We start from the raw sequence: 288358 nt of genomic DNA, 5'->3' as shown, positions 1-288358 counted from the left end.
TACTTACATAAACATATTTACAGATAAGTTTACTTATATAAACTTATATGCTTATAAATATACAAATTTAAATATATACATATCCAAGTCTATATACATATATTGATTTATATAACTTTGAGTGTATATACTTTCATATAGCAAGTCTGAGAGAGAAATTCTAAGGAATTTGCTCACACTAGTAAAGGGGCTGACCAAGTCTGAAATCTAGAGGGCAAGCCAGCAGGCTGACAAGTTGGGCAAGGTTTCTATTTTTGCAGTTGTGAGGCAGAATTCCCTCTTTGCAGAACATCAAGTCTGTGATCTTAAGGTCTTCAATGGGTTGAATGAGCTCCACCCACATTATAGAAAGTAATTGCCTTTATTTAGAGTCAACTGATTGTAAATATTAATCGGGTCTGAAAATGCCTTCAAAGCAATGCCTAGACTTGTGTCTGACTAAACAACTGGGCACCATAGCCCTACTCTTGTTGACACATAAAATTAACAGTCATGTAACAGAATCATTTACACACACACACACACACACACACACACACAATCACACTACTGTTATCTCCTCCAAGAAAACAATTAAGAAACACATTTGCTATCTGACTCCAATTTTAGGTAAAGAATTTTGAGGAGACTTTCATGCTCACTCACATCAGATGTAGCTCCTGATCATCCTGTATCTTACTGTTAAATATTGATGAAACACACAACCACCGAAAAACCTTTCAAAATATAGAGGCTCAGGGAGAACACCATTAAAGTCCCAAGGATAGACAAAGAAAATACAGTGAGTGTGGGTGTATAGAAGACTACACATGCTACTTGTCTAAGGTGGGCAATAATCTGTCCTCGGGTAAATTTACATAGCTTATGCATGCAGGTGTGCTAGGTCGCTTCCATTGTATCTGACTCTTTGTGACCCCATGGACTGTAGTCTGCTAGGCTCCTCTGTCCATGGGATTCTCCAGGCAAGACTACTGTAGTAGGTTGCCATGCCCTCCTTTATGGGAATCTTCCCAAGCCAGGGGTCAAACCCCTATCTCTTATGTCTCCTGCATTGACAGGTGGGTTCTTTACCACCAGCACCACCTGGGAAGCCCCTAGATCATTTAAAATAAGTGTGAATTCCTTAGTCTCACAACTGGCAACATTGTTATGCTCCCTGGGATAATTGTATTCATCTCTGGCCAGTCAATGACATAACCCAGGGCATTTTAATTAGAAATAATAGTGGACAGGAAACCATCTATTTCAACTAGCTAGATTTTGCAGTCCTAAGGACTGCTTTGCAGTTAAACAAAAAACAAAACAAAAAACACTTAGGCTGTTGTACAAAATTGTTTGAAGTTTCTCAGGTATAAATGTAGCACCCTACTAGACAGTTAATCAGTTTGTTTATGGTAAAAACTATGAATTAAAAAGTGTTACTGAAATGTTATAAATCTGAAATTGTAGAATATGAATCAGGTAGTGGTTTCTTTTTCTAAGCAATAGTCTTTGATCCTTTACGTCTTTTCCTATAGCCCTCAGGGTAATGGCATTCATTCTTCTTGTACCTAGATACGATGTAAAATAATAGGCAGGGGTGACAATAGAATAGTCCAACATTTTCCTGTCACAAGGATGCATCGCACAAAACAGAAGCAATTATTGCCTATGCCTTGTGGAGTCAAGAGCAGGAGATAATGGAGGGGTGGAGTAAGAGGAATCAACATAACACAGTTTTATATAAACTCCTGAATCCAAAAATGAATCCCCACTGTACCTATTGCTGGATTGTCTATTTGCACATAACCTTAGAGAAAAATGTTTTGGTCTTCTCTTGAAGACCAAAGCTTGATTTCCCATACTCTAGGATTGTTGGCATCAGATAGAAAATGGCGTTTCTTCAAAAAAGAAAGGACTGCATGCAACACTCTTTCCAATGTCAGATATGATATCTTACACGGAAATTGGTTCTTTTCTATAAGAATTCTACTGAAGACCCTAAGAAACAACTAACCAACTAATATATCCCAACATCCTGAGATTTTCCTACCAAGTTCTTCACCCTTCCTGGTTTGCTGTGCACATGGACTGAAATCCAGATAAAAGGTTAACCATCTTTTTTCCTAATGTGTGACTAATGGAGGTCTCTTTTACTTCTCCCTTCAAAGCATCTTCAACTTATTCTATCTGAATTTGTTCTTTTTTTGGAGTATGTTATTTCCAACATTAAAATCTTGGTCTCACTTTTTATATTATTGTTAATTATTTGATTTGAAAGTCAATAGAAATCCAGCTCAAGCTAGCTAAAGTAGAAGGATTTATTAGTTCTTTTATCTTAGAAGTCCAGGAGTAGAGAAATCTTTGGGGCCAATTGGATTTAAGATGCAAATAATGCTGTGAACTTTCTCTTGCTCTGCTTCCTTCAAAGCACAGGCATAATTACAGCCCACAGTAGTTGATTCAGATGCAGATAGATTACAAAAGAAATTTGAAGAAAAAGTGGTCTGAATCAAGGTATGTTTCAGAAGGGACCTTGTGAGCCAAGTCATGGAGTCAACAAACAGGATGAAAATTCCTCTGCAGAAGTGGTGGAGAGGTTGCAGATTAAGAGTGGAAAGGATAGAACAAGCAAAGGATAGGAAGATAGGAAAAAAAAAAACCCAACTTTACCTGTTTCTACTATTGTAGGTACAAAATCTTATCTCTTAGTATGTCTCTTAGTGATGACTTATGGAGACAATGGACCAATATTTTATATATATATAATTTGAGCTTAGCTGGTGGCTCAGACGGTAAAGAATCTGCCTGAAATGCAGGAGACCTGAGTTCAATCTTTGGGTCGGAAAGATCCCTTGGAGAAGGGAATGGGAACTCACTCCAGTATTCTTGCCTGGAGAATTAAATGGACAGAGAAGCCTGGTAGCTTACAGTCCATGGGGTCGCAAAAAGTTGGACATGACTGAGCAACTTTCACTTTCATATATATATAATTGTGCATAAGTAAGTAAGTGTTAGTCACTCAGTTGTGTCCAACTCTTTGTGACCCCATGAACTGTAGCCTACCAGGCTCCTCTGTCCATGGAATTCTCTAGGCAAGATACACTGGAGTGGGTTGCCATTTCCATCTCCAGGGTATCTTCCCAATCCAGGGATAGAACCTGGATCACCTGCATTGCAGGCAGATTCTTTACCATCTAAGGCACCAGGGAAGTCAATTTGCATATATGCATGTTTAGTTGCATATGTGTGTGTGTGCACTACTTATATTCTTTACTAGTTTTATTTTTTTGGTATTAAAGTGTTCCCAACACATTCTCAATATTATTGCAGCACTCTGCCAATATGGCTCAAGAGTTTTAAAACATTATTTTTCATTTTGATTTGTTTGTAAGCTCCATTCATAAGTAAAATATATTTCTTTTCTCTAAAGCCTCTTGTTATGTTTTGGGGAGAGAAAAAATGTTAAACATATAGGACTCCTATCCATAGCCCCAAATTCCTGTCACACCACTCCAAACTATGCACTTCTTGTAATGTACCATAGTCTCTCTCATTTTAAGTAAAAGGAAAAAAGATGGAGAGAAAAGAGTTAAACTCATATCTTTAAAATAATTATTGATGGATAGCTATATCTGGGGTAATTTTAATTTTCTTCTTTATCATTTTCTTTTTAAAAAATTTAACTAATCTTAGCATCAACAAACTGCAGTAAATAATAAAAGAAAAAAATCCAAATACTCAGAAAACTGAAATTGATGGCTGGGTATCATCCACCTGGGGCCTTTCTCTGACAGAAGGGGACAATGTGGTGCTCTATAATTTTTTTTTTGGTTGTAATTGTTTAGTAATATTTTTAGATAACATAATACATCCAAGATGTTATTTCAACATGTAATCAGTATTAAACATTATTAATATTTTACATTCTTCTTTTTAGACTACGTGTTTATTTTTTTAATTGAAATATAGCTGATTCACCATGTTGTATTAGTTTCAGGTGTACAGCAAAGTGATTGTTTTACGTATTTTTTTTTTCAGATTATTTTCCATTATTTACTAGACATTGAATACAATTCCGTGTGCTATGCAGTCATTCCCTGTTGCTCATGTATTTTGTTTATAGTAATATGTATCAGTTATCCCAAAGTCCTAATCTGTCCCTTCCCTCACCCCTTTCCCTTTGGTAACCATAAATTTATTTTCCATATCTGTGAGTCTGTTTCTGTTTTACTTATAGATTAATTTGTATTATTTTTTAGATCCACATCCTTGGTGATATCATAGATTTGTCTTTCTCTGTTTAACTTAATTCACTTAGTATCATATTCTCTCGGTCCATCCATGTCGTGGAAATTGACAATTTTATTCTTTTTTAGCGGCTGAGTAGTATTTTGTTATGTATATGTACCACACCTTTTCCAGCCAATTGTTGATGGGAACTTAGGTTGTTTCTGTGTCTTGGCTATTGTAAACAGTGCTACTATGAACATTGGGGTACATGTATCTTTTCAAGTTAGAGTTCTTGTCTATTCTGGATATATGTCCAGGAGTGAGAATGCTGGATCATAGCTCTATTTTAGCTTTTTAAAAGAAAGTCCATACTGTTTTTCATAGTGGCTGCACCAATTTGCATTCTCATCAACAGTGTAAGGAGGGTTCTCTTTTCTCCACACCCTCTCCAGCATTTATTATTTGTAGAAATTTTGATGAGAGTCATTCTGACTTGCATGAGGTGATACCTCATTGTGGTTTTGATTTCCATTTCTCTAATATTAGTTATGTTGAGTGTCTTTTCATGTGCCTGTTGGCCATCTGTACCTCTTCTTTGGAGAGTTGACTATTTAGGTCTTCTCTCCAATTTTTGATTTTTTTGTGTGTTTTTTTTAAATACATTGTGTTGTAAGCTGTTTGTATATTTTGAATATTAACCACTTGTCAATTGCATTGTTTGCAAGTATTTTCTCCCATTTTGTAGACTGTCTTTTCATTCTGTTGATTGCTTTGCTGTGCAAAAGCTTAAGTTTGATTAGGTTCCATTTGTTTATCAGGGTGTTCTGTACTGACATACCCCCAGGAGTGCTGAAAAATAGTACAAAAGGTTGTGTACTTCTTTGAGCCATTTGATGAAGTTCTTATATGGGTCTCCTTCAGACAAAAGTTACATGTTATGGAAGTCAGCCTAGAGTCCCCACGAATAACGGTCCAACTGGTTGCACATGAAGCTAACCCCACCACATGGCTGAGAATTGAAAACTCAGCATTATAACGATGCTAGATACTGATGGAAAACAGTTGCAGATTCTCTCCTGATGACATTTTAGTGGCTTTGAACAGTGTAACAGTCCTGGCTAGAAAAGCATAGTATGTGGTCAGTATCTTTCCCTTTTATGATTGTTTTATCTTACTCCATTAAGGAAAACATAGCAGAGCTCTCTTCATGACACTCTAGATTTTATAGGCAGTGATCTGGAAAAGCAGAGTCTGGGTTGGGTCCCAATAGCTCTCATTTGCTGCTGCCTGATATTTCTCAAGAAGTCCCTTGGGGTAGAGTAAATAGTGAGCATTTCAGTTGTCAGTGAATGGGGAACAACAGGACTGATGAGCAAGCCTGCAAAAAAAATGAGTCACTGGGATGAGGTTCAATACAACGAGGCTAGACTTAACTTTTTTGAAAAAGGAAAAATAATCTTTCACTGTATTTGAAAGTAGAGATCTGGTTTATAATGATAAAACACGGTGTGTTTTCCCTGGATGCTGCACTGGGCACCCGGAACCTCTCAGCCTGAGCACCGTCTACATACTCTCTGATAACAGGGAGGGATTTGAGAGTTTAGAGATAGGTCATGTCTGACTTACGAATGTAATAAGTTATGAGAGAACATAATTAATAAGACAAAAAAAAAGTGACCAGGAGATATGCTAAAAGGAGCATAATCTCACTGCCCCATAACAATTTATTCAACTAGTTTCATTAGAAACTCATGACTGACTCAGGGCACAAAAATTTAAATAGGGCAAGAAGGACCTGGAAAGAACTCAAAGACAATGACAAAATTATTAAAACCATGTAAATCACTATAAAGGGCAAAACCCATCTATCTCAGGTATTTTCTGTTTGCGTCACCTAAGTGTCAGTTTTCTCACCTTTGAAGCGGGGTGTTGAGATGAATGGTGAAAGTGTCTTGAGTGGAAATCTTCCTCTCCCTTAACTTTTAAACTTTCCCCTCATCTATCCTTTTTAGCTCAACACTCCAAGAATTCCCTTCTCAACACTGAGTTTTTCCTTGTTCTCTCTCCATTTTCCCTTCTCTCTAGTTTCTTCCCTGTCTTTCTCCCTATCACTTCATTTATGTCTTTTTTATATTTTCAGTCTCTCTTCTACTGGTTCTTTTAGGGAATAAACATGTTTTCATTCTAAAGTAATAATAATTTCAAAAACAATCTCTCTTGAAATGTTATGTCTCTCTCCTCCTATTCTCTTTCCTTGACTTTCCAGTTAGAGCTTTTAAAAGTTTACTCTGTATTAACTACTTTAACTCACTCTTTAGAGGATGGCCATGATCCAGAAAGGCAGAATGGGGAATTTTTGATGCAATATGATTTCTGCCTCAATTAGATATAAGGAAAGAACTAAATTTGACAAAACATTTCTCCAAATCTTCTCCTTAATCTAAAATTTAATCCCATTGAATGATTCCACATGCAACAAATCAAATATAAAGCCAAGAGGTCTTGATGTATTTAATTCAGCTTTTTCATTTTACCTAATTCAATCCCCAGCTCTCCCTATACACTGTTGGTCCATGTAATCATCTTATATTCTCTAAGCTTTTGTATAATTATTTATTTTGACATTACCAAAAGATATTAGATATGGATTTTTAAAATATTGTGAAATGCTAGAAATAATGTTCTACTAACCCATTCTTAGAAATATCATCCTTGCTTATTTCCTCTGGTATCTCCTCCTCTTCTCTCATTCTTAGTAACATAATTACATAATACTGGAACATTAACATGGGCTTTTAAGGTAGCAGATTCAATTATGCAGACAAGACCTAAATACTTAGGAGTGATGGAGCAACAGAGACAGAATAAACTTGGAACTCTGGACACCTTATAGAGCAGAGCTGCCTGCCCACCATGGGTCCCTGTCAATTTTCAGCTGTTCATTGAGTGATAAATAAAACCTCTATCTTGTGGAAGTAATTATTCTCATGTCTTTTTGTTTTATAGCATCATATTCTGTACATTAACTAGTATACTTTGCTTTCACTAGTTTATTAATCTCCCTGTAGAAGGTCATTGGCTTCCTAGGTGATATAGTGGTAAGGAATCCATTGCCAATGCAAGAGATGAGAATTTGATCCCTGGGTCAGGAAGATCCCATGGAGAAGGAAATGGCAACCCACTCCAGTATTCCTGCCTGGAAAAATCTCACGGACAGAGGAGCTTGGTGGTCTACAGTCCATAGAGTTACAAAAAAGTCGAACATGATTTAATGACTAAGCAACAAAAGCAGGTCATTAGACTACTGACTAAATTAGTAGAACTCTAAAAATAGTAAAAATACTAGTTTTAATAACATAGGAATGTGTATAGAAGTAACAGTGTTTAGAATGGAATGGAGATAGATTCAACTAGACACATCTGGTGGTCACTGACAAAAACCAGGAGTACAAGCAGTTTTCTTGAGAAAAAGGTCAACCCTGCTCACCTCATTGGTTTCAACTGTTGAAATACTTTGGAATCTGCTTAGAAGTGACCAAGAATTCTCTTTTGACCAGAATTAACATAGTCTATGGGCTTCCCGGGTGGCAGAGTGGTAAAGAATCTGCCTGCCAATGCAGGAGATGCAGGTTTGGGAAGAAGGTCTGGGTTGGGAAGATAACCTTGAGAAGGAAATGGCAACCCATTCCAGTATTCTTGTCAGGGAAATCCCATGGATAGAGGGGCCTGAAGGGATACAGTCCATGGAGTTGCAAAGAGTCAGTCAGACATAACTTGGTGACTAAACAACAACCACCACCACAAATACAGTCTGTTAGCCTAGGGCATTTCCAGGCCATTGAGTTGAACTCCTATTCTTCTTCCCCTCTGTTAGCAGAATACAAGGAATGCTCTCCAGATGTCTAACATGGGAGGATTTATCTTCTAGCTAGGATATGCCTCTCTTTTCCTTCTTAACAAGAGTAGATAAGAGTCAGGAATAAAAATAAGCAGTAAAAGTAAGTATGTAATTCAGACAATTACCTGGAAGTCTTTATCTTCAAAGAATGTGATTGTGCCCAATAATCACAGCTGAATACTGAAGTCTGAGACCATTCTATAGCTAGGTCAGTAACCAATGGTTAGTACATAAACTTTGCCAGTATATCCCAGGACTTCATAACCAACATAACAAAATTAGAAAAGAGTTTCTTCCCCATAAAACTTGCTCCTGCTTTAGTCTCCTTTCTTCATGATGTTGGACCATGTGTCATCTTTGAACACCTCCTCAATGTCTCATCAGCCTGCACATGGCAATATGAAAGCTATTGCATTAGTTCATTCCTGATGACTACCAAGTTCATGCCTGGGGTCATCACGAGTGACCCCATTAGGTCATAATGACCTAACACAATAGTATTTTTACTGGTTCCTGCCAAAATCTTCCCCTAGCCCACTCTAATCATCTGCCAAAGCTCTGAAAATATTGCATTCCTATGGTCAGAATTGTTGATTAGCTTTCTCCCACCTAAACCCTTGCACAGTTGCTCAGGATTCTTCCTAACTGGTCTACTGTCTTATTCTCTAGTATATTTTCTCACCACATTATCCCCTGCACTCTGCCCCTTAATTACACCAACTATATATTTTATATTTCTTTATGCTTGGTGCTCTTTCCTCTTGAGTTCACTTTCCTACCTTCAACTAGCAAAAGCCATCTCAATAGGCACCTCTTCTGTGAAATTTTTTCCAGACACCATCCCACCTCCTACAATTTACCACTTCTACTGAGATAGTAGAATTAACCAATATCATCTTTTTTTCCTCTTCCTGCACTTTATGTGGATTTCTGCCATGCTACCCACAATAATTTAAAATGCTATTGTAAATATCTTAACAAAATGCATTCTAGCCCTCAAAGTAATACCTGGCACGTGGTGGGCACTCAGGAACTCTTTGCTAAATACATTAATAAATTGCTGAGAAAAGGTCATGAAATTACTATTTTAGAGAATATAAAATATATTCTTAGAGGGATGAGGATTTCAGTCATAAAAACTTTAAATATTGCTGCTAAGTCACTTCAGTTGTGTCCAACTCTGTGCGACCCCATAGACGGCAGCCCACCAGGCTCCCCGTCCCTGGGATTCTCCAGGCAAGAACACTGGAGTGGGTTGCCATTTCCTTCTCCAATGCATGAAAGTGAAAAGTGAAATAATAGAGAGCTTTTTGTTTTATGACCAAAAGTAATATTCTGAGACTGATTTGCTGAGGGGTCCATTGCCCAAATTATCATTTAACTGAACAACCAGCTCATTTAATTCAGGTTTTACTTAAATGTATACTTTAGTCTACTTCTAAAGTCCATAGCAATTCAAATGAGATAAATTAGCAAGGTTAAAGTGAGGTATGTGGGACTTTAATCTGAGGACATAAATGCCTTTGAATCCCCATCCTGCTGCTAGCCTTCCTTCCTCGTCTGTATCAAAGCTTCTCTGAGATTGACAGGCCAATGTTTTACACTGAATTTCCTGTCTTTTCACCAGCAGAGGGGTCCCTAGCTCTGCATCAGTTTTCAAGATCCAGGAGTGGAGAGCTGGACAGAGAAAAGTGATGGCTTCTTCACTAGCTATTGCGACAGCAAAATGAAAACCAGCCTCATGACCCTTAGCAAAAATCTTCAAACACAGCTAAAACCAGCCAGATTAATATCAGACATTGTAAATGTTCTAAATAAAGTGAACAACTCTTTTTTTTTGTAAGTAAATAGAAAAATATTGAAATTTTTTAAATCAGCAAAGTGTGGGAAGAATCCTAAAAATGCTGAAGTGTTGGGCAAACTGGAAACAACTTTAAAAAGATGAAAAAAGAAATCAATATAAAATGGCATCACATATGAAATGAATTTTCTGTTATAATCAGAAAATAAAATCAAAGAGAAAAACTAGTCATCCAGTAATCTTCAGGTTTGAAGAATTGAACAGCCCTTTAAAATTGTTTTTTTTTTTTTTTGCAAGTTTGATATTGATTAAGTATATTCAAGAATATTCTTTTAATAATGAAATTTTACATCTATGAAAATATGAATCATCATCAAAGAAGACTTTATGTATGAATGTCTATTAATACTTTCATCAAGTTAGATTTTCAACAAAACAATGCTTTGATGAATTAGCTTTTGGAGAGTTGAACTGTTTCCTCATGTGGGAAAACTAGACCCCACCAGACTGTGTGATATGCATGCTGATGGCCAAGCTGGAGAAGAAGCAGTAATATCTCCTGATTGCAAATCTACCTTTCTGTCTAGTGTAATGATTGTCCTTGTTGCTCCTCATAGCCACAAAACATAAAAGAAGGCCATCATTAGCTAAAAGAAAGAAATAATCTCTAAATAATCAGCATAGGCGTGCTCAGTTGCTCAGTCGTGTCCAAGTCTTTGCTACCCCATGGACTGTAGCTAGCCAGGCTCCTCTGCTCTTGGGGTTCTTCAGGCAAGAATACAGTAGAGTCTTAAAGTGAAGTTGAGCAGAATGAGAAAATAGAAACAGAACTCACAGGTTGTGTGTCAAATTTACTTACTTTATATAAATTAATCAATATATTCATTTGTATTTCAAGAGGGTGACTTTCCTAAGGCCATGCAAATATCAAGTTTCTACTGTTAATTTCCACCCCCTTTTCCTCTCTCTTATCCTGTACCACCCTGGTGGCTCAGACCATAAAGAATCTACCTGCCAATGCAGGAGACCTGGGTTCAATCCCTGGGTTCAAGATCCCCTGGAGAAGGGAATGGCTACTCACTCTAGTATTCTTGCCTGGAGAATTCCATGGACAGGGGAGCCTGGCGGGCTACTGTCTGTGAGTTCACAAAGTGTCAGACATGATTGAGAGATTGATGCACAACACTTTCTTCTCTCTCTTATCCTCTACTTCGATTTCATCTAGGATGTCAAGATTTTCTTAGGCCTGATTTGGATGGTACATAACTTTGTCATCTTCCATACTTAGCCTAAAATCCAGAGCAATTCTGCTAATAACAAATTGATTCTGTGTTCAAAGTATGCTATTTCAGTGAAGTTTTGGACATTAAATTCTGCTCATCTTCCTTTCTATGCTGTATTTTCATTAAGTCCTCCTCATCTTGAAGTTGAGCAGAGGTAAGGAATAGTAATGAAACTTAAATTCATTTTATTAATATGTACCAACTTTTTGGTAAGTGCTTGAAATGGCCCATCAGGGCATTGAGTCATATTGACTTCCCAAAAGAATCAGCAGTCCCTGGGAATGCTAAGGCCACACAAAAGCCTCCATTTTCAGGCCATGAAGGTCTGAAACCACAGGAATTTCCACCACATACTAGGCAGAGCTGAATGATCTCCTCTTTAGTTTCCACTATTGGCTAACTGCTCTTTAAAAGATCTCTAAAGGGCAGGCTAATATATGAATCATGGTTGACAAATGCTGATGCTCAAAACTAATTTTCAGTATAAGAAAAATTAGCCCAGGAGCACATTCTAACCAAAGAGAACCCAGCCCTGGTAGTAAGTAATGCTAAGAGTTACTGGAATGCTGTTAAAATAATGATGGAAAGATGGAAATTCATGGAAGGTGCTGTAGGCTAATTTGGCAATGATCTCTTCCTTTACAGAGATATTTAAAGAAACCTAAGCTTCATCCAGGTTTTAGTATCAATTTCTGCAGTTCTTCCTGCCACTTGCAGACACTGATAAAATGCATGGGAACATGATTTGTTCTGTCTCTTAAGTGATATTGATATGCTACTGGAAGTAGCACATATGTGAACAGTACAAGGCAGGTAGATAAGTCCACATTAGCTGTTGAATCAACTAGTTGTAGAATTCTGAGTTTGTTAGGTTGAATTAGGCTAGTTTGTTACATTCATTTCACATATTGCAAAATTTAAACCCAGGGAAAGTAAAAGATTTTCAGAGAGAAAAGGAAATGCTAATTTTTGCTTTTATATTAGATGTTACGAGTTGAATTGTCAACTTATATGCTTACAACCTTTGTTTGACATTCTCATCACCCTATAAAAGTGTATTTTTTTATTTCAAAGAAACAAAATTAAAAAATAAGAAATTTAAGTAACTTGTCCAAGTTTACATGATTTACAAATGGCAGAGCCATATTTGGCATTCAGATCTATTTTTTTTAATATAAATTTATTTTAATTGCAGGTTAATTAACCTGCAATTAAAATAAATAAATCTATTTGATTTAATGGTTACCTTTTGATTATAACACAAAAAGTTTGACAAAGAGGGCACTCTTCTTTGTGAGTCCATAAAGTAATTCAGGGTTTGTGCTAAATCTTTTATTCAAAGGATATTGCTTCTAAGAGTGAATAAAAATACATGCATCCTATAATTCAATATTTTCAAATATTTATTTTCATGAAATTAATGATCTAATCAATCTATGATTGATTCCATACATGCATAAAATGCACTTTCATCTGATATTTTGGGATTCTGTATAATATTATATTTAAAGCTGCTACCACAGACTGGACAAAGGAAGAAAGAGAGAGAGAAAACAGAGAGACAGAATGAAAGCAGAGAGAAAAAATTTCATATTCTGAGTTTTTTAGTCATACACACTTGGCTAATGTGTGATAGCATAACCAGGAACAAGGCTTTGAACATCCAGATGGCCATCAGGCACATGAAAAGATGCTCAACATTGCGAATTATTAGAGAAATGCAAATTAAAACTAACTGGGCTATCACCACACACCAGTCAAAATAGCCATCATTAAAAAGTCTACAAATAATAAATGCTAGAGGGAATGTGGAGAAAAGGGAACCCTCCCACATTGTTGGTGAGAATGTAAGTTGGTGCAGCCACTATGGAAAACAATATGGAGGGTCCTCAAAGACCTAAAAACAGAGGTGCTGTATGATCCAGCAGTCCTACTCCTGGGCGTGTGTGTGTGTGTTAGTCACTCAGTTGTGTCTGACTTGATGTGACCCTATGGACTGCAGCCCTCCAGGCTCCTCTGTCCGTGGGGTTTCCCAGTAAGAATACTGAAATGGGTTGCCATTTCCTTCTCCAGGGGATCTCCTGGCATATATCAGGACAAAACTGTAATCCAAAAAGATACAGCACCTTTATGTTCATAGCAGCATGGTTCACAATAGCCAAGACATGGAAGGAATCTACATGTCCATTGACAAAAGAACAGGGAAAGAAGATGTGGTACATATATACAATGGTATACTATTTAGCCATTACAAAAAGGACAAAATAATGCCATTTGCAGCATCATGGATGAAACTAGAGATTATTATACTAAGTCTGTCAGGAAGAGAAAAATACCATGTGATATCACTAATATGTGGAATCCAAAATAATACAAATGAATTTATCTACAAAACAGAAGCAGACTCACAGAGAACAGACACGTAGTTGCAAAGGGAGGGATAGAGTGGGAGTTTTAAGTTAGCAGATGCAAGGGAATGGATAAGCAACACGGTCCTTCTGAACAGCACAGGAAACTATATTCAGTAGCCTGTGATAAACCATCATGGAAAGAGGTATGAAAAAGAAAGTGTTTGTATATGTATATGTATATATTAGTATATGTATAACTAAGTCACTTTGCTGTACAGCAGAAATCAACACGACATTGTAAATCAACTATACCTCAATGAAAAGTTAAATTAAAAAATAAGGCTTTGATATTCTGTTCTCTCTCCTGTAATCATTTCTTTGTAATATACAGCTTCCTACAGTTAACAAGCTCTAGAAGTTGTGAGCTGGTTCTCATTTTTTAATTTGTTCTTTCTCTAGTTTAATATGATTGACAGATCCTTCTGTAAAATTAACGTTTTTGAAAAGTTTCAATTACAGCAGTTATTACTATGCCATAGTTGCCAAATTCAAAAGGAAATCTAAAACATTTTTGAAAAGGGAGAGAAAACTAGGCAATTTTATTTTACTTTAATATTTATGTATGTTATTTAAGTACAGTTGATTCACAGTGTTGTGCCAATCTCTGCAATACAGCATAGTGACTCAGTGATACACACACATATGTTCTTTTTTATATTCTTTTCCATTACAGTTTATCACAGAATGCTATAGTTCTTTGTGCTATACATTAGGGCCTTGTTTACTTTAAAAGTAATCATTTGCATTTGCCAATACAGGACAATTTTAGATTTTAATAATGTAAGGTTCAAGTTGCAGAAATAAAGGAGAGCAACCTGTTTGAGACTATCCAGGCATAGAATAATAGAGGAAGACTTTGAGAGACTGTAAACCACCTATCCAGTGCCACTAGTGGCAAAGAACCTGCCTGCCAACGCAGCAGACATAAGAACATGGGTTCAATTTCTGGGTCAGGAAGATCCCCTGGAGGAGGGCATGGCAACCCACTCCAGTATTCTTGCCTGAAGAATCCCATGAACAGAGGAGCCTGGTGGGCTACAGTCCACAGGGTTGCAAAGAGTTGGACATGACTGAGGTGACTTAGCATAGCACACAGCAAACTGCCTACAATTAGAATTGTTCTCTCAGAATCTGTAGTAATCCAAGGCACCTGTAGAAGAGTTTCAGGCAGTTGGTGAACAAATCTATTGTATCAAATGTATATGTATCTGTATGTGTGTGTCTATGTGCTTGCGTGCACACAGATAAGTGTATATTTCAGAATAAGAAGCTCTGTAGTTTTCATCAGACTTCCAAGGAAATTCATATTAGTTGCTGAAACTTAAAATTCAGAAATACAAATGTACAGTGAGGCTTGTTCCCACTCTAGATTCTGTGATTTGCAAATGAACATACTCTGCCAGAGAAAAATATGAATATTGAGAGTATTGAGGGTGAAGTGTGTCTTCGTGAAAAGCACTGAGGGTTGGATATGACTGCTGAAAACTCTGAAAGAGCATAAAAAGGATGGATTAAAAGGGGGAAAAAACATATATCCTAAGTCTAAAATCTGTGAAGACAGATGCCTGGTTTGATTCAATCTTGCAAGTGCCTGAAAACAGTCCACTTAGCTCATGATGTATCATCCTTTACTCGTCACTCACGTTTTTATGTGTCAGTCTTACCCCATTTCCATGGGTATTATGAAATTCATGAATACATTCTTTAGCCCCTAAAATTATCAGCACAGCACATCTTTGCTAATCCTTTCTCTAAATACATGTGATGAAAATAGATCCTACCTCTGAAATAGGAAGGACTTCTTATTCTACCACTCTGACAGAGGGCTTATCCTCTTGTTCCAAAAAATCACACTGAAACTAGAGTCCTCAGTAGTCATTCCTGCCTAGGATTCTGGGGTTTTAGGCAAGATATTGCTTATTGTTTCTTTTGAGACATCTATGGATTTTTCCCCATCACTGTGGTTAATACCCCCATTTCCCAAAACATGAAAGGAAAGATTTTTTCTTTTTTTTTTTACTTTTTGAAGGAATATGAGTTAAATCCAGTTTTAGACTCTTCTTAGTGCATGTCCAAGCCAAGATATTATGTTTCTAACTCAGGAAGACAGTTGTAAACTATTTTGATCTTATTTTGTTAAACACAGATTTTGTTCTATGGAGGTAGGAACACTCAGAATATCTTTAATTTCCATTCTTCTAATAAAATTTGTTTTAAATTCTATTGATAAGATATTATATGTTATTTCTGGTAAAAAGTTAAAAATAATAAACCCATATTTATTTGAATTTGGACAATGAGTACACATTTTATTTTATAGTCAATGGGATGTATTAATAATGGTAACATTTCAGTCACTTGAACATCTGTGTCTTTCTGAATTATAGTTTTTTTGAGGTATATGCCCAGTAGCAGGACTGCTGGATCATGTGGCGATTCTATTTTTAGTTTTTTAAGGAGCCTCCACACTGTTCTCCATAGTGGTGGTACAGTTTACATTCTCACCAACAGTGTAAGAGGGTTCCCTTTTCTCTATGCCGTAGAGCATAGGGATCTTTACTTGATGCTCTGTGATGGCGTAGATGGGAGGGAAATCCAGAAGGGAAGGGCTATGTGTATTTATATAGAGCAGATTCATTTTACTGTACAGAAGAAACTAGCACAGCATTGTAAAGCAACTATACCCCATTAAAGAAGAATGTCTGGAAGACACAAAGGGAATTTTAGGTAAGGGTGCCGTTTCAGAGGTGTCCCTCATATCAAATCACAAAATCCATCACTACCTTATCTATAGGTTGGATAGCCACTTTTGAAAGAAAATGTAGAAACTTTTAAAGAGTGTTTAATGATTCCTGTACCCAAATATTCCTAGAAATACAATTTTTTTATTTTCCTGGATGGTAAGTCAGATAAAAAAGAAAAGTTATATAGTACTGAGCAAAGTGGCAGAATAGACATTGAAGTCAGCAAGTAGCCCCACCATGACACAGGGACCAAACCTGGATAATAGATATAGAAGGATACACAAGAAGAGAGCTGGTGAAGAGAGTAGATACTGGGTTACCCATAGACTGAATTTCCCACGGGGTCAGAGACTGATCGTCACATGGATTTTGAATAGTGGTGTTCTTCTCATTACTATAGATTCCTCTCAGTACTTTACTAAAAGAAGATGTTCAAAATATACAATCTATATCTTGTTTTCTTATAATAATTTACTTAATGATGAAAGCATCCCCTATACCTTGGAGTGGTTTAAAAGTACAGTTATTCCTCTGATAACCTATCTCTTGACTCATTGTGAACTCCAGAGGGTATTTATGCTTCAAATGTATTGTCAGTCTCCATATGTTTTTTCCATGGGGACATTCAATATTTTTTTTTTAATTTTATTTTATTTTTAAACTTTACATAATTGTATTAGTTTTGCCAAATATCAAAATGAATCCACCACAGGTATACATGTGTTCCCCATCCTGAACCCTCCTCCCTCCTCCCTCCCCATACGATCCCTCTGGGTCGTCCCAGTGCACTAGCCCCAAGCACCCAGTATCGTGCATCGAACCTGGACTGGCGACTCGTTTCCTACATGATATTTTACATGTTTCAATGTCATTCTCCCAAATCTTCCCACCCTCTCCCTCTCCCACAGAGTCCATAAGACTGTTCTATACATCAGTGTCTCTTTTGCTGTCTCGTACACCGGGTTATTGTTACCATCTTTCTAAATTCCATATATGTGTGTTAGTATACTGTATTTATGTTTTTCCTTCTGGCTTACTTCACTCTGTATTATAGGCTCCAGTTTCATCCATCTCATTAGAACTGATTCAAATGTATTCTTTTTAATGGCTGAGTAATACTCCATTGTGTATATGTACCACAGCTTTCTTATCCATTCATCTGCTGATGGACATCTAGGTTGCTTCCATGTCCTGGCTATTATAAACAGTGCTGCTATGAACATTGGAGTACACGTGTCTCTTTCCCTTCTGGTTTCCTCAGTGTGTATGCCCAGCAGTAGGATTGCTGGATCATAAGGCAGTTCTATTTCCAGTTTTTTAAGGAATCTCCACACTGTTCTCCATAGTGGCTGTACATTCAATATTTTGAGTTCATGTCGTGTATAACTGATAGTGGGATGCACAGGGCTCTGCTGTACAAAATTTCCTAGGGTAGGTGTTACTAACTATGTTGCACAAACATATCAAATGTATGTGATTATTTTCTAACAAAGAATAAATGATAGGAACAACTAAAATTGTAAATTCTTCAATACACAAAATATATTATTTCTGAATCTCATCAGAGACACCTTTTTTCCCCAGCAATCTTTTGCTTCCAACTACAATTGTGATCAGGGCAAATGCCCAATTTTGGCAAAAGGCAAAATTGTCATTAGCCCCATAAAAAGTCATATTGCACATGTATTGCTAAACAGATCCAAATTGTCACCTGATGACATTTTCGTATGTCACCAAATATGTATTTTAGTCATGGAATTAAATATTAGTTATTTCTCTATCACCTAAAAGAAATGAATGGTCCAGGTAAGCATTAGAAATGGCCCAAATTTAAAAATAAAATTGGAAACAATTAAATTACTCTTTTAAAATATAAACATATCTCACAGAACATATCTTCTATGGATAAGGAATTTAATTACTTTTTGTAATACTTGCTTGAATGAATTTTTCACAGGCTGTTTGTTTAATATGAGAATTCCTGTGTGGAAAACAGGACCATGTACCAAATGTACTACATAGACCAAGTTATGAATGTATCTAGAAGTGATAATGGAATAATATTTGAAATTATAAAAGCCACAGCTAAAAGCCCTAGTATATTCTACAGTAAAGCAAAGAAGACAAATAAGCATATGATGAATCTATAATGTGAGGTGTTCCATTAAGTACAAATTTTGTGGACTCTTATAGAAGAAGGGGAAAAAAGCAAATCAGTGATACTTGGCCAGCTTGAGATTGTATATTATTTATGAGTAGGGAACACAAGTGATTGAATGAAAGCATTTAAAAATTAGCATAGCACAGATTTAAGAAACTTCTGGTTTTTAAAATCTTTTCTTAACATGTATTTAGGATGATACTTAAATCAACCTGTGAGCAATCATCTCCCCATTTGGTTCAGACAGTTCTCAGGAGCAGTTAAAGAATTTTGAATAGTCATTAGTGGGGAGAATTATTGTCAAAACTGCCACAACCCCAGGTGAATGGCAGATTTTCATTCATATATATACTTTAGAATTTCAAATACGTAAGTTGAACTTGGACAGCATGGGAGGTATGGGTTCCAGTTCCCCGAGCAGTCAGATCTGTGTATAACTTTGACTCCTCTAGAACTTAATTACTAATGACCTTCTGTTTTCTGGAAGCCTTACCAATAATATAAACAGCTAATTAACATATATTTTGTAAGTTTATGCATTATATAGTCTTCCCAGGTGGCGCTAGTGGTAAAAAATCCTTCTGCCAATGCAGGAAACTCAAGAGATATGGGTTTGATCCCTGGGTTGAGAAGATCCCCTGGAGTAGGAAGTTGTAACACACTCCAGTATTCTTGCCTGGGAAATCCCATGGACAGAGGAGCCTGGAGGGCCACAGTCCATGGTGTCGCAAAAAAGTCAGACCCAACTGAGTGACTGAGCATGCAGCTCTATTCTAGATGAAGCCTTTTGCAAGTCTCCTCGTATTTGCTGTTTACTCTTCCCCTGGGCCTACACATAACTGCATGGTCCTTGTAATTTAGATAGCTGCTCAAAATTACCAAGTCAATAAACCATAACAGAAATATGACACTAAAACGCTGAAGTTCTGAGTGTGCAGAATATAAATCCTGGTAAAACTAAACATGCCAGGCAGTAAGGGAGAATCTTACAAAAGAAGGAACCAAAGAAAGAGGGCCCAAGTTTAGCATGTAAACTCTGCCCTAGTTTCTGGCTGATCCTTGAAACATGTTTATGAGGAGTAGACTTCATTTCAATTAAAGACAAAAGAACTGCGAACTACAGAAACAAAGAAAAGTGGATGTGGGTAAATGGGCCTATATGTTTGTGAGATTTCTATATTTTATGTTTAGGAATACAATTTTAACTAGAATTACACAGGTTGTAGAATTAAAACCATTAAAAATAAAGACTACAGTCAATAATCAAATGACAAAGTAATGTAGAATTCTAAAAATCATTCTAGTTTTTGAAAAGAAATTAAGAAAGAGAATCAGAAGCATAACAATATCAACAAAATAAAGCAAAACAAAGCAGTAGAGAGGTGAACAGAAAACAAGTAATAGATTGGAAGACTTAGACCAATAATTGCATTAAATATTATTAGAATAAACATTCCAATAAATAGGTATTTTTCTGAATGAATAACAAAGACCCAACTATATACTCTGAACAGGATGTGCATTTTAAATATAAAGATACAGCTATGCTAAAAAATAAATGGAAAAGGATATACCATGCAAATATTTATCCTAAAGCTAGAGTGGGATTTTTAATACTAGATAATGTAGACTTCCAGATGAGAAATATTACCTGAGATTAAGAAGAATATAATGATTAAAAATCAATTCATTAAGAATTGATAATCATAAATATGTATATATTTAATAATAGAGCCACAAAATAGTAAGCCAAATATAATCAAATGATAAGTTAATTAAAATAATCAGATTTTAACACTAGTTTAGAAAAACTAGACAAAAAAATTAGTACATAATCACAGCAACATTCTCAACAACTTGACCTACTTGGTATTTATGATGCACTCTACTGAACAGCTTCAAAATACACATCTGTTCATACGTACATTACAAAATTCACCAAGATGAACATATCTTCTTTTATATCCTGGCCACAAAACAAATTCAAATAATTGTCAAAGATGTGCAATAATATAGTATGACCTGTGACAACAGAAATAAATCTGAAATTATAGCTATAAAATATTTCATAATATCATTCTTTTGCAAATTAAGCAAAAAATTTTCTAAAATTATGGGTCAAAAAACAAATTCAATATAATGTTGCAAACAGAATGATAAGCCAGTTATGGTATATTACAAGTGTGGAATGCTTAAAGTAGTACTTAAAGGGAGGAGTAGTTATAAATGCTTTTACAAGAAGATAAGAAAGCTTTAAAATCAATGATCTCAGATTAGAAGATTAGAAGCTAGAAAATAAGAGTAAAATAAATTCCACTTATTGAATTTGAAATGGTTCAAAAATCACTACAAATATACACATTAAAATAATGATGATAAATTGTGAAGATTTGTGCCAACCATCCTAACAACCTAGATGAAATGATTAAATTCTTTTGTATTTACTACTTACCAGAATTGACATTTTTTTAAAAATGTGAAGACTTATTAAAGAAATCATATTTTATCACAAAACACTCCAAAAGATAAGGTTGGGGCAATAAAGTTTCACTGGTGAATTGAAGAAATAATCAATCTGACATTACGCAATTCTATCAAAACCTGGAGGAAGATGAAATATTTCCAAACTCATTTTAGAAGCCCAGTAATAAAGCCCATTAATAAACTAATATCAAAACCTGATAAAGACATTATAAAATAGGAGAAAAGTACAGACCAATAATCTCATATGAATCAATGTAAAAATCTTTGAAATAAAAGTGAGTCAAATTCAACAGCATACAAAAATACTATCGTATGACTAAGTAACTATTTATTTAAAGAAAGCAAAGTTTTCTTTATATTTGAATATCACTGTAATTCACCACTTTAGCACAATAAAGAAGATAATTATATGATGAATTTAATTGATGTAGAAAGACATTTATTAAAGTGCAAATTAATGTATGATAATGTCTCTTTGGAAATTAAGAATAGAGGGGAATTTTTCTCAATGTGATCAAAAGCATTTATGAAAATCTAAGGCAACAGTTATACTTAATATGATGAAATATTAATTGCTTTATCTAAAATTGGGAAAAAGGCAAAAGTGTTCACTCATACCAGTTTTATTCAACATTTACTGGAGTTCCTAATTAGTGCAATAAAGTAAAAGAGCAAAAAGTAAATAAGTAATTAAGGTGAAAATAGAGCATATGGTTTTGAACAAAAGAAGTTATTATAAAGTGTGAAAAGTATAAGAAGTGTAAAAAGTTTATTTTTATACTTAAAATAACTGTGTAGAAAATCCAGGAATTACAAAGCAGCTGTTAGAATCAATACATGAATTTAGCAGTATTTTATTACTCATGGTTAATATTTTAGAAACTATGTTTTATATATTGTATTAACAACAAAAAATTGAAAAATAATTTAAAATTTATAAGCATATATATGATTTCTACAGAAAATATGAAATATTGTTGAAGAAGATATAAATAATTGGAGAAATATAGATTGGAAGACTTAATCTTATAAACATATCAATTTCTCCAAATTGATTTATAGATTTAACCCTATGAACTCTAGCCTGCCAGGATTCTCTGACCATTGAATTCTCCAGACAAGAATACTGGAGTGGACAGCCTTTCCCTTCTCCAGGGGATCTTCCTGACCCAGGGGTTGAACCCAGGTCTCCTACATTGCAGGCAGATTCTTTACCATCTGAGCCACCAGGGAAGCCCCAGATTTGAAATCATCCACGTAAAAAGTTATAGCAGTTTTTAAAATAGAAATTCACAAACTTACTCTAAAATTTATCTGTAAATGCAAATGGCCTAAAGTAGTCAATCACCTTTCAAAATGGAGAACTTTTACAATTGGATTTCAGGATTTAATATAAGCTGCAAGAATCAATAGCATAAAATAGTAGATGTATAGATGAATGGAAGATAAAAAGGTCTAGAATCAAAACAGATTATGAAGGCAATTGAGTGACAACAGTAATGTCAAAGCCATCAAAAAGTGATAAAATAATAGTGCATAAAATTGGATATTTGTATGGAAAAAATAGATCAAACATTACCTCACAACATACAAAAAAAGTTAACTTGAAATGAACTACAGGCCTAAATATAAAAGACGGAACTATAAAATTTCTAGAATAAATCATAAAAAAGTAAAGTTTTTGTAGATAGAATATGAAGAAAGCACAAAAGAAAAGTGGACTTTCTCAACATTTAGAATGGGAAAAAATTTGTTAAGAAAACTTGCAAATCACAATATCAGAAAATATCTTCAACACATTTATCTGCAAAGATCTTATAGTCAGCGTATATACAGAATTCTTACATTTCAATATGAAAAAAAATCACAATTTTTAAAACACAGGCAAAACATTTGTACAGTCACTTCACAAAAGCAGGCTTCCCTGGTGGCTCAGCTGGTAAAGAATCTGCCTGCAATGTGGGAGACCTGGTTTTGATCCCTGGTTGGGAAGATCCCTTGGAGAAGGGAACGGCTACCCACTCCAGTATTCTGGCTGGAGAATTCCATGGACTGTACTGTATAGTCCATGGGGTCGCAAAGAGTTGGACACAACTGAGTGATATTCACTTCATGGAAGAACATACATAAACACATAACAAGATACTAACATCAATTGTCATCAGAAATTGCTAATTAAACCTCAGTGCCACAACACTACAAACACAGGAGAGAAGTAACTAAATCATTTTTTCACAGATGACAAATGGCAACAATGGCTAAGATTTAAAAGACTGACAATACCAAGTGTTAACAAGAATGTGGGGAAACTGGAACTCTGGTACATTGCTAGAGGAAACATAAAATTACACCTCTGCTTTGGAAGACAGTTTACAAATTTTTTAAAAAATTTAATTATACCTACTAATACATTTGGAGAAGGCAACGGCACCCCACTCCAGTAGTCTTGCCTGGAGAATCCCATGGACGGAGGAGCCTGGTGGGCTACAGTCCATGGGGTCGCTAAGAGTCGGACACGACTGAGCGACTTCACTTTCACTTTTCCCTTTCATGCATTGGAGAAGGAAATGTCAACCCACTCCAGTGTTCTTGCCCGGAGAATCCCAGGGACGGGGGAGCCTGGTGGGCTGCCGTCTATGGGGTCGCACAGAGTCGGACACGACTGAAGCAACTTAGCAGCAGCAGCACAAATACATCACAGCACAGCATTTTCTCCTAGATACTTCTCCAAGAAAAAGGAAAGCATATGTCCACATGAAAATTCATGCATAAGCATTCATAGCAACGTTATTTATAGTGCCCTTAAACTGAGAAAACCTGAAGATTCATCAGTAGAGAATGAACAAACATACGATGTTATATCCATATAACAGAGTTGTTGTTGTTGTCTTCTTTTAGTCATTAAGTCATGTCTGACTCACCAAGGAAGCCATACTATAGAGTACCATTGTACAATAAATAGAAATGAGGTACTGATATGTACCCCAACATGATAAATGCATAACTGTATGATTCTATGTGTATGAATCTCTAGACCAAGCACTATTCTTATATCTATAATAAGAAAAATCAATCAATGGTTATATGAGTCTTAGGGAGAGGAACTACATTCAAAGAGACACAAGGAAAATTGTATGATGAATATAACCTGTAGCTTTACTCACTCATCAAGTTATACACTTTAAGTGGATACAACTTATTGTATGTAAATTACACTTCAGTAAAATTGATTAAAATGACTGTAATGTAGCATTTATTTGATCATTTCTAAAGTGTACAACAAACTCTTCTCTATCAGATTGTCCCATTTACTGTTCATATCTAAAATTATATTCTTTATTTGTAGCTTTATTTAAATATTGAATAGCTTCCTAACATTTCTCTGCCTTTTCATCTTACTAGAATATAAATGCCCTAAGAGTAGAGTTGTTCATTTTGCTTTTTTTTGTGGCATCCTGAGAGCCCAGAACAGTGTCAGGAATATACTTTGTACATGATTAAGATAAGCCATATTTATAATTTTCTATCTCATAATTATTAATATAATGTGGGGAGCAACTCTCAAGTGAAGTGAAGATTGCTCAGTCGTGTCCGACTCTTTGCTGACCCCTTGGACTATACAGTCCATGGAATTCTGCAGGCCAGAATGCTGGAGTGGATAACAGTTACCCTCTCCAGGGGATCTTCCCAACCCAGGAATTGAATCCTGGTCTCCCACATTGCAGATGGATTCTTTATCATCTGAGCCACCAGAGAAGTACTGAATGTCAACTAGTCAAATGTTATTAAATGTGTACCTTTACAAGTGATATAATCTTTAAAATCAATTAGCCATAAATTATATAAATGCTTTTATATAAATGTTATATAATGTTTTTAATGCTAAATATGTATAAATTTTCCATAGCTTTCTATTAAAATACAAGTTTGAATGAACATCTTTGAAATTATGTTGATAGGCTTTATATTTCTTTAATTCCAACTTTTAAAAGTAGAATTATGTATGTAAAGAGCAAAGATATTTTTGTCCTTATGATATAGATTACTAATTTCATTTTCAGAAATAAAGTTCCAGTTTATATTAAGTTTTGTTTGCCTATGACAGAATCTCATACACCTACTACATCACTATTTCTGGCTCTCTAATGGAAGTATATAAGATGTCCTGTTATCTAATGTTTTTCTATAGACTACCCCTTCCAGGAAATGCAAACACCAGTTTCTCAATTTTAATGGAAAAATATGGTGAAAGCTGCACCCATGTATGGAATAAGCTGGACTCTGAAAATTTAAGAAGGCAGAGAAAATGTTGAAAATACAAATAAAAATGAGACATTTGAGGACTTAGTAGATATTTACTTGGTTAGTGTAGAAAACTGACTTGGCAGGGGGCAGTCCTAAGATGGCGGAGGAATAGGATGGGGAGACTGCTTTCTCCCCCACAAATTCATCATAAGATCATTTGAATGCTAATCAAATTCCACAAAACAACTTCTGAACACTGGCGGAGGACAACAGGCACCCAGGCACCCAGAAAGGCAGGCCATTGTCTTTGAAAGGAGTTATAACAAAATATAAAAGATAAAAAGAGAGACAAAAGAGTTAGGGACAGAGACCCATCCTGGGGAAGGAGTTGTAGAAGAGGAGAAGTTTCCAAAAACCAGGAAACCCTCTCACTGGTGAGTCTGTGGGGAGTTTTGGAATCTCAGAGGGTAACATAACTGGGAGGAAAAAAACGAATAAATAAAACCCACTGATTACATGCCTAACTGCAACTCCCAGCAGAGAAGTAGCCTAGACGCTCGTGTCCGCCACCAGCAAGCAGGGACTGAACTGGGAGGAGCGGGCTGCATTGCTTAGGGTAAGGACCAGGCCTGAATGCCCTGAGGACAATCTGAGGGAGCTAACATGAGATAGCAACCCAAACTGTGGGATAGCCAGAGAGAGAGGGGGAAAAAAAAGGAGAGAGAGAAAACTATCCTGTGAAAAGCTTTAACCTAAGGCACTGCCCGGCCCGCTCACAGAACAGTGAAGTGAAGTTGCTCAGTCATGTCTGACTCTTTGCGACCCTGTGGACTATAGTCTACCAGGCTCCTCCGTCCATGGGATTCTCCAGGCAAGAATACTGGAGTGGGTTGCCATTTCCTTCTCCAACAGAACAGAGAACTGAGCAAATACCAGAGGAGAGCTAGCCGGCTGCAGACCAGCCCATCCCCCGCCGGAGGCAGGGAGGTAGGCAGGCAACAGCCAGAGCTGGAGGGAGGGGGTAAACTCGGCTCCAGAGTTGGCATCCTCTATGGGGCTTCCCTGGTGGCTCAGAGGTTAAAGCGTCTGCCTGCAATGCAGGAGACCTGGGTTTGATCCCTGGGTCGGGAAGATTCCCTGGAGAAGAAAATGGCAACCCACTCCAGTATTCTTGCCTGGAGAATCCCATGGATGGACGAGCTTGATGGGCTACAGTCCACAGGGTCGCAAAGAGTTGGACATGACTAAAGGACTTCACTTTCACTTTCACCAAAATGGAGCAGGCTCCCTGTTGCTAACCAAGTCTTCCTGGGATCCTGGACAGTTGACATCCACCAGGAGGGTTGCAGCCAGAGATCAGCTCCCCAGAGGAGACACATGAGACGGCGCTCCCACTGCACACCCAGGAAACTGAATGGCTGGGATGGGGGAGGTGATAAGATGCACCACTCATCTGGGGAGTGTGCACTCACCATGCACCTGGTCGCCTGAGCTGCTCGGACTTGGGAAGGGCACAAAGTGCAGGCCCAACTGAGTCTCTGCCTTTGTGGACTACCCGAGAACCTGAACCTGAGTGGCTTAGACCTGGGAAGAACACCCAACCCAGGGGCTGCTTTAGACAGTTCCCCTGTAGAGCAACCTAGAGCCTGAGCAGTATAGACAGGGAAAGCACACACGCCTTGAGCGTGGGCAAACCCAGTGTGGCCCAGACACTGTGAGCACTCCCCACACATGCCAGTGATATTTGTTTGCAGTGTTCCTCCCTCCCCACAGCACAATTGAACAAGCGAGCATAAATAAATGACCACCTTCACTCCCTTGTGTCAGGGCAGAAATTAGACTCTGAAGACACTTGTGAACAGAGGAAGCAAAAATAAACAAAGAAGAGGGAACCACTTTGGAAGTGATAGGTGCAACAGATTAAAACCCTGTAGTTAGCATTGACTACATTGGAAGGGGCCTATAGACCTTGAGAAGTATAAGCTTGAACAAGGAACTATCTGAAACTGAACTGACCTTACACTTCCCTCAAGAGCTCCAGAGAAATTCCTAGATATATTTTACTATTATCATTTTTAAATTAAAAAAATTTTTTAAGTTCTTTATTACTCCTTTAATTTTCATTTTTAAAACCTACTATTACCTTGACAAAAAAGACCCTATTTTTAAAGCAAATTTCATATATATATATTTTTAATAATTTTTGCAATTTTTTTAATATTGTATTTTTGAGAGTATAACCTCTACTCTAGATTTTTAATCTTTGCTTTTCGGTATTTGTTATCAATTTTGTACCTTTCAGAATCCAATCTTCAATACCCAGTTTTACTTAGGAGTGTGATTACTGGCTTGATTGCTCTCTCCCCTTTTGACTCTCCTTTTTCTGTCCCAGGTCACCTCTATCTCTTGCCTCCCTCTTCTCTTCTCTACTTAACTCTGTGAATCTTTTCTGGGGCTCCAGGCTGTGGAGAATACTTAGGAAACTGATTTCTGGCTAGATTGGTCTCTCTCCTTTTGACTCCCCCTCCTCTCCTCTTGGTCACATCTCCTTCCTCCCTCTTCTCTTCTCCACGTAACACTGTGAACCTCTCTGAGTGTTCCAGACTGTGGAGAGCACATAGGGAATTGACTACTGGATAGCTTGCTCTCTCCCCTTTTGCTTCCCCAGCTTCTCCTCCTGGTTACCTCTATCTCCCTCTTCCATCTTCTCTTCTCCATGTAACTCTGTGAACCTCTCTGGGTGTCCCTCACTGTGGAGAACCTTTTCATCATTAACCTAAATGTTTTATCATTGGTGCTGTATGGATGGAGAAGTCTTGAGGACTGTAAGAATAAGACTGAAAGCCAGAGGCAGGAGGCTTAAATACAAAACGTGAGAACACCAGAAAACTCCTGACTTCAGGGAACATTAATCAACAAGAGCTCATCCAAAAGCCTCCATACATACACTGAAACCAAGCTCCACCCAAGAGCCAACAAGTTTCAGAGGAAGACATACCATGGTGATTCTCCAACAATGCAGGAACATAACCCTGAGCATTAAAATACAGGCAGCCAAAAGTCACACCAAACCCAAAGACACCTCAAAACTCACTATTGGACATTTCTTTGCACTCCAGAGAGAAGAACTCTAGCTCCACACACGAGAACACCGACCCAAACTTCCCTAACCAGGAAATCTTGACAAGCTACTAGTCCAACCCCAACCACAGGGAGGAACCTCCACAATAAAGAGGAACCACAAACTTCCAGGATACAGAAAGGCCACCCCAAACACAGCAATCTAAACAAGTGAAAAGGCAGAGAAATATTCAGCAGGTAAAGGAACATGATAAAAGCCCACCAAACCAAAGAAAAGAGGAGAAGATAGGGAGTCTACCTGAAAAAGAATTCAGAATAATGATAGTAAAGATGATCCAAAATCTTGAAAATATAGTCTGGAGACAAGGATTAAGAAGATGAAAGAAAAGTTTAACAAGGACCTGGTAGAAATAAAAAAGAGTCAATCAATAATGAATAATGCAATAACTGAGATCAAAAACAGTCTGCAGGAAACCAACAGTAGAATAACTGAGGCAGAAGATAGGATAAGTGAGGTGGAAGATAGAATGGTGGAAATAAGTGAAGCAGAGAGGAAAACAGAAAAAAGAATTAAAAGAAATGAGGACAACCTCAGAGACCAGTGGGACAATGTCAAACACCCCAAAATTCGAATCACAGGAGTCCCAGAAGAAGAAGACAAAAAGAAAGGCCATGAGAAAATACTTGAGGAGATAATAGTTGAAAACTTCCCTAAAATGGGGAAGGAAATAGCCACCCAAGTCCAAGAAACCCAGAGAGTCCCAAACAGGATAAACCCAAGGCAAAACACTGCAGGACACATATTAACCAAATTAATGAAAATCAAACACAAAGCGCAAATATTAAAAGCAGCAAGGGGAAAATAACAAATAACACACAAGAGGATTCCCATAAAGATAACAGTTGATCTTTCAATAGTAACTCTTCAAGCCAGAAGGGAGTGGCAGGACGTACTTAACATGATGAAAGAGAAAAACCTACAACCCAGATTACTATACCCAGCAAGGATCTCTTTCAAATATGAATGAGAAATCAAAAGCTTTACAGAGAAGCAAAAGCTGAGAGAATTCAGCACCACCAAACCAGCTCTTCAACAAATGCTAAAGGATCTTCTCTAGACAGCAAACACAGAAAAGGTTTATAAACTCGAACTCAAAACAACAAAGTAAATGTCAACGGGATCACACTTATCAATAATTACCTTAAATGTAAATGGGTTGAGTGCCCCAACCAAAAGACAAAGACTGGCTGAATGGATACAAAAACAAGACCCCCATACATGCTGTCTACAAAAGACTCACCTTGTAACAAAGGAACACATACAGACTGAAAGTGAAGGGCTGGAAAAAGATATTTCACGCAAATGGAGACCAAAAGAAAGCAGGAGTAGCAATACTCATATCAGATAAAATAGACTTTGAAATAAAGGCTGTGAAAAGAGACAAAGAAGGACACTACATAATGATCAAAGGATCAATCCAAGAAGAAGATATAACAATTATAAATATATATGTACCCAACATAGGCACGCTGCAATATGTAAGGAAAATTGTAACAAGTATTAAAGTATTAAAGGGGAAATTAACAGTAATACAATAATAGCGGGAGACTTTAATACCTCACTCACACCTATGGATAGATCAGCTAAACAGAAAATTAGCAAGGAAACACAAACTTTAAATGATACAATGGACCAGTTAGACTTAATTGATATCTATAGGACATTTCACCCCAAAACAATGAATTTCATCTTTTTCTCAAGTGCACACAGAACATTCTCCCAGATAGATCACATCCTGGGCCATAAATCTAGCCTTGGTAAATTTAAAAAAATTAAAATCATCTCAAGCATTTTTTCTGATTGCACTGAGGTAAGATTAGATGTCACCTACAGGAAAAAAAATATTAAAAATACAAACATATGGAAGCTAAACAACATATTTCTGAATAACCAACAAATCACAGAGGAAATCAAAAAAGAAATCAAAATATTCATTGAAATGAATGAAAATGAAAACACAACAACCCCAAACCTATGGGATTCAGTAAAAAGCAGTGATAAGGGGAAGGTTCATAGCAAAAGAAGCCTTCCTCAAGAAACAGGAGAAAAATCAAATAAATAACCTGACTCTACACCTAAAGCAACTAGAAAAAGAAGAAATGAAGAACACCAGGGTTAGAAGAAGGAAAGAAATCATGAAAATTAGGGCAGAAATAAATGCAAAAGAAACAAAGGAAACCATAGCAAAAATCAACAAAGCTAAAAGCTGGTTCTTAGAGAAGATAAATAAAATAGACAAACCATTAGCCAGCCACATCAAGGAAAAAAAGGGAGAAGAATCAAATCAACAAAATTAGAAATTAAAATGGAGAAATCACAACAGACAACACAGAAATGCAGAGGATCATAAGGGACTACTATCAGCAACTATATGCCAATAAAATGGACAACTTGGAAGAAATGGACAAATTCGTAGAAAAGTATAACTTTCCAAAACTAAACCAGGAAGAAATAGAAAATCTTAACAGACCCATCACAAGCACAGAAATTGAAACTGTAATCAGAAATCTTTCAACAAACAAAAGCCCAGGACTAGAGGGCTTCACAGCTGAATTCTTCCAAAAATTTAGAAAAGAGCTATCACATATCCCACTCAAACTCTTCAAGAAAATTGCAGAGGAAGGTAAACTTCCAAACTCATTCTATGAGGCCACCATCATCCTAATACAAAACCAGACAAAGATGCCACAAAAAAAGAAAACTACAGAGCAATATCACTGATGAACATAGATGCAAAAATCCTTAACATAATTCTAGCAAGTAGAATCCAACAACATATTAAAAAGATCATACATCATGACCAAGTGGACTTTATTCCAGGGATGTAAGGATATTCACAAATATCCTTATCACAAATATCCTTACATATCCTTATCTTCTATATTTGCAAATTAATCAATGTGATACACCATATTAACAAATTGAAAGATGAAAACCATATGATTATCTTAATAGATGCAGAGAAAACCTTTGACAAAATTCAACATTCATTTTTGATAAAAACCCTCTGGAAAGCAGGCATAGAAGGAATATACCTTAACATAATAAAAGCCGTATATGATAAACCCACAGCAAATATTCTCCTCAATGGTGAAAAATTGAAAGCATTTCCCTTAAAGTCAGGAACAAGACAAAGGTGACCACTTTCACCACTACTATTCAACATAGTTTTGGAAGTTTTAGCCACAGCCATCAGAAGAGAAAAAGAAATAAAAGGATCCTGGATTGGAAAAGAAGAAGCAAAACTCTCACTGTTTGCAGATGACATGATCCTCTACATGGAAAACCCTAAAGACACCACCAGAAAATTACTAGAGCTAATCAATGAATATAGTTAAGTTTCAGGGTATAAAATCAACACACAGAAACCCCTTGCATTCCTATACACCAACAATGAGAAAACAGAAAGAGAAATTAAGGAAACAATTCCATTCACCACTACAATGAAAAGAATAAAATAATTAGGAATAAATCTACCCAAAGAAACAAAAGACCTATATTTAGAAAACTACAAAACACCAATGAAAGAAATCAAAGATGACACAAATAGATGGAGAAATAAACCATATTCATGGATCAGAAGAATCAATATACTGAAAATGAGTATACTACCCAAAGCAATCTATAGATTTGGTGCAATCCCTATTAAGCTACCAACTGTATTTTTCAGAGAACTAGAAAAAATAATTTCACAATTTGTATGGAAATACAAAAAACCTTGAATAGCCAAAGCAATCTTGAGAAAGAAGAATGGAACTGGAGGAATCAACCTGCCTGACTTCAGACTATATTACAAAGCTACAGTCATCAAGACAGTATGGTACTGGCACAAAGACAGAAATATAGATCAATGGAACAAAATAGAAAGCCCAGAGATAAGTCCATGCACCTATTGACACCTTATCTTTGACAAAGGAGGCAAGATTATACAATGGAAAAAGGACAATCTCTTTAACAAGTGGTGCTGGGGAAACTGGTCAACCACTTGTAAAAGAATGAAACTAGAACACTTTCTAACACTATACACAAAAATAAACTCAAAATGGATTAAAGATCTAAATGTAAGACCAGAAACTATAAAACTCCTAGAGGAAAACATAGGCAAAACACTCTCCAACATAAATCACAGCAGAATCCTCTATGACCCACCTCCCAGAGTAATGGGAATAAAAGCAAAAATAAATGGGACCTAATTAAACTTAAAGGCTTTTGCACAATGAAGGAAACTATACAAGGTGAAAAGACAGCCTTAAAAATGGGAGAATATATTAGCAAATGAAGCAAGTGACAAAAAATTAATCTCAAAAATATACAAGCAACTCATGCAGCTCAATTCTAGAAAAATAAATGACCCAATCAAAAAATGGGCTAAAGAATTAAACAGACATTTCTTCAAAGAAGACATACAGATGGCTAACAAACACATGAAAAGATGCTCAACATCACTCATTATCAGAGAAATGCAAATCAAAACCACAATGAGGTACTATCTCATGCCAGGTAGAATGGCTGCTATCAAAAAGTCTACAAACAATAAATGCTGGAGAGGCTATGGAGATAAAGGAACCCTCTTACACTGTTGGTGGGAATGCAAACTAGTACAGCCACTATGGAGAACAGAGTGGAGATTCCTTACAAAACTGGAAATAGAACTGCCATTCGACCCAGCAATCCCATTGCTGGGCATACACACTGAGGAAACCATAATTGAAATAAACACATGTAACCCAATGTTCATCACAGCACTTCATGGGAAATAGATAGGGAAACAGTGGAAATAGTGGCTGACTTTATTTTTGGGGGCTCCAAAATCACTACAGATGGTAATTGCAGCCATGAAATTAAAAGATGCTTACTCTTTGAGAGGAAAGTTATGAACAACCTAGACAGCATATTGAAAAGCAGAGACATTACTTTGCCAATAAAGGCCTGTCTAGTCAAGGCTATGGTTTTTCCAGTGATCATGTGTGGATGTGAGAGTTGGACTGTGAAGAAAGCTGATCATGGAAGAATTGATGCTTTTGAACTGTGGTGCTGGAGAAGACTCTTGAGAGTCCCTTGGACTGCAAGGAGATCCAACCAGTCCATTCTAAAGGAGATCAGTCCTGGGTTTTCATTGGAAGGACTGATGCTAATGCTGAAACTCCAATACCTTGGCCACCTCATGCAAAGAGTTGACTCATTGGAAAAGACCCTGATGCTGGGAGGGATTGGGGGCAGGAAGGGGACAACAGAGGATGAGAGGGCTGGATGGCATCACAGACTCGATAGACATGAGTTTGAGTAAACTCTGGGAGTTGGTGATGGACAGGGAAGCCTGGTATGCTGCGATTCATGGGGTCACAAAGAGTCAGACACAACTGAGCGACTGAACTGACTGACCCCAATGTTCATTACAGCACTGTTTACAATAGCCAGGACATGGAAGCAACCTAGATGTCCATCGGCAGATGAATGGATAAGAAAACTGTGGTACATATACACAATGGACTATTACTTAGCTATTGAAAAGAATGCATTTGAATATACGGAATTTAGAAAGATGGTAATGATAACCCTATATGCGAGACAGCAAAAGAGACACAGATGTAAAGAACAGACTTTTGGACTCTGTGGGAGAAGGCGAGGATGGGATGATTTGAGAGAATAGCATTGAAACATGTATATTCAGTTCAGTTCAGTCGCTCAGTTGGGTCCGACTCTTTGCGACCCCATGAACTGCAGTATGCCAAGCCCCCCTGTCCTTCATCAACTCCTGGAGTCCACCCAAACCCAAGTCCATTGAGTCGGTAATGCCATCCAACCATCTCATCCTCTGTCATATGTGAAATAGATCACCAGTCCAGGTTCGATGCATGAGACAGGGTGCTCAGGGCTGGTACACTGGGATGACCCTGAGGGACGGGATGGGGAGAGAGGTGGGAGGGGGGTTCAGGATGAGGAACACATGTACACCCATGGCGGATTCATACAGCCTGAATGTATGGCAAAAACCACCACAATGTTGTAAAGTAATTAGCCTCCAATTAAAAAAAAAAAAAAGAATATAAAGTCCTGACATTATACGATGTAAGAAATATAGCAAAAGTGAAATATTTATTCATTTAATAAATTTTTATTGGTCTCATAAAAAAAAAGAAAACTGACGTGGGAAATAATATGAGACAGAAATTAAAAACAGAATTTAAAATAATTTCCTCTTAACACTTGTATGATTCATTTACTACATACAAAGCCAGTGATTACCAATATAAAAGCAATTCTGCAAATTTTAAGCAAGATTATAATCAAATTTGGGCTTGATCTTTCTGTTGTAATTAGGATTTCTTAGAGTAATATTTTTATACTTTTTATATGTTAATAGCTGCTTGTGTAATAGTCTTGTAGTTTAGAAATTCGTCACTACCCACATAGAAATACAGCAGCTACAAAGATTAGAGAACAGGTACTCAAGGACCAGGTCCTAATATGAATTTTAAAAGCCACAGGACAATTAGAATTGTGCAGCAATTAAGCTTCTTTATCTTTATTTTGGCAGGAGAAGAGAAATTGTGGGTGGCAGGAGTCTGGAAGTCTAGAAAAGATTAAAAGATGGTGTTTTCTCCTGTTAATCTCCCTACTCAGTAAGCACCAGCTGTCTTACGTAATGGAACTGGGATTTCCATGGCACCACTTCTGAATAGGAGTCACACTGCAGGAGCTTAGCTAAAACCCTACTCAGGAATGCTACCCTATACTGAATATTTCATTCAATTTGCATGTGAACACAATAGGCTAAGTGTTTATAAATTATATATATAAAAAAGTCTCATAAACAAACTGTGTTTTTCAAAATCTGCTCCCGAGACAGCCTGATTCAGACTAGATAATGGTTCTTAAATTTTGGCTCTAGACCTCGTCCTAGACAATGAATTTTAAAGTTTAAACTATTATGTTACACTAATATAGGTGTGATTTATAGTATCATGCTTTGAGCAATATTGCCCTAAAAATTATTTAAGGTATTTTGTTCAAAGAAAGAATCAGTTCCCAAGTGCACTTCATTTTTAGCAGCTCTTAGACTTGTCCCAAAGTTGTAACCATTCAAGAAATGGATGAATGACCTGACCTATATTGATACATCTCTCCCACAGGGAATAAACACTATTTTTTAAAAGGTAATTCTTACTTTTTCACCTTAGAATCAGTATATGAGTTCACCTTATTAATTTCAGGAAATTAAAATCATAATACTTATAATTACTTTATATTTAATTATAGAACAATTACAATTTCTATAATAATAATAATATTTAGAAGAAATACTAACCATCTGCAAAAGCAAGGGAAAATTTATGTATGTATTCTGCACTGATATGAATGTTTAAATGGAATTGTAACTCTGAGTAAGTCATCTAAATTATCTGATCCCTTGTTTGTTAAGGCAAAATGAGATATTTGAATATTGTTTATGAAAAACTCATATCTTTATTTTGTTTTTCACACATATCTCTCATATTAAATACTTAACAATTCACTTTGTTTATTGATTGTTTCACATCATTTTAAAAAAACTTGGACCAATGACTCTCAACTCTGGCTTCCCATTAGAATTACAGGAGGAATTCTCTTTTTTAAATTGAGCTATAATTAATATATGATATTGTATTAGTTTCAGGTGTACAACATTGTGATTCAATATTTTTATACATTATAAAATGATCACCATAATAAGTCCAGGTACCATCCATCAGCACTACAGAGTTGTTACAATACTATTGACTATAGCCTTTGTGTGTACACAACATCCCCATTACTTATTTTATAGCTGCACGTTTGGACCTGAATCCCCTTCACCTATTTTGTCTGTCCCCACTCCATTCTGCTCAGTCAACCTCCAATTTGTTCTCTGTATCTGTGAGTCTGTTTCTGTTTTGTTTGTTCATTTGCTTGCTTTCTTTAGATTCCACATGTAAGTGAGGAATTTTTTAAATTATCTCACTTTCGGTCTCAGAGCAAATCAATTGAGTCAGAATCCCTAGAGATGAGATTGGTGTCTCATATTTCTTTTAAAATTGTCTAGGTAATTCCAGTGAACAGTTTGAATAGAGGATTATTGGCATGGATTATTGGCAAGGCAGCTGTTACTTCTAAGATTGAAACGTACTCTCTCCACTAAACTTACATTTATATTTACATTTGTATTCTAGCTGATGTGGTTTTCTGGTTATTTTTTCCTTCAGTTGCATAAATGTTTCTTTTCTCTCTATTTTCTGGAAATAGACACAAACAAAAAGAAAACACCTAAATGTAGACCTATGACAAAATTTTCAAACCTCTGCTCTAAGAGCATAAAAAAATACCAGAATAAAACTGTCATTTTTTTTCCTGAAAGTCATTTTTTCATCTTTTATACTTTTCCTTTATTTTGAGATAAGCATTTGTTTGACTATTTTTGTGTTAAAATATTTTCTTGAAGAAAATGATGGTGAAATTAGGTAATTGTTTGATATCTTTCTGGCTTAATTTGCAAACTACATTTTGGTAACCCTATGCCTGTTTTCATTCAGCTTGTGAAATGTTCTGGTTAGTGAAAGTTTGGGAAGCATAGACTTAACTCAGCAGATAGCCAACTCTTTTTAGACCTGCAGAGCTTAAGGAAGTGGCTATTTACCAACAATTACAGTTGTGTTTCAGTTCTAAAAACAACTAACCATACCAATGAGAGTGACTAAATATGAACTGTACATATATATATATATTGTTCTTATATGTTGTATATATTATACTTACATATTGGACCTGATTTTCCACTTCATAGAATATTGTCCCTACTGTATAGCACAGGGAACTCTGCTCTGTATTATGTAACAAACTAAGTGAGAAAAGAATTTGAAAAAGAATAGATATATGTATACGTATAGGTGAATCACTTCTATGCATCTGAAACTATTACAACATTGTAATCAGCTATACTCCTATATACAGTAAGCAGCTAAATAATTAATATAATGGCAGTAAAAATAGAAAATATTAAGTTCATCATATACTATATATAGCAAGGTTGTATTATTACTATAGCATAAATGTATTAATTATTCTACAATTGATGAATTTAGGATATTTTCAAATTTTGGCTAATACAATAATACAATATTTAATCAACATTTTACTATACATTATTGCACATGAGCAAATATTTCCATAAGCTACATTTGAAAAATATCTCGAGAAATACTATCATTCTCAAAAAAGTAAAAATTATTTTTCACTCACAAGAATTTATTAAATTTCTTATTCTCTCACATCCTCACACTAGATATTACCATTACCTATCATTTCTAATAAGAGAAAATTGCATCTCTAGAAAAATTCAACTCTTTGTAATTTATGTATTTGAGCATTTCCTTTGATGAACTTCATGTTTATAAACTTTTGCCATATTCTGATTATTTTTCTGATTTGGATTATTTTTCTTTATTGTTCTGATGAGAAAATGGACATTAAAAAGATTCAGTGTTTGCCCTAATATTACACACACAGCTCAGATATTGCAAAGGTTAAGTCTAAGCTCAACAGTTTGACTGTATCGACTGAATTCTTACCACTTTCCTGTTATGCTGCTGTTCTGAAAAGGCCAAAGCTAAACAGTGGGGCTAAAACAAAGTACCAGTCAAGGAAATAAAGATTAGATTTCAGAACTTGTTCTTGAAGAAACCACTGGTCAGAAAGCTAGATAGGAAGTAGCCAAAGTAAAGACAATCTGGTGTAAAAACTCTTGGATGACTGTGTTATATTAAAAGTCAGCAGGAATAAGAAAATAAATAAATGGGAATCTAGGCTTGAGTTCTGGTGAGTTTCCATAGAGTTTGTTTTTATTCTTGCTTACGGAAGACACAAAACTCCATGCAGCCCAGCAGGACATGTAACTCTGTTGTAAAGACAAGGCTTATCATCACATCCAGGCACAGTTGGCCCCTGCCAAATGGTCCTAACCTGAGGATTTGCTCTTCTCATGGTGGTGCTACTGTCGCTTCTTTGGTATGTTACTCACCTAATAAATCCAGGGGTCATTTCCCTGCGGGCAATTTTATCAAAGGTTTTACAGTAAGACTGCTGCTGTGTGGTTGGGTCTGTGTGTTTCAAAGAAAGAGATAAAAGGATTTTACATTTGCGTCTTATCTGTATCTTATACTTGGTGACATCCAAGCGACGTGATTTAAACTTTAGTGATTTAAGCTTCACTCAGGGGCGAGAAAGAGAGTTAGTAGGAAACAAATTCATGAGCAAACTGGCTCCAGAAGTGGGTCTGGCAGACTATACCTTGTAGACCCTAATTTAAACTGAAAGGGCAAAAAGAAACAGAGCAAAGGAAGAGTCAGTCTTTCTGCCGGGAAGGGAGCCTAAATAAAACATTTGAGAAAAAGATGTTTCATTATCCCCTAAATAATGCATATTTTCTTTAGATGTGGTTTTTCTTTTTCATCTTATTATGTTTTTCTCTTTATTACCTTGAAAATTAACACCTATTTACATAGGTGATAAATTAATATTAAGCTTAACAGAATGCATATATACTTTAACAAAACAGTTTTGGGGAATTCCCTGGTGATCCAATGCTTAGTACTCTGTGTTTTCACTACCAAGGACCTAGGTTAGATCCCTGGTCAGGGAACTGAAATCCCACAAGCTGAGGTGCAGTCAAAACATAAATTAATTAAAAATAAATTTTTTAAATGTTTTTTATTCTAAACAATACAAAGATATTAGAACATTAATACTTTCATATGAGTTGTAACATTCTGAATCCAATACTATTGCAATTGAGTGATTAAGTTCAATCTTACAAACTACAATTTCAAGGCAAATTTTATTGTCATTTAAATTGTTTTTATTTTTTTGTTGTTTAACAACTTAATTTTTCTTGAGTTAGTCACCTGTTTACCTTTTTTTCTTCAATTGGTGTTCTTTTTTTCATCTCTTATGTTTATTCTGATGTTATTTTTCTTCTTCCTTAAGTATATTTTTAATAATTTTATAAAGGTATTTACTCCATTTTAGTGAACCATTGACTTCCCTGGTGGCTCAGATGGTAAAGCGTCTGCTTACAATGTGGGAGACCCCAGTTCAATCCCTGGGTCTGGAAGATCTCCTGGAGAAGGAAATGGCAACCCAGTCCAGTATTCTTGCCTGAAAATCCCATGGACGGAGGAGCCTGGAAGGCTATAGTCCATGGTGTTGCAAAGAGTCAGACACGACTGAGCGAATTCACTTTCACTTACTTTTGCTTTTTGAGAGAATGAGAAGAAATATTTTATCAGCTTCCCTAATTGGTTCTCACACTTTCTTTTCTAATTTGTAGTTTTTACTTTAAAAAAAAAATTGTATTGCATTTGACCAATCTCATAAAATACTGTGATCAAGGATTCAAACCACATAAACTGTTTGCATTAACAATCACTCAGTGATATGAAGTGAGTGTGGGAATTTCCACAAACTTAAAATGGTGTTCAATGCGTCTCCCTTGTGGAAAATAGGCAGTCTGTGTTATTCAACTGGTTGAAACTAGAGCAATTTTTGTAAGTCTATTAAGGGAACCCTCATTCCTGCATTTAAACTTTCCATCCAACCCAGCCAGATAATCCAGGATATCCTTAAAGTCAACTGATTAAGGGCTTTAATACATCTTCAAAATCTCTTCTCAGCAACACCTATATTAGTGTTTGAATAACTGGAAACTTTAGGTCAACCAAACTGACTCATCTTATAAGCTGTCACAATTATAATCCTCCATTACTGCTTTCACTGTCCTCGTCTAGCTCTTTTCTTTTGTTTTCCTCTCTCTCGTCTTTTCTCTCTTCATTCTTCCCATGGAGTCTTTAATTGTATACAAATATTTCTGTTTCTCCTCCTTTCTAGAGGCGTGGTGCATTTCACTTCCTGGCCCTCAGATTGTTACTTTGGATTCTGTGTCCAGTTCTGGCCCAAAAAATATGAGAATGCCACTGATGAGACATCAGCTGGCCGTAATATGATGGACACAAATGTGCCTTAAACAGGTTACAATCAAGATGGGAAAATAACCTATAAACCCATGAATTATTGACCAATAAGTCTAATTAATTTATAATAAGCTCCCGAGTTCAGAGCCCAAATATAGGTGCAACTTAACTGGGCTATGGAATGATAGTTAATAAAGCAGGATGGGGGCAGGGGAAGCATGGGCATTGTGAAACGCATCTGGTTTCAATACCTTGTGTCAATTTCCCCCAGTTTTAAGTGTGTTCATTTTTTCATGCTTTCTGTATACCTAATTTGTTCTATATACTATTCTAAGATCCACACTTTCATAGAGATTGTGAAATAAAATTATAAATGTAAAATTACATGTTGTGATAAGTATTAAAGAACAAATGGCTGAGATGGTGAAAACATTTCCAACCTATTTTAGTTGAAAAGTTCATAGAAGGCCTTTTGAAGGGATGGCATGAAAAGCACAATCTGAGCTAGAGATGAAGTCTGCTGTGGGAAAAGATAAAGAGAGAACAGATTGAAGTGCCATAAACTGGGAAAAGTGTGATATCTGAAAAAACATTGTTACCAAAACATAGGAAGACTGATGGACTGGTAACAGACATGTGGAGGTTTTGGTTATGCTACATTTACTTACAATTGTGTAGGCCACAATAGCAAGGTCAAGATGTTTATTTTTAATTAATTAATTAATGTATTTAAGTTTTATTTATTGATTTTGAGCTGCAATGGGTTTTTATTGTGGCGTACCAGCTTTCTTTAGTTGCAGCAGGTAGGGGCTATTCTCTAGTTGCTTGCTCGGGTTTCTCATTGTGGTGGGTTCTCCTGTTGCAGCTCTCGGCTACCTGGGCTCAGGAGTTGTGGTGTACAGGCCCAGTTGCCCCATGACATGTGGAATCCTCCTGGATCAGAGATCAAACCCGTGTCCCTCACATTGGCAGGTGGACTTCTAACCACTGGATCACCAGGGAAGTCCAAGACACTTATTTTTAAGTGCAAAAGAAATCTGTGTGACTTAATGTAAGGTGAAAGCATTTTACCTTAATTTTACCTCTGAACCTCAATTTCCACATATTTAAAATAAAAATACTTGCCCCAAATCGGTATAAAAATTAAAACAAGGCATGTAAAAATCTTAGCAGTCTTGGATTGTTTAAAAAACAAACCAACAAACAAAACCTCAGTACCAAGATATCATCATTTTCCTTAGTAAACATGATCATTTTTTATAATTTTAGGATAACTTAAGTGAGAACGTTGACCTAGTTTATGTGAAAAATCCTGGGACCTTTTTTTGTTGTTGTTTCATGGCAGTAAGTTTGGTAGTTAGGTGTTATCTCAGGCTACAGCCAATTTAAGAGAGAAAAGTTTTTACAAATGCTCTAACAGTGAACTGTTGCCATATTTCAACCACTTTTTTTCCAGTCACTTTGGCACTACACATAAGACATTGAACCAAGAAGCTGACTCCTCCGTGTCCTTTATCTCAACTGGCATTCAGTGATTTACAAGATCCAGAAGGCTTCACATTATGGTTTGTAAAGCAAGTTACCTAAATTTTATGAGTGACTGAGGCTCATTGATCAAAGATGGGAAAGATATATAAAAGGGTATAGAATGAAAGCTGTATTCTAAATTGCTTTTGACAACAGAAAAAAGAATGCAAAAGAAAAGTATTATGCAAATATGTGACCATTAAAAATTTTTAAAGACATTGTGGTTTGTGGAAAAATATTAGAGAATGAAAGCAGACATACTTGTGAATTCTCTGTTTCTCAGTGTTCATATCTTATTGTGCTTTACCACTATATCTCCATAGAATACCATTATTATTTTTCAATTATACTTTGCTGCAAATCCACTGTGGAATTTGGCAGCTGATATTGAAACCCTCTTAGCCCTAGTTTCATTATATATAAAATGAGAAATTTGGATGAAATAATCTCTAATGTCATAAAAATTAGGTCTCTCATTTCCTTATTTCCCAGAGAGATATGTTATGCTACAGTTTAATTTGCAAAGCAATTTGACAGCCAATTTTCTCTGATGATATCTTATTGTTGGGGGACTTGAAGATGATAATCTTAAGTCATGCCTACAGAAACCAAAATTCTCCTTGATAAAACACAAAGGTGTCTTCTCTTTGTCCTCTTCTTCTTCTTTCTTCTTAGCTTTTCTTCTCCTTCCTCTATTTTTCCTTCATTGTAATCATTAGCACTTACAAAGATCTAACAAAGTGGAGTGAGTTAAAAAAAAATTCCATTGCATAGACAAAACTCTAGCATTAAACCATATCCTTTAGAAAATGTACCATCTAAAACTAATAGCAGGACACACTCTGCTGTCTGTAATATTTGTAGGCAAATCTAATCTGGGTTTACTGAGACTCAAGAAATACCTGACCGGTCTACCCAAAATCAACTTCCATCAGTCCTACTTTCCTCACTATTCACAATTCAGATCAAATGTAACTTTCTACTAAAAGCCTTTTATCACACCCTCAGTATAATCTTATTAGATGCTCCTTTAGGAGACCTCACTAGAAAAAGTAAACATCACATATACCTTAATCATCACTAATATAATTTGAAGCACAGAGTAGTTTCTCAATTGATGTTTGAATGTACAGATGTTTTACAAAAGGAAATGACTGAATGAAAAGACCTTAAATGTTACAGAGCACAATGCTGCAAGTATCACTTTACTTAATAAATGAAATGAAAATGGGTATTAATTAGAAAAAATCTTTTTAGATTGTGGAGCTCTAGATTTAGAAACATACAAACATGAGAAATAGCCCACTCTTTTTCTTTAAGTGAAAGTGAAAGTTGCTCAGTTGTGTCCGACTATTTGCAACCCTATAGACTGTAGCGCCCCCCAGGCTCCTCTGTCCATGGAATTCTCCAGGCAAGAATACTGGAGTGGGTTGCCATTCCTTTCTCCAGGGGATCTTCCCGACCCAGAGATCAAAGCTGAGTCTTGCACATTGCAGGCGTATTCTTTACCATCTGAACTACCAGGGAAGATTTTTTTCTTTAGATATCCACAAACACCTGTTTTTCTGAGTGTGGCCTCATTTCTTTCTGGGGTCTTTTTGGCTACATAGATAGCAGTGTTCTTAATAACCAGTTCAAAACATTGTGAGACTTATATCTGACTTACAGATAACTATAAATTTCATGTGGGAAATCGTTTTTTACCTGTTTACTCTATGGTTACTACTTACAAGTGCTAGAACAGTCTCTCAAAGAACTTCTTAAGTTTTCTAAAGATGAATGTGGTTTTAAATCAGAGCCACATAAAAACACAAATAAATGTTACTTGCACATTACCTTTAAAAGTACCTTCAACCAGCCCATTGGAAAAAAATGTTCTTAGATGGTTTCCAAATTCCTCTTCTTTTCTCCCTCTTTTGTTGCTTATTTGTTTATATTTTTCTGTCTGCTTTTTAAGAGTTCTGTTGAAGTATAATTGATATACAAAGAACTGCACATATTTAATATGTATAATGAGATGAGTTTATGAATATGTACACACACAGTTCCAGCACTAAAATCAAGAGAATAGACAATCCAACACTTCCCAAAGATTCCTTGCATCCTCTGATTTTCTTGTGTGCTAAAAATACTAACATGAGATCTACACTCTTGATAAATTTTGAGGTGCAGTGCTTAGTCTCTCAGTCATGTCAGACTCTTTGTGACCCCATGGACTGTAGCCTACCAGTCTCCTCTGTCCGTGAAATTCTCTGGCAAGAATGCTGGAGTTAGTTGCCATTTCCTTCTCCAGGGAAAAAAATCCCCAATTCAGGGATTGAACCCAGGTCTCCTGCATTGCAGTTAGATTCTTTATTGTCTGATCCACCAGGGAAGCCCAAGAATACTGGAATGGGTAGCCTATCCTTTCTTCAGGGGAACTTCCCAACTCAGAAATTGAACCGGGGTCTCCTGCATTGTAGGCGGATTCTTTACCGGCTAACCTATCCGGGAAGCCCATATGTAGCATAGCACTCTATTGCAGGCTATAGACTCATGTTGGACAGCGGATCTCCAGAATGTATCCGTCCTGCATAACTGAAACTTTATAGCACTGAATAGCAACTCACCATCTCTCCCACTCCCCAGCCCCTGGAAATCACTATCGCATTCCTCTTCTTATATTCAAATCCATCATGGTGAACACTAAAACAAGATGACCTTCCTTTCACCAGGATCTACCTGCACTAGAGAGTAATAGTATTTAATGATTTTTAAAATTGGAGTGAACTTGCTTTACAACTGTGTCAGTTTCTGGTGTATAACATAGTGAATCAGCTATTGTATACAAACATCCCCTCCCTCTTGGACCTCCTTTCCATCCCACTCCCCCCATCCTATTCATCTAGGTCACCACAGAACACCGAGCTGAGCTTCCTGTGGACACTTTTTTTTCAATTATACCAAGTTCTTATCACTCTCCTATAAAGCAGGGACAACAGTACTTATCCTGTTCAGGATGAACCAGATGCGATCATGTTTGTATGAAACACTGAGGGGAGGAACTGGATACAGCCCTGTCATACTGGCTGGGACTAAACCACCTTACAGATTTTTCTCCTCAAATAGGTTTCTGAAAACTTTAAATTGCAGAGTTCAGGTGAGTAAACACAATTTCCACAACCTCTTATCCTGCAATCAAGTACGGGTAGTTATATATGAGCCTTGATTCATGACATTTCCTCTTTGGCTACAAAGGAGAGTGGTGGCTTCTGTCATCCAGGGTCTCCTGCATGCTTACGGATGGACAATTAGTGTTTCACAACTCCATATTGGTTTTGACGATTGGCTCCCAAGGTCTTTGGGGAATGTCTTGCCTGAAAGATGCTATACAAATTTAAGGTTGAAATCCACATTGTTCTCTTCTGCCTGTTAAAGCCTGCAGAGTCTGTGGTCGCATCAGGTTACCTGCCCTCCAGGGAAGGTAAATAACTATCCGGATGTGCCCACGTTCCTGCAGAGTGTGTATTTTCTAGTTGCTAATTCATGCTCACTGTAGCTGAAAGGATCCCTGCCCTAGACAGCTTCCTTTGCTCTGAGGCCCTCAGGCTGAGAAGCCAGCCTAACATTTTGTTTTCTTTGTCTACACAAAATGAAAGCTTGCTAACTTAGATCAGACTGTGACCACTCTATTTCTGAAAGAATCTATTCATTACTCCCTGAGCCAGTGTTAATGTGGGAATTTCCCAGGAGGTAGAGCAAAAAGAAGCACTGATTCTTTTCTTTTCCTCTGCAGCCTTGGATCTGGCACTTACTAGGATGTGACTGTGGTGAAGTCACTGAACTTTCAAGGACCCCCATTTCCTCCTCCTCATTTTTAAATAGGAGCAAAATCATCCATCGAACAAATGTGGCCCAGTTGAAAACAAATTTTTGTAATTTACCAAAGCATAGAAATGTGGAGTATGATTTTGCCTACCAGAATTTCTAAAACAACAAAACTTGTATATGTCTAAAGATCAAACCAGCAGATTTGAGTAAAACAGGGTTCTTGAGAAAACATTAAATGGACTCTGAATTTTTTTTTTTTACATTCTAAATCTTTGAAGGTATTCGTCTAGTCACACTAGGCACACAGTTTGAGTCATGTTCATTACTTGATTCCTATTTTAATTCTTTTCCCCCTCCAACCCATTCTCATTTTCTTTTATTTATATTGCATGAAAGAGAAAGTGAAAGTCACTCAGTCATGTCCAACTCTTTGCGACCCCATACAGTCCATGGAATTCTCCAGGCTAGAATACTGGAGCGGGTGGCCTTTCCCTTCTCCAGGGGATCTTCCCAACCCAGGGATCAAACCCAAGTCTCCCACTCTGCCGGCAGATTCTTTACCAGCTGAGCCACAAAGGAAGCCCAAGAATACTGGAGTAGGTAGCCTATCCCTTCTCCAGCAGATCTTCCCGACCCAGGAATTAAACTGGGGTTTCCTGCATTGCAGGCAGATTCTTTACCAACTGAGCTATCAGGGAGGCCCCAAAGGTCAGCCCACTGCATTGGCTAGGAAATAACTTATAATAACAATTAGATGCTATTCTTTTGGTTGCAAATGGACAAAGATTTCAACAAGTTAGAGTGTTCAATGTTGTCCACAAAATACCTACTCTCAAACAGGGCTGATACCTGGTCAGGGACTGAGATCCTGCATGCTACATGTGGAGCAGACAACAACAACAACAACAAAACAAATAAACAAAAACTGAAAAGTTGTCCAGAAGCCCACGATGTATATCCATGGTAGTCTCATTATCAACCAAAATATTTATACCTGGTATCTCTAGTTGATAATACAGGCGATTTTACCATTTGGTGGTTCTTGTTTCCTCTTCATATACTGGGGGAGCTTTCTTGCCTAATTTTTCTCTAATGATCATATATAATCATGTAATTAGAAAAGCAAATGGTCTACATTGATGATGCATTTTACATGAGGGTAATGTAACCAGTCAAGATGGTGAGATAGAAAGACAGTGTGAAAGGGCATTCCCTGAGCTGAATGATCATCCTGAGTGATAACTGATGGCATCATGGGGACAGTGATATGAGTGTTGACAGTATGTGTAGAATGACTGTACCAATAAGATGTGTTAATGAGCTAGGATTTGAGGATGGAACTCTCATGCCTCAAGTTTAAAAAGTTTGCTCTCTATAAAATCTGCCATTGATCACAAAACACTGTCTTGATATCCCTAAAACCCTTCTCTCATGGGCTATATTTGGTTTCTCACCACCTGACAAAGAATAATTTCGACCTCGATGGTAGATGTTTCTGCCAATTCTGAGCACTACAGGAAACAGCCAGGACTCTTCCTCTAAGGTGAGTTTTATGACAGAAAATTACGTGGCCTAAGAAGAATGCTAAAGCTGAAACTCCAGTACTTTGGCCACCTCATGCAAAGAGTTGACTCATTGGAAAAGATTCTGATGCTGGGAGGAATTGGGGGCAGGAGGAGAAGGGGACGACAGAGGATGAGATGGCTGGATGGCATCACTGACTCAATGGACAGTGAGTCTGGATGAACTCTGAGAGTTGGTGATGGACAGGGAGGCCTGGCGTGCTTCGATTCATGGGGTTGCAAAGAGTCGGACACGACTGAGCGACTGAACTGAACTGAACTGAAGAAGAAATATTACCTGTTTTGTATATGCACGTATCCATTTTGCCCAAACCTCACAACCCACTTGGAGCTGCAAGGATGCCCCGGAAGAAGGTCTGACTAACGGGCTGCTTTAACTCACAGGGAAAGTTTTTCACTTCATTTACGGCAAGCACCTGGTTTCTGTCTGGATTCGTGCTGCATTTTTCATTCCTATGTGGGAGAAACTAGTGCTGTGTGTGGCAGCACGGAGGCTGAGTTACTAGGAAGTACTTGGTTTCAGGTCCATTCACAACCGTTTATCCCAGCATAGGAAACCTGCCATGGTGAAGATGCTAACATTTAGGTGTTTTCCTGGTTTTGCTCCAGGATTTGTGAGGTTGTGAGAGGTGGGAGTGAGCTGGGCTGCTTGCGTGAAGAAAAGAGAAAATTCATAAGTTGATTTTCCTATTCCTTAGAAACACGGTAACAAGAATATAGCTTTATGTCCCATGTGAAATGGAAATCACCCATCCTACTAGACTACCATGTCTAAGGTAACACAGGACAGACCAGTACAGCAGGTTTTCTAGTATTCTTTTTTTTGAATAGATGCTTTAAAATTTTGCTGTTCAAGTTTGGGATCTTGGATTTTCAAAGTAACTTTCAAGTTCACCATACGTATCTTTATCTTTCTGACATTCTTACTTAAATAAGTAAATTAGTGAATATATTAAAATTCTTCTGAAAGGATTGTTTTAAAGAGTAAATTAATGTATCCTTTTTGGCTTGTGATTATAATTTCATTAGAATTCTCTTTATTTGTTCCTGGGGGATTTTCTCCTGGTCACCATATGAACCTGAAGCTTGCTTGTTTAGAAAGGACCATGATTCTTAATGTTGTTGTTGTTTTTTTAAATCAAAAACAAATGACACGTAGCATGTGTGACTTCTTCCATGCTTTATCTTGTTTACTGTTTCTTTCTTCCTGTTAGATTAGAACTTCTTTGAGAATAGGGATATTTTTCTGTTTTAATCCTGGCACATAGTGAACACAGAATAAATGTATCTCTAATAAGAGGATAAAATGCTTTTGAATGTAATGTGATAAATATAATGTATGTAGGTAGAAAGTGCTCTAGGAACCCAAGGGAGGAATAATTAACGAGGTGTAAAAGAGTCAGAACTTTCTTGAGTATCATTTTGGGCTCTGTTTTAACTCTAAGACTCAACCCCTTTGTGATGACAAAGGAAGTGCCCTCCTTTCCCAAGGACTCACAGGAAGAAACACAGCAAGTGGGGACTTGGTAGAACATTCCAGATCAACACGGTCCTGCTATTTTAAGTTTCCAGGAAGCAGCATGAGCTCACCTTCTGATTGGAAAAAGTGGCCTCAACAAAAAGAGAGGAGCCGCTATTCCAGATAAGCCTGGGGAAAAGTCTGTGAATGGAGCTAAAGAGTAACGTGGAAAATAAAAAGCAAATGGAAGAGTAGAAAGGAAGAGAGAGAGTAGAAAATGGCATTTATCTTGTTATTAGAATGTAAAATTTGAATTATGCACACACACATCCACACAAGCTTACACCAACGAGGTCAAAAAGAAGAAAATTCCCGTGAACAATTCGCTCTGAAAGGCCTATGGAATGCAGTTTTCTGAGTGAAAATATGTTAGGGAATCTTACTTTGAGAAATTTACCTATAAGAGGATTCCACTTTGAAGTTTATAACAGTATTGTTGACTATAATCACCACATAAAAAGGAATTATAATTATATATGTGATGTGACAGAAGTGTTAGCTAATGCTACAGTGAGTGTTATATATCATATTATGATACATAAACATTTCAAAACAACACATTGTACACTTTGCACTTACACAGTGTTGTAAATTATATATCAATTTTTTTTTTTTTTTTTAAGAAAGAGTATTCTACATGATGCTTTGAAGGGAAGTTTCCTTAATGATATTGACTGGCTGTGAAAGTTTAGACAAGTCACTTGGACTAAACCCCAGCACAAAGGCCTGTGAGAAAAATAGAAAGGAGATAACAGATATCAATGTTACATTCTTTAAGACACTATAAAAATCAAGCTATTATTGTTTTCCAAACTGAATGCCATACCAAGGAAGCATAATATAGGGTAGATGTAAGTGGACAAAACATGATTTTTAATATTGCAGTTATGAGAAGGTGACTCAGAAAAACAAATTTGATTACACCAAATATTAGAGGATTAAGCCAGAATTAGAGTAATAGGGCGCATGTATCCTGCAGAACTAGTTGCTTCAGAAATCATTAACAAATGGAAACATGCAATATACGATATGGGTCAAGTTGTTATAAGCAAATTGCATTAAAAGCAGGGACTATGCAAATGGCTGCATATTCTTTGTTGTTTTCTTCAGAGTTGATTGCAGTAAATTGGTCAGGAAGCTTTTTGAAATCTTTCCAAAGTCTGTTGCTATAATACCTTGTGTTGGAGATACTTAGCTGCTCTTGATTTCTTGTTGATTTTAGCAATCACTCTTTTGTTCATTAATTAATTTATTAATCCAACAAATAATTTATGAGTACTGTACTTATTATTTTGGTTTCAAGTTACAAAGATGAATATACAAATATCTCCGCCCCCCATAATGTGCCCAATGTAATGAGAGGATCGGCAGAGTAATAAATGATTAGATTTTATTGTAAGATAAAAACAATATTGTTGACAACTTTGTCAGTGGTATGTAAAAAGCAATTTGAACAAAGGAATAAATTTTTTAGGTAGTTGAATGTAAAATGTGAAAGTTAGATTTCAGGAGCTTGGATTATAGAAAAGGGTGAATTGAGTGTCAGGAAATGTTGAAAGACTATCACCGTGATCTTCCTCTGTTAGTCCTGAAATTCTCAGAAAAATTGCTGAACTAGTGAAAAACCAAGAATGATTTTTGATGGACAGTGGTGAAGGGCCCTGTTTGTATCTCTGATAACTTGAAACTCAACTAAGATAGAAAGCAAGGAGGTCAGAACCCTAAAGCTGAGAGAAGCATGAAGAAATGTGAACTTCATGAGAAGTCCTTTCTACTGCGGCAGAACCTGAAACCAAAGGTGTGGGCCGCTTTTGCCAGATCTTGAAGCATTAGAAGGGCTCACAGCCAGTCGTTGTAGTACAATGTGGTGGAGAATATTCGGAATATGAGGACACACAGGAGAGATTACCTAAGACTATTTTCTCACCTTATCAGGGATACATTTTTATTTGCTTTTTTTTTTAACTTTTTAAATTGAAATAGAGTTGATTTATAATATTATATCAGTTTCAGGTTTATATAGAATAGTTAATGTTTTTATTGGCTATATTCCCTTTAAACTTATTATGAAATCATGGCTCTATCTCCCTGTGCTGAACAATGTATCCATGTCACTTATCTACTTCATACATAGTAGTTTGTATGTCTTTTTTAAATTTTATTTTTAATTGGGGGATAATTGCTTTACACTGTTGTATTGGTTTCTGTCATACTACAATGTGAATCAGCTATAAGGACACACGTATCCCTACCTCTTAAACCTCCCTTCCACCCCCACCCCATCCCATCCCTCTAGGTCATCATAGAGCACCGAGCTGAGCTCCCTGTGTTAAAGTGCAGCTTCCCACTAGCTATCTATTTTACACATGGTAGTGTATATATGGGGCTTCCCTGGTAGCTCAGCAGTAAAGAATCCGCCTGCAGTGCAGGAGATGCAGGTTTGATCCTTGGGTCAGGAAGATCCCCTGAAGGAGGGCATGACAACCCACTACAGTATTCTTGCCTGGAGAATCCCATGGACAGAGATGCTGGGTGAGCTACTGTCCATATGGTCACAAAGAGTTGGACACAAATGAAGTGACTGAGCATACATACACTCCAACAGTGTATATATGACCAGGGACACATCTTATATATCCATCTTATGTGTATTAACCATCCACAAAATAGTTCTAGTTTAAATTTGTTTCTCAATAAAAATTGCTATGCTGCTGCTGCTGCTAAGTCACTTCAGTCGTGTCCGACTCTGTGTGGCCCCATAGACGGCAGCCCACCAGGCTCTCCTGCCCCTGGGGTTCTCCAGGCAAGAACACTGGAGTGGGTTGCCAATTCCTTCTCCAATGCATGAAAGTGAAAAAGTGAAAGTGAAGTCACTCAGTCGTGTCTGACTCTTAGCGACCCCATGGACTTCAGCCCACCAGGCTCCTCCATCCATGGGATTTTCCAGGCAAGAGTACTGGAGTGGGGTGCCATTGCCTTCTCTGAAAAATTGCTATATTTTGTCATAAAACCAAATAATTAGCGTACTTCTACATATGTCAATACAAATGCTCCTGGGGCCATGAATAACATGTTATCTAAGACCATTAGCTGATCTTTTATAAGAATACCACCTTGAAGAGTGTTTGAAGAAGGGGACTGGAAGAAAAGAATAAAGGACACTAAGAGAAATGCAGAAAAGTTCTTGGCAGATTCATTTTGATATTTGGCAAAACTAATACAATTATGTAAAGTTTAAAAATAAAATAAAATTTAAAAAAAATGACCTAAAAAAAAATATGTCTCACTCTGCAAAAAATAAATAAATAAATAAAGGTACCAGGGGAAGATCTGATGACATATCCAAGTCTCTTAGTTTTGGACTTCCCACTAATATGTATCAAGAGAATTCTAGGTAGAATGGGCAACCTTTATATTGGCAGTGTATATTATTTTTCCAGTCACCCAAGTCCATGAAACTACTTTGCTACAAAGATAATTCCAGGAAGGTCATGATTATCTTCTCACTTTAAAAATTTTCCTTCGTGTGTGTGCGTGTGGAAGAAAGAAGGTATACAGATATATGAAAACTATGCTTCTGGTATTTTTGATCTATACAGGGAGCACTCTTCTATTTTACTTTGATTTTCCTACTTTGTCTAAATCCTTAGTTCCATTTCCTTATAAGAGAGGAAATGTATAATATGATGCAATGCGTGGATGCTCAATCATGTACTACTCTTTGCTACCCCATTTACTGTAGCCTGCCAGGATCCTCTGTCCATAGAATTTTCTGGGCAAGAATACTGGAGTGGGTTGCCATTTCCTACACCAGGGGATCTTCCCAAACAAGGGATCAAGCCTGCATCTCTGGCAGCTCCTGCATTGGCAGGTGGATTCTTTACCACTAGTGCCAACTGGGAAGACCATATATTATTATATGTGTCACTTATTATATCATTTATATTGTTATATACACAATATATTATATATGGATATATACATATATATATATAAACATATACAATAATTTTTAAATTTTATTTCTCTATAGTTTTTGATATTTCTGAATAGTAGTATGATATACATTTCTTACTTACTTTCCACCCAGAATTATGTTTTTAGATTTATTACTTTACATACATCTGGTTTGCTTCTAAATTCTCAAAATATAACTAATACCATGGTCAATATGTTTTCCCTTTTCCCTTGAAAGACTTTAACCTTTGATTTAGGAGTTTAATACTGTGCTTCAGGGCTTATGAATATTGATTTACACTAAATGTTGTGAGATTGATTACCAATTTGGTTGCTACATTTTACACTGCTACCAGCAGTGCAAAGAGATTCCTTGTCTTCTTAAATCCTTGCTGATATGTGGTGATAGCCAGCATCTCAATGCTTGCCCTTTGGTTGTGGGAACATGACATTTTCCTGCTGTATCCCTTCCTTCCCAACACAGAAGCCAGATTTTAGTGGATACTCATAAATGTATATCGAATACCATGAACAATTGAACAACACACATGTGACTGAAAGGTAAAACACTTCCATCTGAAATAAATACTTCTGTGGTTTTTTAAATATGATTTTAGTAAGCTTAAAGGATTTCAATACACAAGAAAGTTACATCTTTCTGAGCCAGCTTTTTGGAGCTCTCTGGCAGATGAGTTGAGTTTAGTGGAGGTCAATTGCCGTTCGGATCCAATATTTTATATGCTGTTGACTTTAACAGCTTAACATTTTTGCTAGGGTTTTTTTTTTTCCCCTTGATACATGAAATAATTATGATTTAGTGCCATATTTATGGCAGTGAAAATTCTGTGTATGTAATAGACATACTTTTTTGGTTGTCTTCCTAATCCATGCCCCACTTTTCTAAGAAGTGACAGAAGGGTTGTTGTCTCTAAAAAGTGGCTACTACCAATTGGACCAGGTATGGACACAAAATCTAAGCAATGTATCTTTGTGATTTGGATATTAAAAGGTAGTTTCTAGCCAAAGGGAAGTCCCATAATTCCCCAAATCTCAATAGCTGATATAGACTAACAGAAGAGAAAGAGTGTTGAAGTTTAACTTGGCCTGTGAGTTCCATGTGGAACTCTTTCAGTCTTCTTCCAGTCAGAAACGAAGAAAAGAAGTCTTCTTCCACTTCTGAGCACGTGCAGCCATATCAATGTGGCAAGAGCAAGTGTTCTGCTGCATAGAGCTGCCCAGAGAATAAATGTTGTGTTTTTTTTTTTCTTATGAGGCTAACTTAGCATATCTGTGTTCTCAACAGTTGCCCTCCTATCCATGCTAAATATTAAAAAGTCATCCCTTCAACGTTGTTAAGAGGCCATGCTGATAAACCGGCTAATTTAGGCAATAGTCTAAGGATTCTCCACAAGGAGAGGCATTTAATGGTTGTGTGTAAACTTGGGAAGCCTAGGTGAAAAAAATTTTAGCTCAGAGTTTCCTCAGGATAAACTAAATTAATTAGATTTTACCCTAGGAGTACAAAATCTAGACATACTAGTTTTAATTAGTCTCCAAAAGCAGTGTGACTTGGGTGTAAGACAATTAAGGAGCTATAAGATGTCCAATGGAGAAGGCAATGGCACCCCACTCCAGTACTCTTGCCTGAAAATCCCATGGATGGAGGAGCCTGTTAGGCTGCAGTCCATGGGGTCGAGAAGAGTCGGACATGACTGAGCGACTTCACTTTCACTTTTCACTTTCATGCATTGGAGAAGGAAATGGCAACCCACTCCTTGGTTCTTGCCTGGAGAATCCCAGGGACGGGGGGAGCCTGGTGGGCTGCCGTCTATGGGGTCGCACAGAGTCGGACATGACTGAAGCGACTTAGCAGCAGCAGCAGCAGCAAGATGTCCAAGTTCACCAGAGAACATGGAAAATATAAAAGTAGATTTTAGAAACGGAACCTATACATATATATATGGGCTTCTCTGGTGACTTAGTCAGTAAAGAGTCTGCCTGCATTGTAGGAGACCTGGGTTCAATTCTTGGCTTGGGAAGATCCCCTAGAGAATGAAATGGCAACCCACTCCAGTATTCTTGCCTGGAAAATCCCATGTACGAGGAGTCTGGTGGGTTACAGTCCATGGGGTCGCAAAGAGTTGGGCATGACTGAGTGACTAACACTCGCTCATGTGTGTGTGTGTGTGTGTGTGTGTGTGTGTGTATGGAATGGCAGATGTCTTGGCCAGTTGTCAGGAGTCCTAGAAACAGAAAAACTGGAAGATCAGGGAAAAGGAGATCTGAAGGAGAGGCATTTGGTAGTAGTCACATATGTGGAAATATTTGTATCACAAGTTAATGCCACCAGAGATCAAGGATTGTTTAACAGAAATAATCAAGCAGATGTAATGACTGAACCTGCTGCTGACTAAAACTGCCATTCTCTGTCACTGGCCACCCTGGTGCCAGCACAATAGACATATGAAAAGAGGGGCTATTTGGAAACAGATAGAGGTTGTGCATGTGGCCCCAAATATGAGTTCCCATTCACAAAAGACTGATTTAGCTGTTGTCCCTGGAAAGTGTCCAGCCAGTCAGCAGCAGAGACTGATGCAGAATCTCTAATACTGCATCACTCCTTCGAGAGATCAGCCCCAAACATGAGGGCAAGTTGACTCCATTGGGTTTCTTCCACCCTGGAAGGAGCAATGACTTATTTCCATTGACTGGGATAGGATAAATATTGCCTTTAATACCCTTAGTTTACTTTTGCTACCCCAGAACCTCAATTGACATTATTTCAGGGTTAGCAAGGTATTTGAACCACCAACACTGGATCCCACATACTACTATAACAGACCACAGAACCGATTCTGTAACAAAAGGAGAGGTAATGAGTACTTAACAATGGAATTCAGTGTTCCTACTATCTGTTGCACTGCCTGTAAGTCTTTGGCCTGATAGAATGGTGGAATGACCTGTTGAAGGCACAGATGAGCACCAGCAATAAAGCTTTGTGAGGAAAGAGAGCCATCCTCCTGGATTAATATGTACATTAACTTTCCATGATACTGTGCCTCCACCCTATGCAATGCATAGGTCTAGGAACCAAGATGTAGAAGTAGGAATGGACCCATTTATCATGATTCCAATTAGTCGCTTAAGGAATAACTTGTGTTTCCATACCCACAAATGTGAGCTCTCTAGTTTCTGGGCTTAGAGGTCCTGGTTCTTAAAGGAAGAATGTACTAGATAAAAGAGCAATGTGAAAGTGTTAGTTGCTCAGGCATATCTGACTCTTTGCAACTCCATGGACTATAGCTTGCCAGGCTTCTCTATCCATTGAATTATCCAGGCAAGAGTACTGGAGTGGGTAGACATTCCCTTCTCTGGGGGATCTTTCTGACCTTTCTGACCTTTTGATCTTACTGATCAAACCCTGGTCTCCTGCATTACAGGCAGATTCTTTACTGTCTGAGCTACCAAACAGCAAAAGTCCTATTTAAATTTAAGCTGTAGCTTCTGCCTGAGTTTTGGGGACTTTTAGTGAATAGCATACAAGAAGAGACGTCACCATTCTAACAAGGAGGAATGTGTTTGTCAAAGAAGTGATCCATGCCGGTTCTCTTGTCATATCCTTGGCCAATTTTTATTACAAGTGAAAGAGTGCAGTAGTTGCAACTTGAGAATAGCATGGTGACCAGAGGCTCATATCCTTCAGGGATAAGATCCTGTGTCACACCACCAGGTAAGCCATTTAGATTCTATTAGAGACACTAGCTGAGGAGAAGATGTATCTAGAATTGATGAGAGAAGGATATAATGAGTATCATGATGCCAGCTTCAATGGTTCAAGGAAGTCTACTGGGAGAAGACACCTGTACTTGGCTCTACTCAACTTGTTTTTATATGTTTCCTCCATCAAGAGACCAGCCAGTCTCCTGGAGGAGCTACTCTGGGACTTATCTGAAGAGGTGGATCTAGATGATGCCGAGAGTACAGTATCGTGTTCTCATCCACATTTCCCAGACCAAACCTGCAGATTTAAGAGACGTATTCCCCAGATGCTGGGAGTGCAGCTGGATGACAGCCCTAACCTGTTAATTCTCCCTGGAAGTTGCCTGGTTTAAAAAGTATACGAGACAGCAAAAGAGACACTGATGTATAGAACAGTCTTATGGACTCTGTGGGAGAGGGAGAGGGTGGGATGATTTGGGAGAATGGCATTGAAACATGTATACTAGCATGTATGAAACGAGATGCCAGTCCAGGTTCAATGCACGATACTGGATGCTTGGGGCTGGTGCACTGGGACTACCCAGAGGGATGGTATGGGGAGGGAGGAGGGAGGAGGGTTCAGGATGGGGAACACATGTATACCTGTGGCGGATTCATTTTGATATTTGGCAAAATATTGTAAAGTTTAAAAATAAAATAAAATTTAAAAATAAATAAATAAATAAATAAAATAAAAAGAGCCTCTTTGGGACTTCCTGGCAGTCCAGAGCTTAAGATTCTGCACTTCCACTGCCGGGGGCATGGGTTTGATCCAGTCAGGAAACTAGTATCTTGAATGCTGCAGCCAAATAAGTAAATAAACATAAATAAAAAATAAAGATAAGATAAAAAGAACCACCTTCTCGAGATTGCATCTACTTCCCAGAGGAAATTTGCATATCATGATGGCTTAATGTAGGAATATCAAACACTGCTCTCTTACTCCAATGCAGGATTGACAATAACAATTCCACCTTCAGAGCTCCTGTGGGCTTGGCTAAGGCCCAGTGTGGTTGCATCATTGCTCAACTTCTTCCTCTGTCCAGTTACGCTAGCTTCCCTCTCTTAGATCCAATCCTACGAGTACTCCCTAACAAACTTTCTCTATAATAATCTCCATTTCAGGGTCTACTCCCCCAGGAACCAGATCTGCAAGAGTAGCAATTAATTAATCAGTTCTTAAGTGCTTTAAAAAGTATTAATATCTCCAAACTGCGAGAGATTGCTTGTTTTGAGATAACAATATCAAAATATCTGCTATTTTAAAATTCTATACACATAAGTTGTGAGATTTTCCTGTATAAAACTGTCTCAAAGGGTTCTCTTAGCATTTGGTTACCTTTTAAAATCAATTGTTGATATCTTTTGCTATAGCAAAGAAAAGATGGGGAAAGAAAGCTTTATCAAAATGTGTGCTAATTTTACCCTTGGCATTATATTATCATATACAATCTCTAACAGTTGCATGAAATAGATATTCAAGTCAAATACTTCTTCATCATGTCGATATGGCAGAGGTAGTTATATTGTGAAGGCAAAGAAGCCTTTCAGGCTTGTAACTTACATGGGCTCTTGCAAAGATTTTTCTAGGAACCTTGGCACTATGCGCTTTGTGGTGTCTGTAAATTTTGCAAAGTGTTTCCTAAAATTAGTCTTCTGAAAGAAGGACTCACGATTTATGTAAGTTTCAGGCGCCACGAAACCTGGATTTGCTTTGGTGCTATTCAATGCTTTGGATTTTTTCGTATTGGCTCTATGCTCAGTCAAACTGGGCATTGGCTCCAAGTGAGAGCCAGCATTAGTTTTATGCCACGGATTTTTCCTGTAATGTGATCAAAGTTTTGGGTGAAAGCTTAGTTTCTTTCATTGAATTTGGATTGCTATTCCTCTAGGACTTCCATTATTTTTTGAGGGCAGAAATGAGCTTCTCATTATCAAGATTTCTAGGTTTTCAGCCTAAAAAGTTTCTAATCGCATCACCATGCTGGAGCAGGTTGATAGAATGTGAAGAAAATTGGCCTGCACACCAAAGAAACATTTCCAATAAGTTTTCCCCGACCTTAGGAGTGTGAGAGCAAGACTTAAAAGTGATTCTCTGAGCATTCGTCTTACTCTGTGTAAGAAACCATAACTCTCAGCCAAGTGTCTCTTTCAACCTTGTTTGCTCTTTAAAATTTTTTTTTCTGGCCCAACAATTCCCCCTGTCACTTATCAATAGGGCATGTAGTCATTTTTACTTAAAGGTGAAGGATTGTCTGTAATGGTAATGATTAAAGCTGATTTGAAATAAAGCAAATGAATTTGTATATGTTACCAAAATTGATAATAATTCACATCAAATTCTTTCAAAGCAGCTACATACTTTGGGACAAGCTTTCTGCTATTGAACAAGATATTATGATGAATATAATGATGAATATTGTTGAATATGTAAAATAAATTTTTTATTTTTAATTTCAGCTAAAATTAGCATTGGTCTTCGATTATCCATGTTTTGAATGCATGATATAAAATTGTTGATCTGACAAAATTTCTCATTGTTTTATAAGTGTTCATTTTTAAAACATATGTTTTTTTGTTTACACATTACAGTATGTCCGAGAATACTGCAATGAGTTACCATTTTCTCCAAGGGAAACTTCCCTACCCAGGGATTGAACCTCCATCTCCTGCATTGCAAGAAGATTCTTTACCACTGAGCCACCAGGCAAGCCCAACTTAAAAGCATATTAACATGGCTTAAATAATTTGTTTAAATACTTTTCCTTTTTTTTTCTTTTTTGAGAGGAATTATGGGAGAATACTATCTCTGAGTCCTTAGTCATGGATCCTGTCCATCTCCAGAGCTTTTTCAATGTTCATCAGATGCTATGATCATCTTACATGGGGACTGGGCTTAACTCCACCATTTGTAGCTGCTTCTTACGCTTTTAAGTGGCACCAGTGATGAAGACCTCGCTAGCGAATGCAGGAGAGGTAAGTGACGCAGGTTCGATCCTTGGATCAGGAAGAAGGGCAGGGCAACCCACTCCAGTGTTCTCTCCTGGAGAATCCCAGGGACGGGGGAGCCTGGTGGGCTGCCGTCTATGGGGTCACACAGAGTCGGACACGACTGAAGCGACTTAGAAGCAGCAAACAATACAGATCATGGTTTCCTGACCTGGAATCTACTGAGGACTGGTCTAAGAACAGACACGAAGGTCTCAGAAAACCTCTCAAATAGAATCCCAAACCACACATATCTGGGCATTTTTAAGTGCTTTTGAAACTGTTAATTATGTCCTATAAAATATTTTATGTTAATTCAATACTTCAGCAATATAGAGATGACCCATTAACTGTTTCTTCATGGGACTATAATGCTTTGGGGCTGGTTTCTAAATTTAGATGTAGTTTATTGGTTCAGAGAAAAACAATCTTCTCCTAAGCATATTTTTGTTGAAATTCAAAAACTGATTATAATCACCATTTCCCACAGAAATAGCCTGTCTCAAAGGTTGTGACCCTGTGAGGTGGGTAGAAAAATGTCTCTCATCAGGGAATACATTTCTCACCACGAATTTATTCCTTTAATCCACTCTAATTCAGGGAGTCTTAGCTTTCTGTTTTCAGACTTTGGAAGGCCTAGTGTTTGTAGAAAGATGAATGTGGCAAAGGTTAGGAAAACACACAACAAGAGTGAATCTCATTGGAAGGTACATTTCTGTCTTGAAGCAACATCGTCTTTATTACACTCAGCACAGAGGCAGGCATTATTTTTAGACAGGGTCATTCTATGATCTTACCCTGCACTCAGATCCCAATAATATTTTAATGACAAGAAATCCAAACACTTATCAAGACAAAATAAACTACATGATGGAACAATGGAAAATGGATATTATATGAGAAAGTGAAAGTCCAATATTCTCTTCTCAGTCAAGTTAAAGAAAATCAGGTTAATTCAGTGAGATAAGCTGGTAGACTAAGACTAAATATTTTTAAGATATCCATTCTCTCCAACTTAATTTATAAATGTAATATAACCCCATTTAAAATTCCAATAGGATGCTTTAGCTGAATAGATTCTAATTACTTTTAATTCAATAAAGGTAAAATAATATGGCACAATTGTTTCCCTGAAGTGGGAAGCCTCCAAACTTATTCTTATAGTTTTTCTTTATTGAGTACTGTTTATAGGTGGCATCTCCTCTATAAAGCTTTTGGTAATTTCTTTCAATGAAAGTAGCTGTTCTTTTCTTTGATCCCATGAGAAATTCATCTGTACCATTCTTTTAGGATGTACTAATTCCTACCATGGGCTTCCATGGTGGCTCAGTGGTAAAGAATCTGCTTGCAATGCAGGAGACACAGGTTTGCTCCCTGGATCAGGAAGATCCTCTGGAGAAGGGCATGGCAATTCACTGCAATATTCTTGCCTGGAGAATCCCACAGACAAAGGAGCCTGGAGGGCTACAGTCCATGGGGTCGCAAAGAGTCAGTGACACAACTGAAGCGACTGAGCACACACAGCACACACACACACACACACACACACACACACACACACACAATTCCTACAAAGGTTATATTTCTGTACATTTTACCTCCCTAAAGAATACAATACTGTGTGCTCAGTGGTGGCAGACTCTTTGCGACCCCGTGGAATGTAGCCTGTCAGGCAAGAATCCTGGAGTGGGTTGACATTTTCCCCTTCAGAGCATCTCCCTGACCCAGGGATCAAATCCAGGTCTCCTGCATTAGCAGGAAGATTCTTTACCACTAGTGCCACCTGGGAAGCCCCCATCATGGCGATGTCTTTATCCTTAATGTAGCCTGCCAATCCAAGTGGGCTGCTACATTAAGAATGTGCTTGTGCTATTTACTTTCTAAGCTCTAGTCCTACGACAGACCGTCTGTTAGAACTTGTGCTTTCATCATGAGCATAAAAGCTTTCCAAAAACCAGTCCCCAAAGAATGATTTTCAGTTGACGTCCAGTACCAAAAGGCAGAGGTGTGGTTTTCAGAGCATTCCCCCAGCTCCCTTGCCTTGCAAAACTCTGCTGTCTTCTCATTACAGTTGGCTGTGCCAAGCAGGCAGAGATCTCCCGCCCTCCCCTCCCCCAGCAACGTGGGGAGAATATGTTTCACTCTTTTGGATGTTATGTTCTTTGTCTTTCAGGGAGACAGGCCCGAATGATATCAGTTTTCAGCAAGTCTCTGGCTGCCATGAGGAAGCAGAGACTGTCAACTTGTTGCTTCTCCCAGTTGAAGCCAGAAATATATCTATGGTGGGAGGTCCCAGGGTGTGCTCCGCAGACTGACACGTTCTGTGTGGTGGAGAACAACATGTGCTCATGCCTTAGTGAGGACTTCTTCCTCCCTGTGATGTTCTCATTTTTCCAGCTCTGTTCTTCTGTGACCTCCCAAATCTGCTTGGCAGTTATACACAGTGGGTACATCTAGAAGTTGCTGAGAGAGGGGGAAAAAAAGTTTCTAACAGCTGCTGGTATAGACAGAGAAGAAACTTATCTGCATTTTGACAAAATTCAGTATTTTAAATTTAAGGTAGAAAAATAAATATTTTTTTTCAGAACTGAAGTTAGAGACAAGCATAATGACAAATTAAGTTCAAACTAAGTCATTATCTAGCAAATGATAAGGAATTTATTTAAGGAATTTTAATTGAGCTCCACGTATAGAGTTATAGGGACCAGCTTAACAGCTGCAATATCTTTGTAAGACAGTCACTGACCCAAAGTGCAAGTTTGTGTAATCCCTGGTAATTTATAATCAATGATTCTAGGGAGTTCTTTCAGTCTTATTACAACATACAATCAAAGTAATTGTCAAAACTATCAAAAGAAATAGGGACTTCCTTGGCAATCCAGTGGTGAAGACTCCATGCTTCCAATGCAGGGGGCACGGGTTCCATCCCTGATCAGGGAAATAAGATCCCATAGCTGTGTGGCATGACCATATGTAAATAAATAATAAAGTTACAGAGTTTTAAAAAAGGAAGTTTATTTTAAAAACTGAAAAATAAGGTGTAAGTGAGAGATCAACATTTTCTCTAGTGTTGTAAAATATGTTGTACCGTTTAACATATTTGTTGTATGTAGCTGAATTTAAGGAGCTTCCCTGGTGGCTCAGATGGTAAAGAATCTGCCTGCAGTGTGGAAGGCCCAGCTTAGATCCCTGGGTAGGGAAGATCCCCCAGAGCAGGAAATGGCTTCCCACTCCAGTTTTTTTCCTGTAGAATTCCATGGACAGAGGAGCCTGGTGGGCTATGATCCATGGGGTCGACTTTTACAAAGAGTTGGACACGACTGAGTGACTTAACTCTTTCTACTTTCAGCTGAATTTTTAAAAATGCACATTTACTAATAGATACTGACATAGCCTACTGCTATCAAGAATATGTTTAGTAGAAGAGAACAATGTTTACTGATGACTCAGGGCAATGGTTTTCAAATTCTGTTTGATGCCTAAATATTTCCCTCCCAGCCCAACATAAAGGATAATTGTGTTAAATACACTAATATTTATCAACTGAATTATATTAAGTACCAATATTTATAAATTGATTGTGAGGATTAAAGCCAGACCAATTTATTTATTATTGCCTTCCAATCTACTCAGCATAGTACATCTATTACTTACATGAACCCAAGGATTCTCCATAGAATCCACACCACAGGTTCCTAAGGTTTTCTGCTCAGTTTTATAGCTGTGAATCTATAAGGTATAATATCAAATTATACCAACTCCAGCGTGACCTTAATACAATAAAAAAACAGGAGTGATGGCATCAACATAAGCAACGATAATACAAAACAAAATACATTGTTTGTTTGGATTTTGAGACTAGTATTGCATTAAGAACCTTATTGTATCATTATGTTTATTCTTCATAATGACCTCCTTATAACGTGGGTATCATTTTAACCTTTCTTTTACACTTAAGTAAGCCTGGGATTTGAGATTTTAAGTAACTTCCCCAAGGACATGCACAGCATCAAAGATAAAATTTGAATCTATCTGATTTTATACAACTTCTTGCCAGTAATTTTACATCCTATGTTGTAACAACTTCTGCATCAGTGAGTGTCTTTGTTAGACTCCAGTTTCCATAGTAAAATGTCAGCATTCCTAACTATACAGAGTTAAATGTAAAAATACTCTGCAATTCAGAACCCCCCCAAAATGTACAGTAACATCAGGCTGTGTTAGTGAGTACAAATTCCAGTTGTTACTGACCCTTTCCAGGAAAAGCCAAAATAAAAGATCTGATGTTTATGGAAGGTCATTTGAAGACCATGCAGTCTATTAATTCTTAGATTTTCTATCATTCAACTATGTATCAAGCAAGAGGAGGAGAAATTTGAGATTGTGAAAAACAAAAATTTGTACCTGGGCACTTTGGAAAAAATGTATCACTAATTAAAATCATACATACAGAGAAACAGTTTGATTTAGTCTTGTGTTTGTTTCATTATGCTATAAATATATTGAATTTGAGGCTCTTATATGATAGATGTGGAAATTTTCAATAATGCTTGGAGTTATGTACTTGAAATAAGGGAAAGAATGTCAGAGTTATGAGTGGAGATTTGGTAGTTAGCTAGAGCTAGAGGGAGGGCTGGATAAAGCACAAGCTGGAATCAAGATTGCTGGGAGAAATATCAATAACCTCACGTATACAGATGACACCACCCTTATGGCAGAAAATGAAGAATAACTAAAGAGCCTCTTGATGAAAGTGAAAGAGGAGGCTGACAAGGCTGGCTTAAAACTCAACAGTCAGAAAACTAAGATCATGGTATCTGGTCCCATCACTTCATGGCAAATAGACGGGAAAACAATGAAAACAGTGAAAGACTTTATTTTTCTGGGCTCCAAAATCACTGCAGATGGTGACTGCAGCCATGAAATTAAAAGATGCTTGCTCTTTGGAAGAAAAGCTATGACCAACCTAGACAATATACTAAAAAGCAGAGACATTACTTTGCCAACAAAGGTCCGTCTAGACAAAGCTATAGTTTTTCCAGTAGTCATGTATGGGCTGTGAGAGTTGGACTATAAAGAAAGCCAAATGTCAAATAATTGATGCTTTTGAACTTTGGTTTTGGAGAAGACTCTTGAGAATCCCTTGGATTGCAAGGAGATCCAACCAGTCCATCCTAAAGGAGATCAGTCTTGAATATTCATTGAAAAGACTTATGCTGAAACTGAAACTCCAAAACGTTTGCCACCTGATGTGAAGAACTGATTCATTTGAAAAGACCCTGATGCTGGGAAAGATTGAAGGCAGGAGGAGAAGGGATGACAGAGGATGAGATGGTTGGATGGCATCACTGACTCGATGGACATGAGTTTGAGTAAGCCATGGGAGTTGGTGATGGACAGAGAGGCCTGACATGCAGGCACAACTGAGTGACTGAACTGAGAGGGAGGTGACAGTTGAAGTTATCAGGAAACAACTTTCAAGACAAAAGTAAAAGAGTAAAAGAAGCTATAAATGACATGTCCAAAACTCTTTTGCCAAGGATGATGTGAGATATAGGTCTCCTTCCTGCTGCAGTTTGTTAACAAGCAGTAGTGTGAAATGTGATTGCCAAAAATAGTTTAGAGATTCTGGTAGCTTGAGCCTAGCTTCATGAGTGTGAGTGGTATTCATAATGGTGAAAGTAGAAGGGGCATAGGAAGGAAGTTGCTGCTGCTGCTGCTGCTGCATCGCTTCAGTTGTGACTGACTCTGTGTGACCCCATAGACGGCAGCCCACCAGGCTCCCTCGTCCCTGGGATTCTCCAGGCAAGAACGATGGAGTGGGTTGCCATTTCCTTCTCCAATGCATGAAAGAGAAAAGTGAAATCGAAGTCATTCAGTCGTGTCCAACTCCTAGCAACCTCATGGACTGCAGCCTACCAGACTCCTCCGTCCATGGGATTTTCCAGGCAAGAGTACTGGAGTGGGTTGCTACTGCCTTCTCTGTAGGAAGGAAGTAGAAGCATCCTGGCCTCTGATTCACATCAGTGACAGTGTGCTCTTGGATTCAGTAGTACAAAGGTGCTCTTTCTGGCTTCCAATCCTCCAATCCATCATACAATTTTGTAAGTAACTAATTTCTAGGACTCACACCGTACTCCTTGAAATATGTAGAGCGGTTTGCTTCCTTGCTAGACTCTGACTGACACAATGGTCGACAGGAAAATGTTTTTCACATGTGAGTCAAAAATAACAAGACTGACACACAACCATTGCTTTTAAAAAAATAAGAGTTACTTAATGGTACTGATAAAGCAGCTTTGGTACAATGGTGAGAATGTATATAATAATGATGGTGTGGTGGTGATGATGATGATGATATTAACATTTATTGAGTGCTTACTGTGTGACAAGCATTATTCTCATTGGCTATCTGTTTTCACTCAGTTGTTCCTACTATTACTGTTTGAAGCATGTGTATTAAGTGCCTGTATTACAGATGCAGAGACTGAAGAATCAAGATTTTATATTCACTGCTCAGTATTACACAACTTTAAAAAACTGATGATGTCATTGGAAATCCCACAATCTGATGTCCAAATTTATGCTTCTAATAACTTTCCTGTTCTGCCTTGAAGTATGAGTGCAGAGTATAAAGGAACAACAACAAAACAATCCAAAAGATGAGACCAAGAGTGTGAATTATCATGGTAGTCCATATGTAAAATGTAATAAGAATCATGGAAAATGGAAAATGAGCCAGATTTAGAAAGAGAGAGTGTAAATAGTGGACCATCAGTCTTTGCAGTGATGATCTAAAGAAGCAAGTATGGTTGTGCTTAGGGGTGAGCAGTCTGAAGTGAATTCAATATGAAGGAGCAGAAAGGCTGGACCATCTGTGTGACCTCAGTTTTGTGAATGAAGTCTGTGAGTCTGTTAAGAGTCCTCCACAGGCACTGGACATCCCTGCCAGGTCTTGCTAAGTGTCCCAAACTGCAAGACCTAACTGTACTTTGACCTTGAAATGGTTCTTTCCTTTAGCTAATTATGTAGACTATTCTAAGAAGTAGGTGAAGGCAATCACAGTACTTTTTTTTTTTTAATATTTTACTCATTTATTTATTTATTTGACCATGCTGGGACTTAGTTGTAGCATACAGGATGCTCCATCTTGGTTGCAGCATGTAGGATCTTTAGTTGAAGTACGTGGAGATATTTACTTGAGGCACGCAAACACTTAGTTGCAGCTTGTGGGATCTTTTTCCCTGACCAGGGATAGAGTCTGGGCCCCTGCACTGGAAGCAGAGTCTTAACTGCTGGACCACTGGGGAAGTCTATTAATATTTGCTCCTGTCATATATAAAATGGGCATAATAATTCTGCCTCATGGTATTATAATCATGATGCAATGACTAACATTTTGTAGGCTTCTAAAAAAAGTTAGTTCCAATTTTCACACATAATTGTAGCAAGAGGTGTGTCTGCAATTAAGTTCCAACATGACCATCTGGGAAAGTTCAGGCATTTACTTTTACCTCAAGGAAGAATGACAGTAGAACGCTGAGCCCTGGATTCTACTAAGCAGAGAAAAGAAAGATAATTTTGAAAAAAAAAAAAAAACCCACAGTTTTCAAAAAGAAATGCTTTTGCAAAGACAGAGAATCACAGTGACTCACGTTATAATTGTTCACATATTATATCCCTGTTGAATATTACATACACACAGGGCTTTAGTGATCTTAGCTGAAAGATGCTTTCCAAGAAGAGATCATTTAGCATTCATCTTTAATGAACGATATGTCAGCCTTAATTTACAGATATAATCAAGTGAGAATTCATTTCCAGGGTCTAATAAAGAATTTTACTAGGTTAAAATAGGGCATAATTTCCCATTTAGCTTCCAGTGCAGTTTTCTGAACATACAGGGAAGGAAAGCCAGAATAACGAGAGTTCTAGGGCATGAGAGTGTGAGAGAGAAAAGTCACTAAGTGTTCACAAAGGACAAACAAGTTGGACAAGGACAATCATAAATTAACAAACAAACACCACCTTGAAACCTTTGCTTACCTGATTGCAAACCCCTTTGACTTCAGTTAAGTATCACCTAAGCTTTTATACTTGTTGCTGTTGTTTAGTTGCTAAGTCGTGTCCGACTCTTTCGAGACCCCATGGACTGCATGTGGCTTGCCAGACTCTGTTCATGGGATTTCCCAGGTGAGAATACCAGAGTGGCTTCCCATTTCCTCCTCTAAGGGATCTTCCTGACCCAGGGATCAAAAAAGTCGCCTTGCGTTAGAAGGCAGATTCTTTCCACTGAGCTACAAGGGAAGATTTTATACATAGCGTCCCTAATATTTTAGGTTTCATAAGAACACAATTTACTTCAATAAGATCGTGTAAATTTATATTTTTTCTAAACCATTGATTTCCACTGTTGACTTCCCCCATTTATTTAATTTCAGAACTTAAAATGCATATAAATTCAGGTGGTTTAGAGGCTCAATGAGTCATGTCCTACTTTGGTTACTGTTAAAATATCCCCAAATATATATGCCATCCTTTATCCTCAAAGATGAGTCTGCCGATGGCAATCAGTAAGAAAAAAAGTCACATAATTATTTTTCAAAAAAAGGTAATGAATTTCTGTAGATCTCTTCATACCTTCTCAATTGAGATTTGCACTCAATAGCATATTCTAGGCAAGCTAAGGAGACTGTTCTATTTTTAAAAGATTATTTTTAAAGGACCATTATGAAAATTTGACCTAGTTGTAAGCTGAGGATACGATGATGAAATTAATCCATGTAGCTAACAAAAATTTATATTTACAATTCTCGTGCATGCGTGCTAAGTCACTTCAACTGTGTCCAGTTGGTCACTTCTGGTAAGTCACTTCAACTGGTCACTTCTCTGTGACCCTATGAACCATAGCCAGCCAGGCTCCTCTGTCCAAGTGATTTCTCCAGGCAAGAATGCTGGAGTGGTTCACCACGCCCTCCTCCATAGGATCTTCCTGACCCAGGGATTGAACCTGCCTCTCTTACATCTCCTGTGTTAGCAAGCAGGTTCTTTACCACTAGCACCACCTGGGAAGCCCTCAATTCCCATATGCGTGGTCTGTTCAAGGGATTGACTATAAAATCAACTCTACAATGTTGTCCTCATAAAAGGATAGTAGAGGAGGTAAGCATATAGTAGAGGAGATAATCATTAAAATAGGTAATTACAGAGAATTCCCTGGCTGTCCAGTGGTTGGGACTTGGCACTCTCTGCCTGGTCCCAGGTTCGATGCCTGGTTTGGATCTAAGATCCCACAATGCCACAGAATGCAGCCAAAAAAAGAAAAAAAAAAAACCAATCCTTGAAAAACAGACAGCTATATTGCTGTGCTCTAAAAGTAATGATAGAGAGATAATGGGTTATTATTAAAATATTAAGAATAGAAACAAATGTATATAACCTGGAGTTAAAAGTAGAGTTACTAAGGAAGGTTTTACTAAGGTTGATAATTTGTGAATTTAGTTGTAATAAATGAAAAGGAATTAGCTAAAAGGAAAGGTCTCTTCCATGCAGAGATGTAGAAGCATCCATGTCAGAAACACTCATATTGATGCGAAGGTTGGAGTAGATACAGGAAAAGTTCTAAGCAGTATAATAATACTCACGAGTTATGAGCGTGGAAAGCTAGGCAGAGGCTATATACTGGAGAACCCTATATTCTACCTTAAAGAGCTTAACCCATATATGATAAGTGATGCAAGTCATCATATGGTTCTGAGAAAAAGTAACACATTTAAATTTGCATTGTGGTTTAAATTCGGTCAGTTGTAGGGATACAAAGTAATGGCAAGAACTTAGATGGGTGAGGCTGAAACTAATCCACAAAGTACATAATGACAACATTCAATCCTTAATATTAGCATTGGTTCAGTCAGTTCAGTTGCTCAGTCGTGTCTGACTCTTTGTGACCCCATGAATCACAGCACACCAGGCCTCCCTGTCTATCACCAACTCCCGGAGTCCACCCAAACCCATGTCCATCGAGTCGGTGATGTCATCCAAACATCTCATCCTCTGTCGTCCCCTTCTCCTCCTGCCCTCAATCTTTCCCAGCATCAGGGTCTTTTCAAATGAGTCAGCTCTTCGCATGAGGTGGCCAAATTATTGGAGTTTCAGCTTCAACATCAGTCCCTCCAATGAACACCCAGGACTGATCTCCTTTAGGATGGACTGGTTGGATCTCCTTGCAGTCCAAGGGACTCGCAAGAGTCTTCTCCAACACCACATTTCAAAAGTGTCAATTCTTCAGCACTCAGCTTTCTTTATAGTCTAACTCTCACATCCATACATGACCACTGGAAAAACCATAGCCTTGACTAGATGGACCTTTGTTGGCAAAGTAATGTCTCTGCTTTTGAATATGCTATCTAGGTTGGTCATAACTTTCCTTCCAAGGAGTAAGCGTCTTTTAATTTCATGGCTGTAATCACCATCTGCAGTGATTTTGGAGCCCAGAAAAATAAAGCCAGCCACTGTTTCCACTGTTTCCCCATCTATCTGCCATGAAGTGATGGGACCGGATGCCATGATCTTCGTTTTCTGAATGTTGAGATTTAAGCCAACTTTTTCACTCTCCTCTTTCACTTTCATCAAGAGGCTCTTTAGTTCTTCTTCACTTTGTGCCATAAGAGTGGTGTCATCTGCATATCTGAGGTTATTGATATTTCTCCTGGCAACCATGATTCCAGCTTATGCTTCTTCCAGCCCAGCCTTTCTCATGCTGTACTCTGCTTATAAGTTAAATAAGCAGGGTGACAATATACAGCCTTGACGTACTCTTTTTTAACCAGTCTGTTGTTCCATGTCCAGTTCTAACTGTTGCTTCCTGACCTGCATACAGATTTCTCAAGAGACAGGTCAGGTGGTCTGGTATTCCCATCTCTTTCAGAATTTTCCACAGTTCATTGTGATCCACACAGTCAAAGGCTTTGGCATAGTCAATAAAGCAGAAATAGATGTTTTCTGGAACTCTCTTGCTTTTTTGATGATCCAGTGGATGTTGGCAATTCGATCTCTGGTTCCTCTGCCTTTTCTAAAACCAGCTTGAACATCTGGAAGTTCCCGGTTCACGTATTGCTGAAGCCTGGCTTGGAGAATTTTAAGCATTACTTTACTAGCGTGTGAGGTGAGTGAAATTGTGTGGTAGTGACGTAGTGAAATTGGCATAATCTGCCACATACACATATAGTGATGTGGTGATGTAGTGAAATTGGTATCAATTCAGTTCAGTCGCTCAGTCGTGTCCGACTCTTTGTGACCCCGTGAATCGCAGCACGCCAGGCCTCCCTGTCCATCACCAACTCCCGGAGTTCTAATCTACCACATATAATACAAGCCTAACATAGTGTCTCACCCTTATTTAAAACTCAATTTAAGAAAGTATTTTCCTGTGGGAAAAAATTGAAATTAAGTTTAGGCAACTGCTTAAGATCTAGGCTTCTGTAAATCTGAGGTGAGAAGACCTACATTAATTCATTCATGAGGATTAAAGAAGTCAAGATACATACATGACCTGTTTAGTTGTCATTGGACTGGAGAGTTGGAAGGTAAGGCCCAATCAAGAGGTCAGTGTTTTAAGACTGAAAGTGTTGCTCACAACTCACAAATATCATAAAATACAGAAGTAAAAACTTGATTATTATTGTAAGTCTCAGGACCACACCTTTTCAAGGAGAACAGGGCATCTGTAAGAATTTTATATATTAGTTCTCCGTGTAAAATTGTACACATTGGACTTCTGTGTAAAAGTAAATGGATGCTTACTTCCATGGTAAAGTTGATGTGGCCACAGAGAGAAGAGAGCATGAGGCTTGGAGGAAGTTCATTTTGCTCACAGGTCCCAAAGAGCAGGGTCACTACAAGCCGTGCAGGGCCACAAGGGAAGTGCCCAGGTTTTGATCAGGGGGCAGAAGATAAGGGCAAAGGGCTAGTCTAGACCAGGGGCTTTATTGAGGATTTCACAAGAAAGGGAAGGTAGGGTTAGGGATATAGTTTAGGACTGGCTAGTTTAAATAATTCCAGCAGGCTTTGGGCTAAAGGGATGCTCGGTGGTTGCCCAAGACAGAGAGCAAGTGATACTGGCTTGGCATGTGAGGGCTGGATAAGGAGGTGGTGGGGGTTATAGACTTGGGATTGGTTGGTTTGTATATGAGAGACGTGTTCTCAGTTGAGCCTATTGCTGAGAAAGGACTAACCCTGGGAGCAGCAGCCTCTTCTGGGGCAGCAAGATTTTATATCATAAAAAACAGAAAATAAAAATAATGATAGATCCACTAAGCCTCAGGACAACACATTTCAAGGAGTTCATCTCATAGGTTAGATTTTACACATTGGAATTTTATGTAAAATTTTACATATTGGACTGTCATATAAAATATTTGCTGAATAAGGATTTATGCATTAAAGCAAGAAAAGAAGGAAGGGGAAAATAAAGAAGAGAGGAAGGAAGAAAGGAAGGAAAATAAAAACAAGCTAAAGCCCCAAAACCTCTGCAAAAAAAGTTTTCTTCAATAATTAGCATTAAATAAGATTGATTTTGTTAAATTTGCCTTAGTTATTCTCATCCTCCTTCCCTATGGTCCCCCACCCCCAGGGACACTTGACAATGTCTAGAAACATTTTTGATTATCACAATTTGAGGGTTACAGCTGGTATCGAGTGAGTAGCTGCCAGGAATACTGTTAGATATCCCCTGTTACACAGGATAGCCTCCCACAAACAAATGTTTCTCAGCCAAAATGTCAATAGTGTCAAGATTAAGAAACCTGGATCTGCATCAATATTTTAGAGAGGGATGCCATTTTTTAAAATAGCTATTTGTCCTCTCATACTGCAACTGACACTAAAGCCAAATTAATGACTTAGAAAACATATCAGAAAGGCTTTCCTTAAAAATACATTTACTGAAAAAACATTTTTCTTAAAGATTATTTTATACACTGTTTTAAAATCAGGGCCACTTGATTTCTAATTTTCTAATCAGATCAACCACATGTTTAGCTGCTTACCTTGCCTTTATTTAAAAGAAGAAATTTTTAAAAATTAGAAAAAGAGAGGGATATAACCTCAAAATTTGCTTTCTCTGTGAAACTGTATACTTCTGGGAACCTAGCCCAGCAAGAGTGCGTCTAACTGCTTCCTCCGTTATAAATGAACTTCAGGGTCATAAAGAGAGCAGTAGGCAGAGGAAGAATTAAGAAGGTGACAGCTTTATTGCTCATTATGGATTGAAACAAGCTGATGGAAAGGTTATCACCAGGCAATGCTGCTTTGATTCTGCTATCATGGGAAACAATATATTAAGGCTAAATAAATAAGAAAGTTGTAAACAAAAATTTTAGGCCATTATTTAATAAATATAACTACTTTTGACATGTGTTGAGTTACATGTAAAATATGAAAACTAGTTTGAAGGAAACAAAGATGCCACTTTTGAGGAATCTCCCATATCAATGGATTCAGACAAAGAATGTGATATTCTGAATAAATTGTGTAAAAGTGGAAAAAAGTTGTGTAAAATATAAATAAAAATACTTCTTGGGTGGCTTGGCTGTGTAAACATAATGACATTAAATAATTTACAGTCATAGAAATGTGTTCAAAATATGGTTAAATGCTGTATTTTGTGAACTCGTTCAGTGAAGTACCATCTTACACATTTTCTCCCCAAGTAATCTAGGAGGTTCAAGTTAGTTTTCTACCTTATTCCTCTTTCATTTTATATTATATGACTTTGCTCAAACTCTATATCTGTCCTGGCAAATAGTGAGCAGTTAATTGAATTGAATTGACTCGCACAATACTATTATCTTCTCGTTACCTTTAACTTCCTTGACTAACCCATATGTTTCTTTTTTCTTTTTTTTTCTGCCCCCATAGGTTCAACTATCATCTACATGATAATGATTCTTAAAATTGTATTTCTTTCTAGCCCAAATCACTATTTTTAACTTCTTCTTATGGACCCAACACCTCCTCCTTTATTCATCTGCGTGGATGTCTTCCAAACTCCTAACACAGTAATTTATAAGTTGTCTGTCAGAGGAGCCTGGCAGGCTATAGTCCACAGGGTCACAGAATTGGACATGACTGAAGTGACTGAGCACATTGCCATTGTCCCTGGTTTTTTGACAGATGTGCTGAAAGTTCACATAAGGAGGATGAAAGCATGATTCTAGGGTCTTGAGGACATGGTCTCATCCAGTCTATGTATGTATTATATTGGCCAAGGGGATAAGTAGGACAGGGACTATCTACCATATATGTCATTTAAGTTGTGATAACTTGCAGAAGCCCCTTCCATGGTGTGTTGAGGAAAATAATCAGACATTATGAGCAGGGGAAAAATGGGAGATAATGTCAATTTCAGTAGCCTTTCCTATCCCACTGCCTTGTAAAGAGCATGGTATAGAGTAGACACTTGCTAAAATTTTGTTGAATACATGACTCAGAAGCTCCCATGTCTTTGGAAAACTTTTTTTTTTTTCCTGAAAAGGACCATATAGTAAATACATTAGGATTTATGGGACATACGATCTGTCTCACAGCTATTAATTTTGCCTTTGTTGAGTAAAAGTAACCATAGTATACCACTGCCTCTAATAGAATCACTCAGAATAGAACTTTTATAAGCTCCTACTGTCATATCTTTCCACTTTGCAATAGTAATGTCTGCATGCATGCCTGTATTCTGTGTCACTTCAGTCGTGTCCGACTCTGCAACCTCATGGACTGTAGCCCACCAGGCTTCTCTGTCCATGGGATTCTCCAGGCAAGAATACTGGAGTGCATTGCCACGCCCTCCTTCAGGTGATCTTCAGATCACCTTCAGATCACCTCCTTCAGATCACCTTCAGGTGATCTTCCCAACCCAGGGATTGAACCCACATCTCTTATATTTCTGCACTGGTAGGTAGGTCCTTTACCACTAGCACCAGCTAGGAAGCCCCAGTTAATGTCTACATAGTTCTCTTTCTTCTATCTTATAGCCAGTAGCTGTCCATATCCCTAGTTAAGGCTAACTCTTTCCTCTCTGAGCCAGATCCTATTCCCTTTAATTTACTCAAGAATGCCACTCTATTATTGCCCTCTCTTCTTTGTATCACCAGTTGTTTCTATCTTCTGAATTAATCCTATCAGCACCCACACTGTTATTTCTTTCATTTTTGTACAGAGGAAAGGAACAATTTTTGATTCCACTTCCCCCTCCTCCTGGTATCATCCTAACTTTCTGGTCTCCTTAAAGCAAAGTTCCTTGAGAGAATTGTCAGGACTGGCCATCTCCAGTTCTTTACCTCCAATTTTCTCCTAAATCCACCACTCCAAATAGAATTTGGCCTTTATTATTCCATCACAAAATAGGACCCTTGTCAATGTCACCAATGGCCTGATAGAATTAATAGTCAGTTCTATTGATAGAATTAATGATCAGTTCTCACTCCTCAACTTACTTGAGCTACCAAAATCATTGAACATAAGTGACTACTTCCTCTTCCCTTAAATACTTTTTTCATGGTGTTTAAGGCATCACAGTCTCCTTGTTTTCTTCCTGTGGAATTAGCCCCTCATCTGTCTCCTGTGCTTTTCCCTTCTCTTAAAATGTTTAACAGCTGAGTGCTCCAAGGCATTTCCTTACACTTCTTAAGTTCTCTCCATCCACCTTCTTGATGAGCTCAACAAATTGTATGTCTTTAAGTAATTATCTGTTTACTGATAGCTTCCAAATGTACGTTTCCACCCAGGATCTCTCTGTTATGTTTAAGATTTGTATACTCAGTATCTTGATCCAAGTCATTTATCATATATTTGATTTTTGCTTATATATGGCTATTTTCTCCTTGTCTATGGTTAGTTTCTTCATTCTTTTTACAGTGTCTTTTGAAGAGTAGGTGTTTTTAAGTAGGCGTTTTTAATTAGGTGTTTTAATTAGGCTCTTATTTGGTGCCCATCTCTCAGGGATTGCCATCCTTTGTTGATTTCAAATGTCTTCCTCATTTTTGTTTCTTATATTTGTTTAGAATGTTTGCCTTTTTCATGTAACAGAGCAAATTGAAGTCCCAATTTATCTGTGTTTTTTTCTTTTTTATGAACCATAGTTTTGAGATTATACCTATAAAGTGTTTATTTAACCTAAGGTCATAAAGAATTTCTTCCATTTCCTTTTAGAACTTTTGTCATTTTGAGTTTTAAAATCAGTACTCTAATTTGTTCTGAGTCAATTGTTATATACATTGCAAGGTATTAATCAAAATTATTGGTTTTACATTATAGTTACCTAGTCACTTCAGCAACATTTGTTGAAAAGACTAACTTATTTCTTGATGAATCTTTGCACTTTTTTCAGAGTCAATTGTTCAAATGTTCAAGTCTATTTCTATACTCCTTTTTGGTCATTTATTTTATTCATTAATGCCACAGAATCACAAGCGTTTTCAACTCAGGTATCACCCCTCTGGTACTCTGCTCTGCAAATTTTAGCACTATGGTCTTCCTGAGCTTAGCATTATCTCCCCAACTCAGAAAGTACTCTGGGTTCTGCTCCCTGCACTGAAGCCTGGAGATTATCTCATGGCAGCAAGTTGGAGCTATCACTGTGCTCTTATTTGGGGCCCATCTCTCAGGGATCACCATCCTTTGTTTGTTGATTTCAAATGTCTTCTACATTTTTGTTTCTTATCTTTGTTTAGAATGTTTTCCTTTTTCAGGTAACAGAGCAAATCTATTTTTATTTGTTTGTTATTCCATCATCACCAGAATCCAAATTTATCATTCCTGGGCCTCATTTTCCCATACAATTAGAGGCAACAGAAAAAAAAAAAATCTCTCCAAACTGTATACAAAATAGAAAGGTAAAGTGTTAATTACACAATGGATTCATACACAAGAATATCACATAGGGCTGAAGAGAATCAGGAGATTAATAGGACAAATTAAAAAATATTTTACACCTTGGCTTATGTGTAACATATAATCATATAGGGCATTGTCTTTTTGCCACGTGGGCTATTGGAAGAGAACAGATTTATTTAGGCTGTAAAAAGTTCAAGCTGATGGGTTTTCCCTGCTTTAACAATTAAATGACCTTGGCAGTTGATCGGTCTGATGGTTGTTATCAAATACATTGTGCAACTGTCCTTTAATCCTTGCATGGTGACATGCTGGTACATCTCACTCTCACTTGGGAACTTGGATGGGCATCATGATGTTCCTTCGGTTACAGGATTGTTATTAAGCTGTATTTCCCTCCAGTAGAGTGGGAACTATGCTGTTAAACTGGAGAAGTCAGCCAAAGTAAAAGAAAGATGAATATTCAAATAGCCTGTGTGCCAAGTGACTGAGAGCCCCTCAAAAGACATTCCAGAGCAGTGCAAAAACAATCTCTCATTCAGCTATATCACCTTAGTGTATGTATAGGACCATAAATTCCTAATTGGCTTAAAAATTATCTTAAGTTCAATAATTTTCAGTGTTTGCAGCCAACCTATATGTTTGTATTAGAAACTTGGACATAAAGTGATTAAGAATTATTTGCTCAAAGTGTGCTAAAGAAAAAGCAAATGTAATTTTGCCCATTTAACTCCAGGAACAAATGCTAAATATCTCTGCCTTTGCTTTTTCCACTCACCAGATCTCAGTCCTTATAGTCCTAATAATAGCTATTGAAACAACAAAAAACTGTCTATTTTGTCTCAAGCAATGTAGTAAATGCTTAGAGAATAGACATTAATAAGATAATAGGGTTCTAGAATTTTAAGAACTTACAAAATGGTTTAGAATACCTAAAATTAGAATACACACTTTATTCAATTACTGTCCTCCCCAAATCAGTCAAGTTCAGTTAGTTCAGTTCAGTTCAGTCACTCAGTTGTGTCCAACTCTTTGCAACCCCATAGACTACAGCATTTCAGGCCTCCCTGTCCATCAACAACTCTTGGAGCTTACTCAAACTCATATCCATTGAGTCAGTGATGCCATCCAACCATCCTCTGCCATCCCCTTCTCCTCCTGCCTTTAATCTTTCCCAGCAACAGGGTCTTTTCAAATGAGTCAGCTCTTCACATCAGGTGGCCAAAGTATTGGAATTTCAACTTCAGTATCAGTCCTTCGAATGAATATTCAGGACTGATTTCCTTTAGGATGGACTGGTTGAATCTCCTGGCAGTCCAAGGAACTCTCAAGAGTTTTCTCTAACACCACAGTTCAAAAGCATCAATTATTTGGCACTCAGCTTTCTTTTTTTTAATTTTTTTTTTATTTTTTAACTTTACAATATTGTATTGGTTTTGCCGTATATCAACATGAATCCTCCACAGGTATACACATGTTCCCCATCCTGAACCCTCCTCCCTCCTCCCTTCCCGTACCATCTCTCTGGGTCGTCCCAGTTCACATCCATACATGACTACTAGAAAAACCATAGCTTTGACTAGATGGACCTTTGTTGGCAAAGTAATGTCTCTACTTTTTAATATGCTCTCTAGGTTGGTCATAGCTTTTCTTCCAAGGAGCAAGCGTCTTTTAATTTCATGGCTGCAGTCGCCATCTACAGTGATTTTGGAGCCCAAACAAATGAAGTCTGTCACGGTTTCCACTGTTTCCGCATCTATTTGCCATGAAGTGATGGGGCCAGATGCCATGATCTTAGTTTTCTGAATGTTGAGTTGTAAGCCAACTTTTTCACTCTTCTCTTTCACTTTCATCAAGAGGCTCTTTAGTTCTTCCTCGCTTTCTGCCATAAGGGTGGTGTCATCTGCATATCTGAGATTATTGATATTTCTTCCGGCAATCTTATTTCCAGCTTGTGCTTCATCCAGTTCAGCATTTCTCATGATGTACTCTGCATATAAGTTAAATATACAGCCTTGATGTACTCCTTTTCCTATTTGGAACCAGTCTGTTATTCCATGTCCAGTTCTAACTTTTGCTTCTTGACCTGCATACATATTTCTCAGGAGGCAGTTCAGGTGGTCTGGTGTTTCCATCTCTTAAAGAATTGTCCAGTTTGTTGTGATCCACATGGTCAGAGGCTTTGGCATAGTCAATAAAGTAGAAGTAGATGTTTTTCTGGAACTCTCTTGCTTTTTTGATGATCCAACAGATGTTGATGATTTGATCTCTGGTTCCTCTGCCTTTTGTAAATCCAGGTTGAACATCTGGAAGTTCACGGTTCACATACTGTTGAAGCCTGGCTTGGAGAATTTTGAGCATTACTTTGCTAGCCTGTGAGATGAGTGCAATTTTGTGTAGTTTGAGCATTCTTTGGCATGACTGTTCTTTGGGATTGGAATGAAAACTGACCTTTTCCAGTCCTGTGGCCACTGCTGAGTTTTCCAAATTTACTGACATATTGAGTACAGCACTTTAACAGAATCATCTTTTAGTATTTGAAATAACTCAACCAGAATTCCATCACCTCCACTAGCTTTGTTTGTAGTGATATTTCCTAAGGTCCACCTGACTTCACATTCCAGGATGTCTGGCTCTAGGTAAGTGATCACACCATCATGATTATCTGGGTTGTGAGTATCCTTTTTGTATAGTTCTTCAGTGTATTCTTACCACCTCTTCTTAATATTCATTAATGAAATGTAAATCAAAACTGCAATGATATTTCTACATGCCTATTAAAATTATTAAAACTGAAAACACTGATGATACCAAGTAATAGAGAGGATATGGAGAAACTAGAACTCTAATGAACTGCTAGTGGGAAAACAAAATGGTACAACCACTTTGGAAAACAGTTGTCAGATTTTTACAAAAGTTAAATGAATACTAGCCATATGATTCAACCATTTTACTTCTAGATAGTCACCTGATAAATAAAAATAGGCGTTCATACATAGACGAGTATTTATGTTCATAGCAGCTTTATTCATACAAGTTAAATAATTGGAGTCATCCAAATATCCCTCCAAATGTGAAAGAATGCACTGTGATATTCATACAATAGAATACTATTCAACTAAAAAGGAATTAATTCTTTGTTTGATATTTTTTACTATAAAAGTCATATAATATAAAGCATACTATTTTAAACGTGTTTAACTGTATAGTTCGGTGGCACTAAGTACATTAACATTATTGTGCAACTCCTACCATCATCCATCTCTCAAATATTTCGTGTTTCTAGATGGAAACTCTGTTCCATTAAACAGTAACTCCCCATTTTCCTTCCCTACCCCCACTCCCAGCCCCTGACATCTATCAATGTACTTTCTTGCTCTATGAATTTGGCTCTTGTAGGTATCTTGTATAAGTAGAATCAAACAGTTTTTGTCTGTACCTAGTGCTAAAGCTGAAACTCCAGTATTTTGGCCACCTCATGTGAAGAGTTGACTCATTGGAAAAGACTTTGATGCTGGGAGGGATTGGGGGCAGGAGGAGAAGGGGACAACAGAGGATGAGATGGCTGGATGGCATCACTGACTCGATGGACATGAGTTTGAGTGAACTCCAGGAGATGGTGATGGACAGGGAAGCCTGGCATGCTGCGATTCATGGGGTCACAAAGAGTCAGACATGACTGAGCGACTGAACTGAACTGAATATATATAGTGGCGAAGGCAATGGCAACCCACTCCAGTACTCTTGCCTGGAAAATCCTGTGAACGGAAGAGCCTGGCAGGCTGCAGTCCATGGGGTTGCTAAGAGTCGGCACGACTGAGCAGCTTCATATTCACTTTTCACTTTTATGCATTGGAGAGGGAATGGCACCCCACTCCAGTGTTCTTGCCTGGAGAATCCCAGGGATGGGGGAGCCTGGTGGGCTGCTGTCTATGGGGTCGCACAGAGTCGGACACGACTGAAGCAACTTAGCAGCAGCAGCAGCAGCAGCAACGTATATTGGAATGCATTTTTAAGGTTAGTTTAACATATGTCCTGCAAACAGATTCTAGCTTCTTTTTTTTCTTCTGTGCTATACAATATGTCCTTATTAGTTACCTACTTTAGACATAGCAGTGTATCTATGTCAATTCCAATCTTTTAACTTATCCCACCCCCTTTTGACCCCTTGGAAATAATTCTTGATATATGGTATAACTTGGATCAATCTTAAATAATTATGCAAAGTCTTTTATGATCCTGGACCCAAGTCCAATGTCTGTGTCGGGGGCAGTGAGTGAGGATCTCCCACATGACACCAAGCAATTCTGGGACACCAGCAGGATTTCTGAGAATTCAGCTCAATTCTGACACTATCTACCCAGAGATATCATCAGATTGCACAGATTGAGGGCTCAGTCCTACGAGACTTCCTACACAGCCCTCTCCACCTCCATGTTCAGATGACATCTGTAAGCCTATGCTACCTGTGCTTCTTCTGGTCAACTGGTTATAAATCAGAAGTTCTCATAACCTCATTGTGGGTTTAACTAATTTGCTAGAGTGGCTCACAGAGCTCAGAAAAATATTTTGCCTACTAGATTACCAGTTTATTACAGAAGGAAATAACTCAGAAACAGATACAAGAGATGCATATCGTAAGGTATGGGGAAAGGACAGAGCTCCATGCCCTCCCAGGTGCTCCCCTCTCCTGCACCTCCACAAATTAACCAACCTGGAGTCTTTCTGAACCTTGTCCTTTTGGGTTTTTGTGGAGGCTTCATTACCGAAGTGCAATTGACTAAATCCTTGACCACTGATGATTCAACCTCTAGCCCCTTTCCACTCTTGGAAGGTTACAAAGTACAAAATGTAATTTTTATGGCTTCTTTAAAAATTCCTTAAAATAAGCAAGATATATTATAATTCTAGTGGTATCTTTTATTTGGTTTTAGTATTTTTTAATCTCCTCTTCCTAGTTTGATTTGTAATATCTCAAAGTCAAGGACTGGTTTTCTACTTCAGCAATAAGAACCACACAATCTCCATCATAGAACTTCTGTTCTATGACAGACAAGACACTGAGGGAGGTTCAGATTCTCAGAGGAGGTAGTGAAAAGGATGATGACTGGCTGAGTAAGTAAATTCTTGAACTAATCCACGTCAAGAGAGATCAAGAGTGCTGTGATATGGCTGCACCCACAATAATATCATATTCTTTAGCACTATCCTCTTTTTCATTTAATAGGAAGACATCAAACATGAATTTAATGATTTAGAGCAAGAATCAATAGCATTTTATTCTCCATAAGTCACTTTATTATTTTGCAGGATTCTTATCTTCATTCCCATACCCTGAAATTAAGTTTTCATTTAAAATTGCCAAAACTTCAGTCCATAAGTCAAACAAAATTGCTGATTGCTTTAAGGAGGGTTTTGTAAGGAAGCAGAAGTGCATCGTTTTCAAGGAATTTATCATTTAAACTGGATGCAGCTATATTTTGATAGTAGATTGTTGAACTAAAAGTCAAATTAATTTGGTTAAAGTTCCACTTTTGCCTTTGAATAGAATACAAGTTGTTGAACTGCCATAACTGTCAACTTTATTATTCGTAAATTGTACCCAATTCATTTCCAAAGGACTTTGTATGCACGAATGAGATAATAAATGTGAAAACACTGTAATCACTAACATTCTATACAAATATAAGTCATTGTTATTACTAGGACTCAAAGCCAACTTTAGAATAGAATATGTTATTTGTTGATCAATGAAATTGACCCCTGGAGACCTCCATCCCTAAATCAGCCCACACTCTACTAAGATGTAATACTACCTGTCATTTTACCATGTGTAATGCATTGCTTTATGTTAAGTAAGCTTTCTCAGGTTTCCATTTAAAATGGAAATACATCCTAGGAGAGCAACAATAGGTCTCAAGTATGTTATGTTTAATACCTGGCACTTAGGCAACATTTTCATGTATCTTTCTCTCCATTTTTTCTGACTAGAGCAGGATAATATAAAAGCATGAGTCCTAGGAGACTTAAAAGAATAGAAACACCCCCCCCCCACCACCAAATCATGCTAACCTAAAACAATGAAGCAGTCAGTTATTTTACCAGAAAAATGGGTTTATTTTGGATGTGAACTAAGATCCTACATGCCATGTGGTGTGACCAAGAGAAAAAAAATTGCAATTTGGGACATGCAACCAAAGCAAAATATATGCAAATTCCTGTAAAAAAAAAATTGTGAAAAACAAAAGATACCAATAGAATTTTAATATATCTTGCTTATTTCACAGCATTCTTAAAGAAGCATTAAAAATTATATTTGGTAATTACTTTTATTTTCTAGATCAGGAAACTGATTCATAATAAACAGCCTAGGAAAACACCATTAGAAAATGATAGAGACAGACCATGCATCTTAGTATGACTCCAAAATCATGATCTTTCTGCAAATTCATAATAAAAGTTATACCCATGTATGTATATTCTACTGCTTCACAGACATGTGAAAGACATTTGAAAAGATATGTGAAAGACATGTCAAAGTAATTTAAAGAAAAAGTATAGTCTTTTCAGCATATTATGCTAAAACAATTACACATCCACTTGCAAAATATAAATCTCAGCACTTACTTCACCCTTATATAAGAAATAACTTTAGATGTATCATAGACTTAAACATGTAAAAGTTAAAGCTATAAAATTTCTAGAAGAAATAACAGGAGGAAACATTGTGACTTTTAATTAGGCAAAAATTTGTTAAGTAGGACAGAAACAGTATAACCCAGAAAATAAAAAGCAAAATAAATTGAACATCATCAAAATTTAAATCTTCTGCTCCACAAAGACACTGTTAGAGAATGAAATGACAAGCTACAGGCTAGGAGAAAATATGACCCAAATTCCTTTGTCGTAAAGTCGTATTTCGATAATATATAAATACTCTTAGAAATTAATAATAAGATAACCCACTTTTTAAAATGGACAAAAGATTTAAACAGATTTGCCATGAAAAAGACATGTGACTGGCAATGGTTAACATTTATTATTAGAAAAATGCACGTTTAAATCACAATGACATCATTACATATCTACTAGATATCTAAAGTTAAGCACACACACACACACACACACACACGCACACACACTACTAAGTTTGATTAGTATGTGATGCAACTGGAACCCTCATACATTATTTGTCATAATGCAAAATGGTACTTAAAAGATAGTTGGCATTTCTGCTGCTGCTGCTGCTGCTGCTGCTGCTAAGTCACTTCAGTTGTGTCCGACTCTGTGTGACACCATAGACAGCAGCCCACCAGGCTCCCCCGTCCCTGGGATTCTCCAGGCAAGAACACTGGAGTGGGTTGCCATTTCCTTCTCCAATGCATGAAAGTGAAAAGTGAAAGTGAAGTTGCTCAGTCGTGTCCGGCTCTTAGCAACCCCGTGGACTGCAGCCCACCAGGCTCCTTTGCCCATGGGATTTTCCAGGCAAGAGTACTGAAGTAGGGCACCATTGCCTTCTCCGAGTTGGCATTTCTACATAGTATTAAATATCTATACCTTATAATCCAGTAGTCCCACTCAGCATTATTACCCAAGAAAAATGGAAACATTTTCCACACAAAGATTTGTATGTGAATATTTGTATAAACTTATTCATAATAGTCAATATTGGAATCAAGGCAAAGATCCATCTCTTAGTAACTATATAAGCAAAATTGCAGTATAGCCATACGGCTATATGTCAATGGCTACTTAGCCATTAAAACAAATGAACTGTTGATACATAAAACAGTATGGATGGATCTCAAAGGCATTATACCAAAAAACACATACTGTATGATTCCATTTAAATGAAATTCTGAAAAAGACAAAAGTATAGATACAGAAAATAGATTATTGGTCACCAGGCACTGGGGGTAGAAGATGATAGAATTCAGTTCAAAAAGCCATGAGGGAACTTTTTCAGTAATGGGAATGCTCTGTATCTTGATGATAGTGTTGATTGAATGACAGTCTGTCTTGAACAAAGTTCACCAGTGGCACACTCAAAAGGAGAATTTTACTATATATAAATTACCTTTCAGAAACCTGATTAATAAAAAAAGGTATTAGTAAGTGCAAAAAGATTTCAGAGGAAGAAAGAAATGTAGGGAATGAAATAATCCACAAAGACTCTTTTGTGTGAAAAATGAGAGAGATTTCCAGTGGGGAATGAGTGTGAGGAAAAGAACACAGATCACTGTTTACAGAAGAAGGAGATGATTCATATGTTTGTTTGAACCTTTCCTCCTGGGAAAGTTAAGGGGCCCAGCTTCTTTGTTCAGCGAGGTTTGAGTTTCTAAGAGCCAAAGATGGGCACAACTCTAAAAGTAGAATTAACCTAACTCTCAAGCTGGAAATCAAATCATAAGGAAAACCTTCAAAGCAGTATCCAAGTTGGCATATAGTCAAGAACTGATAGTATGAACAAAGCATCTGTGTTCTGATCTTCAGACTCTGACCAGAGTCAAAGTACAAGAAACTGGACAGCAGTCAGGAAAACAAAATGGCTGTGAAGTTTACAAAGGTGGTTAGGAAGCTAGATCTGGAGACATTCAGACAGGGTCTGTGGGCACCCAGAATTCAGGTATTTTTATAGGCCCTGTCAGTCTTGCCCAATTGTAAAAAAGCAATGACTGATAACATTAAGTTGGTTCAGGAGACAGTTCAAAATAGAGAGGAATGGGAGACACAATTACAGATATAATTTGTCAAATCTACTTCTGTCTCCATTCTACTGAATTCAAATAATACTGAAATGTGGGATGCTATTGTGATAATGCATGGTTTGACATTATAATATTTTATGAGTACTCAAAACAGCTTTCCAGGAGTTTCTCTTTCTTGCATCTTATAATAATAATTGTTTGCACATATTCAGCAAAGTGAGAGATTTTGTGAGGCAATCAGTGACATGGGGAGTGAAAAAGTAGTTGGCTTGAGCTATGCTGACTTGGCGCTAAATTGTATTTCTTAAGTTTAAAGATTGATGCTAAGATGATTAAATGGTGAGTGCCAAAGGGTGTTTCTCAGTTGCTTCCTGGAAGTACTGCTGGCTGCTTCACTCCCTTGCTTTTCAGGGCAACTGCATGAATCTACTATACTATTAAATTTTAATGCATTCAGTAAATATTTATTAAATATTGACTATATTCCTGAGACTATTTTATTCTCCAAGGGACAGGGTCACACTCATGCAGTGTGGTAGGATTTAAAGCTTCAAAACACAAAAATGAATAGGGTACCATACCTACGTTCAAATTCTCACAATAAAATGCATAAAGAAGATATATAGCTGTTGAATGTACTGGAATCTTCCCTGTGCCCCAAGGATAGGTATGAGGTCATGAGCCATCTATTAGTGACACAATAAACTTATTGCTGTAAAATATACTATTAAAAGATGGGGTACTCATAATATTCCTACAATATTTTACATTTTTTCACCAGTAAAGTTTACAGTTAGATTCTAAAAGAATTAGAGTAGATGAGAATAAACTTCTAAAAATTATTTATTCAATGTATAAATGCACATCAAATCAGTCCTTAGTTTCATTTATCTTTTCTATTGACATTTAAAAAATTTATTGTCATTTATTTCTTCTCTAATTTTTGTTATTTTCTTCTTTCTTCTAACTTAGGGCTTTGCTTATTTTTTTGTTTGTTTCTTAAGGTTCAAAGCTAGATTGTTTGAGAGTTTTTTCTTCAGGTAGGCATTGATCACAATGAACTTACCTTTTAGAACTGCCTTTGTTGCATCTTATAAATCTTGGTGTATTACTTTTCTACTTTTGTTTGTCTCAAGATATTTTTTATTTCTTTTTTGATTTATTCTTCGACACACTGGTTATTCAGTAGCCTGTTGTTAAATCTCTACATATCTGTGGATTTTCCAGTTTTTTTCATGTAATTAATTTCCAATTTCACACTGTTGTGTTTGGAAAAAATGCCTGATTATGATTTCAACCCTCTTAAATTTAAGACTTGTTTTGTGATCAAACAATGTGATTTATCTTGGAAAACGTTCCACGTGCAATGGAAAAGAATGTGTATTCTGTTGCTTTTGGACAGAATGTCCTGTAAGTATTTGTTAAGTCTATCTTTTCTAATATGCTGTTTAAGGCTGATATTTCCTTATTGATTTTCTTTATATATGATATGTCCATTGACATAAGTGGGTTACTAGAGTCCTCTACTATTATTGTACTGTTGTTTATTACTCCCTTTAGGTCTTTTAACATTTGTTTGTATATTTAGTTGTTCCTATCTTCAGTCAGTTCGGTCACTCAGTCATGTCTGATTCTGCAACTCCATGGACTGCAGCACGCCAGGCCTCTCTGTCCATCACTAACTCCTGGAGCTTGTTTAAACTCATATCCATTGAGTCTGTGATGCCATCCAACCATCTCATCCTCTGTTATCCCCTTCTCTTCCTGCTTTCAATCTATCCCAGAATCAAGGTCTTTTCCAGTAAGTCAGTTCTTTGCATCAGGTGGCCAAATGATTGGAGTTTCAGCTTCAGCATCAGTATTTCCAATCACTATTTAGGATTGATTTCCTTTAGGATTGACTGGTTGGATCTCCTTACAGTCCAAGGGACTCTCAAGAATCTTCTCCAACACCACATTTCAAAAACATCCATTCCTTGGCGATCAGCTTTCTTTATGGTCCAACTCTCACATCCATACATGACTACTGTAAAAACCATAGCTTTGCCTAGACAGACCTTTGTTGTCAAGGTAATGTCTCTGCTTTTTAATATGCTGTCTAGGTTGGTCATAGCTTTTCTTCCAAGGAACAAGCATCTTTTAATTTTGTGGTTGCAGTCACCATCTGCAGTGATTTCAGAGCCCCCAAAAATAAAGTCTGTCACTGTTTCCACTGTTTCCCCATCTATTTGTCATGAAGTGATGGGACCAGATGCCATGATCTTAGTTTTTTGAATGTTGAGTTTTAAGCCAACTTTTTCACTCTCCTCTTTCACGTTCATCAAGAGGCTTTTTAGTTGCTCTTCACTTTCTGCCATAAGGGTGCTGTCATTTGCATATCAAGGTTATTGATATTTCTCCCAGCAATCTTGATTCCAGCTTGTGCTTTACTGAGTCCAGCATTTCACATGATGTACTCTGCCTATAAGTTAAGGAAACAGGGTGACAATATACCGCCTTGGCGTACTCCTTTCCCAATTTTGACCTTGTCCATTGTTTCATGTCTGGTTCTAACTGTTGCTTCTTGACCTGCTTACAGTTTTTTCAGGTTTCCTATCTTAGGTGAAAAAATATTTATAAATGTTATACCCTCTTGTTGGACTGAATTCTTTGTCATTATACCATGTCTTCCTTTGTCTCTTACTACAGTCTTCATTTTAAAGTTCATCTTTTCTGATGTTAGTATATCTTCTCCAAGTTTCTTTTGGTTTCCATTTGTATAGGATATTTCTTTCTAATCCTTCACTTTCTGTCCGTTTGAGCCCTTATAGCTAAAGAGCATCTCTTATAGTCAGCATATAGATGAATATTGTTTCTTTCAATCCATTCAGCCACTCTATGTCTTTTGATTAGAGAATTCAATTTAAATTAAAGTAATTATTGATAGATATTGCTATTTTGTTAATAGTTTTCTAGCTATTTTATAGTTCTATCTGTATCTTTACTCTTTTTCTCTTCCTTTGTGGTTTGATGCCTTCCTTTGGTGGTGTGTTTAGATTCCTTTCTCTTTATCTTTTGTATATTTACTATAGGTATTTGCTCCGTGGTTACCGTGAGACTTACATATAAAAACTTATATCTGTAACAGTCTATTTTAAGTTGATAACAAAATTAACTTTTTAAAGTTAAAAATGCTTATTCTCTCTCCTTTTGCTTTATGTATTTAATATCCTATTTTATGTTTTTATCTTGTGTATACTCAAGTAATTATTGTAATGATAGTTATTTTTATTACTTTTGTGTTTTAACCTTCAAACTAGCTGTATAAATAATTTCTTCACTACCTTAACAATAAATTTACTTTTCCGGTGAGATTTATTCTTTCATATGTGTTGTTACTAATTAGCACCTCTTTCTTTTCATCCTAAAGAAGTTCCTTTAACATTTCTTATAAGACTGGTTTAATGGTGAACTACTTTAGCTTTTGTTTGGAAAATTCTATCTCTCCTTAAATTCTGAATGATAATTATGCTGGGTAGATTATTTTTTATTTCAGCACTTTGAATATATCATGCCACGCCCTCTGGCCCTCAAAGATTGTGTTGAAAAATCTAATAGTCTTGTGGGGGTTCCCTTTTTTGTAACAAATTGTTTTTCTCTTGTTAAGTTTAATATTCTCTCCCTGTATTTAACTTTTGACATTTTAGTTATAACATGCATTGGTGTGAGTCTCTTTGGGTTTATCTTATTTGGAAATTTCTGGTCTTCCTGGAACTAAGAAATGGTTCTTTGAAAAGATAAACAAAATTGATGAGTTTTTAACTACACTCACCAAGAAAAAAAAGAGAGGATTCAAATAAATAAAAATCAAAGATGAAAGAAGAGTATTAAAACTGATAACACAGAAATACAAAGAATCATAAAGGACTGCTGTGAACAATGATATATGAAAAAATTGAACAATCTAGAAGAAATGTGTAAGTTCCCAGAAGCATACAACCTAAGCCTAAATCACGATGAAACAGAAAAATCTGAACAGACTGATTACTGGTAAGGAGATTAATTCAGTAATCAAAAACCTCCCCCCAAAATAGTCTAGGACCAGATGGCTTCCTTAGTGAATTCTACCTAAGGTTCAAAGAAGAATTATTATCAGTCTTGCTCAAACTCTTCCACAAATTAAAAGAAAAGATAACTCTTCCAAATGGGCTTACACTTTATAAGGCCATTATACTGATACTAAACCTGGGAACAATGCAGAAAGACAAAGATATATAGAGATTGGAGGAGGGGGGGATTACACATCAATGTTCCTGATAAATATAAATGTGAAATTCATCAACAAAACATTAGCAAACTGAATTCAGATCATGGTACATACACCATGATCAAATAGGACTTATTTCAGTGATAGGATGTTTCAACATCTGCAAATCAGTTAATGTGATATACCACATTAACAAAATAAAGAATAAAAATCATATGACCATCTCAATAGATACAGAAAAACATTTGACAAAATTCAACATCCATTTATGATAAAAAAAAAAAAAACCCTTAATGATGTGTCTACTTTAAAAATGGGCAGAATATCTAAACAGACAGTTTTCTGAAGAAGACATACAGATGACCAACAGGAACATAAAAAGATAGTCAACATCATTTATCATTATGGAAATGTAAGTTAAAACCACAATGAGGTTATCACCTCACACCTGTTAGAATGGATGTTATCAAAAAGACAAGAAATAATGAGTGTAGGTGAGGATGTGGAGAAGAGGGAACCCTTGTGCATTGTTGCTGGGAATGTGAATTAGTGCAACTATGATAGAAAACTGTGTGGAGATTTCCTCAAAAAATTAAAAATAGAACTTCTGAGTATTTATTTAAGGTAAATGAAAATATTAATTTGAAACGATATATACACCCCCATGTTCATTACAGCATTATTTACAACAGCCAGGATATGGAAACAACCTAGGTGTCCATAAATGAATGAACAAAGAAATTTACAAACTTTAAAATATGTAAAATAGAAGCACAAGCTTGAATCAAGAATGCTGGGAGAAATATCAATCACCTCAGATATGCAGATGACACCACAGTTATGGCAGAAAAGGCAGAACTAAAGAGCCTCTTGATGAAAGTTCAAGAGGAGAGTGAAAAAGTTGGCTTAAAACTCAACATTCAGAAAACTAAGATCATGACATCTGGTCCCATCACTTCATGGCAAATAGATGGGGAAACAGTGGAAACAGTGTCAGACTTTATTTGGGGGTGGGTGCTCCAAAATCACTGCAGATGGTGACTGCAGCTATGAAATTAAAAGACACTTGCTCCTTGGAAGAAAAGTTATGACCAAGCTAGACAGCATATTAAAAAGCTGAGACATTACTCTGCCAACAAAGGTCCATGTAGTCAAAGTTGTGGTTTTTCCAGTGGTCATGTATGGACGTGAGAGTTGGATTATAAAGAAAACTAAGCTCTGAAGAATTGATGCTTTTGAACTATGGTGTTGGACAAGACTTTGAGAGTCCCTTGAACTGCAAGGAGATCCAACCAGTCAATCCTAAAGGAAATCAGTCCTGAATGCTCATTGGAAGGACTGATGTTGAAGCTGAAATTCCAAAACTTCGGCCACCTGATGCAAAGAACTGACTCATTTGAAAAGACCCTGATGCTGGGAAAGATTGAATGTGGGAGGAGAAAGGGCTGACAGAGGATGAGATAGTTGGATGGCATCACTGACTCAATGGATATGAGTTTGAAGAAGCTCCGAGAGTTGGTGATAAACAGGGAGGCCTGGCGTGCTGCAGTCCATCGGGTCACAAAGAGTCGAACACAACTGAGCAACTGATCTGAACTGAACTGATAAGAAATGAAATCTGCCATTTGCTCCAACATGGATGGACCTTGTGGGCATCATGATAAGTGAAATAAACCAGAGAAAGGCAAATACTGTATGATCTCTTATATGCAGAATGTTAAAAAAACAAAAACAAAAACAAAAACAAGAGCTGGTAATCCCAAGCTCATAGATAAAGAGACCAGATTGTTAGCTGCAAGACGTGGAGGCGAGTGGTGGGGAAAATGAGTGAAGTGTTTTTCATTTTTGTTTTACTTTACATAAATGGGATAAAAATGAATAAAAGCATAATATGCAAAAACTTAGTGCCAAGCATTCTAAGGGACAAAAATATGAATAAAATAAAGGTTATAAATATGAATGAAACAGTCTCAAGGACTAAGAATTCTTTCCTTCAACCAGTGTCTATTAGTTAATTTCCTGCCATGTGTTTAGGTTTTTACTGGAAGACATTTCTTTCATAATCTTATGTAGTATAAGATTATGTAGTATAAAATGCGAGCCACACATTTTTTTTCAAGTGGACTGTTATGGAAGTATTTGTTACTGTTAGAGCCCTAAAAGCATTATATAATGTGAAAAGATGAACAAAATTAAAACAATATTTGGAAGTGATAAGAATTTAATTCCTATTTTTAAACATTTTAACATTTAAATGGTTTATATTTAGTTTAATTCAACTAACAATACTGTACTTTTACTATATGTAAAATATTATGGAAGGGCTCTCAGACATTCAAATGTGAAGAGAGTATTCACAATTTTATTGTTTATTGATAAAGTAAGAAAAAGAGACACATTCATTAAAAGATAAGATGTGATGTTTCTATAACATATATACAGATAGTCTGAAAGTAGTTAAGATATCAAACCCCAGATAAAATGATTTATGATGCAAAAGAAAAAACAAAAAGAAAAAGAATTTTCTTTGCTGCTGGTTTGCTGCTGTGTGTGGCTTTGTATATACATGATGAATGAAGATTCATTGGAAGTGTTTCTTTTCCTTACAAAGCCAAGGAGGTTAATAAAATCCATCCTTTTAGCAAAGGCCCAAAAGTTTGTGAGTATTTGCTGACAGATGTAGGCAACAATTTTGTAGAGAATGCTATAGAAGCAAATAAAGGGTTGTATTTTCCACATTAAACAGATTTAAAAGTAAAGATAAAGATTACATGCACTATGGAAAGATACATATATATATATGTATATATACACATATATTAGCCTTTTTATAAAGAAAGTATGAGAATACTTGGCAAGTCTATTAGACGTTATATAAACAAATAATAGTTCCAATAAAGAAAGGTATAGAATATGGCAACAAACAAGAAACAACAACAAATAAATAAGCAAAAGCATCCTGAGGGAGTGAGGAAAATCTAAGACAGTAGTCAGTACAATAGCAGCATAAAGCACAAACTTTAAGGAACAAAAAAATGAATAAAACTGGATCACAGGAAAATACTTATTTTCAGACTCTCAGCATATCCTTCAAGTTCAGGTGGAAGATTATGCAGCCAAGATAGATGAAAAGGTGGACTGCTCAGGGACCATTCAGGAAAACACAGATCATACCTGGGAGTTTGCTGGAAGAAATTTAATACAGAAAAACAGTTGTAAAAGAATTTTAAAAGTTATAAAGCCAAAAGACAGTGAAACACACCAGAGTGAACAACTGCAGAGAGCCAGTAACATCCCCTGTGCTGGAGACTTAAATAGGGACATCCAGTGAAAGCTAGAATCGTGGGGGAGACACAGCCACAGTTGGAACCGCTGCCCAAAGCTAAAAAAAAAAAAAGAGGAATACCCTGGATTGTCTCTTCCTCCCAGACTCCAATTTACTGCTAACACTTCCATTTGTTAATAAAACAATCCAGAAATGCAGTTTGCAGAGATCAGACTTCCACAAGATAGAACAAAACAAGGAAAGAGTGAGGAATGGATCTCAAAGCAGAGAGGAGTAGGAACAGCCCAGAGACCAAAGATACAAACCAAGACACAGAAGGATCAGCAGTACAAAACAGTCTCTCTGGCCTTTGTCAGGGAGTCAACCAGAGGGAGAAAAGATGAGAGTATAGAACTGAATAAAGTGAAGTTGGCAGGGTACAAAATCTAGATGGTATGGACAAATCAACCGTTACTTAAAGAATAAACCAGACTAGTTGAAATAAATTTAGATGGGAATCAATAAGAAAAATTAGAAGAAAAGCCATGAATGGTCAATTAGACAAACCTGATAAGGAAATAATATAGGGATGCACAAGTCAAATTTTGAAAAGGCCACTCAAGATTAACTTAAAAATGGGACGTAATTAGAAAATCAGATGTGTTCTCCTAAAGACTCATTCAAATAGGAGACAAGGCATGAGAGCGATAAACTCTTTCTAAACTTTGTTTGCTGTTGAAGTATTAATTTTTCATATCTCAGCAGGTGAAGCTTTTTCTGAATCAGGGTCCAGCAGTGTGGGGAGCAGGTACATGGCACCCCTTGCTTGGTGGTTCTCAGTAAAAAGGAACTGGTTTGTATTTCTCTCATCATTAGCAATGTTGAACATCTTTTCATGTGCCTTTTGGCTGTCTGTATGTTTTCTTTGCAGAAATGTCTATGTAAATCTCTTTTGCCCATTTTTTGATTTGGGTTGTTTGTTTTTTTGATATTGAGCTATATGAGCTTTTTGTGTATTTTGGAAATTAATCCTTTGTTGTGCATCATTTGCAAATGTTTTCTCTCACTCTGTAGGTTGTTTTTTCATTTTGTTAATGGTTTCCTTTGCTGTGAAAATCTTTTAAGTTTATTATCTTTTTATTTTTTCTTTTATTTGGAGTTAAAATATTAGCATACACTAATAGATGCATTTCTATATGTGCAACAATCAACATGTATCTCACATCAACTGTATAACATAGGGAACTATATTCAATATTTTGTAATAGCCTATAAGGCAAAATTCAGAGAATGCGATGGCACCCCACTCCAGTGCTCTTGCCTGGAAATCCCATGGATGGAGGAGCCTGGTGGGCTGCAGTCCATGGGGTCCCTGAGGGTCGGACACGACTGAGTGACTTCACTTTCACTTTTCACTTTCCTGCATTGGAGAAGGAAATGGCAACCCACTCCAGTGTTCTTGCCTGGAGAATCCTAGGGAAGGGGGAGCCTGGTAGGCTGCCGTCTATGGGGTCACACAGAGTCAGACACGACTGAAGTGACTTAGCAGCATAAGGGAAAATTATATATATAAGGGAAAATATACAACAACTGAATCATGTTGTTGTATACCTGAAACTAACACAACACTGTAAATCAACTCTACTTAAATAAAAATTAAAAAAATTAAACTATATAAACTTACAACTAAATAAATTATATTTAAAATATGGTAACCAAAAGAAGGACTGTAAAAAAAAGAGGGATTGAAAATACATTGAGGTTAGGTGTCTATGAGCTGTTAATTTACTTTTGATATTGTCCCTGTATGTGTCTATGCTGCTGCTAAGTTGCTTCAGTCGTGTCCGACTCTGTGTGACCCCATAGACGGCAGCCCACCAGGCTCCTCTGTCCCTGGGATTCTCCAGGCGAGAACATTGGAGTGGGTTGCCATTTCCTTCTCCAATGCATGCAAGTGAAAAGTGAAAGTGAAGTCGCTCAGTCGTGCCCGACTCTTAGCAACCCCATGGACTGGAGCCTACCAGGCTCCTCCGTCCATGGGATTTTCCAGGCAAGAGTACTGGAGTGGGGTGCCATTGCCTTCTCTGATACGTGTCTATAGTTGAATATAATTGTGCCATTCATTATATTGGGTTTATAGTGCAGCCTAATGTAAAATAAATATAACAGAGACTTTGGTACACAATATCTAATGTGGTACCAGAGAGACAGTAATTATTCACATTTATTAACAAATAAATATGAATTAAACAGACTATTTTAGAAAACTTTACATATAATTTGACTCCACCTCTAAATAACGAGGGTCCTTTAATTCATCTTTGAGATACTATAAAGCAGGAACTACTGTTGTGCTTCTGAGCAGATTAAGTAACACAAAGAGCAAGTAATTCAAAATAATGCCTTACACCACTAATTATTAGAGAAACACAAGTCAAAGCTACAGTGAAGTATCACTTCACAACAGTCAGAATGGTCATCATCAAAAATCTACAAACATGCTGGAGATGGTGTGGAGAAAAGGGAATGCCCTCTTACACTGTTGGTGAGATTGTAAATGGATGCAGCCAATAAGGAGAAGGATATGGAGGTTTCTTAAAAATCTAAAAATAGAGTTACCGTATTACCCAACATTCTCAGTTTGGCATATACTCAGATAAAACTATAATTCAAAAGATACATGTACCCCCAGTGCTCATTGCAGCACTATTAACAATAGCCAGGACATGGAAGCAGCCTAAATGTCCATCAACAGAGGAGTGAATAAAGAAGATAGGGTATTTAACTACAATGGAATATTAGTCAGCTATAAAAAGGAATGAAATCGTGTCATTTGCAAACACATGAATGGACCTAGAGTCTGTCACAGAGTGAAGTAACTCAGAGAAAAATAAGTATCATATGTTGACACGTACATGTGGAATCTAGAAAAATGGTATAGATGAGCTTATTTGCAAAGTAGAAAAAGTCATGAATGTAGACACCAAAAAGGAAAGGAGAAGGTGGGATGAATTGGGAGGTTGGGATTGACATATATACTACTATGTGTAAATAGTAACTAATGAGAATCTACTGTGTAGCACAGGGAACTCTATTCGGTGCTCTGTGGTGACCTAAATAGGAAGGAAATCCAAAAAAGAGGGGATTTATGTGTGTGTATGGCTGATTCCCTTATGGCAGAAAGTGAAGAGGAACTAAAAGGCCTCTTGATGAAAGTGAAAGAGGAGAGTGAAAAAGTTGGCTTAAAGCTCAACATTCAGAAAACGAAGATCATGGCATCTGGTCCCATCACTTCATGGGAAATAGATGGAGAAACAGTGGAAACAATGTCAGACTTTATTTTTGGCGCTCCAAAATCACTGCAGATGGTGATTGCAGCCAGAAAATTAAAAGATGCTTACTCTTTGGAAGGACAGTTATGATCAACCTAGACAGCATATTAAGAAGCAGAGATATTACTTTGCCAACAAAGGTCTGTCTAGTCAAGGCTATGGTTTTTCCAGTGGTCATGTATGGATGTGAGAGTTGGACTGCGAAGAAGGCTGAGCGCCAAAGAATTGATGCTTTTGAACTGTGGTGTTGGAGAAGACTCTTGAGAGTCCCTTGGACTGCAAGGAGATCCAACCAGTCCATCCTAAAGGAGATCAGTCCTGGGTGTTCATTGGAAGGACTGATGCTGAGGCTGAAACTCCAATACTTTGGCCACCTCATGTGAAGAGCTGACTCATTTGAAAAGATCCTGATGCTGGGAGGGATTGGGGGCAGGAGGAGAAGGGGACGACAGAGGATGAGATGGCTGGATGGCATCACCGACTTGATGCATATGAGTTTGGGTGAACTCCGGGAGTTGGTGATGGACAGGGAGGCCTGGCATGCTGCGATTCATGGGGTCACAAAGAGTCGGACACAACTGAGCAACTGACCTGAACTGAACTGATGCGTGATTCATTTTGCAGTATAGCAGAAACTGACATAGCAGTGTAAAGCAAATATACTCCAATAAAATAAAGATATAAAATAACTTTTCTGGAAAAAAATAATGCCTTGTTCATAGTAAGTACATGGCTATATATGTTAATTTTAATGCTTTGTACTATACTTTTATTGCTTTGATAAAATTAATGTTACCCACTATGGATAAATAATTATTTTCTTTATTTAACCTCAAACTGATGTCCAAAATGGACAAGACAGATGAGGTAAAAACAGTAACCTTTTTAGCATACTGCATGAATGACATACTACTATAGCTATGTGTGTATTCATTTATCAGCTGCTCCATTTATACAAATGACGTCTATTTATACAGTTTGTATCTTTCCTGAAGCTCAGTCCTTGTATTAAACTGTCCATAGACATCACCACAGGACTGGAAAAGATCAGTTTTCATTCCAATCCCAAAGAAAGGCAATACCAAAGAATGTTCAAACTGTTGCACAATTGCACTCATCTCACACACTAGTAAAGTAATACTCAAAATTCTCTAAGCCAGGCTTCAAGAATACATGAACCAAGAACTTCAGATGTTCAAGCTGGTTTTAGAAAACGCAGAGGCACCAGAGACCAAATTGCCAACATACATTGGATCATCAGAAAAGGAAGAGAGTTCCAGAAAAACATGTACATCTGCTTTATTGACTGTGCCAAAGCCTTTGACTGTGAGGATCACAACAAACTCTGGAAAATTCTTCAAGAGATGGAAATACCAGACCACCTGACCTGTCTCCTGAGAAATCTGTATTCAGGTCAAGAAGCAACAGTTAGAACTGGACATGGAACAACAGACTGGTTCCAAATTGGGAAAGGAATACACAAAGGCTGTATATTGTCCTCCTGTTTATTTAACTTATATTCAGAGTTCATCACAAGAAATGCTGGACTGGATGAAGCACAAGCTGGAAACAAGATTGCTGGGAGAAATATTAGTAACTTCAGACATGCAGATGACACCACCCTTATGGCAGAAAGTGAAGAAGAACTAAAGAGCTCTTGATGAAAGTGAAAGAGAAGAGTGAAAAAGCTGGCTTAAAGCTCAACATTCAGAAAACTAAGATCATGGCATCTGGTCCCGTCACTTCATGGCAAATAGATGGGGAAACAATGGAAACATGGAAACAGTGACAGACTTAATTTTGGGGGGCTCCAAAATCACTGCAGATGGTGACTGCAGCTGTGAAATTAAAAGACGCTTGCTCCTTGGAAGAAAAGCTATGACCAACCTAGACAGCATATTAAAAAGCTAAGACATTACTTTGCCAACAAAGGTCCATCTAGTCAAAGCTGTGGTTTTTCCAGTAGTCATGTATGGATGTGAGTTCAGTTCAGTTCCATTGCTCAGTCGTGTCCGACTCTTTGTGACGCCATGGACTGCAGCACACCAGGATTCCCTGTCCATCACCAATTCCCAGAGCTTACTCAAACTCATGTCCATTGAGTCAGTGATGCCATCCAACCATCTTATCCTGTTGTCCCCTTCTCCTTCTGCTCTCAACCTTTCCCAGCATCAGGGTCTTTTCCAATGGGTCAGTTCTTCGCATCAGGTGGCCAAAGTATTGGAGTTTCAGCTTCAGCACCAGTCCTTCCAGTGAATATTCAGGACTGATTCCTTTTAGGGTGAACTGGTTGGATCTCCTTGATGTGGAAGTTGGACTATAAAGAAAGCTGAGCACCAAAGAATAGATGCTTTTGAACTGTGGTGTTGGAGAAGACTCTTAAGAGTTCCTTGGACTGCAAGGAGATCCAACCAGTCCATCCTAAAGGAAATCAGTCCTGAATATTCATTGGAAGGACTGATGTTGAAGCTGAAACTCCAATACTTTGGCCACATGATGTGAAGAACTGACTCATTTGAAAACACCCTGATGCTGGAAAAGATTGAAGGCAGGAGGAGAAGGGGACAATAGAGGATGAGGTGGTTGGATGGCATCATCAACTCAATGGACATGAGTCTGAACAAGCTCCAGGAGTTAGTGATGGACAGGGAAGCCTAGGATGTTTCCGTCCATGGGATTGCAAAGAATAGGACATGACTGAGCAACTAAATTGAACTGTGGCATCTGCATTAGGATGGAGTCAATCATCTCAAATTCATCATTTCCATATTGGATTTAGCTCCTGTGATATCTACTCAGGGAAATCGCCATCATAAACTAGTTCTTAAGTGAAAGTTATGGATTATTCTAGATTTTTTCAATAGTTATTTCTACTTCCAATCTTTAGCCATGTATTTTAAATCTATTTCCTGTGTGTTTTTAAAGAAATCTACTTTTATTCACTCCATTGCCAATAATTTAATACAGAATACCATAATCACTTGGCTAGATTACTGACACAGTCTTCCAATTATTATTCATCCTTTGTACTGTACTGTTCTCCTTATGCACTAATATATTATCTCATTTTATAATATGGGAGTGATTGGATTTGCAAACATCCATATTTGATTATGTTATTCTCACATATAAAACTCTTAAAACCTCCTTGCTTTCAGGATAAGCTTTCCTCAGCATGAATTATGAAAGTCTATATGACTTAACTCCCACTTTCTTCTCAAGCCTCATCTCACACAAGTCCTGATCTTCTACTCCAATCTCCAGTGGTACTAAACATCTTGTAGTTTGTAAATAATATGCCAAGCTGGCATTTTCTTTCTCTGGAAATTTTTAATTTTTCACTTAACCAAGCTATCTAACTCGTGAAAGTGAAGTCGCTCATTCCTGTCCGACTCTTTGCGACCCCGTGGACTGTAGCTTACAAGGCTCCTCCGTCCATGGGATTCTCCAGGCAAGAATACTGGAGTGGGTTGCCATTTCCTTCTCCAGGGGATCTTCCAGACCCAGGGATCGAATCCAGGTCTCCCCAATTGCAGGCAGATGCTTTAACCTCTGAGCCACCAAATTTACTATATTTAAATCTAACTCCTAGACACCACCTAAAAGGAGAAGAGAACATAGCTGGGGAGAACATCTGGGAAGTTATGAAAGTAATCTGGGCACATGTGAAGAATTTGTGATCTAGAGTGTTAGCTCCAGAAATGGAGATATAAAGATGAATCCTAGTAACAGCTCAATGGATTCTATTGAAAAATAATGAATAGACTAACTTCCAAGGAAACATCAAGGCTGTTTGAGAGAATATTGGTGATATTCAAAGAAAAAATAAAACTGAGATAAGAATCCTCACATGTATCTCTTCATCTATAAAATGAATATAATATTGTTTGCTTTAACCATATCCTATAGATAACATTATTGTGAAAATAATATAATAACTGTGAAAGTGCTTTGAAATAACATGTATTTCTAAACAATTTGAGAAGACTTTATTTCGTGAATTGGCCAGACCATGTGGTACCTAGCACTTAGGCATATTCTTCCACATCCCATGACAATCTATACCCAGTAAGGGACACCACAGTACATTCCTGTAGAAGCAGAAGAATGCTGCTGCCAGAAAATTTACACACAGGTCCCAAAATATTCCAACAGACACTTTTGTCAGAAATGATGGTATTCAGGTGGATTCATTGACAAAGTTTTTTCGGGCAAACAGTTTTCCTCCTAGGCAACTGATTAGTATTCGGTGCTAAGGTACAGTTCTGCACGGAACCTTAAAGCTGGAGTTGAGGAGAGAGTTAAGTGAGCAGTTCAACTGCTAATGCCAGGCTTCAGAGAAGGGACCAAAAAACTGGCACCAGATTATTCATCTGGCTACTTTTCAGCCAGTTGGGACAATACAAAAGAAAACAAATATTATGTCATAACTGGGCTCTATGTTAAAATTCACACACACACACACACACACACACACACACACACACACACACCCCCAACTATGTGGTAAAAGAGGATGAGAAATCTGTTTTTTTCTGAGGTAAAGATTTTTAGATTGCAAAATGTGCAATTTAGCTTTCTGCATCTGGGACTTCATCCTTAGGCCCTAAAATATGCAGTAAACTCTTCAAGACAAATCTTGAGATTTTTCCAAACTGTATGTCTGTGGGTAAATTGGTTTAAACATTCAGTTCAGTTCAGTTCAGTAAGTCAGTTGTGTTCGACTCTGTGACCCCGTGAGTCACAGCACGCCAGGCCTCCCTGTTCACCACTAACTCCCAGAGTTCACTCAAACTCATGTCCATCAAGTCGGTGATGCCATCTGGCCATCTCATCCTCTGTCGTCCCCTTCTCCTCCTGCCCCCAATCCCTCCCAGCATCAGAGTCTTTTCCAATGAGTCAATCCTTCACATGAGGTGGCCAAAGTATTGGAGTTTCAGCTTCAGCATCATTCCTTCCAATGAACACCCAGGACTGGTCTCCTTTAGAATGGACTGGTTGGATCTCCTTGCAGTCCAAGGGACTCTCAAGAGTCTTCTCCAACACCACAGTTCAAAAGTATCAATTCTTTGGTGCTCAGCTTTCTTGACAGTCCAACTATCACATCCATACATGACCACTGGAAAAACCATAGCCTTGACTAGACAGACCTTTGTTGGCAAAGTAATATCTCTGCTTTTCAATATACTATCTATGTTGGTCATAACTGTCCTTCCAAGGAATAAGCGTCTTTTAATTTACTGGCTGCAATCACCATCTGCAGTGATTTTGGAGCCCTCAAAAATAAAGTCTGACACTGTTTCCACTGTTTCTCCATCTATTTCCCATGAAGTCATGGGACCAGATGCCATGATCTTGGTTTTCTGAATGTTGAATTTAAAGCCAAATTTTTCACTCTCCACTTTCACTTTCATCAAGAGGCTTTTGAGTTCCTCTTCACTTTCTGCCATAAGGGTGGCGTCATCTGCGTATCTGAGGTTATTGATATTTCTCCTGGAAATCTTGATTCCAGCTTGTGTTTCTTCCAGTCCAGCGTTTCTCATGATGTACTCTGCATAGAAGTTAAATAAGCAGGGTGACAATATACAGCCTGGATGTACTCCTTTTCCTATTTGGAACCAGTCTGTTGTTCCATGTCCAGTTCTAACTGTTGCTTCCTTACCTGCATACAGATTTCTCAAGAGGCAGGTCAGGTGGTCTGGTATTCCCATCTCTTGAAGAATATTCCACAGTTTATTGTGATCCATGCAGTCAAAGGCTTTGGCATAGTCAATAAAACAGAAATAGATGTTTTTCTGGAACTCTCTTGCTTTTTTGATGATCCAGCGGATGTTGGCAATTTGATCTCTGGTTCCTCTGCCTTTTCTAATACCAGCTTGAACATCTGGAAGTTCACGACTCATGTACTGCTGAAGCCCGGCTTGGAGAATTTTGAGCATTACTTTACTAGCATGTGAGATGAGTGCAATTGTGTGGTAGTTTGAGCATTCTTTGGCATTGCCTTTCTTTGGGATTGGAATGAAAACTGACCTTTTCCAGTCCTGTGGCCACTGCTGAGTTTTCCGAATTTGCTGGCATATTGAGTGCAGCACTTTCACAGCATCATCTTCTAGCATTTGAAATAGCTCAGCTGGACTTCCATCACCTCTGCTAGCTTTGTTCATAGTGATGCTTTCTAAGGCCCACTTGACTTCACATTCCAGGATGTCTGGCTCTAGATGAGTGATCACACCATCGTGATTATCTGGGTCATGAAGATCTTTTTTTGTACAGTTCTTCTGTGTACTCTTGCCATCTCTTCTTAATATCTTCTGCTTCTGTTAGGTCCATACAATTTCTGTCCTTTATCGAGCCCATCTTTGCATGAAATGTTCTCTTGGTATCTCTAATTTTCTTGAAAAGATCTCTAGTCTTTTCCATTCACAAGAAAAAGACATTCAGTAGACATTTCTATGGAGTTGTATTTTAGGATCTCAAAATTTCTCCCTCTTGTTAATGTAAAAGATGTTGAAAATCATAACTACTTATAATTAAGTAAAGAGAAGAAAATTAAGACTGTGAAGAAAAATAAGCAGAAAATGATTTTATTTACGACCATCACAATAAAAGCTCAGAATGAAAAGTACACCAGAAGTATACCTAAAAGAAAGAAAAATCTCTTTCAAATTTATTTTATTCTTTTACTTTTTAGAAGTAACAGCAGCTTTTAATTATTGTATCAGAGAAAAAATATTTGTAAATTTAAACGTCCAGTTGATTGTAGTAAGGTGAGATCTTTCAGTATTTAAACACTTTAGATATTTATTTATTTCAGCGCTTTAAACTTCATTTCATATAGTGTTCATGCTAAGTCATTTCAGTCATGTCCAACTCTTTTGTAACCCTATGGACTGTAGCAAGTCAGGCTCCTCTGTCCATGGGATTCTCCAGGCAAGAACACAAGAGTCGGGCTGCCATGCCTTCCTCCAGGGGATCTTCCCTACTCAGGGATTGAACTCCTGACTCTCAAGTCTCCTGCATTGGCAAACAGGTTTTTACCACTAGCGCCACCTGGGAAGCCATTTCATATAGAGACATAATCTTACACATTAATTATTCAGCTGCTGTATGAATTCTTAAATTTTGCTCCCTCTCTGTAACATGTCTTCTAGGTAAATAGATTTGTATGTATAATCATGCTTGGCTGAAATTCCAGACCTCTAATATTTGAAGTGATTTTGCTAAAGAGTATGTTTTTAAGGAGTTTAGATATGACCAGATAGAGGTAGTTCCAACTAGAGGGACAAAAAAAAAAAAAAAAAAAAAAAAAAATTCATGGAAATTTCTTTGGCTATAGGAGTTTAAGTAATTCCCATTCTGAAGAAGCTTCTGGTTTATAAAGTGTAGATTAATATGGCTACCCAATCTACCTCCCTGAGATGTTCTGAGTCAAAGCAAAGCCGCATGTGAAAATACTCTGGGGGTGCAAGAAAATTTAAAACATTGCATAAGTCTAATAAATGTTATGAAATTCAAACAGAAATGACTCCCAGGGAAACTTTTTTTGTAGTGTACTTGGGAATATAAAATTATCAACCAAAATGATCTGAACAGAAGTTTGCAATTTGTTCTCATAATATTTCCAAGTATTTTTACTGGCCCATCAATTTGTATGCTGAAGCCATTTAGATGCCTTGAACTAGAAACTGTAGAGAAGCCATCACAGTAGGCATCTCAAATCGAATCTGTGACGTGGCTTGTTGATTTTGTGACACAGATATAACCGAAGGTACACAGTGTCCTGGGCTTCCCTGATAGCTTAGTTGGTAAAAAATCCACCTGCAATGCAGAAGACCCCAGTTAAATTCCCGGGTTGGGAAGATCCAGTGTAGAAGGGATTGGCTACCTACTCCAGTATCCTTGGGCTTCCCTTGTGGCTCAGCTGGTAAAGCATCTGCCTGCAAAGTGGGAGACTTGGGTTTGATCCCTGGGTTTGGAAAGGTCCCCTGGAGAAGGAAAAGGTTACCCACTCTAGTATTCTGGTCTAGACAATTCCATGGACTATACCCATAGGGTCGCAATGAGTCAGACACAACTGAGTGACTTTCACTTCACTTCACACAGTGTCCTTCTGACACATGGCAACACCTTGTGTATTAACTGTTCAAAATTGGGGAAAGGGCTGGACTGACAATGAAGTAGCTCCGCTTCTAAAGTTACTGATTTTGTCATAACACCTTTGAGACTCTTTGTATCACTTTCACTGAAGATACATTTTAATCTTTGCTTTCTGTGTTTTCACACACATTTCATGTATTTTTCATTTCACTTCTATTGGACTCACTGGAGTTGGCCTCCTTTGGGTCCTCATAGTCAGTTTCATACTTTAGATTTTAAGACTGACCTCAGCAGCAGTCTTGAATCTTTGCCCACATTTCTATAGTAATTGACACCTTACCTTTTATAAATGATTAAGATCATCTCAAAACATAGACATCTTTTCAGACACATCTTTGGTGTCTGCTAGAGTGGTTTTAGAAATGGGCAGCACACCATAATCTTCCTCTTCTATTTTTTTCTCTAGAAACTCTTGTCATTTTTCTTCTGAAGAAGTAGCTAAAACACAACACTTTTACCCCCTGATCTCTTCTCAATGTCTTTTAGGACAAATTCTTCATTTTTACCAATCGTACATCATTAATTGTGAAGCCCAACAGGGCTAAGTCAGTCTTAACAGTTGTGCTAAGTTGCTTCAGTCGTGTCTGACTCTTTGCGATCCAATGGACTGGCCAGAGAGGCTCCTCAGCTCATGGTATTCTCCAGGCAAGAATACTGGAGTGAGTTGCTGTTCCCTCCTCCAGGGGAATCTTTCTGACCCACGAATTGAACAGTGTCTCTTGTCTCCTGCATTGGCAGGCAGGGTTCTTTACCACTAGCACCACCTGAGAAGCCCCTTAACAGTTGTACCACATCCTGAAATCCAGCATATACTTTTGCTTTATTATGTGAAGTATTTCTGGTCTGGAAAATTTGATTACCATTCTGTTTTTACCTTCACCAGTATACCTGTTGACATTTACCTGTACACCTGTTTTCTTTTGGGCTTCCCGTGTGGCTCAGCTGGTAAAGAATCCACTTGCAGTGCGGGAGACCTGGGTTTGATCCCTGGGTTGGGAAGATCCCCTGAAGAAGAGAAGGGCTATCCAAGTCCAGTACTCTGGCCTGGAGAATTCCGTGGACTATACAGTCCATGGGTTTGTAAAGAGTCAGATACGACTGAGTGACTTTCACTTTCACTGTTTTATTTTACTCTGTTGTGCACGAATTACTCTCTTCCTAATCAGTCATTTCTATGGACATAAAAGCACACTTTAAGAGCAGACCTGTTAACCTTCTGTTAAACAAACAAACAATATACATGCAAAGAAATCTTGATCCCCTGATTTCTCTAGCTAGGATCCCAATTCCCTGATGCACTTCAGCACAAAGCTCCTTAATATCACTTCCTCTTCCTGGCTGTTCAATCCCTTTCTAGGACACTCCAATAGGACTTTTAATCCCAACTTTTCACTAAAATCTCTCTCACTCAAACTACCAGTGAACCCATTATTGTAGAACCCATGGGCAATATTCTGTCCTCATGTTACCAAAACTTTCATACTCATTTAGAGTTGCTGATCTTACTCCTTTGTTATAAAAACATTTTCCTTTCTTAGTTTGTGTGACCCAGACTTTTTCAATCTCCCTGGATACTCCATCTCATGATCTCTTTCTATCTCTAACTCTTTTTACCTCTTCAATAAATTTTAGAGTGTTCCAGGGGCTCTGTCCCCTGACATTTTTTTTTCCTCTATTTACATTCTCTCCCTGGATACTTTATGCCATCAAATAATATATAAAAAACTAGTGACACAATTTATAACTCCAATCTAAAACTCTATCCTGAACATATGCAAATTATAAATGCATATGCTTTATCTCATGCTTGCTTTTGGGAGTCCAGAAAGCATTTTGAAAGTATTTTGGCAAGAACTATTTTTCTCTACAAATCCCCAGTGACTTGTCCCACAAGTTTTGATTAATCTAAGTAAATAGAACCCCTTTTCACTCAGTTTTTTGGTCTTAAAAACCTGGATATTATCTTGGGTTCATCTATTTCCTTCATATTGCACATTTAATAAATTAGAAAATCTAGCAGGATGTATCTGCTTAATATATCCTGAATATGATTACTTATCTTTAATGCTACTTCTACAATAAAAGGCATTTATATGTCTTACCTATAACAACATAGAAGTTTCCTATTGGTCTCCCTGCCTCCAGTATTGCATCCTTTTATTCTTTCTGTCTTCCACGCATATGCTGATTAAAACATCAGCCAATTGTATTCCATTATACTATACCCAAATATAAGGTCCTAAAATAAGCAAAATCTTTTTAAACTGGCTCAAATGATCTCTCTTCACTCTATGCATTGATTTTTAGCCACACTGGCTTAAATTTGTTCTAATACACAAAATCCATTTCTGCTCAAGTCCCCCTTCCTGGTTAGTCTTTTGTTTGGAATGCTGTATGTCTTAGCATCTGGTCTTTCTCTGCCTCCTTTACCCTCTCTGGCAACCAGAAATCACTTTCTATAATTTAATGTGCTTCTATCTTCTTTGTGGATTTATCCTTCCTTGAAGCCATTTGTTTATTCATGATGTTTCCCCTATTAGAAAATGAGCTCTCTGACAAGAGAAACTATGTGCTATTCTAGCTTGTTTCCAAAGCCAAGAAATATACCTGAACAGGAGAAACTCAACAAATTTCCCTCTGAAATTGTCTGTTTAATTTTCATGATAATATGGTGGAAGATCTAGCTACTATATACTTGAAAATTATACTTGAAAATTACAGTTTAACATTTTTTGTTGTTATTTTTGGTTTTCTAGCACCCGTTTTGGCAGGCTTACTATATATTAGTCAGTTTGCTAAGCACTTTATTTCTGTTGTGTATTGCAATCTTTATGACGCCCTAGACAATGGCACCCGACTCCAGTACTCTTGCCTGGAAAATCCCATGGATGGAGGAGCGTGGTAGGCTGCAGTCCATGGGGTCGCTAAGAGTTGGACACGACTGAGCGACTTCACTTTCTCTTTTCACTTTCCTGCATTGGAGAAGGAAATGGCAACCCACTCCAGTGTTCTTGCCTGGAGAATCCCAGGGACGGGGGAGCCTGGTGGGCTGCCGTCTATGGGGTCACACAGAGTTGGACATGACTGAAGAGACTTAGCAGCAGCAGCAGCAGCAGCAACAGCATGCTGGCATCAAACAACTGTCAATATTGGGAAAAAGTCACATTTAACGAATCATCTTTATTTAAAAGGATGAATTTGCATTATTATTTCTGACTATTCAGTTAATGGCTTCCCAGATGGTGCTAGTGGTAAAGAACCCACCTGCCAATGCAGGGGACAAGAGATGCAGTTTGATCCCTGGGTCAGGAAGATCCCCTGGAGGAAAAGGCTACCCACTCCAGTATCTTGCCTTGAGAATACCATGGACAGAGGAGCCTGTCAGGCTACAGTCCATGGGGTCACAAAGAGTTGGACATGACTGAAGTGACTCAGCACACAGCATCAGGTACCATCGCAGCAGAATGAAGGGTTTCCCCTAATGGTGGAGGGGATGGTAGAAGGAAAGGAGGGAGACAGGTTCAAAGAGCAAGACCCCTAGTGAATTAACAACATTTAGTCCACTCCCCACTCCACCCCCGACTCCACTCCTCAACTGAGGCCTCAACTTCCTCGGCTCTCCCCAGAGCTCAGTAAGTTCAAGCCAACCATCACCTTGCTCTTGGCTGTCCTGCTACCTGGAAGGCTCTTCTGGACATTTACATAGTTGCTCCAGTTTGCCATTAAATTTGACTTCCACATATCATTTCCACAGTGAGGCCTCCCAGGGACAACCAATTTAAAGAAGCTCCCTGTTTCTAGCGCTACATGCTATTTGGGCTTCCCTGGTGGCACTAATGGTAAAGAACCAACCTGCCAATGCAAGACACCCAGGAAACTTGAGTTTGATCTCTGGGTTGGGAAGATCCCCTGTAGAAGGAAATGGCAACCCACTCCAGTATTTCTGCCTGGAGAATCCTCTGGACAGAGGAGCCTGGTGGGCTATAGTCCACAGGGTTGCAAAGAGTCAGACATGACTGAAGCAACTTAACACACTCACGCATTCAGTTAGCAAGTCATGATATGTTTTGTATATTCAATATTTCTGTCTTCTGATTTAAGGTGCATCAAAGTGTCCCATCATTCAATTTTGATCATTCCACAGTGGAAATGTCAGTTAAATTAACTTTCCTTTGATCAATGTTTCTCAATCTCAAGTGTTTCTCATAATTCTTATAAACATTTAGAAATGCTCCACTATATTAAGATTCAAAAAGTCATATTTATATATAATTTACATATATAACATTATGTAATATATAATTTAATATATATTATATTAATATATAACTTTATGTATAATATATTAATCTAGTATATTTAATATGTTATATATACTAGATTAATATATATAATAAAATTTATATAATTTAACTACATGGGCAATTCTAAAATATATTTTAGCTTGAAAATCACTAAACCTTGCACCGCATGACCATACAGAGATAAATCCTCAGTTTGGTAACATTAAACCAAAGATGGTATTTCATATGATTAATCCATGGACTCCAGCCTGAGTTGAGTACTGGAGGAGAACCAAACCTGGTTAGAGAAAACTTAAATGAATATTATAGAACGGGTGATAGGGTTATTAGATAGTCCACAGAGATGGGAGCTTCACTTATAAGCAGGAAGCAGCAGGTACAGAACGACGATGACTGAATATAATGAGAGGACTGGGAAGAGGATGGTTGACAATCACAGATACTCATTACCTCAAAGCTGCCTTTGCTTTTACTACAAATTTCATTATTTCTCAGCTTTTCAAACATATCCCAAGCAGGTCCTTGTTTTAATAGTTTACTAAATCATGCCTCAGCTACTTTGGCAAAGAGAATTAACACAGACAGCTGTTTTCTATCAGTTAGCTACAATTAGTTGTGCCATGTAACAAACCACCCTAAAACTTAGACACCTATTTATTTCTATGACTCTGTGATTCAGCTGAGTGGTTCTGCCCATCTGAGCCAGGCATGGCTGATCTCAACTGAGTTTGCTTGTATGTCTGTTTGAGTTGGACAGAAATTAACTCTTCTAGGAGTTCTTCAACTGGGATGACAAGACTCCTACCACCTGGTCTCTTTTTTCCCCAAGAGACTTGATTCAGCTTTTTCTCATGGTGTGACAAGGGTTCAAAAGAGGAAGTGAACACACATAAATATTTTAAAGCCTCTACTTGTGGCAAATTTTGTAATTATTCTAATGGTCAAAGCAAGTCACATAGTCCAGTCTAGAGTTACTGTGGAAAGAAACTACCAAAAGTTATGAATAAAATAAGGCTGAAAAACTAGGACTAATCAACACGATGGTCTCTTAATTCAACATTTTAGATTTATAATAATTGTCAAAGAGATTGATAGTTTCATAGCACATCTAAACTATCTTTTCTCCTTAGTCACAGAAGTTTTGCTTTTAGAGGGAACATGCCCACCCAGGATTAAGGGCTATATTTTCTTCCAGCTTTGGAACTGCATGTAACCATGTGACCAAAACATATAAAGCAATGTAAGTAGTAATGTCCAGTGGTAATTCTAGAAAGGTGCCTTCAAAAGGATTTCATCCTGGTTTTGTTGTTTTGTTATTCCTCTGTCTTGTAAACTCTAGCATCTATTTAAGAATCTTTTTCTTTTTACTATGAAATGACTATGAAAAGAAAGACATGTTATAATGATAAAACAGAAATATAGGCACTTGTCTTCCTAGTGACACTGTGGAGCCCCCATATTAGCTATGTAATGCCTACTTTTGCACCTATTTTCCCATGAGACAGAAATAAACTTCAATCTTTTTCAAATACCATAAATATATTTTTTTCTCATTTTAATCTAGAGCTAAATCTAATTTGGTATAAATCTGCAGATAACAAATATTTTATGTACTTTAATAAATTGCCCATTTTAAAGAGGGAATTAATACAAGGCAACAATAAAATTCTGGTTATGAAAAACATATTTTTAACAGACTTCTGCTATATAAGACTTCTCAGAAGTTTAAAGGTTAACAAGCATGTTTAATCTCTAAGAAAGGTGTGTATCCGTGTTGACCAGTAGATGGTAGAGTCAAGATACATGTTTTCTAGAATTTGTTTTTGTGGCCTAGTCACTAAGTTGTGTCTGACTTTTTGCAACCCTGTGGACCATCGCCCACAAGGCTCCTCCTCTGTCCATGGGATTTCCCAAGCAAGCATACTGCAATGGCTTGCCATTGCTTCCCCCAGGGGATCCTCCCAGACCGGGAGCAATCCCACGTCTTCATCATTCACAGGTGGATTCTTTACCACTGAGCCACCAGAGAAGCCCTCGTTTTCTAGAATTGAATTTTACACAGGCTGTTTTATAGTTTATACATTTTATATCAATGTCCATAGTTTCAATTTTCCTTTTCTTTCTTTCTTTTTTTTTTTTTGACTATTTGTTAGTCTTAATTTTATATATGTCACCAAATACTAATCTGTTTGTTAGAAAATATGGTCAGTGATACATGAGACACCCGGCTGTACTGTTGTGTGAGAAAGAATCTGAGGGAGAGGAAGGGGAATGTGTCCCAATCTGGATGCAAATAGGAACAGAGAGAGAGAAAGAGTTGCTGTGGCAAAGTGCTTGTAATAAATAATCTGACTACAGAATCTGCAATATATGAAAAATGGGCATCTATAGAGAATAAACCATATAATTAGTGCTGATTTTTCCTACCAATAAGACATAACAACCTAGAGGAAAGGAAAAAGATCAATGCTAAGAAAATAAACTCAGAAGGATAAAGAAAAGGGTATTTTCTATTTGTTATTTCCTGGTTTGCTTTGGTGTATTTCTTTTTTCATGAAATTTATTTTAGCTCGGCATCAGCCTGTGAAAAAGGTGATCTCTCAAACCATAACATTTTCTCAGGCTTCTCCAGCTGTGAAAATAATGAGTGTGTCTTAGAAAAGAACCAAATAGTCACTAAATACCATCTCCAAGGATGAACGCTCTGTAGTTTTCTCTCTGGCTCTTTTCTAAATATTTAGTGACCCTCTCTATTTCACAATTTCCAAATCCTTTTAAACTAGGCAATCAATACTAATGTTTTCAATGCAGCTCAACAGTAATTGATACAACGTTTAGTGTTCTCAGAGTTCTATATAAAATATGCAGAGTATATTGTAGAAGAGATTGTGTCCTTATCCTCATGGTGTTTATATTCTGATTAGATTGGGTCATTATTACAAAATAGAATGTGTTCTGGGTTACCTGAGACTAAAAGCAAGTACTTACAGAGAAGGCAATGGCACCCCACTCCAGTACTCTTGCCTGGAAAATCCCATGGACAGGGAGCCTGGTAGGCTGCAGTCCATGGGGTCGCTAAGAGTCGGACACAGCTGAGCGACTTCACTTTCACTCTTCACTTTCATGCATTGGAGAAGGAAATGGCAACCCACTCCAGTGTTCTTGCCTTGAAAATCCCAGGGACGTGGGAGCCTGATGGGCTGCCATCTATGGGGTCGCACAGAGTCAGACACAACTGAAGCGACTTAGCAGCAGCAGCATCAATATGAGAGACAGAAAAAAAAAGAGAGAGAGAGTGAAAAATAGAAACAGACTAGGGGGGATATGGGAGAGAAATAAAGGCAAGATTTAGAGAGGGAGGATTTTAAAGAAAATCTCTGAAGTATAGGAAATATTCATGCTGTACACCTGAAACTATCTTAACATTGTTAATTGACTATACTCCACTATTAAAAAGTTTAAAAAAACACTCATATGTCAGATTCATGGATATCATGTCAAGCGCAGAGAATCACTTAGACAAAGACATGGCAACAAGAAAACAAAAAATACATTTGAATAGCATAAACTTGTATGTTTTACAAGGTCACAGATTTGGTGAGTATTTGATAGAAACAAGGTATTTTATGAAAATAAAATAGTCAACAAATGAATATTAAAGATTTCCAAACATATTTAGACTCATGGAACAGGATGATTGTCCTTTTGGAAACATATAGAATGGAAATTATTGGGGGGAACCACAGGCAGAAACTGGACGTAGAAAGAAGCTGCTGCAGTTGAAAAGTTAGAGAATCACAAGCTGAACTAGGATCTTAGCAAGAGGGTATGAAACACATTTGAAGGCAAGAAACGGTAAAGGCATAGACTTATAGTACTTGATTTCTAATCTACGTAATTGTGTTGGTTCTTTACAACAGTCTTTGGATATTTAAAGCTTAAGCAAGTTAGAGTCATCATGAATGCTGATCATGTCTAAGAATATTTTTGTCCTAAATAAAAATGAGGAATAGGGATGAAGGAGAAAAGAAAATGCAATTTTATCTCATTATTTATCTCAATTAGCACTGGCCTTCCCACTGAAGAGCATCTAATTATTTATTAAATTAAATTGATACCTATGCTCTTTAACCTCATCTGGCAGCCCAGTGTCTGCGCTTATTATTCTCAAGGTAAAACCTCATCATCCAACACCTGGCCTGCATTTATTTTCCTTTGATTTCTTTTACTCTCCTTCACTCCCTTACCCATTTTACCTTCTATGTTTTTCTAAAAATAGTAATGTCAATGGATGATATCTCTCAGCATTTTACATTCAAACCACTAGCCTGCTTTCTGCAAAGAAGTCAAAGATACACCTCATTTGCCCAGACAGGTGTCAGAAATAAAACACTGAATGTAGAGTATTCATCACAAATCCAACAGAATTATTCTTTCAGTCTGAGAAGAAAGATGCTCTGTAAAATAAAATTTATAAGATGCACTCATCTAATATAATGCATGTTCCTCTAATGTAAAAGAATGGTGTGCAGGTCAGGAATAAGAAAAATAAGAAAATTGACTTCTATGTAAAATGTGTCTCAACTGATGCTTGACTCACTACAGAAGACTATCTAGTAATTGAAGTACACCCCCCTGAGTCCCTGGGAAATTCTTCATGGACAGAGGAAAAAGCAGATACTCGACTTTTGTCTTAGAGACCTGGTCAAACTTTGGCCATAGTTTGATTTAGTCATATTGTGAAAAGAAAACAATGAGTAAATCTGAAATAATCAGTTCGTAAAAATCACAATTGGAGCAACATCTGGGTTGAGAAAAAGGAGCTCTTGGGAAATGTGGCTGCTCTGTCAGCACTGAATAATTCAAGAGAAGAAGGGGAAGCCGGATGGAATTAGAATTGTTCTACACGTATGTGTCAGAATTCTATTGAAGTCCAACGGGTCTCAGCATTTGAAAAGCTGGATTTCATATGGGGTGTTTGCAAATCATGGCTTCTTGGCATGCCAACACATAAAGTAACTCATTCCCATCACACTATTCCTCCATCTGGTCAAATGAAATTAACTTCATGTTTATATCCATTAACTCTTCAGTTCAATTCAGTTGCTCAGTCATGTCTGACTCTTTGCAACCCCAAGAACGCAGCACGCCAGGCCTTCCTGTCCATCACCAACTGCCGGAGTCCACCCAAACCCACGTCCATTGAGTCGGTGATGCCATCCAACCATTTCATCCTCTGTCATCCCCTTCTCCTTCTGCCCTCAATCTTTCCCAGCATCAGGGTCTTTTCAAATGAGTCAGCTCTTTGCATCAGGTGGCCAAACTATTGGAGTTTCAGCATCAACATCAGTCCTTCCAGTGAAAACCCAGGACTGATCTCCTTTAGAATAGACTGTGATCCAAAGAAGATCCAAAGGAGAGTCTTCTCCAACACCACAGTTCACAGGACTGGCTGGAGAATCTTGAGCATTACTAGCTCAAATTTGAGCATTACTAGCATGTGAGATGAATGCAATTGTGCAGTAATTTGAACATTCTTTGGCATTGCCTTTCTTTGGGACTAGAATGAAAACTGCCAGGTTCCTATGCAACATTGCTCTCTACAGCATCGGACCTTGTTTCTATCACCAGTCCTGTCCACAACTGGGTGTCGTTTATGCTTTGACTCCATCCCTTCATTCTTTCTAGAGTTATTTCTCCACTAATCTCCAGTAGCATATTGGGCACCTACTGTGCCAACTGTGAAGTAGGCAAATCTTATTGAACCGACTGATACCCAAGCACCATTTGTTTAGAAAGTTCTTCTGACTTCTTGTACTTTATTCCTTTCACTTTCAATCATTATTCTTCATTCACACCATTCTTCATCCTTTGTAGGAAAGCTAAATGTCAACCTAGTCTCTTCAGCCTCAGGAATTTCTATGGAAAGAGTACTGAGGCTGACCCTTCCTTCTAGGTTGGCTCTTGGACCAAGGTCAGCAGCAGTGCACTTCTCTTTGTAGTTTCCACCTTATACCTTAGTGAATACACTCAGGTCATCTGGTTGGAATCTCTTCATTTACCAGTTTATGACTTATAATTCTAACTCTACCCATTCTTAAACCATTCTTTCTTTAGTCGGAGAGATATTTGTCCCTCCTCCTTGCAACAAATCATCCTTCAGTTTGAATCTACATTCATTGTTTCCAATTTCTTTTGAGATAATTGAGATCAATTATCTCATCTTTTGTTTATATCCTCAGTCATCTCCACTCTTTCTCCAAAAGTTTGTCTAACCTTTGTTTGGTCTCAAAATCAAAACCAAAAAGTTTTCATGACCCTACCATACCTCCATCTATTGTCTAATATTGCAACTTCCAGTCCCTGACAAAAAGTTTGTTCTATACTTACTGTTTCAACCTCCTGCATTTTCTTCAATCTTATTTCCAGAACTCCAGTAAACCTGCACTTTTATCAATATCCTTGAAATTATTCAATTCAGTGAAATTTCTCAGCTTTCATTTTTCTTGAAACTTTTGTCTCTATAAGACTTAAATGTTGTCACATTATGATCCTTCCATTTCTTTTATCCAGTAACTCCATCTACAGTTTTCTTCTGCTTTCCTTTTATCTTACTCTTAGTTTCTTCTACAAGGTTGATGTATTCCATTTTCTTTCCACAATATCCTCAACAGATTTACTCATTACTTCTTTTTTTCCAACTATCCTCTGAATGGAAGATTTTCAAAATGTCATCACAGCCTAAGACCTCATTCAACTATTCAGTAACAACACATTTAAATTCATTACATACTATTTATGACTCATACTAAGTGTTTTATAGGAGTGTGTGTGTGTGGGTGTGTGTGTTAGTCTCTCATTCATGCCCAACTCTTTATAACCACATGGACTGTAGACTGCCAGACTCCTCTGTCTATGGAATTCTCAGGCAAGAATACTGGAGTGGGTAGTCATTCCCTTTTCTGGGGCATCTTTGCAACCCAGGGGTTGAACCTGGGTCTTCTGCATTGCAGGCTGATTCTTTATCATTTGAGCCATGAGGGAAGCCCATATTATGGGTCATTAACTTGAAATATAAACTCAGTGTGTTTAATTTGAGCTGATGCTCTTAACAACTACATTATAGAAATTCCAATTAATATATCTTGCACTGAGTATAGTAAGGCCACCTCAAAATATCTACATTTGTAGCCAAAGCAACCATAGTCTAATTCTCTTTAGAATTCCAGTCCTTTATTTCTAATTTTCCAATGATTCGCATGTAACCTTAACACTGCAAATTCAACACACATAAATTTATCTCCTCAGAAAGATACAGTTTACCGAGCTTCCCTGGTGGTCCAGTGGCCAAGACTTCATGCTTCCAATGCAGGGATGCAGCTTCCATCCCTGGTTGGGGAACTAAGGACACCCATATTCCTCACAGGATGGCCAAAAACAAAATTTTAGAAAGAGAATTAAAAAAAAAACATATAATTTAATTCTAATTTTCCAACATGAATAATCCTACATAGAATAGATGAAGAAAGTATGGCAATATTCCTTTCTTCTATGTTTTAAAGTCCCACCCAAAGCCTCTATCTGCCACCTTCCAGAAATAAAAATGGAAAGAACAACATATGAGCATAGGTCTCACCACAAGACAATGATTTTAGTTGACCTTGTTTTTACCTAATATGACTGGTAGAAAAAAATATGGTTTCTTCAGAATACTTATATGGAAGTGTGACTAATGTTTTAGAACTTTCAAGGCCAATTTTCTGCGGTATCATATTTCACATTCTGTCACATTTCAGACAATTACAGATTGTGTTGTATTCTAAAGGGGGAAGACATTGTCATTTCAATATAGAAAGGAAAGGAAGAACATTAAGTTGTGAGCCCCCAACCACACTCATTGTACTTTAACTCTCCGATTAATTTCCCAAGAATCTCTAGTCCAAAATCTTGCATCAAACTTTGGCTCACCTTACTGTCATGAGAAATATGTCAATTCTTCCTTCTCATTATATTATATTAACCTGTTCTACAGATGTACCGTTTCAGCCACTTGAGTTTAGGCTCTCATTACCTGAACAGAGAGAACCAGATGCAAAGTCCACTCTTAAGAAGACACAATTCACTGGAAGAGACAAGAATGCAAGCAATTATGTATACTACAAGACAAAATAGAAATTATGTCAAAGAAAATATAATTAACTAATTCTGGGAATGCTTGTGGTTGGTTTGGCATGTTTTAGCTACACATAAGTTCGCCTTTAATTTCATTTTGGTATGTTCAAAAACTTCTGGTTCAGCTACTACAAGGGGCTAAGAACTAGTCTCTTCACTGAAGGAGGTATATAGAGAGAAAGATGAGTGTCCATATCCTGATTTTACCAACTAGTTGTAATAATAAGACAGATGACAAGGGATTTCTCTAAGTTAAAATTAAGGGGCTCACAACCTAGAAGAATTGAGGAATATTCACTAGCTTCTCTAACTGAAATCTTGCATTTTCTTCCATGATGAATGTAGGAAAACACCACACCCAAACATAGATCCCATGCATACATGGTCTTAGCAATACTTGTGAACTGTCATTAGATTTCTAGTTTCTCATACCATACTTCAGTGTTGCAGATATTTGAAAGTATTAAGTCACCACTACTTTGAAATTAAGTAATTAGACTTTCTACTACATCGTTCTTCTTAGTGTATTAATAAAGCATCATGTATTATATCACAAATTTGTTTACTATTTTAGCTGTATTTCCATATATTGTGCTCAGTCACTCTATCGTGTCTGACTCTTTGTGACCCTATGGGCTGTAGCCTGCCGGGCTCCTCTGTCCGTGGAATTTTCCAGGCAAGAATACTGGAGTGGGTTGCCATTTCTTCCTCCAGGGGATCTTCCCAACCCAGGGGATTGAACTTGCATCTCCTGCATTTCCTGCATTGGCGATTCTTTACCACTGTGCTTCCTGGGAAGCTCTTCCATACACTGGTTTCTATTATAATCCCTTGTGTGTTATTTTATGAATTTGAAAAATATTTTACATTCTTTCTAAAAGGGCATCATAGGTTACATCATAATGTGAAGTAGCCACAGCACCAAAAGGCAAAATGACTTCTATATGAAATCTTGCGCTTTGGAAATTCAAAGGAATAAGAGACTGACAAACCTAGAGTGGATGTAGTTTTCCAGAAGAAGCAGTGCTCCAGGAACATGTGAGGTTTTGCTTAGGCGTGAAATACAGAACACCTGGAAGGATAATCAAGATGGGCAGAGTGAAGGAAAGTGAAGACATAGATGCGTGAATGAGAGTGTTGGCTGAGTCAATGACTTACACTTTCAGGCATAAGCACTTCTGATGGCATAAAGGAACTGGCAAGACATTCCTTAGTAAACACAGCAAGTTTCCTTTTCTCCAGGAAGCCACATCTACCCTGGGAGAGCATGATTCAACATGCTTTAGGGTTGCATCCTGTCAGCACTATTTTTTTTTTTTTAAACTCTAGTCACATATAAGGTGTTGTTTTTTTTTTAAAGAGCTTTACATCTTTCCTACTTGGTTCCTATGTGGTCTCAATTATGTGGTACAGATATGAGCAGAGATGGTTTAAGGATACAAAAGAGTAGAATAAAACCTGGAGGGAATAGGATGTGGGCGTGGATAACGCATCAAATCAAGACATGATGCAAAGTGACAGGGCCTGCAGGCCATGTTTAAAATTTCCTGCTCGTTCACACTCCTATTCTAACCCCTCATGATTCTAACCACTGAGATCAACCCCTGCCTTTTCTTCTGTAACCCTATGCCCCCATGTGCTCTTAACTCCGTTCAAGTGGCAGAAGGTCACTGACAGAAGTGAATATACAGTTGGCAGGGGGGACAGATTGGAGTCCAAGCTAAATTACAATTCAGTTTCAAGCCCACCAGACTAGTGCTTTTTCTAACCTAATCCTCTTCATCATAAACGTGCTTAAAAGCATGAATCTCTGACGTTCTCTCTTTTACAGCTCTGGTTTCTGTTTGATTCTTGACATATGCTCATTTGTTATTTTTGAGCAGCTGTATATACTTTTTTGCTAAAGTCCATATGAAATTTGATTACCCACATGCCAACCTTGTAACAAAGCAGTTCCTGAGTTTTTATTGTGTGTGTTACTTTACAAGGAAGAATCGGTGAGTGGTAGCAAGGATTCTTGGCCTCACGTCTAGGTGAAAAACATCAGATATAAAAGCAATGGAAGTTTTTGGACAAACATCTCTACCATGGATTAGTTTGCTTTATGATTTCATAGAGTTTCCTTGTTTGTTCAACTTTGAAGCCATTTATTTTTCCCCACTCTCTTCTTTAGCTTACTCCAGTCAAAACTTCTCCCAAGAGAAGGCTTGTAAAATAAATGCTAACTGCTACCAAAGGGACTTCTGACAGGCGCACTGGATGCAGTGATACAGTGGATGCAGTAGTTAAGAAATTCAGACCTTTACCCTGGAGCTGAGAGAGAAAGCAAACTTCAGACAGGCTGCTAAATAGCTTTTGTTTCTAGAGAAGATGCATGTACCTTACTCATTGTGACTCCATGCTTTTTGTTGTGTCTTCTCCAAACTGCCTATTTTCTAGAATAGAACAGGTATTGGAAAAGGCATAGAGTCTCTAAATATGACTGATTTATTTTTCCTGTTCACTCCCGTGGAAATTCATATGTCACTCTAACATAGGTGTCATTTAACCACACCAAAGTATGCCTGTCACATGTGTATGCCTCCCTCAATTCATGGAGGTCTGGCAATCCACTCTTGTGCCCACAGTTGCCATCATGAGCTGCACAGACAGGAAATAAAGATGTTTCAGTGTTATGAGTGAATCATCTCACCAGGTTGCTATTTGATAGAGAATTCAGGATCCAGGGTGCTTATGGTAACACTCTGAGAATCTACCACTTTCTGTCTGTATTGAATATTGAATATGGATTTAGCTCTAGGCTCCATTAAAGTGGAGGAAGGACAAATTTCCAAGCAGACAAGCCTAGCAAAGGAAACTCTCAGTAGAACATGTATAACAATACGTGAGAGTATTTAACTAAACAAATGATAATTCAGAAGATGCATTTAGACAGAGAGAAAATCTATATGGTTCACATATTGGGAGGAATCTTCTAGTAGTAGATATCAAGAGAGGCTTCAATATATCCTGACTTTTATTGTCAAGGAAACTTTATGGAGAGAAGAATAATGACCGTACATATCTGAAAAAGATTAACTTGCCAGTGGATGCACTGGGATGATTATTCAGTAGGAAAAGCTGGAAGCAACCTTGGGGGTTGCGAGCATGCTCACTCACTTCATTTGTGTCCAACATTTTGTGACCCCATAGTCCATAATCCACCAGGTTCCTCTGTCCATGGGATTTTCCTAGCAAGGACAACTGGAGTGGGTTTCCATGTTCTCCTTCAGGGGATCTTCCCAACCCAGGGATGGAACCCATGTGTCCCGTGACTCCTGCATTGCAAGTGGATTTTTTACTGCTGAGCCACCAGGAGAGCCCCTTTGGGGGCTGGGGAAATGTCAAATTCTAGCCCCATTTGCTGAACTGGTAAGTAAATTGGGCATGTTTCTTTAAAAATCTGTGCCTCTTTTTTATACTCTGTAAGGTGATAAAAACACGACCTAGCTAACTTGTTGCTTTTTACGACTAATAAATAGCAAAATTAAGGTAAATTTTTTGAAACAATGCTCACGACCTAGTAAACAATCAAGAAACATCAGCAGTTATGTTCTGGTTATATTAAACTGTTCAGGTGAAGTAGAATTGATTGTGCAGATTGTGGAATGTCTGCAGAAATTTAAGTTTTGTGGTTCAAGGAAATGGGAGACCTTGAAACTTAAAAAAAAAAAAAATTATTTGACTGCACTGGGTCTTAGTTGCAGCATATGGAATCAAGCTCCCTGATCAGGGATCGAACTTAGGCTTCTTGCTTTGGGAGCCAGGGAAGTCCCGACTTTGAAACTTTTAAACACAATGCAATGGAACATATAGATAAACTGTATATATAAATCAGTCAACGTGATTCTCCAATCCAAAACTTTACAACTGAGTGTTATTTGGCTTGTATTGCTGGACACCTGCTTTAAACCAACAGTGTGAAAGGTATTCTGGTGTATAGGGAAGTAGAGAGGAGTTTGCCCATGAAAAATTCTTTGGGAAGACAAGACCTATGTATGGATAAGGTCTACTGAAATGTATAAGACTACACATACAAGGAGGTGCCAAAGTTATCATTAGCATTACGATTAGCATTTCCAGTCGTTTGACCTGAAACCTTTTGTTCCTCTAGGTTTGGCTACAACCTGAGAGCTGCAAGAGGGAAGGACTGTGTTGTGAAACGTGAGTCACTGAGGGTCGCTCACTCAGAATTGTCCTGAGCCCCTGGCAGGAAGTGACATTCTTCAAGTGAGTCAAATCATTTATCTGGAAGATGTCTTCCCAAGAGAGGGTTTGTTTGAAAGACACAGAGAAACAGTAAGGGAGAAAGGAAGAACTGTATCTGCTCCAAATGGTGTTGAAAAGGAGGCAGGAAATGAAAGCATTTTAAAATCCACCTTCCAATAGTAAGGAAAACTTACCTAATACTTAGTATGTGCCAGGCTTTGTTCCAAATATATGTGTTTCTTCACATATATTAACTCATTTAATCTTTCTCTCTCAAGACTATAACCTTGTTAGGACTTCCCTGGTGACTCAGTGTTTAGAACTTCACACTCCCAATGCAGGGGGCATTGTTGGATCCCTGGTTGGGGAACTAAGATCCCAAGTGCCACAGGATGGGACCAAAAAAAAAAAAAAAAAAGACTATGTCCTTGAAAAACACCTCCCACTGCAGGAATGGTGGGCAGAGAGGATGTTCCAAGGACAGGTCAGGGGACAAGAAGGCTCCAAGTGCTGGGTTCTAGCTTGTGGGTCAACTGGAGGTCACATATCCTCCATGACTTTCGGCAACATCCCCCTTACTGTCTCATTCTTCTATCTGTTCTTTACCTTGCTCACACACACACAAATAACCTATTTGGTTTCTGCTACTAGTTTTTTTCCCCATTATTCAAACATTTTTTGATGTTTTGTGATGCTCTGGCCTTGCACACACTGGTCCGTTTGTTGACCTCTCCTCCCCAACTTCTCCATGTGGCCGATGCTTCTTGTTACTAAAGATCCGGTGTTGCCTCTTCTATTGAGACATCTTTGACCTTTACAGGGAGAGCTGCACCCAGTGCACTTCGATCTTTCCTCTCTGTCACAGCACTTAACACATGGTAGTATTTTATGTGTCACTGCTCCCCCAGAGCTTCTATCACTGACACATGGAAGTCTAGGGTTTTGAAGATCAAAAAGTGAAGCTTGATTCACTCTCATATTTGGGTCTTGGCACATATAAAACTGCTACAGATGCTGCTTGTTTTGAAATCTGTCCATTTTGAGGTTTACATGTGGCAACTCTTTAGCCTGGACAAAGTGATCTTACAAAGCAAGGTCCTCTATTTAACGTGACTTCCCCTCTCTAGCATTAAATGCACTCAAGGAATGGTTAGTTTAAAACACATATAATATTGGACAGAAATCTGCTGCCACAATTTAAATATTTAATCCAACCTGTTACACACACATACACACACACACACACACACACACACCACTCATACACATACACGGACACACATACACATACACGGACACATGCTGGATTATAAAATTTAACAAGGAAAATTGTAGTTGAACTTGATAATGATAACCACTATTAAGAATGGGAATTTTTTTAACCATAAAGAGCTTTGCCCATTAGCAAATGCTTCCCATAGCTCCCCATCTGCCACATTCACTCTTCTGCCCATTCATAAGCTAGTTTATGCTCCATTTCCAAAGTGTCTCCCGCTACCTCTGCTGACCATGGAAATGGAATCAGAAATTGATATCTGATCCTGCTGGGAAGATTATCTCTCTTCATGTACTCACAGTCTCATACAATCTCTATTCAGTTCTTGAGAGGTCAAAGTGGTCTGAAGACAGGGTTTGCAAAGAAATAGAAGAGTGAGCAGACAAATAGAGATGGGGAGCTTGCTTTTCTAGAGAAACAATCCAAGTGACTGACATTTCTCATATTAGAGTTTCTGGTCCTAAGCCCTCACGTAATGCTGTTGAAATACTGACTACCAATTCTAAGAAATATTTTGTTGTATTTCTGTCAAGACTCCTTGTTTCTTTTTTTTTTTTTTTTAAGCAGCTCTATTTTTATTTTACTATATATTTATTTATTTGCCCTGGCATGCAGGATCCTAATTCTCTGACCAGGGATTGAACCCATTCCCCCTGCACTGGGAGCATGGAATCTTAACCACTGGATGGCCAGGGAAGGCCCAAGGCTTCTTGTTTTTTTTTGTTTGTTTTTTAATTAGAATTGAATAGGCTGTCAGTATTATGACACAAATACCTGACTTAATCACTTACTTCCATGTGACAGTCAAAGTTGCTTTCTCAGTTTGAAATATGCATATGCCCCAAACCTGCTAAATTTCAAGACTGAATCCAAATTCCACCTCTTCTCTGAATTTTTGCTATTCTATAGACATATTTTTTGCATTCAACTTTCAAATTGTCTTACCTTTTTTGTTCAATCATTCCTTCCTTTTTCAACACAAATTGCTTAGGACCTACTACATTTCCTAGTGGCTCAGCTACTAGGTAAAGAATCCGGTAAAGAATCTGCCTGCAATGCAGGAGGCCTGGGTACAATCCCTGGGTTGGGAAGATCCCCTGGAGAATGAAAGGGCTACCTACTCCAGTATTCTGGCTTGGAGAATTCCATGGACTGTATATGGGGTTGCAAAAAGTTGGACACGACTGAGCGACTTTCACACTTCATTTCTGTATTGAAGTCGGTGCTAAAATAAATCCTTGTCTCCAGAACACTCACAACTTTTTGCAAGAGACTTACAACAACAAAATGAGAATAGAATGAGTAGAATAGAAGCATAAGTTTGCAGAGAGCACCATGAAAGCAAAGAAAAGAGACAGCAGAATTCTGCATTGCAGAGGGGAGAAATGGGCTTCTTTTTTAGAGAGTAGTCAGTTACTTATCATGTCTCTCCCAGACCATTGCGAGTAAGCAGAGGCGTCTAAGTATCCACTATTGTAAGCAAAACCATCTCTAAATACCATCTAGTATCTAGAAGAGTATTTTTGTTAGATAAAATTCCTTGGGAAACAACTCCAAGATGGAGATTTATAAGCAAGAGATTATTGAGCAATAGTGTTTGTAACAAGACTCCAAAGGGGTAGGAAAGCACAACTGGCCAGAGGAAAAATGCTGAGTGGTGAAAGACGATTTCAGTGGAGACCTTGCTCATCACCCAAGAAGCTCTGAAATGAGCTTCAGAGTTATACCACTTTGAGGCAAAAGAAGCAAGCCATTATATTCTTGCCAAGCCGGCCTGAGGGCCTGCCAACTTGGGCAAACTTCCTTCAACTGAGACAATTCTCAGAGTAATCAGCTATGAGTTGACAGCAGCCAATACTCACAGCAACTAAGCAGTAAGTACCTCATGCTAAGGGGAGATCTGGATGTCATAGCATAGCATCTTCCACAGCACCCTGCAAATGATAGCCGATCAGTAACTTTAAAAAGTGCAGTTTAATATATGAGCTTTCACTATTCTAAAATTTTATTGTTTTAATACAAGTGTGCATGTTCTTAGTTGAACATTGAATTTTTGTTATTTTTCTGAACCTTAGCTCTAAGCTCATTGGACATTTATAATTGACTTGTGGAGAGCGAAGTTCCCCAGGGTGGGGGAAAGATTCATATACACTTCATGCATCTTGCTAGTCAATGGACAAGGCCTCCCTGCCTGAATCACTCAGCAGTTGGAATTTTAATCAAGTCATGGTCCCAAAGAAATCAGTTATGATCAAGACATCCAATTGGCTGGCAATAAAGATAACAGTTAAGGGGAAGTGGCGTTACATGCTAAGAAGTTGGGAGTTCCTTGGAGTTAGGGCCAAGTTAGATGGGATGATATCTCTTTCAAAAATCTAAATCAAAGAGATTTTTCTTTGCTGAAGGCAATTTAATCAAAACAAAATAAGAAAAGCAGCCAATTACTTGGTGGAGTAAGAAAATATATAGTTCTTTGTAATCTATGCAACATGAGCTAGCTTAATTAATTTTATTGAAATGGTCTAGATCCTCTTCTTTTGGAAGAAGACCCAAAAGCTCTGAGTAAATGTCAACCGAGGTCAGCACAGAAGCAGATATATGTTGCACAAAATTGGCCGAGGAAGAGCAAAGTGAGCACTGATTCTCAGCTGTCCGAATGAATATATACCAAACATAACCTAAAACCTATTTGACAAAGTTGGCTGACAGTTGACTTGGTTTCTAAACTCTGAAACTCCTGAAGAACTCCACTGACCCTGAGGGGTTAGACAGCTTTGTGCTGGTTTTCATTGCATTACATGTGGCAATAGGGAAAGGGGGGTTTGTAGAGAAGTTAATTATGAATTATTTGGAGGAATCCTGGGTGGCTTGGCTATTTCCGTCATTGCTTTAACTTCTTCTATAAATTGGAGATTTATTCCTTGCTACCTCCCTTCAAGGTAGGAAAGTGAAGTCGCTCAGTCGTGTCCGACTCTTTGCGACCCCATGGACTGTAGCCTCCTGAACTGGAGGCTCCTCCACCCATGGGATTTTCTGGGCAAATGTACTGGAGTGGGTTGCCATTTCCTTCTCCAGAGGATCTTCCTGACCCAGGGATCGAACCCAGGTCTCCTGCATTGCAGGCAGACGCTTTACCTTCTGAGCCACTAGGGAAGCTCTTCAAGGTAGGATGACCCTTCAAAGCAGGCTTGGCAAATTTGTAAGAGTTTATGCTATGGTCATATATGGATGTGAGAGTTGGACTGTGAAGAAGGCTGAGCACCGAAGAATTGATGCTTTTGAACTGTGGTGTTGGAGAAGACTCTTGCGAGTCCCTTGGACTGCAAGGAGATCCAACCAGTCCATTCTGAAGGAGATCAGCCCTGGGATTTCTTTGGAAGGAATGATGCTAAAGCTGAAACTTCAGTACTTTGGCCTCCTCATGCGAAAAGTTGACTCATTGGAAAAGACTCTGATGCTGGGAGGGATTGGGGGCAGGAGGAGAAGGGACGACAGAGGATGAGATGGCTGGATGGCATCACTGACTCGATGGAGGTGAGTCTGGGTGAACTCCAGGAGTTGGTGATGGACAGGGAGGCCTGGCGTGATGTGATTCATGGGGTCGCAAAGAGTCGGACACGACTGAGCAACTGATCTGATCTGATCTGATCTGATCTGAGGCTATTTACTCCTGGCTTTCAGAAATAACTGAATATTAGATCCTGCACTTCCCTCTCTTTTTCTTTTTCTCCCTCTCACTCCCTCTTTAATATTTCCTCCTCTCTTATTTTTTCCTAAAATATATAGATTGTCATGTAATTGTAAGCTAATTAGATCACAGATTTGGAAACCACATCAAGTCAAGTCAAGTCACTCAGTCGTGTCTGACTCTTTGCGACCCCATGGATTGTAGCCTACCAGGCTCCTCTGTCCATGGGATTTTGCAGGCAAGAGTACTGGAGTGGGTTGCCATCTCCTTCTCCAGGGGATCTTCCCAACCCAGGGATTGAACCTGGGTCTCCAGCGTTGCAGACAGACGCTTTACAATCTGAGCCACGAGGGAAGCCCACATAGAGATTATTTAATTTCACTCTTGTGGTACAAAGACCCCCTCCTCAATATCTTCTAAAAGATTTGTTCAACTCCAATTTAAAGACTTACAGTGAATCATCTCACCTCGTTGCATCTGGAGGCAGCCTGCCCCATGTGATCAATCTTTTATTGAGCACCTGTGATGAGTCAACTTCCCTATGATGCATCAACCTTTATTGAGCACCTATGATGCATCAACTTGATGTGTCAACAGTCCATGAGGTCCAAAGAGTTGGATACAACTGAGCACGAGGCACAAGCTGAGGCATAATTGACTTTTTCTATCTTCTTCATAAGTCCATGTGCTCATGCACAGGGCTTTTCACTGCAATATCAGAGGAATAAACGTGTTTCAATTTCAACCCTGCTTTTTGCTATGCTATGGATAAGATACTCGAACACTCAAAGCTTCTGTTCTATTTCTCTTTATAAGAGGTTATATTACTACTTATGTCATAAGTGTGAGTTGAGAATTACACAGGGTGTTCATGTAAAGTTCTTAACATATCATCAGACACAATGCAATTACTCAATGTTGTTGTTGTTATTTATTCACTAAATCCCATCTGGCTTTTTTTTGCAACCCCAGGGACTGTAGCCTGCCAGGCTCCTCTGTCCATGGTATTTCCCAGCCAAGAATAGTGGAGTGGATTGCCACTTCCTTCTCCTGAGGATCTTCCCCACCTGGGGATCAAACCCACATCTCCTGCACTGCAGGCAGATTCTTTACCACTGAGCTATCGGGGAAGCTATTCTCACCATGAAATGAAAGATCTTTCTCACAAGAGAACAGTTGAGGCAAACAGGACAGAGCAAGAAAAAAATTCAGATGCTGGCAATTTATTTCTGCTTTGTTCATTGCCTGTTCCCCAGACATCTCATGCTGCTGAGTCTAGTTGATACTTACACAAAGTGTATTTTAATACTGAAACACTTCAAAGATGAGTTTAAGGCAAGGACAATGGGTCATAAAATGGACCACATAGATTCATGATAGCATCTACTCTTTATGCTATTTCAATTAATGGGCCATAACTGTCAGATCTATTACTGTGCCTACGTATTTTTGTGCTAATGCATATGTCAGGAGTTTAACCCTTGGTAAGAACCATGAATTTATCCTGTCTGATCATTCTCTTCCTTTACTTAGCAAGTATTACATGGACATCTTCAGTGCTGGGGACATATATTTGAAATAGACATGGTTCTTACACTCAGGAAAATCACAATTTGGTCTGGAGACACACAAATAGTAGCATTAAAGCACATTCCATCACCCTCATTCTTGAGTTAGATAGGGGGTGACAGAGAATTGAATTAGATTCATTTTTATGTAAAAAAAAATAAACTTGCATTTGTTCAATTCTGCAAAAAGAAATCAACAATTGAACAGGATTTTTCGATTGAACCAGAATTTATTAAACTTGCTGTTTACCTGGCACATTCTATGTTAGGCACTATAGATAATATCAAATAAACAAAACGCTTCTTGTTCTAATAGAGATCACATTCTGGAGGGTGAAGCAGGTAACAGTCTACATTATGGGAAAGCAATGATCCATAAGGAAATGTCTTCAGTGATTAGAATTTTCTGAACAATCCAAAACACTTCAAATGTTGCACTTTTCCTTGGAGCAAAGTTCAAAATTTTACATTGAGTTAGTAAAAATATTTATATGCAAAATCCTAAAACAGTAAAGACAGACAGGCTCTCCTCAAGTGACATCTTTCTTTCTCTTACCTTTCTTGATATTTGGGAAAGACAAGAAGACTGGTTTTATTTTTCCCTGATGCTACATTCAGTTCAGTTCAGTTCAGTCGCTCAGTCGTGTCCGACTCTTTGCAACCCCATAAATTGCAGCACGCCAGGCCTCCCTGTCCATCACCAATGCCCGGAGTTCACCCAGACTCACGGCCATCAAGTCAGTGATGCCATCCAGCCATCTCATCCTCTATCGTCCCCTTCTCCTCCTGCCCCCAATCCCTCCCAGCATCAGAGTCTTTTCCTATGAGTTGACTCTTCACATGAGGAGGCCAAAGTACTGGAGTTTCAGCTTTAGCATCATTCCTTCCAAAGAAATCCCAGGGCTGATCTCCTTTAGAATGGACTGGTTGGATCTCCTTGCAGTCCAAGGGACTCTCAAGAGTCTTCTCCAACACCACAGTCCAAAATCATCAATTCTTTGGCGCTCAGCTTTCTTCACAGTCCAACTCTCACATCCATACATGACCACAGGAAAAACCATAGCCTTGACTAGACCGACCTTTGTTGGCAAAGTAATGTCTCTGCTTTTGAATATGCTATCTAGGTTGGTCACAACTTTCTTTCCAAGGAGTAAGCGTCTTTTAATTTCATGGCTGAAGTCACCATCTGCAGTGATTTTGGAGCCCCAAAAAACAAAGTCTGACACTGTTTCCACTATTTCCCCATCTATTTCCCATGAAGTGATGGGACCGGATGCCATGATCTTCGTTTTCTGAATGCTGAGCTTTAAGCCAACTTTTTCACTCTCCATTTTCACTTTCATCAAGAGGCTTTTGAGTTCCTCTTCACTTTCTGCCATAAGGGTGGTGTCATCTGCATTACTGAGGTTACTGATATTTCTCCCAGCAATCTTGATTCCAGCTTGTATTTCTTCCAGTCCAGCGTTTCTCATGATGTACTCTGCATATAAGTTAAACAAGTAGGGTGACAATATACAGCCTTGACATACTCCTTTTCCTATTTGGAACCAGTCTGTTGTTTCATGTCCAGTTCTAACTGTTGCTTCTTGACCTGCATATAGGTTTGTCAAGAGGCAGGTCAGGTGGTTTGGTATTCCCATCTCTTTCAGAATTTTCCACAGTTTCTTGTGAACCACACAGTCAAAGGCTTTGGCATAGTCAATAAAGCAGAAATAGATGTTTTTCTGGAACTCTCTTGCTTTTGCCACGATCCAGCAGATGTTGGCCATTTGATCTCTGATTCCTTTGCCTTTTTAAAACCAGCTTGAACATCTGGAAGTTCATGGTTCACATATTGCTGGAGCCTGGCCTGGAGAATTTTGAGCATTACTTTACTAGCATGTGAGATGAGTGCAGTTGTGTGGTAGTTTGAGCATTCTTTGGCATTGCCTTTCTTTGGGATTGGAATGAAAACTGACCTTTTCCAGTCCTGTTGGCCATTGCTGAGTTTTCCAAATTTGCTGGCATATTGAGTGCAACACTTTCACAGCATCATCTTCAAGATTTGAAATAGCTCAACTGGAATTCCATCACCTCCACTAGCTTTGTTCATAGTGATGCTTTCTAAGGCCCGCTTGACTTCACATTCCAGGATGTCTGGCTCTAGATGAGTGATCACACCATCGTGATTATCTGGGTCGTGAAAATGTTTTTTGTACAGTTTTTCTGTGTATTCCTGCCACCTCTTCTTAATATCTTCTGCTTCTGTTAGGCCCATACCCATCTTTGCATGAAATGTTCCCTTGGTATCTCTAATTTTCTTGAAGAGAGCTCCAGTCTTTCCCATTCGGTTGTTTTCCTCTATTTCTTTGCATTTATCACTTAGGAAGGCTTTCTGATCTCTTCTTGCTATTCTTTGGAACTCTGCATTCAGAGGCTTATATCTTTCCTTTTCTCCTTTGCTTTTCACTTCTCTTCTTTTCACAGCTATTTGTAAGGCCTCCCCAGACAGCCATTTTGCTTTTTTGCATTGCTTTTCCATGGAGATGGTCTTGATTCCTGTCTCCTGTACAATGTCACGAACCTCATTCCATAGTTCATCAGGCACTCTATCTATCAGATCTAGGCCCTTAAATCTATTTCTCACTTCCACTGTATCATCATAAGGGATTTGATTTAGGTCATATCTGAATGGTCTAGTGGTTTTCCCTATTTTCTTCAATTTCAGTCTGAATTTGGCAATAAGGAGTTCATGATCTGAGCCACAGTCAGCTCTTGGCTGCAACCAGCACACTAAGAGTGGGCGAGAGGAGCTACCCCATATCAGAGGTCAGGGCAGAAGCCGGGAGGACCCCATACCTGAAGGGTGGCGGCCAAGAGGAGTTACCCCACGTCCGAGGTCAGGGGCAGTGACTGAGAGTGCCAGGATGCAATGGCGCAGGAACAGCTGAGAGGAGCTACCCAAGTCCGAGGTCAGGGGCGGCGGTGGGGAGGAGCTACCCCACACCCCCACACCCAAGGCCAAGGGCGCTGGCCGGGAGGAGCTACCCCATGCCTGAGGAGCGGTGGCTGCGAGGGCACAGGAGGGCCTAGAGGAGCTACCCCAGGTTGAAGGTCAGGAAGGGCGGCGGTGAGGAGATACCCCTCATCCAAGGTAAGGAGCAGCAGCTGTGCTTTGCTGGAGCAGCCAGAGATACCCCACGCCCAAGGTAAGAGAAACTCAAGTAAGACAGTAGGTGTTACAAGAGGGCATCAGAGGGCACACACACTGAAACCATACTCACAGAAAAGTAGTCAATCTAATCACACTAGGACCACAGCCTTGTCTAACTCAATGAAACTAAGCCATGCCCATGGTGCAACACAAGATGGGTGTGTCATGGCGGAGAGATCTGACAGAATGTTGTCCACTGGAGAAGGGAATGGCAAACCACTTCAGTATTCTTGCCTTGAGAACCCCATGAACACTATGAAAAGGCAAAATGATAGGATACTGAAAGAGGAACTCCCCAGGTCAGTAGGTGCCCAGTATGCTACTGGAAATCAGTGGAGGAATAACTCCAGAAAGAATGAAGGGATGGAGCCAAAGCAAAAACAATACCCAGCTGTGGATGTGACTGGTGAGAGAAGCAAGGTCCGATGCTGTAAAGAGAAATATTGCATAGGAACCTGGAATGTCAGGTCCATGAATCAAAGCAAACTGGAAGTGGTCAAACAAGAGATGGCAAGAGTGAATGTCGACATTCTAGGAATCAGCGAACTAAAATGGACTGGAATGGATGAGTTTAACTCAGATGACCATTATATCTACTACTGCGGGCAGGAATCCCTCAGAAGAAATGGAGTAGCCATCATGGTCAACAAAAGAGTCCAAAATGCAGTACTTGGATGCAATCTCAAAAACAACAGAATGATTTCTGTTCATTTCCAAGGCAAACCATTCAATATCACAGTAATCCAAGTCTATGCCCCAACCAGTAACACTGAAGAAGCTGAAGTTGAACGGTTCTATGAAGACCTACAAGACCTTTTAGAACTAATGCCCCCCCAAAATGCTACATTATTACATCCCAAAACATGAATATGTAGAATTTTCCTCATTTTTTCCCCAGAACAGGTCTGTGGGGTTATGGCTGTTGACACAGTAAACTGAGGAGATAATGCAGAGATAATATAAAATCACAAGAATAAAAGTAGCTGACTTTGCTGTGAGGCAAAGCACACCTACAACTCAGAGAAGGAAAGGCGACAAGGATTCCTGACTATTTAGTCCTCAATATTTTCATAGAAAACCATAAAATGTCAAGATCTCTTAGGAAAGAAGCTTAAACCTTTGCTTCTGAAGCAACTCCTTAGAGACTCAGCTCAATAAAAGGGATGCCCGTGGGCCATGCTTTCTGAAAGGAAATCTTGGAAAGCATTGTTTTCGAGGCTATAAATCTACTCCTGTGTTTGCTCGCCATCCAGACCAGCTTTAATCACTTACCAAACAAAATCATTTTCTAAGACTAAGGAAAAGACAGGCATTTGCAGAAGGACTTTTTCTTCTTCACAAAGCTCACCTTTATCTCTTATAGATCTCACCAGGATATGAGAAGAAGCTTAGCCTCTCAGAAAATCAAATACATCTCACTGGATTCTGAAAGAAGGGAATTAAGAATCAATATGATACTAAGAGATGAAACCTTCAAGCTGATACAAAACCACCTAGGAGCCAGATTCAGCAGTAAGAAAAGCCAGTCATACTCCATAGGGCCCAGATTGACATGCTTTACATTAATTGGGGAAAAACGGCTCCAAACCCTGCTCTTAGACTGGATGGCATAAGGTTCTCATTAGTGCTGAGGGAATGGGGCTTGTGAAAAAAGGCAGACAGATGTGCTCTAGGGGGCAAATTTAAATACTGAGAATGGTAGCCTTGGACAGAAGAAGTTTTTACAATGACTTGTAAAGGATATTTCTTATTTCAATTGGAAAATGACTTAGAAGCACTTGGCCAACTGATAACTCTCCTCTGACGCAAACCTTGTAAATTCTCCTTCTCTCACAGACAAGAGAGTATGAGTTGCTCTGAATCTTTTTCCATAAAATCAATTGCAAGCAAGGGTTAAGAGAGGGAAAAACCACATTACAAAGACAACCAAAGAAAGTGAGAGTGAGCACCAGAGCCACTCATTTCTTAACTAGAAAGCTATTTATTGGCAAGAACTAGTTCACCATAAACTGAAGATTAATGGCAAGATTATACAGGGAGGTCAAAAACAAGAAGAAACCTTTTTAAAAATCAAAAAGCTAGACCTCAGAATTATAACTTTGCTTAGGACTCAATGACACTTTTATTAGGTGCTCATTTTTTTTGGTTTTTGAGTCCGTTTCCTGGCTCCCCCAGTAACTCTTCTTGGCCAGAGTGGGTCTGTAAGTGGTTGTTGTTGTTTATTTCTTAGGTCATGACTGACTTTTTTGCAACACCATGGAATGTAGTCCACCAGGCTCCTTCTGTTTATGGGATATCCCAGGCAAGAATACTGGAGTGGGTTGTCTTTTCCTTCTCCAGGGGATCTTCCTGAGCCAGGGATCAAACTTGCATCTCCTGGATTGGCAGACAAGTTCTTTACCACTAAGTCACCAGGAAAGTCCTCTTATAAGTGTAGTAGGCGTGGAAATGAACAAAGCCTCTTTTCTAATATTATTAAAACAGAATTCAAAGTTTTCATACTGACTTTTCCCATGAATATAGATGAAGATAGACAGATTCTCTAACACTAAGCATCTTCAGATAAACTCTCAGTTCTTTGTGGAAAATGTCTTCACTGTATCAGTAGTTATAATTAGAGTTCTTAGCATTTTATGGATTCTATACATTTTTGTTCAATTAAATTGACATTTCCCACTTTCTTATTAAATATATAAAAATGTCTGTGAAATGTTCAGTGAGTTTGATAGTTCATTGCATGGTATGAACTAAGAGGCACTGAAAAAGCCCTTTTGATCAAAGTTGACTCTTCCTTTCCACTTGGGAGGGAGGCTCAAGAGGAAGAGGATAGATAAATAGATTTAGCTGTTTCACTTGTTGTACAGCAGACTAACGAAACATTATAAAGCAATCAGTTCAGTTCAGTTCAGTCACTCAGTCACGTCTGACTCTTTGCAACCCCATGAATGGCAGCACACCAGGCTTCCCTGTCCATCAGCAATTCCTGGAGCTTGCTCAAACTCACGTCCACTGAGGCGGTGATGCCATCCAACTATCTGGTCCTCTGTCATCCCCTTCTCTCACCTTCAATCTTTGCCAGCATCAGGGTCTTTTCTAATGAGTCAGCTCCTCATATCACGTGGCCAAGGCATTGGAGTTTCAGCTTCAGCATCAGTCCTTCCGATGAACACCCAGGACTGGTCTCCTTTAGGATGGACTGGTTGGATCTCCTTGCAGTCCAAGGGACTCTTAAGAGTCTTCTCCAGCACCACAGTTCAAAGCATCAATTCTTCAGTGCTCACCTTCTTTATAGTCCAACTCTCACATCCATACATGACTACTAGAAAAACCATAGCTTTGACAAGATGGACCTTTGTGGCAAAGTCATGTCTCTGCTTTTTAATATGCTGTCTAGGTTGGTCATAGCTTTTCTTCCAAGGAGCAAGCGTCTTTTAATTTCATGGTTTCAGTCGCCATCTGCAGTGATTTTGGAGCCCAAAAAAATAAAGTCTGTCACTGTTTCCATTGTTTCCCCATCTACTTACCATGAAGTGATGGGACCCGATGCCATGATCTTATTTTTCTGAATGTTGAGTTTTAAGCCAACTTTTTCACTCTCCACTTTCACTTTCATCAAGAGGCTTTTTAGTTCTTCTTTGCTTTCTGCCATAAGGATGGTGTCATCTGCATATCTGAGGTTATTGATATTTCTCCCAGCAATCTTGATTCTGGCTTGTGCTTCATCCCACCCGGCATTTCGCATGATGTACTATGCATATAAGCTAAATAAGCAGGGTGACAATATACAGCCTTGATGTACTCCTTCCCTGATTTGGAACCAGTCTGTTGTTCCATGTCCAGTTCTAACTGTTGCTTCTTGACCTGCATACAGATTTCTCAGGAGACAGGTCAAGTGGTCTGGTGTTTCCATCTCTTGAAGAATTTTCCATAGTTTGTGGTGATCCACATGGTCAAAGACTTTGGCATAGTCAATAAAGCAGAAGTGGATGTTTTTCTGGAACTTTTTTTGCTTTTTTGATGATCCAATGGATGCTGGCAATTTGATCTCTGGTTCCTCTGCCTTTTCTAAATCCAGCTCCAATTTTAAAAAAATGTATATGACATAAAATTTGCCATGTTAGCCCATTACTATATATAGTAATGTATAGAATGAACTGTGCTGATAATATTGTGGGAAAATATGCCTCTTCTCTTTGAAATCCCTTCTGAGCCTCCAGGCAGAATGACTGTCTTCCTCTCTTATACTCATACAACAAGTCATTTGTTCTTTTCTTTCTTGTATATTCTATTAGGACTTTTTTGTTGTTGTTGTTGTTCTGGTGTTTTCATGTCAGTTTGATCCATTAGATTTTAGGCTTCAAGAAGGCAATGTTTTACTCATTTTTTTATCTTTCTCAACTGAAATTTATCCCAAAATTTCCTGTCAGTTCTAAGAGAAACACAAGTTTATTAAAACCTAACTCAAAATCTTGTTGATGCAAGTCATAATATAAAGAAAGATCATTACACAAATCTTTTCATAATCTTTGCAATGTAATGGAGCCTGCATCCCCGAGATATGTGAAAATCTGAAAATCATTAAGTTGAAGGAATAAAATGTTAGATAATCTACTTTAAATAATTGTAACTAATTCTTTATACTTTTCAATGGAAGGGCTTTAGTTCTTCAAATGGAATTTACTAAGCATGATTAATTCATGAAATTTAAATTCTAATAACTGGGGAGGGAAAATACATTTGTAGAAAATCAGGGTTCATGGAAAGTTATACATATTTAAACTCTTCCAAATTATATCCTTCCATTTTAAGTTTTTTTTTTTTTTAGTTTTGTATTTCTTTCCTTACTGTAGTAAGTCACATTAATTTCTTACTACAGAAGACCTATGGTGAAAAAAATATACCAGATATGTGCTATCAATCAGTCATATCATAAGAGTAAAGGGATAGGAAAACTTTAAAATATATATGAAATGATTGATAAAGAATTATATACAAAGTACATGTGCAAATTTGTATTTATCACATTTCCTTGACTCTAAGATATATTTAAATGCTAAAATACAACAGCAATTTAATAATATGTTCTAAGGGAAAATAAAGAAGTTCTATATTAGATGAGCATATAAATTATAATTCACTTACCAATCTTAGAAACATTAAAATGAGAAAAAATACTGCTTTCTGTATTTTTCCCTGTATGTAGCTCAACTCCATTTTTAATTTCTATGCCTCTCTTTGTCTATTCTGTGACACATAAGGCCTCTTTGCTATCTGAAATTTTTGGGGACCCAGTTGAAGTATTTAAATAAAAAACTTATTATATTTCTCCTAGTTTTCTGTTTCATTTAAATTTATCCATTCACTTTAATATAATTTCAGATTCTGTTAGAATATTCAGAGGTTTAAACGTCTTTTTATCTTCTATATTTTCACCAAAGACAAATTTACAATTAGAAATTCCAAACCAAGCAGCTTTTATGTTGCAGTATTTTTAACACTAATGAATGAAAGAAGTGAATTGATTTATAGGTCTAGATGAAGTGATGTAAATTTAAGGGCCCACTGAGTTAAATCAAAATCAACAAATTAAATTCAAAGCTATAGGCTGTGTAAATATTTTCTAATTAACAGATTAGTAAGAATAATTAACTAGTTCATTGTTCAGTTCAGTTCAGTTCAGTCGCTCAGTCATGTCCGACTCTTTGCAACCCCATGAATCGCAGCACGCCAGGCCTCCCTGTCCATCACCAACTCCCGGAGTTCACTCAGACTCACGTCCATCGAGTCAGTGATGCCATCCAACCATCTTATCCTCTGTTGTCCCCTTTTCCTCCTGCCCCCAATTCCTCCCAGCATCAGAGTCTTTTCCAATGAGTCAACTCTTCGCATGAGGTGGCCAAAGTACTGGAGTTTCAGCTTTAGCATCATTCCTTCCAAAGAAATCCCAGGGCTGATCTCCTTTAGAATGGACTGGTTGGATCTCCTTGCAGTCCAAGGGACTCTCAAGAGTCTTCTCCAACACCACAGTTCAAAAGCATCAATTCTTTGGTGCTTAGCTTTCTTCACAGTCCAACTCTCACATCCATACATGACCACAGGAAAAACCATAACCTTGACTAGACGGACCTTTGTTGGCAAAGTAATGTCTTAGATTTTTAATATGCTATCTAGGTTGGTCATAACTTTCCTTCCAAGGAGTAAGCGTCTTTTAATTTCATGGCTGCAGTCACCATCTGCAGTGATTTTGGAGCCCCAAAAAACAAAGTCTAACATTGTTTCCACTGTTTCCCCATCTACTTCCCATGAAGTGATGGGACCAGATGCCATGATCTTGGTTTTCTGAGTGCTGAGCTTTAAGCCAACTTTTTCACTCTCCTCTTTCACTTTTATCAAGAGGCTTTTTAGTTCCTCTTCACTTTCTGCCATAAGGGTGGTGTCATCTGCATATCTGAGGTTACTGATATTTCTCCCAGCAATCTTGATTCCAGCTTGTGCTTCTTCCAGCCCAGTGTTTCTTATGATGTTTTCTGCATATAAGTTAAGTAAGTTCATTGTTAAGTATTGATTAATAGGAAAAAATGGAAGGTGATAATAGTTCTTAAGAGAACTTTTCTTTTTAAAGCATCCTTCACAGTATTTTACTTGTTGTGATAAGCTGCTGTTTAATTAATGCAGAAATATGTTTCTACTAATAGAGAAATTGTCATCACCAAATTCAAAAGTATGTCAGGACCTGGTCAGGAATATAAAACTTATACCAATTATTTTATCAGAGAATATTTAATATGAAAAGGTAAAGTGAAGTGAAGTGAATTCACTCAGTCATGTCTGACTCTTTGCGACCCCATGGACTGTAGCCTACCAGGCTCCATCCATGAGATTTTCCAGGCAAGAATACTGGAGTGGGTTGCCATTTCTTTCTCCAGAGAAGGAAAGAAGAGATAGAGAATGGCAAATGCCAAAAGAATATACTGTGATAAGAGAGATGCAGAACTAAAGGATGTAGTCCTCTTCCTAGAGTTGGGGACAAGTTGAAGAGGTTTTTGGGATACTGAGAATCTAGAAGCTTGGAGAAGACCCTACAGAGCTGACTTTTAGACTCAAGACAACAGGTCGAACCATCTGGTTTTGCTAGTTCTCAGAGTGTGCAGTAAGGCTGGTTCTGGGAGTTAAAAACACATCCAAAACACTGAAGATTAGAGCCAAATATTTCTGCTAGGGGGAAAAAGAGAAATATGGCTTTTAGAAATCCAGATGCAGCATCACAAAGCAAACTATAAAAGGGATTTTGGCCAAGAAAAATTAGCTTAATAACTGATACACACACACACACACATACACACACACAACCTCTGAAAATACACTCAAGATTCTGAAAAAAAATGTGTATTCTATGAACAAACATGGCCAATCTATAACTAAGCCAAATAAATTCTATCCTAATTCTTAAACTTTTCTCCTATGTATTTCAAATACCTCTCCCTTAATTTAGGACTCATTCATTTATTTTTGCATATATTTTACAATATATATTTGGTAATTTCCTAGCAGTATTTCTAAATCAAAAGATCTAGTGATACTACTGTATCACTGACGATCTTTAAATTTTTCTCTTTGTTTTTGGGACATAGTTTAATGCCTGAGGACTTTACAATATTATCTCCAACAAACAAAGGATAATTGAGACTGGTGTCTGGAATTAGATTGTGGGGGTAAAATCCAGGAGCCATTGTATATTCACTGTATTTGAGCAAGTTAGAAAATTTGATTTAGCCTTTGCTTTTTCATCCAAAAATGGATATAATAATCCTATCTACTACAGAAGGATGTTATAAAGATTAAGTAAGCTAATGACTGTAAAGTGGTTAACACAGCACCTAGCAAATAAGGTATGTTACCTATGTTAACTTATTACTAGTTTTTTATTTTTCTCTTGTCACATTGAACCTATCAGTATTGTTCAAAGAGCTATGTACATTTGCACAAGCTCTTTTCCCACTGATAAAAAAAAAAAATTCTTTGGTTCCCATTATTTTCTCTAGTTAAATTCTACTCTGCTTTCCATCTTGGTTCAAGCATTCCCCAATCCAGGCAGTTGTCTCAAACCCCTGCTGTAAATATCATATGCTCTTTCATGCTTCAAAAATAAGTTTTTAACATCATATTAAAGCTCTTTATGAGTTACACAAAGAAATGTGTTTACTGATTCATTTGTCAACCTTTTCCAGTTTATTATAAGGTCCTCACAGGCTGGACCATGGCTTGTACAATACTGATTCCATAGGGCCAAGCTCTGGACCTAGCACATGTTCAGAGCTCAATATACATTTGTTTATACACAAAATGCTTATCATAATGTTATTTATAAGTACAAAAGTCAAAATAAAATGTAAATGATACACATAGTATGGGTGCAGCAATTAGAAAAATTGTTAAATATGGAAACCACATTTACTGAACTAATTTATGCAGCCATTATAATTGTTTTATACCATATGTAATAATAAGACAGTGTTACAACATTATCACTTGCATATAAAAGTAACAGAGCAAGAGAACAGGACAAATGTTTATACTTAAATAAAAAAAGAAAAGTACAAAACAGTGTGTGTGCTTGTCTTTGAATGTTAATACTACAAGTGACTATTTTCCTTTGTTTCCACGTAATTCATTTTCCCAATATTCCATTACAAACATAAATTTTAAGTACTAATATTGAATATATTTTTGGTATAATTAGTGCTTTATTTTCAAGTAATACTGAAAATGTATACAATATAATTATAAGATACAATATATAGAATTAGAGAATACAATATATACAATTCTAGAATTCCAGCTGAAAAAGCACTTTAATGTTAGCTGATTAACTTAAATAACCACCTGACCTTTGAAGTTGATTAAAAACAAATCCAAAAGCTTGCACTCAGGGGGGATGACTATAAATTGTGTTTTCATTTGTGAAAAGACAATCACCCCACATAGTAAATATTAGTTAATCCGGGGAATATACAAACCAAACTGAAGAAGGAAGGCTTGTTTTTCTTAGGCAGCCTGTTTGCTCTAAGTTTAGCCCATTTTCCCCTTGCATATTCTTTTAAGTGTCTATTGTATGCTGATAACTTCATCCATTTGGAATCACTTCTCCAGACTCTGGGTAGAAAAGGACACGGACACAATCTTATATATTAAAGCACAATTAAGGCTTTCCTGGTGGCTCAGATGGTAAAGCATCTGCTTGCAATGAGGAGGACCTGGGTTCAATCCCTGGGTCCGGAAATCCCCTGGAGAAGGAAATGGCAACCACTCCAGTACTCTTGCCTGAAAAATTCCGTGGATGAATGAGCCTGGTAGGCTACAGTCCATGGGATTGCAAAGAGTTAGGCACGACTGAGCAACTTCACTGGTTAACTAGACTACAAACAAAGACTAAACTAACATTTCTCTTAGAGATATTTCCATTCAATTCAGTTCAGTTCAGTTCAGTCTCTCAGTCATGTCCAAATCTTTGCGACCCCATGGACAGCAGCACACCAGGCCTCCCTGTCCATTATCCAAACTCATGTCCATCAAGTTGGTGATGTCATCCAATCATCTCATCCTCTGTCGTCCCCTTCTCCTCCTGCCTTCAATCTTTCCCAGCATCAGGGTCTTTTCTAATGAGTTGGTTCTTTGCATCAGGTGGCCAAAATATTGGAGTTTCAGCTTCAGCATCAGTCCTGCCAGTGAATATTCAGGACTGATTTCCTTTAGGATGGACTGATTGGATCTCCTTGCAGTCCAAGGGACTCTCAAGAGTCTTCTCCAACACCACAGCTCAAAAGCATCAATTCTTCAGTGCTCAGCGTTCTTTATAGTCCAACTCTCACATCCATATGTGACTACTGAAAAAACCATAGCTCTGACTAGTTGGACTTTTGCTGGTAAAGTAATGTATCTGTTTTTCAATAGGCTATCTAGGTTGGTCATAGTCTTTCTTCCAAGAAGCAAGTATCTTAATTTCATGGCTGCAGTCTCCATATGCAGTGATTTGGGAGCCCCAAAAGAGAAATTCTCACTTTTTCCATTGTTTCCCCATCTATTTGCCATGAAGTGATGGGACCAGATGTCATGATCTTATTTTTCTGAATGTTGAGTTTTAAGCCAGGTTTTTCACTCTCCTCTTTCACTTTCATCAAGAGTCTTTTTATTCTTCTTTGCTTTCTGCCATAAAGGTGGTGTCATCTGCATACCTGAGGTTATTGATATTTCCCCGGGCAATCTTGATTCCAGCTTGTGCTTCATCCAGCCTGGATTTCGCATGATGTATTATGCATATAAGCTAAATAAGCAGGGTGACAATATACAACCTTGATGTACTCCTTTCCCGATTTGGAACCGTTCTGTTGTTCCATGTCCAGTTCTAACTGTTGCTTCTTGACCTGCACACAGATTTCTCAAGAGGCAGGTGAGGTGGTCTGGTATTTCCATCTCTTGAAGAATTTCCTACAGTTTGTTGTGATCCACACAATCAAAGGCTTTGGCATAGTCAATAAAGCAGGAGTAGATGTTTTTTCTGGAACTCTCTTGCTTTTTTGATGATCCAGTGGATGTTGGTAATTTAATCTCTGGTTCCTCTGCCTTTTCTAAATCCAGCTTGAACATCTGGAAGTTCTTGGTTCACGACTGTTTAAGCCTGGCTTATACAATTTTGAGATTTACTTTGCTAGCCTGTGAGAAGAGTGCAATTGTGCAGTAGTTTGAACATTCTTTGGGATTGGAATGAAAACTGACCTTTTCCAGTCCTGTGGCCACTGCTGTTTTACAAATGTACTGGCATATTGAGTACAGCACTTGCACAGCATCATCTTTTAGGATTTGAAATAGCCCAGCTGGAATTCCATCACCTCCACTATCTTTGTTTGTAGTGATGCTTCCTAAGGCCCAGTTGACTTTGTATTCCAGGATGTCTGGCTCTAAGTGAGTGATCACATCATCGTGGTTATCTGAGTCATGAAGATCTTTTTTTGTATAGTTCTTCTGTGTATTCTTGCCACCTCTTCTTAATATCTTCTGCTTCTGTTAGATCCATGCCATTTCTGTCCTTTACTGTGCCCATTTTTGCATGAAATGTTCCCTTGGCATCTCTAATTTTCTTGAAGAGGTCTCTAGTCTTTCCCATTCTATCATTTTCCTCTATTTCTTTGCATTGATGAGTGAGGAAGGCTTTCTTATCTCTCCTTGCTATTCTTTGGAACTCTGTATTCAGATGCTTATATCTTTCCCTTTCTCCTTTGCCTTTAGCTTCTCGTATGTACTTAGCTATTTGTAAGGCCTCTTCAGACAACCATTTTGCCTTTTTGAATTTCTTTTTCTTGGGTATTGTCTTGATCATTGCCTCCTGTATAATGTCAGTAACCTCCGTCCATAGTTCTTCAGGCATTCTGTCTATCAAATTTAATCCCTTGTATCTATTTGTCACTTCCACTGTATAGTCATAAGCAATTTGATTTAGCTCATACCTGAATGGTCTAGTGGTTTTCCCCATTTTCTTCAATTTAAGTCCGAATTTGGCATTAAGGAGTTTATGATCTGAGCCACAGTCAGCTCCTGGTCTTGTATTTGCTGACTGTATAGAGCTTCTCCATCTTTGGCTGCAAATAATATAATCAACCTGATTTTGGTGTTGACCATCTGGTGATGTCCATGTATAGAGTCTTCTCTTTTGTTGTTGGAAGAGGGTGTTTGCCATGACCAGTGTGTTCTCTTGGCAAAACTCTATTAGCCTTTGCCTTGCTTCATTTTGTACTCTAAGGTCAAATTTGCCTGTTACTCCAGGTGTTTCTTGACCTCCTACTTTTGCATTCCAGTCCCCTATAATGAAAAGGACATCTTTTTGGGGATGTTAGTTCTAAAAGGTCTTGTAGGTCTTCATAGAACCATTCTACTTCAGCTTCTTTAGCATTACTGGTTGGGGCATAGACTTGGATTACTGTGATATTGAATGGTTTGCCTTGGAAACGAACAGAGATCATTCTGTCATTTTTGAGATTGCATCCAAGTACTGCAAATACTCTTTTGTTGACCATGGTGGCTACTCCATTTCTTCTAAGGGATTCTTGCCCACAGTAGTAGATATAATGGTCATTGAGTTAAATTCACCCATTCCAGTCCATTTTAGTTCGCTGATTCCTAAAATGTCTATGTTCACTCTTGCCATCTGTCTGACCACTTCCAATTTACCTTGATTCATGGACCTAACATTCCAGGTTTCTATAGTGTTGCTCTTTACAGCATTGGACTTTACTCCCATCACCAGTCACATCCACAACTCCCAGTTCACTCCAAGATGGTGGAGTAGGATGTGTGCTCATCTCCTACTGTGAGAACTCAAAAATTACAGCTCACTGCTGTAATCAACAGGAGAATGCTGGATCCAACCAAAAAAAGATACTCCACATGCAAGGGAAAAGGAGAAGTCTCAGCAAGACGATAGGAAGGGCAAAATTGCATTTAGAATCAAACCCCATACCTGCCAGAGATGCTCGGAGGGCTCAAACAAACCTCATGCACACCAAGACCCAGAGACCCCACAGAGACTGAGCCAGAACTGTGTTTGAGTGTCTCCTGTGGAGGTACAGGCCAGCAGTGGACTGCTGCAGAGGCAGGGGCTCTGAGTGCAGTAGACTTGGGTGTGGCATAAGCCCTCTTGGAAGAGGTCGCCATTAACCTCACCATAGAGCTGCCAGAACTTGCACAGGACTGGGGAAACAGACTGTTGGAAGGCACACACAGAACCTCGTGCACCAGGACCCAGGAGAAAGGAGCAGTGACTCCACAAGAGACTGGCCCAGATTGGCCTGTGAGTGTCCAGGAGTCTCCATCGAAGGCATGGGTTGGTGGTGGCCTGTGGCAGGGCTGGGGGCACTGAGTGCAGCAGTACGTGCATGGGATCTTTTGAAGGAGGTCACCATTACCTTCATTACCTCCACCATAGTTTAAAGTTTAAAAAGTTTAGTCACTCACTCATGTCCGACTCTTTGCAACCCCATGAACTTTAGCCTACTAGGCTCCTCAGTCCATGGGATTTTCCAGGCAAGAGTACTGGAGTGGGCTGCCATTTCCTTCTCCAATAACTGGGAGGGAACACACCTCCACCCATCAACAAAAAATTGAATTAAAGATTTACTGAGCATGGCCCCGCCCATCAGAACAAGACCCAGTTTCCCCCTCAGTGAGTCTCTCCCATGAGAAAGCTTCCACAAGCCTCTTGTCTTTCTCCATCAGAGGGCAGACAGACTGAAAACCACAATCACAGAAAACTAACCAATCTGACCACATAGACCACAGACTTGTCTAACTCAATGAAACTATGAACCATGCTGTGTAGGGCCACCCAAGACAGATGGCTCATGGTGGAGAGTTCTGACAAAATGTGGTCCACTGGAGAAGGGAATGGCAAACCACTTCAGTACTCTTGCTATGAGAACCCCATGAACAGTATGGCATGCCTAAGGTCAAAGAAACAGAGCAGGGGTACAAATCAAGTCAGTCATGGTCAATAGCCTGCAATATACACTCTATACATTTCTGAACAGAAACAAGGTCCCTATAGACATAAAATCTAATAGCAAATCACTCTCTTCTCTATCTAAAAGAAGAGTGAAATGAAAAGCATTTTAAATACTTGATCATTACTTAACATATTACTATGTAGAGTAGGAAATGCAAAGTAAAAAATAGACGTTCAGATCTTTGGAATCAGACAGGACTGATCTCAAAACTCCACCTTGCCATACTCAGTTATGAAATTGAGCATATTGGTTAGCTTTTGTAAAGCTCAATTTTGAGTTGTTTCTTTGTTATATAAGCTAGAAAAAGGGATAAAATCCATCACACTCTTTTATGAGGTATGACATAGAAAATTCATGTAAAATATTTAACATAATTATTTGTCACACTGCAAATATTCAACAAGACTCAGAATACAAATATATGTATCCTTTATTACACGTTATAGTGAATTCCTTGTAAGCTCAAAGCATCTATTATCATGTTCAATATGTTTAAAAGGCCAAAATTTTATGAAAATCAAGAAACTTACAGAATTCAATAATCTCACAACCTCTTTGCAGGGCAGGAATAGAAACACAGATGTAGCAAATGGACATGTGGATACGGGTGGGGAAAGAGGGGGTGAGATGAACTGGGAGATTGGGTTGACATATGCAGATGACCATGTGCAAAATAAATAGCTCATGGGAACCTGCTATACAGCACAGGGAGCTCAGCTTTGTGCTCTGTGGTGACCTAGATGGGTGAAATTGGGTGGGGGGCAGGGAGGTGGTCCAAGGGGGAGAGGATATATATATATATATATATATATATATATATACATACATACATATAGCTTATTCACTTCATTGTACAGCAGAAACTAACATAACATTGTAAAGTAACTGCACCCCAATTTAAAAAATAGTAATATCACAGTCTTAGACAAATACAAGATAGTGCATTTGCAATTAGGAAACAGAAGCATAATTACCTTTTTATCTTTGATTAATAAAAATTATGAAACTTTTTTTCAGCATGGGGGAATATAGTGCCCCTTATGCTTGTTCAGTTTTAACATCTATGTGCAGAGTTAACTCCTTTTAAATCAACTTCCTCAACAAATGTTTTTCTTGGAGGTTCTTTTACCTTTTCCTTCCAATGTCATAGCAATCCTCCTGCAATATTGACTTAGAGCACAGAGATATTGCCCAGAGAGTTTGGTGAAAACCCCCACTGGAGTCTCCAAGAGAAACTGAAAAAAAAAAAAAATTGAATGAACATGCTGCAGCAACTCTTCCATTCCCAGGAGGAAAGATTAGATGACCCAGTCCAGCTTGTTCAAGCTCTGTTTCTATGTTTCCTAAACAAAAACAAAACATTGTCTTAATTGAGAAGGGAGAAATGCTGTTTTCTGAGAAATGTTTTCATGTGTTTCTGCCCTACATGGTCACTGTTTAGTGACCCTGCCCATAATTTCAGCAGCACAGACGGAAGCCTTCCTTTACTTATTGGCAAAAGCTCTGCCCAATTGAGACACTGTCCAGCAGGAACTGGAGAGAAAAAGCAGGTTTTCTCATTTCTCTATTCAAGTAAGAGACACTTTGAGTCATGGACTCTTTCTTGCAAAAAGGTAAGGAAGTCTGGTAGCATATCTCCTCTTCCTTCTGAACCAGTTCTGAGTATACCTTCTGGGAGAAAGACAACAGCATAATAGTGATATTAAAATTGGGGTCAAGAGGTGCCAGTGGATGGGAGAGCATCAGCTTATAAGAATTTTTTGAACTCCATAAAATTATAAAATATTGTGGCTGGGAAAAAACCTCTGAAATCTTCTAGCTCTACATTTTGCAACTTAAGAATCTGAAATTCCAAAGAGACTTCATAACCTCTGAGATCATTCTTGAGGATCTAGTCCAAGCATCTCCTCCTTTCAGAAGCCACTCCTGGCTTCTTAGTAGCAGATCTTACCAATCTTCTGTAGACCACCACTGGGACTAGTAGTTCATACCTTTAAAATTGCCAATTGGCTTATACATTTTTTCTTTTCCAACTCTTCAAACTGAAGTGATTTACCTCAGTGATGCTTAGAGCTCCCTAGAGGGTCTGTTGATGCCTTTCATTTTGAAAAGGGGTACAATCTATAAACTCTTGAAATCGTAAGCAGAATTCTATGAACAAGTTTATATCACCTCTACAATCTGCTATAGACAGAATCCAAAGGTTTCAATAAATTCTTAAGGGAGTGTATTATTCTTAAAGCCTAATGGACCCCCTGCAATAGACCATCAATCCCATGAAAAACTAAGTCTATCACATTTATCTTATTCTTTCTTCCTGACCAAGTACTTGTTGTATAGCATGCTTTAAAGTTTTGTTTAATGAAAAATTAAAATTTGACTTATAGTTACTTTATTAGCTGACAATAAAAGATATGCTCTAACTTAGGTCTCATATTTCTTGTAAATGACATTTCTGTTACTTGGATTCTTTTTCCTTGAACTCTGACCAAAGCTGACATTTAATTACAGTAATCCATTTCTACCCACCCTGTATGTTACCTCCATCATTCCTGCAGTTTATTTCCCAGGAGATCATGGAAGTATCTATAAAATAGGAAGATTATGTAGACACTGCTACAAATAGGACAGAATCTGGGATTTCAAACCGAAAGAAAACTATTCAGTTCCAACCCTTTCACTTCTTAGCTTTGGCAATCTCTTTAAACCTTGTAATTATTAGCATCTTCATCTCAGACATAGTCACTCTAATTAATATTGCTTTTGCAAAAATTAATTGACATGACTACAAAAACTAAATATATACAGATTGAAGATCTTGTTAAAAAACAAAAAAGTTACACCCTTGCTTTAACGATCTATGATGCTTCACTTTTATCTCCACTTCTTGTTATTCTAGAGTAAGCAAACTATAAAAGCATCAAGGTTAGACAAAGCCTCAAGTCACATGCCTAGTAACATCTTTATTCTGGTTTCTAGCAGTTTTTTTGTTTTTGTTTTTTCTTATAAGCACAGTCAGGCATCTTCTGTTCTCATATTTCTACCATACAGATTTTTGCTCCTTTTACTAGGAAAGGTTTCCCAGGGCCTTAGTCTCTTTTTTCTAAACCTCACATTCCTTACTGTGTGATTCTTATAAAACAGCCAGCCAGCTCAAGTCATATCTTTTACCTTAGACAAGTCAGCTAACATCTCAGGGACCCAAGTGCCCACAAGTGACCCAAGTGTGACAAAGGAATGAAATGATTATTGATCTCTTTACTCACAGGACTTCTATCAGTATCAAATGATCAAACACAAGTAAAAACACTTTGAACAGTAGAAGGTGTGATACAAATATACAGAACTTCACTGTATAACTCTGCTATTATTTGGTATTAGGAACACATCAGAAATTTTATTTATTCTATTAATGGTTAGGAATGTAAACTCTGGATCTTGGGTTCATATTTGCGTCACATTTATAAGATGAATGACCTTGAACAAGCCAATACCTCATGCCTCATTTTCCTTGTGTGTAAAATGGAAAAAATAAAAACACCTACATAATAAGGTAGTTAAGTGTCAATCACATTATAATGGGGACTTACCCAGGTAGCTCAGTGGTAAAGAATCCTCCTGCCAATGCAGGGGAAGCAATGGAGGCACGTTTGATCCCTGGGTCAGGAAGATCACCTGGAGGAGGAAATGTTCACCCAACTCTAGTATTCTTGCCTGAAAAACTCCATAGACAAGAGGAGCCTGGTGTGTTATAGTTTTGCAAAGTGGGACATGACTGAGAGACTGGGCATGCATGTATGCATGATATAATATGCACACTCCTTTTAGAGTTGCACTACCAAAGTGCAGATCACAAATGGAGCTGGTTCACAATCTGTAACCATTCCATGAAATGTCAGGAAATTTAAATAAACACTCAGAAATTTTAAATGGCTATGGAAGTCATTTTATGTCTGTTAAATCTAGTAATTAAAAATGCACATGCATTTCTATGTTTTTTATTTCATTTTTATATTATTTAATATAATTTGATTTTAAAAGTTTGATCCTTTATCACAGATAGCTTAGAAAACACTGATTCAGGGCTGCTACATGAAAAGTGTTCAAACTATTACACACTACTATAATTTTTATTACTGCAAATGAATATACAAATACCCATAGGACAATTTCTTTGTAAATGGAACATTTCACCAGTGTGGTCCCATCACTTCATGGCAGATAGAAGCGGGGAAAGTAGAAGCAGTGACAGATTTTATTTTCTTGGGCTTCAAAATCACTGGGGATGGTGATTGCAGCCATGAAATTAAAGATGCTTGCTTCTTGGAAGGAAAGCTATGACAAACCTAGATAGTGTATTGAAAAGCAGAGACATCACTTTGCCAACAAAGTTCCATACAATCAAAGCTATGGTTTTTCCAGTAGTCATGTATGGATGTGAGAGTTGGACCATAAAAATGGCTGAGTGCTGAAGAGTCGATGTTTTTGAATTGTGGTGTTGGAGAAGATTCTTGAGAGTCCTTAAAACTGCAAGGAGATCAAACCAGTCAATCCTAAAAGAAATCAACCCTGACTATTCATTGGAAGGACTGATGCTGACATTCTAATACTTTGGCCACCTGATGCAAAGGGCCAACTCATTGGAAAAGACTCTGGAGCTGGGAAAGATTGAAAGCAAAAGGAAAAGGAGGGTGGCAGAGGATGAGATGGTTAGAAAGCATCACTGACACAATGGACATGAATTTGAGCAAACTCCAAAAGGTAGTGGAGGACAGAGGAGCCTACGGTGCTGCAGTCCACATGATCACAAAGAATCGCACAGAACTTAGTGACTGAACAATACCAGAGGTTGTAGAAGATGTAATTAAAGGATAAATGCTCTTCCTTGTGTGTGTTGGGCACCACTAGGATGCCCACAGCAGCCTCATACACACAGGATAAAGTAATGATACTTCCACTAAGCCTGGTTAATATTCAGTGGAGACTGATTTCTTGACTTTGTCTCCCTTTTTTATCTAGTCCCTGGGAAAAGTCAGAGTGGAAGCGATCTGTGGAATCTCATGAAGCATATGTTTTTGCCTCTGTGGATGATAACGAAGGAAACTGGAAGACAGGAAAAGATACTTTATCCAAAGACTGATTAGGGAATTTGGGGGGAGATAAGATGGTCTTCAGGTCATTCTCATTTTTGTGGAAGGAGAGTTTGATTGAAGGAGACCAAAATGTCACCCACCCACACCCTCAAAGCAGTGAGCGGGAAAACAAACAAAGGTCTAAATCTCAGACAAAGTGGTTCTGAGGGCCAGTGTAGAAGGCCACCCTTTCCCCCATCTGACCATTGCTCTCTTTCCTGCAAGAGCTCCTACTATATTCTGTCTGTCTGTGATGATTAGCAAAACTATTCAGGAAAACGCCCATTTTTTCCTTTGTTACAACTGACTCTCAATTGACCAAAGGGAAACAGTCCTCCAGAGATATTAATTCTGGAGAGTTGGTCCTTTTTCTCCTCTGAGCCTTTCATTGTAAAATAAGGATAGATTGTTAGCGGAGACTCTGCTGTGATTTTTGGAGTCATGATTGCATTGAAACTACTGTATTGCAGGAAGACCTATATTCTAGCCACATGTGCATGCGTGCATGCTAAGATCATTTTAGTCATGTCTGACTATTTGCGACTCTTTGGACTGTGGCCCACCAGGCTCTCTAGCCACACATACACACCCAAATGCAGCAGCTTCAATAATAATAATATATTTAATAGCAAATCTATCATTTATCAAATGTCTATTAGATCAAGTGCTCTAACACATGAACTTACTTTATTCTCAGACCAATCATATGTTAGTTGATGTTTACATCCTTATCCTACAGTTGAAGAAACAACTTCAAAAATGTTGAATAATAATAGGTCCATCACCACAGAGTGAGTAATTTGAAATTTATTCTACCAGATATCAAAGCCAGAATCATTTTAACAATGTTATTATTATTTTTTTCTTCATAGCCTAATGGAAACCTTGGACATAAAACTTGTTAAGTGGGCATCAACAGTAAAAGTGGTACTGATAATAGTGGTGCAGTTCATGATAACAATAATAATCATTGTAAACATTTGTTGATAGCTTTATATATGCCAGATATTTAATACTTTTCCTACATTATCACATTTAACCTCATAAATTTCCAATGCAGTCAGTACTATTACCCCATCTTTTATGTATGGGAAAATGAGTGCACTAACATCCATGCAGTTGGTAAATGGTGAGACCAGCAATCCAATCTGGCTGTTTTAATTACTGTCTGTATGACACATGGACTCTCAAAAATCCATTTTATCACCATCACAGTGTAAATTTCTTGCATGGCTAAGTCACACACTCATGCACAAACTTTAGGCACCTTAGAGTCATTGTTTTCCAAAATATACCATCACATTTGCTTTCATTCCTTTGCTCCTAGTTCTCTTTTCTCTTACAATTGATTGCCATCTTCTCTACACCAAATACTGCTTATTTTATATAAAGATTTATGTAGGAAGTTGTTCACTGAAGCATTAGTCTTAATGGAACTATTTATAAATGATCTAATAATTCACCAGGAAAGGATTGGAATAAACATTTCAAATTCCACCCATATGTTATGAAAATCCTAAATTTGTGCTTTCTAATAATATTAGAAACATACAAAAATGCTCACCATATGGTGCCTGAAAAAAGATATAAAACATCAAATTCAAATATTACACTAAAACATGAAAAGGATACAGTTGGGAGGGGCCTCTTTCATTATTACATCTGATACACTTGCTTTTTTGCTTTCCTTCCTTGCCCTGGCAAATGATTCTTTCAAAGGTTCTTGTTCCCAAGTAGAAGATTGCACCAGGGCTAACTGCCATTGTTCTAATAAAGTAAAAGTGAAGACCATCTCTGGTATTTTGAACTCTTTATATGGCTGAATCTACAGACTAAGAAATGATAACTGCCTAGGACTGGGTGACTGATCCTGATTACCAAGAGGAAGTAGGGGCTGATACAAGGTGCAGCATAGAGGACCACACGGGGCTGCTGCTGCTGCTGTCACTTCAGTCTTGTCCGACTCTGTGCGACCCTATAGATGGCAGCCCACCAGGCTCCCCCGACCCTGGGATTCTCCAGGCAAGAACACTGGAGTGGGTTGCCATTTCCTTCTCCAATGCAGGAAAGTGAAAAGTGAAAGTGAAGTCGTTCAGTCATGTCCGACCCTCAGTGACTCCATGGACTGCAGCCTACCAGGCTCCTCCGTCCATGGGATTTTCCAGGCAAGAGTACTGGAGACTGGAGTGGGGTACCATTGCCTTCTCCGCTACACAGGGCACGCAGGTGATTTGCGGTGATACCTGTCCTAACGATCTGGTGGAAACTGTCTTGATGCAGTAGAAATAGGATCTCTCAAGATTTGCATCTTTTAGAAGTAAAGTTTAGGGTCAACCTCTAGGTAAGAAACTCTGACTAGTTAAGGGACTGTAAGAGAGGAAATGAGATGAAATTATTGATGGGAGAAGGAAGTTATAATTATCCACTTACTACTTTTTTATTTGAAGCCTTTAATGACCTCATATTGCCGTTCCCATTTAAATTTTATGGATTTGTATGTTTGCCTTTGTTAGTTCAGTATGATATCAACAAACAAGCAAGGACTTACATTCAAGCATAGTTGGGTGAAGCTGAACCCCGGCTCTGTTATATGTTGGGCAGGCAGTGTAACTTCTCAAAACCCCATTTCTTCATCTGCACAATGAGTTAATGATATCTTTAAAAATGAGTAATTTTAAAGTTTAAATGATTTAACAAATGGAAAGCATTTTTCATACTGTTCTCATCCAGGGCATCTTCCTTCTTCCTGTCCAATCTTGTGATTCTGTAAGAGCTCTTATAAATTACCTCTCTTATCTCAACAATGATCACCCAATCCTATTTTAAAGGGAAAAGCTTGCCATTCATATTATTGTCTCAGAATATTTTTTTATACATGCCAAAACTTTGAACCCATCAACCCTCAGATTCTTATCATGGACCCTCCATTAAAAGCAACATTTTCCTTCTTCATTCTTTTCCTGTTTTTTGTTTGTTTTCCTTTCTTTCTCATTTCCCTTCTATTTCTTCTAATACCTAAAAGTAGAAAATGTGGAGAAAATTTTTATTTAGGGTTCCATCTATTGAAATTCTTATTAAATATTGTTTTAGTTTTCTTTGCCAACAGGAATAATTCTAACAAAAGTTCCTGCAAGATTCATTATATTATATTAATACTATTATTTAAAGTGGAAGTGAAGTATCTCAGTCGTGTCTGACTCCTTGTGACCCCATGGGCTGTAGCCTACCAGGATTCTCAGTCCATGGAATTTTCCAGGCAAGAGTACTGGAGTGGGTCGCCATTTCCTTCTCCATGGGATCTTCCCAACCCAGGGATTGAACCCGGGTCTCCTGCATTGCAGGCAGACGCTTTACCATCTGAGCCACTATAACAATACTATTATTACTATTATTGATGGTGATAGTAGTAGATTATTTTAATTTGTTCTTTTGCTAACTTCCAATAATTGTAGAGAGAAATTATTTTGAATAACAGTTTGGTGCAGAGTGTATGTATTGTCTCTGTTGAATTTCAGCACCACAATATTTATGACTTAGACTATCTTAGGGAACATAGACTTATGTCAGTGCAATTACTTCATGCTACCCACCGGAAATAATAATTCTTCAAGCCCAGGTTTATTACTCCAACAATCGGTGGCCCACGGACACGTGTACTCACTCAATACCAAAACTAATAAAAGAGATATAAAGTGATAGATAAAATCTCCTATTAGGTAAGAATCTGTTTTATAGAAACAAGAAATGACTGGTTTTGGATTTTTTCCAAGCCATGCCACATGTGAGATCTTACTTCCCTGATCAGGGATCGAACCTATGCCCCCTGCCGTGGGACCCCATGTCTTAATGACTGGACCACCAAGGAAGTCCCAGAAGTAACTGGTTTTTAAGCCATGAAAATTTTGGCAAGACTAACAGGGACAATAATTAGTATAAAATTAGCCTGAGATTGAATGACATATTTTGTAACTTTGAAGTGTCCTTGTGTATGTAGTTTCACTTTATCCTTAGAGCAATCCAACGTTTCTGCTTTTGTTGGCGGTGCTGATGTCATCTGTCACCATCCCACAAAGGAGGAAACTGACAATTAAGAAATACAATGATCTCGCCTAAGGTCATAAACCCTAAAATGACAGACTCAATGAAAACAAAGTCTTTCAAATCTCATCACACCCTTTGCTTTTACTCTCATCATTCTATTTATTCATCGTTGTTAATTTCAGATTTGTTTACAGCATTTCAGCACCTTGAGGTTCTTTATTTTTGCTTTTTATGACCATCAACACAGCTGCTTTCCCGCCTTGCCACAGGAAGATCTGCTCATAGGTTCTGGCCACAGCCCTAAGCACAGGCAAGTTCAAGTCCCCGATCTGCTGACTGACTGGTTACATAAACTTGGTTATGTCACTCACTGTTACTGACACTCAATTCATTATTTCTTCCTCTGTCAAAAAGGGAATAATGGTATCTCTTCCAGATTTATCCCAGAGGCTACATTTTTGACAGAATGCCAAAGTAAAGAAAGGTAAAGTAAGTGAAAAATATAAACGGACAAATGTGATGCTATTCTCTCTGCTGGGAATACATAAAGGCGACTAAGTGAAAGATATCCATCTGAAAAGGCTATGTACTATATGATTCCAAGTAATATGATGATCTGGAAAACAACAAAACTATAGAGACAGTAAAAAGATCAGTGATAATCAAGGGTTTGAGGGAATGGAGGAGCAAAATGGAGCACATGGGGACTTTGAAGACCGTGAAACCATCCTATGTAATATGGCAGTGGGGACATATGTCAGCATATACTTGTCATAACCTGTAGACAGTAAAACACTTCACATCAGCCCTAATGTGATATACATGCATTGAGTGCTAATGCTGTGTCAGTGTAAGTTCATGAACTGTGATAGAGGTGCCGTTCTCACACAGGACACGGATGCTGAAGGAGCCTCTATGTGCGTGGGGACAAAGAATATATGGGAACTCACTGTACTTTCTGTTCAACTTTTCTGTAACTCTACAACTGCTTATAAATGAAGTTATTCATTTAAAGAATGAAAAATAATCCATTACTACACATATCACAGTTTAAAAACTGAAAAAAGATACTGGGAAACCTTCGTTGTAATACATTTGACAATTTAGATTAACACTCACTCAGGCAAACAGGGAGAGAAATAGAAAAATATGAACAAAATTGTTGAATTCTTAATTGAAAACATTTCCATAAATAAATTTAAAGAGTCAAATGTATTCACTAGTGAATTCTCCTAAACATTTAAAGGGCAAAAAAAAAATCTACCAATCTTAAAAAAAAAAAAAAAAAAAAAAAACCCTTCTAGAGGACAGAAAAATAAGAAACATTTGTAAACTTATTTTATGAGCCCAACATGACCTTAACAGAAAACTTGACAAAAACCGTGCAAAAAAATAGAAAGAAATTATTGGCCAATATCTCATGAGCATGCTGATTCACATTGTTGTATGGCAGAAACCAACACAATACTATAGAGCAATTATCTTCAAAAAAGTAAATAAAAATAACAAAGAAATCCAAAAGATGAAATGTTGGAAGACATGCACCAATACACACATACACATGTGCTCGTGCACACATGCATAATCACTGATCATAAGGTAAAACATTAGAGTTAATTAAAATAGCAAATTTTGCTCATCGAAAAAACACTATGAAGAGAGCTAAATTACAAGCCCTATAGAGAGTGGAGGAGGCTGTTTGTAATCATATATCTGACAAAGAAATTATATCCAGAAGATGAAAATAATTGTTACAAATTAATGAAACAAATGTAACAGTACAATACCTATAGACATGGGTCAAAGGACGTAAGTAAGCATTTTATAAATAAAGTTATCCTAAATAAAGCATATCTTATCATTATTTATCATCAAGGAAATGCAAATTAAAACTATGCTAAGCTACCCCTATGAACTCACTTGAAAAACTAAAGCTTAACAATTCTAACAGTCACCTACTGAAGAAATAAGGCAGCCGGATCTTTCACACAATGTTGATGGTAGTTCGGATTGGTAAAATCACTTTAGAAACTGTAAGTTATTAATAATACCAATAAAGCTGAGTTTATGCACACACGGTGGCTTGGCAATTTCAACCTTTGCTAAACATGTAACAGAATGCATACATATTATACCAAAAGGCATGCACACAAATGTTCAGAGCAAATTTATTCATAATTGCCAAAGCTGGAAATAGACAAAATGTCCATCAACATTTCTAAATTGTTACATATTTATACAAATAGATCATTTAGCAATGAAAAGAATAAGGCTATCCAAAGAAACAAAACAAATAAAATCTGTTATCATAATAATGAGCAAAAAATAAAAACAAGCAAAACAAAAGATGGATACAAAGGAGTTCATATTGTACAATTCTACTCATATAAACAGGTGAAAAAATTTTAAGGTGAGAGAAATCAGGAAAGTAATTACTTTGGGCAGTTGCTGTGGGGCAGGGGGAGCTGGTTGTTTCTAAAGTGTAAATAATGCTCTATGTGTTTATCATAGAGGTGGTTGCATACTTTTCATCACTTTATTTAAATTTTTAACTTATATACTTAACAATTGTACCTTTTCATCTATTAAATGTTAAAAAAAAGGTAAAAATACTTTGAAGTATTTCCCAAACTTGTTTAATATATGCTTCAGTGAGTATTAGAAGATGTACCTAATGCTTTTTCGGTTTTTCACTGAACATTGACTTTGTCTGGTGCATTATACCAGATATTGTAACAGAAGTTCACACCTGGCTTCTATCCTCGTCCAGTTGAGTGTTTAATAGAGACAGGATGAGATGTGAGCACAAACAATACTACTAGGCAGAAGTCATGTGAACCATGACGGACCACAGAGTGGACCACCAAAAGCCTTCAAGGAAGAGATGACATTCGAGCTGGACTTTAAAGTATCAGTAGGATTTCAACCAGAGTATATAAGACGTGGTTTCTGTGCAGGGGGAAAGCGTGTCCAAAAGCTGTGCAAGTGTGAAAATATAAGATGTGTTTGTATGTGTGTGTGATCTACATGAAAATACAAAGTAAGGAATATGGTTGATGTGAAAACTGTGAGTGACATCTCCAATTTCAGTAACTGAATTAATTGTCACTGAAACACATCAATAAATTGAGAAGCAAGAGTTCAAAATCTATCGAATAGTCTTTATTGATATAGTGCAGACTTTGATTTCTGAAAATGCACTTTCAGGGTTTGGGGAATCAGGAAGTGCATGCCATTGGCCAGAGAGTTTTAAGAGGACCCAAGCTGGCAATCTTGGGAAGTGCTTCTAATGTAAGAACCCATAGGATGATTTTGCTGCAATGTAGAATTTGTATCAATGAGAAGTGGACAATGGAACTTAAAGAGCAGCTTAAAATTAGTTTGTGGAGGGTCTAGAGGTCTAGATTATAGATTTGGTATTATGCTTTTAATCAGGAGTCTTTGATGGCTTTCGAGCAAGAACAAGTCATAAAAAAATGCAGTATTTGAGGCCTAATACTGAACAGGAGAATTAGAGCTGTTCTAACAGCTGAGAAAATAAGGTGGGGGGGCCACAATTATATGTGATTTCTATGTACCATTCATCAATAACACAGAGACAAGGAGGTAACTAACCAAGGTGACAATGCCCAGAACTTGATTGTGCAGGTAGTAGATTCTGCAGGTTGTAGAACCAAGCCTGATCTCAGCCCCAATCTTCTTGGGATTCTCAGGTTTGATGATGAATGAGAAACTCTGCTAAGTTAACAGGCCACATCTGTGCAACATTCATGCACATGGCTGGCGTCCGGCAACGGGGTGCCTGCCAGTGTTTTCCTAGAAATAGGCTACACTGCAGGTGACTTTCTCTGCTAACATTATGACTTACAGTGGTTACTAATGTAGTTATAGCGGGGAGGGCAGGGAACAGGAATGGGAGAGGGAGAGAGAGATTGTTGCTTTAAGGAAAGTTTCTTTACAACTTCACTTGATTTTATGACTGCAGCAAGTTTCTTGAAAATGATTTCACGAATTGTACTTTGGGCCATCTTCCTGATTGTGATTGTTTTACAGAGTCTTGAAAGATGCTTTTTTGCTCTCTCCACAGTATGAGCCCTGGGCAATGGTCCAAAGTTGTTTTAAATCTCGGTTGAAAGTTCTGGCTCTTTCCATGTGAACATATGCCAAAAGGAAGTCTAATAACTTATCAAGTTGAGGCACCTTGGGGAGGTCCAGAAGCAGAAATTTTTGAGGAGTTTAGGGAGCAAGTTTATTAACTCTTGACCTGATGGTAGCCCTTTTTGAGCTACTATTTATATTTTTTTAATTGATTATTTAACTCTTTTAAAAGGCAATCAGCCTGGAAGTCCTGAGACCAAGATTTATTCACCTAAACTTTTATTCATTTTTTAAAAATTGGAGTATAGCTGCTTTATAGTACTGTGTCAGTTTCTGCTGTATGGCACACTGAATCAACCATGTGTATACACCTCAAAGCTTTTTAATTAATTGTGCCACTGACCAAGTCTAATGATCACTCTATGCTTCAGTTTTTTCCCCTGTAAAAGATAATGTGGGTCTGAAATATCTTATAAAAAAGTTTTCAAAGTGAAAACCACAAAATGTTCTGTGAAAGAGAACAAAATAAGTTCATCTCAGAAAATTATCCAGCATCTTTTTTTTTTTTTTTGCCAAGTGGCATTTGGTATCTTAGTTCCCTGACCAGGGATTGAACCCATGCCCTCTGCAGTGTAAGTGTGGAGTCTCGATCACTGGACTGCAAGGGAATTCCCCAGCACCTGTTACGTACTATGCTAACACCTGCAAGGAACTGAGTTGTTTGGGACATGATTTTTAGTTTCCAAGACACAAAGACATGGTCTGCAAAGCAGAGTATAGCAAATTCTGCATAAATGGATGTAGTGGCTACTGTGTGTGCCACTCACATTTCTACCCATCCTCCCCCTCCTTTTCAGGCAGAAACCTCATTCCGCCTACAGTTCACAGCTAAACATGGCTGTCTGCTGCTATCTGTGGTTCTTGCTCCAGGTCCTCAAAGCCAATGACTGGTGGAGAGAGGGATGCTAGGGTCCTGGCCTTCTTTCAATAATTCAAAACCATCTGAAGAGTCCTCATAGCTCCAGAGGTCCCCATGGGTTTAGCTGTGGTCCTTGCAGAGACAGTATTGCAGCCCAACTCTACTTCTTTCACTTCCCCAGGCCTGTTGACCCCCTAGAGAACTCCCCAGTAAAATTCCTGACTGTGTATCTCCATCTCAAAGTCTGCTTACCAGAGAAACTGACCGGTGGTAATTAAGCAGGAAGAGAAGTGCTATAGGAATTCACAGAAGGAAGACAGCAAATCCTGCTTTGGGAAGATGAGACAGGATGAGCTGTTTGTTGAAGATGGAGTGTAGGATGCGTTTGATGCATGTGGGGAGTTTAACTGAAAGAATATGGAAGAGGAAGTACAGAAAGAAATATTTATTATTAGTCTTTCTTTGGTATCTGTGGGGTATTGGTACCATGGGGAATACCAATATCTTCAGACACTCAAATCCCTTATGTATAACAGCATCGTACAGTGAAGGGAGACAGCCCTTGGTATTCACAGGTTTTGCATCTGTGGATTAACAAACCATGGATAAAAATTTTGCATGTGGAGGGCTAACAGTATTGTTAGGAAGAAAGAGCATATTTGAAGGCTTAGAGATGAGAAATGAGATATGTGAATCTGAAAAGTTCAGAGAACCTACATAAAAATACCTATTCACAGTGCACGGCAAGATTAGAATAGAAAGGAGGAGTGCATATGGTGTGTGAGTGTGTGTGCGTGTGTGGGAGTGTGTGTGTGTGTGTGTGTGTATGCTTGGTTGCTAATCCCAATTCAACAAGATGTGTATCCTCAGTGAATTTGCATCTAAGAGGCAGGTGAGGGATTTAAAAGGAGAAATGAGATATCATTAACTTTAGGGTCAATACCAGAGTTAGAGTCTGTTTCAGAATTGTCTGATTATCTGCACATTATTTTTTTCCCTTTGAGATTCTGTACACACTGAATCTGCCAAATCACTTTTTGTTTTTTTCCTACCAGGAAGATTTTATTTACTCCAACTAGTCACAGAGGATTTGCCTCCCTTGCTGCTTTGAGCTAGAGCCACGGGCCCTTAAATCTTTTGCATGACGTGCAGGCCTCTTCTGCGAATGACTGCCATGGACAGGCACTGATTCTAACCTATTCTGTGAACAGATTCCTGTTCCTCTGCTGTGTTTCCAGAGTCTTCATCCAGGTGTCAGGAAAAGCATATGGGCATCCACTATGCCAACACACCAGCACAGCCTGGATTTTAGTGAGACCCCAACAGACTGCAGTCAGCAGCTCAACTGGCTTCAGCAGAACAGGGACAAATTCCCTTTCTCAGTTCCCCACCCTAATCTTTCATAGTTCTTCTAGTACAGACTTGTACCATGTTCATTCCAGACTGAAACAGGAATCTGAAGGCAGACCCTTTTCCCAACTTCCCACACTGCCTGTTTTATGTATGGAGGACAAGAGAGAGAGAGGGGGGAGTTTAATGAAATTGTGTCTCTAACATATTTTAAGGTGGCTCAGTGGGTAAAGAATATGCCTGCAATATAGGAGATGCAGATTCGATCCTTAGGTTGGGAAGATACCCTGGAGAAGGAAAAGGCAGCCCATTCACAATATTCTTGCCTGAAGAATCCTATGGACAGAGAAGCCTGGTGGGCTACAGTCTATGGGGTCCAAAGAGTCAGACATGACTGGGAGAGGAAGTGAGCAACCCAACTTTAGGCATGACTTTCGACCATATACAGTGGGAATTCTGGATTTAGGTCAGCATTTGAATTTCTGTTATAGGTTCTTTGTGTTCTATTTTCTTTCATATTTGTCACACATAGTTTCTAGTCAATAGGAGTAAATTGCTTGTTGTGTGCCCCTTCTGAGTCTCTAAGGCCATATTAGGGAAATGTTTATACTAGGGAAATGCTTATACTAAGTTTCTGCTCAGACTTTGGTCTCATCTACTACTGTCAAAATAGCTGGTACACATGTAAAAGTCATAAAATCAAGAATCAGAAGGCATAGGGTCTTGACTGGTTCTGCGTGTAAGAGTTAGTTGACTCTGGCAAGTCACTGACTCTCCCTGAGCCTTGGTTCACTCATCTGAAAATGGAAGTAACTTTGAATGAGATTACACAATTCTGTGAATTTCAAAAATATAATAGGCATAGGAAGTGGAATCAAGATTTCACAATTTTACATCAGACTGACTTGACCAGAACTTAACAACCTTGGACGTCCATCAGTGAATATCTTTCCAACTCTGTTATACGTAGAAGAATAAAATAAATCTCATAATTCATTATTGCTATATTTTGTATGACTTCCTGGCAAACATACAATGGTTTATCTAGTGAGGTAATTATGTTTTAGTCAATGGCTAGGGCCCAAAACAAATATCTTTATTGCCTTTTTGAGATAATTCTTGTAAAAGAGTAATGTTAATGCCATGAGGGATGTCTTTCTTTTCAAAGAGGGGGAAAAAGAAGAGGCTCTTGATTCTTACTATCTTCCAGATTCCATACTGGGGAGTACTTACCCCCTTGGTAGAGTAAACTTTGCCCCAGCTCTAAGAGATCAGCCTTTCTTTACTGTACAGAAACAGAGAAGATGTATATCTCTCTAATTTGTCTATCTTACTACAGCTTATCCTCTGATTTGTATACCAATTTTTGTGTCTGAACATCTTTATTTTAAGACAGCACTGGAAGAGAAGATAACTCTAGAGAGGAAATGCCAAAGAGTGCTGTGAACATAAATACGGTGACTTTAATCTCCAGCATAACATCTTCCGTCTGGATCTATCACTACTTTATAGGCCTTGGTCATCTTCCACATGGCAGACGGAGCTTCCTAGAACAAGAGAACTCTTTCCTGAACATTCAAATACCTCATTATTTGTCTCTTTTCCTGCTGTGGCCTCTGAATAGATTGGTATCTTAGAGCAAGTTTTCTATTTGAAGACTCCCTCTATCCAGAACATTGATGGCACAGATGACTTTCCCATTCAGGAAGTTACCTGCACTGTCAAAGTGATGTGGCTTCCAGAGTGTGGACATTTCTGAATATAAGCAATAACCTCACATTAATCCCAGTTATCCTAAGAAATGTCCTCACAGAACAAGTAATGGGTTGTTTTTGGATGACAAGAGAGCTGGGAAATTCAGCAGCTCTGATTTAGTAATCAAGTTAGTCTTTTGTGTGTCTATAGTGTTTTAAGTATTCAAATACTTTTGTTTCTGTAATCAGCATGAACTGTACCAAATGGTCAATTAGATCATGTAATCTCATTTTACTGATGAACGATGTGAGGCTCATAGAGCTTCAAAAACCTCTTATAGCCAAAAAGTGTGCACACAGTCTTCTGTTACTGGATTCTAGACACCATTGTAAATTGTGTCTTGATTCCAAGATCAAGTTATTCCTATAGAGTGTATTTTTTTCTCAGTTTGAGAGCTCATCAAAGCTTAGAGGCAAGAAAAAATAACTTCAAGCTGAAAATAGAAAACAAAAAATCTCAAAGCATAAATAAAACAAGATTTTATGCATTATATTAATAACATCCTTCAAAATCTTTGTCCAGTGAGAATTGAATAAGTATTCTGTTATAACATATATCCATGGTCAAATGATTTTAGGATCTCAAGCTGGTCATGTATAGATATCAGGATAATTGAATCCTTAGACGTCCTAGTAAGACTTATATTCTATACTAATTAAAAATTTAGAAGTCCTTTGGTCTGGGACTTGTCAGCAATTCTCTTTAAAGAATAAATTGTTTGTACCTTTTTCTTCCCACCACCGTTAATGGTCCTTTTTATATTTTAAAAGCAAAAGATATTGAACTTAAGGCAAATATTTTATGTTTTATTGGGCAACACGGGAAACTGTTTGAAGTTTGCTCTGTCCTTAACCAGTATCATCTAGCAGATCTGATGGTATACTTCTCTGTGCTGAATAAAAATACTCTAAGTCCCTAAAAAGCCCCCAAAAGAATATCATAATGCAAACCTATAGGATTCCAGATCAAAGTCATGCTTTCTACAGTAGGAAACAATTCTCCATTTGAAATATGTCTCCTGATGTGCTAGTAGAGATTCGGCATCTAACCATGGACATGTAAATGACTAAGTGATGTTCAGAGCTGTTGGATCCATTAAGTCTTAACACTGAGTCTGCACAGCAGCAAGTCCATCATGCCATGGAAATAACATATTTGAGATAAGACTTGAATAATTCTGAAAATCATCAATAAATGCATAAGTAGGTGGTGTAGACTTCCGTGCCATGTTAATCCACTCATCAGAATGGTGACTATAAAAGTGCCCAACCAGTCAGCAGCAGAGACTGACAGCATTCCTCAAAGGGAGCAGCCAGGAATAGAATGTATTTAGAGTGAGGAGCTGTTTATCTTTAGAGAATTCAATTCATACTTCACACATAGGTTCTGCTCTGCCAGAAATACCACCTCTGTTAAAAGACTTGCAAAATGCCTCACTTACCAATATGTTCTCATACATAACACTGCTTTGGCAATATGTGGCAGGTTTTTGAATTTTTTTTTTTTAGCAAGGAAATTCACTTCTGGGCCCAAGACCATGTTCCCACTCACACAGAAGCAACTTGCTTCATGGAATCATAAAATAGCCTGTCGGTGGTTGAGGCTCAGTTGGGAGGCAACCGACTGGCTTAGAGCACTTTCCTTCAGGATGTGGTAAATGCCAAAGGACTGCCTGAGGGTGAGGAGAATCCAGAATGAATAATGGAGGAGGCACTAAATAAATGCCAATTACTACATTAAAACTATCTCAATAGCAGGCACTAGAGTTTTTTTGGGAGGGGGGGTTTTAAATCCACTTTGATTTCTAGGACATGACAACTATATAACATATTGAAGGAGATTATGTATCTAATCTCATGGGTGATTGTCTTTTGGGTGATGGAGTGATAGTTATTGTCACCCTTTCTGAAAATAAAGCATGGATAAATGAAAGGACATCTGATATTGTAATAGAGGAGCCAGATGTTTTGGAAGGTGCGAGATGTTGTACCCTAAGGAGACAGCTGTGTTCATCATAAGCCTTTTGCTCCATCTCTGATATCCCTGACTGCTTCATTTTGACCATACATCATCTACTCTGAAACCATGATTGCGTGTACCAGCACCCTATCTGAGCTTCCCAAATTAGTTGGGCAGAGTCTAAACTGGAGCTCAGGTTGAGCTCTGTTCATGCCAAGTGCCTTTCTTCTTTGGAGTTGGATGAAATGGGGCAATAGGGAAAGTGGGATTGGCCCTATTGAATGGTCACCTAGGGGTCAGATGATGTGAACCAGAGGTCTGAGAGAATCCCATCTCCATGGCGTAAACCTTAGTCAATATTAAACCAACGCTAGCAGGGACCCAGACAGTCTTCTCCCTGCTATGAACTACTCTGAAGTGCAGTTTTCTGTGTAGCACCTCCAGAGAAAGTCCTGTGTGCTAGAAAATAAACCTCATAGCATCCAGTGGTTTCTCTTTGAGGCTTACACTAAGGAAGCAGACGACAGTTTAACTCCATGAATTATTCTCATCTCTTCTTTTTTCACTTCCATTTTTTAACAGCTATAAATTGAACTTGGGTCCTGCTCCCACATGTTGCATCAGTGCTTTTATCCTTTTTCCCTGAGCTTTACTATTAGGGAACCCAGGTTAAGCACATGCATTAGTTACTCTGATTCCATGGTAGGTAGTACAATAATGGACACATTGTACTGCTTTAATAAATTTGGAAATACTAAGTTAAATTGAATCCTTGAAGTATCAACAGGGTGTTGACATTTGCAATTTGTTTCTTAATGTGAGATGAAAGATTAGCATTCATAATAGGAGAGGAAGTATCTGGAAGCAAGTTCCTCTTCCTGCACTTTGAAATCACAGTCCTGAGATCAGATTCTTTTCATGTAACCACAACTTAGGACCATTCTGGATAGACTTAGTAGTTAGGGGTTTATTTCCCCAGCCCTTCTCTGTGAAAAAATAGACTCAATCAAATAATTGACTTTTCTATAAAATTCCTCAAAAAACAAAAAAAAATCCTTTTTCCCTAAGCCAATCCTGTAAAGTCTCTTTGTCACATCTCTTGATTTACTGTGATCTACTTCAGATTCCAGAGTCCTCTTTTTAAAAGAGTTCTATAACTTGCTTACAAAACAGAGACTCACAGACTTAGAAGACGAACTTATGGTTGCTGATGGGAAGAGATGGTTAGGGAGTTTGGGATGGTCATGAACACACTGCTATGTTTGCAATGGATGACCAAAAAGTTTCTACTGTATAGCACATGGAACTCTGCTCAATGTTATGTGGCAGCCTGGATGGAAGTGGGGTTTGAGGGGAGAACGGATACATGTATATGTATGGCTGAGTCCCTTCGCTGTTCACCCAACATTGTTAATTGGCTATAGCCCAATACAAAATAAAACTTCAAAAGAAAAAATTAAAAAAGGTTCTATATATCATCTAGATTTAGATATAAGAAAATATAGATAAATACGTAGATACATAGACATACAGTCACACACACTTACACCAGCCTACACACATCTCAATGTGAGATCCTGTATGAACTTTTATGTGCAAGTCAATTTTCCCATCTAATTAAGGGGCAGAGTGACAGCTTGAGGCTATGCTGTGTTCAACCCACCACAAAGGGTGTGTATGAGAAAGAATCTGACAGATATGCATGGTTAGGTGGAGACTTGTTATCTCACGCTAAATTTTCTTCTCTAATAGCAGTATGGGTGGCTTGCCAAGACAAGAAAGTGGGTATCTGATATCTTTTTTCTTAAATGAGATCCTTATCATAAAAATGACACAGTGAGCTCCTAAAATCAGAGTGAAATATGACATAATGTTCTAAATATATCACTGTAATGATTCTACGCTTTTATCACTACACTTATGATCAGCTCTAATGGAAAACTCATGGATGTCATCAGTCCTTTTGTCCTTCTTGACAATTTGATAATCCCTTCTTAAAGTATTTAGCCATCTTGGATCACTAGTGGCTGTCTAGAACACAAATACATTGCACAGCGTGACTCGTTGCTGATTAGCTGGATCATCTTTCTCCATTTCACTTAATCTATGAAACAGTTTGTAAGAAATCCCTATCAGCTTTAGAACTCTAAACTTGATCTGTGATTTATTTCATCTCCATAGTGAGACTTGCTGTCTCGGTTCATAAGACTTTTGGAGTCGTAAAATATTACTTCAGGCTCAACTTTACTCACAATTGTGACAGTTCACTAAAATGATATGTTGATGGAGTCCTGCTACTCAAAGTGTGGTCCATAGACTGGGCATGCCAGCATCACCTGGGAGCTTGTTAGAAATGAAGAATCTCATCACTTAGTCTAGATCTACTACAGTAAAAGTCTACATTTTACCCAGATCCTCAAATGATTCAGAAACACATTAACATCTGAATTAGATGACTGGCACTAGAGAGATTTCCAGGGCCAATGTCAAGGTTTACTGCAAATTATCTCCTTCTTAGTAATACTGTTAACTCACAGGTGCTAAACTGAATTCTTATATTATATGAGCTGCTTGGCAGGAAGGAGCTAGAACTTTCCAGCTGTAATTGCCAATGAATAAATTGTGTCTATTGCTGCCAATAACTCATATGATCTCTCCTTCCATAACTTATTTCATAACCTCACATTTTTTGTGTCTATTGGAGAGATTGGCCACTTTGGGTCAGCATTTTAACTATTCTTCAGCCTTCCCATATGTACCATATCTGTTTGGTTGTCACTGTAAGTCTCCTTATACAGTTTTCAAAGGTAACTTCACAAGGAAATGCAGTCAATATATTGAGATACATCAATATTTTCTTTGCAAGCTGTTATAAATTAACATTTACAATCAATAAATTATCTGTTGTGACTATACCAGAGAGCAGATTTTTCTCAGCTCTCAATTGCAAAATCTTTTCAAATTACCTTGAGAAGAGAAAAGAGTGCTGGATGAATATAACTCAGGAATGCTGGTTTTTTCCTGGGGAGTATTTGATAAGTGACCTCTTCAAATCAAGCACTATATTTTATTTCTTCCACCATATATCAGCCAAGATTAGATTTCTGAAAATTAAACTTATTAAAAGCTAATAGACTCTAGATGTCAGGTTTTACATTAAGGTTCAACAGATAGATTTCTGTTTTACATGCTTTTGTTTTTGCAATTCAGTTTCAAATATAATTCCTCCAAGTTCTGAGAATTTATCTACCAAGATTTCATTGATTTCTTAGGTGGTATTACCAAATACTTAACCTCATCAGGTGCTAATTGTCAGCTTTTGCCCTTCCCTGAATGTGTGCTCCACACAATGAGTAACCATTCATTTGCAGATTGCCCTGGGAACCAATGGGAATCCAACTGTAATGACAGTCTTCGCATTTTGAATCTGGGGAAGGTCTGTGACTGTTATGACCAATAGAATACTGTAAACATGGCATTAGGCCAGTTTCTAGGCCAACTCCTTAAAAGTTGGCAACTTCCATTGCCTTGCAACATTCTTTCTTGGAGCCCTGAGACCACCATGCTAGAAATGTGGAGAATCCATAAGTATAGAGAGATGCTGCATGCCCGAGCTGTGGTAGCATCCCTGCTCAGGCAGCAGATGTGTGTGAAGAAGTTTCTGCATGACCACAACTCCACTTGCAACTTCCTTGGAACTGCATGAAAAATACCAAATGAGAAATGTGCAGCTGAGCCTCCTAACCTTTAGAACCAGGAAAGATAGTCATTGTTCCTTAAATACATTGAGTTCTTTGGTGGCTTGTTACATAGTCATCAGTTCAGTTCAGTTCGGTTGCTCAGTTGTGTCTGACTCTTTGCAAACCCATGAATCGCAGCACACCAGGCTTCCCTGTCCATCACCAACTCCCGGAGTTCATTGAGACTCATGTCCATTGAGTCAGTGATGCCATCCAGCCATCTCATCCTCTGTTGTCCCCTTCTCCTCCTGCTCCCAACCCCTCCCAGCATCAGAGTCTTTTCCAATGAGTCGACTCTTCACATGAGGAGGCCAAAGTACTGTAGTTTCAGCTTTAGCATCATTCCTTCCAAAGAAATCCCAGGGCTGATCTCCTTCAGAATGGACTGGTTGGATCTCCTTGCAGTCCAAGGGACTCTCAAGAGTCTTCTCCAACACCACAGTCCAAAATCATCCATTCTTCGGCGCTCAGCTTTCTTCACAGTCCAACTCTCACATCCATACATGACCACAGGAAAAACCATAGCCTTGGCTAGACAGGCCTTTGTTGGCAAAGTAATGTCTCTGCTTTTCAATATGCTATCTAGGTTGGTTATAACTTTTCTTCCAAGGAGTAAGCGTCGTTTAGTTTCATGGCTGCAGTCACCATCTGCAGTGATTTTGGAGCCCCCCAAAATAAAATCTGACACTGTTTCCACTGTTTCCCCATCTATTTCCCATGAGGTGATGGGACCAGATGCCATGATCTTCGTTTTCTGAATGTTGAGCTTTAAGCCAACTTTTTCACTCTCCTCTTTCACTTTCATCAAGAGGCTTTTGAGTTCCTCTTCACTTTCTGCCATAAGGGTGGTGTCATCTGCATATCTGAGGTTATTGATATTTCTCCTGGCAATCTTGATTCCAGCTTGTGCTTCTTCCAAGCCAGTGTTTCTCATGATGTACTCTGCATATAAGTTAAATAAGCAGGGTGACAATATACAGCCTGGATGTACTCCTTTTCCTATTTGAAACCAGTCTGTTGTTCCATGTCCAGTTCTAACTGTTGCTTTCTGACCTGCATATAGGTTTCTCAAGAGGCAGATCAGGTGGTCTGGTATTCCCATCTCTTTCAGAATTTTCCACAGTTTATTGTGATCCACACAGTCAAAGGCTTTGGCATAGTCAATAAAGCAGAAATAGATGTTTTTTCTGGAACTCTCTTGCTTTTTCAATAATCCAGCGGATGTTGGCCATTAGATCTCTGGTTCCTCTGCCTTTTCTAAGATCAGCTTGAACACCCAAAAGTTCACGGTTCATGCATTGCTGAAGCCTGGCTTGGAGAATTTTGAGCAATACTTTACTAGTGTGTGAGATGCGTGCAATTGTGCGGTAGTTTGAGCATTCTTTGGCATTGCCTTTCTTTGGGATTGGAATGAAAACGGACCTTTTCCAGTCCTGTGGCCACTGTTGAGTTTTCCAAACTAGAATAGTTGCCTTGTGTCTAAGAGCTGAAAACTCTTCATTTCAATCAATTCTTCACATCTCAATACTGATATCAGTTGAAAACTCCCTGAAGCTTTAATAAAGGTGCTATTCTCTCCCTCTAAATAGAGACGATTAGAAGTAGGGACATAGCCATAGCAATGGGTTGAGAGAAGTTTCTTTTAAAAAGAGTTGGTGCTGCATCCATCAAGACTGCTCTGACACCCATGGTGCCACAGAGAAGATAGAAAAGAAAGAAATACTTGGCACTCATGGCTCATATGGTAAAGAGTCCATGTGCAATGTAGGAGACACAGGTTCAATCTCTGGGTTGGGAAGATCCCTTGGAGAAGGGAATGGCTACCCACTCCAGTATCCTTGCCTGGAGAATTCCATGGACAATGGAACTTCCTGTTGGGCTACAGTCCATGGGGTAGACTACAAAGAATCTGACACGATTACATGACTAACACTTTCACTTTCATGAACCCAAAATACCATATTTACTTTTCTATTCAATGAAAAATTATTAATACCTATTGTGTAGTATCAGGGAACATGAGAAATAAGGGATCATTCCCCATAGAGGACATATATTAAGGTTGAAAACATAACAGCAACCAAAGGCATAAATAATTATTTATGACTTGTCAATAAATAATTTTGAGCTATTTATTAAAACAGTGAAGACTAGGAAAAGACCATATTTGGGCAAGAGTATTATGTCATTTATTTAAACACAGCTGAACTGCTCTTTCCTGGACTACCTTCAGTCAGTTATTTTTATGGACTAAATTTTGATCCACCCACAGATCTGTATGTTTAAGCCCTAACCCCCACTGTGGTGGAATTTGGAGGTGAGCATTTGGGAGGTAATGAGGATGGAGTTCTCAAGAATGAGGTAAGTGATGCCAGAAGAAGAGCCATAGGAAAGATGCTTTCTTTGCCACATGAGGACACAGAAAGAAGGAGTCCTTTGGCGAACCAAGAAGAGGGCCCTCACCAGGAATAGAATGGGCTGGTGCCTTGATCTTGGACCTCCCAGCCTTCAGCACTGGGAGAAATTTCTATAGCCTGAAAACCCCAGTCTCCACCATTTTTGTTATAGCCGCCTAAATTAAAATAGTTATCATCTACACAAGCCAGTCTTCTTACTTTGCAATGTCACCTTATTTTTGACCCAAAATAATACTACCCAGGTCATTCCTTAATCTTTATACTGAGACACTTCAAATCTATTTCCAAAACCAACACTCACTTTTAAAGGATGATTTTCCTGTTACAAGACTTAAAAGAAACATTGCTTAAAGGCTCAGATAATTCCATGAAAAGACCTACAACTTCCCTAGAGTGATGGATATATTATTTGAGTAGATATCTTACTGTACATTGAGGGATATATTTTTAAATGGACAGAGTTAATCTGGCTTTATAGTTAGACTTCATTTTTCTGCCTTTGGAAGGTAGATAGATGCACCTCAAGGACTTTGTGCTTTCACGACATTCACAGACTCCCAAAGCTGAAGGTGCCATCTGTGTTTCTTGATGAAGAGGGGAATTTGTGCTCCACTGAGGCACAGGTTCACATGAGGCTGCCATTGCACCTTCCAGCTCCATGCAGCTTGTCTACAGGTACAATGTAGAGGATTGTGGATTACATGGGCCAGGCTTGGAACAGTAGTGGCCATTGAATATAGAAAGATGATTTTCTCTCCTAATGCCTAAACAAGTCACAGTACTGAAACAGTAGGACTCTGTGTGGCTCCTGAGCGCAAAAGCCTTTCTGTGTCCCCCATTTCTTCATTACAGGACATAGGCTTCGTTTAGCCTCCTAGATCTTCCCTGAGTTCTAACATACAGGTTCAAACAGTTGCTAATTAGGGAAGGGAGGGGCTGCAGCGACAAAGGAAGCATAGTCAAGAAACAATAGTGCAGCTTTGGGTCAGGGTCCTGGTTCCTCCTCAGGGGATATGCTGTTGTTCACTAAGTAACTAAGTCATGTCCGACTCTTTGCTACCCCATGGACTGCAGCACGTTAGGCTTCCCTGTCCTTCACCATCTCCTGGAGTTGGCTCAAATTCATGTCCATAGAGTCAGTGATGCCATCCAACCACCTCATCCTCTGTCATCCCCTTGTCTGCTGTCTTCAGTCTTTGTCAGCATCAGGGTCTTTTCCAAAGGGTTGGTTCTTTGCATCAGGTGGCCAAAGTATACATAACAATCTCTCTGAGCAGTTTTGCAGATACTGAAGCATCCATCAGATAGGAGATGTTAACTGAATGTTTCCTAAAAGCATGTAGACCCTAGTCATGTTGGAACCAGAAGGTTGATGACGCTGACTCCCACTTAACCTCACCACCAACCAATTAGAAGAATGTCCATAAGCTGATCATGCCCTCCTTGAACCATTACTATAAAACTCCTAACCCTTCCAGGTTGGAACACATAATTTTGAGGGCTTTAGCCCACTGTGGCCCCTTTTGCCTGGCAAATTGGATAAAGTTATTCCTTTCTACTTCATCCAAAACTCTGTCTCCAAGATTTAATTCAATGTCAGGGAACAGAGGCTGGATTCAGCTTCAGAACTCAATCAAACACTACAAGCCAAAGAAAGGGTGACTGATTTCTCAATTGCAGGCTTTGTCAGATAGGAAAGGAAGAATTTGAATAAATAGAGTGTTCTCTTTCTTAGACATATTACCTGATTTTTGTGGAGTTAAGCTAAAAATCCATAACCAAAAGATAACTAGAAAATCCCCAAATATTTGAAAATCAAAGAATATATAGACAGATGTTGAGTGAACACATCAAATATAACTTACGATATTTTATGATCTCATTTATAAAAAGTTAAACTGGCAAAAATAAAATAGTATTAGAATTCAGTATAGCAGTTATATGTGTGTGATAGATATTAGGGAGACAGTGAGAGGGAGGGAGCATGGGCTATTGGTCGTGGTATGTTTCTTATTCTAGGAATGTACACAGTGTGAAAATTCAACATTTATTTCTTACATGCTTTTTTATACCTGTGTTGAATTCTAATATACAATCTTATAAAAAAAATAATAGCAATGTGAAAAGGGACGGGTCACTGTACAATTTTAATGGAAGCTGGTTTTGAAAACTACTGAAGTAAATTGTTATCTTTCTTTCTGAGGCTCTGTGTTGGATGAGCCCAACCAGAAGTCAAGGGACAAGGGCATTCTTTGATGTAATCTATGAAAGTCAGATTCCTGGAACAGAGATCAGAGTGGGAAGAGGGAGAAGGTAGATTTGCAGGGGCAAAGAGAAGAGATCCAACACATCTGTTAAACCAATTATCACCCTTCTACCTTGATTCTTTAATAAGGAAGTAAATATTTCCCATCTGATACTAGCCTATCCCTCCAAATAGTTTTGTTTATAGGAGAAAAAAATAAAAGTCCTTAATCAGCCCTCAATAACTTAACCCATTTTCACTTTGGCTATATCCTTTAATTTTAATGAATCATTAGGTAAAATAAGATACCATTCTTTGTTATCTCTTCTGTTATTTTTTTTTTTTTTTTAACCACTGAATAGGTGTTCTGGCAGCCCATTTGCTTAGCATTTAACATTGTTGTTCAGTTGCTAAATCTTGCCTGACTCTTTGCAACTCCATGGACCGCAGCATGCCAGGCTTCCCTGCCCTTCCTCTATGTCCTGGAGTTTGCTCAAACTCATGTCCATCGAGTTGGTGATGCCATCCAACCATCTCATCCTCTGTCATCCCCTTCTCCTCCTGCTTTTGATCTTTCCCAGCATCAGGGTGTTTACAAATGAGTCAGTTCTTCCCATCAGGTGGCCAAAGTATTGGAGTTTCAGCTTCAGCATCAGTCCTTCCAATGAATATTCAGGACTGGTTTCCTTTAGGATTGACTGGTTGGATCTCCTTGCAGGAATCTCAAGAGTATTCTCCAGCACCACAATTTGAAAGGGTGAAATACATTAATTGCATTGGTATAATATTAAATTCTAGTCCATTTGTTTAGTATTTAATATTATACCAATGCAATTAATACATCTGATTTTATAAATAGTCTTCTTTATAAAATCTTTATAATTATTTAGGCTTTGTGGTAGGCATTTTAATAGTCCCCCAAAGATGTCTATGTGATAATCTTGGACCTGTGAATGTTACCTTACATGGTAAAAGAGATTTTGCAGATGTGATTATGTTAAGGATCTTGGGATGAAGGGATTATTCTGGATTAGCTGAGTGAAACAAATGCAATCACATGGGCCCTCATAAAAGGAGGCTCCAGTCAGAGAAGGAAATGACATGGCAGTGAAATCTTAGGTCAGAGTGATGTCATTGTTGGCAGGAGGCCATGGATCAAGGCAAGCAGGCAGACTCTAGAGGCAGGCAAAAGCAAAGAATGGATTCTTTACTAGAGCCTCCAAAAGGAATGCAGTCCTGTTGACTTTAATTCCATACAGACATAATTTTGGACTTCTGACCTCAAAAACTGGAAGATAAATTAGTGTTGTTTAAGCCACTAAATTTGTGAGAATTCAACACAACAGCAATAAGAAACTAATATAGCTTTCCTTCGTTTTCTCCCTCTAGTTTTTTGTTTGTTGGCTTTATGGTGAACTTAGAATCAGATACCAAGGTAACCATGAAATTATCCCTGTTCTCAAGGCTAGGCAGCATCTCTGCTGCCCTATTCTTCTGGCTCACTTTGTGGTCTGCTCACCTTTGTGCTTGATAGTATAACTCTAGTCTTCATTTGGTTCATTGAGCATTTCACTTATGTGTCATCTAAGAGTTTTCACACACAGTATCCTCTTAACCTGAAGCTTTTCTTTCAACTTTCCATTTGGCTGCTGCTTCAGTGCTTCAAAACTCAACTATTTCTCAGGGATTTTCTTCCTCTCCTTCAAGGTCAGGTACCCCACTGTAACCTATTTCACATGTATTTTTAATTTTATGATTTTACATAATTAAGATCATTGTATCTGTATACATTTGCTGAGAATTTTGGCATTCCTTAACAAAATGAATTTTAATTTTTATCGGTAAAATCATAAATGCTTGTATCATGGGACTGTTGAAAGAAATAATTGAAGGAATATATTGAGAATATACATTTTATATATATTAATTCTCCAAACATAGCCAGGCCATGCTGCATCTGCTCAGTCAATCTCTGAATGACTTGGTCCTTTTCTTCCTTTAATTTTAAATGTGATCTCTTTAGAGAAGAGATGTCTTGGCTGGAAAGAGGAACTGAGAAAAATTTATCCAAGACTAGAAAGAAATACCAGCCACTGGACCTACCACCCTGGCCCTTTTTTGGGCAAGTGAGTAGCAAGATGAAGAGATATCAGAGCACTGGCAACTCAGCCAGGGGAACAAGAAAGACTCAGTGAGTGAAATGTTTGTACAGAGTAACCAGGCAAATGGAAAATCTACCAAAATGTTCCTCTGCTCCAGAAGCAACAAGAAAATACTACAAAATTTCAAACATTAGTAAGCCTAAGGCTACCTAGACCAAGGCCGATAGTGGTATTATAGTGGTGTCCCCACAATAACCCAAGGTCAGTGGCATAACGCTAGAGTTCTACCTGGGAAGAACTGATGCCCTTTTCTTCCAGCAGAATGGGACTTAGAAACAAATATTAAGCTCTAAAAATGGTTCTATTTCTTAGATAGTTTTAGACTTAGCAATAATGCCTACTGAAGCTATTATGTTGTCTTTCCTCTCTTTAGAAGTTTTATGATAGCTGGGACAAAAGTGTGTGTGTGCTCGGTCATGTCTGACTGTCTGTGACCCCATGGACTGTAGCTCCTCTGTCCATGGAAGTTTCCAGGCAAGAATACTGGAGTGGGTTGCCATTTCCTACTCCAGAGGATCTTCCTGACCCAGGGTTGGAATCAGAGTCTTTTATCTCCTGCACTGGCAGGTAGATTCTTTACCACTAGAGCCACCTGGGAAGATCCCAGGACAAGAGTTAGCCTGATACAATCTTCATAGATTAATTTTCAATAAAAATTTTTAGATGAATGACTAGAGAGGCTAAGTTCTTATCCCATTGAAAGCATTTGTATGTTAATTTACCTGATACTTTCTACATATAAAAACGAATTTTAGAATTATTTTTATCTTATACTTGAAAATTTGTTTTATATATTTGTGTGGAGCAGATGAAAAAAGAAAAGTAAAAGATTTAGTAAAAAATAAAAAATAAATTCAAGCATGTTTTAATCATAATGCTTTCTTCCTTGGAAGTGAATCAGAAATTAGGTACACCAATATATTGTCGAGGCCAACTTATATTGAAAGTAATATTGTAAGTTTTGTCTGAGCTCACTGACAATGAAAATATGGCTGGAAAAAACAGCTGGACAGAATTAAGTTTGTTTTCTTCCACAGCAGTAAATGAGGTCAGGGTCTGGAGTAAGATACTATGCCTGGTTATATTTAGTCGACCTGGTGAAATGCCTCCAACCGTATCCCCAAATACCAGGAGTTTGAAGGGCTTTAACAGCTCCTCCTCCACTAATAAAACTGCTTGCCTAATAAGAAGGACATATACTGACTGACCATTTGAAAATGTGGGGGTCTTCCAGAAACAGAGTTAAAACAATAAATACATATTGAAACAATAACAACGAAAGACTTTAAAAATGTTGGTTCAGTACTTTCATTTGATAGAGGAGGAGTCTGAGGCACAGAGAGTGATTCTAACATGAGAACTAAGGGTAGGAGACAGTTGACCTTCAGTATCCGTGGCTCTCATGTCCAGATTTAACCACTCCACGTAGTTATCAGTTTTCATATAAGAAACTTGAACATCTGTGAATTTTGATATCCAGAGGAGTCCTGGAACTAATCCTCCATGGATACTGAAGGTCAACTGACTATATCTTCTAAATTGCAACCCAAAGTTTTCTCCAGAATATTGCTCCTTCACTTCATTACAAGGAAAAACTATGGCGAAGATTATCTGTATCTTTTATTAGGATTGCAGACATTTCTGTTCATCTACTGTTTGGTGGAAAATTTTGTGGTTAGGAGCAAGCCTGGACTGAGAGCCACATTACGTGGCTTAACAGAAACCTGAAAATATCTTTAATTGTACCATTTTTAAGGTAAACAATTCATTCAAGTGTGATTAAAAATCAGAGTAAATGATTGCATCTTGATGTACATCTGGCTACAAAAGGAAATGTTTCTCTATATGGGATTAGAAAGAAAACCTTCTTTCACTCTTTTTTTTAAAATAATAAAATATTTCTCTGCAGACCAGATGAAGAAATGCACAGAGCCTGTGATTGCTATGATTTCAGAATAAAGGAGAACCCTGACCTTTCAGGGAGTAGACCGGATGTGAGGGAAACTTTGTGGAAAGAAGCTGATATTTAAACCCATATGAAGTAATTCTTAATTCAGCCTCTAGGGGTATTAGAAATAATTTTCAATTAGTTATGGTAATATCTCACAGAGAAGGTTCAGACAAGAAAGTGGGAAAGAGAAGGTCAGAAAAAGTTTTGAGAAGGATTAAACTCAAAGGAAAATTTGAAGACTGAGTTTAAGTAGGCTTCAGTGATTATAAATATTACCTACACAACAGAGGAACATAGTTTTACAAACCAGACACAACCTTCCGAAAGGGCTATTTAGAGAAATTATAATGGACATAAAAATATAAAACATAAGGGGAAAACTTGATAAATTTAACCACATTAAAATTAAAAGTGCAAACTCTTAATCATCAAAAGATACCACAAAGAGAGTGATAAAGCCACATCCAGTTGACAAAAAGCTCCTGTTCAGAATACACAAAGAATTCCTATTTATGAGAAAGAAAGGAATGAAAATAAAATGAGAAAAGATACAAATGGACAGTCCTTAGAAGTAGAAACACAAATGACCATAAATATATAGAGTACTGTTTAACTGTACTATCAGAGAAATCAAAATTTAAGCCACTAAGCCAGTATTTCACATAAACCAATTTTGGTGGCTCAGATGGTAAAGAATCTGCCTGTAGGAGACCCAGGTTTGATCCCTGAGTGGGAAAGATCCTCTGGAGAAGGAAATGGCACCCATTCCAGCATTCTTGTCTGGGAAATCCCATGCATAGAGGAGCCTGGCAGGCTACAGTCCACAGGGTTGCATAGAGTTGGACATGACTGAGCAACTAACACATTCACTTTTTTTTCACAGTTTGGTGAAACTATGTATACAACTGGATTATAGAAAATATTGATGAGGATTTGGAACAATGGAGAACTATTACCCAGTGGGGCATAAATTGATAGAACTATTTTGGGAGAAAAGTGAAATTACCTAGTAAATTTGAACAGGTTAATGCCATGCTCCACAGCGTCTCCTCTCTTTGGGACATTTCCTGGGTAAACTTGCATCTGTGCTGTAGATCACATGAGCCAGACACCAGAATATTCACAATAACAACATCAGTATTAGTAAAATATTGGGGAAAACCCTAAATCTTCAGCTCAGCTAAATGAGTAAATAAACTGAAGCATTCATGTAATAAAATAGTAATTGCCAGGAAACAAAAATTCATCCATATTAACAGGAATGACTCCCAAACTTATGATGGCTAAAACAAGAGTATGTATGTGTGTATATGTGTTGGTCGCTTAGTCACATCCAACTCTTTGCGAACCCATAGACTGTAGCCTGCCAGGTTCCTCTTTCCATGGAATTCTCCAAGCAAGGTTACTGAAGTGGGTTGTCATTTCCTTCTCCAGGATCATTTTCCTTCTCTTCTCTACCCAGGGATCAAACCCAGGTCTCCTACATTGCAGGTGGATTTTTTACCATCTGAGCCAATTGGGAAGCCTAAAATAAGAGTATATGATCATCATATTTATATAAAGGGTCAAAACCAACCAAAACTAAGCAATTTATTAAATACAGACACATAAGTAGGTGGTAAAACTACAGAAAAAAGCCAGGAAATGGTAGAGATAAAATTCATGATTAGGGTTACCACTTGTAGGGAGGAAAAGAAATGAGTAAAGATAGCTTAAGGATGGCAAAACTGTTGGTTTGGTATTGGCTGCACTGGTGTTTGTCTTATTATTATTATTTAACCATTTAAATGAGTCCCATATGCTTTTTAATTTTTGATATGTTTCAATATAAAAATTCTCCCCAAATCAGTAAGCTGCGGAAGAGAAAGGCCAACACAAGTTATAGATTGGGAAGATAAGATATATATATATATCCTGTTGGATGATGCAAACATCTCTCTGCTAACTCAATCCTGCTGTCTCTCAAGGAAGATATATCTCTCAAAGGAGTTGCTATCTCTCATGAAAATTCTTTTTTTGGCCCAACCATTCCATTATCCCACTCAGCCCCACTCCACGCATTCCAGGTTAAAGACCTTAGTGTTTCATGAAAAACTATAGTAAATAATCAGACTCCCCCCTCTTCTGTTTCCAACCAGCTCACCATGATCAGTTTCACTAGTGAGAATTATATGTATTATTCAGTCTACCACCCAGATCAAATTCTGGCTAATGCAGATAAGAGACAAGGGGATCAAAATTAATTTTGCCTACTCTGATCATCAGAATTTTGAAAGTACTTGTTAAGAAGATGGGTTTGAATCTGGATCCAGTGCTAATTTGCTACCTAACATCTAGTAGTTTTGGAGAAGGAAATGGTGACCCACTCCAATATTCTTGCCTGGGAAATCTCATGGACAGAGAAGCCTGGCAGGCTACAGTCCATGCAGTCTCAAAAGAGTTATTCACGACTTAGTAACTAAACAGTAGCGACATTTGGTGGTTTAATTTACTTATGTGAACTAGAATCTTCATTTGTAAATGAGGATTCCTAATTCCAAACTCTTAGTGCTATGATGAGAATGCATACAAAACCACAGAGCATGTTATCTCTGCTGTGTGCTGCTGTGCTTAGTCACTCAGTCATGTCAGACCCTTTGTGACCCCATGGACTGTAGCCCACCAGGCTCCTCTGTCCATGGGAATTCTCCAGGCAAGAATACTGCAGTGGGTTGCCATGCTCTCCTCCAGGGAATCTTCCCAACCCAGGGATTGAACCCAGGTATTCCACATTACATGCAGATTCTTTACCATCTGAGCCACCAGGCAAGCCCATGTTATCTGGATAAAACTTAAATTACAGCTTTAAAAGAAACTGTCAGATTTATTTCAACTAGCCTGTATATATACAGTATGTTTCATGTGGAGTTTTTTCCCCCTAAACTTTAGATTGACTGAACTTTGCACTATGAATGGAGATTTTTAGAGTCTGCCATAGGGTTAATCTGTGTGTGTGTGTTCACAAAATATAAATGATATGTAGTAGTAACAATTTCAAATTGCTCAGCACTAAGAACTGTAACCCATTTATCTTCTACTTTGCACATTCTGCACCATTTCTTCCTGCCTCAGTTATTTTTGCATTGCCAGAGCTATTTTTCTGTATTAGAGCACCCATCAGGGGATTGCAGAGACTACTTAATCCCTTAGTTTGCAACCACTTGAAGTTCAGTCCTCATTCTCTGTCTTTAACTACTCTGGGGCCTTTGTTTAAAATTCACTAAATTTAAGAAGTTTTGTTCTGTCTTCAATACATTCAGCAGCATGTCTGGTGCCAATTACTTATCACCAGGGAATTGCTTTGACTTGTGTCTGCTGCACTGTTCTGCTCTCTTGGTTTCTGCATTACATCTTCATCTCTTAACAATGACCTCTCTGTTCTACTTTTGAGCCAGGATGGCCAGTTGACGTTTATATCCATTCCTTCTGGCAGAAAGAAAATCTAAGAGCTAGTCCTGTTACACAGAGTCCTGAACTCAATTCGTATGTCTTTTAAAAACTGAGGACTATCCTCTCTAAATATTTTATAGGAATGATGGTGGAATAAAAACAAATACAATTCAAAATGACCTAAGGATTATTTTTTTTTCCAAGTAAAGAGAAAAGATACAATTTGGCAAAACCCTATAATCAGGTAATCAATGTATCTCCTGTGCCTGGCACAATATTTGGTATGTGGTCTGTTGTAAGACAGCTATTTAATAATATTCATTAATTTGAACAAATAAATACATTTGCATGAATTAATAAGGGCTTCCCTGGTGGCTCAGTGGTAAAGAATCCACCTGCAATACAGAAGTCACAGGAAACACTGGTTCAATCCCTGGATCAGGAAGATCCCCTGGAGGAGGAAATGGCAACCCACTTTAGCATTCTTGCTTAGAAACTGCCCATGGACAGAAGAGCCCAGAAGGCTACAGTCCGTAGGGTTGCAAACAGTTGGACACAACTGAAGCCACTTAGCACTCACTCATGCATGAATTAATAAAGTGAACGACAAAGGAAATATTTTATTCTCAACCTTGACATGACCCTAAAAACCCTGATTAACGAGAAAATGTGTGAGTCCCTAGGAATTCTTGTCAAGATAATCTTTTCAAAACACTTTTTATTTGAGAATAGTTTTGTATTTGCCGGAAAGTTGAAAAAATAGGACAGAGGTTACATAAAGCCTACACCTTGTTTTCCCTGATCACATGTGAGTGCCATCCACTTGCCACAACTAATGAACCAATATTTATATATTATTACTAGCTAAAGTTAACACTAATTTGGACTTTCTTTGTTTTTAGTTAATAGGTTCCAAGAGCCTACCAAATGACTTTTCCTTCAAAGTGACACTGATGATTTGACTCTTATTTCATTGGCAAAAACAAGCTCTGCAACCATATCTTGCCCTAGGAAGACAGGGAACTGAGACTTTATAAAGCTTGTGAAAGTCTGAAGAAAGAAAAAATATATTGGTCAACAGGATTAAATGATCACTATAAGTGTTAGTAATTCACATATGCACTACATTTTAACAGTTCAGAAAGTTGTTCCAGGATGTTTATCTGTGTTCATTTTAAGGTTAGAGATAAGGTAGTAGAGACTTTGGGAACAGAAGAATCCAAGGTTAAATAGCTTGTCTAGAATTGCTCAGCTAACAGCTAGCCAAAATTCAAACCCCAAACTTCTGACAATGATCTAATAAAAATACTCTTCCTTGTAAACCAAAAATGTCTCCTGATTTTGTTTGCAGATTTTGGTTCTCATTCACCTAGCCAGAAGAAATCCAATGCCCTACAGTAGAGATCATTGAATGTTTCTATACAGAGAAGATGGTAAATTGTTGAGATTGTGCTGGCTACATGATCTCTGTCAGGAATATTCAATTTTGCTATTGTACATCAAAAGAAGCAAAGTTCATTTTAAAGTGTTAATCACTCAGCTGTGTCTGACTCTTTGTGATCCCCTGGACTGTTGCCCACCAGGCTTCTTTGTCCATGGAATTCTCCAGGCAGGAATATTGGAGTGGGTAGCCATTCTCTTCTCTATGGGATCTTCCTGACCGAGGTCTGGAATCCTGGTATGGAACCCAGGTCTCCTGCATTGCAGGCAGATTCTCTATCATCTGAGCCACCAGGGAGCCCCTAAAGTTAGAGATAAAACAGCAGCAACTTTGGACAGAAGAAAACATGAACAAATGAAAGTGTTCCAATAAAACTTTACAAAAGCAAAGAATAAGCTGGACTTGGGGGGCAGACCATAATTTGCTAATGGTTGTACTAAAAACTGGAGAAATTTACATAGCCATCTGTGATATAGTGATATATACAGTCTGTGATATCTACAACTCAAGACTTGATTTGTTCATCCCATTATTCTTCAAGATTCTTTCTTTATGAGTTTTTTTCTTTTTAAATTATGGTTTGCATCCTAAAGAATAGTTTCTGTTCTTTGTTAATCTTCTGTTAACACCATTTTATATCTCATTGTAACTTATGATTATCTCTGGTCTAACAGGGTTGCTTATTTGTCTCTTAAGGAGAGTATTTGCAGATCAAAATATTTTGAGACCACACTTAGGGATACAAGGAGTTGAAATAAGATAGATATAGGATCAGGGTCAATTAAAACTACAAAAAGTTAGCAATGCACATGCTGAAGTTTCAAAAAATGAATCATAAATCTTAAAACCTTTCCATACAGATTTGTGCTGCTTTTATCCAAAGGCACTCTGAGTTTTTACTGATCTACCCTCTACTGAAATATGTAATGGGACACTTTTAAAAAAGTTTCCAACCTTTCCCTTTGTTATTTTCTGTGATTTTAAAAAATATATAGATAAAAGTTCTGTGTGGTCTTTATCATATACATCATATCAACAAATGATGGGAGAAGTAAAAAAAAAATGCTATAGGGGATTTTTGAAAGGCTTTCAGGCTGTATTTATATAAATTACTTTCCCCTCTTATGTAATCACAATAAAGGAGTTGGATTGAAACTTTAAAATATTTTTAACTATGGAAATGCATTTATATACAGTTTGTGAATAACAGCATGCTTATATGTAAATAATACATATGTTTATATATTTCTATGCATATGAGCACATGGATATCTATAGATAAATTTAGAAGTTTAAAAGGAACTCAGGTTGGTGGGGTGTAAAAGCTAAGATTTCCAAGTGTTCCCCATATGTGTAGGGTATACTTAACACAACTAAATATTTTATAATGATTAATGAGCAGGAGAATATTCTCTTTTTAAAGCATTCCCTGGGCTTGCTAAGGGCTGTACTTAAGCTCCTCTTATATTCTGATACTTGTTTAAATGACTGAATAGAATCCCTTTGGGACTTGGTCTCAAATCCAGCTATAACACTTTGGTGGATTAAAATTGACCTCGAGTTCTTTGTAGCATCTTGCAAGAAGCCGTCTCTTTTCCCAGCCCTTGACTTTGGTTTGGCCTTGTGATACATTTTGACTAGTGAAAGTGATTTTGTACAGCTTCTGAGGTGAGCGTCAAGAGGCCTTACGGCTTTTGCACTTGTCTTCTTGGAACACTGAGGCTGTGTGGAAAGAAGGGTCAGACATCAGTTAGCTGCAATCACCAGACATATGAGTGAAGCATTCTTGAAACGTCCAGCTCTTGGTAATCAACCAACTGAATGAAGGCACATATATGTCAGCCCAGGTGACCCCAGCAGAGGAATCATGCATAAGATCCATCCAACTTGAATGGTAAGACATGATTAATTTCTTTTGTTTTAAGCCATATATGTTGTAAAACAAAGAATGATAATTTGAGAAAACCCCTAAACACAATCAGTTTCTGAATTAAGAATATATGAAAGCGTGAGTTTGTTTGTATATTTGTGTGTGTTTGTAGGTATGTGCATTGTATGTGAGTAAAAATAATAGTGGGACATGATTAATATTTATGTAGCACTTCATGTATGAAAGGCATTGTGAGGTATCTTTATTTAAACCACTACATTTTATGTGTCTATTCTGATTTTGGTATCAGGGTTAACCAAATAATGAATTAATTTCCCTCTTCCACTTTGGAACATAACAATTTAATTTTCTGCATCAGCAGAGAAGATAACCCCATGGAAATAATTAAAAGAAAATACATACCTTCATAAAATGTTCAGTTCAGTTCAGTCGCTCAGTCGTGTCCGACTCTTTGCAACCCCATGAACCTCAGCAAGCCAGGCCTCCCTGTCCATCACCAACTCCCGGAGTTCACTCAGTCTCACGTCCATCGAGTCAATGATGCCATCCGGCCATCTCATCCTCTGTCGTCCCCCTCTCCTCCTGCCCCCAATTCCTCCCAGCATCAGAGTCTTTTCCAGTGAGTCAACTCTTCGCATGAGGTGGCCAAAGTACTGGAGTTTCAGCTTCAGCACCAGTCCTTCCAATGAACACCCAGGACTGGTCTCCTTTAGGATGGACTGGTTGGATCTCCTTGTAGTCCAGGGGACTCTCAAGGGACTCACAGTTCAAAAGCATCAATACTTCGGCGCTCAGCTTTCTTCACAGTCCAACTCTCACATTCATACATGACCACTGGAAAAACCATAGCCTTGACTAGACGAACCTTTGTTGGCAAAGTAGTGTCTCTGCTTTTGACTATGCTACCTAGGTTGGTCATAACTTTCCTTTCAAGGAGTAAGCGTCTTTTAATTTCATGGCTGCAGTCACCATCTGCAGTGATTTTGGAGCCCCCAAAAATAAAGTCTGACACTGTTTCCCCATCTATTTGCCATGAAGTGATGGGACCAGATGCCATGATCTTAGTTTTCTGAATGTTGAGCTTTAAGTCAACTTTTTCACTCTCCTCTTTCACTTTCATCAAGAGGCTCTTTAGTTCTTCACTTCTGCCATAAGGGTGGTGTCATCCACTTATCTGAGGTTATTGATATTTCTCCCGGCAATCTTCATTCCAGCTTGTGCTTCTTCCAGCCCAGCGTTTCTCATGATGTACTCTGCATAGAAGTTAAATAAGCAGGGTGACAATATACAGCCTTGACGTACTCCCGTTCCTATTTGGAACCAGTCTGTTGTTCCATGTCCAGTTCTAACTGTTGCTTCCTGACCTGCATACAAATTTCTCAAGAGGCAGGTCAGGTGGTCTGGTATTCCCATCTCTTTCAGAATCTTCCTGTTAACTTAAAAATTATTCTCAGACATAATAGGCAAAATCAAATGACAGATAAATTAAGGGGAAATATTTGCAACTTATATCTCAAAAATCTAAGGTTTGTAAACTTTAAAAATTTTTTTCTAAAACAATAGGTGAAGTTCAAACACCCAATAAGTGGAAAAATATAACTACTAAAATTACAAATACTCATATATAAAGGATGTGTGTTCAAGAAAAAATGAAATCTTGAAGCCAAAATTGACATCAAATATTTAATAACAAGGACTATTTTGTTAATTTATCCATTCATTCAAATGACACTGTGTAATGCTAATACCAGGAACCTGTATGCAGGTCAAGACGCAACAGATAGAACCAGACAGGGAAAAATGGACTGGTTCAAAACTGGGAATGGAGTACATCAAGGCTGCATATTGTCACCCTGCTTGTTTAACTTAATGCAGAGTACATCACGCAAAATGCTGGGCTGGATGAGGCACATGCTGGAATCCAGATTGCCAGGAGAAATATCAGTAACCTCAGATATACAGATGACACCACCCTTACAGCAAAAAGCAAAGAAGAACTAAAGAGCCTCTTGATGAAAGTGAAAGAGGAGAGCGAAAAACCTGGCTTAAAATTCAACATTCAAAGAAGTAAGATCATGGCACTCAGTCCCATCACTTCATGGAAAATTGATGGAGAAACAATAGAAGTAGTGACAGACTTTATTTTTGGGGGCTCCAAAATCACTGCCGATGGTGGCTGCAGCCATGAAATTAAAAATTGCTTGCTCCTTAGAAGAAAACCTATGACAAACCTGGACAGCATGTTAGAAAGCAGAGACATTACTTTGCTGACCAAAGTCTGTCTAGTCAAATCTATGGTTTTTCCAGTAGTCATGTATGGATGTGAGAGTTGGACTATAAAGACGGCTGAGCACCAAAGAATTGATGCTTTTAAACTGTGGTGTTGGAGAAGACTCTTGAGAGTCCCTTGGGCTGCAAGGAGATCAAATCAGTCAATCCTAAAGGAAATCAACCCTGAATATTCAATTGAAAGGACTGATGCTGAAGCTGATACTCTGATACTTGGGCCACCTGATGCGAAGAGCCGGCTCATTTGAAAAGACCCTGATGCTAGGAAAGATTGAAGGGAGGAGGAGAAGGGGACAACAAAGGACAAGGTAGTTGGATGGCATCACCACTTGACGGACATAAGTTTGAGCAAGCTCTGGGAGTTGGTAATGAACAGGGAAGCCTGGCATGCCACAGTCCATGCGTTTGCAGAGTCGAACATGACTGAGCAACTGTAATGAGGAACTTTAAAATGAGCAAAACGTAATTCTTCCCTGAATTTGTCCAGAGCCAAATTGGAGCAGACAGAAAAACAAAATGATCAACACAGTAAAAGGGGTTAGTACTAAATCGTTCGGATTAATCAGCTGGTTCTGGAGTTTCTCCTTGCACCCTTGACATATTAAGAGGCCATGTTGGGGAAAAACTCATATAACAAGACACTATGAGCATTCTCTAGGAACTGAGGACAGCATCCAACTGACAGCCAGCAAATAAAACTAGGGCCATCAACCCTGCCAAAAGGAAATATGTTCTGCCAAAAACCTGTGTGAGCTTCTTCAGAGAGGGGAAGAAGTGGATTTTTCCCCAGTCATTCCTCCAGATGAGAAAGCAGTGTAGCTAATACCTTGATTACAGACTTGCAGAAAATTCAGATAAGTTGTGTCCAGACTCCTGATCCATAGCAACTTTGGGATAATAGACGCATATTGTTTTAATCCTCTAAGTTTGTGGTAACTGTCTAGCAAAAATAGATAACTAATACAAGTGTGTATTTTAAAATTAAATGCGTTTCTCTGTGTGGGTAAATTAGGCCCTCAGATTAAAAAAAAAAAAAAAGCATTTCCATAAGCAATTTTAAATCTATATTTGCCTACTTAATTTTCAATGGTCTGCATAACTTGCCTACTTTATGGCCCTCCATCATGGTTTGGCAACTCAAACCAACTTATGGAAATTGCCCTCAGCAATATATTCATGTACTGTTATTTTCAATGCCAAAAATCCTAGGTTCTTGAGTGCTATCTCTAGGACTATGGTTTAGTTGTCAACCAAAATGCCTTTTCTCTATTGCATTGATCTTGTGCCAGGAAGGTAAAATTTCCAAATTCCCCTGAATGCTTTGATCAATGTTAATTACAGAAAAATCTATTAACATAAAGGTAAATGCCATTTCCAAAAGCAGTGTTGCCAAGCATTATCAGAAATCTCTGAGAATTCAGGAGAAGTGGCTTCCAAAATCAAAATCAGATGAATGGACTTCATTGTCAGTCAACACCTTCTCAGCAGCCTCTTTTGGTATCAGCTTTATTCAGTCTCCTGAGTGGCATTTGATTAGCATTCTGATATTTTGTGATAGTTGTGAAGCTCTTCTAAGCTTCAGAGAAGATTATGAAAATCCAAGACTAAGACCATTATCATTTGATATTTACCTGTATCAAAAAAGCAACAAAGGCAGAAATCTGTAGAAGGGAAGAAAAAGGGACACATAAAGAACTCATGGGCTTCCCCAGTGGCTCAGATGGTAAAGAATCAGCCTGCAATGCGGGAGACCTGTGTTCAATCCCTGGGTTGGGAAGATCCCCTGAAGAAGAGAAGGGCTACCCACGCCAGTATTCTTACCTGGAGAATCCCCATGGGCAGAGGAGCCTGGCGGGCTACAGTCCCTAGGGTGGCAAAGAGTCAGACAAGACTGTGTGACTAAACACAAAGAACTCATTTCTCAGAAGGTTACCATTCCACTGCCCCTGGACTATTACAATGACCTTCTCTTAGAAGTGACCATATGCTAAATATATGCTAAATATCTCTGTAGTCCTGCTCCAAGGCACAATAGCTGATGCTAGTAGGCAATCTAGTGTTTCTTTAACTGTGGTCAGAGAATGGAAAATTTTATAAAATCAAGGATATAGTCTTCTTCCAACTATATGAGAATTCATACATACAGTATATGTATTTCTCAGGCATAGCTGTAGGAGTTGGTTCTGATTTCATGAAAGATATAAACCTTGAACTGGGTTTCATGTGATGTGTAGGATTTAGAGAGAGAGAGAGAGAGCGAGGTTTGGAAAGATTATATTCAGTGGGACTAAATACTCATAAAGCAAGTGATTATATACAAATGAGGGGGGGATGGTCAAGGTGTTTAGCATGAGGGCAGTGTTGATAGCCAAAGACATGGAGGGGTTCCGCCTTATTTGACAGTAATATTGTGATTTCAAAGAATTAGAGATGAAGTGAGGTTCTAATTGATTAGCAGGAACTTTAAACACTTCAGTGAGAATTATGAGCCTGCTATGGGGTATCTCTCCTTAAGTTTTATCATTTCCAGGAAGCTTTTCATAGTATTCCCATTTGATTTAAGAGCTACTCCTTCATTCCCCCATAGTTGGATTTCTCACAAGATAATGTAAATGTCAATTTACCTACCTTTCTCCCCCAGTGAATTATAAGTAACGCAAGGACAAAAATAATGTCTTCTTTAGTCAAAAACAAAACAAAACAAAAAACCCTGAACAGATAAGCAGACAGGTAGGAAGATAAAAAGAAAAGAAAGATATGAGACTGCAATTCAGAGGAAAACAAAAACCTCAAATAATGTACCACATATTAGCTTAGTTGTTAGGAAAGCCAATCAAACTGTAATCTTTAGTTTTTTTCACCTAAAAATTAGAGTTGATAGCAGCTACCTGATCATCTTCAAAAGGTCATTTTGAAGGTCAAAAGAGACACTGAAAATAAAAACACTTTGGAAAGTATAAACCTATACAAAAATAACTTGTTCTTTCTAGGCTTCTCAGTTTTGAGAAAACCCATATGCTATGGGAAAGAAAGACAACTTCAGTTTCATGGATGGTCATAAAGATGCTGTTTATAATACAGAATGTTGGAAATAAGCTTAATGATCAACAGTAGGGAGTTGCTTAAATAAACATCCACTTAGTCATAAGTTAGAGTATTGGGCAGCCAAAATAATGGTGTAGAAGAATTTAAAATTGTATGGGAAATTGGTAATACCACACAAAAAAGATTTCAAAAAATACTGCTTATAAGTGACCATGTATATATATGTATTACATGTCGAGTCACATAGATGAGTGTATATACAAAGATATACAAACAAATGTAATAAAATAGAAATATTATAAATTGGTTTTACTATTTTTGTATATCATTTTTAATGAAGAGTTTGTAAGTGTAAGTAACAGAACACAAGCCCTCATGTACTATCAGCTGGTGTTAATTTTATACCCATGTCCTGGTTTTTGGAGCGGCTGGGAAAGAAAGCAACTATCCTTTTTGGTTTCTGTGTCGAATGAATGCTATTTCAGAAAAGAAGAGGATGGGAATGACTTCTCTATGAGCAGTTGATGTTCTCTACCCCAAAAATGTTATCATTTTATTACAAATATATTTTAAAATGAAAATGAATCTAGTAGCAGATATATACTGTGAGAGAGATTAGAACAGTCTCCTGTGCCACTTTGGGCCAGTTGTCATTATTCTCAAACTGACTTTCTGAAGCAATGAGTTGAAGGATTACTGGGAGAAAAGTCATAAGATTTGAGTTTCAGCCAGTGCTCAACCCTCAATTAGTTGTATGACTCGAAGCATATTGGTTAAAGTTGTTTATTTTTCTTGTCTATATGGAGTAAAAGTCCCTTCTGACTCTGAAATGTTGTGTTTCTATGAATATGGGAATGTATTCTTTTGGCCACAGACAGTCATATGTTCTTTTTTTTTTTAACATTCCTCCCCTCATTTCTTTAGAAAACAGGAATTGTCTAACACTTTTCAAAGAATAAAGGGACTTGTTCTAAGAAAAGTAGAAAGAAGAAAATCTATATTTTGCGTTATGTACTATGGTTTGCTAATTAGTTTATACTTCACCACAACCTTATGAGTTTAAAAAAAAGTAATGCTTGACATTTTATATGTGAGGAAAGGAGACCCAGGGAAGTGAAATAATTAGGAAACAATTGAGAAGCATTTATCCCAAGGTGCATCTGATTTCAAAGCCAATGCTTTTCTTACTAATCATGATTCTATGATGAATTTGTTTTAAATAATTTTAAATTTATAAGGGCAGATGTCTATCTTGCATGGGTACTGGAATGTACTTAATAAATATTTAAGAAAAGGATGAAGGAAAGAGAGAGAAAGCCAGAGAGAGAAACCTAAGAATTTCTGAACCATGTAAGCCCCCTTCCCCTTACAAAAATGAAAGAAACAAAGGGAAAGAGAGAGAAGGGGAAGGAGGAAAAAAGAAAGGAATGAAGGAAGAAGAGCACAAAACCTTTCAGGACAATAATGTTTCAAATGCTTCTTCAGCAGAAATGGACGGGTAATTTGAAGTTGAATTAGTTTCATTGTTCAGCATTTTCCACATAGGTTTGATGTCAGTTTGTTCTCCTTTTCTAATGGGGTCTATGGTGGGAGGCCAAGGGAAAGGCTGGTGATTGTATTTAATTATGTTCAAAGAAAGTCACAGAATACTCAGCAGATGTTAAGCTTGCAGCTGGAATCCAATAACAAATGCTGTTCTGCTATCTTGCCTTCCACATTATTGCACCAAAGCAGGCCCTAAAAATGCCCAGCAGACACATTGGCTGGGGCTGAGTGAGAAAAGATAACAAATCTTAAGGAAACATGTTGTCTATTATTCCTCATAACGAGAGCTGCCAGGGTGTACAATGAGCAGGCCTCCGGCTGATACCAGGACACAAAGGATTTTAATGCATCCCACACAAGGATGTCATTTGCAATCTGGGGCTACAAAAGAGATGGAAGCCTTGGAAGGTGGGCCTTGTTTCTCGATACTGTATATCCCAGAGGGGACAAATAACAACCACACAGTTTGCTTTCCCAAGCCCCACAGGCATTCAAAGGAAGCCTGCTGACTGCAATTAGGATACCCCAGATTTTAAAAACTAACCCTCTCAGCAGGCAGTGGGTTTCTATCATGGATGATACAGTTTGGGCATGGTTCCGATTTACCATGGGGGCAGACTAATTGAAGGAGATGACAAGGAAGAAAATCCTAGTGATTTAAAATTCACAGGCTCCTTAAAGGTGTCTCTGCTGATGCCTCCAGATAGAACAGGGAGTTTCATACTTTGCAAAATAAATAAATAAGTTCAGTCCTCTTTGCAGTCCTGTACAACTAGGCCCACCTAAGAGACCACCTACACATGGCTCCTCTATGAGCTAATATTTTCTCTATCTCTCTGCCTATAGGCTTTATCTCATGGGTGTCCTCTTAGTTTAGGTCAAGCCAGAAGTTCTGGGGAGGTAATGGCCCTGGGAAATACCCACAGTGAAAGGAGTATAGCATGTGAATGAATGCTCCAATTTCCACAAACTTGGTAGGGCAACAGTACTGTCTGTCTCCTATGAATTCTAAGCCAAATTGAACTCTAAATGTCAGTGACAACCAACTCATTTAGACATCCACTAATGGCTTTCCTTCTTTTGCTTTCTACCACACTATTCCCTTACCTTCATTCCTGATATCGTATCCCCAGTAAACTTCTTGGTACAAAATCCTTGTCTCAGGCTCTGCTTTTGGGGGAAATCAAATGCATGGCCTTGGCTAGGAGACCTAAGGATCTCCTTCAACAGCCCCGTGTACAAATCTATGGAATGAGTAGAAAAATCTCAGAAGGACATTTGTGATTCTTCTTGTCCTAGGCTAACTTATAGACTCGTGTATAACCCTTTTTTCCCCCCACAGCACACCAATTTGAGAATATTCTTTGTAATTGCATCATCAGATCAGATCAGATCAGTCGCTCAGTCGTGTCCGACTCTTTGCGACCCCATGAATCACAGCACGCCAGGCCTCCCTGTCCATCACCAACTCCCGGAGTTCACTCAGACTCATATCCATCGAGTCAGTGATGCCATCCAGCCATCTCATCCTCTGTCGTCCCCTTCTCCTCCTGCCCCCAATCCCTCCCAGCATTAGAGTCTTTTCCAATGAGTCAACTCTTCTCATGAGGTGGCCAAAGTACTGGAGTTTCAGCTTTAGCATCATTCCTTCCAAAGAAATCCCAGGGCTGATCTCCTTCAGAATGGACTGGTTGGATCTCCTTGCAGTCCAAGGGACTCTCAAGAGTCTTCTCCAACACCACAGTTCAAAAGCATCAATTCTTCGGCGCTCAGCCTTCTTCACAGTCCAACTCTCACATCCATACATGACCACAGGAAAAACCATAGTCTTGACTAGACGAACCTTTGTTGGCAAAGTAATGTCTCTGCTTTTGAATATGCATACTAAGCCTTAATATGGGCTTCTCAGGTGTTGCTAATCATAAAGAACCCACCTGCCAATGCAGGAGACACGAGACACGGGTTCAATCCCTGGGTTGGGAAGATCCCCTGGGGCAGGGCATGGCAACCCACTGTAGTATTATTGCCTGGAAAATCCCATGGACAAAGGAGCCTTGTGGGCTACAGTCCATAGGGTCGTAAAGAGTCGGACATGACTGAAGCAATTTAGCACACACACAAGCCTTAATATATGGACTTCAATCTGAGTTCTTTATTCAGCAGATGTATATTTTTTTCTTCTTTGCCTTCTTTAAGTGACATTTTATTCAACTCAGCTTTTTATGCTTCCAAAAATAGAGTGGGGCTCTCCCCCTTGAAATTTTCAGAATATTTTGTGGATCTCTCTATGAAAAACATTACAACCTTCACTACTAAACTATGAATAACTGCAGAAGAGATATTGTCTTTTTCTTATCTTTATATTCTGAATTTCTATCATCTTGCCTAATACTTCATAGCTGCCCAATCAAATTGTGCTGCTTGAAAACCTAAAAGAGGAATGAAATATCAATATTTCATTTTCAAGAATGGATGTTTGATGATTCTGCTACTTTCTCATTCTTGGTAAAGAAAAAAAGTAAAATTTTCCATCCTAGATTATCTAGGACGTTAAGAATTTTTCTCAAGGATATTTGAAATAAAAAATATTACAATTTACTGGACTAGATGTTTTGTTGAAATTTCGGTCTCAGTCTTCTTTTATAGCATATATTTCAAAATGTTGTATACTCTGTACTGGAGACCCTCATAGTGGGAGGTGATGACTAAGGCAGTGAGTTTGGTAAATGGAAAATGAGGAAACAGTTGGAAATTTGAAACTATGGTATGGTACCTAAATTCAGCTCCTGGTTTTGCTAAAAATTTTAATCAACTCACTTAAGATTTCTACTTCTGTATCTATAAAATGGAGATATTTAATTTGCAGTGTATTTTGAGACTTTTAATGATATATTATATTAAAATTCACTTTGTAAATATTACGTGACTGCAGATACATGCTGCTGCTGCTGCTAAGTCACTTCAGTCGTGTCCGACTCTGTGCGACCCCATAGATGGCAGCCCACCAGGCTCCCCCATCCCTAGGATTCTCCAGGCAAGAACACTGGAGTCGGTTGCCGTTTCCTTCTCCAATGCATGAAAGTGAAAAGTGAAAGTGAAGTCGCTCAGTCATGTCTGACTCTTAGCGACCACACGGACTGCAGCCTACCAGGCTCCTCCACCCATGGGATTTTCTAGGCAAGAGTACTGGAGTGGGGTGCCATCGCCTTCTCCGGCAGACACATATATGTATATAAATTTATAAACTTGTCTATATATACAAATATTTACTTATTTATTATTCTTATTATTTTAATGGTAAATTCTATGCATAAGAACACCACAAAAGGAATCTACAGATATAGGGCTTGATATAGAACAGAAATTTGGGTAGAATTTTTGCTTTTGTGCTATATCCCAAATAAGTGAGAACCTATTCTAATTTTGGGCTTCCAAAGTTGGTGCCGTGGTAAAGAATCCACCTGCCAATGCAGTAGATGCAAGAGACATGGGTTCAATCCCTGGTCAAGAAGATCCCCTGGAGTAAGAAATGGCAGCACACTCCACTCTTGCCTGGAGATTACCATGGACAGAGGAGACTGGAGGGTTATAGTTCATCAAGTCACAGAGTTGGACGTGACTGAGCACACACAGCACACACGTATACTAATTTTAAAGATTTCTGGAGAAACAAACATCTCCATTGTTTAAATATCCTCACAATTTGAACTAGGAAGTTTAGCCACTATATACCTAAATAGATAAAATAATATAAGCGTATGTGTTTTCTCAAAATATTCAGGGGAAAATTGCTGTGATCAAAATAGCAAACACCGTTTTTTTGTTCTAAGAAAAGTTGATTCCAGGACTGATACTTGATACCTTCCTCACTCTCACAGAATAATTCAAGTGGTTTCCCAGGGTGTTGCAAAATGTAATGCTTCTGGTTGTGATTATTTCCAGGAAGAGGAATTGTTCCTGTAAGAACTATGCCAGCAGTGCTATATGGCATGTGGGATTATGCAACCCCACACACTGACCAGAATGAAATATTTGTCTGCATATTCAGCACTTAGGATTTATGGGACCTTGTGTGTCATATGTCTATCCAAAGTTGAGTGATGCAATTGAACCGGGCAAATGCAGGTTCTCTGAGAGAAATGGACACAGGAGAGAGAGTAGCCACAGATACCAGTCCATTAACATAACCACAGATGCAAAAAGTAATTTAAAAAGTGGTATTCAGGAAGCATTTAGTATGAGGTAGGGATTGGAAGAAGTATATAGAGAGGCCTAGTGAGATTATGGGAATTCAGAGCAAATAATAGTGAGGAATCTGGGTAGCTCGGTAAGTATCAAAGAAAATCTGCAGTTGGGTAAAAATGCCTCAGGCATATGTGCAAAAAATCAGAGCCAGAACTTTAGTTCCTGTAAACTGGCCTGAAAAGAATAAATTCAGATCCCACTTTTAGAGGTATGAAAGAAGTGAAAGTGTTACTAGCTCAGTCGTGTCCAGTCAGGCTCCTTTGTCCACAGGACCCTCTAGACAAGAGTACTGGAGTGGGTTATCATTCCCTTCTCCAGGGGACCTTTCTGACCCAGGGAATGAACCCAAGTCTCCGGCTTTGCAGACAGATTCTTTACCATCTGAGCCAGCAGGGAAGCCCTAGGGGACCAGAATTGAAAAAAAGACAAGAAACAAAACAGGGATCTGGTTACCAAATACGAAGTACAAGTATGGATGATATCTCAGAAACAGAATAGAACTGAGTGCACAATCAGAGCTGAATGCTGAGTCCCAGGGTATTAGCTGTATTTCTTCTATCTTGAGTTAGGAAAATCCCTTCAAGATTCTCTAACTATTGATCAAAAATTGTAATTTTCATATTGAAATATCCACAATTTAAGTCTCTGACTAGTTGTTAGTCCTTATTTACCACTGGTTTCTCAACTTCAGTTTCACTTGCAGTCTTGACCTGATACTAGTTCCTAGGGATTTTCTGGTACTAGTTCTCATAGATTTCTCAAAGAATGTGATTCTAAAGGATTGATCAATAAGACACAGATAATGCCTAATTTGAGAAATCAAACCTCCAGTGAATACATTCTCCTTTTAGGAGAAAGAGTTTCTTTTTCTCTAAAGTTTTAGAATTAGATCTCTATCAGGGATCTTGCCTTGAAGGCTAAAATAATGACTTATTCAAGTTTCATGATGAAAATTATCCTTTCCCAAATCCAATTACATTCCAGCTGGCAAATAGCAGTGGCTGTCTCAAAACCCAAACATCTGGAAGAAGATTTGAATTGGCCATCTCTCTGCTTCTTACGTCTGAAACCTTTCTTAGATAGTGGGTTAGAAAGCACATTTTTGGCTGGACAAGATAAATATATTTTTAACCATCAAATCTCAGAAGCAATATAAAGAAGACCAAATAAGATATAGAAGGCACAAAAGTCATGGTAGTTCTAACTTATTTAATAATGGTGTATCACCTACAATGCTAAGACCATGAAACCATGGATATGTTGTTTGTAAACTGTATGTTTTGATAATTCATTTATTTTTAAGTTGGTCATTCCATTGTCCAAAGGCTTATCTGTATGGAGCTGTTGTTCCAAAATTATGTAGACAAAGGAACTGGAAAGAAAAAGTGAAATTAGCATGTTCACACTTAATCTTGACCTTCTTTCTCTAAGAATTTCTTTCTTACATTTTGTAGAAAACATTTCTACAAGAAAACTCTCAGCTTCAGACTGTACTGAACTGTTTACTAACTCTGGGAACACAGCAACTTCTGGTCCTTGATTTCATCATCTGTAAAATATAGATAGCAACAATAACTGCCATGTTTGCTTTGATTATTACAATAGGTAATATGGGCAAAGACATGCCAAACAGTAGGTGCTTATTGCATGGCAGTTATTTTTCTTATTATTGTTATTATTAAGCTAAGAAGCAGAGATCAGAGAGGAACCATACCCCAGGACACTGAGAGTTGTCCCCTGAAATGACATGAGTTTACAATTCCCAATCCGTAATAATTAGTGAAAGAAGTTAGGAGACAGTTGACATCAGTAGGAATAAAATGTGTTCCTTTAGATACATCTGGAATTCAGCTGTGGATAAAGTTCATTTCCTTCCTCCCTTATAAGGACACCCACATAAATATCAGACAATGATTAGCCCAATGTCCTCTTTTCCCAGATCTCATATGGCAGCAAATCTTTGCTAGAAGCTTCCTGCTGAAGTTTCCAAACCTGTTTGCCTGTTTCCTATAAGGAAAATATATCTGATAATATCCAACACTATGCAATTCTTTTTTTATTTTTTATTCCAGCCACTGTAAGAGTCAGTGTTACAGAGACTAGAAGATTAAAGGCAGTTTATTTCCTCTCAGATTCTTTGCCTATAATTAAATTTAATGATCTAGCATAAATATTTTATGAGAAATCCAAATTATTCATAATGTAAATTTATAACTCTATGGAAGCATTCTAACACAAATATTAGCTAATAATATAAAAATCTACTACATCTTTTGTTTTACTCTTTCCAAATCAATTTTTAAATGGATAAAATATTCCTTGTTAAAACTTTTCTGAAACTCTAAATGCATTGATTCATTTAACAACTTTTAGGTTACTAGTATGCCTCAGGCACTGTGGGATTTTTTTTTTTTTTCTGGGAAACAATAACAGACAAACCACATAGTTTCATCCTATCCTCATGAAACTTAAAATCCAACAAAAAATATATATAAATGATAAATCAGTTTAATATGGTGGAAAGAATGGTTTTTATTAAAGCTAAGGAGCAAGGGAAAGGAAGTGCCTCTCTTGTGGAGAGACTGCATTGACATACAGGAGCACATTTTTTTGTTTGTTTTAGAAATACATATTTTTAAATGAACTTACTATCCCAGGAAATCTACAAATTCAATGCAATTCACATCAAAATACCAATGACACTTTTTCACAGAACTAGAACAAATAATTTGAAATTTTGTGTTGAAACACTGAAGACCCCAAATAGCCAAAACAATCTTGACAAAGAAGAACAAAGCTGGGGATTTTACACTCTCTGATTTCTGACTATACTGCAAAGTGACAGTAATCAAAAGAGTATGGTACTGGCACATAAACAGACACATAGATCAATGGGACAGAATAGAGAGCCAAGAAATGAACCTACATTTACAAGGTCAATTAAACTATGACAAGCAGGCAAGAATATACAATAGGAAAAAGACAGTCTCTCAAACAAAGGATGTCAGGAAAACTGGACAGCTACGTGTAAAAGAATCAAACCATACTACTTGTGCCTGTGGAAAAAAAGGAAACCCTAATGCACTGTTCTTTGGAATATAAATTGGTGCAGCCCCTATGGAAAATAGTATGGAGTTTCCTCAAAAAAACTAAAGACAAAATTGCCATTTGATCCACTTCTGGTTACTTTTCCAAAGAAAATGAAAACATTGATAAGAAAAGATATATGCACACCTGTATTCATTGCAGCATTTTTTTTTAACAATAGCCAAGATATTTGGAGGGAATGATGCTGAAGCTGAAACTCCAGTACTTTGGCCACCTCATGTAAAGAGTTGACTCATTGGAAAAGACTGATGCTGGGAGGGATTGGGGGCAGGAGGAGAAGGGGACGACAGAGGATGAGATGGCTGGATGGCATCACCGATGCCACTCGATGGATGTGAGTCTGAGTGAACTCCGGGAGTTGGTGATGGACAGGGAGGTCTGGCATGCTGCGATTCATGGGGTCGCAAAGAGTCGGACACGACTGAGCAACTGAACTGAACCGAACTGAAGTGCCCATCTATAGATGAATGGGTAAAGGAGATGTGGTGTGCCACATCTAATATATATATATATATATATATATATATATGTATGGCTGAATAATATTCATAATAAACATATATAAATATGAAGGTATGATTATATTCATATATTATGGCTGGATACTATGCATATATACATATATATGAATATTATTCAGACATAAAAAAATATACCTTGTCTTTTGCAACAGTTTGGATAGTCCCAGTGTGTACAAAGCTAAGTGAAATAAGTCAAAGACAAATGGTGTATAATTTCACTTATATGTGGAATCTAAAAACAAAACAAATTAACAAATAACAAAACAGAAACAGACTCATAGATACACAGAAAAAACAGATGGTTGTCAGAAGGAAGGTGGATAGTGGGGATGAGTGAAACAGTTGAGGGGGATTAAGAGAAACAAACTTCTACTTACACAAAAGAAAAATGAGTCATGGGGATGAAATGTACAGAATAGGGAAGACAATCAATACTGTACAAACTTTGTATGGTGACAAGTGGTAACTAGATTTGTTATGGTGTTCCTTTTGTAATGCATAGAAACATTGAATCACTATCCTGTGCCCTTGGAATCAGCATAGTGTTGGGGGTCAGTTGTGTATCAATTAAAAACAGAGAAAAAAACAGCAGGTTAGGGGACTTTGTATGACTTCTTTCTATCCTTTGGTTTCTATATTTGAAAAGGGGAATAATAATACTATATTTAAAACATTTATGTAAAATTACTGAGCTAATGCATATTCCAGGTACTTATTTTAGTCCATTATCATAATGGTAATATTAACATGTGATGGGTAATACATAATCATATGAATTTTTATTATCTTCTGAGTAATTTGATGTGTTTATATAAAGTGATGTTTACTGGATAAGAAATATTGTCACCCTGTTAGCAGAGCTCCTCTAGTTATGGGATATGAACAAAAAGAACTTAGCACATTTTTCATCTCAATTGTTTTCATTACCTTTTTAACTGAATTAATTATTCAAATGTTAATTGAACCTATCTTTTAAAGACATTGTCTTGTGTAAAAGCAACTGCAATGTTAAATCACCAATGGCTATATCCCTTAAGCTACTTAAGGAGAACTATAAAGACATAACATTTCCAAATTATAAAGCAATACATGGTCAAATGTCATAAGAAAGCTAAAAGAAAATAATGTCAAATCGCAGAATAAGGTCAAGGAGTGATAAAATTCTGGTAATTCACGATACCTGACCTTAACATTTTCCTTTGAAAAATTAACTTCTGAAAAAGTTTCTTTTATTGTGAATACCTGGGTGCTCTATTAATGGACCCTCAAAATGCAGAAATGATTGAAAGAAGATTACCCTTTGATAACTAAGCAGTAAATCAGCTAATTTGACTGTAGCAAAAGTATGGAACATTAGTTCAGAGTAAGTTAGCAAGAGCTGAAAATAGAATAAGTAGACTAGAAGAAGAATCAAAGGAAAAGGAGGCAAAAACATGAAATGGAAGCAAACAGTAGACAGAAGTGAAGGGAAACTGTTAGCCTTTGTTTTCACTTTGAGTTTTTTGTATCCTCAAGATTAAGCCACTCCGAATCTGGAAATGCAGATAGCTTACCATTGTGACTATGATTTTAGCTAAAGATGAACAGTAGCATAGCTGCTCCTATTACCTAGGGAATCACATTGAGAGATGTACCATGTGAGGTATGAATCATCAAACTCCTTACATCTGATTTCATGGTCATGAAGCAGCTTCTGATTAAAATTGGCTTCCACATGTATCTGCCTATAGGGACTCAAGGGGCTGATTATATAGACAGAGTATATCCAGTTCTCATAAAGCTGCAGTAGCTTCTGATTATAACTTGGCATTTGTTTATCTTGAATGTATGAAGAAAATAAAGGGGTTACATGATTTTGAGTATCTCTGATTGTGTGAAATTGACTTCTCATTGTAAACTCAAAAATTGACATTATTTTTATGCATCAGTCTCATGATCTTAGTCCATTTTAATCTATCTCAACAGATGTATCTGTTCATTATGTAATGATGACAAAAGTAGATATATGAGACTGCAATATTGAGATTCTGAGACAAGATACACTCACTAGAGTATATACCTTTGCCTTATAGAAATGATTAGCCATGATTTTTGCCATTGTAACAAGACCATGACGTTGCTCACAAGGATTTTCCTTTAACTGAAACTTCAGTTCTATCAGGTTTAGGAACTTTTTAGCCTTCCCCAAGTATACTTGGTAGAAACCATGGTTTTTTGGTTGTTGTTATTGTTAGAGCACAAGGTAATGTTCCGTAAATACAATGCATTAAATACAATTTAAAAATTCTTTCCCTTGGAGGGAAGAGCCCCCAGTTAGGTGGGTGCTCCAATGTGAGTAAATGTTTCCACTCCACAAGGTTATCCAAGGACCCAGGCTTGCACTGTCTCTGCTCTACAGAGGCTCTTCCATTCTTGCCATTCCACATTTCCCACAGGAGGTGGGAAGGAGGCAGAAAGAGTATTTAAAGTAAGCAACTATGTAGTTTTGTGACACTAAACTAAATTTACCCAAGATTCAATCCTACTTTAAGATAATGAAAAGAAATACCTATATTATAAAGATTTTCATGAAGATTAAATAGTTTTAAGAATGTATACATATGTGCATGCTGTGCTGTCCAGTTCTGTACAATTCTTTGTGACCCTTTGGACTGTAGCCAGCCAGACTCCACCATCCATGGGATTCTCCAGGCAAGAATATTGGAGTAGGTTGCCATGCCCTCCGTGTTCATGTATGGGGCTAAAGTTAATGACTACTCTCCACCTATTCCCCATATATTAAGTTGAAATGTCTTTAATATTACTGTTTACTGTGGGGATGGTGGTAGTAGTGGTTTAGTCGCTAAGTCATGTCTCCTTTTTGCAGCCCCACCAGCTGCAGCCTGCCAGACTCCTCTGTCCATGGGATTCTCCAGGCCAGAATAATGGAGTGGGTTGCTATTTCCTCCTCCAGGGAGTCTTGCCGACCCAGCGATCCAACCTGCATTTCCTGCATTGTAGGCAGATTCTTTAACAATGAGCCACCAGGAAAGACCCTGTTTTACCATAAGTGATTTTTTGTGTGTGTGTGTGAAATAAAGTTTTATTAAAGTATAAAGGAGATAGAGAAAGCTTCTGACATAGGCATCAGAAGGGGGTAGAAAGAGTACCCACTTGCTAATGTTAACAATGAAGTTATATACTCTCCAGTGAATCCAAAGAATGTCTGGAGGTTGTAAAGACCTCATCAGACCTACTCCCATAATTTACATTTTAAGATAACAGAATTAGCCAGAAGGTTTAATCCATATTTTCTTCTCTTACTGAATTTGTTTCCCTTTTTTTATGCAAAAATTTAATCCCTGTTTCCTAATGCTTTAGTTTTTCTTCTTCTCCCTCCTGCACTCTCCTTCCTGTTCTCTCTTTCTCAGCACATACACACATGCAGTTGCTCAGTAAGAAAGAAAAGGTATCTCATATTTCTTTCAGAAATATTATGATTAGGAATAAACTGGGGACTGACAGGATTCTAGAGACCACCAGAATGACAATGGTAGTCGGAAAAATTGTTCTGGAAACTTTAGAATTCTTAAGATATTTTCAAAACGATATGTGATTTCATTTTGATTATTTTGTATTGTTAATGCAATCAGTATTGATTGAGCACCTACAATGAGCCAATATTTATGTTTAAGACTGGAAATTCAATGGTGAGAAACATCTGGCAGTGTCCTTGCTCTGTTGGAGCATATGGTATAGTAGGAACAGAGATATTAATGAGAGAATAATACATGAGAAGATGAAATTATAATCCATGTGCATAAAGTTTCAATCAAGCAAAAATAAATGAGCTCTAGAGATAGGCTGTTCAATGTTATGCCCCTAGTAAACAATAATATACTGTACACCTAGATATTTGCTAAGAAGGTAGGTGTCAAATTAAGTGTTCTACCCACAATTATTTTTCAAATGGTTATGTAAAACCTGACATTAGAGAAGTCCTCTTTGCATTCCATTCCATAGACCACATAAAGGGGTGGGTATTAAATGTAGACTGAAGGTTCAGGAACCTCTCTAAAGAAAGGCAATTGAGTAGAAATCTTAACTAAGAAGAGGTTTTTGTTTATTGCTTTTTGTTTAAAGAATGGAAAGGAGGAGTGAGGGAAAATGTTCCTGATTATAGTTTTGAGGTCAACTAATGCATTATTATCTTCCAGATGATTATTATTTATGTTTATTTATACATAAGATATAGCATACTCTATAGTCTATCTTATAGCTGGAATAATAGACACTATCTACAAATATAAGGCCCAGATTTCTTCACCTATAAATTGCAGGATTACATAATCTGTTTCCTGAAGTGTCTTTCAGATTTAAAATCCAAAATTTCATGACTTTGTATATTTTCACAGATCATGCCCAAAAAATGTCATATTGGAAAAAAAAATATGTATTAGATTCAGTTCAGTTCAGTTCAGTCGTTCATTCGTGTCTGACTCTTTGCGACCTCATGAATCGCAGCACGCCAGGCCTCCCTGTCCATCACCAACTCCCGGAGTTCACCCAAACTCATGTCCATCAAGTCATTGATACCATCCAGCCATCTCATCCTCTGTTGTCCCCTTCTCCTCCTGCCCCCAATCCCTCCCAGCATCAGGGTCTTTTCCAATGAGTCAACTCTTCACATGAGGCAGCCAAAGTATTGGAGTTTCAGCTTTAGCATCAGTCCTTCCAATGAACACCCAGGACTGATCTCCTTTAGGATGGACTGGTTGGATCTTCTTGCAGTCCAAGGGACTCGGATTATTCTTTAATTAAATATCAAATGTAAGCCATAAGAGGACTCTTCAGTCATTATCTGACCATCAAACTAAAACACATTTTCCTGAAACACCTCCTGCTTTATGTCCTATTCTCCCATTCTAAACTCACATGCAACTGCAACAATTCCTAGTAATGGAACCAGTAAATGCTTAGTAATTAAATGATAGCAATAAAAATAAAATATATTAACATAAAAAAATATGATAAATAAAATATATTTATAGTAAGTATAAGTATGAAAACTACTGACCTAATTAAGATCGTGTGCTAAAACAATGTTAGACCCACAAAGGTAACCTCTGACACTTTGGCAAAATTGAGAGAAAATAAGTTAACTTGGATAAAGTAGTATAAACAACATTTTGCAGAAGATAATTCTCATATACTATTTCACTTGATCTCCACAAATTCTATGAAGTATGTATCCAATGTGTGTTCGATCCCTGAGTTGGGAAGATCCCCTGGAGTAGGAAATGGCAACCGATTCTAATATTCTTCCCTGGAAAATTTCTATGGACAGAGGATCCTGGCAAGCTACACTCCATGGGGTCACAAAAAGTTGGACACAACTGAGCAACTGAGCACACACACACATTTTATAATTATGGAAGTGTTTATTCTGATGGATTATCTCATCTAAAGAAATCCTAAAATTTAGGAATTTACACCCTATTGAATCTTTGAATTGAATCCAATTGCTGTCAGATTCAAGTATCTACTTTCCACTTTGTAGGAATAATACATACATTCTGAAAGTGCTAACTCTCTTCTTCTTCTTCTCTCTTCTCTATGAAATATTTTCATTTTCTGTTCTCATTAAAAATTGTGTTTTGGAAAGGAACAATTAAATCTCTATGTTTGTAACCAGAAGAATAATCAAGCAGATCTGTCTTTATTGAGGTTCCATTAATATAGCCTCTAAACCACCATGTCAGAAGACCAGAAGGTTGTCTGCAGCACATGGGTTCATCTTGGGGTATTTAAAGCTATACCTGTTGGGCATGTGCCAAATCTGCAAAAGATGTGAAAACGCACAAGTTCTATCAAGAAAAAGTACCCAACTCATATCATTCAAATTTAAACTTCATAGGTATCCTTTCAGGGGTGATTGCTTGCCCTCTATGGATAAAGTTTGACTAAAGTTTAACTAAATATTTACTGGACAGAATCAGTTCCAATCAAAGATTGTATGAATCTTTGACATTCATATTAGGCTTTCTAGCCCCTCAGAGGATGATAGGTCACAAATAGATACATACCTTTGCAGATCAATAAACTTATTTTATTGAGTCATGCTAATTTGAATTATTATTTATCACTACCATCAGCAGCAGCAACATCACCTCCACTATGATCATCAACATTGTCAACTCTTCATAAATTGGCAGATCACTGGGTTATTTATAAAGTATCTTCATATAAATCATCTTTTTTCCCCCTGTCAATAATTACAGTTACAGGGAAAATGTATTCAAGGTAGGTGAGTAGATTATCTAAGTTCACAAAGATGAGGAAAATAGATATAATCTAGTATCTCTAGCATAATGGGGCTTCCCAGTTGAAGCTAGTGGTAAAGAACCCACCTGCCAATGCAGGAGATGCAACATGTGGGTTTGATCCCTGGGTCAGAAAGATCCCCTGGAGTAGGAAATGGCACCCTGCTCCAGTATTCTTGCCTGAAAATTCCATGAGCAAAGGAGCCTGGCAGGCTACAGTCCATGGGGCTGAAAAGAGTGGGACATGACTGAGCGACTGAGCACAAGCTAGCATAACATAGATATCTAAATAAATTTTCTAATTGAAGTCTTATAACTCTAGATCTTATGCCACATGACATGTTTTAAAAAACATCTTCCATATACTATTTATCCCCTTAATGTAACTACTCTATTCAGTTCAGTTCAGTTCAGTCCCTCAGTTGTCTCTGACTCTTTGTGACCCTATGGACTGTAGGACACCAGGCCTCCCTGTCCATCACCAACTCCAAGAGTTTATTCAAACTCAAGTCCATCGAGTTGGTGATGCCTTCCAACCATCTGATCCTCTGTCATCCCCTCTCTTCCTGACTTCAGTCTTTCCCAGCATCAGGGTCTTTTCCAATGAGTCAGTTCTTCACATCAGGCAGCCAAAATATTGGAGTCTCAGCTTCAGCATCAGTCCTTCCAATGAACACTCAGTCAATCCTTTAGGATTGACTGGTTTGATCTCGCAAACCAAGGGATTCTCGAATCTTCTCCAACACCACAGTTCAAAAGCATCAGTTCTTCAACGCTCAGCTTTCTTTATAGTCCAACTCTTACATCCATACATGACTACTGGAAAAACCATAGCTTTGACTAGACAGACCTTTCTCGGCAAAGTCTCAGCTTTTTAACATACTGTTTATGTTGGTCATAGCTTTTCTTCCAAGGAGTAAGCATCTTTTAAATTCATGGCTACTGTCACCATCTGCAGTGACTTTGGAGCCCAAGAAAATAAAGTCTCTCCTTGTTTCCATTGTTTCCCCATCTATTTGCCATGAAGTGATGGGACCAGATGCCATGATCTTAGTTTTCTGAATGTTGAGTTTTAAGACAACTTTTTCACTCTCCTCTTTCACTTTCATCAAGAGGCTCTTTAGTTCCTCTTTGCTTTCTGCCATAAGGGTGGTATCATCTGCATATCTGAGGTTATTGGTATTTCTCCCAGCAGTCTTGATTCCAGCTTGTGCTTCATCCAGCCAAACATTTCACATGAGGTGATCTTCATATAAGTTAAGTAAGCAGGGTGACAATATACAGCCTTGACATACTCTTTCCCTTATTTGGAACCAGTCTGTTGTTCCATGTCCAGTTCTAACTGTTGCTTCTTGACCTACATACAGATTTCTCAGGATACAGTTAAGATGGTCTGATATTTCTATCTCTTTAATAATTTTCCACAGTTTGTTGTGATCCACACAAAGACTTTGGAGCAGTCAATAAAGCAGAAGTAGATGTTTTTCTGGAGCTCTCTTGCAAATGGTGACTGCAGACATGAAATTAAAAGATGCTTACTCCTTGGAAGGAAAGTTATGACCAACCTAGACAGCATATTAAAATCAGAGACATTACTTTGCCAACAAAAGTCCATCTAGTCAGGGCTATGGTTTTTCCAGTAGTCATGTATCGATGTTAGACTTGGGCTCTAAAGAAAGTTGAGCGCTGAAAAATTGTTGCTTTTTGAACTGTGGTGTTTTGAGACTCTTGAGAGTCTCTTGAACAGCAAAGAGATCTAACCAGTCCATTCTAAATGATATCAGTCCTGAGTGTTCATTGGAAGGACTGATGTTGAAGCTGAAACTCTAATACTTTGGCCACCTGATGCAAAGAACTGCCTCATTGGGAAAGATCCTGATGTTGGGAAAAATTGAAGGCTAGAGCAGAAGGGGACAACAGAGGATAAGATTGTAGGATGGCATCACAGACTCAATGGACATGAGTTTGAGTAAACTCCAGGAGTTGGTGATGGACAGGGAGGTCTGGCATGCTGCAGTCCATGGAGTCACAAAGAGTCAGACACGACTGAGCAAGTGAACTGAACTGAACTTGCTTTTGTGATGATCCAGTGGATGTTGGCCATTTGATCTCTGGTTCTGCTGCCTTTTCTAAATCCAGCTTGAACATCTGGAAGTTCACATTTCACATACTGTTGAAGCCTGGCTTGGAGAATTTTGAGCATTACTTTGCTAGTGTGTGAGATGAGTGCAATTGTGCAGTAGTTTGAACATTCTTTACTACTACTCTATTAGAGACATTATACTTTTATTTATCATTATATATTAGAGGCATTATAATTTTTATAATGTTATTAGCATTTTCTAAATCATTTTAAAACTAATCTCATGGGATGTTCAAATGTTATTAAATATGTATTTATAGCAAGTTTTGCAGTCTGTGGTCATCTTCTGATCCATAGTTATATCTTTTCTTATTGTCTTCAATTATTTTTGAAAATTCTTTAGGTGTTCTAAGGCTCACTTCTGATATGGTGTAATGGTGGGTTTCCTTCACACCTCAAATAAGTGATTCTGGTACACCAGCAGGGTGGCCAAGAATTCAACCCAATTCTGACACTATAAAATCTGATGCGGAGCATCAGATTCCACAGGTTAAGGGCTTAGTCCTACAAGAATACCCTTCCTCCCACAGCCACACACTTTAGACACCAGTTCCCATGCCCAGATTGTTAACTGTACTTCTGATCAACTGACTGTAAAGTAGAGATTACTACAACTCCTTTCTTGGATTTAATTATTTGCTAGAGCCGTTCCCTAGACTATAGGTTTATTATGAAAGGATGTAACTGAGGAATAGCCAGATGAAGGAGATGCCTAGGGCATGCTATAGCAAAAGGGTATGGAGCTTTCATGATCTCTTTGAATGTACCACTCTTCCCAACTCCACAAATTCAGAAGCCAGGAAGCTCTTTAAACTCCATCCTTTTGGGTTTTCATTAAGGCTTCATTACATAGGTTCATTACATAGGCATGATGGATTACATCAAGTGGCCATTACAGTTTGATTCAGTCTCTAGCCTCCCTCTCTTCCTAAAATTCAGGGATAGGACTGAAAGCTCCTATCCCTGATTGGATCCACTGGTGACCAGCTGTCCTCTTTAAGTGCCTTCCAAAAGCCACCTCATTAACATAACAGAAACCACTTTTATTGCACTTATCATTTAGGGAATTCCAAGATTTTTTAAGAGCTCTGCGCCAGAAAAGCAAACAAAGACCAAATAAACCACAATAGCATAAAATACTCTCAAATTTTAGCACTGTGTGATTAGTATGACATCCTCAAAATTCTCAAATGTCCATCTGAAATAAATGTCATGGTATCAGGTAAGACCTTCATAACACTGAATCTAGATTCCATACCTTAATAAATCTTTAGCATCTTGTGAGGTTCTTAAAGTGAGGTTATACAAAGTTTAATTGACAGTTACCTTGTACATCCAAGTTAGCTGTCCTAAAGATCTCATTGTTTTCCTTTAGAAAAAAAAAAATAATGAAAAGAAGTCCAATTAAACAGAGTTGGAAGACCATAAGGGGGTGCTCTCACATCCTATGAACATAGCAAAGCCCACAAGAAGAAGAACGACTTACCTCATCCAATGAAAAGCCATAGGCTGTCTGTTTAATATAGATCTCCTAACTTCCTTTTCCTCTCTATAAAAACATTCTCCTTTCCTCCTTTTGGACTTGTGTATGTCTCACCATGGTTGACAAGGGCTTCCCTGGTGGCTCAGATGGCAAAGAATCTGCCTGCATTGCGGGAGACCTGGGTTAGATCCCTGGGTTGGGAAGATCCCCTGGGGGAGGGCATGGCAACCCTCTCCAATATTCTTGTCTGGAGAATCCTATGGACAGAGGAGCCTTGTGGGCTATAGTCCATGGGGTCACAAAATGTCTGACATGACTGAGTGATTAAGCACACCATGGTTGTAGACCCCGAATTGCAATTCTCTGAATAAATTGGCCTTTTCTGGAGAAATTTCTGGTGACAACTTCCCATAATTTGACATATCTGAGATTAGATCATAGTTCCAAAGCTCTTTGTGAACTTTGTATGATTCACATAAAATGGTAATAACTGGGTTGTGAAGATTTAATAGGATAGTGCTGCTGCTGCTAAGTTGCTTCAGTCATGTCTGACTCTTTGTGACCCTATAGACTGTAGCCCACCAAGCTCCTCTGTCCATGGGGATTCTCCAGGAAAGAATACTGGAGTGGGTTGCCATTACCTTCTCCAGAGGATCTTCCTGACCCAGAGAAGATAACCTTCTGTATTGGCAGATGGGTCCTTTACCATGAGTGCCACCTGGGAAGCCCAATAGGATAATACATGTAAGCAATTAGCACAATAACTTCCCCAGAGAAAGTAGTCAGCCAATAAATAATAGCAACAACAATACTAAAATGATTAATAATTTAGTTTTTATTTTCTTTAGAAATAAGTAAACTTTGTTTCTTCCTATGGTTTTCTTTGATTCTTATTTTACCCTGGAAGTTACATAAAACAAGCCCATTCCATCTCCATGTATCTATAGTGAACTGTCTATAGAGAACACAATAAATACTTTAATAGGTCACCTTCCTTGGTGGCTCAGATAGTAAAGAATCTGACGACAATGCAGGAGACCCAGGTTCGAGATGATCCCCTAAAGAAGGAAATGGCAACCCACGTAAGTATTCTTGCCCGGGAAGTCCCATAGATAGGGGAGCCTGGTGGGCTACAGTCCATGGGGTCATAAAGAGTAGGACACGGCTGGACAACTAGCACTAAAATAAAAACAATAATAACTACTGATAATCATGTTTTGTGTTGGTCTTTTTCTTACATTATATATTAATGACAGTCTTGTAAGGCAAGTGTTATTTTATTAAGTTTTAACATGTGAGGATACTCTGGTCCAAAAGTTGTCATTTCAATAAGAAATAAATACAAGATTTAAACCTGGATTACCTGGCTGTTCTCTTCCCAATGTACTTTTCTACCTACCAGATTAGGCTAGATTTATGTTGCAGGAAACAAAGTTGCAAACATACGAGGGATTTGGTATATTATTTTCATCATTTTGTAAGCAGTAAATCTTGGGCACAATTTTTTTTTTTAATTTAATGGTAAAATTGTAGGTACAATGAAGATCAATGGGAAATACATTTATTTTGAATAGGGTAATGTCTAGAATCCTTTAACTCATACAAGAAACATATTAGTACTTCTTTTCTAGACATATGCTTGAAGATGTTTGCCATGTTTAAAATCTTGGAATGGATTCTGATGGTGTTACTGAAACTGGTTTAAATGGAGAGTTGGGATTTGGGGCTTACACCCAGCAGCTTGACTGGTTGAAAGCAAAAGATGTTTATCTAACGTAATCTTGTGACATTCTGCAGACCTGGAATTTGAAGGTGACATATCCTTTGTCACAAGTTTACAGCTGCTAACAGCCACAAAATTAGACACTGAGGAAGAGTAAAGACTGGATGTGGCAACACTGTTGAATTCAAGGTGATAGCTAATGTGGCATTTCTTTGTTTAGTTGTAAGATTTTGTTGTAAGGCTGTATATTGTCAACCTGTTTATTTAACTTATATGCAGAGTACATCATGAGAAACGCTGGACTGGAAGAAACACAAGCTGGAATCAAGATTGCCAGGAGAAATATGAATAACCTCAGATATGTAGATGACACCACCCTTACGGCAGAAAGTGAAGAGGAACTAAAAAGCCTCTTGATGAAAGTGAAAGTGGAGAGTGAAAAAGTTGGCTTAAAGCTCAACATTCAGAAAACGAACATCATGGCATCTGGTCCCACCACTTCATGGGAAATAGATGGGGAAACAGTGGAAACAGTATCAGACTTTATTTTTCTGGGCTCCAAAATCACTGCAGATGGTGACTGCAGCCATGAAATTAAAAGACACTTACTCCTTGGAAGCAAAGTTATGACCAACCTAGATAGCATATTCAAAAGCAAAGACATTACTTTGCCAACAAAGGTTCATCTAGTCAAGGCTATGGTTTTTCCTGTGGTCATGTATGGATGTGAGAGTTGGACTGTGAAGAAGGCTGAGCACCGAAGAACTGATGCTTTTGAACTGTGGTGTTGGAGAAGACTCCTGAGAGTCCCTTGGACTGCAAGGAGATCCAACCAGTCCATTCTGAAGGAGATCAGCCCTGGGATTTCTTTGGAAGGAATGATGCTAAAGCTGAAACTCCAGTACGTTGGCCACCTCATGTGAAGAGTTGACTCATTGGAAAAGACTCTGATGCTGGGAGGGATTGAGGGCAGGAGGAGAAGGGGACGACAGAGGATGAGATGGCTGGATGGCATCACTGACTGGATGGACATGAGTCTCAGTGCACTCCGGGAGTTGGTGATGGACAGAGAGGCCTGGCATGCTGCGATTTATGGGGTCGCAAGAGTCAGACACAACTGAACGACTGATCTGATCTGAAGATTTTGAAGATAAATATAATGAGCCACAAAGTTCTGGACTTGAAGAATTTTTGCCTGAAGGGAATATATTACCTGAAAATATGATGATTTTAAAATAATTAATCAGTGTATTTTTTGCTTGCGAGTTCAGTAAAGGAGTTAAATTCTTCCTGTAGCAGGACAAAAGACAATCTTGTAGCTCTCTGTCCCTCCTTTTGGCTCAGCCAGTTGCTGATTACCTTTTCAGGATAACAATAGTGAGAATTCACAAAATAGACAGATCTGCTGGAAACTCTGAGTATGAAGATCACTTTGGGCATGAAACAAAGAAGGGAGGAATGTTCTGGCACCATTACCACATGTGGTCACAATAACAAAAAAGGGGAAAATACAAAAAAAAAATATATATATATATATATTCATTATGCAAAGTAAAATTCTGTACTGAAATGTTGCTTAGCTTATTTGAAAAATAACAGAGCAGGATGCCTCTGATTTATGGGAAATTTTGGCTTGGCATTTCTCTCATTTTGAAGAATTTTTAGACTTTCCCTCATATTTAATTATTTAGAAAATTGAAGAATACCAAAGAAAGATTTTGTCCCACTGAGAAAAATCTCAGTATTATACAGTACGTATTACTCTCTTTTTTCACAGAAAAATAGAAACAGATTTATAACTCTTTCCAATCTACCTCTCAAACAGCCAGAATGGCAAGGATCAACCTGGCAGAATGACAACCAAAATTGTTCTTCTAGTAGAATGTATATTCTGGGGGTAAATACTGAAATAAACAATGAAATAATCAAGAAAATGAGTAAGATAACTTCAAAGTTTTAAGCTATGAAGGAAATAAAATAATGCAGTGTAATAGAGACTGTAATAGAGAATTGAGAGCATTCATCTTCTATTTCTGCATAACAAATTCCCAGAAATCTTGCAATTTAACATAACATGATTTATCAATTCATAATTTTCCTAGATCCAGAATCTGGGCATGAGTTAACCGGGCAATCTGTTCAAGGTCTCATTAAGTTGAAATCAGGATGCAAACTGAAGTTACAGTCTCATGTGGAGCTCAGGATCTTCTTCCAAACACATTAGTGTTGATGGCAGAGTTTAGTTCCTTGCAATTGTAGGACTAAGGTCCTAATTTCTTACTGGCTGTTGGCCAGAGGTAATCTCAGCATCGTGGAGGCCATCCTGAGGCTTATGTCATTTGACAATCTCTGTAGACTCTCTTACAAAATGATTTTTTGTTTCTTCCATATAAATAGGTGGATATTTATGCTTTTCACAGAACTTGCTTGATTATGTTAAAGGCACCCAGAATAATTGACCTTTGGATTAATTTATAGTCAACTTTTTAGGAACTTGAATTATATCTGCATACTGTGTGTGCTAAGTTGCTTCAGTCCTGTCCGACTCTTTGCAATCCTATGGACTGTAGCCCACCAGGCTTCTCTGTCCAAGGGTTTCTCCAGGTAAGAATACTGGAGTGGGTTGCCATGCCCTTCTCCAGGGGATTTTCCCAACCCAGGGATCAAATCCACATCTCTTATATCTTCTGAATTGGCACAGGGGGGTTTTACCACTAGCGCCACCGGGGAAGCCTCCATCTACATACTCCCTCATGCCAAATAACATGGCATGAATCCTGACAGCGATATTCTAATATATTCACAGAGCTTATCCACCCTCAAAGAGAGTGGATTATATATGGATATGAGTAATTGTTAGTCATCTTAGATTTCTGACTACTACAGAGGTAAGCCCATAACTTTGAACAAGCATAGCCAAGAAAGACTTCCTAAGAAAGTCATATTTGAGTTGAAACTTGAATTTTGGGAAGCAGTCATATAATAATCATAGAAAAAATATTCCAGGAGAAAAATGACTTGTGTGAAGCTCTGTCTTTGGAGATAACTTTGTAGGTACAGGAAACATAAAGCCCAATTGCCAAGGGAAGAAAGATAACGTCATGGAGAAGCTTCAATTTTTAAGATATTTAATAGGCCACATTGTATGATTCTAGTGAAATTTGAATTCAATAGGGAGTCCAATAGGAAATACTATGATGATTTAAGCAGTAAAATACCATGATCTATTTCCTTATAAATTTCAAAATCTTTCAGGTTTCTTTTCATGAGTACATTTTATATTTGGTAATTAAAAATGCTCACAAAGTTCAATTACTTAGATGCAATGAAAACATCCTTTGAAAGACAATAAATACCAAACCTCATGAAAGAAGATATAAATAACAAGTATATTACTATACGTATTCTAAAAATTGACTTGTAGTAAAAAAAAAAAAACCTTTGCATAAGAGAACTTTACGCCAAGCTGATTTAATAGTGAATTATATCAAGTATTTAAGAAAGAAAAAGCATAATTCTTTAAAAATTCATCCAGAAATTTTAAGAAACAATACATCCAAATCATTCTATAAGATAGTGTACTTTGCATGCCAAAGCCAGACAAAGAAATTATCAGTTCAGTTCAGTCACTCAGTTGTGTCTGACTCTTTGCGACCCCATGAATCTCAGCACGCCAGGCCTCCCTGTCCATCACCAACTCCCGGAGTTCACTGAGACGCACGTCCATCAAGTCAGTGATGCCATCCAGCCATCTCATCCTCTGTCATTCCCTTGTTCTCCTGCCCCCAATCCCGTCCAGCATCAGAGTCTTTTCCAATGAGTCAACTCTTTGCATGAGGTGGCCAAAGTACTGGAGTTTCAGCTTCAGCATCATTCCCTCCAAAGGACACCCAGGGCTGATCTCCTTCAGAATGGACTGGTTGGATCTCCTTGCAGTCCAAGGGACTCTCAAGAGTCTTTTCCAACACCACAGTTCAAAAGCATCAATTCTTCAGCACTCAGCCTTCTTCACAGTCCAACTCTCACATCCATATATGACCACTGGAAAAACCATAGCCTTGACTAGACGGACCTTTGTTGGCAAAGTAATGTCTCTGCTTTTGAATATGCTATCTAGGTTGGACATAACTTTCCTTCCAAAGAATAAGTGTCTTTTAATTTCATGGCTGAAGTCACTATCTGCAGTGATTTTGGAGCCCAGAAAAATAGTCTGACACTATTTCCACTGTTTCCCCATCTATTTCCCATGAAGTGATGGAACCCGATGCCATGATCTTTGTTTTCTGAATGTTGAGCTTTAAGCCAACTTTCACTCTCCACTTTCACTTTCATCAAGAGGCTTTTTAGTTCCTCTTCACTTTCTGCCATAAGGGTGGTGTCATCTGCATATCTGAGGTTATTGATATTTCTCCCGGCAATCTTGATTCCAGCTTGTGTTTCTTCCAGTCCAGCGTTTCTCATGATGTACTCTGCATAGAAGTTAAATAAGCAGGATGACAATATACAGCCTTGACGTACTCCTTTTCCTATTTGGAACCAGTCTGTTGTTCCATGTCCACTTCTAACTGTTGCTTCCTGACCTGCATACAGATTTCTCAAGAGGCAGGTCGGGTGGTCTGGTAGTCCCATCTCTTTCAGAATTTTCCACAGTTAATTGTGATCCACACAGTCAAAGGCTTTGGCATAGTCAATAAAGGAGAAATAGATGTTTTTCTGGAACTCTCTTGCTTTTTCCATGATCCAGCGGATTATAAGAGAAAGAAATTACAGGCTTGCATTTCTTATGAATATATATCCAAAGATTCTTAATGCAGTTTCGTTGTCAAATCACATATAAAAAGGATAATACATCATGATCAAAATTGTTCTATCACACTAATGCCAGATTGGTTTAATATTTTAATAATTGACCTCATCAATTTAATTAACCACATTAACAGGCTAAAAAATATGACTCTCTCAGTAGGTGTAGAGAAAAATGTATCATAATCCAGTATCAATTCCTGGAAAAAGAGTCTCATTAATCTAGAAACAGAAGTCATATTCCTTAGTCTAATAAAGGGCATTTGTGAAAATCATAGAATTCATACCACACTTAATGATAAAATATTCAAATTATTTTCCTTGAAAGGAATGGACAATGATACTCAGTCTTATCATTTCTATTCAATATTGTAATAGATGTTTTAGCCAGTGCAGTAAGAAAAAGATAATGACTTGAGTGACTGTGTGTATATATATATATATAAAATTTAAAAAAATGCTTGAATTCTTCTCTTCCCTGAAGATCACCAGCTTGTGTAGATGTGCATGTATGATATTCAGTCTTCTTTAGAATAAGGTTGGCCTTGGCCTCACCCTTATTGGGTGAAATGAAATGAAACATTATTATGTTTTTCCTTAAATAGCTGAGGTAAAGGTAGAGAAGGAAAGAAAATGGTGCATGGTGGATGACAGTGGAACTTGCTGATAAGAAAAGCACATTTATTTTCTTGTTTCCAGCAGCTATGCTGCTGGACATCATTTAGTATTTTAAAATACTTTATCTTTTGTCTCCTATTTTTTTAAAAAAAGCAAACAGTATTTATTAGATTTAGACTAAAGTTCAGTTCAGTTGCTCAGTTGTGTCTGGCTCTTTGTGACCCCATGGACTGCAGCATGCCAGGCCTCCCTGTCCATCACCAACTCCCTGAGTTTACTCAAGCTCATATCCATTGAGTCGGTGATGTCAGCCAACCATCTTATCCTCTGTCGTCCGCTTCTCCTCCTGCCCTCAATCTTTCCCAGCATCAGGATCTTTTCCAATGAGTCAGTTCTTCACATCAGGTGGCCAAAGTACTGGAGTTTCAGTTTCAACATCAGTCCTTCCAATGAATATTCAGTAATGATTTCCTTTAGGATGGACTGGCTGGATATCCTTGCTGTCCAAGGGACTCTCAAGAGTCTTCTTCAACACCACAGTTGAAAAGCATCAATTCTTTGGTGCTCAGCTTTCTTTATAGTCTGACTCTCACATCCATACATGACGACTGGAAAAACCATAGCCTTGACTATATGGACCTTTGTTGGCAAAGTAATGTCTCTGCTTTTTAATATGTTGTCTAGGTTGGTCATAACTTTTCTTCCAAGACTAAAAGTATTAGTGTATAAAAGTTATTCATATTATTTTTGATCTTATTTAATCATATCTATCTTATAATGTAGGCATTACTAACTTATATTTCATTTTCTAATTTTAATGTGGCAAAGATCATAAGCGGCATAGCTATAACTTGATCCCAGTTCCTTTGATTTCAATTCCCCTGCATGTTCTCATACACAAACATCTTGCTACCTATGTCAGTGCTTTGAGCTTTCTCCAGCCAAAATTTTAAATATGGATAATTGCTGCTTCTAATATAGCTGTATTAAAGCAGTTTTAAAATTAAATGAACTAGAAAATATATATTAAGTCATATATGTGTGGATTTCACAATATCCTTTCATTTTCAGCCTGAAATAGAATCTTTGAAGTAGAATGTTTTTATATCCCCTTGCTTTTTATATGCTACAATTTTTATAAATATCCTGGGTCTGTATTCTACCCTAATAGCCTAGGAATATAATATAGAAGATATAAATTATACATTGGATATCATAATATTATAGAGCACCCCAGGTGGCCTGATGGATCAAACACAAGATTAAGTGTCAAGAAATCTGAGTGAAGTATCTCTTGCTATTACAATGCTTACTTTTTCTTTCTTTTCTTTTTTCTCTATATTCCTTTTCTTTCCATTTTTTCCTTATTTTTAAAACTGCATAAGCCTTCTCTCCAGGCAACTTCTTTAACTAGTATCATTTCCTCAGCTCCATCCATTAGGAAATCGGCCAGTAAAAACACTCTGACTTCACTCTCTGATTTTACCATGAGAAATTTTTCATTTTCTCCAAAATATCTCCTTCTTGAGCCTGTCTTTCAAACAATCCTTGTTAATGTAAATGACTGACAATGCAACAAGCATATCAGGCATTTAGGAAGATGATAAATAAACTAAATATATATTAGCCTTGCTTCCATTTCTATTGCCTTGAAAATTTTATGTCATAATCTTCTCTGTCACTACATTATGAGCTAAATGCAAAAGGAAGAAGGGAAACAATTGCTTTTAGCACTTACTACTTGCCTTTTGCTTCAGATTTTCCCCTTGTAAGAAGAGATATTAATGATTTTGAACAATATAAAAATAGTTTCATAGACTAGAATCAGTGGTCCAACTAGTAGACTTAAAAGACATGAATGGATTTGTTAAGACTATATTCAGGGTACACAGACACTATATGCAATTTATTTCTTATAGAACTTAACAATTCTCTTAATTTCTATTATATGAATTCAACAGATAACAGATAACAAGAGACTCAAAGAAAATCATCCAAATGAGTAATGCCAATGCTAAAATTGGAAATTTTAGGTCTCTCTGACATCAAAAACTCTTATTAGCAACATGATCTTTGACATGTGCTTTGAGCTTCAAATTTCTCAGCTGGAAAGGAAGGTGGATGGTGGTCCCTCATTTCATTCTCAAGTATTTACCGAGTTATAAGCACAGAAATGACATGTAACCTAGTAAGGTGGCAAGTATTCACATAATGATATGGAAAAATGAATAGCTAGAAACTGATTTCAGATATTCTGGAAGACAGAAACGTGATTCTATGTGTTATCCCCATGTACACAAGAAATATTTGAAGTAGGGATGGTCAGGGAAGACTTTGCTGAAAAATTTGCTTTTCAGTTCACATCTGGAGCATAAGAGGAAATTAACTAAACAAAGGGGGAGAGGGTGGGCAAGTTTCCCTTGGGAAGTCCTGAAAGAGAAAACAATGGGAGAAGGTACTGGTGGTGAGAGGAGCATGGTTTTTTCAAGGACCCGAGCTTTGTCAATGGAACTGGATGAAGTATAAGAGAGGTTCCCACAACAAACTCTTTCTAACCAATGTGGTTGTTCTGTGGCTTAAAGTCAAACAGAGGCAAAGCTAACCAGCGGAAAGTGCTTTGTAGATGAGAAATCACTATGTTGACGTGAAGATTTGTGGAAGTTTGCTGATTTCTTATTTTAAAAGACTATAACATTTCCCCTAAACTATTCTTAAAGCCTTAGCACTGAGTGGAATCTTTTCAGGGCATGAAATTGGGGTTTACGGAGGAGCTTCTGTTTCCACAGTGACAGAGCTGGAGACAATTCTTAACAGACGTTAGCTTAACACTTGTGGTGAAAATATGCTTCAAAGTATTAAATACTCAGCCTCTGGCTGTTTCTAAAGAAGCTACCCTCCGACTGACGATTGTCCATTTGTAGGTTGATGATTATAAATATGGGCTTCTTTAGCTGAAGTGGGGAGAGCTAGAGAAACCCAGTTGTTTCATAAGCCAGAGGACAGAGAATTCTCCCCACTGCTAAGTGAAGGAAGAACAGGAGAGAAACGTGTAAGCTGGTGACTGATGGTTTGGTAGGTGAGTGTTCCTGTGGCAAAAGACAACAAGTGTCCATCTAGTCAAAGCTATGGTTTTTCCAGTAGTAATGTACAGAGGTGAGTGCTGGACAATAAAGAAGGTTAAATGCTGAAGAATTGATGCTTTTGAACTGTGGGGCTGAAGAAAACTCTTGAGAGTCCTTGGACAGCAAAGAGATCAAATCAGTCAATCCTAAAGGAAATCAACCCTGAATATTCATTGAAAGGACTGATGCAGAAGCTGACGCTCTGATACTTTGGCCACCTGATGCAAAGAGCCATTGGAAAAGACCCTGATGCTGGAAAAGACTGAGAACAGAAGGGGGTGACAGAGGATGAGATGGTTGGATGGTATCACTGACTCCTCAGGCATGAATTTGAGCAAACTCCAGCAGATAGTGAAGGACAAAGAAGCCCAGCATTCTGTAGTCCATGGGGTTGCAAAGAGTGGGACACAACTTAGCAACTGAACAGCAATAAGTAGGAAACAATTTTCTACCTGAAAATCTTGCCCACCTTCTTCCCAGGTTTGTTGTCTGGTGAGGACTGCACCACACCCTCTCCCCAGTGTCAGAGATGGGGATAGAGACTTGTCTCCTTCCTTAAAAAAAATTTTTTTTTAATTGGAGGATAATCGCTTTAGAATGGTGTTGGTTTCTGCCTTACAACAACTCAAATTACCCGTAAGTATATAATATATCCAGGGCTTCCTAGTTGACAGCTAGTTGTACAGTGATCCACCTGCTGATGCAGAAGGCATTAGAGACGTGGTTCAATCCCTGCATTGGGAAGATCCGCTGGAGGAGGGCTTGGCAACCCACTCCAGTATTCTTCCCTGGAGATTTCCAGGGACTGAGAAACCCGGCAGGCTACAGTCCATAGTGTAGCACAGAGAGACACGACTGAATTAACGTAATACACACGTAACCATGAAGCCGGGGACTGTGCCGTTCCTGCTATATGTTAGATTAGACAATCTTCATTCCTTCAAAAGCTCTTCTTAGATCATATTCAATGTGTTAAATAATGTGCTGAGTGTTTTAAGAAAAAAGATATAGGCTCTGTTTTAGGGAAGTACAGACATATTTGGGATTCCCTGATATCTCAGTTGGTAAAGAATCTGCCTATAATGCAGGAGACCCTGGTTGGATTTCTGGGTCAGGAAGATCTGCTGGAAAAGGGATAGGAAACCCACTCAAGTATTCTTGGGCTTCCCTTGTGGTTCAGATGGTAAAGAACCCACCTGCAATGTGGGAGACCTGGGTTCAATCCCTGGGTTGGGAAGATCCCCTAAAGGGAAAGGCTACCCACTCCAGTATTCTTGCCTGGAGAATTTCATGAACTGTATAGTCCACGGGGTCGCAAAGAGCTGGACACGACTGAGTGACTTTCACTTTCACAGACATATTCAGTATATGTATGTGCTCAGTCACTTCAGTCATGTCTGACTATTTGTGACCCTTTGGGTCCTCCTCCAGGGGATCTTCCCGACCCAGGGATTGAACCTATGTCTCCTGCATCTCCTGTACTGCAGGTGGATTTTTGCCCACTGAGCCACCTGGGAAGCCCATATTAAGTATACGTGACATATATGCCACTACTACTTTCATTCTTATAGCAGACTTCATGAGTCATTTACAGAACAGTGCTGTCAAAAACTGTCTCAGCATAGTGTAACTGATTACACAGTTGGTTTGAATGGTAAAACTTTCTTCCAGTGTCACTGCAGAAATATTCATGAATGTATTACTGTGTTCCTGCATTGTTTTTGAAGTCCACTGGATTGCCCAGTTTCTGCTACATGAATATACACACCAAGAAAGGATAAGTTCTCTAACAATATTTTATTTTTTCTCCTATCAGTCTTATATTTGGCATCCTAAATGGCTTCCTGCCACAAATGCCCAATTTCTGACATTTCTAGTGCCTTTCACATTGTGAAGTCTGCAAATGACTTTAAGAAAGAGTTGCATGGATATTAAAGACAAGATTTTTGCTTCTGGTATGAGGATTACAATCTGTTTCACTCAAGTGTGTCTTCAGCGAGAATTTATGGAGTGCTTTGAATATTCATTGGAAGGACTGATGCTGAAGCTGAAGCTCCAATACTTTGGTCACCTGATGCGAAGAACTGACTCATTGGAAAAGACCCTGCTGCCGGGAAAGATTGAAGACAGGAGGAGAAGACAATGACAGAGGATTGAGATGGTTGGATGGCATCACTGACTTGATGGACATGAGTTTGAGCAAGCTCCAGGAGTAGGTGAAGGACAGGGAAGCCCAGAGTACTGCAGTCCATGGGGTCGTAAAGAGTTGGACATGACTGAGTGACTGAACTGAATTTCTGTATATTGGACACTGCAGATCTGGGGACAATGAGAAACCATTTTTGACATCAGTTTAATGAAGGAGATGTGTATGAAAATAAAAACCAATCATAACAAAGCAAGGCTGGAGGAACATACAAAGTTCTAGCAAATCCAGGGAAGAAAAAGATTAATTCTGCCAGCAATCATCATAAAATGTGTCAAAAGGAAGGAATATTTGAGCTGGATCTTGAAGGGTAAGTGGAATGCTGTAGACTGAGAGGATGAACACTAGCTTTTTAAGGAAAAGAATGATAGGAGAGCTGAATACACTGAGGTTTGAAAATGCATTATACAAAACAAGGCTGATAAAATTGTTTGGGCTAGATTATGAACAGACTCAAATTCCAGGTTCATAATACTATAAATGAAAAAGCAAATAATATCCCTGACTTGTTTATTAACATTATTTCCATTTTGTGTATTTTGTAGGCTGATTAAATGTCCACAAGCCAAGGAACTATTGGTTCATGCCACTAAATGCCTAGTTCATCCACAAGGGAAATCTTTTGTGACCTCCCAGAAAGAAAAGGAAAACAAGGAAAGAAGGAAGGAAGGGAAAAAGAAAAGGAGGGAGAGAGGAATGGAGACAAAGTGAGAGTGATGAAGATAGAGAGAAATCATAACTAAAAGAAAAAGACAAGGAGAAGAAAGTAGAGCGGAAAAGAAAACGTAAGAAATCATTTGGGTTCACTGCCAATAAGAGTTAGGAAAGCTGATTTCTTAAGATAAACTGAAGTAAAACAAAATATGCTCCATATGTTGAAACTGTATACTTAGTTTGAGATAAACAAAAACATGTTTGGAGAATAGCTGCCATAATTAAAAAGAAATTAAAAGAAAGAAAGAAAAACCATCTGGGGATAAATATATATTTAAACACACACACAGACAGACACACACAGTGATTCCAAAACTTGAAGTTTTTCTTGATTTAAGTAAACTCTCCTGTTGCAAAAAGGCATTGCATCAGTTTTTGCCCAAACCCCATGTTCCACACTGGAGCTCTACAGAGCTACTCAGCATTACTCAAACACGAGAAGACCTTTCCAAAGCCTGTCCTTTGCTCCTGCTTTCTTCCTTGTTATGAATGCATTTTTCCTTTTGGCTGACTCCGACTCCCTCCTGAGTGCCCAACTCAGATGTCACCTACTCCCAACAGTGTGCCAGACACCCAGCAAGGTCGATGATGTCTTATTCATCTGTGAGCCTTAGCATGTCTATCAGTTTCCTGGGGCTGCTGTAGTAAAATTCTGCAAACTGGTGTCTTAACACAATAGTTTGTTGTTCCACAATTCTGGAGGCTAGAAGTCTGATACCAGGTTCAAAATCAGGTTTGGGTACATCTCAGGACTTTGAGGAAGAGTCTAGTCTACAATGTCCTTCTAGCTTCTAATGATGGCTGCAATCTTTTGTATTCTTTGGACTACAGTTGCATCACTCCAATCTCAGGCTTCATCTTCACATGGTGTTCTCTCTGTGTCTCTTGTGTCTTCATGTGGCCACCTTCTTATAAGGACACCAATTGTGTTGGGTTAGGGCCCTACTCTATTCCAGCATGACCTGGTTTTAATTTATAAGTCACATCTAAGACCATCTTATTTCCAACAGACTTGAATTCACTTTCTGAGGTAATGGGGAGTAGAACTTCAACTTATCCTTTGAGGGACATAATTCAATTCATAGCAACAAGACTACTCCACATCTGGTTGCACTGAAAAATTCAGATGCTTGCCTGTTTGTGTCCCCAATCCCCAAAGAAGTTGATAAGAAACTCCATTTCAAGAAATATATAGATATATATGTGTATACATATGTACATATGTATATATATATGTGTGTGTGTGTGTGTGTATATAGTTTCCATGACTCAGCATAGTTAATTTAATAAATTCATAGTTCATATCTTCCAAATTGAGTTAGAGTATTTCTTATTAAAGCTACAAGGAAGGGACTTCCCTGGTGGTCCAGTGGTTAAGAATCCACCTTCCAACACCTTCCAAGGCAGGTGACGTAGGTCACGTAGGTAGGAACTGATATTCCCCAGGCTGGGGGACAACTAAGCCTGCTCTTCACTGAGCCCAGACACCTTAGAACCCACATGCCTCAATGAAGACTAGATGCAGCCAAATAAATATTTTTAAATAAATAAATAAAGCTTAAAGGTGGTTAGGAGGCAGTTAAATCTACACTTAGGGGAAGACACGTAGCACATGGTGACACCCTTTTCATTACACTCCTCTAAGAGATACTGCCTGTTAAGTGGGCCATGTGGCACAGGAGAACCCTCACCTGGAGTCACCCAAAGGGATGAGATCCCTGGGAAAAAGACCCATGTGTAAGTGTAGTTCTGTCTAGGTCACTAAACAGTATTGATCCTATCGCTTCTCTGTTTGCCTCAGCTTATCCTCAGAAGATGAGAGCTAGACAGGAAAGAGTGATTTTAAAAAGAAGCATAAGAACTCTCTTTTCAAATGAAATCTTTCTCAAAGCCCCAATTTAAAAAGCAGATTTTTGTGAGGCTGCCTGAGACCAGGTGAAGAAAGTGAGCCTGAATGCCATTGGATTAGTCATCCCCAGGATGATTTCTCCACAAGAAGTTCCAAAGAACTCTGGAAACACAGATTTAAAATTACTCAGTCAGATGAAAGTCTTTGCTATACAGTAAATAGACAATATATAGTATATAGCTTTGGTATATAGTCACAGACATAGACGGTCATCCATTTAAAAAAAGAAGGAAAGAAGAAATAGGAAGAGAGAACAAAAGGGAGGAAGACGAGGGGAAGGAGAAGAGGGAAGAAGAGGAAAGATGGAAAACGTATTAGAAAATAAGATAATGGGGGGGAAATTGTAAAGACGGCCAAAGATCTTGAACAAAACTTTGCATAGCGATAAAAATATCCTCTCCTAGTCTATCTTGGTACTCATACAGTAAATTCTAAATTAAGTTAGCCTTATTTTGTACATGCACATTGTTGTTTTTAGCCACATTGTAACTGTATGATCACAAAGGCAAAACAGTCTGAAGGAGAAACAGAGAATGTGGACAACTACAGGCAAACCTCAGCTAGGGGATCAAAAGAAGATGGGTTTGTTGTACTCAAGTTAGTCATATCTAAAATAACTTTACCGTAACTACGTTGCATTTTTTTGCCCCAGCAGTTATAAATTGTGTTCCCAGGGAACACAGTTTGTTGTGGGCTTCTTTTCCTTGGTGAATGCTAAACCTTCATTTTGACATAACCATCTCTTATCTTCAACCTGTATTCTTCTTTCCAAATGTAACTTAGCATTCTTTAGGAAGCCTTCTCTGAACACCCATGTCCAATTAACTTCAGTCTCCTCCGTGTGCCTCTGTGTATCATCTGTATCTTGATAGAATTGAAACCTTTGTACTATCACTCTGAATTGCAGTCTGTTCAATTGCTGCTTATGTACAACAGTGAGTTCTTCTGGAGCAGTCTCATTTGTGTCTTAGTGCCCCTGTCCCAGCACTTACTCACAGTGCCAGGCACATGATGGGTGTTGTAAATGAATGCTGAATGCATGAGTTAATGTAAAGGGGAGTCCGTTTCAAACTGTTTTAAAGTTTTCAGGTAATCTTGGAAAAGTATCAAGATGAGAGTGGGCATAATTTGAATGTCAGTATTCTATTTAATTTGTACAAGAGAAATGAAATATTGCAGTCAAATGTCTAGTGGCTTTATATTCCCAATTCAACAGTCGTGAAGAGGGAACACAGAAAATGAACTTTTTTTTTTCAAACTTATCTTGGAAATTAGCCCAAGAGCCAAATGTTTTATTTTAATGGTGTGTTTCTTCTCTCAGACCACAACTAGTAAACATTTCAGATCACACATACACACAATGTTTGTTTGTATTTACTGTAATTCCCTATGCAACTCCAGATGCTTGGACCATTTAAGCATCTAATACATGTTTGATGAATTAAAGAATAAATGAAGAGACCCTTGAATAAAATGAGCTTCAATTCTGACATCCATTAGCAAGCTGTTACCAGTTTTCATCTGTCTAGTTTAAATGTAGGCCGTCCATTTGGAGAGAGGGAATGGAAAAACATGGTACAAAGGCCTGATCTGTTCAATGCTTTTGAATCAATAATTAAAATGTAATCACTTATAAAACATTTGCACAACATGATGGAGAATACTGGATTCTGACTTTGGCTTTGTCCCCATATTGTTATGTGAGATTAACTTTTTTACCTAACAAGATTGAGCTTGGTTCCACCTACATTAATATATTCAAACTTTATGGGACAAAGATCATATTTTCTTTAAATCTGATACAGTCTAGTATGATTCTGATATGATTATATATGTGATTGGGCCATGACAATATGTGTACATCCCAGGGAGCCTTTTAATTTGGTATCTTTGGTAGACAGTTTAAAGAAATAAAATATTGTCTCTTTGATTAATTTCTAGGGAAAGTTGTTGGAAAAAATTCATCCTCTGTGCCTCAGGCAACATACCTCTGGCTCCATATTTCTATTGCACTCTATATTCAAAAGGTCTGTCATTAAGTGTAGACCTTCTTAGAGGAAAGTTTTATTGAATATGATTTGAAAGTAGAATATGGCTCTTGGAATGGGAATGGTAAAAGATCTTACCTCCTATCTTATCAAATTTCTCTTCCACTTATGTATCATACTGCCCTGAGAATTCTGGCAAATTAAGCATTCTTTACCTCCTTACACTTCCCACTCACTTTTTAAATTATTTCCCTGATTGATGTCAGGGTGACATGCCATGTCTGATCATGTATTTATAAACCAGCTTAAAGCTCAGAGTGCTTTCATCTGCATTATCTTGATGGAGCCTCACAAGTCTTAGGAGATGTAGCTCATGAAATAGATAGTTGCTTGTTTCTCAAATAGGAAGTTGAGGCTCAGAGCTTTCAAGATTTATGAAAGGATAGATAATGAAAACAGATGGAATTGTGCCTTGAATCTGAGCATTTGATTTCTGGTTCAAGGGTTATTGACTATGCCTTAGTGCTTTAATGGGCATTCAAGAAACAGCTTTCCTCATTCATACATTCTTTCTCCCAATATATTTATTGAACATTTATTATTTGCAGGTATTGTGTCTGGTGTTGGTGTTATAATGGGAATCAAGCCAAACCCCTTTATTTCGTTGAGTTTTTACTAAGGGAGAAAAAGCTTACTACCTCACTCAGAAAAGCACACAAACAAACACAACCACTAATTGGAGGGACTCATCACTTTTGTCACTGTTTGGATAAATCAAGCAAAAGAAGGTATGCTTCAGACTGGTCCGGTGATTAAGACGTGGCCTTCTAATACAGAGGACATGGGATTGATCCCTGATCAGGGAATTAAGGGCTTCCCTAGTGGCTCAGAAGTCAAGAATCTGCCTGCAATGCAGGAGACATGGATTCATCCCTGGGTTAGGAAGATCCCTTGGAGGAGGAAATGGCCAACCATTCCAATATTCTTGCCTGGAGAATCCCAAGGACAGAGGAGACTGGTGGGCCATAGGGTCACAAAGACTCAGACACGATTGAAGTGACTGAGCACACATGCCTGCAGGAACTCAGACTGCATATGCTGTGGGGCAACTAAGCCTGAAACTGAGCCTGAACTCTCTGCAGTACCACAACTAGAGAGATGCCTACATGCCGCAACAAGAGCCCGCGTGCTGCAGCTAAGACCTGATGAAGCCAAATACATTTTTTAAAAATCAAAAAAGAAAGATAAGCACCTGTGAACTGCAGTCTGATAAATTGCGCTTTCTTCTGATTTAATTCATTGACCAACTGGAGAAAATGTAACACACTAGCTGTAATCAATGCTTTTGAATTGTGGTACTGGAGAAGATTCTTGAGAGTCCCTTGGACTACAAGGAGATCAAATCAGTCAATCCTAAAGGAAATCAACCCTGAATATTCATTGAAAGGACTGATGCTAAAGCTGAAGCTCCAATACTTCAGCCACCTGATGGGAAGAGCTGACTCAGAAAAGACTCTGATGCTGGGAAAGGTTGATGGCAGGAGGAGAAGGGGACGACAGAGAATAAGGTGGTTGGATGGCATCACTGGTTCAATGGACATGAGTTTCAGCAAACTCCAGGAGATAGTGAAGGACAGGGAGGCCTGGTGTTGCAAAGAATCGGACATGACTTAGCGACTCAACAACAACAAACCATACAGCAAGTACCCAGGCCTGGGAATAAATCAGTTTAATAAGTTTCCTTTTCTGCTTGGAAATTTTTATTTCTATAGGACTTTCAGTAACAAAAGAACAGTATGCCTCTTGAGTACCAAGAGCAAGGAAATTTGGAGGACTACCCAAAAATTACTGCATTGAATGATTCTTTTTCAAGGCAGCCACAGATAAAAGAAGTTGTGTTCATCCGTGCTCTTTCAAAATTGTGCCCTCCAAATTGTTCTCCCATAAGAGACATCAGGAGTTTCCTCATTTCATGGTTTCAACTTGTCCAATTCCTCTCTTGATAATTCTTAAATCAGTGTAGAAACTACTTGTAATCATTGTAAGTATTCTTGGGTATAAGGAAATGGTGACAAACGTTTCCTCCTAACAAGAAGGAACTATTTAAAGAATGTGTAAGGAAGACGAAAATGGAAGTTATTATTTGGGTTACTACTTGTAGTGGCTTTATTTCACTCAACTGAAAGTAAGTCCAATCATGGGAAAGAGCAAGCTACTATAACTGGGGAAAGAACATCTCAGAATTATATCAGAACAGGAATATTTTGATGGAAGAATTTTAAAATGATATGCTGAGAAAGAGGACCAAACTCTCAATCTTTCTTTCCCCCGCCTTCTCCCCTTTGGCCTTTGGGATTAGCAGATGCAAACTAGTATATATAGAATGAATAACTACCAAGACCCTACTGTATAGCACAGGGAATTATATTCAGTATCCTGTCATAAATCATAATGGACAAGAAATGAAAAAGAACCTATTTATATAACTGAATTACTTTGCTGTATAGCAGAAATTAATACAACATGGTAAATCATCTATACTTCAATAAAATAGGAAAGAAAAAAAAAGAAAGACACACAATACTTCACCGTTAAGGACAAGACACTGTTTATCATGTAACTGAATGCAATAAAGATATTCTAGGGATCTCTGAGATCAACTGGATTATTCATGTGGTTGATTCCCCAGATAAAAACTTTTGTGATTCCAGTTTTAGTATATGTGCTGCCAAAGTCAGCACTTCTTTTGTAATTCCAAATGGACAAATATTTATCTTCACTAGGTTTTTACATAGTGTAACTGGTATTCATCAAGTTTTCTTCCTTCCAGGCTATGAAATAGAACATGCAGTACTTGGGCAGCCTGCAATAAAAAAGACTAGCTTGGCTGAGTTATTGGATTTCTTAGGTTTGATTTTTCACACAGTGAGCTGGGCCATTTGCCTTGAGATAGTTTGGCACTTTGGGGAAAATCTATATTGCAGGAGCATATGTTTGATTGACCATACAGTAAGACATTGGAGGCTGAAACGGACAGAATTGGACCAGAGCTTGCTGCAAAGCCTTGTGTGGATGTCAGGGCCAGGCCAGTGTTTTGACAGCAGATGGAATTTGCAGGTAGCCTCCACAGTCATCTCAAGTTGCCAGAAAGGGTATGGAATACCCTTTTCATGGAAATTGAGCTGACAGATGTGTACCGCTGGTTCTCTGTAATGACCTACCACTTTCTGGACCAGACGCTCAGTCGCTATTCAAACTCAGCATGAAGCATTTTTTTTTTTGAAGAATCAGGCAGAGAAGACCTAAATATCACTGTTTTAAAAAATGTATACACTTCCCATTTAAAAACAGAAGCAAATGTCATTAACATTTAGAGTTGAGGGAAAAGCCTGAAGTTAATTTAAAATGTTTGAGACACAGGACACTTCCCAGGTGGCACAATGGTAAAAGAATACTCCTGCCAATACAAGAGACACACGTTCAATCCCTGGGTTGGGGTAATCCCCTGGAGGACGGCATGGCAACCCACTCTATTATCCTTGCCTGGAAAATTCCATGGAAAGAGGAGCCTGGCAGGCTGTGGTGCATGGGGTTGCAAAGATTTGGACATGACTGAGCCCAGACGAGACACAGGCCGTGTAGAATGCAGCAATCTACCATTTTTATATAACTTTTTAAAAAAGGATGTTTGCAGTGAAAACAAAAGTGGATGCTCAGAGTAAAGCCGTCTGTATTACAGGTATTATCTAGATTCTTCTAATGTATTTACTTTTTATGAAACATTGATTATTTCAATTCATTTTAAAATATCTGCAATGAGGAAAATGTCACAGAATAAACTCATATTACACTTTTAAAAAATTTACTAATTTCATCTCTACTGTGTATAACTGGTTACTCTAAGCCTGTGGGGAAAAGTGATCCAGAAATCAATCCATCCTCCCAGAAACCCTGTTACTGCAAAAAATCAAGCAGCTCAGCCTTCACATTCATTTGGAAGATGCCATGTACCTGGCTCAAGAATGGAGGAGAAGCTAAAGATACCTTGGGATATTGGCTTGATATTTAAGAAAGTATTCAATGTTAAATCTTTTGATCAATTAGCAGACCATGTCAGTGAAAACACACTCCTTCAAGGGCCATATTTAGCACTTAATTGCGGATCCTACCAGAACCTGTTTTTCCTTATATCTTTCCTTATGTCTATGCCAAATTCCTTTTGCATTACTTTTCAATGGATGGTAGCTATTCTATCTCAAATGCTGTGCCCAGAATGGGAACCAACATTCCTGCACCTTTTCTTTATCTTTTTGTAACAGAACTTATTTTTAGAGCAGTTTTATGTTCAGGCAAAACTGAGTAGAAAGTACAGAGTTTCTATTATTTCCCCTACTCCTCCACCCCAGCCCCCCTAAACAGCCTTCCCCACCATCAACATTTCTCATTGGAGTGGTATATTTGTTATAATCATTGAGCCTATGCAACATTATAACAGAAATTCACAGTTTATATTAGGATACACTGATGGTGTTTACATTCTATGCACTTTGACAAGTACATTATGATGTATTTACCATCATGGCATCATACAGAATAACTTCGCTGCCCTAAAAATCCTGTGTTCTGTCCAGTCATTCTTCTAAATCCCCTAACACTTGGCAACCACTGATTTTTTTTTTTTTTTTACTATATTAAGTCTTAGTCATGGCACATAAGCTCTTCGTTGTGTCACATGGAATCTAGTTCCCTGACCTGGAATCAACCCAGGTCCCTTGCATTAGGAGCATGGGGTCTTAACCCCTGGACAACAAGGGAAGTCCCAACCACTGACTTTTTTTTTAGTAGTCAAACTTTTGCTTTTTCCAGGATGTCATAAATTTGGAATCATATAGGATGTGGCTTTTTCACTTAGTAATAAGTATTTAAGTTTCTTTCATGTCTTTTCATGGACATGAAAAGGAGAAGATCTATACAGTCAGCAAAAACAAGACCAGGAGCTGACTGTGGCTCAGACCATGAACTCCTTATTGCCAAATTCAGACTTAAATTGAAGAAAGTAGCGAAAACCACTAGACCATTCAGGTATGACCTAAATCAAATCCCTTATGATTATACAGTGGAAATGAGAAATAGATTCAAGGGCCTAGATCTGATAGATAGAGTGCCTGATGAACTATGGAATGAGGTTTGTGACATTGTACAGGAGACAGGGATCAAGACCATCCCCATGGAAAAGAAATGCAAAAAAGCAAAATGGCTGTCTGGGGAGGCCTTACAAATAGCTGTGAAAAGAAGAGAAGTGAAAAGCAAAGGAGAAAAGGAAAGATATAAGCATCTGAATGCAGAGTTCCAAAGAATAGCAAGAAGAGATAAGAAAGCCTTCTTCAGCGATCAATGCAAAGAAATAGAGGAAAACAACAGAATGGGAAAGACTAGAGATCTCTTCAAGAAAATCAGAGATACCAAAGGAGCATTTCATGCAAAGATGGGCTCGATAAAGGACAGAAATGGTATGGACCTAACAGAACCAGAATATATTAAGAAGAGATGGCAAGAATACACAGAAAAACTGTACAAAAAAGATCTTCACAACCAAGATAATCACGATGGTATAATCACTCACCTAGAACCAGACATCCTAGAATGTGAAGTCAAGTGGGCCTTAGAAAGCATCACTACGAACAAAGTTAGTGGAGGTGATGGAATTTCAGTTGCGCTATTTCAAATCCTGGAAGATGATGCTGTGAAAGTGCTGCACTCAATATGCCAGCAAATTTGGAAAACTCAGCAGTGGCCACAGGACTGGAAAAGATCAGTTTTCATTCCAATCCCAAAGAAAGGCAATGCCAAAGAATGCTCACACTACCGCACTATTGCACTCATCTCACACGCTAGTAAAGTAATGCTCAAAATTCTCCAAGCCAGGCTTCAGCAATATGTGAACCATGAACTTCCTGATGTTCAAGCTGGTTTTAGAAAAGGCAGAGGAACCAGAGATCAAATGGCCAACATCCGCTGGATCATCATAAAAGCAAGAGAGTTCCAGAAAAACATCTATTTCTGCTTTATTGACTATGCCAAAGCCTTTGACTGTGTGGATCACAATAAACTGTGGAAAATTCTGAAAGAAATGGGAATACCAGACCACCTGATCTGCCTTTTGAGAAATTTGCATGCAGGTCAGGAAGCAACAGTTAGAACTGGACATGGGACAACAGACTGGTTCCAAATAGGAAAAGGAGTACGTCAAGGCTGTATGTTGTCACCCTGCTTATTTAACTTCTATGCAGAGTACATCATGAGAAACGCTGGACTGGAAGAAGCACAAACTGGAATCAAGATTGCCGGGAGAAATATCAATAACCTCAGATATGCAGATGGCACCACCCTTATGGCAGAAAGTGAAGAGGAACTCAAAAGCCTCTTGATGAAAGTGAAAGTGGAGAGTGAAAAAGTTGGCTTAAAGCTCAACATTCAGAAAACGAAGATCATGGCATCTGGTCCCATCACTTCATGGGAAATAGATGGGGAAACAGTGGAAACAGTGTCAGACTTCATTTTTGGGGGCTCCAAAATCACTGCAGATGGTGACTGCAGCCATGAAATTAAAAGATGCTTACTCCTTGGAAGGAAAGTTATGACCAACCTAGACAGCATATTGAAAAGCAGAGACATTACTTTGCCAACAAAGGTTCGTCTAGTCAAGGCTATGGTTTTTCCTGTGGTCATGTATGGATGTGAGAGTTGGACTGTGAAGAAGGCTGAGCACCGAAGAATTGATGCTTTTGAACTGTGGTGCTGGAGAAGACTCTTGAGAGTCCCTTGGACTGCAAGGAGATCCAACCAATCCATTCTGAAGGAGATCAGCCCTGGGATTTCTTTGGAAGGACTGATGCTAAAGCTGAAACTCCAGTACTTTGGCCACCTCATACGAAGTGTTGACTCACTGGAAAAGACTCTGATGCTGGGAGGGATTGGGCGCAGGAGGAGAAGGGGACGACAGAGGATGAGATGGCTGGATGGCATTACTGACTCGATGGATGTGAGTGTGGGTGAACTCCGGGAGTTGGTGATGGACAGGGAGGCCTGGCGTGCTGCGACTCATGGTATCGCAAAGAGTAGGACACGACTGAGTGACTGAACTGACTGATGGTGATCGCTGGATAGAATGATGTAAGATTATGTTTAATTAGGTAAGAAACTGACAACCAACCTTCTAATATGGCTGTACCATCTGACTTTTCCACTAGCAATAAATGAGTGTTCCTGTTGTTCCATCTCCTCTCCAACACTTGGTATTGTTAATGCTCCAGGTATTGGTCAATCTAAGAAGTATGTGTATGTGCTAAATTGCTTCAGTAGTGTCTGACTCTGTGTGACCCTATGGAATATGTGGTGGTATCCTATTGCTATTTTTAATGGGCTTGTTTGCCATCTGTATATCTTCTTTAGTGAGATATCATTTTATAGATTTTGCCCATTTTTTGGGTCAGGTTTGTTCATTTTCTTATCACTGAATTGTAAGAGTTCTTTGCATATTTTAGGTAACAATCTTTATTGGATATGTCTTTTGTAAACATTTTCTCCTAGTATGTGACTTGTCTTCTCATTCTCTTGATCTTTTTTCTAATTTTATATATAAAATTTTTTGTTGCTTCTGTTTTATGTTTTGGTATTTTGGCCCTGCAAAGCATGTGGGATCTTAGCTCTTTGATCAGATATCAAACCTTCATCCCCTGTGTTGGAAGGTGAAGTCTTAACCACTAGACCACCAGAGAAGTCCCTATGTATGCTTTCTGTGTGCAGAAGAAACCTGGGTTCATTTTAGTAATTTGGGGTAATATAGAAAATTTAGATGTCAAAATTGATACCAAAAATGTCCCCCATGGTAATTGTCTTGTTATCTGGTCTATCACTAAAGAACTCTCAGCTTTACAGGAAGCTAAGTAATGTTCCCTTCTGGTAGGCCAGGAATACTGACAAACTAGGATATCTCAGAATAAAAAGAATATTCCTGCAATGGTCAAGCTAAACCTGGAGAAGTAAACTGAGTAAGGATTGTTTCTTGATATCTGTTGGCAAACTGATAGAGACAATTAGATATTTCTGACATACAAGTCGTAACCCCAGAGGATATATACGATCTCCTGAAAATAGAATATTTTTCTGAAGAAGTAAAGTTGCTCAGTCGTGTCCGACTCTTTGTGATCCCTTGGACTGTAGCCTACAAGGCTCCTCTGTCCATGGAATTTTCCAGGCAAGAGTAATGGAGTGGTTGCCATTTCCTTCTCCAGGGGATCTTTCTGAGCCAGGGATCAAACCTGGATCGCCCACTTTGCAGGCAGATGCTTTACCGTCTGAGCCACCAGGGAAGCCCCTGAGTCTCAGTATAATTTAGGATCATTTTATTAATCACACACTAAGAAGTTCTTTGTGTATTAATCAGCAACTCTTATTGTACTCATATAAATAAGCAGGCAGATAAAAGAAAACACCAAATGAATCACACTGATTCAGATGGTTATTAAATTAATAAATGCTGTGAAATCTTTGCCCTAGTGACAAGAATTTGAACACAAGCAGATCTAATATCTGGCCTTGCTCTCATAGTAGGTGGTGAGATCCTAACATGCTATGTTAGAGAGAGAGAGAGAGAGAGAGAGGGTTAGAGAAACACTTGCACTGTGAGACAAACCAAAGCAAAATAAAACAAACAAAAAAAGCACACAAAATGTATTATTCTGTAAATTATTAGTTCCCCAAATAAATACTACAAACTTGAACCTTTTCCTATAAACTTCTATCTCCCTAATTAAACTATATTATCTTTGTTGTATGATAATTACATGAAAAGCACTATTTCCTTTTACCTCTGTGAGAAGAAAATCAATAACCTTTGTAATCCTTAAATGATCTTTTCTCCTTTAACTGTTATTTGTGTTAAAAATGTCTGACATCTTCCATGTTACAATTACAAAATTAAAACCAGTATTTAAAAGTAGAAAAGAATTCAAAGAACATAGACCAAAAAACAAGTGTCTGACGTAAGACCCCAAGTTTTCCACTTGACACGTGTTTCTTGAGCACCTTTTCCATACTCAGCACCAGGAATGACTATTTAACAAAAATAAAGTAGTCAAAACATAGGTGGATAAACTTGAAACATGGTGGCATTTCACATCAGAAGGTCAGATACAGTGAGATCTGAGCAGAGCTGTGAACTAAATAAGATGAAAAAGCAGAAACTGGAGAACAAGATTTCTAGTATAGTGAACATTTAAATCCCTCAACAGTGGGCTGTATTGAAGGTACAGCATTAAGGCCAGAGTGTGTAGACCAGAGTGACTACTGATGAAAGTAGCTTGAGATGGGGCCACAGAAGCAGGCCAGGGCCAGATCACACACAACTTTGTAGGTCATGGCCAAGAGTTTTAGATTTCCTTCATCTGTAATGAGAGGCCATTGTTATTCAACAACTATTTGTAATTGAAGCAATAACATCTTGGGAGGGGGTCAGGGGAAAGTCTTAGTGTTATTACACATTATCAGTGGTCGTCTAATCCAGGATTTCTCAGTCTTGGCACTACTGACATTTAGACCCAGATAATTGTTGTGGGAGGCTTTCCTACACATTGTAAGATGTTCAGCAACATTTCTGGTCCTCAATTCACTCCATGACAGTGGCACACTCCTTCCAATTGTGGCAAATAAAACTGTCTTCAGACAATGACAAATGACCACTTGCCCTAGTTGAGAACCACTAATATATTCCAATTCATTTTTATAGATGCAATAGCTATAAGGTTAAATTATTTACTTTAGGTAAACAAAGACAGTTCAAGAACTAAAGGAGGAACTAATAAACTTTTATGTATATATATGAAAGTGAAAGTGAAGTCGCTCAGTCATGTCTGACTCTTTGCGACCCCATGGACAGTAGCCTGCACCAGGCTCCTCCATCCATGGGATTTTCTAGGCAAGATTACTGGAGTGGATTGCCATTTCCTTCTCCAAGGAATATTTCTGACCCAGGGATCGAACCCAGGTCTTCCTGGGTTTACCACCTGAGCCACCAGGGAAGTCCATATATATATGTATGTGTGTATAAATATTCTAAACACATTTAAAACACATCATCTAGTGTTTTCAACTATCTTGCGAGAGTGTTACCTTTATCTGATTTATAGATAAATAACTTGACTCTTAGAAAGGTGAAGTGATTTGAAGTCAGATTGTGGCTTGAACTCAGATCACTAAATTTTTTCTGCTTTAATAATACACTATAAATTTGGGAGGCATTTGAAAAGACAACCACAGAATTTTCCTTGAGCTTTTTAGCAGAATGCCATTTAATGCCAATTCAAGGAATAGAGAGACAGGGACTTCTGATCTTCCAATCCCAATTTACAAGAAGGAAGAAAAGAAAAAGAATTGGAAAGTTAATGCAAATTCTCGTCTCCATTTTTTAAAATCTAAAATTAATATGAAATAACTTACTCCATGATTAAGCCACACACCTGGGCTGCTGTATTTTGACCAGAGGTTGTTTCAAAGGAGGCTGTCAAAAACTGTATGGAAAGGATGTTCTCAGTCTCTGGGGTCTTCAATAAGGAAGATGCTTATTCTAGTGGTTTCTAATTCACCAGATGTTTTATTGCTGCAACTCCCAACAGATTATTGGGTGGATCTGGTAGGAGGGTTTCAAATCATAAAAATCTGGAGGGTGGGGATATAGAGTTTGTAGAAATATTATTTTCTCCATTTCTCCACCTGAGAGAGACTACTGTGTTCAGGGAGCTGAAGGAAGCATCTCAGCATCTCTACATAGGGTACACTATTGAGCCCTGATGGAGGCATTCCTAAATTTCTAAGTAATCTAGAGACTACTGGCATGGGAGTTGGTGTGACAGTGGACATGAGTGGGACAATAGCATTAAGATAGAAAGGTGCCTCACTCATATCATCTCAAATTTACTTCTACACACGGATATCTGCTTACTGCAAATCCCTATAACTCTGTAGCTATTCAGTCGTATCCAGCTTTTAGTGACCCCATGGACTGTAGCCCGCCAGGCTCCTCTGTCCACGGAATTCTCCAGGCAAGGATACTGGAGTGGATAGCCATTCCCTTCTTCAGGGGATCTTCCTGATCCAGGGATTGAATCCGGGTCTCCTGCACTGCAGGAAGATTCTTTACTGTCTGAGCCTCCAAGGAATCCCCTTATATAGTTAACTCTTGTATGTGAATATTAATAGTTTATGCTTTACCATATTTACAGCCATCATTATAAAAATTTTTCAGAAAATTCACTATTTTTAGGAAGTGAACTTTGTGGCAGGTGAAATTAAGGCATTAATTAAAAAAAAAAAATTAAAGACCATACCAACAGATAGAATGTGGCTTTATCATGGTAGCTCTTTTAAGACCAAGAAATGGAGGTGGTGGATGGGAGTAAGTGGCATCAGCCCACACTCTGTATAGTAACTCATAATTCTGAGTTTTCCAGGCTGACATGCTATTTATAGTGCATCCTCTGTTAAAAGTGGCCAGATATAAGTGTTAAGTATGAATGCACAGAGAGCTATACAAATGGGTTCATACCATTTCTGTCCTTTATTGAGCCCATCTTTGCATGAAATGTTCCTTTGGTATCTCTGATTTTCTTGAAGAAATCTCTAGTCTTTCCCATTCTGTTGTTTTCCTCTATTTCTTTGCATTGATCGCTGAGGAAGGCTTTCTTATCTCTCCTTGCTATTCTTTGGAACTCTGCATTCAGATGCTTATACCTTTCCTTTTCTCCTTTGCTTTTCGCTTTTCTTCTTTTCACAGCTATTTGTAAGGCCTCCCCAGACAGCCATTTTGCTTTTTTCCATTTCTTTTCCATGGGTATGGTCTTGATCCCTGTCTCCTGTACAAAGTCACGAACCTCCATCCATAGTTCAACAGGCACTCTGTCTATCAAATCTAGTCCCTTAAATCTATTTCTCACTTCCACTGCGTAATCACAAGGGATTTGATTTAGGTCATACATGAATGGTCTAGTGGTTTTCCCTACTTTCTTCAATTTCAGTCTGAATTTGGCAATAAGGAGTTCATGATCTGAGCCACAGTCAGCTCCCAGTCTTGTTTTTGCTGACTGTATAGAGCTTTTCCATCTTTGGCTGCAAAGAATATAATCAATCTGATTTTGGTATTGACCACCTGGTGATGTCCACATGTAGAGTTTTCCCTTGTGTTGTTGGAAGAGGGTGTTTGCTATGACCAGTGCGTTCTCTTGGCAAAACTCTATTAGCCTTTGCCCTGCTTCATTCCGTATTCCAAGGCCAAATTTTCCTGTTATTCCAGGTGATCAATGCAAAGAAATAGAGGAAAACAACAGAATGGGAACTAGAGATCTCTTCAAGAAAATTAGAGATACCAAGGGAACATTTCATGCAAAGATGGGCTCAATAAAGGACAGAAATGGTATGGACCCAACAGAAAAAGAAGATATTAAGAAGAGGTGGTAAGAATACACAGAAGAACTGTACAAAAAAGAACTTCATGACCCAGATAATCACGATGGTGTGATCACTCACCTAGAGCCAGACATCCTGGAATGTGAAGTCAAGTGGGCCTTAGAAAGCATCACTATGAACAAAGCTAGTAAAGGTGATGGAATTCCAGTTGAGCTATTTCAAATCCTGAAAGATGATGCTGTGAAAGTGATGCACTCAATATGCCAGCCAATTTAGAAAACTCAGCAATGGCCACAGGACTGGAAAAGATCAGTTTTCATTCCAATCCCAAAGAAAGGCAATGCCAAAAAATGCTCAAACTACAGCACAATTGCACTCATCTCACACGCTGGTAAAGTAATGCTCAAAATTCTCCAAGCCAGGCTTTAGTAATACGTGAACTGTGAACTTCCTGATGTTCAAGCTTATTTTAGAAAAGGCAGAGGAACCAGAGATCAAATGGCCAACATCCACTGGATCATCAAAAAAGTGAGAGTTCCAGAAAAACATCTATTTCTGCTTTATTGACTATGCCAAAGCCTTTGACTGTGTGGATCACAATAAACTGGAAAATTCTGAAAGAGATGGGAATACCAGACCACCTGACTTGCCTCTTGAGAAACCTATATGCAGGTCAGGAAGCAACAGTTAGAACTGGACATGGAACAACAGACTGGTTCCAAATAGGAAAAGGAGTACGTCAAGGCTGTATATTGTCACCCTGCTTATTTAACTTCTATGCAGAGTACATCATGAGAGACGCTTGACTGGAAGAAGCACAAGCTGGAATCAAGATTGCCGGGAGAAATATCAATAACCTCAGATATGCAGATGACACCACCCTTATGGCAGAAAGTGAAGAGGAACTCAAAAGCCTCTTGATGAAAGTGAAAGAGGAGAGTGAAAAAGTTGGCTTAAAGCTCAACATTCAGAAAACGAAGATCATGGCAGCTGGTCCCATCATTTCATGGCAAATAAATGGGGAAACAGTGGAAACAGTATCAGACTTTATTTTTGGGGCTCCAAAATCACCACAGATGGTGATTGCAGTCATGAAATTAAAAGACACTTACTCTTTGGAAGGAAAGTTATGACCAACCTAGATAGCATATTGAAAAGCAGAGACATTACTTTGCCAACAAAGGTCTGTCTAGTCAAGGCTATGGTTTTTCCAGTGGTCATGTATGGATATGAGAGTTGGACTGTGAAGAAAGTTGAGCACTGAAGAATTGATGCTTTTGAACTGTGGTGTTGGAGAAGACTCTTGCGAGTCCCTTGGACTGCAAGGAGATCCAGCCAGTCCATCATAAAGGAGACCAGTCCTGGGTGTTCATTAGAAGGACTGATGCTAAAGCTGAAACTCCAGTACTTTAGGCACCTCATGCGAAGAGTTGAGTCATTGGAAAAGACCCTGATGCTGAGAGGGATTGGGGGCAGGAGGAGAAGGCGATGACAGAGGATGAAATGGCTGGATGGCATCACTGACTCGATGGACGTGAGTTTGAGGGAACTCCGGGAGTTGGTGATGGACATGGGGGCCTGGCGTGCTGCAATTCATGGGGTCGCAAAGAGTCGGACAAAATTGAGTGACTGAAGTGAACCAAACTGAACTGATACAAATGGGGCAACAAATGGTCCAGCACAAAACTGAAAGCCTCTGTTTTTTTAAACAATTTTTAAATTGAGAGTATAGTTGATTAATAATATTACATAAGTTTCAGGTATACAGCATAGTGATTCAGTTATATGTATATAATAAACATAGATTCTTTTTCCTATTCCTTTCATTAGGATTTATTACAGGATACTCAATATAATTCCTTGTTCTATAAAACAGGAACTTCTTCCTGTTTAGTTAATATATAGTAGATTATATCTGCTAATCCCAAACTCTTAATTTATTCCTCCCTCTCCTTTCCCTTTTAGTAACCAAATGTTTGTTTTCTGTGTCTGAGTCTCTTTCAGCTTTGGAAATAAGTTCATTTGTTTCTCTTTTTTCTTTCAGATTTCAAATATAAGTGATACCAAATGATATTTATTTTTCTCCATCTGGCTCATTTAGTATGATAATTTCAAGGCCCATCCTTGTTGCTGCAAATGGCATTATTTCATTCTTTCTTATGGCCGAGTAGTGCTCCATTGTATATATATACATATATATCATGTCTTCTTTATCCATTCATATGTTGATGGACATTTAGGTTGCTTCCTTGTCTGGGCTATTGTAAATAGTACTGTAGTGAACATAGAAGTACATGTATGTTTTCAAATTATGGTTTTCTCTGGATATATGTCTGGGAGTAGGGAAAGCAGGATCATATAATGACTCTATTTTTAATTCTTTTAAGGTACCTTCCTACTGTTCTCCAGAGTGGCTGCATCAATTTACATTCCCACCAGCAGTATAGGAGTCCTTTTTCTCCAGAGCCTCTTTTTTCGGCATGCTTTTGCTTCTGCTATGTTGCACACACAAGAGAGCTTCCTTCTACTGTAGCTTGCACAGGGAAAGTGAGTTCGGCTAAACTGGAGGACAGGATCAAGTATTCATGCTTTGGCGGGAAAAGGAACAATACTGGGACAGGTGGAAGAGAAATTCACAGCGAAACAAAGAGCAAAAGCCACACACACCTGGATTCTTGTGTGACAGAGAGGTGGAACAGGCTTCCTCTGGGTTCCCAGGGTCATGGTTTGAACACAAGCTATTTAACGTGGGCTACTTATCCACCCTCTTGGTTCACCAGGATGACTGGAAAGAGGACTGAAACAAAGCAAACGACAGGCCAGTCCTCGCTCACTTCCGCAGTGGTGGGCGCGATGCAGTCTACCAGTGGTTTCAGCTGCACTCTTCCCTGGACCACACACAGGAACTAACCTGAGCAAGACAGAGTGAAGCAAAGAAATGAAGTAACTAGTTTTATTTTTGTGTAGCACTGAGTTGTCTTTCTTGCTGGAGAAACAGATATTCCCCATTCTGAAAAAATCCAATATATAAATATACAATCATTCAGAGCACGTGATTTGCTTTACAAAGTGATTCATAGCAGGTTCCCATTCAATAACCAGTGGATAAATAACCAGAGAAGTTTATCGGATGCCTATAAGTAAGGCAGGGGGTATTTGATAAGCTTTTCCTACAAATCAAAAATGAAGGTTATCCTATAGGCTCTACCCAAATTTGATATTTAATAATCAACTAAATATTCAACTCAGTAGTAGTATAAGTTTAATAATATTTAATAAATTGACTTAATATTAACTTAATAGTATTGATATTAAATTAGACTTTCCAGTATATGGTCTTTCTTAGCATGATTTTTTCTAGAGAATCAAAAAAAGCATTGTTTGTGAAGGAAAACACCTGGAAAATGAATCTCCAGAGCCTAGTGTTTGTGATTCTGTTTAATTTTTAAACATGCATTCAGAACACCATTGACACTTTTTTCCTTCTTCTTCTTTCCTGCTCTCATGATTGATTATAGATTAGGAGAATTACCAGTCTAAGAATTTAAAATTCCATTTCTCCATTTCTGAACTGTTTCTATCCTACAATACATATGATGGATCTTGGTCATAGTCCATATATTTTTCTATTAATTCCAACACCACCTCCTTGGAGAAACCTCTAATTCCATCCCTTATGGGAAGGATAACCTTGAATCCAGGTTCACTGAAGCTGACATCCAAGTTGATTCTAATGGGACATTGCAAACAAGAACAAAGTGTTTTTATTTTGGAGAACAGCAGCTTAGTGGCCAAAAGAAACAGACCCACATTCTGTTTTCCTGAAGTGTCTTCACCCATTGTGATCTATTCATTCCCTCATCTTTACAATACTTTGCTCAACTGTTACTATTATAGGTAGGGTGTTTTAACCACACTACTTGAAATAACTTTCCCTAGTATTTCCTATCTTACAGACTTATCTCTTTGTCATCATTCAGTATACTCTGTATTTATTAAATTGTTCTGCTTATCTTTTTTCACCTTCATTAAAAGGTGCTTTCCACAAAGACAGATTTTCATCTGTTTACTTCTCTGCTATTTCCTTGGCCCCAGGAGAGTACGTATTAATAGCTTGTAATAGGCGCTCAACACATGGAGAATATAAATAAATGAAAATCGCCATTATTCCTCTTTTTATACCTGAAAGAAAAAGAGCAGCGCTTGGAAAGGACAAATAATTTGCCAGTAGTATGGTTAGGGAAAGGTGAAGCAACTCTGAAGCCCCAGTCTGTCTGCTTTCAAGCACAGACCTCACTGATTACACTACATTGTTTTACAAGCATTTCTCTGACTATAATCATTCTACTTGATAGATGGGCATTTTGTTTGTTTGTAAATAAGATCCATTCTTTGGGCTTTTGGTTCTCTATCGTTTCCTTATTAGTGGCCTAACTGACAAAACCAGCTGTGTTCTAGGTTCATATATTGTGGGGGGAAAAAAAAAACTATTTTGTGGGTTTTTTTCATGTTAGGTTCACAAAGTGCAAGCCAAATACATTTTGCATTATTTTGGAAACCCTTGCATAATCCATAGGGAAACAAAATACAAATGTTCTGGTTATTTTACATGGGGTTTCAATAATATCTGATGACTAGCAAGTCCGTAGGGCTTTCTAAAAAATAAGCAATGGGAAGTTGGGCTGAGTTAAGAGAAAAAGAGTTGCAGCCCCTCCCCCACAATGCTCAATCACAACAAGCTGCCTAATAAAACTTCTATGAAAAATTTTAAAAAATGGTGACTCCTTTTAGAAATCTAATAAACATTAAAATCTTTTAAAATAAAAAGATCTAAATCTATAAAGCAAACTACTATCCCACCTAACCATGGGCAGGGGAGGCGGGGTATCTTTCTTGGAAGACAGTCATTAGCCCCTCTTCATCCTGCTCATATCTCCAAAGTTCCTCAAGAGCCAGTCTTGATATGAAATAAAAAAATGCCAAGTGCCTAGCATCTTCATTTCTTGAGTCAAGGAGCTCACCTCTGACACATTTTTGAAACCACAAGATCCATCTCATGTCCTATTACAATAAAAAGACCCTGTGAAATATTTTCGAATTTTCTTTCTTATGGCTTCTTAGATATACCCATCTTTAAAAGCGGATATTTAATTTCCAAATACATGAAGTATCTTTTATATGAATTTCTCATTTTGATATTAACTTCTCATTTAAATGCTTTCTTCTCTGCAATCACCCTCCGTGTTTTTTCAGTCTTCTAACTTTAATGACACTTTTAATGTCTAAGTCAAAGATCTCTCTTGGTAAATGTCACATTGCACTTGAAAATATGTGGGTTATTTTCAAATAGCTTTTGATATTGATTGCTAACATAATTTCACAGTGATAAGAGAACAGACTCTGTATAATTTCAATGCCTTCAGACCATGAAATGTTTGCACCTTGTTTTATGGCCCTAGATATATTCCAGTGTCTCCTAGTTTATACTCTATAGGAACTTGAATAGAATTTATATCCTACTGTTGTGTGAAAATTGCATAAACCTTAATTATGTTGAATTGGTTCACAATGCTTTCAAGTCTACTATATCCTTCTATTTTTCTGTATGTTCATTCTATTAATTTTTGAGAGTTTGATACTGAAACTACCACTAAAAATCTTAATTTATTGATTTAAAAAAATAATTGCAATATATAGTGAAACTATATGTAACTTTGTTCTATATTTTTCAAGTGTTACCTTTTAAATGTGTTATTATACTTTTGTAATTTAAAAAATAAACAAGAACAAGAAAAAAAGGCCCTGTGAAGACTCAGAAATTTTGACAAGGACATCTTTTTTGTTGGTTCCGTTTCAAAGGGTGACATGCACTTTCAGACTTATGTTCTTATTCTTGTTAATGTAGCTCTAGAGGGTCAATGTATCTGCAAGGTTACTTACTAGATTGAAAATTAAAATTGAAATTAAAAATTTTTAAATTCAAACTGGAACAAATAAACATATTTCTAGTAATATATGACAATTTATCCAGTTCTAAGTCTTTAGTGGTTGGATGTTTAATCAATCTAAACGTGACATATCCACTTTGACAACTACCTCAAGAACCACTATCTCTAAGAAACTAACATAAAAATTGCAGTGTGTAGGTGTATGGTTTTAAATTTTGATAAATCTGAGATGTCAGTTTATTAAAGTAGCTTCGTAAGTTAGCCATGACCATGCCATCGGTGGTATAGGGGGAAAAGGAAGAGGCTGAAATAAATAAAACAGCCATGTTGGAATCAGAGTTCTTTCAAACCCAGGTTTTAAAATTGAGGTTAATAATAGTTATTCTTAAGGATTGTTGCAACCATTTGTGAATAATTACTGTGATTTTTTTCTGAAAAAATTTCTGAAAATAAGCTATGAGGTGTTGTTTAAAAACAGAAAAGTTGAAATTTTTGAGTTGATGTTTTATGGTGAAGAGTGACACCCTGGTATTTTTTTCTGTAGAGGATGATTATTTAAATATATAATTGCAGCTAATGTGAAATTTATCCGGCAACTCAGTCACTACATTTTATGGGTGAGGACATTTGCTACCCATATATGATCTGTATTGAGAATCTGTGGTATTACTAAATAAACATATTATAGGTAAATTACTTGGTATATTTTAATTGCTAAAGTCATTGTCTTCATAAAATAGTTTATATTTTTACTATTTTGTATTTACCACTTAGGGAAAAAACTACTTATCAGAGAAGTGCATCATCTGTGAAGCTGAAAAGAAAAAGCAAGAAGCTATAAATGATACTTTCAATCTCTGATAATAGAAAGTATCTATGTTCACTATAGATACTTTCCTCTACAAATTCAGCCTCAACTAAGATAACATATTTTCTAGGCTTTTATACTAAAATTAGCAATTTTAATGTTTTATTTTCTATTTTAGACCCAGAGATGTATCAATAAATTGGGCTTTCTAGAAGGAACAGGTATATATTGAAAGGTTGATTGACTCAGATACATGAATTTACTACTGAGAACTCTAACCATAATTTCATTTCAGTTCAATGCACATTTTCTACACAAGGCCCTGGGCTATGTGCTTGTGGTAGAATTCTAAATATAAACTTCATGGATCCTGGATGAGTTTATTGAATTACAGGAGAGATACTCCAACCAAGAAAAAATTCAAAATAAGCTTCAAAATATAATTGCTTTCAGAAACAGTGGGGACATAGTTTAGCACAGACTAATCCTTTAAAAATCATGGAAGAAGTAGATATATTTTAAACCTCATTTTCTTTCATATCATATATATATATACACATATATGTATATATATACACATACATATATATCCATATATATGGAAAGACAAAGGGTGGATTAACAGTCTTCCCCAGGTAATGAAAATGATGGAAACTTTCATATCTTCTTCAACTGCTCTGTGTTAAACCCTTATTGATCATCTATTAAGTAAAATAAAAGAGATCAGTGGGATTATTGTGAAGGGCAGGGAGCTTTGAGAATCAAGAATGGAACTCGTATGTCATATATCAGTTCAGTTCAGTTGCTCAGTCATGTCCGACTCTTTGTGACCCCATGAATTGCAGCACGCCAGGCCTCCCTGTCCATCACCAACTCCCGGAGTTCATCCAAACTCATGTGCATCAAGGTGGTGATGCCATCCAGCCATCTCATCCTCTGTCGTCCCCTTATCCTCCTGCCCCCAATCCCTCCCAGCATCAGGGTCTTTTCCAATGAGTCAACTCTTCACATGAGGTGGCCAAAGTATTGGAGGTTCAGCTAGAGCATCAGTCCTTCCAATGAACACCCAGGACTTGTCTCCTTTAGGATGGACTGGTTGGATCTCCTTGCAGTCCAAGGGACTCTCAAGAGTCTTCTCCAACACCCACAGTTCAAAAGCATCAATTCTTCGGCACTCAGCTTTCTTCACAGTCCAACTCTCACATCCATACATGACCACAGGAAAAACCATAGCCTTGACTAGACGGACCTTTGTTGGCAAAGTAATGTCTCTGCTTTTGAATATACTATCTAGGTTGGTCATAACTGTCCTTCCAAGGAGTAAGCGTCTTTTAATTTCATGGCTGCAATCACCATCTGATTTTGGAGCCCCCAAAAATAAAGTCTGACACTGTTTCCACTGTTTCCCCATCTATTTCCCATGAAGTGATGGGACCAGATGCCATGATCTTCATTTTCTGAATGTTGAGCTTTAAGCCAACTTTTTCACTCTCCGCTTTTACTTTCATCAAGAGGCTTCTTAGTTCCTCTTCACTTTCTGCCATAAGGATGGTGTCATCTGCATATCTGAAGTTATTGATATTTCTCCCGGCAATCTTGATTCCAGCTTTTGCTTCTTCCAGCCCAGTGTTTCTCATGATATACTCTGCATAGAAGTTAAATAAGCAGGGTGACAATATACAGCCTTGACGTACTCCTTTTCCTATTTGGAACCAGTCTGTTGTTGTATGTCCAGCTCTAACTGTTGCTTCCTGACCTACATATAGGTTTCTCAAGAGGTAGGTTAGGTGGTCTGGTATTCCCATCTCTTTCAGAATTTTCCACAGTTTATTGTGATACACACAGTCATGTGATCCATATGTCATGTATATGCTGCCTTAAAAATTGTTTTTTCAATATGATGAAAAATGAAACACTGAAATATGATAAGGTTTTTTTGTTTTTTGTTTTTTTCCTAATCAAGGTTCTTTCTAAATCCAGAATCAGTCAGTTACTGTAAGCATCCCACTGTGGTTAGCTGTGAATAACCTTCACAGTAAAATCTCAGGAATTGACAAAGTTTAGGCAACTAATACATGATCCAGCCCTCCTGGCTTTGTCTCCCATTTGGATCTATTCACCTTTTTCAAAGTCACTCATCATGAAACTGTCAAAAAGCCCAGTCCTCTCAAATTCCCAGTGTTTACTATAAACACAGGAAGTTCATAGTTCTCAGCAGTAAGCCTCCCATGGTCTTCTGTGGGATGAATTCTGCAATTTCGCAAACAACCCAAGTGAAAAATACTTGAAGGAACATGCATACTGATGAATATCTTACTGATTCAGGCGCCATTAACTTAGAATCTGGAGGCATTCAAACATTCTATGTGACATGAATCTTTTTATCTGCCTGTGAAGAAAAATCTGATAAGCAAATCTGTAGTGCAAATGAGAGTTCTCATGAGATATCTGACATACAAGAAGTGACCTACTGTTTTCAAGTCCGTTTCCAACAACTGTGTTGTTAATTGGTGTTTTGTTATTTTAAGATAATTGTCATGACATGCTAGGTGGTTATTATCTGTGAGTAATCTGAAAGCTTTTGAAAGGCAAAACAATGAGAGTATTTATTGCTCCATATCATACTGATATTAACTTGTAGAGCATCAAATCTTAGTCAAAATACCACAAGTGGAAGCCGGAGGGGCCAAAAGGTAGGGCAATGGTTGGGGAAGATCTTCCCCTAGACAATCAAGAGCCTGAAAATAAATTTATTTGTTTAACTCACTTTCTGTCTGAATTTCTGTGGTTTGCATTAAGGTAGAGGTCATAGAGACTTCTTCTGAAAGAGAAAAAGACATATAAATGCTATGAGCTACATGCATGCCTTCATATATGTTATTTTACTTATAATCCTCCAAAAAATGCATGAAGTATGTTCAGTTAGTGCCACAAAACATTTGTTAAGCAAACATCCCAAGGTTGAATAACTAGTAAGTGAGGAAACCCATCTATGAATCCCCTCTGTGGTCTCCAAAAATTGTATGCTTTCTACACTCCATCATCAACAACCCACTCCAGTATTCTTGCCAGGATAATCCCGTGGACAGAGGAGCCTGGCAGGCTACGGTCCATGGGGTCGCAAAGGGTTACACACAACACAGAGTGTTACGCACGCATGCAGTAGCAGCACACTGCATCCAGGATCCTGTTATTCACCTAATAGGAGCAGCTAGGCAATGATTCTTCATTCAGTCCTTCGGTAAAACACTTAGCACATTTTAACATAGTGATTTGTGTATCCATTTCCTGCACTAAAATACAACTTCTTTACGGGCCACAGACCTTGTCTTCTTCTAGTCGATAGCTAGAGAAATCAGCACATATCTTGTCCCCTAGTATTGTTAGAGTTTTGTCTAAATTAATATATTCAGAATTAGAGGAACTAACCCAGAAGCCAGTCTTCTAGGAGTGATGTAGTACAGGAAAATGGGTTATATTTTGTCCCGTTTAGTTAATTAAAAGAGCAAACTCTATGGACAGTATTTAATGCTGCTGATACTTCTTGTATTCATGAGAAGATGCCCTTTGAATCTGACACACAGTGTGACAGGAAGAATTCCAGAAGTAGTTCCCCAGAAATGGCTTAATCCCTGGAACACATTAAATGTAAGATATCTTTTTGGTTACTATGTTATATTATACAGCAGAGTCAACCTTATGATGAAAGCAAGCCTAATCTGATCTCATGAGACACTTTATCAACTGATTTTTTTTTTTTTTAATTCAGCTGCACCAGGTCGTAGTGTGGCATGTGGGCTCTCGGTTGCAACATGCAGGATCGAGTTCCCTGACCAGGGATCAGACCCATGCCCATGCACCGGGATCATGGGGTCTTAACCACAGGACCACTAGGGAAGTCCCAACAGGAATCACTGTAAAAGCAGAGTTTTCTCTGGCCAGTGGTAGAAAGAGGAAGTCACAGAGATTCAAAGCTTGAGAAGCATCTGACTCATTGTTTCTGGTGTGAAGATGGAGGGAATCACTGGAGAAGAAATGTGAGGGCTTTAACAAGCTGAGAGAGGCCCCTAGCAGAAGCTGGTAAGGAAACTGAATTCTGTCAACAGTAGGAGTGACTTGGAAGAGGACCCCAAACCCCAGATATGGTGCAGTCAGCAAACACCCTGGCATCAGCTTTGTGAGATCCCAAGCAGATAACCCTACAGAACTCTGAGCTGATAAATGGTGTTGCTTCAAACTCCTCAAATTTGTGCTAACAGTTCAGTTTAGTTCAGTCACTCAGTCGTGTCCGACTCTTTGCGACCCCATGAATCGCAACATGCCAGGCCTCCCTGTCCATCACCAACTCCTGGAGTTGACTCAGACTCACGTCCATCGAGTCAGTGATGCCATCCAGCCGGTAGGAAACCAATATTCAGGATGATACATACTTTTTCAAACAGCCCAATTCCAAAATAAATGCCTCTCACTATCCTCTTAGCTTCCCTTATGGCCCAGTCGGTAAAGAATCTGCCTGCAATGCAGGAGACCTGGGTTCAGTTCCTGGGTTGGAAAGATGCCCTGGAGAAGGAAATGGCAACCCACTCCAGTATTCTTGCCTGGAGAATTCCATGGACAGAGGAGCCTGGCGGGCTACAGTCCATGGGGTTGCAAGAGTCGGACTAACCTAGAGACTAAACCACCACCATCCTCTTAAATGAAACTGTAATGAAACATTTAAAATGAAAAGTTAGTCCAGGGAACAATTCCCATCTGTTTCAAGGGTTTCATCAGGAAAGAGCTTCATTATCCAATTATGAATTCACGTTATGCAGCTATCGTTGCTTTCCACCACATGACAATGAATGTATGCTCTAAGAGCTTAATGTATTCTATGGGCTTCTGAGTGGCATCCATATATTATAGAGGCAAAATCCTTTTCTGGGGGGATGGGGCTATTTTAATGATCTTTGAAAGAAGCTAAAGCCTTTTTTGTGGCCTTACTCAACTTCCCCTAAGACTTGCCTCAGACTCTGTCACACTGAGAAAATATATATAACTTTCTTTTATTCTTTCATGTGTTTTGAGTTTAATAACATATGCTGTTTATATTTGGTTTCTATAGAGAGTTCCTTTTTGTCTTGTAAACAGTTGCAAAGTTTTACCTAGAGCTGAGTGGGTTTTCTCTTTCTTTCTTTATCCTCCCACCTCCCGGCCCTTGGAAAGTCTGAATAGTTCTAAGGATTAGCAGCAGCTTAACTTCAGTCATGATTTGTAATAGATAATGCAGTTATTGTTCCATTTCGGCTCTTTGGGATAGTCTGAAATTAACCAGTTGTCTTATCCTTTTCTTCACAGTCTACATCTTAATAGTCACTCCTATTCGAGTTTCATTGACTTGTCAGAAAGTACTCGTAAGTGAATCTTCAATATGAAATGAGGCCCAAAGTTCATGTTATTCTTCCAAATGAGTTAGATGCTTCTGGTAAGGATAATCAACTCCTTTCTCTTAAGAGCTTAATATATGACAGATACTGAACTTGTCCAACAATACACGGTATTTTTTTGTGTGTATTTATTAATATCCCCATTTTTCAAGTTATGGCACTGACACTCAAAGAGACTGTAAGATTTATCAAAAATCTATAGATATTCAGGATCAGTATAAAGCTTAATCCAAGGTGGCTGTATACTACTGTCACTTAGATAAAGGCTAGTCCTCATAAGATACTACAGGCCTGTATACTTGCTGTCTTCCAGGTAATATTCTGTCCTTAACTCTGACACTTAGAAGTCTATTGTGAGACAACATGATAGCTCCCTTGAACTCAACATGGAGTGAAAGTGAAAGTGTTAGTCTGTCAGTGGCGTCCGACTCTTTGCGACCCCATGGGCTGTAGCCTGCCAGGCTCTTCTGTCCATGGAATTCTCCAGGCAAGAATACTGGAATGGGTTGCCATTCCCTTCTCCAGGGGATCTTCCTGACCCAAGGATTGAACCAGATCTCCTGCATTTCGGGCAGATTCTTTACCATCTGAGCCGCCAGGGAAGCCTTGTTAGCAATAATACCATATAGTCATCTGAATGCATTTACATTTTCACCTTAGATTTCTCTTAGAAATAATATACTTTATTATCCCTTCATGCTATAGGTCTGTGCTGTTTAGATTTTTGTTAAAATTTCTGAAAATTAAATTAAAATGTAGCTGTTCAGTCACATTAGCCACTTTTTGAGGATTCAGTAGCCACATGTGGCCAGCAAATACCATACTGGATAATGCAGATTTATAGAACATTTCCATCCTGGCAACAACTTCTGGACAACACTCTTCTAGAGCCACAGTGACACTAGTTAAATTCTGGGTGAATTGCTGGGTATGCTCTGGAAATTTACTCATTTATTTGTTTACATATTTATGTTTTCTTGGAGTATAACTGCTTTATAATATTGCATACAATAAAGAGAATCGGTTATATGGGTGATTCCATCTCTCTTGTCCTCCCTCCCACCCCACCCCATTCCACCCTTCTAGGTCATCACAGAGCACCGAGCCCTCTGGGCTATATAGCAACTTCTCACTAGTTATCTATTTTACACATGCTAGTCATCCCAGGGACAGAGGAGCCTGGCGGGCTGCCGTCTATGGGGTCGCAGAGAGTCCGACACGACTGAAGCGACTTAGCAGCAGCAGCAGCAGTCTGTATATGTCAATACTATTCTCCCAGTTCAGCCCACGCACCCTTCCCCGGCTATGTCCACATGACTGTTTGCCACATCTGCATCTCTCCCCCTGCCCTGCAAATAGGTTCATCTGTACCATTTTTGTAGAGTCCACATATATGTGTTAACATACGATATTTGCTTTTCTGTTTCTGACTTACTGTATGACAGAGGCTAGGTCCATCCACATCACTACGAATGACTTGATTTTGTTATGCCCTGGGAATTTAAAAAGGAATAAAACATATCTTACTGAGCCTACTATAGTGTTTCAAAGTTGATAGTTTTTAATGCTGCTAAACATCAAAAAGTGATCTTTATTTTCAGAGTTTCTTGTAGCAGGCCGTACTCAGTTCTATTATAGAAAGACATAAGTGAGAATTTGCATTTCCTTTTATCACAGCTTCAACATCCACGCAGGTTTTAATCATAAACCTTCTTAACTGCCACCATGAATAGTGCTCATTGTTTTAAATTTCCTTCTTAAAATCAGCTTATCAAGTGCTCATTGAACCTAAATGTTTCAGGCACTGAACTAACAATGCTTGAAATATAAAGATTCCTTAGATAATATCCCCTAACCAATCTTTACCTTTGCTCCTTATTGTTGTTGTTCAGTCGCTAAGTTGTGCCCAACTCTTTGAGACCCATGGACGGCAGCACGCCAGGCTCCCCTATCCTTCACTTCGTTCCTGTGTGTGTGTGCTAAGTTGCTTCAGTTTTGTCCTGAAGACTCTTTGCAACCCTACCGACCATAGCCCACCAGGCTCCTCTGTCCATGGGATTCTCCAGACAAGAATACTGGAGTGGGTTGCCATGCCCTCCTGCAGGGGATCTTCCCGACCCAGGGATCGAACCTGTGTCTCTTGTCTCCTGCATGGCAGTGAATTCTTTACCACCAGCGCCACCTGGGAAGCTATTTCCCAGAGTTTGCTCAAATCCGTGTGCACTGAGTTGGTGATGCTATCTAGCTATCTCTTCCTCTGCCCACCCCTTTTCTCCTTTTGCCTTCAATCTTTCCCAGCATCAGAGTCTTTTCCAATGAGTTGGCTCTTCACATCAGTTGGCCAAATACTGAAGCTTCAGCTGCAGCATCAGTCCTTCCTGTGAATATTCAAGATTAATTTCCTCTAAGATTAACTGCTATAAAGCAGAATAATCCTAGCTAATTCCTAACTGTGCCTTGAGTCTAAGTACAAATGCCATTTCTTCTGGGAACCCTATTCTAATTTTTTAGAAACTAAGTTAGGTGCCCTTACTCTGCCTACCCATATTAACTCAACTTGTCTTATCATAATACTCATCTCCCCATATTCTCAACTTTGATAGAATCAGTTGCCTTTCTTCCCCACTTAAACAGTAAGCCTCATATAGGCATGGACTCTGCCCACCCTGTTCATTGGTGGATTTTTACCTCCTAGAGCAGTGACAAGCTCTTGGTAGGGATTTTTGATGTTTTATTCTTGAATATTTTTGTTTTGAGAACACAGGCAAAAGTTAGCTTTTTCAATATGTTGGTGGTTTAGTTGCTAAGTCGTGTCCAACTCTTGTCACCCCATGGATTGTAGCCCGCCAGGCCCCTCTGTCCACGGGATTCTCCAGGCAAGAATACTGAAGCGGGTTGCCATTTCCTTCTCCAAGGGATCTTCCCGACCCAGGGATGGAACCTGGGTCTCCTGCACTGCAGGCAGATTCTTTACAGACTGAGCACCAGGGAAGCATAACATATTAGGTATCCTATCTACCCATCACAATATCATTTCTAAAAAGTTAAAAAACATGACTTTAGTTACCTTGAGAAACATACTATGTCTTAGTCATGTCTTCTAATGTAGGAAACACACACACACACACACACACCAAACATAATGAAGAAGCATTTTTCCAGAAAATTTAAAGCAGCAGGAATTAGCAGGAATAATAGGCTAAAAAGGGCATTGGAAACAAAAGATCCAATTTAGGACTTTTTTTTTTGGCCACTGCCAAATTTGCTCTGTGACCTTCATTCCATCAATAGAGCTTTGTTTCCTAGGATCCTCATCTATAAAATGAGTATCAGTATCTACCCCACAGAGTTTCCAAAAGAATTAAATAGTGGATGATAGTGTCAAATACACAATAGAATGCTCAACAAACATCAGTGTCTTACCTGTTTTTGTATATTTAGGAACTGGCTCTGTAGAAAATTATTTATAGTTTTTTCTTCCTCTTTATCATTTCTTTAAGAGATTAAAATTTGTTTGATTTTTATTCTTTTTTTTAATATATATCTTAATATCAGATCATCCTCATTCAATCCATTTTTTCCCCTTGGAGCATCCCCTCTTTGGCTCAGCTGATGACATACAGCATATAATTGAGCATTGACCTCTGGCACAAATAAGCATCTGTCATGCACAGTTAGGGTATTATGTTGCCTGTAATCCCTTCCAGCTCATGATTCTAAATTACTTTTGAAATTTCTGTGTAATTTTAGGTTGGTAGGTTAAAATTGCAATTTTATTTTGGCAGATAATGTGTTTTAAAATGAACTCCTCTCTATGTGTATATTAAATAGCTTCTTCATAAAACAGTAGATTTTTTTTTTTTTTTTGTCCTTGACCACATTAGAAATTAGAAACTGTGACTTACTTGGCAAAAGTTCATTTACTTTCTGGAAGAAGCTTAAAATCTTACATTTATTTTATATTGTGTTCATATTGGGTTGGTTATAAAGATATTCGGATGCCTTGGGTTTTTATTTTTTTGGAAAAAAAGGGAACAAAAAACATGTCCTTTGAAAGCTGTTGCTTTCCAAATAGAAAGCTATTACTTTCAAAATTATTACTTTCTTGAAAGTTATTTATTTATTTCTTTTTTAGCTTTTGATGTCTATGGTAGTGTGAATAATGGATCCCCAAAGAAGCGCACAGTCAAGCCTCAAAAATGTTATGTTTCATAGCAAAAAAAATGACTTTGCAAATGTGATTAATTAAGGATGCTGAAATGAAGAGATTATCTGAGTGGATTTAGTGTAATCACAAGGGTCCTTAAAAGAGGAAGGCAAGAGGGTCAGAGACAGAGACGTGTGACGACAACTGAAGCAGAGGTTGGAGTGATAAAGGGCCATGAGGAAAGGACGATAGGCTGGAAGATGGAAAAGGCAAGCAGATTCTGTCCTGGAGCGTCCAGAATAAGCAGAATTCTGACACCTTGATATTAGCTGTGTAAGACTCATTTTGGGGCTTCCCAGGTGGTGTGGGAGAAGGAAATGGCAACCCACTCCAGTCTTGCCTGGAAAATCCCATGGAGAGAGGAGCCTGGCAGGTCATAGTCCCTGGGGTCTTAGAGTCGGATATGACTTAGCGACTAAACAGCAGGAGCAGCAGGTGGCGCTAGTGGTAAAGAACCAGCCTGCCAATACAGAGGCCATAAGAGATGCGGGTTCAATCTCTGGGTTGGGAAGTTCCCCTGGAGGAGGACGTGGCAACCCACTCCGGTATTCTTGCCTGGTGAATTCCATGAACAGAGGAGCCTGGTGGCCTACCTTCCATAGGGTTGCAGAGTCGGACTCCACTGGAGTGACTTAACATGCACCCAAGATTCATTTCAGATTTCTGATGCTCGAATTGTAAGATTAAACTTTGCATTGATTGAAGCCATTAAGTTTTTGATAATTCATTATGACACCAGTATGAAACCGACACAATGTATGAAAAGAATTTTTCTTTAGTTGTTTCAAAAGTCAAAAACCAGCTAAAAACTCAAAAAGTTTACCTTTAAGGTCAATGTAAGTCTTGCATTTAGTAAGGTCAGTGTAAGTCCTCCTGCATTTATGCACACTCTTACCAAACTACTGGACCTGAGCACTTGAGTTGAGGAACTCTTTATTCCTATTAGGAGGAAGCAGATACCTAGCAGATTTTGAAATATAAATACTAAACACATTTGTATAATCCTCTGAGAACTAATGTATGGAGAATACGTATGTACTTATATGTCTATTTTCAATTGTTTCTGAACTAATATGCAAAGCTTTTCTCTCTTCTTATACTAAAGATCATTCGAGGAAAAGTTTTGCTATGCCCCAAATTTATTTGTTGACTGAGAGGCTTGGGGAGTTCAATAGACATTTAAATCAATGAGGTTGAATGAAATCAGTTTTGAGGGCTGCAGTTAAGGACAGTCTTGGGGTAACAAGAAAGACAATTTTACATTTTAAATACAGTCAAATTGTCCTGCTGCTGCTGCTGCTAAGTCGCTTCAGTCGTGTCCAACTCTGCGCAACCCCAGAGACGGCAGGCCACCAGGCTCCCCCGTCCCTGGGATTCTCCAGGCAAGAACACTGGAGTGGGTTGCCATGTCCTTCTCCAATGCCTAAAAGTGAAAAGTGAAAGTGAAGTCGCTCAGTCGTGTCCGACTCTTAGCGACCCCATGGACTACAACCTACCAGGCTCCTCTGCCCATGGGATTTTCCAGGCAAGAGTACTGGAGTGGGGTGCCATTGTATATATTGAAAGCCCACCCTTAGAGTGGGGGAATGATTTTCTCCTCAGAGGCTTCACTGACTTTCGCTAATGAAATTTAATCAAACAAAATGCATTACTAAGCAGTTAGCTTGATTGCCCTCCAGGGACCTGTGAAAATGTGTCTGGAACTTCACATACTATGTAATGGTCCAATTTATTTTGGCTATTGTCACTGTCACCCGGACTCATGAATTAAACCTCTCTGATCTGGGAACAATACATGATTTTGAAGAGTCTTTCCTATTCTAAACACTCATGGATGCTATGATTTCACTTTAACTTACTTTATAAAACAAACAACCTAATCAAAAACGAATGGAAGATCTAAATAGACATTTCTCGAAATAAAACATACAGATGGCCAAAAAGCACATGAAAAGATGTTCAAAATCTCTAATTATTCAGTTCAGTTCAGTTCAGTCATTCAGTGGTGTCTGATTCTTTGGGACCCCATAAATCGCAGCATGCCAGGCCTCCCTGTCCATCACCAACTCCCGGAGTTCATTCAAACTCATGTCCATCGAGTCGGTGATGCCATCCAGCCATCTCATCCTCTGTCGTCCCCTTGTCCTCCTGCCCCCAATCCCTCCCAGCATCAGAGTCTTTTCCAATGAGTCAACTCTTCACATGAGGTGGCCAAAGGACTGGAGTTTCAGCTTTAGCATCATTCCTTCCAAAGAACACCCAGGGCTAATCTCCTTTAGAATGGACTGGTTGGATCTCCTTGCAGTCCAAGGGACTCTCAAGACTCTTCTCCAACACCACAGTTCAAAAGCATCAATTCTTTGGCGTTCAGCTTTCTTCACAGTCCAAGTCTCACATCCATAATTGACCACTGGACAAACCATAGCCTTGACTACACGGACCTTTGTTGGCAAAGTTGTCTCTGCTTTTCAATATGCTATCTAGGTTGGTCATAACTTTTCTTCCAGGGAGTAAGCTCTTTCAAATTTTCCAGTTTGTGGTGATCCACACAGTCAAAGGCTTTGGCATAGTCAATAAAGCAGAAATAGATGTTTTTCTGGAACTCTCTTGCTTTTATGATGATCCAGCAGATGTTGGCTATTTGATCTCTGGTTCCTTTGCCTTTTCTAAAACCAGCTTGAACATCTGGAAGTTCATGGTTCACGTATTGCTGAAGCCTGGCTTGGAGAATTTTGAGCATTACTTTACTAGCGTGTGAGATGAGTGCAATTGTGCAGTAGTTTGAGCATTCTTTGGCATTGCCTTTCTTTGGGATTGGAATGAAAACTGACCTTTTCCAGTCCTGTGGCCACTGCTGAGTTTTCCAAATTTGCTGGCATATTGAGTGCAGCACTTTCACAGCATTTCAGGATTTGAAATAGCTCAACTGGAATTCCATCACTTCCACTAGCTTTGTTTGTAGTGATGCTTTCTAAGGCCCACTTGACTTCACATTCCAGGATGTCTGGCTCTAGGTGAGTGATTACACCATCGTGATTATCTGCGTCATGAAGATCCTTTTTGTATAGTTCTTCTGTGTATTCTTGCCACCTCTTCTTAATATCTTCTGCTTCTGTTAGGTCCATACCATTTCTGTCCTTTATTGAGCCCATCTTTGCATGAAATGTTCCCTTTGTATCTCTAATTTTCTTGAAGAGCTCTCTAGTCTTTCCCATTCTGTTGTTTTCCTCTATTTCTTTGCATTGATCGCTGAGGAAGGCTTTCTTATCTCTCCTTGCTATTCTTTGGAACTCTGCATTCAGATGCTTATATCTATCCTTTTCTCCTTTGCTTTTGGCTTCTCTTCTTTTCACAGCTATTTGTAAGGCCTCCCCAGACAGCCATTTTGCTTTTTTTGCATTTCTTTTCCATGGGGATGGTCTTGATCCCTGTCTCCTGTACAATGTCATGAACCTCCGTCCATAGTTCATCAGGCACTCTATCTATCAGATCTGGGCCCTTAAATCTATTTCTCATTTCCACTGTATAATCATAAGGGATTTGATTTAGGTCATACCTGAATGGTCTAGTGGTTTTCCCTACTTTCTTCAATTTCAGTCTGAATTTGGCAATAAGGAGTTCATGATCTGAGCCACAGTCAGCTCCCAGTCTTGTTTTTGCTGACTGTATAGAGCTTCTCCATCTTTGGCTGCAAAGAATATAATCAATCTGATTTCGGTGTTGACCATCTGGTGATGTCCATGTGTAGAGTCTTCTCTTGTGTTGTTGGAAGAGGGTGTTTGCTATGACCAGTGTGTTCTCTTGGCAAAACGCTATTAGCCTTTGCCCTGCTTCATCCCGTATGCATAAGCAATTCAGTATGCTGTATAGCAGAAACTAACACGACATTGTAAATCAACTATACTCCAATAAAAATTAATTTAAAAAAGCAATTTGAGGAAAAATTAACAAACTCTTGCTAATACATAACCTCCTAAGTAAATCTTCCCTGACTTCTCTTTGTGCCCTCTCTGTTTCCTTAACCTCAGCAATCCTCTGTTATTCCCATGTCCATCTTTTATTTGCTATGTCTCCCTATGAGAAGATAGATCTCCTTATGATATATCTCCTTATCTCCTTTTGGCTGTACACTTTAAGAGCACAGATCACATCTAATTTGTTTTTGTTTGTTATGGTGCCTCAGATAAACACACAATATGCCTTAAATATGCATTTGCTGAACAGTTCCCTTCCCCACTCTTTTCCTTTTGTTGGGATTATCAGCTGCCTTCTCTGAATCAAATGAAATATCTTCTACCAAAATCTTTCACCCTTTCTCTTCAACAGTGAAGGACTCTTCATAATACCCAATATCCTGCTTTTTATTTTTTGTTTCAAGCCCATCAAAATCCTTATACAGTGGTTTCAAGCCCTCTTTGTAATCTGTATAAATAAACATCAAGAGTCCATGCTTTCTATCGTTATCTAAGTCTCTGCCAGACTTTCAGATCATTAATTAATCCACTCTCTCAGCAGAGATGACAAATTTTCCTGAGGCACTTATGGACTTTGGTGAAACAAAGATAGTCTTTGCTTTCACTATCTTTAAATAATCTGGAAAACATGATTCTGATGATTTCCTCTTTGCTGGTGGAGGCTACCTTTAAAAACTGAGCAAAAGGCAGGAAGGGTTTGAAACAAGAAAACAAACAAACCCATATGTGCTTAGAGTGATTGCCTTTGGAATCAGATTTTTCTCTGTGGCTAAAGCCCAAATAAGTATGCTTTTGATGAGCTGCCATTTTGTTTCTCTGAGATGTGCCCACAACATGCCTTTAAAATGTAGTCCAAATTGCGTATTTCTGAGTATTTGACATTGTTTTCGTTGAATCTATTTTAGTGGTTAGTCAGTCATTGGATATTCTAAAAGCCTGTCTAATTTCTCTTTGTCAATCCATCCAGTGGCCACTACAATATAGGCATTCAATATGTAATACAAAATTAGCCAACAGTGTCATTTCAACTTAGAGAAGTTTGACTATTCCAAAGCTTTAAACTAGAATCAGAAGACTTACCCTTGCCCTGGGCTGAGCCCCAGAATCAACATGAAGCCTTAAATGCTTCATTTTTTTTTTCCCAAGGACTCAATTTCCTCAACTCAAAGTTAATGGAAAAAATGCCCAACTTAAGCTACAGTATATAACTTGCTATGATATAGGCATTCTAAAAAGATGGAATAATTATTCCTCTTTCTGATTTTAATGTATGTGCTCATCTAGTTCTCCTCTGTTGGGAACATAATTGTATGTATAGAAATTGGCTTACAACTAAACAAGACCAAATTAAGAAGCTTTTGCTGGTTGCCTTCTTAGAAGGGAAAGGAAGAAACATTTTTGGTGGATGATGCCTGGCACAGCAGGACTGGAGGATCAGAACCCATCTTCCTTTGTGGCTCATGCCACACTCTGCCCAACCCATCACTATCTTTTGGCAACCTAAAGGACATCCTTACATGAACAGAGGCCTCTCTAAGTACCAGTTTAAAGAACTCAGACTGTCACTTTCGTCACATCCCTCTTTATAAACTCTCCTCTTGGAAAGATCACTATATGACATTTTTCTTGTTTATTCACAATATTTCTTTCTTCCTTTAAAATATAAGCTCAAGGAAATCAGGAATCCTGTCAGCCTGGTTTATTGTTGATTCAAGAGTGCCTTAGAATAGTGTTTGACATTTAGCAAAAGCTCAATTGAAATATGGTGACTGTTAATCATTCTTTAAGATCATAGCTAAATGATGCTGAAGCTCCAAAACTTTGGCCACCTGATGCAAAGAGCTAACTCATTGGAAAGACCCTGATGCTGGGAAAGATTGAAGGCAGGAAAAGAGGGTGACAGAGGATAAGATGGTTGGATGGCATCACTGACTCAATGGACGTGAGTTTAGGCAAACTCCAGGAGACAGTGAAGACAGGGAATCCTGGCATGTTATAGTCCATGGGGTCACAGTCAGACACGACTTAGTGGCTGAACAACAACAACAAGATCACAACTAAATATAGCTAAGATCTAAACAATTCACAAAAATCTGGCCATCATCCTGAATTACAAGGATGTAAACGAGATAACTCATTAATTTAGTACCAGTGGTGGTCTTCCTCAACACCAGTCGTTGTTACCATCACTGTACTCCAGTGACTACTTCAAGGAACATATCCATTACCTAAGCCTCACTCTGAATTAGTCTACATTTAAATATGTGCATGCTTAGATTGGCACAGTGGTAAAGAATCCACCTGCCAATTCAAGAGATGCAAGAAATGGAGGTTCGATCCCTGAGTTCAGAAGATCCCCTGGAGAAGGAATGGCAACCCACTCCAGTATTCTTGCCTGGAAAATTCCATGAAAAGAAGAGCCTCTCAGGCTACAGTCCTTGGGGTCACAAAAGAATAGGACATGACTAAGCACACACACACACACAAACACATACACACCCATGCCTAGATGACTTTTTTAACCTATTCATCTTATCTCCCATTTCTATTACTTCCTTAGTACCCCTAATGTCCTTTGCATCCCACTTTTCTTCCATTCTATAAATAGACACTTCCTATGTTCACTCCCTGCCCCTCAGTCCATGACTTCAACTGCAAAGTTCTTCTCTGTGTCTTCTTATCTTCCAGATCTCCTATTTGGACAAACTGAATCACTCATAACTCCAAATATCGTTTTCAGTTCAGTTCAGTTCAGCCACTCAGTCATGTCCGACTCTTTGTTACCCCATGAATCGAAGCACGCCAGGCCTCCCTGTCCATCACCAACTCCCAGAGTTCACCCAAACTCATGTGCATTGAGTCGGTGATGCCATCCAGCCATCTCATCCTCTGTTGTCCCCTTCTCCTCCTGCCCCCAATCCCTCCCAGCATCAGGTGGCCAAAGTATTGGAGTTTCAGCCTCAGCATCAGTCCTTCCAATGAACACCCAGGACTGGTCTCCTTTAGGATGGACTTGTTGGATCTCCTTGCAGTCCAAGGGACTTGCAAGAGTCTTCTCCAACACCACAGTTCAAAAGCATCAATTCTTCGGTGCCCAGCTTTCTTCACAGTCCAACTCTCACATCCATACATGACCACTGGAAAAACCATAGCCTTGACCAGATGGACCTTTGTTGGCAAAGTAATATCTCTGCTTTTGAATATGCTATCTAGGTTGGTCATAAATTTCCTTCCAAGGAGTAAGTGTCTTTTAATTTCATGGCTGCAATCATCATCTGCAGTGATTTTGTAGCCCAAAAAAATGAAGTCTGACACTGTTTCCACTGTTTCCCCATCTATTTCCCATGAAGTGGTGGGACCGGATGCCATGATCTTTGTTTTCTGAATGTTGAGCTTTAAGCCAACTTTTTCACTCTCCTCTTTCACTTTCATCAAGAGGCTTTTTAGTTCCTCTTCACTTTCTGCCATAAGGATGGTGTCATCTGCATATCTGAGGTTATTGATATTTCTCCCGGCAATCTTGATTCCAGCTTGTGCTTCTTCCAGCCCAGCGTTTCTCATGATGTACTCTGCATAGAAGTTAAATAAGCAGGGTGACAATATACAGCCTTGACGTACTCCTTTTCCTATTTGGAACCAGTTTGTTGTTCTATGTCCAGTTCTAACTGTTGCTTCCTGACCTGCATATAAGTTTCTCAAGAGGCAGCTAATATTGTCTTAGTGTAGTGAACTCTCAATTAAAAAAAATTTTTTCGACTCTTTATTCATCTCTTCAGTAGGACAATTTATATACCACCATTAGAACATGATAACTTCTGAAAGAGAAAAATGGAGAAATAAAATGAACAATGACTCCCCAGTTTAGGTAACTAATGCTAACATCTTTCCAGAATATTGCCGATTAATAGACATTCAAGACTGAAGCTTAAACAGGAGTATTTTATGAAAGAGGCTAAGGTCTTCCCTGGTAGTCCAGTAGTTAAGGCTCTGTGCTTCCAAAGTAGAGTGTGGCATTCCATCCCTGGTCAGGGAACTAAGATCCCGTATGCTGTGTGGCCACAGACAAAAAGCAAGAACTCTATCTCTATAGTGATAGTTACACAACTCTAAATATACCAAAAATTGTTGAAGTGTACAAGTAGAGCAAGTGAATTATAGCTCAAAAAATAAAAAATAAAGAATCCCAGGTTATTGTGGGATTATTAAAAAAGAAAAAGATATATCCTATATTTCATTTTTAATACATTTGTCATAGGACTTGATGGAGATAGTAAATAAGGATCCTATTCCCCATCAAAGTTCAAAAATATTGGGAAATGTAGGAGTCAAGCAGATGGAGTATGGTAGCTATAGGTTCCCTAGTATTAAAGCTCAAATTTAAATATATACCCACCCACACAAATCCCTTCCTAGAGGTCCACTCACATAAACATGTACTATGGAGAGTCAGAGATGAGCTTCTTATAATATGAATACCAAAGGGAAAAAGGAATTCAGCCATGCATGCTCAGTACCTTTTATAAACCTCACTAATCAAATAAGTCATCTTTTCCATGGAAAGAAGTAGATAAGGAGACCAGGGGATTGCAGTAATAAATGTTCCCTCACTATGAAAACATATTGCAAGGGAGAGGAAGCTACCCACCAAAGTCCCTCATCCAAAATGTTACTTGATCAACTTTTATGGTATAATAATTCATTTCTAAATCTGTGAAACAGCAGTGAGAATAAATTTTCTCTAACATGACTTATTTGCATTATTCTATTGCTCATATTTCTATCTTCCTCTTAAAACCTTGCTGTTGGGCAGCCATTAGGTCCTCTATTCTAGCCCTTTCTCTTCTCCAATTTTATTTTGCATGACTTCCTGTTGGATTCCCTCAGCCACTACAGAGAATATCTGCTATTAATATCATTGCCCCTTGGAGGATCTCTACTCAAATTTCAATAGCCTTGCTTTGTCATGTTTTTCCCTAAACATAATCACACTTACCAAGAAAAGCCTTTCAGTTTTCTCTCACTTTTTCAAACAGTACTTAAAACTTTGCCTATTTCTGGAACATATCTATTTTGCTTATATAAATCCATGTATAAATATATATTTGTATTTTACTTTCTCTATTAATTTCATCATATATATTTCACTCTATAACCGCTTATGAATTCATATTCCCACAACCACTTTTACAGCTCTATAGTACTATCACATGTCTTCTTCATTCTACCATTGTTTCTTCACCAATGATTATGTCCTATTTATGTTTATCCCACTCCCTGTCCTCTAGCATATTTAATCCAGCCCTCTTACTACTTGTGAGTGCTCAGGGTCTCATCCCAGTCTGTGTTATATGTTTTAGTTTATGAAGTTACAAATTAAAAGATGGAAACTATTCATGAATATATATTCATAGATCTATAGATGTAGATATACTGGCTATTGATTCCTAGGTGGTAAAGAATCTGCCTGCCAATTCAGGAGATGCAAGAGATCCAGGTTCAACCCCTGGGTTGGGAAGATAACAATTCATACACTATTTTTATGTGAACAAGTTTTAATCCTTGCCAGGTAGTGTAGTGGTAAAGAATCTGCCTGCTGATGCAAGAGACGTGGGTTTGATCCCTGGGTGGGCAAGAGCTCCTGGAAAAGAAAATGCCAACCTACTTGCCCGGAAAATTCCAAGGACAGAGAAGCTTGGTGGGCTAATTGTGATTGCTCAGTCTCATCCCAGTCTGTGTTATATGTTTTAATTTATGTCAGTTACAAATTAAAAGAAGGGAACTATTCATGAATATGTATTCATACATGTACAGATGTAGATATACTGGGTATAGAATTGTGCTGGGTATAGAATTCCAGGTTGATAGTATTTTTCTTAACACTTTGAATGTCCCATTTGATTTTTTCCTTTTTTTTTTTTCCTGGATAATTATTTTCTCTTGTTTTTTCAAAATTATTCAACTAAATTTAGCTCTAGTAACTTGAAAATGATGTGAAAAATGATACATATGTGTGTGTGTTCTATTTTCACAAGGTGAATTATGAACAAAATTCTTTAATATTAAATATTTTCTTTGTTTCACTATGAAGTTTCATTTCACAGGCTAGAGATTTCTTTCTTTATTAAAAGTCATGATTTTTTTCCTTTATAGATCTATGAATATATATTCATGAATAGTTTCCAGTACCCAGTGAGGGACTTTCCTATGTGAATTAGTTACATAACTATTTATACTTCTGCCCAATTGGTCATTATTATCCCAGTGTTTACTGCAGAATAAATGGACACTGAATATGATAAAATGTTTTACCTAGATATGCACTGCTAATACATGGTAGAGTTGGGATTCAAACTCATTCCAGACTCTCAAATGCTGGTATTCTGCAACAGCTTCCACCTGTGCACATTCAAAATTCAATGTGTCATCTATAGACTTCTCTATTAAACCTAGTTGGTAAAACTTTCCTGGGGCAATATGACAACATTCTGCTGGTGTTGTCAATTTTTTTTTCACATGTGACCATTTAATTTTTGAATTACTCATCTGTATGAGGATCTTTTTCATTCTCCAGGGCTTCCTTCATTCTAATTAAGCATGACCTTGGACCCAACATGGTTCCAATTTATTGAATATCTGTTTTGGTGTTTGTGGAAAGAAAATTTGATGTTATTAGTCTCATTTCCACTCATCTATCCAATCACCACAATAAAGAACAGACACACAAAGTGAAGCAAGCCATATTCTATAATGACGTTGGTCTGGGTCTAATAGAGTATTTTCCTCAAGCCCTTAGGTAGTTAAAAGGAATAATTACACTCCACAATTCTTAGATTCAAAACACATCACATTATTGTACTTTATCAAACCAAATCTTTATCAGGATTGGCAGGACATTGTATTTCGCCCATGCATTGGAGACTCAGGCTCTATCTATGATTCTGATTCACAGCAAACACATATATGCTGGGGGTTACGCAATGCAGAACATTCTTGGGAAAGCCTCTATAGTTTTCTATCCATTTTGCTGACGTAAAAATAGCATTGTCAAAGCTTTGTTGGCCTGTTTGCAGTTTGATGTGCCATTTCTATGCTGCCCACAGAAACCACTTTGTCCATGCCAATTGGCTACCTGAAACTTTTCCTGAAGCTCCCAAAACCCAGTTTCTAACTGTGGAGTACCCAGGTATTCTTGTGCCATAGTACCTGAATTTATGTCACACGTGTGGTCACAACATCCTTGTTACTCAGGGAATGAGCCACTCCTGCCTCCTTCACGTTAAGTGAATCACCACAAATCCATAGCCCAGAAACTTTCCTCTTGGCAATATGGTTCACAGCCTCTAAGGTCTTCAACACTCATATGTTGTTCCAAGTTCTGTTACTCACCTCTGGGCCAAGAGCAAATGCTTTTGTAAGAACTTACAGTCCTTATAAGGAAAATGGATGAAACTATTAAGTCTCTGAGAATAATAAAAACAAGGTGGACATGTATTTCTTTATAAATCATAATCCTGCATCTGTAAATCTTTCAATTTGAAAAAAATATTTAGGATAAATTAATTATAATAGCCAACTTTCATTGAACCCTTACCAGTACCAAGGGCTTCCTCAGATGGTAAAGACTTTGCCCCCAAGGCAGAAGACCCAGGTTCTATCCCTGGGTTGAGAAGATCCCCTGGAGAAGGAGATGGCAACCCACTCCAGTATTCTTGCCTGGAAAATTTCAAGGAACAGAGGAGCCTGGTGGGCTACAGTTCATACGGTCACAGAGAGTCAGACACGACTGAGTGACTTTCACTCTAGACTACCAGTACCAAATGCCATTCTAAAAATCTTTAGCTATAGTAGCTGGTTGCACAACCAGTTTATCTGAGAAAGAGGTTTTGTGTCCAATTCCCTTTTTTAGATGATAAAAGTGAGGCCACTTACTTAGGGGCTGAGGGGTAGACCTAGAGGTGGGGGGCAGGGGGTGCAGGGGCCAGTCTGATGCTGGGGCCACTGGGGGTTTGGCCTAGTGATGGATTTGGCTGGGAGCCTGGGTCATCAGAGTTATCTGAAGTCGAAGTCAATGTGGCCAGCCTGACATAGGGTTAGGCATGAAACTTGGGGCTATGGGTTTAAAGTGTGCATCTATGGTAATTGGCCTAGTAGAGGGCCTGAGTAGGAGACTGGTTCTCAGGTGACCACCCGAAACATGAGTTTTTGGGTGCTGATTGGGATCCTACCACTACTGACGCTGCCCTGGGCTGTAGGAGCTGGCTAGCACTAGAATGGCCAGGAACCTGAGTTTATGGGAGCCTGCTGGGACTCCAGTGTCCCTGGAAACTGCCTGGGATCTCAGGAGCCTTCTGGGGCTCCTGGAGGTGGCCAGTGCTCAGGTGAATTGGGAACCTAGGGCTGAGGAAACCCCTGGGAGCTGTGGAACTCTCCTGGGTCTGTTGAAGCTTGCAAGTCCTGGATCAATCCTGGGGCCTGGATTCATAGGAGCCCTCTGGGAGCTTGATGCCACAGGAGCTGCCTGGGCTGCTAGAGTTGCCTGGTTCAGCTGGAGATGTCAGGGCCTAGTTAGGATCCTGGATCCACAGGGGCTGCTGGGAATCTTGTGCCAAGGATGATAACTAGGACCACTGGGGCCAGTAAGTGGTGAAGTGATTGGGGGTCTGGATTTGCAGGAGCATATAGGGAGCCACTTAGAACTTCAGGGGTCAACTTGGTGCTGGGCAAGCTGGTTGCAGGATCAGTGGTGAAATAAGGTGCTAAATTCACTCTCCGTCTCCCACTGGAAGATGGGCTGCCTGGTCTTGAGGGAAGAATGATGAACTAGTGTGAATCTGTCTTTTCTGCTCTCCTCAATGCATCTTTTCATTTCTATGCTTCATCCAGGTGCTGTGATCTCTCACCTGGAATCCTTGCCTCTTGAGAGGATATTATTGCATGTGGATAGTTATTTAAGTTGATGTTTCTAGAGGGAATAAGTGTTAGAAATCTCCCTGCCATCATTTTGTTCTTTCATATTTTAAAATAAAGAAGGGATGGCCTCTGCTCTATCTTTACATCCCTTGTGTACTTTGTTGCCTCACGCATAGAGTCGTTCAATAAGTGTTTATTGAATCCAACTAGTGTTAAGTATTGGTAATAAATTCTATTTATTAGACACTGAGGAGAGCAATGTATCTTGTTCAGAGAGATGTAACTTAAGATGTCCATGAAGAACTCAGGGCTGACTCAAAGCAAAGATAAAACATTGATAAATAGAATCCATGGATATAAATGAAAAAAAACGAAGTGTATTTATCTTGTACTCCCAGTGCCTTTCATGTGGCCTGACAGATAACAGAAACTCAATAAATTGTTGTTGAATAAGCCAGATTTAACTTCAAGAAGAGATTTTTATATAATAAAATGTAGACAACAGGGAATATGGATTTTATACGATGTATGTTTTCATAAGCCTTAGCTCTCTTCTATACAGCAAGTACTCAAGAAATGTTCAAATGAATAAAGATTTTATAATATCTATCATAGATGAAGATAGAAAGGAACTAAGCAAAAATAAGTGTACCCTAAATTCAAACTAGGATAAATTGTAAGATAAAATAGGAGAATGCTACATGAAGTTCCTTGAATAACGGGGTAAGTTGCTATCTCTTTTTCTTACATGTTTGCTTTCCTCCAGCCAAACCAGATTGCAGTCAACCTTCTTCCATACCCACTGTGCCCTCATCCCTGGATTCAACCAAACTTAGATTTAAAATATTTGAAAAAATATTCCAGAAACTTTCAAAAAAGTGAATCTTCTGCACACTGGCAATTATTTACATAAATACCATTTACATTGTGTAAGGTATTATAAATAATCTAGAGATAATTTAAAGTATATGAGAGAATGCATACAGGTTGTATACAAATAATATATGCATGTGTGATCAGTTGCTCAGGTCTATCCGACTCTTTGCAACCCTATGGACAGTAACCCTCCAGGCTCCTCTGCCCATGGGATTTTCCAGTCAAGAATACTAGAGTGGGTTGCCATTTCATCTTCCAAGGGATCTTCCTGACGCAGGGATCAAGCCTGCATCACTTGCGTCTCCTGCATTGGCAGGTGGATTCTTTATCACTGAGCCACTTGGCCAAGTCCATATGCAATTAATACACCATTCTATATAAGGACTTGAGCATCCTCAGCTTTTGGTACCTAAAAGGGTTCTGGAACTAATCCCCCTCAGCTACCAAGGGATGACTGCTCAAACCTTTTCTCTTAGATCATACGGTCTTGGGTCTCTAAACTATGACACACAGGGTCAGGCTATGTCCATTGCTTCCACTTCACTTAACTAATGCCGACATTTTCCCCAGAGCCTTGCCTACAAGCCCCTGTATAACTTAGAGTCTTTTCTACTGTGGTTATTTGATATATTGTGAGATTTCACAGCATAATTTTTATTACATTGTACTTTTAATTTAAAGTGTTTATTAGTTTGACATAGTGGCATTTGACAATTTTTGCTTTTGTTGCCTGTTCTTGTGGTATCTTATCAAAAAAAAGATTATTGCCAACTCCAATGTCCTATACTATTTTCCTTTATGTTTTTGTCTAGAGGTTTTATTGTTTTAAGTCTCACATTAAAGTCTTTAATCCATGTTGAAGGTTTTTTGGTGAGTATGGTGTAAGATAAGTGTCCAATTTCATTCTTTCACATATTTAGGATATGTTTTTCTATTTCTGCAAAGAATTTCATTGAGATTTTGATATGGGTTGTGTTGAATCTAAGTTGGATGGCATGATTATTTTAACAATATCAAACTTAAAAATTTTGATACATTGAGGGAAAAGGAAGTCTATGAGAGGGAGAAATTATTTTTAAATTAGGTTTATGATAAGGGGTTAATATCTAAAATACACAAGGAATTCATATAACTCAAATCAATCAATCAATAACTCAATTATTAAAAAATCAGATAGCTCAATTATAAAATGAGTAAACCATTTAAATAGGTAACTCTCAAAATAAGATATCCAAATGATCAACACTCATATGAAAAAAGTTTCAACTTTACTAATCATAAGAGAAGAGAAATGCAAGTCAAAGACACACACAATGAAGTATCATCTCACACCCATTAGGGTAGTCAGAAGAAGAAAAACCCATGAGATAATAAATGTTGGCAAGGAGGTAGAGAAATTAGAACCTTTGTGAACTGTCAGTGAGAATATGAAGTCCTGTAGCTTTTATGGAAAGCAACATGGGGGGTTCTCAAAAAATTAAAAATATAATTACCTTGTGATCTTGCTTTGCCTTTAGTATGTATTCAAATGAATTGAAATCAGGATCTCAAAGAGATATGTGCACACCCAAGTTTACTGCAGCATTATTTACAATAGTCAAGAGGTGGCAGCAATCCAAATGTTCATCAACAGACAGATGGATAATGAAAATGTGCTGTATATGTGCGTGCTCAGTCGCTTCAGTTGTGGCCAACTCTGCGAACTTATGTAGCCCACTAGGCTCTCTGTCCATGGAATTCTCCAGGCAAGAAGACTGGAGTGGGTTGCCATGACCTCCTCCAGAGGATCTTCCCAAACCAGGGATTGAACCCATGTCTCCTGCACCTCCTGCATTGCAGGTGGATTCTTTACCACTGAAACATCAGCGAAGCCCCACTGTGTGTGTGTGTGTGTGTGTGTGTGTATCTATATAGATATATTATGCAAACTTAAAAAAGAAAGAAACCTTATCATATGCTACAACATGGATGAAAACTTGAAGACATTATACTAAGCAAAATAAGCCAGTCACGAAAGGACAAATACCCTATGAGTCCCTGCATATGAAGTATTTAAAGTTATCAACATCACAGAAACAGAAAGTAGAAAGGTGATTGCTAAGAGGTGGGGGGAGGGAAAAGTAGTGTTTAGTGATTATAGAGTTCAGTTTTACAAGATGAAAAAGTTATAGAGCTCTGCTGCTCAATGAGAATATATTTAACACTACTGAACTGTGCATTTAAAAACAGTATAAAGGGTATATTCAATTTTATGTGTTTTTTAACCCCCTAAAATGTGATTAAACACCTTTCTATGTTCTAGTTGAGAAAATGGTCTCTGTAATCAGAAATTCAAAGGCCATAGTTCTGGCTTTTGTTATAAACTTAGACTGTATTCCCCAGAAATTCATCTCAGTGGAAACCTGGAGAGGCTTAACACTTGTTCTTAGCTTCTGGTGCTTTCTGAATGTTCAATATGTGGACATTTAATGACAAGGAGTCAGGGTTCTCTCAAGTAAGTTGGAATTGAAAATAAATTGAAGACTGTGACAAGATTTGTTCAAATGTCTCCAAAACATTTATTGAAATATCAGTAGTGTACTGTCAAACATACTAATGCTTCAAGGTTGCAATTTCAATTTTATTTTCACATGTTGCAAATACTTCTCAAAGGTAAGGCACTTGCTAATTTACAAAGTTTTCCCACACATGTTCTCATTTAGTCATCACACCTACCTTACTAGATAGACAAGGAATGCATTATAATTCCCTTTTCATAGATAAAAATACTGAAGCTGAAGCTCGTAAAGAGGCAGTGGTTTTCCAAGGCCCTACACTTCATCACTGGCAGAGCTATTACTCCTACCCATGGTTTTCTGGCTCTAAGTGACACATTCTTTTTCGTTATTGCACATATGTCACCGATTGCTTTTATCTATCATCTTTCAGGAGTTAGGAACTTAAGAGGCTGATTAAAGAGCAGTCAGGACTGCTAGCATGTGGGAACCAGAAAAGGTGGGAAGCTATGTGGTCAAGTTCAATTGGACTGCCTGAACATTCTCTTAAGTTACTAAACACACAGCTATTGTTTATTTGAGCAACAGAGAAGTCTGTGCTCTAAGGTAAGTTCTTCAGCCTGATTTATTGAATGTAGGGATTAACTAAAAAACATCTGCCAAGATCAATCTAACATAAATATTAAAGTCTATTAAAAATCTGATTTTATGCAGACAGGCTTTGACAAATATCCCTATGATGGGTTTTTGGACATGAGAGGGGGGAATATGCATTTCATTGCTTACACGGTCAGTCCTTCTCCCAGTCCCTTAAAACAAAGCTGTGTGAAACAATATAAGTACATTTTGTCCTGGTAGCCACTGGAATTTGCTCACACATTAAAGCTTTCTTGAGAATACTGAGTTCAGTTCTTAAAGGTTCTTGGCATTCGTGTTCCTACCTTCATAAGACAGTACTTCAGTTTTTTTCCCCTTTGGAACTATTCTTCTTATTTCTCTTTCATATCATTATTTCGTCAGATGTATGTACTCAATATGATTCCAATTTGTTTTGTTTGTTGGGCCAGTGAACCGGGGTAACCCAAGGCATGGGGCCAAGCATCTGGTAATAATAAAATCAACATTACAGTAGAAGAACATCCAGAATCCTGTAACCATAAGGTAATATGAAGTATATTTGGTAGCTATGAAGAATGCATAATACTGTGTTATTTTCCTGTGATAGTTATGTTCTCTGAATTGACAGAAATAGGTCAAAGGTCACTGATAGCATACTTGCAACTCATGAGGCCAAGAGAAAACAGCACTTGTCCTTTGCATCTGGTCCATATTTTAGTTTCGATTTATCATTTCTTCTGAGATCCTCAGAATCACAGAACCTTAAAAACTGCAAATAAAACATGTCCCATCAGGTCACACATTTGTTAATAGAAGAGGAGGGCAGATTGTCTCTATGCAACTTATTTTCTTGTGTTCATCCGATTTCATTCCACAGTTGGGATCCTGCATAGATGTAGAAGAGTCTATGAAAACTTACTTCCCTTAGAGATTAATTTCAAATATTTTGTTTCTTCATCTAGGCACATTATTTTGTCCCTAGAACATAGAATAATTTTAAGTACTTAGTAGTTGCCAAGGTACATTTGGTGACTGAATAAATAAATGATTCTTTACCAACTGAGCCACCAGGAAAGCCCAAATGATAAAATACTCTCAGTTTTCTCTTTTTACCTAATTATAAACTATACCTTTCTTTTTTGATGTTTGTATTATCCTCTTATTTTTGGTATGTACTTTGCAGGTAATAACTATTTAAATAAACCCTTTCCATTTAAGTTTTTAGTTATTAAATCAGAAGGAGAAGCTCACTATTTTCCTATAGATTGCTTATACAAATTTCTAACTTGATTACCTTAAAATTTTTCCCATCCCTTAATAACTTCAGAGGGAAAGGTTTATACTTTAAACTTGATTCACTTTTTTCATTTTTAGTTCCATACAAGTTGTTTTCTTGAGCTTACAGTGAGCATTTTTCATAAGCACCTGTTAGCTACCAGAGACATACTTTTTACATTTCTAAGGCTTACAGTTTTTAGGTTTGCTGTTCTTAAAACCTTCCTTAAAATGTGTCTAGAATTTTTGTAAGCCTCTCTTTTAAGGACAGTTTCTGAATTAAGGTGATAAAAGTTCTTTTAGATCTAGGAGTTCATGGGAGGGTATAAGTTAACAATGGAATATATAATTTTAATTAAATACAATAACATTAAACAATATTAAATGCATTGGTATCAGTAAATGAATTAATATCTGTACAAAGGAAAATTAATGAGCTTGTTCCCACAAAAAACCCATTTGACCATTTAACTTCCTTAACCAGTAAATGAATTAAATACAAGTTTAGTCAAACAAAGCAAAACCAAGCAAACAAACAAGCAAAACCTTCCTTAAGAAAGTCAATTCATTTTTCCTTTTTATACTGGGAAGGTAATAAACATAAACAAGACTTCATAAAACCCACTCAACTAATCTTTGATTACATCTTCAGAGAAAAATCATATTAAGCTTTATATTTCCACTGTCCTTTCCTGCCTTTCTATTAACAAGTCTTATAATCCAAAGGAAAGATATAAAATATTTCTGTTCAAGGAATGCTGGCCCAACATATAAGGAAAATAAAAGGTTTATATTTTCTCTGCATAATTCATGCAACGATTGTATTGGCTTGAGTTTATTGGCCAAAATATTGTGTACTTTGTTGTCAGTTCTACACAGCACATTTGGCCTCTTTGAACATTTCTGCTATAGACAATCAGCAACAGAGAGGGCCACACAAAAGGTAACTGCTAACTCCTTTCTTAATTAAAAGACCCTGCACGTTGAATAATCACATTTGTTCTCAACTCTTAGGACTTGAAAAAGATGCCTCATTTTTCCATGAATTTTCACTATCTGGATCCCTTAACAGCTTCCTTACAATTTGTTTATGTCTCTTTAAAAAAGAAGAGGAAGTGAAATGACATTTGTTTTGTTTGGCAAAAAAAAATTAGACCTGAAAACCACATCCTGCCACTAATTTGTCACTCTTTTAAGTCTCCATTCAACTCTTAGGTCGGAGAAGGCAATGGCACCCCACTCCAGTACTCTTGCCTGGAAAATCCCATGGACAGAGGAGCCTGGTAGGCTACAGTATATGGGGTCGCTCAGAGTCGGACACGACTGAGTGACTTCACTTTCACTTTTCACCTTCATGCATTGGAGAAGGAAATGGCAACCCACTCCAGTGTTCTTGCCTGGAGAGTCCCAGGGACGGGGGAGCCTGGCGGGCTGCTGTCTATGGGGTCGCACAGAGTCGGACACGACTGAAGCGAATTAGCAGCAGCAGCAGCAGCAACTCTTAGGTTGTGTGGGTAGCAAAACTACTATGAGAAATCTTTTGATATTTGTCCTAGCCTCAACTAGAGAGAAGATGATTTGTCTCTGAGAACTCAGGCCCAGTTCTGTCAGACATGGCTCAAGGCTCTAAGTGAAAATGAATGGGCTTCCTTAGCATTTAGTATTAAATGAATTTGTACTAAATAAATTTTATATTCTTTTTTCTTTGCTGGTTAGATCTTTTATGAACAAATGCTTTATCTGAAGAACTGAATTTACATTTCTTACTGCAGGTGTTAACAAGTTTTGTTATCACCCATCACATCTACAAAAGTACAGGGCATTCAATAAGTATATATTTTTTGCAGTATACTTTTTATTTTTTATTAATTTTTATTGGAGTACAGTTGATTAACAATGTTGTATTAGTTTCTGCTGTACAGCAAAGTGAATCTGTTATGCACATACACATATCTACTCTTTTTAAAATTCTTTTTCCCATATAGGTCATTACAGAATATTGAGTAGAGTTCCTTGTGTTATACAGGAGGTTCTTTTTTTCCTTTTCTGGAAATCTTTCTTTTTTTCCTTTGGAGAACTATTGTTTCATAATGTTGTGTTAGTTTCTGCTCAGCTTGGTGCTCTGTGATGATCTAGATGGGTGGGATGGGGATGGGGATGGGAAGGAGGTCCAAAAGGAAGGGGATATATATGTATATATGTAGCTGATTCACTTCATTGTATAATAGATGCTTCTCTATGTACTGTTTGGTTGGGCACCACATCAATCAGAGCAATAATTACAAAAATAATAATGGTAACAATGACATTACCTTAAGGAGGACTTGCTACATGCCAGACAATGTTTTCCTAGGGATGATGATGTGGTGATGAGTATGTCATGAATGTATCACTTTCTTCCAACTTTCATTTAGAAATAAGGTGACATTTAATTTCACACCCAAATTTCAACAAATTCAATGTCCCATCCTTTCTGAATCTACCAAGTTCCTCTTCCAGAGCAGTGTCCTCTCAAAAACATGTATATGCTTCAAGCATTTATCCTATCTTTCACTTGTTTCTCCAACTGGTCATCCTACTTTGATTTGACTCAGAAAATCACCTAAAATCTCATGCCTCCAGGTTAACTGCTGCTGGTTCAAGACTATTATTTTAAAATTCTGAGGATAATCATTTTTAAAGTATAAATAAATACACCACTATATATATATATATATGTGCATTTTATGTATAATGCATATAATTATATGTGTGCATATAATTATATATATATATACTTAGTCTTGCCCAAAACTTTGCAATCCCAAGGTCTATAGCCTGCCAGACTCCTCTGTCCATGGAATTTCCCAGTCCAGAATACCAGAGTGGTTTGCCATTTCCTTCTCCTGACAGTCTTCCAACACAGAGATTGAACCCATGTCTTTTATGTCTCCTGCATTGGCAGGCAGATTCTGTACCACTGTGCTACCTGGGAAGCCCCACATATAGTTATATATAATTAATAGTTTGATCTACTTTTATATATTAATAGATTAATCATTGATTAATAGTCAATATCAATAGACTATTAAACAAATTAAGTAATTAGTTGGATATTTTGCTACTATAAATAGATATTCTTAAGAAACAAAGACCAAATCCACCCTCATAGTCCCTTCCAAACTTCTACTGCTTCCCTGAGCTGAAAGCACGCTAATTCCTCACAAGAAGATTTGGTTTTCATGTCATGTATTGGGGTTTATATCCAACTTTGTTCTAGCCCCAGAGCTGAGAAGACTTCCTTCCAAAAGATCAGGAACAACTTAATTCTGTCCCCCAGATGAATGGAATGACAACATCTATTTACAGAGGTGGTTGCTCTGGTGGATATTCACTCATTTGAAATTATCTCATCTATTTATCCACCAGATATAAAATTTCCAGTATCAGGCATTATGCTAAGTAGGGGATGCTAAGTGATAACAAACAACAAGAACAAAATTGTTCTTTGTTTATTTAAGATCATATACTCTATTGGAGGAGATGTTGCATATCTCAAAGACAGGCAATTTTAACTTAAATATGTGTGAAACGCTAGAGTTCTGTTCCTGAAGCACTCTAGCATTCTTTTTTTATTATTATTACTTTATTATTATTATTATTTTACTTTACAATATTGTATTGGTGTTGCCATACATCAACATGCATCTGCCATGGGTGTACACGTGTTCCCCATCCTGAACCCCCCTCCCACATCCCTCCCCATACCATCCCTCTGGGTCATCCCAGTGCACCAGCCCCAAGCTTCCTGTATCCTGCATCGAACCTGGACTAGCGATTCATTTTTTATATGATATTATACATGTTTTAATACCATTCTCCCAAATCATCCCCCCCGCCTCCCTCTCCCACAGAGTCCAAAAGACTGTTCTATACATCTGTGTCTCTTTTGCTGTCTCAAATACAGGGTTATTGTTACCATCTTTCTAAATTCCATATATATGTGTTAGTATACTGTATTGGTGTTTTTCTTTCTGGCTTACTTCACTACTTCACTCTGTATAATAGGCTCCAGTTTCATCCACCTCATTAGAACTGATTCAAATGTATTCTTTTTAATGGCTGAGAAATACTCCATTGTGTATATGTACCACAGCTTTCTTACCCATTCATCGTAGCATTCTTTTTCAAATATTTTTTCCTACTGTGAAGGAAAAATCCATCCTGAGTTTGTCTCTCACACATACACACACACACACACACACACACACACACACACACACGCGCGCATGCACAAACCTCCCTAGAGCAAGCAAACACAAATATTTGGTAATAAAATGAGATTGAGGGGAAAGAATTGTAATCCTGCCTGGTTCTGCTTATGTTAATGAACCAGATTATGAAACCAAAGAGAATATTTAGCAGTTTACTTTGATGTACCTCAGTTTAGATTACTTAGCTGGTTGAAGCCTTCCTCATGAATAAGGAATATATACTTACTTCATTATTTTTACAATTAAGTTACTTATTCCTATGATTTTTTTGTACCAAAATAGGCATTGCTAAAAAAGGTGACTTCAGCTATGGATAACAACTGTTACTACTATTTCTATTATTATTGCTATTCTATTATAATAATACAACTACCATTATTTTTATTACTATTATAAACATGCTTTTTCGAGCTTCAAAGAAGATGAACTTCTTCATACTTCTTTTCAAACAGTTTTCTCATGAATTCTTAAATCACCTTCAGTTTACCTGTCAAATTTATTTTAATATGAAATTGCAAATTTATAGACAATAACTTGTCCAAGGTTTGCAATTATTGTCTTTCTGAATCCACACTTTTGCTTTTTACCTCTATGCTATGAGGTAGGGGGGAATTTGTTTTCTTTAGAAGACTGATGACTTACTTTTCCCAACATAAATTATCCAGCTCAACTTGCTAATATGTTGGAAGAGAAATGGAGAATAGAAAAATAAGCCATCCATGCCAAGACAAATGACAAAGAAAAGTCTTTACAGTGACATGGAGGAAAAGCTACAAGATATGTACAAATAATATTTGATTTTTGAATTTATTTGACCTAGAGCGATTTAACCTAGAGCAATTTCAGCAGACTGCTTAAGAATTTTCAAACATTTTTGTCAAAACTTTCTCCTAATTTTCATTATGAAGACAATACCTTCTATGCATATTCCAAATTTAAAATGATGCTAAAACTATTTTATGTAAATTTTAAAATAAGAGTTAATTCACCTCCCAAAATGTCAGATTCACTTCTTTGATAGGTCAGGCTCTGTATCATTGCTCCCTGCCTCCAGCAGCCTGGTGTTTCATACATAAGGACTTAAGTTTTCATCTTTCACAACAACATGAGCTCCCTCCAACAGAAACACACTTGCACACACATGCAGACACACACACACACTTAACCGTGAGTTATTATATGTATATATAAAGTAGAATCATGAATTCTAGCATATTACAATTGGAGGAAGTCTGCCAGTCTCATACATGAACTGAAAGAGGGATCCTTATTAACCAGATAAGTAAAAGGTTGAAACCAACTATCTAATTTTAAAATTTTAAGTTAACACCGACCCTATGGACATGAGTTTGAGTGAATGCTGGGAGATGGTGATGGACAGGGAGGCCTGGAACGCTGCGATTCATGGGATCACAAAGAGTCGGACACGACTGAGCAACTGAACTGAACAGACTAATAATATAACCCCAGCAAAAGATGATTCTTCTCTCTCAATGTGTAATTTGAAAGGTTCTATTATTCTTGCCTTGAGAACCCCATGAACAGTATGAAAAGGCAAAATGATAGAATACTGAAAGAGGAACTCCCCAGGTCAGTAGGTGCCCATATGCTACTGGAGATCAGTGGAAAAATAACTCCAGAAAGAATGAAGGGATGGAGCCAAAGCAAAAACAATACCCAGTTGTGGATGTGACTGGTGATACAAGCAAGGTCTGATGCTGTAAGGAGCAATATTGCATAGGAAACTGGAATATTAGGTCCATGAATCAAGACAAATTGAAAGTGGTGAAACAGGAGATGGCAAGAGTGAACATCAACATTCAAGGAATCAGCGAACTAAAATGGACTGGAATGGGTGAATTTCACTCAGATGACCATTATATCTACTACTCCGGGCAGGAATCCCTTAGAAGAAATGGAGTAGCCAAGATGGTCAACAAAAGAGTCCGAAATGCAGTACTTGGACGTGATCTAAAAACAACAGAATAATCTCTGTTCATTTCGAAGGCAAACCATTCAATATCACAGTAATCCAAGTCTATGCCCCAACCATTAACGCTGAAGAAGCTGAAGTTGAACGGTTCTATGAAGACCTATAAGACCTTCTAGAACTAACACCCAAAAAAGATGTCCTTTTCATTATCAGGGACTGGAATGCAAAAGTAGGAAGTCAAGAAACACCTGGAGTAACAGGCAAATTTGGCCTTGGAATAAGGAATGAAGCAGGGCAAAGGTTAATAGAATTCTGCGAAGAGAACGCACTGGTGATAACAAACACCCTCTTCCAACACAAGAGAAGACTCTACACATGGACATCACCAGATGGTCAACACCAAAATCAGATTGATTATATTCTTTGCAGCCAAAGATGGAGAAGCTCTATACAGTCAGCAAAAACAAGACTGGGAGCTGACTGTGGCTCAGATCATGAGCTTCTTATTGCCAAATTCAGACTTAAATTGAAGAAAGTAGGCAAAACCACTAGACCATTCGGGTACGACCTAAATCAAATCCCTTATGATTATACAGTGGAAATGAGAAATAGATTTAAGGGACTAGATCTGATAGATAGAGTGCCTGATGAACTATGGACTGAGGTTCGTGACATTGTACAGGAGACAGGGATCAAGACCAACCCCATGGAAAAGAAATGCAAAAAAGCAAAATGGCTGTCTGGGGAGGCCTTACAAATAGCTGTGAAAAGAAGAGAAGCCAAAAGCAAAGGAGAAAAGGAAAGATATAAGCCTCTGAATGCAGAGTTCCAAAGAACAGCAAGGAGAGAGAAGAAAGCCTTCCTCAGTGATCAATGCAAAGAAATAGAGGGAAACAACAGAATAGGAAAGACTAGAGATCTCTTCAAGAAAATTAGAGATACCAAGGGAACATTTCATGCAAAGATGGGCTCAATAAAGGACAAAAATGGTATGGACCTAACAGAAGCAGAAGATATTAAGAAGAGGTGGCAAGAATACACAGAAGAACTGTACATAAAGGATCTTCATGACCAAGATAATCACAATGATATAATCACTCACCTAGAACCAGACATCCTAGAATGTGAAGTCAAGTGGGCCTTAGAAAGCATCACTACAAACAAAGCTAGTGGAGGTGATGGAATTCCAGTTGTGCTATTTCAAATCCTGAAAGATGATGCTGTGAAAGTGCTGCACTCAATATGCCAGCAAATTTGGAAAACTCAGCAGTGGCCACAAGACTGGAAAAGGTCAGTTTTCATTCCAATCCCAAAGAAAGACAATGCCAAAGATTGCTCAAACTACCGCACAATTGCACTCATCTCACATGCTAGTAAAGTAGTGCTCAAAATTCTCCAAGCCAGGCCTTAGCAATACGTGAATCGTGAACTTTCAGATGTTCAAGCTGGTTTTAGAAAAGGCAGAGGAACCAGAGATCAAATGGCCAACATCCGCTGGATCATCATAAAAGCAAGAGAGTTCCAGAAAAACATCCATTTCTGCTTTATTGACTATGCCAAAGCCTTTGACTGTGTGGATCACCACAAACTGTGGAAAATTTTGAAAGAGTAGGAATACCAGACCACCTGACCTGTCTCTTGAGAAACCTAGATGCAGGTCAGGAAGTAACAGTTAGAACTGGACATGGAACAACAGACTGGTTCCAAATAGGAAAAGGAGTATGTCAAGGCTGTATATTGTCACCCTACTTATTTAACTTCTATGCAGAGTACATCATGAGAAACACTGGACTCTAAGAAGCACAAGCTGGAATCAAGATTGCCGGGAGAAATATCAATAACCTCAGATATGCAGATGACACCACCCTTATGGCAGAAAGTGAAAAAGAACTAAGGAGCCTCTTGATGAAAGTGAAAGAAGAGAGTGAAAAAGTTGGCTTAAAGCTCAACATTCAGAAAATGAAAATCATGGCATCTGGTCCCATCACTTCATGGCAAGTAGATGGGGAAACAGTGGAAACAGTGTCAGACTTTATTTTTGGGGCTCCAAAGTCACTGCAGATGGTGATTGCAGCCATGAAATTAAAAGACGCTTACTCCTTGGAAGAAAAGTTACGACCAACCTACATAGCACATTGAAAAGCAGAAACATTACTTTGTCAACAAAGGTCCGTCTAGTCAAGGCTATGGTTTTTCCCGTGGTCATGTATGGATGTGAGAGTTGGACTCTGAAGAAAGCTGAACGCTGAAGAATTGATGGTTTAGAACTGTGGTGTTGGAGAAGACTCTTTAGAGTCCCTTGGACTGCACGGAGATCCAACCAGTCCATTCTAAAGGAGATTAGCCCTGGGATTTCTTTGGAAGGAATGATGCTAAAGCTGAAACTCCAGTACTTTGGGCACCTCATGCCAAGTGTTGACTCATTGGAAAAGACTCTGATGCTGGGAGGGATTGAGGGCAGGAGGAGAAGGAGACGACAGAGGATGAGATGGCTGGATGGCATAACTGACTCAATGGACGTGAATGTGAGTGAACTCCAGGAGACGGTGATAGATAGGGAGGCCTGGCATGCTGTGATTCAAGGGGTCACAAAGATTTGGACACGACTGAGCAACTGAACTGAACTGATTAAAAAATCAACAAAAAAACTAAATTTTGTAAAAACTGTCCATAATTGCAGGTGACTCAGTGGTAAAGAATCCGCCTGCCAATGCAGGAGGTACAGAGGACATGGGTTTGATCCCTGGTTGGGAAGATATTCTGGAGAAGGAAATGACAACCCACTTCAGTATTCATGCCTGGAAAACCCCATGATCAGAGGAGCCTGGCCGGGAGTTTACGGGGTTGTAAAGAGTCAGCCATGGGTTAGCAACTGACCGTGCATGCATGCATGTGCATGATTCAGCAAAAAATTTATTTTATAGAAAAATGACAAAGTACTTACTGGCTGACTGAACTTAATACTTTTAAAAATGAATTTATATGTGTAAGCAAAGCCTCAGTTAAATTTTCAAAGAATACACATACCCTTTTCTACTATAGTCCTAGGAGAGGCAAAAATATTATCAACAGATTCAACTTCATACCTACCACCCAACAAATATCTTTTTATTGAATTCATGTAATATGGTGTCATTTTTATTTATCTAGTGAAATGTTAGATGCTCAATCATGTCCAACTCTTTGCAACCCCATGGATAATATGCACCCCCTGGCTAGCATGGTCTGTAGCTAGCCAGGCTCCTCTGTCCATGTAATTCTCAGGTAAGAATACTGGAGTGGGTTGCCGTCCCTTTCTTTAGGGGATCTTCCCAACCCAGGCTTGAACCTGGGTCTCCCACAGATTCCTTACAAAGGACTCCAGGAATGCCCTTATTTATCTAACAAAATGTCTAAAAGTTTTGCATACCAAAAAAATTGCTTTTACCCCATTAGAGGGGGTAGGCCTAATATCAGAGAAGGCAATGGCACCCCAGTCCAGTACTCTTGCCTGGAAAATCCCATGGATGGAAGAGCCTGGAAGGCTGCAGTCCATGTGGTCCCTAAGAGTCGGACATGACTGAGCAACTTCACTTTCACTTTTCACTTTCATGCATTGGAGAAGGAAATGGCAACACACTCCAGTGTTCTTGCCTGGAGAATCCCAGGGATGGGGGAGCCTAGTGGGCTGCCGTCTATGGGGTCTCACAGAGTCAGACACGACTGAAGCGACTTAGCAGCAGGCCTAATATATACCTAGCATAGGCTTCCTTTATAAATTCAGTAGAAAATTTCATTGTGTACATATTGAAAGATGTGTTATTGGGACTTTCCCAGTAGTCCAGTGGTTAAAACTTGGCTTTCAAGGCATAGGGTGTAGATCAATCCTTGATTAGGGAACTAAGGTCCCACACACTGCGGGTGCAGCCAAAAATTAAAAGAAATAAAAAGGAAGCTATGCTATTGAAAACTGAGTATGGTTCATGTTCCAATGAAACACTGACTACACCAAAGCCTCCATTTTAATCATTTATAAGAACATGTCCCAAATTGGTAAGTGGATTTGAAATATCAGTTTGAGATTAACAGGTACTCATTACTACATTTAAAATGGTTAACCAACAAGGACCTACTATATATCACAGGGGACTGTGATGAGGGGTAGTTTGGAGGAGAGTGGATACATGAATATATATGACTGAGTGTTCTGCTGGACACTTGAAACTATCACAACATTGTTAATCAGCTATACTCCTATATAAAATAAAAAGGTTTAAAAAAAATTGCCACTGAGTCTGCTCAGCCTAGCTTCCTGAATCCCACATTGGCTCACTTCCACTTTTTTTTTTTTTTTAATTTCCCACCTAATGTCTCCATTAAGCCTTTGTTACTTCTTTTCCTTAAAAAAAAATATATTTTGGTAAGTATGCTCAATGTGAGAACTACCATCTCAAAATTTTAAATGTACAATATAATATCTCTAGACATATCAGTGGAATATTTTTCAATCTTAAAAAAGAAAAAAATCCAACAGTATGCAACAACATGCATGAAACTTGAGGACATTATGTTAAGTGAAATAAGCCAATCACAGAAGGACAAATAATGTATGATTGCACTTATATGAGGTATTGAAAATAGTCAAGCTATCAGAGGCCAAGAATAAAAAAGAGGTTTCCATGGGCTGTGGGAGGTGGAAATTGGGAACTGCTAAGACCTTGTCATTTTGAGAACATGATTTTAGCATCCTTCTTCATGCTTTGTGTGTGTGCTCAGTTAGTTGCTCAGTTGAGTCTTCGTGACCCACTAGCATGCAGGTTGCCATTTCCTGTTTCAGGAGATCTACTCTGCCTCTCTTGCATCTCCTGCATTGGCAGGCAAATTCTTTACCACTGAGCTATCAGGTAAGGCCTCATACTATTCTAATGTTTTACCTTTAGGCACAGTAACTCTACAGGTAAGGCCTTTTTAGTTTTGAGCCTGGGTGATCTATAAGCAGGGTCTACATCTCTGAGCCTCCACAAACAAGGAGAGAGGGGAAGTTATAAATATGACTTTTAAATCTTGTCTAAGGTCAACCAGTACTTGGATGCAGTACTAAAAGCAGTACTTGGATGCAATCTCAAAAATGACAGAATGACCTCTGTTCATTTCCAAGGCAAACCATTCAATATCACGGTTATCCAAGTCTATGCCCTGACCAGTAACACTGAAGAAGCTGAAGTTGAATGATTCTACGAAGACCTACAAGACCTTCTAGAACTAACACCCAAAAAAGATGTCTTTTCATTATAGGGGACTGGAATGCAAAAGTAGGAGGTCAAGAAACACCTGGAGTAACAGGCAAATTTGGCCTTGGAATATGGAATGAAGCAGGGCAAAGACTAAAAGAATTCTGCCAAGAGAATGCACTGGTCATAGTAAATACCCTCTTCCAACAACACAAGAGAAGACTCTATACATGGACATCACCAGATGGTCAACACCGAAATCAGATTGATTATATTCTTTGCAGCCAAAGATGGAGAAGCTCTATACAGTCAGCAAAAACAAGACCAGGAGCTGACTGTGGCTCAGATCATGAGCTTCTTATTGCCAAATTCAGACTGAAATTGAAGAAAGTAGGGAAAACCACTAGACCGTTCAGGTATGACCTAAATCAAATCCCTTATGATTATACAGTGGAAATGAGAAATAGATTTAAGGGCCCAGATCTGATAGATAGAGTGCCTGATGAACTATGGACTGAGGTTCGTGACATTGTACAGGAGACAGGGATCAAGACCATCCCTATGGAAAAGAAATGCAAAAAAGCAAAATGGCTGTCTGGGGAGGCCTTACAAATAGCTGTGAAAAGAAGAGAAGCCAAAAGCAAAGGAGAAAAGGAAAGATATAAGCATCTGAATGCAGAGTTTCAAACAATAGCAAGGAGAGATAAGAAAGCCTTCCTCAGTGATCAGTGCAAAGAAATAGAGGAGAACAACAGAATGGAAAAGATTAGAGATCTCTTCAAGAAAATTAGAGATACCAAGGGAACATTTCATGCAAAGATGGGCTCAATAAAGGACAGAAATGGTATGGACCTAACAGAAGCAGAAGATATTAAGAAGAGGTGGCAAGAATACACAGAAGAACTGTACAAAAAGGATCTTCACAACCAAGATAATCACGATGGTGTGATCACTCACCTAGAGCCAGACATCCTGGAATGTGAAGTCAAGTGGGCCTTAGAAAGCATCACTACAAACAAAGCTAGTGGAGGTGATGGAATTCCAGTTGAGCTATTTCAAATCCTGAAATGTTGTGAAAGTGCTGCACTCAATATGCCAGCAAATTTGGAAAATTCAGCAGTGGCCACAGGACTGGAAAAGGTCAGTTTTCATTCCAATCCCAAAGAAAGGCAATGCCAAAGGATGCTCAAACTACCGCACAACTGTACTCATCTCACACGCTAGCAAAGTGATGCTCAAAATTCTCTAAGCAAGTCTTCAACAATATGTCAACCATGAAATTCCAGATGTTCAAGCTGGTTTTAGAAAAGGCAGAGGAACCAGAATCAAATTGCCAACATCCGCTGGATCATGGAAAAAGCAAGAGAGTTCCAGAAAAACATCTATTTCTGCTTTATTGACTATGCCAAAGCCTTTGACTGTGTGGATCACAATAAACTGTGGAAAATTCTGAAAGAGATGGGAATACCAGACCACTTGACCTGGCTCCTAAGAAATCTGTATGCAGGTCAGGAAGCAACAGTTAGAACTGGACATGGAACAACAGACTGGTTCCAAATAGGAAAAGGAGTACATCAAGGCTGTATGTTGTCACCCTGCTTATTTAACTTATATGTAGAGTATATCATGTTAAATACTGGGCTGGATGAAGCACAAGCTGGAATCAAGATTGCCGGGAGAAATATCAATAACCTCAGATATGCAGATAACACAACCCTATGGCAGAAAGTGAAAAAGAACTAAGGAGCCTCTTGATGAAAGTGAATGAGGAGAGTGAAAAAGTTGGCTTAAAGCTCAACATTCAGAAAACTAAGATCATGGCATCCGGTCCCATCACTTCATGGCAATAGATGGAGAAAGGGTGTCAGACTTTATTTTGGGGGGCTCCAAAATCACTGCAGATGGTGACTGCAGCCATGAAATAAAAAGATGCTTATTCCTTCGACGAAAAGTTATGATCCACCTAGACAGCATATTAAAAAGCAGAGACATTACTTTGCCAATAAAGGTCTGTCTGGTCAAGGCTATGGTTTTTTCCAGTAGTCATGTATGGATGTGAGAGTTGGACTATAAAGAAAGCTGAGCGCTGAATAATTGATGCTTTTGAACTGTGGTGTTGGAGAAGACTCTTGAGAGTTCCTTTGGACTGCCAGGAGATCCAACCAGTCCATCCTAAAGGAAATCAGTCCTGATGTTCATTGGAAGGACTGATGTTGCTGCTGAAACTCCAATACTTTGGCTACCTGATAGGAATAACTGATTCACTGGAAAAGACCCTGAAGCTGGGAAAGATTGAAGGCAGGAAGAGAAGGGGAAGACAGAGGATGAGATGGTTGGATGGCATCACCGGCTCAGTGGACATGAATTTGAGTAAACTCCGGGAGTTGGTGATGGACAGGGAGGCCTGTCGTGCTGCAGTCCATGGGGTCGAAAGAGTCGGACACAACTGAGTGACTAAACTGAACTGAAGACCAATCTTCTTTTCCTTCCCGTAAATCTTGATCTTAGACAAGATCACTCTGCATTCCCATAAAAGAAGTCAGAGTTGTTTAATATCTGTAGTTTAAAAAAAAAAACAAAAAACTCTAGTTTTGAAAACTAAGGGCCTTTGTAGTGCATTTCCTGACTTCTTTTTTTAAGATGATGAAAGGGAGAGGCAGGTAAATTGTGTTACAGCTAGAACTAAAATTAAAACATTGCCCCAATTTTTCATGTTCCCCATTCCTCTTCTAAGTCATATCATAGTCTCTTATTCTCATCATTCACTTCAGTTCAGTTCAGTCACTCAGTCATGTCCGACTCTTTGAGACCCCATGAATCGCAGCATGCCAGGCCTCCCTGTCCATCACCAACTCCTGGAGTTCACTCAGACTCACGTCCATCGAGTCAGTGATGCCATCCAGCCATCTCATCCTCTGTCGTCCCCTTCTCCTCCTGCCCCCAGTCCCTCCCAGCATCAGAGTCTTTTCCAATGAGTCAACTCTTCTCATGAGGTGGCCAAAGTACTGGAGTTTCAGCTTTAGCATCATTCCTTCCAAAGAACACTCAGGGCTGACCTCCTTTAGAATGGACTGGCTGGATCTCCTTGCAGTCCAAGGGACTGACAAGAGTCTTCTCCAACACCGCAATTCAAAAGCATCAATTCTTCGGCATTCAGCTTTCTTCACAGTCCAACTCTCACATCCATACATGACCACTGGAAAAACCATAGCCTTGACTTGATGGACCTTTGTTGGCAAAGTAAGCTAATATAATTGGAAAACATTTAAAATCTTCTATTAAGAGACCCAAATAATTGTTGATAGATTACAGTATCTAAATTTTAGACTTTTAAGTTGCATACAGGAAAGTTGCCTCAAAGAAGCTGTACGTGTAAAGTGCATGAAGTACTTCATCATTTTGGCAATGCTCTATAAATGTGTAGAAACTAATGTTTATACCTTCTGATTCCACTCCAGTTCTCCCCTTTGTGAGGCCAACTTACGAAATGCCTATATAAGCTTTTTTCCACCCTGTTCATTACTATAACCCCCAGAGACTAGGCAGCTCCTATGATACTAGTTAATTCTTATCATACTATCCTATCATTCTAGGATATAGTAATTCTCTATAGCTATTTGTTGAATGCATAAATGAATACCCCAAAATTCCCCATAGTCATGTGAGCTTCTTTGATTCTAGTAATTCAGCAGAAGAGAATATTTATTAAAATATCTAAACCCTCCCAAGTCTCTAGCTAAGTTTTGTTTTTGTATGCTCACCTTTCAGAATCTTATGGCAAGGTAGGTTTATTTTCCATCATCAGACACACATACACACAAACACATATGACATAGAAGATTGAAGAAATCTAGTAAATACCCAGATTTTATATAAATATATATATCGGCTTCCCTGGTGGCTCAGCAGTAAAGAAAGTGCCTGCAATAGAGGAGATGCAGGAGATGTGGGTTCCATCCCTGGGTGGGGAAGATCCCCTGGAGGAGGGCACGGCAACCCACTCCAGAATTCTTGCCTGGAGAATCCTATGGACAGAGGAGCCTGGTGGGCTACAGTCCATAGTGTTGCACAGAGTCAGACACAACTGAAGTGACTTAGCATGCACTCATGTGTGTATCACGTGCATATATATTTATACATATATATGCATTTCCATTTTCAAAAAAGCAGAAAATGTGTGAGTACAATCAAACTAAAAAGATACATCTGGTTGCCATATAAAAAGGCAATGTCTTGACAACTGTTAATTAAAAGTTGTGCAGGAATTTTCTCACAAAGCCCATGAATCCTAGAAGTAATGCTGATAATCTTTCCAAAAACTTAGAGGTTATCCTGTTTTAAGTTACTTTTCTAATCACATAATTTTTTCGGTGAAAGTTCTATTTTGTAGTCATAAATGAGAAGACCCCAAGGGTTCTTCTCAGTTACAGGCAACTCTCCAAATCATCGTTAAGAACTGAACAATGATTTCTTAATACCAACTTGGCAATTCCACTAAACTTATCTATCCCAACTTTCCCCATCACAGAGTTTTGAAAGGGACTTTAGTAATCCCTGTGAGAGAAGCTTGCATTTAAACTAGTCATGTCCCATTTTCTCTCTGCTTAATAGTACTTTGGGTTTGGAGTAAAAATGTGCTCAGGTATGCATTTGCTTTTATATGTCAACTAGACATGGCCATGTTACATATTTCTGCTTACTGATATGTAAGGCAAAAATCTAATGAGACTTTGTTTCTAAAAATCATATATTCTTACAGCCCAGCTGACACTTTAATTGTAGGCTAGTGAGATCCTAAGCAGAAGACCCAACTAAACCATGTCAGGACTCCTGACCCATAGAAACTGTGAGATAATAAATGCATGTTGCTTTTTTAAAACGTGTGTGTGTGTGTGTGTGTGTGTGTGTGTACATTCCTACTGAAAGGAGCCAGCACAGTAGGCAATACCATTTGTTCTTCCTACTGCTACCTTAAATGTAGGAATTGTGTTTGGAGCTATGGTTGCCATTGTATCCATGAGGTAAAAAACAACCTAGGAATAGTGGAGCATAAATCTGGAAGAATCCTATGTCTACAAGGGTGATGTGGATTCACTGGTCCTACGTTAAGACAGTTCATCTCCAGACCATTTCCTAAGTAAGAAAAATAAACCAATATTTGTTGAAGTTATTAGTTAATTTTCTGCTATCTGCAGACCACAGTATTTTTGTTATTGTGTTTCATTTTAATGCCTTTATTTTGTAAGAGAAGAAAACTGAAGCTCAATGAGAACATACAATTTGGCCAGAGCTATAGTCCATTCTGAAGGAGATCAGCCCTGGGATTTCTTTGGAGGGAATGATGCTAAAGTTGAAACTCCAGTACTTTGGCCACCTCATGCGAAGAGTTGACTCATTGGAAAAGACTCTGATGCTGGGAGGGATTGGGGGCAGGAAGAGAAGGGGACGACAGAGGATGAGATGGCTGGATGGCATCTCTGACTCGATGGACATGAGTCTGGGTGAACTCCGGGAGTTGGTGATGGACAGGGAGGCCTGGCGTGCTGCAATTCATGGGGTTGCAAAGAGTTGGA

At 38.2% G+C, this 288358-nt stretch overlaps 1 pseudogene; it reads left to right on the top strand.

Annotated features, from left to right (window-relative positions):
• Positions 1 to 56531: 56531 nt before the first annotated feature.
• Positions 56532 to 227786, top strand: LOC147359558 (metalloendopeptidase OMA1, mitochondrial-like; annotated as a pseudogene).
• The last annotated feature ends 60572 nt before the right edge of the window (positions 227787 to 288358 follow it).

This window comes from Bos grunniens, chromosome 14, assembly GCF_055505025.1.
Source record: "Bos grunniens cultivar Pamir isolate PY7600 chromosome 14, Bosgru_T2T1.0, whole genome shotgun sequence".
Classification (NCBI taxonomy): Eukaryota; Metazoa; Chordata; class Mammalia; order Artiodactyla; family Bovidae; genus Bos; species Bos grunniens.
This window is presented reverse-complemented; position numbering and strand designations above follow the sequence as displayed.